Source organism: Gymnogyps californianus, chromosome 5, assembly GCF_018139145.2.
Source record: "Gymnogyps californianus isolate 813 chromosome 5, ASM1813914v2, whole genome shotgun sequence".
Taxonomy (NCBI): Eukaryota; Metazoa; Chordata; class Aves; order Accipitriformes; family Cathartidae; genus Gymnogyps; species Gymnogyps californianus.
This window is the reverse complement of record NC_059475.1, coordinates 58,927,391-59,198,732: the sequence shown is the minus strand read 5'-3', so window position 1 is coordinate 59,198,732 and position 271,342 is coordinate 58,927,391. Positions and strand designations below refer to the sequence as shown.

The window sequence follows — 271,342 nt, the reverse complement described above, 5'->3', positions numbered from 1 at the left end:
TTCTCCATCAGTGTCGTAATTTCAGTTCCATGACCTGAATGACTGTCTCCAAATTGTTTTAGATGAAGCATTGAAGTTTTAGATAGATGATCTTCTAATGGGACTTTTTATGAGTTTTTCTATGAGCTCACTGAAGCTTTGGATACTGCATAGCACAGGCTGTTCGTTCAGCGCTAGTTGAATCACTGCACATTTAAAGAAAGGAGAGCTTATTTCTCTGAATTATGTGCTGGCTTCATTATGGTCATTATTATGGTCATGCTCATGGCTTTCATTTGCAAGTCAAGAAGGGCGTAAGTTAAATTCACAAATCTTCACCGTCCATCTGGTGTCCAGAACTTACTCATATCTAGGAACTGGAAGACTGGTGAGTGGAACTGTGTAACTGTTTAGACAAAACTTCCCAATACAATTTTTCCATCAAAGTGGGATAATTTTTTTATGATAGGCATTTTGTCATCTACAAGACAAAGAGAGGTTGGACATACATATGGACAACATATACTTATCAGTAATCATTTGATCAGGTATGCACATTAGTGTAACATTCCTTGTCTTTTGCCTCCATCTTTCTATGACCAAGTGCTAGGTATAACATGATTTATGTCATTTCCCAATAGCTGTTCAGTCGGTTGAGTTAAATGCCATCTGATGTCTATTTGTTCACTGTTATTTTTATTTTCATAAGTAAGTATAACGTGCTAAAATCAAATATAGGGTAGAGACATACTAAATCTTAATGCATTTTCATCCCCTTTGATAGTAATAATGATAAAATTGCTTATTAAAGACATGGTAGAATATAGAGAGCGTCAGTCTGACATCTTTCACAGGCAATTACTTTCAATTTTCAAATACTAACTTCCTGATTCAGTGATTTGACACAGACAAGGACATTTGATAGATGCACTGGCATGCAGGGATTTCCTTTTTTTAAAATCAGCTAACTAAAACTTTACTGCGATGTCTAAATATGTTCAGAGTCTCTACATGAAACTAAATCTGGGAGATGGACTTAGGAGACAGAATAAATCTCTGTATCAGTGTACCATATGAAAAGGGAAAGCTGTACACATTTATAAGCTTAAACTCATTTTTACAACTTTTATTTGTATTTTTATTTAAACATAGAAAAAAGCATAATATCTAGGAATTGAAGATAACGTATACCCTTCCATTTTTATATGTGCGGTTTTATAGTTGTTTAGAGATTTTTAAAAAAGTTAAAATAAGCAAGCCTGATCTAACCTACAGATTTCCTGAGAGAGCTATTGGTTTGTGGGGTGGTGGTGAATGCTTGAATAGTTAAACATATAATTAATAGAAAATTATTGAAACAAAGTATCTATTATAAATAATGAACTCATTGAGGGGGTTAACAAAAAAAAAAAAGACTTGTAGAAGGTTAAAACTGCTATGCCATATATACAAATATATATTGCTCTCTCTACCTATCTATATATATTTGTTCAGTATGACTTCTATAGAGAATATTTATATTTGCGGTATTAGCCCCATCTGGTGAATTCTAACAGCATTGCAAACTAGACAGACTTCATGCTGAACTCTCATGTCCCAGCTCTTAGATGGGTCGGAGGGCATACATAGAGACCCATATTCCTCCCTTCGCCCACTGTAGCAATAGCGCAAGCACCAAGGAGGAATCCTCACTAGTATATTATTAACATAGTTTCTAAGCTTCTCTTTTGCTTTAATGGATTAATCTTACAAGTTAGGGTGCTACTATCTTCTTTTGCATTCAGAAACATGACCAGTCCATTAATGCACTTTAGCCACCCCCTCCATTCACAAATAGAGATATCTTCCATTTCTGTTCTTCAGTGCTATTTGAGCTGAGGCCATGTGTGATGGGGCAGATCAGCTGCTCCTGTAGAAAGTTTAGCTTTAATATTCTTTCTGAGAGGGGGCCGTGGTCCACTTTGCGTAATTGCGAAGGGATGTCACCCATCAATGAGTTTGTTTTAGAGCAGCTGTTAGTGGACACAGTTGTGGGCAACCTGCTCTAGGTGGCCCTGCTTGAGCAGAGTGGTTGGATGAGATGACCTCCAGAGGTTCCTTCCAGCCTCGCTCTGTGATTCTGTAAGTTTACCCTTAACAGTATCATTTATATTTGTGCAATATCAATATAAGTCAATGCTATTTTGAGTAGGTAGCATTTTACTTACCTTCTGTAAGAATAAATGATTATAAAAGCTCTTTTGAAGTGCAGGATCAGGATCATAGTTTCTAAACAACAAATGAGGCGGCTGCTTGCCTCTAATATATGGGTTAGCAAACCCAGTCAGCCTTTGATACGTGGTATGTCAGAATAATGTGCTCTCAGCGCCTGTCTTGACTTGCTCCATGCCTAAGGAGTCTTGTTCACTTTCTCTCTACTCTCCTTCTCCTGCTGCATGTCTAAACCAAGTGATGGGCTGATTTTTTAAAAAAGTGTGGTTTGAAGGTTACCTACATAGAGTAAATTCTGCAGAAAGATGAGTGATGACAGTAATTCTTTTACTGCCAGACTTAGCTGATGAAGATTAGTTGCTCTGCTAAGGTAAGCTGAAATGTGGCTACAGTATGTTTCTTTCCATCACTTCCCTTTCGAAAATTTAAACGTAGTCTTGTCATAATCTTTCTAGTCAGTCTAAATTATAATTTATTCTGTTTCTTGTCTTCTTTCCTTCCCACAGCTGTGACAGGAGAGAACTGTGGGCAAAATAAAACCAGCTAGTAGCAAGACACAAGGCTCTCATGGTCTTTATTAAAAACAGGGGGCTGTTTAAGCATAACTTAAATAGGAACATTAAATAGGAGCATAACTTAAATAGGAACTCTACATCTTTTTGTGGTTTCAGACTTGGTTACCGTTAAATGATCAACAGGAGGGACTTTACAGTATAGCATGTCCCTTCAATAAAATGTGTTTCCTTGCAGTATTATTCTGACTTGAATGGATTATGAGCAAGTCCGTATTAATCTCATCATTATACCAAGCCAATATCTCTCATTCTCCCAGAGAAATTTCAAGCTTATTCTCAAAATTAAATAATTACCTCAGAGTGTTCCTACACAGGTAGTGTTTCAGTTAAAGGAGAGTGAGAATCTCCAGTCTTTGTTATATTGTCATAACTGTAAAATTTAGACTCTGGGATGTCCCAGAATGTAAATGGGAAATTAATTAGTGATAATAAATCAAATCTTGTGATGACTTTTCTTGCTTTGTAATGCAATCTAACATGACTACATTAAAAAGCCTACTAAATTCCTCTTGATTAAACAATTATTCATCCTACGCTATCTTCATCTTAAGCAAGAAATTAGAAATCAGAGAGAAGTGAAAATCCAAAATATACACTGGAGTATTAACGACACACCTGAAACAATAATTATATTTCTCTGTCCTTCACTCTCAAGACATATATCCAAAATTATTTGTATTTTTTCACTCAGTTTAAAAAGCCATATGCCACAGTCAAGTGTGTGTGTGTGTGTATAAATATACATGCAGTAAGGTTTCAGCTCTATTCATCCTTATTAACACTGAATCTGTGCAAACTGAAGATCAGCCCATGGATGAAGAGGAGAAGACTCTTGCCTTCCAGGCCGAAAGAGTTGCTCATCAACACTTTCTATTCCAGCAAGAAAACCTTTCTGAGGAAGCCAGTTTGCAATTCATTGGTTGCAAGTAATCTAGCTATTAATGTGACTCAGCCAGCAAAACACTGCCTAAATTCTTAAGTATATCCTGAGAATGCTCAAGCCTTCTGTTGTGGTCTCTGGACAAAATCAGACTGGAGGCTGTGACTGATCCAAACAAGCTGGATCATGGGAATGACTGACCTGACAAGCACAACTGCACTCCGATCATCATGGATGTAGGCACAGGATGACCAAAGCTGACCCCATTACTACTGTGAGGTCCAGCAGCAGAGCTTTAATAGAAACACTGCCCGTGCTGGTGTCTCCAGGATTGGTCACTTCAAGGTCAGCTTCTTTTCTGCCTACCTGATTGCAAATGTGACCGTGCTCACAAAGCAAAAAGACAGGCAGTATGTATGTCACCTTCAATTCAAGGCCCTCTTGCTGTCGTTGATAACGATAAATGTTCGTGAACAGAATTCGCTGTTCTCTGTCTTGTGGCTGGCTAATGTCAAGTGATCATATTGCAGAACAGCAGTGGGAGCATCGGTGCACAATCTGATATAATAGTATCTAACGTTAGCAGCAAATTTGCCCTGGCTGGGTAATAACCATTGACTGAACTTTGTATAGTAAGAGAATAAAGATGGTATCACACAATACAGCACCACTGCTGCATTTCATTTTTAGTATGTATAACATTTAAAGAAAAAGGTCAAACTTAACTGTGTTACAAACTCCTTCTTGCAGTTCATATGTTGCTGTGTACTGCTGTGCTTCATCAGGGTTTTGAAAGTTGGGGGAAATATACATTGAAATAGTATAATCGCTGTAGTTGTTGCATTTGTTGGAGCACAGAATGGGTATAAAGCACCAGTTCATCATTATCAGGTAGTCAATGATGATTAAGAATTTCGTATTACAATTATATTAACTCTTAATTTCAGAAAAAGCTTGCTATTTGGCCATTTGTGCTGCCACTAAAACTCTCAGATTTCATTCAAGGGGAACCCCATGGCTGTAGAACAAAGATTATCCTAAATCCGAAGGAAGACCAAAGAGAATATTTGGAAGAAAGGCAAATCAAAGAAATTGTGAAGAAGCATTCTCAATTCATCAGCTATCCAATTACACTCTTTGTAAGTGCCTTGTTTGAGATGCTAATAGTACATGCTTTGAAACACTAGTTGCATACCTAATGTCCTTGCATCATTTTCAGATGCTACTAGTACAACATTAACTAAGCTGTCTTTGTACTGCTAGCATTAACATTTACAAGAAGGACTCTACATTACGTTGGGTGATAATTTCTCAGTTTGTTTTCCTAGTGATCTCTTTAAGAGTACTATATATGTAGGATAGCGTTATACCACGTATCCATCAAATCTAGATGCTGAGCTTCTCATTCACCAACCCAGAGGATGTCTTATAAAGTTAACATTTGTGTTAGTGAATATAGTAAGACACAGTTCACGCTTTTGTTAAAATATGGACTACTTGACAATGAAAATATGTGTTTGTTGCTGAAGATCCTAATTATGCAGGTGAAGCAATAAACTCTGAATGTGTATTTTATACTGATATATCCTAAAGTTGTACATTTGGGGCCAAAGAAATCTCCTGACATATTTAGATATGCTTCTGAAAGAGGTCTGGTTGGCACTGACTAATTAGTAATTCTGGCTTTTAATTACGGCTCTAGTTCCAAAACTGAGAACAGATGAGCGGAAGGCAATTTAGAAAGGTACTTCGAATGCCAGGTGTATCAGTATTACTTCATGAATGAATTCTACAAAACTGCAAAGCAGAGCTGGCAATACTTCTCGTACGATCTATAATGACATTTACTCTTAAAAAAGCAGTGACATGCAGGGAAGTCAATCAAGATGGAAATAACATGCAAATTAAAGAATATGATAGGAATGTGAATGCAGAGGTTTCTAGAGAAAAGAATGGCCCACTGTAATTTTCTGTCTTAGACAACTAAGGAGAAGGAAGCCAAGTCATCATGGTTATATTTGGTATAAATTCAGAACTGTATTTCTGTCAGATGAAACAAACTTGGAACAGTTCTACAGAACTACAGGTAAGAGAGATATTTCATTTTGAACAAATGGTCCGAGGAAATACAATTTTAGATAAGTCATTAGAAAGAGCAGCTATGCCCTGAGGAAGAAAAGCCGAAAAATCCCTTCTCTTACTATCCCAATCCTTTATTGCCCTTTCCTGCAACTTAGGTTTGTAGATCTACTGTGAAGGACAGCAAGAACAAGACACAGAAAATGCATTCTGTCATCAGTTTTTTATAGTTTTATTTTATAATAAAGAACTTTTCTGGTTAGAGTGAACTTGCTGCTTTTATTTTAAACACTAGACATTTAAAAAGTAGCTCCAATTTGACAAAATAAAGGTACTTTCACTATTCCAGACATATCTAATCCAACTAAAGCGGAGATGCCAAAATCCTGGGCTGTCAGCATCTGAAACAGTTTTGTCAATCACAGGAGTCAATGCGACTCCCACCCAGCTAAAAGAGCCATTCTGGAGGGTTTTTCCTCCCTCTTGTTTTGCTGTGTCAATGATGAGAGAAAAAAGGCAGAAATATCTCCTGGCAAGTATTAACCAGCACCACTCCGATTAAGAAATAACCTGGTGACTTCTAGTAACTCTAGTCTGTCCTACTTTCATAATGTAGAGCAGCTGCATTATACTGACATGCATATTAACTGGCTAAGAATACCCTCAGCTCAGCTGACTGCAAAGCAGGATTTCAGTATAAACAGCCAAGTTACTTCAGGAGATTTGCCTCAGTATGGCAGGAAGCATCTCTTTGAAAGAGATGAAAACTGACTTTCCCTCTAATTCACTATGCCTGGTTACTGTAGCCTACAGATAGATTTGTATATGATTAATCAAGTACTTATACAGCTCTTGACAAAATTTCTCAAAAGTACCTACTCATAGTCAGCTTTAATCAGAATTACCTTACTGCTGCTATTCTTTTTTCAGCATTCTTTTGTGGAGAGGAAGCTGGGATTCAGAGCTCTCCTGTTTTTTCACAAGAAATAAATCTTTTGACCTGTCTGACACAGCAGGAAAATAACATTAAGCTGTGCCTAAGCAGACTGTTCATCATGGATAGCTGTGAAGCCGAAATCTGTGGTTATCTGAAAGTAGTCCATAATTTTAGTACCTTATTTTTTCCTTAACAGCATCTCTCTAATGTCTGCTGTCTGTCGTCTGTCTAAAGTATTGTCTGGAATATAAAAAAAAAAAATTAAAAAAATCTATCATCAACCATGTACTAAAGAGTCTACCCAGAACATATGGACAGATTTAAACTAATTTCTTGCCTTTTTCTTACAAGTCAGAGTGCCAAAGTAAAGACTATATCCTATTTTTGAAATACTAGAAAGAATCAACTTCATGGACATCTATTTTAAATGCTAATAATCTCCCTTCCTGAAAAATGTGGAACCTGAACTTACAGATTTTTTAAATTCTTAGGACTTCTAAAACCTTTGTTGAAACATGCTTCATGATGAAATTTGAAACTTCTAGGCATGTAGCAGACTCATAGTATATTCCATCGTGTACTGAATTCTGAATAGCTGACTTTAAATATTTCTTCACAGATATTGCAGCAGAGCAGAATTATGAAGGTGACAAGAAAAAGTGTAATAATAAAATTCTTCAAAGTTTTCCTTGACCATCAGAAGGAAAGAAGACTTAAAACAAGTTTTGTAAGCAGTTTTCCAGAATACGAGGTGTTCTACCTGGACACCTCTTTCAAGGAGGGACTGGACTGTCAGGGTGTAAAAGAGCAGGCTGCTCCACAAGGGAGGGTAAGCCAGGAGCCAAGGGTAAAAACAAGGCAGGCAGGGGTGGTGAGCATACTGGCAAGGGTCATAATCCCACAGTACCTGAACAAGAAGAGGAGAATTGGTCCAGTGATGTTTCAGCCAATAGCTCAATGATCGCCACACAAATCTGTAATCATGAGGTAGGTCCAAGGACAAGCCAAGAAGTCAGGTCAGCAAGGCAAGGCTGGGATCGGCAAAGGACAAGGCTGAACCCAGGCATGGCTACAGCATAGCCCAAGCAAGGATCAAAGCCAAGGGCCTAGGCTTAAATGCAGCTCCTAAACTAAGATGGGAAACCCTCGGCCAAGGCTTCTTACAGCTCATTCTCACACTGCTCCTTTCATACTGGTCAGATCCAAGATAACTTGGCTGCGTGATGTCAGAGCTAGTTTTGAGCTGTAATTCAAACTTAATAATTAACTAAAAGTCCTCACTGCAAATTCTTTCTAGAACCAGGTCTATCAGATTCTTTTCTGCACCCATTTAAGCAGAAGTTCTGCAAGATTCTTCAATTCTTCCCATTTCTGTGCCCTCTTAAAAGTGGGATGGTGGAGGTTATTGCATGCTCAGTATCCTCAATAAAAATGTGTAATTGATTTTTTTTTAACCTAGTTTACCCTGATTCCAGCCCTCGCTGCCTAGTAAACCTACTTTCTCAACTCCTTAAACAACTAAAATTCTGTTTACAACTAGATCTGAAAGTGTAAGTGATCTCCACATCAGATTGCTCTCACTCTTTTCCTGAATCCTCTGATTTCTAAGGTAAACCTTTCTTTGAAGGTTTGTCTCTAGGAACTGTGCTTATTAAGAAGCAGCTGCTTCGGAAGTGTTCCTGAAGTATGAAGGCCTTTCCAACAATTTTTCTCTTGCTTTTGCTGAAGGCACTAGAACAATTTGATCCCAAAAATGTCTTCTTTATATAAAATAATATCTTCTTTATATAAAAATCTTCTTTATGTAAAAATATGTGATCTTTCCAGTAGAACTGACTGCATGAACTACTTCCCTCAGCATCTGCTTACCTGCTTAAAATCCAGGACTAGAACTTATCTTCCTTGTGTCTACTTAAAAGGAATCCAAAATTTATTTCCTACTATCAACTTTTCTATCATGTCCTAATTGTCTAACTCAACTTTAAAATGGCATCTGTGTTCAGTAATTTGAAAAATAAATACTATTGCATCAAGAATGAGTTAGTGAAATATAGAATAAATGCTTTGTGACATAATTTCCAATAGTATATAGCTTCCTAGTTTTAATTAATTTAGATTTAACTTAAGATTTTAGAGTCTTTAGTTCTACTGTTTTGAAGGTGGCCTGAAGGATAGTCTTGTCACCAAATCTACCACACACACAAAATAAGGTAAGTGCACCATACATACCCATATCTGCTAGTAAATATGCAATCAGCGTTTAGCTGTTATATGTACTAAACCCACAACCTTTACTGTTGTACTGAATCCAATACTTAGATGTTGAATATATATAGGGAAAAAAGTATCAGGTTTATTTCCATGCTTTTTGATGCTGAGGCTCTATTAAGTTATTTTTCTAGTGATGTAACTTTACCATCACTATAATTTTTTAACGTCTTCATGGGAAGTCTAGGATCTTGTTTGTCTGGGGGCTTTTTAGTCAAACCTCCTGCTCTCTGGAAGAGCTTTTTCTCCAAGTTTCTTCTCCTTCTGAATTAGGATCTATTGAAACTTATGACTATGAATGGAAAAAAGCTCTTAGCTATAGATAATAAAAGTTACAGCCGTCACCATACCTATTGTTCTTCCTCCAAAGCTGACATTTTTATGTAACTATTCCTGATTTGAGGGGGTTCTGATGGGCATGACATTCTACTGTCATTCTCCAAACCAAACAACTGTATGTACTGTTTTTTTGGTCCTATGCTAGACAAAGACAGCACACATTTCAGCAAACAGGTACTGCAGTCATCCTGCAATGCTCTGAAAGCAAAGAGCGGAACCAGATACTGGAAAGAAACACTTGTAACTCTGTGGAAGATGAAGTGTCCTGTGTCGCTAAGTTTGCATAGGTATAATTCTTGCTTTGTGCATATAATTTCAGCTAAGAAGTGCATAATTATGCATTTGTTCTGGGAAAGTGTAAATCATGATATAAGGTATAAAACTATAAAGACAGTATCCCTTGTTCCAGTCACAAGGGAATATTAAGATGAGGACCAACTTAAAATATCAAGTTGTAGTGGTTATAAACTTAACCTAATCTATTAATTTTGTAACAAACAGCATATAATTTATGATAAGATTAAACAATTATTCTGGGGCCTTGTTAACATTCCATGAATCCAGGCCTTTCCATGCTCATTCTCTCAGCCCTCCTATGCAGCTGAGCTTTTATTATAAATTATAATTGACATTTGTTAGTAGTGGAATTGTTGACTTCTGCTATAACAAATATATTCTTGTTCAACAGTTTAAGTCCCTTCAGAATTCCTTCTGACAGCAATGACTCTGACAGTTACCACACTCCCTAACACATACTTCAAGAACCATAAACTTTTAGAAAAAAAGATGCGGACATACTGCCCTTGGACTGTACAATTATTGCTGCCACCTACAGTTCACAAGTACAACTACATTTTATGAGATCGATTTTGTTCTCCGCCTCTTAAGTACCTTTTCACCGCAAAAATATTCCTTCTAAGTGACTCTCGATCCTATTTCTAGTATGAATCACTTTTTGTGTGACCTAAAGATCTTGTGATCACTTAATCTTCCAGTAAGACATGAGAAAGTAGGAAACAAGACAGCCTGAGGAACAGTTTTAAGAAAGCATGAGGCTTTGCTCAGTCAGACATCTCTAGCCGGCTTTACATTTCATTATGATAACACAGATTTTACATGCATAATTCCATGTGTTAAAGAAAACTAGACACATATTACCACATCTTTCTACTTATGTCAGTCTTCTGAAATCTACTGTTTAGGTAATTTCAGTTGCTGCTGTTTTGTTTTCCTTAAGTAAACCCTGAAGCACCGAGATAACAACATGACAAATCTGTGTCAGAACTCAGAATTAATTTTAAAGCAATGTTATAAAAGCATTAAGGCTCTAAGACCAAACACTCAAAAGTTAGTTAAATGCTGGAGTTAGAATTCTCTATGCAAATGTCATTTAATTCCTTTGTGGCTTATAAAAATAAAAGAAGTCTTATTCAGCAACACAGAAGATGCCTTTGATGGAATCAAGAACAAAACCCAGTTTTCCTGGGTGTTATTTCAATGCTTTGAACATTAAGTAACTTTCTTCCAGCCATCTTTTACTTTGTTCTTTTTTAATTTTGTAACTTTCATATAGCAAGGAGTTCTATAAAATTGTGTAATTAAAGACTCTATTACAATGCAAATGCATATGGGGGACAAGTATGGGACTAATCCTTAGGAAATCAGCAAATGCAAGATTGAGGCCCATGCAGTTAGAGCAGCAATGTATCTAACTTCCTAGCATGTGTTGTTGGTATGGAACAGTTTCTGGTTAAAGAAGACCAGGTTCTTCAACATTTGATTCAAATCCGAATTTTCTGAAAGCAGAAGTTGCTCAGATTCTGACAAGAAAATGGCAAATCAACTACCTGCCTGGGCTTTGAATTTTGAATTAGAATTGAATATTGTGGTTGTTGGGTTTTTTTACCTTTGCATTTACGGTAATGTTTGAAGTAATAAATCTTACCAAATAAATGTCAGTTGCCCCACGTTATTTATTTTAATACTGTATAATTGGAAAAAATGAAATCCCATGTAACCATCCCTCAGACATTGGCTACAACAGTTGTTAAAAAAAAATGGAAGAATGTTTTTAGTCTAGTTTCCTAAGGAAACGAAGCACATGCAAGAATGTGGTTGTTGTCCATCAGTCCCTCCCTAATAATTTTGACCTATTTAACCAATTCAATCGAAGTTAACAAAAGAACAGAGATCACAGACATACTAAGGTCTGCAAAAATCAACAGGTGGGCAGCCGAGAGGTGTGCTCTTGTTGCCTCTTTTGAAGGAGGGGGCAGAGAGAATTCAGCTTTATCCTCCCTGTTTGGCTGGCCTAACAGCTAGGAGGCAACGGCTAGCTCTTCACGGAGCAACCTGTGTGCACCAGCCGTAGTACGTACTGCTTCTCGCCCAGGCGAACATTAACGGAAGGCAGATGAAGGACAGATGCGTTTGGGACGATGAGGAGAGGGGTCAGGGACGTCTAGGCGATATGGGAGGGAACAAGTGTGTGTGAATGTAGGACTTGAAAATATCAGGCTTCAGCATTTCCCCCATTAATAGAACTATTTGTTAAAATATGAAAGTATATTCCTCTCTTGGTTGAAAAAATGGAACTATTTTGCTCAGATTTTCCCCCAGAATTAACTGACAGAAACCAAGTCTGGAACCAGTCTTTTTAGCCTAAAACTGAAGCAATACAAAACTGGGATCAGTTAAAATAGAGTAACCATAGGAACAAAGTGCCTATCTTCACTAGCTCTCACTGCGTAACAGAACAAAAAGAATACAGATTATTCACAAGACATGAAGAAAATATTTGTTTTACACAGGCACACAGAAACTTGGGTTAAGCGGAGCTGGGAAAACTTAGATGGTTTGGTATGAGATTACTTTCTCCTAGTGCACTTGTCAAACAATTTTGACAAAAGAAATCAGTCTGCTTTTGAAGACTGCTTTTGAAAGCTGAATAACACGGTCACAAAAGAGAAACAGAATATGACTGTTACATTAGACAGTATAAAGGCATGTGATCCTGCAGACATATGCAAAACCTTCCATAGGTATTCACATGCTTAAAATTACATATATCCCTAAGTCTGAATGACTGAATCCACATTAATCAAGAGATTAGAAAGGAATAGATTTTCTTAAAACAACATCTTGAATATTTTGATTAAAGTGGCACTCTTAAAATTCTGGACATCTCAAAAGGAGAGCACACAAATAATTTTAGTAGGATATTATTGGAAAAAAATGTTTGGATAGATTTCCATAAATTGTAATAGTTTAGCAGTTCTCTAAAATACAGAAGTTATTTTGATGCAAATAAATGTTAGAAAACATTTTAGTTAATGGAATCTGAATGTAAGAGGGTTTCAGCCTAAAAGACATGTCCTATAGAATTTATACTACACCAGGACTGTTTTAAATCTAAGATAAACATGAAAGTTACATCGTTATGCTTGGGTATAACTGCCACACTTTATTAGGATAGTGGTAAAAAGCCATTAAGCTGCTTTATGGAAGCAGACAACCAAAGCAGCTGTAGGACCATTGAAATCTTAGTCACTATGCGAAGAAAGGAATGTGTTGTACTCAAGAAAGGATTTTGGTGCATATTATTTTGTAGAAGCGTATGTGTTTGAGAGAAAGGAAAAGAAATGCATTGAGAAGCACCACAAAATCAGACTCGAAGAAGGTACAGAAAACAACCAGCCAGAGTAAGCACCAAAAAGGTAACCCAGACATAAGCGCAGAACTTTCCAGGCTGAGCGTTGGCTGAAATCCAGCTTTTTCAGTGGCTTAGAACTGTGAGCAAATAACCTCACTCTTACAGTCTGACTTCTGTGTGCTGAGCAGCAGCTCATCTATATACCCTCTTATGTTGTTGTTGACACCACAATTAATTTTTCCTTCTAATTAAAATAACCTGCAGGACCCTGTGTTTTGGCCAACGGCTTGGGTCAGAGCTGTAACACCACTGTTTAGAAGGGCAGAGTCCTGTAAGTCATTGCACCAATGCAGATACTGATCCAGAGACTGCAAAAACTGCCATGAAACAAGCTGTTAATTTCAATTCCTTGATGGATCCTACTTGATGTCTTACATGCATACTTAATGTATCTTCTTGTCAGATAATGAGAAGTACTGAAAACTCCCTGAAAGACTTAATGCGGCAACTAAATCAAGCCTGTAGGCCCCAATTCAATCACATTTGCTTGTCTAGGTCAAACTGCAGGATAACGGATGCTAAGAATGTTAAATTCAGCATAAGTATCTTTGGTTAAATGCTTTAATGGACCTAAGGATTGTAATATCTAATTCATGGGGCATGCTACCCAGTGTAATTTAGGATGCTTAACTGGGAGAAGGGCAGGTTAGGCATATAAAAATTGGATTCCCAAAAGTCAGATGTTGAACATGTACCTGTCTGAGGTACATCTAAGAGCCAACAGAATATGCCAAGAAGTTGAACCTGGGATGAATTTTTGCTACAGAAACATCCTTTTTATTCTTCAAATAAATAAAGAGCTATTCTGTAGAGCAGGGAAATTGTCTAGATTCGTACTTACATCAGCATACAGTTGTAACGTAGCCACACTTGGTATTTATATCTCACAAAGTGGATCAGCTCCAAGAAGAAAGTTTTAGAAGGCTGCTCTGGAATACATGTGATGCAAATCATTCTCCTGAGACATGGAAGACCTGCATTGAACTCCCTGCTCCCAATCAGGTCATTCAGGATATAAAAATAACGCCCCTGCTAAATGCTGTGATCAGAGAGCTACTGGGTATAATGAGACATGTACTTATCAAAGCCTTTATGCAAGATGTATAAATGTATGTACAAAGACGTCTGTAGCTGTGCCCTTTGAACATCAACTGAGATTTCCCACAGATTAGATGGCAAAAGCCACGTCCAGGCTGAGAATCCCAGCGAGTTTCAGGCTTTGGGCTGTTAACAAACTAAATAGTGCTAGCATCTGTCTCACGTCTACTATTAGCACTTACATCCTGAAGTAACTGCATAGCTATGTAGGTCTCCTGAGCTTCTTGGATTTGATCCCTTGACTCTTTTTATCCTGAACAAATACATAGACTAAGCAGCATGGTTTTGTGCAACTTGCAGACTGATACTCGTTGTGTGAGAAGCGCTTGTTTTCCCTGATTAGGCGAAACGCTTTACCACAGCATCCCTAAGCCATGATTCATCCAGCTACGCCTGGCAGAGCAGACGGACCCTGCCCGGCGAGCAAGGCAGGCATGCGGTGCCGGGCCCTCCCGCAGCCTCCCCATCCCGCCCGCAGCCCCGGCCTGAGGGGGAGGCAGAGCCGCAGCCACCTGCACAACCGGCCTGCGGGGAGCCGCCCGGCGCGACTAACCCGCCCGGGGCCGGGCGGGCACAGCCCGGCCGCTGCGGCTACGAAGCGGAGACAGGGCAGCTCCCGCCCTGCACCCCGATTCTGGGCCCTTCTCCCGGCGGGAGAGGGCGAGGGGAGCCCCGCGCTTCCCAGGCCCCGCTCAACACCGTAGCGGGACGCTTCTAGGACGTTCTGAGAGGCGGAGGGCAGCGAATGACGTCACCCGCCGCTTGCGCAATCCCCCGGACCCCTCCCCCTCAGCGCCGCGCGCGCCCAACCGCCACCCCAGGCGGCCACCGCGCATGCGCCCGCCTGCCACCTCCCCCCCACCCCACCCCACCCGACCCCCCGGCCGAACTGACGGTTGGACAAATGGGGAGCGCGCGCGCGCCCTCATTCAGCCGCCGGCTCATGCGCAGAACCTACCCCCGCCCTGACATTTGAGGCAACGGACAACGCCTGCGCGAGACTCGCGCTCTGACGGGCGCCAGTCGCGGACGGCTACTATTGGCTGCGAGCGGCTCGACCCCGCCCCTTAGCGGCGTGGCCAGGAGTCTCCGCCCCCATCCCCCCCCACCCCCGCCGTGCCGCCCCCTCCCCCGTGCTTGTCAGTGAAGGTTCCCGATGGTTCTGGAAGGAGGCGGCGCCGGGCGTATATAAGGCAAGCGGGCGGCGGGGAGCGCGCACTAGTGGAGGCACAGCTTGCGGGCAGAGCACGTTTGCAGCTTCTGTGAGGAGACCAGCAGCCCTTCCCCCCCCCGTAAAGGTGAGCGGTGGAGGCGGCTGTAGCGGTAGGCGGTTATACGCAAGGCATGGCTCTTCTGAGGGAGCGTTTTCCTTTCAAATCCCAGCGGTTGGTGCATGCCTCTGTGTGGTGCTGGTTCTGGGGCTGCGGGGTGAGGGGGGTGTGATACGGGGAACCGCGTGGTGCGGGACGTGCCTTTTCTCCTTCCCCCTTTAGTCCCCGTTAAAGGTGAAGTGGGCTCGGAGGGGTGCTGGGTCTCCAAGTCTGGGTATGGCTGGAAGGCGGTGGGGCGCTGGTGCTCTGAAGCTCGTATATTTAATTTATATTTTTTTTGTCTCTGAAGTAAGGGTGGAGAGGGGGAAAGACTGGCGGGCAGCTCCTAGTGGGGGGGGCGGGGGGAAGCGTTGTTCAGCTAGCAGAGGTGGGGGAGGCAGGCGTAGGTGGCGGGTAGGGGAGCCTGTTTCTTGTGGAGGGGTGTAGCTGCAGGACTAGGGGTGCAGGGGAGGTGACCCGACCCCGCTTGGCTACAGAGGGGCAATGGCGGGGGGACGGACAGCGAGGGAGCTTTGGTCCCAATGAATGGGCGCTCGGCCATGAGAGCCCGAGATGGAGGGACTGTGGCGGGCGATTCCGATGGGGAAGGCGGGTAAGGCAAGCGTGGGGAAGGAGCGGGGGCAGGGGGCTGCTCGGCAATGCACCCTGCTCGCGGGGGGGGGGGGGGGGGGGGGCGGAGAGCGCGCGCTGCGCGGGGGTGGTGCTGACGGGGGGGGGGGCGGTCGGGGAAGGCTCTGGCAGTTTCTAGAATGTTTCATGCTTCCGACGAGAGCCTGCAGGGGGCGCTGCGCGGCGGCGCGCGGGGAGGCTGCGCCCGCCCGGAGGCTCGCCTCTGAATCGCTTAACGGGCGCCGGCCTGACTGGGGCGTTGGGAGCCGCGTGTGGTACCGGGTTGAGTTCTTATTTCTTTCTTCGTTAGCGTTGTAGTTAAGGATTGCAGTAGTGGGCTTGGTCTCCATTCATTTTGTAGCGGTTAAAGTGGAGTCCTGGTTGGAGAGGCTTTCCTTTTTGAGTTGAATTTGTTGTTCCTGAGCCTTGACTCATGCAGAGGATATTCTAGGCAGCAGGTGGCCAGTCAGGTTCGGATCGTGTGTCTGTGTAGGACAGAGTAATGAGTTCGGCTGGACCGTATTGGTATATAAGTTACAGTAGTGGATAGTGTCTGCATCTGAACATAATAGTTCTATGAGCAAAATATGAAATGAACGTGAGGAAAGCAAAGTATTCCAAATAGACACTTTGCTGTGAGAATTAACTACAGAATAATGCAACTAACCTCTCAAATGCCGGGCTAAGTTCTGTTGCTTTTTTTTTTGGTAATGTGTAGTTCGTCTGTGACTAGGGGAAGTAAGGGTTGTACATGAATTTGTAAATTAATGGAGGAGAGAGGAAAAGTTGCATCCTAAATGGTGCAGAGCAAAGTGATTGTAAAGGAAGTCTGTAGTCAAAATCTTGTATCTAGTTTCTGCATTCCTCAAAATTCCTGAATTGTTACTGGCAGGAAATAAGATGTGGGGGTTTTTTTGTGTGTTCCTATGGTGCTGTACTTGAAACTATGTAGTTCAGTACCTTTATCTCAGAACGCCATTGTCACTGTCTGCAAAAGGATATGTGCATCAAGCTGTTGAGGATGGAATTTCAACTCCCTCTCTCCTTACAGATGCCGGAAGCTGTGCAAACTCAAGACCAACCAATGGAGGAGGAGGTGGAGACCTTTGCCTTCCAGGCTGAGATTGCTCAGTTGATGTCTCTGATCATCAACACTTTCTACTCCAATAAGGAAATCTTTCTGAGGGAGCTGATTTCCAATTCATCAGATGTAAGTACCTTAACTCCTAGTTTGGTTCCTGTCAGTAGGACTACTGAAATTTTTAGGAATAGCCAGGGAATGTTAAAGCCTGCCTCTTCTCTTACAGGCTCTGGACAAGATAAGATATGAGAGTTTGACTGACCCAAGCAAGCTGGATTCTGGAAAAGACCTGAAAATAAACTTGATTCCAAACAAGCATGATCGCACTCTCACCATAGTGGATACAGGCATAGGGATGACCAAAGCTGACCTGGTCAACAACCTTGGTACTATTGCCAAGTCTGGTACCAAGGCTTTCATGGAAGCACTGCAGGCAGGGGCTGATATATCCATGATTGGTCAGTTCGGTGTTGGCTTCTACTCTGCCTACCTGGTTGCAGAAAAAGTGACAGTGATCACCAAGCACAATGACGATGAGCAGTATGCTTGGGAGTCATCAGCTGGAGGATCTTTCACTGTCAGACTTGATAACGGTGAGTATGAAATGTTTCTGCTCAAGTATGCTTTCTAAAGATTTCTGGCATTCAGATACCTACTCCATGCATTGAAAAAGACAAAGGTAAAATGGGTAGTACTAGTCGTGTGTCAGATCAAGCACGGGCACAGCTGTTCTTACTATTCCAGTTTGAGTAACTGTTGATACATGATAAGGGAATGCATAAGTGGTGCATTATAACGAAGACTAAGCTTTCAGAGCTTATACATGGAAATATTTCTGTAGACTCCTACAACTATATGCAGAATATATACCGAAACTTGAAAGGTAACACATGAACAGACTAATTAATGAAAATCTCCTTAAGCTTACTTGAAATACAAGCTGGGTACAGTAAGCTTGAGGAAGTCTCTGTAAGGCTGTTTCTGTACACAGAAGCTTACATTTTCCCAGTGGTGAAGAAATGACTGATACAGCAGTGCCTTTTTAAAGAAGGCATGCTTTAGAATTGGTCAAAGTCTAGTCTGCTGCTGCACAAGTAAAACCTGTAAACTCCATTCTAGGTGAACCTTTGGGCCGTGGAACAAAAGTCATCCTGCATCTTAAAGAAGATCAAACTGAATACCTGGAAGAACGGCGAATCAAGGAAATTGTGAAAAAGCATTCTCAGTTCATTGGCTATCCTATTACACTCTTTGTATGTACCTTGCTTGAAATACTAAATAATTGAGTATCACCGCCTTAAGTGAATTTTTGAAATGTAAGAAAGAGTGGTCCATGTGTATTTTGTTAATTAAAATTGTTACAGATGTCACATGGATGTAGCTCTTCTGAAATGTAGTTCTGTTAATCACAGATTTATTTCACAAGACCAAGTAAAAAACGTGTTTTACCGAGCTAGTAGTATCAGTGTCTCCAAACCATTGAGAAAATCAACTACATCTTGTATTGTTAGTGATAGTTCAGTGTGCTGAAACTAAGTAGCATAAACTAGCACATAAGCACATAGAAACAAAATACCACTTGTGTCTCAGCACCCAGAATGTGAATCCTTAGTTGAGTCTAGGAGGAAAACTTGACGCCATGTTCATGTAGTTTCTAGCTTTGTGAGACTACAAGGGGATACCTTAAGGCTGTTAATGATAAAACTTTCTCAGTTCAACTAATGATCTGTTTTGTAGGTGGAGAAGGAACGTGATAAGGAGGTGAGTGATGATGAGGCTGAGGAAAAGGAAGAGGAAAAAGAAGAGAAGGAGGAAAAGACAGAAGATAAACCAGAGATTGAGGATGTTGGTTCTGATGAAGAAGAAGAAAAGAAGGATGGAGATAAGAAGAAGAAAAAGAAGATTAAGGAGAAGTACATTGATCAGGAAGAGCTCAACAAGACCAAGCCCATTTGGACCAGGAATCCAGATGACATAACCAATGAGGAATACGGGGAGTTCTACAAGAGTCTAACTAATGACTGGGAAGACCACTTGGCAGTCAAAGTAAGTTCTTGTCTTTCTTCGGGCACAATTAATACTTGCCAGTAAAGCTGGAAGCTTGCTAAACATGCTGCTGAACTCTGATCCGTTGTCCCAGATCGTACTGTGAGAAGCTGCTTCGTATTTGGAGTGATACTGTTTCCAAACACTTCACTATGCGAGGGTGACACTTTGTGCTACAATTATTCTGGTTACTGTTAAGGCTGTGTTTATAATCTTAATCAAATCTGCAGTAAATAAAAGTAATTGCAGATACCTTCCCAGTTTGTAGCTTAGCTGTTACCAAGTCTAGTTGAAAAATTTAAAACTAGACTTCAGATAAACGTAAATGGAGTTTCTTGGGTTTGTAGCTTAGTTTTGAAAAGGCTTACAGCTAAAGAGGATGGGTGAGACGTAATTGTCTTTTTTGTGTGTCTGTAGTGGGAAGTGCTATAAGAATACCCATTTCTTGAAGCTCAGTGTATAATATAGGGAACTGAATATGTCTTCTGAATTGGTCTCCTTGCCTGGTTAAAAACTGAGCAAAACTTGGATATGTGTGTCTGGAGAAAGTGCTTGTTCCTGAGCAGTGTCTTGCCTACTGTGTTTTTGCTGAAATCTCAGATGGTTACTGTTTGCCTTCTGTATTTGAAGAGTTGTTAAACGGTTACTAAAGTGAGAGCTGTGCAAATAGACTAAAATTATCATCTTGCTTTCTCACAGCACTTCTCTGTGGAAGGCCAGTTGGAATTCAGAGCTCTCCTGTTCGTGCCGCGGCGTGCACCCTTCGATCTGTTTGAAAACAGGAAGAAGAAGAACAACATCAAGCTGTATGTACGCAGAGTTTTCATCATGGACAACTGTGAGGAACTGATCCCTGAATATCTGAGTGAGTATATTTCTGAAGAAAATGTTTTCCAAAATATTGGAGAAACTGCTTAGCGATTTTGTAGTTTCCCTTCATATTTAAAGAAATACGGGAGGGGGGAGTCTGAGTCCTAACTGGAGCTTATCAGGAAGTATCTGAGCAGTTGAAAGTACTGCTTAAGTTTGTGTTGTCTAGGATTCTGTAGAAACCAATTCATAATTTTAAAAGGACAAAGCCACTTAGGGTGGTGACTGGTAATCTTGTTTTCTTTGAGACCTGCAAAGCTAATTCTCACTGTCATCTTCCAGATTTCATGAGAGGTGTGGTAGACTCTGAGGATTTGCCTCTGAACATTTCTCGTGAAATGCTGCAACAAAGCAAGATCCTGAAAGTGATCCGGAAGAACTTGGTGAAGAAGTGCTTGGAACTTTTCACTGAGTTGGCTGAAGACAAGGAGAACTACAAAAAGTTCTATGAGCAGTTCTCCAAGAACATCAAGGTTTGTAGTCTTTCTGCTTCATAACACTGATAGTAGAAGCTACAAATTTTTGTTATGCCTGAAATACTAGACTACCACAGCTTAATATTTATTTAAAGGAATCACTTAGTTTTTATTTTTTCTTTTGCTTTTGTAGCTTGGTATACATGAAGACTCCCAGAACCGGAAGAAGCTCTCAGAATTACTGAGGTATTACACATCTGCATCTGGTGATGAAATGGTTTCTCTGAAGGACTACTGCACTCGGATGAAGGAAAACCAGAAACATGTCTACTACATTACTGGTGAGTTGGTAACAGAAATTGTCTGTAAATGCAGGTACCTATGTAGGGTTACCTTTTTGGGGTTAGAAAATGGAAGATAACCATGACAGTTGGTGAATTTAGAAAGAAAGATAAAGGGAACAGCATTGTGCAGGGTGTGCCTGTCATACTTGTTATGGTAGTTGAGGTTCCTTAATACGGTGCAATGTCCACGAGGACACCAGAACTAGCTATGGATAACACTGCACAGCTAGCTTACCCACCATTTTTTTCCCTGTAAGCCCAGAAAGTATGCTTTGGTGCCTTTAAGATAGCTTTGTGTTCAGGTTTTAGCTAATAAATTCCGCCAGGAGTATCTGAATTTTTAAGACCTAGTGCTCAAACCAGTTTAACTATTAGGGCATCGGATATCAAGGCTTTTTCAAAAGGTAAATGCTGTACAGAGCTGCTCGGTTTTCTTCCTTGGCAGCAATGAGAAATATGTGGAATTCCAGGAAATGTAAATTTACTTCCAAACCAGTGAAGTATTATAAGCTGTGGTGTCAGTTGCAAAGGCTTGAGTCTCTTCAGGCCAGCCTCATTTCTGCAGTAGCTTGTCATAACTGTTTTGTGCCCCTTTTTTCCCTGGTATGGACATGAAGCATCACTGGAAGTGTTGCATAGGCTTGTCAGAAAATAAACAAGCTGCCATCTTGCAGTACTGAGGCTCAAACCACAACTGTGGCGTTCTTGCTTCTTGCAGGTGAAACAAAAGATCAGGTGGCCAACTCCGCTTTTGTGGAGCGTCTTCGCAAACATGGCCTGGAAGTGATCTACATGATTGAGCCCATTGATGAATACTGTGTGCAGCAGCTGAAGGAGTTTGAAGGCAAGACCCTGGTTTCTGTAACAAAAGAGGGTTTGGAGCTTCCAGAAGATGAGGAAGAGAAAAAGAAACAGGAGGAGAAGAAAGCCAAGTTCGAAAACCTTTGCAAAATAATGAAAGATATCCTTGAAAAGAAAGTAGAAAAGGTAATTAGTAGTACTTGGTTTGTCTGTATGTAACAAGTTCAGTGATCTGAAAGGAAGTTGCTGCAGGGAAGGCTCAGATAACAATGTCTGTTACAATTGCCTTGTCTGAAGGAGGTAGCATTCTCTGCAAGATGCAGTTTTATAGATAAGGTGTCTTTGTTCGGTTTTTTAGTGAAGCTAAGTGGTTCTGTTGTGTTAGAGCTGAAGAATCTGCAATACCATCTCATGAGTCTTGGGTCTTCCATGACATGCAGCAGCATTTCAAAGTTGAACCTTGGTTAAATCAGTAGGGCTAGTGAGTCAAGTGTATGTGCTGAAATGTTAAATTACAAACTTCTGCTCTGTATTCACTTCTCTAGGTTGTTGTGTCCAATCGTTTAGTTACTTCTCCATGCTGCATTGTAACAAGCACATATGGCTGGACTGCCAATATGGAGAGGATCATGAAAGCGCAGGCATTAAGAGACAACTCCACGATGGGATACATGGCAGCAAAGAAACACCTGGAGATTAATCCTGATCATTCCATCATTGAAACACTGAGGCAGAAAGCAGAGGCTGATAAGAATGACAAGTCTGTGAAGGATCTTGTCATCTTGCTGTATGAGACAGCACTCCTGTCCTCTGGCTTCAGTTTAGAAGATCCTCAGACACATGCCAACCGCATTTATAGAATGATCAAACTTGGCCTGGGTAAGTTAGAAATCTGTCCTGTCTCCAGTAAACTGTGGGCATGGTTACGTGCCCTTGTAGGATACTGAGTGTGTAGAGATCACCTTGGTAGTGCTTTGTACTTGTGGAAAAGGGGTAAGCCTCAGGTCAGTTGGAAGTGCTAAGGAGGACAAAGCTTTGAGTTCGGATAGCAGCATTAATGGTGCGTGTGTTTCCTGAACAGGCATTGATGAAGATGATACTGCTGCAGAAGAAGCCAGTCCAGCAGTTACTGAGGAGATGCCACCTCTTGAAGGAGATGATGACACATCACGCATGGAGGAGGTGGATTAAAACAGTTTACAGGAACTCATGAATGTTTCCTTGGCTAATACGAATAAGTTATATTTTGTATATTATGAATGTTACCTGCCAAAAAAAAAATCTTTGACACTTTGTCTGCATTCCCTCTTTATATTTATTTTCAAAGATGTTATACCTTTATTTTTGTTACATTGCTTTTTCAGCTGATGTGAGATACAAATGTCATTGAGGGAATATTTTCTTTAACACTGTACAACCCTAAACAGGCAAGTAAGGAGTAGTTATTTCTGTCTGTATTAGCTGGTTGCAGGTGGCAGGGTTTTTGACTTATTCTTAATTGCCAGAAATGTGGGAAAGAAGTAACAAAGATGGTATGACATCAGGATGTTCAAGTTTGTTTAGCGTTATACAGCTCTTCAACTCTAAATATGTCTAACATACAGTACCTAGTAACTAGGTATCTAGGAGAGCTGAAATACTTGGGGAAGCTTTAACCCTTCTGCTCCTAACAAGGTCTTGATGTTTAAAGTTGTTTTTTATACTGTTTAAGGATTCTGGATTGCACTCTACCATAGAATAGAATCCACTGTAAATCTCTATTGTGACTTATGCAACTCTGCATGTACAGTTCAAACCTAGAACTGTAAGAATAAAAGTGTTAAGACTGAGTTGTGTCACTGACTTGTCTGTTAACACTGGGAACAAAACCGCTGCTGTTCTTGGTGTCAGTTGCTGCTTTGGATCTCGAGTACTAGCTGCTGTCTTGTTCAATCTGTAATTAATGCTGCATGCTCTGCAGTGCCACTACAAACTAGTACCACACAGAAGCAGAAAAGTCAGGCAGTTCTCAAAGATCTCAAGGCAATTTTAATCTCTGAAACAGTGACTGTTTGCCTCATGTTAGGTTTAACTTGTATTGATACTCCAGCAATTTTGTTGATGACTTTGCCAATGGAGCTAGTGTGCTAAAGCTGCAAGCCTGATGCATCATGCTGTGCTGAGGTGACGAGTTCTGCATGTGAAGTTAGGTAGTCAGCACTACATCACACAGGCTTTCAGGAAACTATTAGGTTGTGCTACATTCCTGTATTCCTTGGCTGTCCTCTTTGAAGGAGAGTAGTGAAAGGAAAGGGGAGCTGTTAATAGCCAACTCCAGCAGCTTCCCCTGCCTGCCCAGCGCTTGCGGCAGGTCAGATGCCTGTCATTGACTTTGGACAGAGGATAATTGGTATTTACAACAAGCTTGAGTTTAATGAACTCAGGAGGAGGAGGAAGGGATAGGGGCAAGTTCTGAGCATCTAGTTGTGTTTTAACCCCAGCCAGCAACTCAGCACCACACAGCCACTTCCCTTCCCCCTTCCCAGTGGGGTGAGGAGGAGGAAAGGAAAAAAAAAAACTCGTGGGTTGAGATAAGAACAATTTAATAACTAAAGTAAAATATCATACTAACAAGAGTAATAATGAAATATAGTAATGAAAAGGAATACAACAAAAAAAGGGGGGGGGGGGGAACCCAGTGATGCACAATGCAGTTGCTCACCACCTGCTGACTGATGCCAGAGCCGTGATCTGGCCAACCTCCCCCCCCCCCCGTTTATATACTGGGCATGACATTCCATACCCCTTTGGCTAGTTCAGGTCAGCTGCCCTGGCTGTGCTCCCTCCCAGCTTCTTGCACACCTGCTTGCTGGCAGAGCATGGGAAACTGAAAAGCCCTTGGCTTAAGATAAGCGCTACTTAGCAACAACTAAAAAATCAGTGTGTTACCAACATGATTCTCACACTAAATCCAAAACACAGCACTGTACCAGCCACTAAGAAGAGAATTAACTGTCCCAGGTGAAACTGGGACGCTAGTCTTGATTAGTTTCCTGTTTCCATCTCTTCTTACCTGTTTCATGACCAGTATTTGAGCTCTGTTTCCCAATATAAAATAATTTACATACAACAGAGGTTTGTAATTGGGTGAAAGGACAGTTGGTTTTGGCTGTAGCAGTACTTCTCGGGTATCTAAATCAACTTTCTGTGAGCTCATTCAAAGTAGTTGCACAAGTTCTGGGTTCCTAAGGATACTAGGTGTATCCTTATGTCAAAACCGCACTCCTCTGGGAGGGGGGAGGGTCCAATTGATGCTTTACTCACAGGACAGAGCGGTGGCTACACTAAGGCGGGTCTGCTAGCTGATCAGTTCAGTGGCCTTCTGGCAATCGCTTCAAACTGCCGTTTTGCATGTCAGTTTACTAGACTGGTGTGCTCGCATTCTTGCAAATCATTCTGAATTTTCTCCAAAATTAAGGGATTGGATATGAAAACAAACGGCCACAGTACTGCTTACACAATTGCTGAAGGCCTAATGTGCTTGAAGGCTGCTGGTTTTTCTACACCCCAATTGCTCCACTGAAACTGTGTGTGGTTTAGACCACATGTGTGTTTGTTAGATGAAGTTACTCCAATAGGGAGATGCTCACAGTAGTAACACAGGAAATGGATGCTACTTGCCTTCTATGGTTCAGAATCTGAGTTTGTGGAAGGAAACAAGCCTTTCAAAAATACTTTCCTCCCACAGTTCCCAGTGCTTTACATGCCCTGTCACGTGTCCAAAGTTTGTCGCAAAGCTTGTTCCAGCTCTCGGTGACTAGAGGAATTAGCTCGTGGCACCTACAAAATAGCTTGAAGTCAAATCCCCCATGTGTAGTGACGTATGTCTTCCACACCTGTCATTGTGTCATGACATAAAACATCCAAAATCCCTTCAAATTATGGGTATCTCAAAAAGACTGCAGAAGAGATTGACGCTTACCATGTCAGTGACAGTGAGAGGCAAGGTGAAGGTAAGCAATGTCGAAACACGGAAATAATTTTCTTGGGCAGCGAGGCAAAGAGATTTGGCTCCCCCCGCACCCCCGCCTGGGGGCTAGGCGACAGCCACTTGAACTTCGGTGTCGCTGCGTCTAGTCGACGGGTACTCAGTCCGTTTTACGCAGCATGACTAGGATGAGATGTCTCACGCGTTCCGTTACATTCTCGTGCCATAGTAATGAATATACTGTTGCTATAGTAATGAGTGCGACATCAAAACAGATGCAGTCTTCTGGCTTCTAAGAGGAGTTGCACAGTTAAAAATGTGCGTACATCAGTACTGACTTGCAGTTTGGTGCATGGATGACAGCAACAATGATCGGGATGTAAACGCTTCTGTCTTGGTGATGCTCAAATGTTGAAAGCTATCGTCGAGTTGACAGATTTCACCCTGCTTTAGGTAATTTCTCCAAGGCCTCACTGGCAAAAATTCTTAGTAGTATTGTACCAAAACTAAAGACTTAAAAGCAGGTGGATTTTAAGATATGTATGTCTTGTGACTAAAATGTATTTTACAAGTTCTTTCGGAGTGTGTAAAAAATTGTGAAAATATCTTCCAATTAGTACGTTGAGATCTAAAATTTACAGTGACAAAAGACGCTAAAGACAGATTTTTTCCTGTTGGTCTGTGAAGTGATGGCTCGAGTCTGACTCAAGTCTTCACCTGCCTTGAAAATGAATTTATCTGTTAGAGAAGAATTCAGGTGAAACTTGTAGGTTATCATCTCCAGTATTTCTTGCCGTGAGAACGTATTGGTGTTCTGAGCCGTTTCCTGCGTTACACTGAGTAGTCGGACCGTAGATCTTGCACAAAGGACACGACAGCGGGTTTTGCTTTGGCACTGAGTGCGGAGCTCCCCTCGTTTGCCAGCTTTTTGCTGAAATACGTTTTAGGAAGCGAGGACAGCGTTATCAAAAGTTCTCTTGCTCAGCTGCCTGTTGTAGCAGTTCACGGTCGCTGTTTCTCACATTTTGTACTGTTCTAGCAGTAGATAAAAGCGTTGCAGAGCACCGCAGTGGGGTTCAGGAAAGGCTGGGCGCCCCCGTAACAACTTCACTTCTTTTCAGGGCTCTTTGGCCCTGTGGTGAGGCTCACGGCACAGTACTGTTCGGGGCTTACGAGGTCATTCCTTCTAAGCAGAAATGCACAACAAAGTTCAGCAAAGGGTCAGGTACTGATAGTAAAATATATTTCTCCTTATTTGAGCTGCAGGACAGCAGAGCCGACCACTCTGAAGAAGGGATTACAATAAAACTTGGTGCCGCTTGGTGTTAAGCGCTCTCCTTGCCTCCTGGTTTAGGGCTTGCACTGCTGATGATGAGAGGTTTCACTGAAGTTCATCAGAACATTTTCCTATTGATAATAGTTTTTGAAATCACGCCAGAGTTAAGGCATGGGGATACCGAATTCAGAAGTACTCGCTTCTGCTGCTCTCTCTGGAAGGAAAGTATTCCGTATGTGGTTTGGATTTTTGAACCTTAGGAGCTAAAGTGCCGGTGCCCCTGTTGCTCTAGCGAAAGGCTCCCACCATTGCGTGCCGTACAGCCTAAATTTTGGATGGCAGCAGAGAAAAAAAATGGCTTTCGTTGTCCTAGAAAGGCCTTCCAGTACCTAAAGGGGGCCTACGGGAAAGATGGGGAGGGGCTCTTCATCAGGGAGTGTAGTGATAGGACAAGGGGTGAAGGTTTTAAACTGAAAGAGGGTGGATTTAGATCTGATATTAGGAAGAAGTTCTTCACTGTGAGGGTGGTAAAATGCTGGAACAGATTGCCCAGAGAAGCTGTGGATGCCCCCTCCCTGGAAGTGTTCAAGGCCAGGCTGGATGGGGCTTTGAGCAACCTGGTCTAGTGGAAGGTGTCCCTGCCCGTGGCAGGGGGGTTGGAACTAGATGATCTTTAAGGTCACTTCCAGCCCAAACCGTTCTATGATTCTATGATACGATTTCAGACAAAGGTTTGGTTTTGTGCTAGCAAATTGTATAAAACATTGTATTTTTTTAAATTAAGGCTAAAAAAAAAGAACTGGTGAATAAAACTCCATCCAAAATATGGCTGGTCCAAGGAGGAGCAGATGTAATTGTATCAGAGGAGCGTTCAGTATCCTTAGCAGCAGCGGCGTGAAGAGGAGATGGAGACGCGCGTTCTTTTGTACCAAGGTGCTGTTTCAATGGGGTGATGAGGAAGAGGAGGGTGTGGGGCAGAGGGTATTTGGCTTTGCCACTGCACAAGGTTCTCCTGATTTGAACTGTTAGCCAAGCATTTCATTATTAGTGCTTTAAAATACACAAGTATGGTTTCCAAGTATATTTCACTGTCATTTTTTTCTTACCTATTTATGACTGCTTGTAAATTATATTGTTGACTTGTCTTTCTGTATTAGAAAAAAACATAGTCCATAATAATAGTTTTTAAAGCAAAAAAACCCCTCATTTTTTCCTGAAGAAAGGCCTTTTCAAGTACTGTTCCACTAGTTTTTCCTGAAGCAGTATTTAAAAAGCTGTTAGCAGGCTTCTGTTGCAAAGTAGAAGTTACCTAAAAAGATGCGTGGAGTGATTTATGAAACGATAACGGTGATAGTCTCTCCTGCAAAGTGCCACCGGGGGTTGTGCTCCACTTGCTAAAATGCTCTCCAGCGTTCTTGCTTCGCTTTTGCTGGCCCCTGTGGCAGCCAGTTCTGTGCGCTGGAAGTCTGCGGGAAACCTCCCACCCGGATAGCTCAGTGATTCCTTTGGTGGGAAATGGACGTGGCAGCACAGAACTCACCTCACTCATTTGGAGTAATTTTATTTTAGTTTTTAGATGCTTATTGTGGTTGCTCAGACGATGGATCACTTCACGCAAAGTGCAGTATGAATTGCACTAGTGGTAAACATCAGAAAGGAATTAAACCTCTGCTGATGCACAACATGCCAGCGGCAGTAGATTTGGGAGATGTTTTCCATTTAGAAGATCCACAACTTCTTACACCTGGAAACTCAGTCCTGCCAGTTACAGAGTCCCACAGTGACATTTATATGGAACTGGAAAATGATTTTGAAACACCAGTGGAAATAATTGGTAAGGAGACAGCTGCTTTTCCATCAAAATTAGTGGAATCATATGAACTGTCTCAGAAATCTAGAACTACTGCAGAGTCCGACTGGCCCCGGATGCCTGAATGCCCTTCACCCATGGAGATCGAGCCTTCAAGATCTGTGGGATTTCTGGAGAACTCTATTACAACTGCTCTGCTACCAGAGTGGGACGGCGACGTGTGTGAACAAAGAGCAAATGTTTCCAATTCTAGAATGCACTGGTGAAAAGGAAAAAAAAAAATTCATGTGCCCTAAAGTAGGTATGGCTATAATAATAACAATAATAATATCCACAATACTTGGTCCTGTCATCAGCGTACTCTGAAATTTCTGAAGTTATCCTAAGTTTCCTTTGTGCAGTGGTTGAAGTTGTATAGTAGAATTAAAGCTTCAAAATCGTCATTGTTATGGGTAGGGCTGGGTCCTGCTTACTTCATGAAATCCCGTGGCAGATCCATGCTGAATCTATACACCCAGGCAACTACAGCTAAGGGCCTTGAAATGTTTAGATGACTAAGAAGGACAAAGTCCATCTCACTGTCCCAATTATGGCCGTCTCTCCTAGGATCTTAAAAGAAGCGCTCGTTGATGGGGTTAGAAAGGCAAGGCTTCTGGGAAGAGCCACCCCCTCCTTCAGACTTCCTGGGTTTTTTCCAGGGAAACAGGAGCACAGGTTCAGCTAGATATGGAAATATTGCTTTTTTTTGCTTTTTTTGCTTTTTTTTTTAAATTAATAGTAATGCAGTGGATGATGTGTTGATGTATGACTGGGATATTCTTGTTGCCTTCTCTCCCAGGTTGTGACCGAGGCCTTTGGGAGTGAGGCTGTACCTTTATAGTGTGCTGACTATTGCTCATTTTCTTCAGGTTCTTCAGTGGATGAGCTAGAGAATTTGCCGTGCTAATCCCTTCTGGAGTTAATAACTTAAATGCATTTGGTATGTTTTATCAGTTTGGAACAATATACTTGATTTCAGTCATTTTCTAAAAGTGTAGATATTAGTTTTGGTCAGAGCTTATGTATGTTGAGGCAGATCTGAAAATGAAGCATTAAGGAATTAGGAAATACACCTCTTGGTCCCGTGGTATTCTGTCCGTGTGGTCATAAAAGGTATCTGGCATTTGACAGTGCCCTGAGAGAAGGAGAGGCATTTTTTATTTTTCTACCATAAGTTGTGCAAATATGTATGTATATAGCACCTTCATTCCCAAGAGCTCCCAGCTGACATATGAACTATTATTTCCAGCACTCTCTACGGTAAGAGGTGGCCAGATCACTCATGTTACTCCCTATCTTTTTAAAGAACAAAACTCCAGCTAAAGATGCCAGGCTCCATTCCTGAAGCGACACTGTGCGAAGTGAAAAGGGACCAGGTTCAAATGCAGTGGGGCCAGCAGTCCTTGTAACCACCTGCCGTGGAGCCCCGTCAGTCCTGTTCTGCTTGAGAGGAGAGCACGAGATATATCTCCTGACAGTACAACCAAGCAGGATTTCAGCAACTCCAGGGCCAGGACGTTATGAAAATGCTCTGGGAAGCTAAAAGCCAAATGTTAAGGCTATTGCACAAGGCAAAGCCCTAAGGGAGGGTCATGCTAGCTCAGTGAAGACATTCTTTGCAGATGCTGATTTAGACGCTTAACATGTCAGCATGTACTGTAACACTAGTGACCAGGTGCATCATTTCAGTCTGAAATTAGATCCAGAGCAGCAGATGATACAGGCTGTAACATTCATTGAACGGAGTCATGAGAGTTAAGAGTTTTCTTCCTACTCAGTTCTCTGTTAGTCTCCTGTGCTTCTCCTCCAGTCTGCTTTCCAGCGAGCAATAAGCAAGCAAGACAAACCCTATAAACACCCGTGATTCCCATGCATGGTTTGGCCAAAAATGATTTCCAGGCTTTCTGTTTCTGAAAAACGAGATAATCGATCTGTTCTGTATCCTCATGCCACTTTTGCCCGGCTGAAGAGGTAAATTTTGGGATCCACAGAATATTGATACCTCCAGAAAGAAACGGCACGTCCGTACCGTCTTGTTCCCTGAACACTGCTGTCACCCTGAAGTCCCGTTATACCTGTAGGATCCCACAGACCCCAAAGTGAGGGAGCTCTGTAATTTTACACTGAATAGCTTTCAAATTTGGGCTGCTGGTAACAAGGCAGCGCCAGCGTGAGTCTAGGCTGAGCACAAACACTTCACCTGGAGCTTTTTGGTCTCTACTGAGCATATGTATCATCAAGCTTACTGCGTGGTCACTGGTGAAAGGGCTCTGTACGCTCCTGAGGTAAAGGGACTTTGAAAGGTTTGCTAAAACTTGCTAACCAGTCAGAGAAGCAGCTTATTCCAAGAACTCAGCTTAGTCCTCACCCAGTTTACAAAGCCCCCATTCAGCTTTTGTGTTGTCCACTCTGCCTGTCTAAACAGCAGTATAACCATAATATTTAACAGAAAAGGCTGAAACTGCAAACAAGTGGTTGACTGATGTATTGTATTCCTCAAGTGATGCTAGTGCATCGCTGGATGTTCAGTTGGCATGAAATCCACTGGAAGTAGCACCTAAAATAAGCAATATTCATCCCCAGAAGCCATGCACATATCCAGGCAAGTAAGAACTCCATAGGTCAGAAAGCCGGCAGATTTCATTAAATAGGGCCCCAAAGGTCGGCTAAACATTAAGGAAAATTAAAGTGGGGCAGGACATATATAAGAGAAGTCTCCGGAGTAACCTTTGTCCTTCACCTGATAGGATTAGATCACATCGCACATCGGAAATGGCGGTGCCTTTGGTGTGAATGTACGTGTGGGATGCAGCCGGAGCTGCGTTATTCAAATACTTCCCTGCGTTACAGCCTGCAGAGCACACGGAGAAATGGGTCCAGCGGCCAGACTGCGGCTCATCGGGCGGGTGGGGTGATGTGTGTCAGCCTGCCGTTCAGCTTCACAGCCTGCTTTCTTCGGGTGATGCAATTACTGATGAAACTGAGCTAAGAGGAGGAATGTACAGAGGCCATTCAAAAAAAAAAAAGCATGTTAGTCATGTCTAACTGGGGTTTGAGGAAAGGGAGCCTGCATATTCACACTGATCACCTTCCTTGCCTCCTCAGTATCCTAATTACAAGACCCCAGTCTTGTACCTAAGGAAGTGGCTGAGGGAACAGAGGCAGCCAAAATGCCTTACTTTCACAGCCTCAAAAGAAAGAAGGGGATGTGGATGCTCCAGGGACATTACTATAACATACTTTATCTTCAGAACAGCATCAGCCTGTCAAAGAAATCTATGGGTGACTGAAGAGCTGTATTTCAAGTAAGGCAAAATATTTCCTCTCCAATATTCATGAACAAACTTGGAAGTAAAACAGCAATAGTCCAGCCAGTCTTTAAAAATGAAATTCCCTCTTCAAATGCCAGCATGGCTTCCTGGGTTAATACTCTGCTACAGCGAGATATTTGCTTTTATTTTTGTTTTGAGAAAATTCGGTACCTTTCATCTTCCCTGGCCAACTGTGATGTTCCAAAGGCAGATTAAAGAAAACCAGCATTACACCTACATTTTGCAAATGGGGAAGCAAGGTTTAAAAAGGGCTGAAGTGATTTTTCCAAGGTCAATGATTTCATGCATCAAGACACAAAGAAAAGCCAGGAACCAAAACTGTGTTTTCTAACCTCCGGTTCAGGTCTCCAGATGATGCTGCCCCTTATGTGCAAGAGAAAAGAATCCTAACGAGTCCTTATGGTTTCTGTACCATATAATATCCAGTATTTTGCATTCAGAACGGCTGCCTCTGAATACAGCACTTCTGTACTCACAAACTGGAGACACCAGGACATTTCTTTGTCTCCCACACCCTTCTGTCGTGCATCACAGGGAGAAGACTTCATGAAGATAAGAACGGGAAGTTGTTATGTGGAAACAGCTGTGAGTACAGGAATTTAAAGGCTGCCTTCATTCTCTCTTTTTATTTTTGTGAAGAGCTAACAGCCATATATTAACAATAATAGGTGCAGTAGCACTTTTCGAGGTAAGCTGTGGGAATGAGGAGACTGCAGCAGCAGTTGTAGTTTGGCCATACTTCCAGTCATATACTGCACCATATGTACAAGTATATATGAAGTAAAGGATAAAGCCAATTTCTGTTCTGCAAAACAGCTGTAAACTGTACTTCTAATGTCTTTGCTCACAGCTTGATTTTAATAGGAAGTGGAGTCTAAAAGATTTCCTGCACTGCTCATAGGCAGAAACATGCAGTGTGAGAGGAGACCTTGCAGTTCCTGCAGCATCTTCCTTCTAGCTTCCCACAGCACTCTCAGGCTTGACTGAAATGTTCTTGATGATTAGCGTTCGGCGGTGGGTTGACCCAAATGGCCAACTGGCTGCAGATCTTCATTCTCTGATCTGCACTTGCTTCATCTGATTAATTTACTTAATTTGGATTAAGTATCTTGGTTTGATTGTTCCCTATTGCAAATAAAGTAAAAACCTTTTCACCACAACAGAATCCCATCTTGCATTTTTAAAAAAATGTTTCATGCGTGAAAGACACGATTCCCAATGTCTGAATAGCACAAGCAATACTGGTGTTGGGCTTCATTGCCATACAGTAATTCCAACAGTACTTGAATATTAAAATTTAGACATCAGCATTGCCCTCCAAAGACGACTCATAGGAAGACAGGCGTGTGCTTCTGTCAAGCCCTCTGCCAAAACAGAAAAATCTCTGCTCGTTCTGATCCTGCCTGGAGGTACCCTGTGAATAATCTGTTTTATCTTTGACTGGCAGCTGGGGGGGGAGCATCAGCAGCAGGAGCAGATGAGCATCTACAGCCATAGAGGCACCGGGGACAGGTGGTGGCTGTCAGGAGGCAGGGTGACACTGGTCTGAGAGTAAAGGGAGAAAAAAGCACTAGAAAGTGTCTCCTGGACTCTTCGGGCAGGGTGGAAACCTGCTCTTATGGAGAGGCTGTGGCTTTAAGGAAAAAGGCTGATCTTGCTTCATCTTGGCCTTCAGAGATCAGGAGCTCATCCAGTTTTTTTTTTCCCTAAGAGTTCACCTTCTCCTGTCCCCGTGCAGAAAAAGTATTATTTGCTTGATATCGCTTCGGTTTCAGCCCCCAAACCCCAAACCACAGCTGGAGCACCCAGATGGCTGCGGAGCTGCATGTGGAGAGCCAAAAGCCCCAGTTCATCCCGTACCCTTTGCATTTCTTGTGGTGGGAGGTTTGGCTGGGACAAGATATCCGTGAGTCAAACGCAGTTCGCTGTGAATCAGTTCCCTGTTCATGGCTCACAGATGCAATCTGCAGCTAAATGATAATCATTTCCATTGACTAGTAGGAAGTATTCAAGATTATTAATTAATAATTCAAGATTAACATAAACTGCCACCTAAATCTGCTCCCAAAGATGGCAGTCCTGGCTGCTCTGCAGGCAAGAAGTGAGACATGGCCCTTCCCCGATGGACACGCAACCTCGGGCAGCCTCTGCTCCAGCTTTAGTGTCTGCTCTGCAAGAGCTGAGCTCTGCTGGCCCCAGCCCCAGAGCTTTAAAGGTTTTTTTCATCTTGGACAAATGAATTTTCTACAGTTTTTCCTCCAGCACATTTCACAGCAGACAATAATCTAGTATGTTTTGTCTCTCTATGTAAAAGTCAACTGTATTTCAAATGAGGAGGGGGATTAATTTTTTGAAGAACGACAGAGATGCATGTGTGATTTATTAGATGGGAAGTTACAACGTAGAGGCTGAACTGATCTGCTGAGAGAGGCTTTCACAGCGCTGGCCTCCTGTGAGGGGCATGCTATGAAGCAGTGAGGCAGCAGGCACCCGTGGGTGAGAGGAGAAGGAGCGATGACGTCTTTGAAAACAAGAGAAGTGTATTATTACCTACGTCCTCAGCTGGCCGGAAAGCCTGGACTCAGGGGAAATTAGAGCTACCTGGGGCTGGCACAAGGTCTGTGCGGGGTCAAGGGCTTTTTCCAAGACTGACAAGGAGAGCCAAAGCACCGAGCAGCAGTACAGTAAATGATTGCAATAAACGGCTCAAGTGAGCATTTCTGTGCCTCTGTAACCCTCTGGCCACCCTCCTTGTTCATACTGCACCAACCGGGCATGGCTAAAAGCTGCCCTGGCTGGGCGATGGCATTGCGTGTGTGCTTTGGAAAGCGGAAGCCCAAAATCTTCCTTGGAAACCTGTTGTCTGGCTGCACCTCTGCTGCCTGACCCCTGCCCAGGTGGGTGCTGGCAGTGGGTTCATTGTGCAAGCCTTGGCCTGGTCTCAACCTTCCAGTCACGATTTCATCTGTAATCCCTCGCAGACCAACAATTCTCTTGAGCCCCAGATGCCAGGGCCTTGTTGCTAACAGCTGTTGCCTGTAAAGCATCAGTAGCTAATTTTGGGCAGGTTTTTGTGGGAGAAATGACTCCAAGCCATGTGTTTGGATTAAGGATGATGATTGTATGATGTGCCCATTCAACTCAGCTGGCACTGCAGGCACTAACACAGCTCTTCTTAGCTCCCACCTCAGTGGTGGGAGGTGCTGGGGGATGTTGTATGAGACTTTTGTCTGCTCTGTTTTGTTTTGAAAGTGGTTGGAGAATCTGAAGAGGGGGAATAACCATCAGATGGTCCTGGCCTGGGCAGAGAAGGTGAGGAGATGGAAAAGGCGGTGTCTGCGAAGAAAAGAGGTGTATATGTGATAGGGCCTAGCGCAGCTGGCGGCAGAAGTGGGGTGGAAGGCTTGTGGAGTTTGTGAGCTGCTCCCAGTACAGCTGCTCTCGCTGTCACCTCCCCAAGGACTTGTTCCTGGTGCCTTTTCAGAGTGATGACCTGCTGCCTCCAGAGTGAGATGCTTGTTTTACTGAGGCTTTTATACTCATTTTAAAATGAATCTAAACCAATAGTACCTTCTGCATTGTGCAGGAAGATGCAAGAAAGCCAGATAGGAAGGAGATTATGGGAAGAAGAGGAATTTGATTTGAAAAAGTAAAAAGAATTAGTTCCTCGTTTCCCTATAAAAAGGAGGAGAGGAAAGGGAATGGAGATGTGGCCTTTAAAGGGTCAAATCAGATCTGCCTCTTTGTGAAAAATGGACCTGATTCATAGTTCTCTGGTAAATCTGAAAAAATACTATTCCTGGTATTTAAAAATAGCAAAAATGTTCCTTTTCTCAGCGAGCGATGGCAAGTAAGGGTGACGGTATCCAAGTCCTCCAAATCACACGTGATGGATTGTAAGTGATTCAGAGATGCTTAGAAAGCCTTGTGTGTCCAACTGCAACTGTCCATCCAACAGATGGGAGATCGTCTGCTGCAGCAAACGGCAGGAGGAAATATCTTTGAATATCCTGGCTGCCTCTGGAGGGGACAGGTGTTTTTCCCTTTGACTATTGACTATCTTCTGTCAGCCTGAAGGTCACATGAATGAAATAGGGCTACAGAAAATAAATCAGCAAGAGCGGAGGGGGAGCATCACATCTTTGGCCACCAGGCCTTGCAAACTCAACTGCAGATGCGTGTGCATGTCTGTGTATACATGTGCTTTATATATATACACACTCAGAGAAATGTAATGATTAGATAGAGGACTGAAACTGCCATGCTATTTTGTGCATATTTCTGCTGTAGACCTCCACACAGTCGGCTCTGGTGAACACACTGTGAAGAGCAGTCTGGAGCCTCTAGCAGTGGCACAAAGTGCTTTCACAGGAGGGCTTTACTCTCTTTTTTCCTTGCTTCACTTCTCTCTTTTTCAAATAAGCAAAGTCTCCAGGCTGTGGGAGCTGAGCAGGGCATGTGTGAGCGGCGGGGGCGGAGGTGGGGCAGCTGGGGCCTGAGCCTATAAAGCCAGAGGAGGGTGATGGTGCTGGGAGCAGGATGGCCTCAGCTGAGAAGAGGCAGCGGCGGAGGAAGAGGCGTGGGGCTGGGCAGCCCATGGAGGGTACGGGAGGAAGGGAGCACCCTGTCACAGAGCCCTGTTGTGGGGTGGGGGGGTGGCATGTACAGAGACTGAATGCCAGGGTGGGAGTGCTGGGATAGAGGGCTGACTCTCAGCACGGCTTTGCATTTGTCCCTCTCTAGTCTGGTTTGATGTCTTGAGTACAAATACCTCTTTGAGGGTTCAGAAAACGTGTAGTGCCTTTTTAAAAAAAAAAAAAAAAAAAAAAAAGAAATCCACTTTACAGAGTATAAGCTTCTCAAAAAAAAAAAAAAATTATGTTTTTCTCAAGCTGCATGAAGGACCAGTGAATCAAGTCATTGTTTTGGTAGTAGACAGTGGCTGCTTCTTGTTTGTTTTTAAACAGAAGCTGCCTTTGCTTGAGAACTTAACAGAGACTTTGTGAAGGACTGACCAACTTTTCTAGCATAAAGGGAGTTACCGTGTCTGGGCAATTTTTCTATGAGAAGATTTTCTCTAATGTGCTCTTCTACCCTCTGCCTGTTTCAGTAGATGCTCAGGAAATGAAGGATTCTGTTAAAAGCCCAGACTACATAGAAAGACTGGCACATAAATACATGGTAACTTTTTTCTAATTGCTGCTTCTCTATCTTCCTATTAAAATATAATTTAGAAAGTGTTAGTTGCTTTGTTATTAGCCTGATAGTGCAGCTAGCTGTGCTGGAAAAGAGTGCATGAAGAACAGGTGCAAATGAATGAATTCAAGTGGTGTCACCTGCAAAGAAACAAAAAGGGAGGGAAGTTATTCCACTTCTGTGCTACCACCTGGGGAATAAGGGGGCTTATTGTTTGTAAGGTCACTGTAGCAAGAGCTTCAGAAAAAATGAGGATGTAGTTGTAGTTTTTTGTCTGCAGTTACATTTCTGAGATGCAGGCAGACCAAAAGCAAAGAAACAAACAAAACCTCAGTGCAAATCAAAAAACATTTCGTAAAGTTATTTACGGACCTGGAGTAACTGTTCCTAGCAAATGCAAGGCATGTTCTGGATAGCATCCCATTGTATTTTTTGGGGGGGAGAGGGGGAGATTTCTATTTTTCCCCTTATGTCTCACTTGTACAACCCAACCAGCAGCACCACAAATGTAGGATATTTGGAAGGACAAGCTGGCTTCAGATAGGAAAGCTTTGGAGAAACACAGTTAAACCACGACACACAGCATCTACAGTTTGTACTAGAACTTCAGCTTCAACCTGAAGCTGCGGTAACTTCTGCTTTGAGTAGCATTTCTTTCCCTTCCTCCTCTGCAGCAGAAGTGCATAGTAGAGTCAAGTACGGAGTCCGAGTCTGAATCCAGTGTGGAGGTAAGAAATGACTCTCTGACGCATTTCGATGGTGATGAGATTCCCTGATGGGTATCCAGCTCTTCCTTCAGTCTCAGTAGGGAGAGTCTAAGGCACGGGTTGCTGGGGTTGTTGGTTTTGTGACCGTAAAAGGAAAGGGGGAAAAAACCACAACCACCCCAAACCCAGCACTATTCTATCCATCGAGCTCTTCCTTACAACTGTTATTAATTTTAGCAAAATTGATTCTGAGGGGAATGAGGCAGGAAAGTGCCAGTGTTTTAGGCAGACAAATGTAGCATAAGCACTTCGCTGCTAAGAAGTGCTTAAAGCTGAACTGGGCTGTTTCTGGTGGTTAACTTTCAGCAGCTCTGGTCCAGTGGGATTTCTACAGCTCTGGGTGGAGACCCTCTACCTTCTGACTGTCCATTTTGGATGAGACTGAGAGAGCAGCTCTGTGGCTGTGGCAGTTACTTATGAATATTGGTAACTTCCTGAACATTGTTCTGTCAAACCAGTGTGTTTAATGTTGATGAAAAAAAGGCGTGATGCTGGAGCGGAGAGCTAAATACTTACTTTCCGGGTAAAAGTCTTCAGAATTGATGCTCGCTTTTAGCCCATGTGAATCGCTGTGTTCCGTGGCTTAGAGAAGCTGTCCGGCAGGAACCTGCCACCACTTCACCTTCCAGAAAGCACAGGGGAAAGCTGGAGTTGCCCATGGTCTCCTTCTGGGAGAAACAAGGCTGGAAGTCCAGCTGTCTGGCTGGGCTGGGTGGAAGAGGGGCTTGCAAAGGTGCCAGCCTGGACAAAGAGCTGTTTGCTCTCACCGAGGGTGCTGAGGCAGGTGCCAGGCCAGGGCTGGGGGATTTCTGGGCTCTTTGGAGAAGCAGAAGCTGCTTTTCTTCACTGCCCAGCACTACCCACTGGCTTTGTGGGGATGGCTCTGTGTCCTTGAACTAGCACAAGAACATGCAGTTGCAAATGGTCTTGGACTTCAGCTCCTCCACTAAAGCCTTCAGGTTCCTGTTGTGAGGAGTCCAGATTCTCCAAGCCCTGCTTTGCATCAGCTGTGCTCATACTCTCCTCCTTCCCCACTGAGAGCAGGCACAGCAATGACTGGCAGCTTGTTCTCTGAGCAGCTGTGGTGGTGGATTCTTCTAAAGGAGCACTTTCCTTGCAGTAAACTTTTTCCTTTGTGTGACTTCTTTGTACCTGTGGTTTGCTTTTAAAAGGGAGTCTCCCTACATGGCTTTAATAGCACTATTTCAGAATGATGCTGTTCTCAAGCATAAATTCATGAAGAAAGTTCTTTGTCCAGGTCTGGACAAGCCCATGTTTAACCACATGGGGAAAAGAACCCTGAAACCTCAGTGTTATGGCAGTGATACTGAGACTGGCTGAAAGGACTCGGTTTGACTGTGTTAGTTACAGAACTCTCCAAAGGACAGCAAATTTGTAATCCAACTAATAAGGAAGAATTTCAGATCATCCCTATGTAAAAGAAGAAAAAGGGACCTGAGTGGGAGGGAAGCTCTCTAAATTCTATCTTGTCTACTATTAGTTAAATGCTGATTTGGTTTACTTTTCTGGTGGTAAGGTATACAATTACTCATTGTTCTCCTTAGAGCAATGTTCTAAGTGCAGTAAGACTTACCATAGCTCTCCTCTGTCCCTCTATTTTAGGCTAACTTTACCAGGCCTCTAAAAGTTAGACTGAGATACACTTTTTAGTATCTTTTAGCAAGGGGACAATCTGGCTGCTTTCTCTCTAGGATTTTTGCCTATTCTGCTTTTACTTTCATCAATAATTCATAGGAAGGTGCTTTATAAACCTATGTTAACTTCTCTTAAATAGGTTGTGCCTAGCCCACTTGCTGGAGGACTCAAGAAAGCAAGGGACTCCAAGGGACTGCAAGTAGGTTTGGCTATTATGCAGCAGCCTTGTTCTCAGCGTAGCATCCAAAAATTAAGATGTAGGTGGCAATGTGTGGATAAACAGAAAAACTTCCATAGTAAGTCTGTGACTTACAGTGAAAGTGGTTTTAAAGCCCACTGTATGTTGCCTCTTGCATTTTTTTAATGGACAAATAAGCATCCACCATATTTAGAGACCTTTATTTTAGTTTTTAGATCCTTATGATGGTGATTCAGAAGATGCATCCATTCACTCTGACTGTAGCTTGGATTCTTTAAATAGTATAAAAGTTGCACCATGGGCGAACAGTGCCCCAAAAGCAATGGCTGTGGAGGATGCTGACACTTCAGAAGATGGAGAGTCCGTCCTTAAACCTCCAGACTGGCTCTGCCCAGAAACAAGAGTCAGTGAAATTCAGAAAGTAAGTGACTGTAAAGCACCCCTGGAACTTCCTAGCCAAGAGAAAGATTTCCCAAGAAGCCTGTTGCCATCATCTGAACTGCCTAGAGCCACAGAAGCATTTACCTCTATGTGGCTGACACCTGAGCATTCCTTACTGATGAGTATTAACCCTTCAGCCTCTGCAGATCTCCTTGCAAGCCCAGATGACAGTGCTCCAAAACCTGTACTAGCAGCTGACTGTGATGGCACAATGGCCAAACAGCCCCTAATTAAAAGAAAACAAGGGACTCCCATTCCAGAGGGTGTTAGTGAAAAACTAAGAGGAAAGAAATTCCGTGCAGCTTAATCTGAGGTATGAATAAATCATTGGACAAACTGTTTGTTCTGAAGAATGAACCTGGTAGGGATTTCTTTTGCAGATGGTACCTGAACTGAACAAGCTTTAAACAAACTAGCTCAAGCCTGTTACAGATGCAGCTACGCTGTGTACTGTAAGCTTTGAGATCCAACTGAAAAGATGGAATCAACTAAATAAGCTTGTGTGGCAATTTAAGTGAAAACTAGCTAAGGTATGTCCACAGAATCACAGCTAAGCTTTGTGCCTGGGTGCTACTTTGGTGCCTGGCACCTCTTGAAGCACCAGCCTAACTCCTGTATATAGTACCTAGAGGCACCTGCTCAGTTCCAGTGTAATTTCAAGAAAGTATTACAAGGGTTTGTTGAGGAGGGAAGGAAGAATGACTGCATGGCTGCCATCAGTTTTCAATAGCTATACCTTACCTCACACCTGCTTCATGTCAGTGTTTGGCTCTTCATCTGTCTGACCTACTGTATGAGAGGAAGGAAGCAGCTGTATCATGAATGATCTCACATGTTTGGCTACAGACAACTGAAATGCATTAAGCTGAACTGACTGCAACTAAAGGCAATCTTTTTTTTTTTCTTCAAACAGGGAGAAGTTGACTTGTACTATTAACATATGTGTTCCTACCTGTTTTGAACAATGTTTTAGGTGTACAGTCTCAGTATGCCTGCCAGTTTAGAATTTACAATGTGAAGTTGAACACATTAGCCGAAAGCACTCTTCTTCCTTAGTGATAACAATCACAAGCTGCAGAAGTGGTGCACACAGATGGGAGGCCAGTTAGTCGGCAAAAACTGTCTCTCTGATCTCCCTCTTCTGTATGGTAATTTCTTTTATCACCTTTAGAGTCTGGGTAGTCCGTTTATGTGGAAGGGGAACTACTATCTGTAAAAGTATAATGATGGCTTGAAATATGTTGGTATCAACTACTTGTGAAAGCATTCATTCTGTATGACTGGCAGAGATTTTTAATTTGCAGTTTCTTTCATAAGGTGGAAAGCCACTCAAAATACTATTTAGCTTCTAGCCTTGCACCCTTCCACTAGCAGCTGCATATTTATTTTATTAAATCAACTTTTATTAAAGTTAAATCTGGAGATATGGGGATGGTTTTTAATCAGCTTGGAAACAAACTGGTTAGAACAATAAAATTCAGAGGCCTTTGCCCTAAGACACAAGCTACTGTGCTTGCCCTCTGACTTGCCCCAGCAGCAAAGAACACTGCAGTGAACACTGTGAAGTTAACTGCAAAAAACCCCCCTTGCAGCTACAGATTTGTGTGTACTGCAACTAGGCCACAGATCTCTTTAGAATTAAGACTCATGAAAAGCTTAAAAAAATACAGCATTGTGATGCAGCCAAGCCCTTCAGCCCCATGTCAGGGAAGTCGTACCCTTTTAAGTCCTAGCTGTCTGCTGAACGGTCTTCAACCACTTCATCTGAGGCTAAATAAAACTGCATTACTGACCTTCAAACTGCAGCCATAAACCCTAAACTCATCTAGTGACGATTTCACTTACTTAAACCAGTTGTTTAACACAGCATACTGAAATAAATAATGCACTAGGAAAAAAATAATACAGGAACAAGCAGGAGAGAAATAAGTTGAAGGGTAAGCCACATGGGACAGTATATACTTAGACATTCAAAGCCTGCTTATTCAGTATGAGAATCTAACTGTGGATTAACTTCTGAACTGAAAACGCACCTTTTGTTAATTCAGGCCTAATGCAGAAGTTAAGTTAACGTACAAAGAGCTGAACAGTCTGGGAAGCTCTAGCTACTTCAAGCATATTTGAGACTCTCTTGATCTCATCATTAGTACTTGCTAATAGGTGGAACTGCTTTAACCAAAGATTTTTATAGTAGCTGTAAGCTGGTACCACAGCCCAGGTGCTGAGCTATGCACAGAAAGTAGTTGCTGAAAGAAAGGTGCATGTTCAGTTCTGTTTTGAGATTGAAAAGCTATGCACCTGTATTCTTCATATGCCTCTCTGAACACTTGTATTAGCCACTGTTAGAGAGGACAGTTGTTCTGACAGGGTAGTCAGAAGGGTAGAAATGCTCACCCAATGAATTTAGGATCAGAGAAAGCAAGCAAATACTCAAACCATTACAGCAACCCAAGCAATTAGCAGGAACTCTCAGCTCCCCTAATTTGTTAACAGTTGGTGACATGTGAGTCTCTGAAATAATATTGTAACTCCTCGTTTAAGCATTTAATACTATCCTCCTGGGCTTAACGAGACATGAAACTGGAGGCTTATTTCACCATAAAAGCAGCTTAAGGAAGAGGATGCCCTGTGGTCAATAGGACAAGAAAGTCTTGTTTAGGATACTCTAGCTTCTGAATGCATCTCAGCAGCTGTGTAAACACAGGTTACTTGAAGCAAGAGCCAGTTCATTGCTAATAATTCATGCAATGGCATCAGATACCATAGCAGATAATGCCAGGCTTTGTGTCTTACTGCACTGAAGACTTACATTCCAAGGTTCTTGTTACTGGAGGTTAGCTGAACCAGCTGCTGAGCTGTGTGAAGGTCAACAATATGCATGAATACCAACTTACTACTTGTTTTTCTCTGCAAAGATCATAGCTACAGTTTTTCCAGACCAAAAAAATCATCCTAAGAATTATATTTCCAGAAATAGAGAGTCAAAAGTCTTGCTATAGATTTTATTTCATATAACATGATCCATCAAATATCACATCTACCAATAACCATCTGAAGACCTCATCCGATTTTCCTTCAAAGAAGTCTAGCCTATCAGCTTTCCAATGCAATGCCCCCCTTTCTTTCTAGTCAACTTAACACAAATCCATCTGACAATCTAACCTAACCAGGTTACAAAAGTACAGGTGAATACTACACAGAAGACTGACAATTACTACAGCATTACCGGTCAAAACAAATCTTTTCACTCAGTGCAGAGAACTGCAACTCCACGTTCATAGAAGCTACGGGGGTCTTCCTTGGTAGCTATTTCAAAGTCAACCGTGAAAATCAGATCAGCACGAGTGAAGTTCAGATAAACTGGTAAAGTAACCTGGGGAAAAACAGGAATACAGAAGAAGAGTTATGTAAGGTAGCTGAAGAGTATAAGAAGTTTCTATAATACTGCATGGTATTTATGAGATGGGAATTTAGTCTCAGATAACTCAAAACTCAAAATATGAGGAAAAAACTCCAGGCCTAATAAATTCACCTAACGCACAGCTGCCTTTATAGATATAAATTCAAGTTTTGACCTGAACAGCATTAGTATTTTTGGATGCCTCTCCTTCTTCTTATCTAGCTACAAAGGAAAGACCTAGTCAACACTAGGTCTGTTTGCTGCTAGCCTGGAATTTAGGTACCAACTGACACTGAGAATATTAGAAAAGAACAATTTGATTTGTGGTGCCCGATAAAAGTATCCATAAAGCTTCAGGAAAAAAACTGCTAGGTATATCTAATTATGAGAGTTCTTTTTAAAATTATTTTTATCAATACTTACAACATTTGCTTTTTTATCAGCATTTGTCTGCTTGATCCAGCGAAGCTGTGTAATGGGCAGTACAGTTGAAATAGCATTTGAAAGTGACAGCTTGTTGTTATTGCATGTAGCTCCCTGAAGCTTCAGGCCTGTAAATTGAAATACACTTTAGAGTTCTAAGAGCTTTCATACATCCAGACAAAGATTGTCTCCCTATGTATCATTCAAGGGCTAAGTCCACTAAATGAGAGGTAAGTATTTCATAGTGCAAAATAAAGAGGTTGTAGCAGCTATACTATCCAATACCGCTTAAATATATACTGACCTGAATCTTGAGATTTATTAGCATTACAAGTACTTCCCTATTAACTAATATCAAACTAATCTTTAAACAACTTCTGAAAGTGTGTATTAACTTTTTCAATGATATGATCTTTTTCATTTGATATAGCCCATTTAATACCAGAAGCTTCTGAAAATATTTTAAAGCAAGGACCCCTTCTTTCTGATAAGTTTACCTGTGACTCCAAAACTGCACGCATCCAGTACTGCATTCTGTGTAGTTGTAACATTGACCTCAAGACAGAGTTCTTCAAGGGACCAGCTGTTTGCTTGGGCAACATATTGTCTTGTAGCAGTAATATATGCCTCTGGTACAAACAGGCCACCAAGGCACACGTGGATATTCTATTTGAGGGGGAAAAAGTTTTAAAAAAAGGTTTAAACCTTTTTAAAAAGGTTTCAGCTGCAGTATTAATTAATGATTATCATGAATATTACTTCAGCAACCTATTTACATTAAAATTTTCCTGCTGCTACTGGAACGCTGTGTAACTGCTAAACTGCTTTTTGCTCTAAGGCTGCGTCTTCTGTCATTCTAAAATACTAAGTCTCCCTCTAATCTGTATGAACAGTTAGCCTGCTAAGCCACACCATTTTAAGATCAGGAGATACTCAACAGTATTTACAAGCACATTTCAGAGAACATCAACTGAAGTTGTTTTGCCTGAGGAACTATTTAGAAGCCTTGATGTGAAGACTCCATGAAGTAGTTACACAGCTCCACCAATAACCTCTAGAAGTAGTCAGCACTAGACAGATACCTTTAGTTCTTTTGCTCCACCAGAAGCAGCTGCCTGGGAAATATTCTGCAGCTGTTTAATGCGCTCACTGAAGTCGGACACCCACTGAATAACAGTCATACCAGCTGGCACTGTGTAATGAGACCAGCTACGAGGCAAAATACCTATGAAAAATGTGAATACATATAAGTTGTTTGCATACAAGTTAGAATTACACACTATTTTGACACTTTTTCTCCCAATAGCCGTTTAAGACTTGGACCAGGATATCAGCCTCTATCTTAAAAGGCTCCTCAGTAAGTGAAAGCACTTTCAAAGATTACAAAGCAAATGGCCTCCAGGTCTACTATTTACTTAAAATGCCATCCAGTTCAGAAACCCTTCAACAGCAACTTCGGTTACACACAGCTATATACTGCAGTAACCGATCTTCAAATTTTTGTGAAGATTTGAGTTCTTTAGAAAAAACTGAAGAGGTCAAGTATCTGTGTTTCAGTAAATGCTTTTGTTCAAAGCAGACAGCAGATCTTCATGTATTACTAGAAGCAGGATGTCTGTGAAAATTCCACATTTATGTACAATCTTGAAACAGAAGTTTAGAGAACTTGAGTACTTTCTAGGAGATTTTATAGGAGCACTATTACTCACTTTGTGGTATAAATAACTTTGTTCCGGCACAATTCAGGTACTGAAAGAATTTAGTAAGATTTCAGCTTAGAAATTAAAGCTGCTGATATAAACTGTACAAAAAAGCCTAATATTAGCTACCTCAACTTGAAATCCCAAACCAAACCAACTGGAATTTTATGCTCGACTCAAAAGTATTGCTTGTGTCAAATGGTAAAGTCAACCCCAATTTTCCTGCAATTTTTTTTTAAGCTGCTGAGCATAATAGCCTCTAACTTACAGAATGCAAGAGGCAAAGAGAGCACTGGGAGGTGCTAATTTGAATTACCATACCTTTCACCAGTTCATTTATAAGTGTACGCAAATAGTTGGTTTGTTTCTTTTTTCCTTCACACACTTGAACCACATCTGCAAGGTCCTGACGAACATCCTGAAGCAGCTTAGCTCCCATTTTCACCTCTCTCTCAAAGAATCGGAACAAAGGATCCTGATTGTCAAAACATTGAAAGTAAGTTGCAGATCAAAGTTCTTGCTGGAAAACTGCTACAAAAAGCAACCCCCAAATCCTGGATGGACTGACCAGTGACACTGCGACTACAAGCATGAAACATGAAGATGCAGTCGATGGTGCAGAAAGTGATTGCAGAGACTGTTTTACAACCAACAATCTCCTCACCCTTGGAAAGGCAAGAAAGTAGACATCTTCGTTGAACAATTAATGCAGACTGCCTGCTGCAGCTCCTTCCAATCAACTCTGGATTTCTTTTAATCAGCAACAAAAGGTTCTCACCTACTATCTCAGAGTAAATCTTTAGAAACAGTTCAGCAATCACCGGCACATTCAACTGGGGAGCTTATTCCCGAGTTAGAGCTTAGGGTACTACTGTCAAGATCTCAAAAGTTTCCTCCAGCCCTTGCAATTTCTGTTCCCAGTTAGCAGAAGCTGCTGCCCTATCTCCCCCTCACTGACCATCACTAAATTTTAGCAGTAATTAATGTGCACTGGCTGTAAAGGCAATATCGTAAGTAGCGGTCAGTGCGCTACAAGTACAACAGGAAGTACTTGTTTCTTGCTACCTGATCACAGAGAATCTTCAGAAGTGGTACCCTTGATAGACAGTTTGTCATTGTATTTCTTCCTATAATCCCCAGAAGACATAAACCAACTTTTAAGAGCATTTCAAGAAACCCAGCATAGCTATGGCAGTCAGAATCAGCATCGATACAGGTTCCATTGTCCCCCCCAACAGTTTAATCGGTACTTGCAAATCACAATGCACTTGTTCCAATGCACCAGAACTTGTGCACTTCCTATGCCAACATCAGATAAAACTTAGTTCTTACCTTAATGTTTTCCACAGTCCGCTTCAGATGGTTTAGAGTTTGTGGGATAAGGTGAAGCCAGTTAGAGGCTGTGGTATGCAGTGTTCTCATCCAGGCTGGGCGACCATCTGATGTAGAATCAGTTCTTGTCTTCTTCTCAGTTTCTGCATAAGCCAGATCATCCTCATCCTCTAGCATCTGCATTTTCAGCATTTTACTGATCATGTCTATGCCTAAACCAGAAGATATGCTGTTAGTCAGAGAAGCAGTGACATCAAGATTAAAACATCCTACTACATGCAAGAACTAGGACTTTTCTTTTTCCCTAGTCTAGACCTAAGATTCAGAACTGCCTAGCTGTAGGTGGCTCCAGAGCTGACAATAAAGCTTTCCAGAATAAAGACGGCAGCTTGACATCTGGAAGGCTGAATTTAACCGGGTTTTTTTAATTCACAAGCTTCTGGTCAGTTTTTGGACTACTCGAGTGTCTTACCTTGCAGAAGTTAAACCAATTATGTTCAGGGAGGAGGGGAAAGCTATCAACTCTTCAGCAGGTTTGTATTTCTCTTCTGCTTTTCAGTTAAAATGGTGGCCTGGTAATCTATGCAAGACATTGTTAAAGTTTTGGTTTTACCTTGTGTGGTGAGAAGAACCTTCTCTGCATTATTTGGCAGGCCCAGCCATGATGGCGTTTGTGTATCTGGCAGCATCTCAACCCACTGGACAAATTCTTCACGCCTGCAAGTCAGAGTTTTAATATTCGTTAGAAGGCTTCCTCTGTTAGAATGGCAAGGTAATTCTTTGCCGGAGACAAACGTTTACACAGCTAAATTCCAGCAGACAGATACAGGTTTGTTGTTGTTGTTGTTTTTAATTTAAAAAAAGAGAAGATGTACATAGAGATCAGGATAAGGAAAAAATGATACCTGATTCCATCTGGCATCTGAATATCTTTGTGTCCATCAACTTTGCAAGCCAGTTTGAATTCACTATCAAAACTTAAAGTAGTGAACAGACGTTCCAAGAAAGTGTTTAACAAACGTTGATCAAATTCATTATCGATACGACCTCCATAGATAGACTGTGCCATCAGTGTCTTTAATGCAGACCAGGGGATTTTATCAGGTGAAATGTTTTGGCGACCCTATAAGTAAAATGCAATGTGATTAGCAGGAAACAATCCTTTTCACATCTCCTCTGATCAAGGAATCAAATTCAAGAACTAAGTTAAACTGCCATCAGGTTATTTGTGCCTACTCATTTAACTTACAACACGTTTCCAGAACAGACTGTTTTACTGAAGATCTTAAGTAATTTAAGTATTACCTATACCTAAGTACACAGTACTACTTGCCTTTGCTGTATCATCCAACCATGTATCTACTGTGTCACAGGCAGATCTCAGATCAGATTCTCCAAATTCATACTTCTTGGACCAACCCAATGGAGCATAGCGCAAGCGCTCTTGGATAATGGCATGGAACCAGGCAAGGAGGAAATATAAACGAGCACGCTCGTTTGGAGACTAGGAAGTGGAGAGAAAAAAATATAAATACAACTGTTACTCAAGTGAACTGATAAAAATCAAAGCCTGCTAAAAGGCTAGAAAATATCAGATTTAATGCTAGGTTGCTACCAAAACTGAATACATTCTACCAACAGAAGCAACTACTACTTTACTTCCGTGAGAAAAAAACATTCTATGTACATCTTAGAAGCTGAAGTTTTATCACCTAAGGCAAGATTTTAATGAACACATTCTTCCATTTTCTTTCATCTACACAAACCGCAGCCTTACCTTGCACATTCTAGAAACCGGAATGCTACTGAAAGTCCTCAGCATGTTTGCCTTTACGCCAGGAGGAGGTTCAAATACGAAGATTCGGCCAGCACGTAACAAATTCACTGGCACCTAGAAAAGATCAATAAACTCAATTCCAGTTCCTTTAGCCTTCACTAAATTAAATCCCTCTAACAGCACAGTTTGCATTAGCTTCAAAACCTCATTGTGAGCACACATAGTGAAGTCCTGCCTTTCTTTTGGAGGGCAGAGGAAGCAGCAAAAGGATGGTATGAAGTTTTCAGCTACAATTAAGTTATCAGAAACCAAGGCTAGTAACTACCCTGACAGGCATGTATTCTCCTTTTTATTTACTGCAGAACAGCAGTCATAAGAAAACCTTCCCTGGGTAGCACTCTTGGCTCTGCAAGCCGGTTACTCTACCACAGAATCAAATTTCAAATCAACGTTACCTTTGGATTAATCTCCATGGTAAGGAAGAGTCTGAAGCAAGCATGGGGTTGTAGGGAATGTAGCTTCTTCTCTAGTTGCATGAGCCAGCCAGGAGCCAGGTGAACGTTCTTCAGCATTACCCATCTGTGAAGTTTTGAAACAGAACAAGTGCTTTTTAGTGTACAGCTTATGGATCCTGGCTATAATCACCAAAGAGTAACAGAATATGATATCAATGCTACAGATTTTCCTCCCTCTTTTAAACCTGTCTTCTACACAGAATCAGTTACTGTGTACTGTAAATGGGCTAACTTTCCTGTTTTGCAGATACAAGCTACTTCTTCCGAAAATATTTAAATCAAATAGTTGTGAACAGCTGTGCTTAAGTTATTACAAATTTCAGTTCAGAAGATAGTCTCAATTTTTGTTTTACTCACGGTTTTATCTATTTAGCCAACAGATTTCCCCCATTTACCTTTCTACTAGGCAGTATTCTAGCTAAAAAGGAGATAGAACTTACCTTCCAGATTTCACTGCTGTGTTTATTGCTTTATCTGCTTGGTTAAACCCTTCAGCAGAACCTAAAAGACAGAAGGGTTGCTAAAGCTCTTACTGCTAACAATTTCATTTATGCTTAGATGATGAAATAAGGTATGTTTTTACCAATAGCAATAGAAGTAATCTGTGTATTCTGCTCAGCTGCAAGGTCTTCAACATGACCACTGGCATCGTAACCAGGCACTGAACACATCAGCACAGGGGTATTAGGCTTCACCTGTTGTCCAGGAAGTTTAAACAGATATGAATCAGTCACTACATGAATATGAGAATGCAGTAAGCTCAGTCTTTCTTCCCTCTGGCCAGCTAAAGACATTATGCTACCCTTAGTTTTACATTAAGAAACAGGAAAACAATCCACTCCTCATACCACGGGGAGAAGGATAAGTAGAAGAAATGTTCCAGAGGATAGCTTTACTCACTATGTAACTCATGCAAGGTGGCACTAAGCATTACCTCAGGATTTCAGCCTTTCAAGAACAAGCGGGTTACCTCTGTATCTACAATGTGTGTCAGATCTAAAGGCTGCTCCATAATGGACATGAAGGACTCTCCAAGATTTGTTGAAACAAAGGTATGTGCCATTGCCAACAAACGATCTGGACGGAAGGCCTGGATCAGAAGCAAGCGATGAATGGCCTGTCCAATAGGAGCTGAAAAGAGGAGACAGGATTAGATGTCTTCAATCCTCCATTCAACTCTTCCCATCTTGTTCTGAAGACTAGGTATTTATAAAGTTAATTATCCCTTTGAGAGATCTGTTGCAACATTTTAATGGAATGCTTATATTCTGTCTTCACTTTGACAGTGAAAAGAAACTTACCATCTTCAGCTGGTTTGTCTTCTGCGACATTTTAATTACCTGCTCAATTGCTCATGTTGTGAGCCCTTTAAAAGCCTACCTTGATAAGATACTTTTGGATTCTACTGAGATGCTACTGGTTTACAAAATCTACAGTCTGGAAGTATTGCCATGAAGTGATTTTAACTTCCAGGGACAACAGATCTCTTCACTCACTCATTCAATAATCTGCCGTTCTGCTCGACTTTGAAGTATTATATACTTGTCTAGCATGGATAGTATACATAACCTAGAGTTGCTTCGGTTAATGGTCAAGCAGCTTTACAGTAGCTAGTAAATACAAGCTTAGAATCCTTAATTTAGCCACCTACAGGAATGAGCCCTGAATGATCATAGATAGCAAACACTTCCTAACGTTACCTTTCAGACAGGGGAGGAACTGAAGGCAACAGTTACCCTTAAATTCTAACTCTTAACAAATTAGCACTAACAACTAATGCAGCAAGAATTAAGACTTCATGCTTAGATACAACTGCAGGAGGAAACATTCTAGTAGATCAGCTCTGTCCTCAGAAAATCTGTGTTTTGGAGCTTTTCAGAGTATTGAGCTGCCTCCAGATTTGCAATGACTAAGTGTCATGGTTTAACAGCAGCCAGCAACTAAGCACCACGCAGCTGCTTGCTCACTCCTCCCCCCTCCCAGTGGGATGGGGAGGATGATCGGGGGAAAAAAAAGTAAAACTCGTGGGTTGAGATAAGAGCAGTTTAATAACTAAAGTAAAACAAACTATAATAATAACAATAATAAAATATAATAATAATAATGATAGTAATGAAAGGGAATGTAACAAAAAAAAAAAAAAAAGAGAGAAATAAAACCCAAGAAAAGACAAGTGATGCACTATGCAATTGCTCACCACCTGCTGATCGATGCCCAAGCAGCGATCCGCCCCTCCTGGCCAACTCCCCCCAGTTTATATACTGAGCGTAACGTTTGATGGTATGGAATATCCCTTTGGCTAGTTCAGGTTAACTGTCCTGGCCATGCTCCCTCCCAGCTTCTTGCACACCTGCTTGCTGGCAGAGCATGGGAAACTGAAAAATCCTTAACTTAAGATAAGCGCTACTTAGCAACAACTAAAACATCAGTATGTTATCTACATTATTCTCACACTAAATCCAAAACACAGCGCTGTACCAGGTATTAAAAGAAGAAACCCAACTCTATCCTAGCTGAAACCAGGACACTAAGGTTAATCCAAACTATTATGTAATCTAATGAGACTGTAGAAGTATGTTTCATCCTCAGTGGAAGACCAGATCACAGGTTAAGGTCCAGGAACCACGTGTAGTAACAAAGGTTTGGTTTTAAAAAAACCAAAAAAATCCAAACCAAAACCACCAGACTTGAGGTTCTTCCACAATCCTAACTTTATGATTTTCCCAGGCATTAAGGTCCAAGTTAAAGTTCTACTTTAGAATTGCTTTAAAATCATAGTAATTCTACTTAGATTAGTACAGTAGGATTGGTGTGGACAATAGGGCAACTTAACTTACTTGCAGGTTTTTCTTCAGTCCAAAGGTATGGTACAGTCTGCTCTGGTGAACTGCTATCCAGCCAGATACAGAATTGCTATATTGAAAGAAAATGCAAAAAACTTGAAATGGAGTTTCATGGCATCAAAAATCTGCTTCAAGGTGCAGGTCCTGTTCATGGTGCAACAGAGATGTTCAATCTCAGCCCTAAAATGTAGAATTTAACGTACTGCAGAAGTGTTCAGCTACATGCCAACTGTCAGTAGGAAACAAAGATTGCTAGGGTAGGGTTGAACTTGGTACAGTCCAAGCTCTACTAGCCTTGGATTTGCAAACAGATCTTTAAAAATTCTAATAAGTAGCTAAACGTTTAAACAATGAAATGCACAAGTTCATAAGATTTTTCCCATTTAATGCTCATATCTTATCCTCTATCTTAAGAATAAACATTTAGATTGAGTACCAGATGAAGCATTTGAGCTTCCATCTACAAATAAGTCTTGAGAAATAAGGGCTAACACTGTTAAAAAGAAGCACTATTATATTAATGAAATTAAGTCAAACATTAAACTTAGCCCCAAATATTGTCCAACACTCAACATAGTTTGGTCTTTTCCAAGGCTTCTAGATATGTATGGTTTGAGTTTTTCATATATAAATGGTTTGAATGTTTCCCTGAGGAAGACTGCAATTTGACCAGCGGATTTAGTAAGTTCTCGGCTCATTTTTCTTCAATGAATTGCTCCAAGTTCTGTTGGGTTTTTTTAAACAAAAATCCACATATAAAACTCAAATTATGCTTTATCTATTATGCTTTTTTTAGATGTGTCCAATCATTTCACTGATTGCGCCTAATTCTTCATTGCCTCCAGGACCCCTGATTCTACAGATCTCTGCCAAGTCCCAGCCCAAGCTATATGTTATTTTACCCCAGGTTGAAGAGTTTGAGGAAAATTAGATGCAGCAAAGAGAATTCAACTTTTAATATAAAAACTAGGCAGGGCAACCAAACAGGTACTATTTAAGATACAGACATATTTTGGAACACACAGTTTCACAGTCAGGACACAGATGTATTCTTAGAACACTTAGGTCATGAGAAGGAGCAAAGTGTTCAGCAGCTAAGCACTATCCAAATTTATTCCAAATAGTAACGTCCAAGAGCCCACCATAATGACGTTACGTATGGCTAGGGCTGCTCCCTTCTACTGCATAATTATCACACAATAGTGATACAGTAAAAGACATGTAGTATCACACTTTCTGCTACCACAGGAACCAAAGCTGACTGCAAAGTTAGATGAATGGTGAAGCTGCTTCGAAGGCTGAGTGATGAACAACGCTGCTATTTACAACTCAAGTTTCATGGCTGGATTACAAATGAAGTAAGAACATTCATTTCCACAACAACTACAACTAGTTAATCTGTAAGGCTTCCCTTCTCATACTAGGAGAGCTTACTTGTAAGCATGAAGCTCTTAAAGCAGACACCTAAAGAGCTTCACCAGATAGTTCAGTGCAGAAACAAACCCTAGCCAACACTTACCTCATCAGCTTGAACTTTTGAAACAAGGTCCTTAAATGCAGGAAGGCAGCTCAACCTCATCATTGCTTCTGTTTGCTCTACAGTCAGACCATTGATTTTTGGGAGAGATGCAGTGTTTAGTACAATCTCCTTCCCTCTCAAGAAGTGCTGGAATTCTGCATCATACGTAGGCTCCCTAATGTTAAGGGAAAAGACGACTTTAGCTAGCTGCCTTCAAGACATCCCTCCCTTTTTCAACTAAAGTGAAGCAAGAAAAGAAATGTTTACCCAATAGTGCCTTTCAATTTAATCCGGGCCAACAACATCGCAAATGTTATATGATCTTGATGCAGCATGCCACGTGCCACTCTATTGAAAGCCACCTACCAACAAAACAGTGAAGTTAGTAGTGTACGAGGCCTTGAACTCTGACCCTTCAAAAATGATTAAAGAATTACATTTACTAATTAAAAAACTGAACCTGAAACAGATCCTTTGTGATGATTGAGAGACGCTGAGTATGGTCTGTAATTCCCTTCAGATTTGGGTTCTCATACAAGACATTGTGATAGATGTCCAAGAAAAACTGGAGAGAGTATTGGTACAGGAAATGTATCTGAAAGACAGAAGAGTTTGGTTTTTCTCTCTAGAGTCCTGCTGTTTGATAGTCAATGGCTTATGCTTACCAAATTGCAATATGGCAGCCAGGGCTGGAATTTAGCTTTGAACAGTAAATACATGAAGCTTCTGGTAGAAGAAGAACTCATCCTACCTGTTTCAGTGACTCCATAGTAAAGTAGATACTGCTGCACGCTGTAGAAAGAGGCAGGTACTGCTGAGAAACAGTCTCCACTTCTTGCATGACAATATCAGTTTCTTCTACTTTTCTGGTGACCTCTGCTGCTTCCTTCTTCAGGTTCTCAAGAGTAGTAATGATGGTGTCATCATCCAGGATACGTCCCTTCACTTCATTAAGCGCTTGTAGTAGGGATTTTTCTAACTGACGCAAGCGCAGCTGAAATTCACCTTAATTAGAAGAAAAATTAGGTTACATATTGTATAGATGTGTTAGTTTTTAAGAATTACATGAATTGTGTATACTTTGCCATTGGACATACTGAAAAAGCAGGAGTATCAGCTATAAAGATATTTTACTGTGTATTTCTAAAGCTACAGTAACACCACTGTATTCTTTTAGAACAGAAGGAAGTTTAATTTTGGTAAGCATACCCTGAAGCTTCAGGAGGTCAGAGCGTTTTTCATCAACATCTGGTCTTTCAGCTTTCAGGACTTCATTCAGACACTGGCTCTGTAAGCTGCTGCGAGTTACTGTAAAGTTCACAAATGTAACACGAGAGCAGAGGTCCGGTGGGAATTCAACCTATCACAGGAAACATGAAAAAACTCTCTCAGCTCTCTGACGTACCATTTCTACAAACAGGATAGCCTTTTGTTTTTACTTACTGTTGGATCTCTGGTGGACAGGAAGATAACAAAGGATGGTGACAAATCAATATCTTGGTCTCCCAGAGTAATCAGAACTCTGCCTCCAGTTCTGCGGACTTCACGATTCAGAACAGGATTCAGAACTGGATCATAGCTCTCCACATCCTAGAAGCAGAGATGTGTTAAGAGATTCTGTTGCTTGCAAGCGTCTCAAGCTAAAAATCCTGATCCAACTGAGGCTTAAAGCTCTGGCAAGCAATCAGTTTGCAGTTGGTTTGGAATACGGATCACATTCAGAAGGTATTTCCACTTTAGATTTGTAGTTGAGCTACACAACCACAGTTTAGCCTATTACCATACAAAATCTCAGAAGGGGAGTATTATTAATGGTCGTAATTGTGTTAGTTCTAATGCATAATAAGCCCTATTCTAAGCAGCACAAGCAACAGTTAGCGATCTCATCTGTGAGCTAATCCTTTGTTTTCCCATTTCCATACTAAGAAACGAAAAATATATCCATCTCAAGTGAAAGTCAGCTATTCCTACAGATGCCTATTTCTTTGTATTACTGAAACTTCTTCCTGCTACTCAGAGTAGATTTAATTCTAGAGAACTAGCTATATTAGATGCTATTATCTATGACTAAAGATAGCATATGGAAACAAAGGAACAGACAGACAGGTTGCAAGTCATTTTATAGAGTGGAAGTAAAGAAAGATCATTTCAAAATAAAAGCATTTGATCTTGAAATGGTGGAAAAAGGAAATACCTTCTTTTGATTGTGTATCTCACTAATCGTATTTTTCTCAGGACTAACACCTCACATATCACTCAGTACTAGTTTACTTGTTAAATTATGGTTTGAAAATAAAGTTGTTTGCATCTTACTAACAGAACGATTGCAAACTTTTCTAGTACACAGGGCAGAATTCAAGAATTTTAACTAGTTTCTACACAATCATGCAACTAACCTGGACTAGAAGTGGGTTACCAAATCTCAAGGCACTTTCCAAGTTCTTCCTGAAAGCGTCATCCAAGAAACTAGTACGAGTTATCTTACGGTCTTTATATTCATTCATGATAAACTCTGTAGCTTGCCCAGAGGGATCAATGATTAATGGATACCTAAATTAATGATAAAACACTTCAATTATTTGGGTTTTGACTGCAGACAGTCTCTAAGCAGTTTTATGAATTTAGGTTGCATTATTAGTCTGAACTCTAAAAGCTTGTATATTGAAGGAATAAATTGGCCAAGTTCAATAATTTATTTCAGTTCAGATTTTTGAAAGGTAAGTCTGTATTTGGGCAACAAAATAGCTTCAGTTCAAGCCAACTTATTTTAACAGCTGAGCATAACAAAAAAGGCAAGCAAAGATGAATGAGTTTTTATGTTTTCACATGGTTGAGAAGCTTTTAGAAACATTAGAAGCTCTCAGAACAGTGAAACAGTGCTTTGAAAGAGTTATTGTGATTCTTTGATAGATGCAAAACCCTGCCTGCTGTGAGAACATTACTTTAGAATTCTACATCTTAGAATGAAATACCTATTAAACCGCTTGAGCATGATGGCATTCTCAGTGCACAGGTCATCTGCAGGTAGAGAACTTGCTTGCCAGCGAAGCCGCTCATCTGCGTTGGAAAGGTACTCTGTCCTTGCAATGTCTGTACGGAACTGCAAGAAGTACATACAGTTAGTATTTGACTAGAGATTCTACAACTAGCTGGTGAAGACATTTTGAGTAAATACAGGTTTACAAGGTGTTCTTTTCCAATAGCTCCATTCTTTACTTAGCAATCTTAAAGCTTCTTTAACTGCTGCAGTAAATTGATTTACAGTTAACTTATCATGACTGTATCTTTACCTGGATATTTGCTTGCTGCAAATGGTGAGACCACGTAGTAAACAGATTCTGACGCATCTGCTGATCAAAGTAGCCAGCATAGGCAATAAAAGCTCCTGAAAGTAAGCAGTCTCCTGCAATAGTGGACATCTGGTTCTTGAAAGTTTCACTTGTCTTCTCCCATCTTTCACGTTCAGCAGAAAGACTCTTCAGAAGAGCTGTGCTACGGTTTACCTAGAAATAAGTGGTGAAGTAGCCTCTTTAGATGATGAATTGTTATAGTATTACAAGTCTCTTGGGACACTTAAATATTGACTCAAGGCCCAAGTTAAATTTAAAAGCTCAGAATGAAATTAAATTTGTGTTTCATCACTTCAGTGTTAATTTATTACATTATTTTTAACTGTTACCTTGATGAACTTAAAAGTGCCAAGTACTAGCACAGTAGTGACATGCTAATAATTAGATCAAGCACACAGAGAAATTCTTCGCCCCCTGCCTCCCTCCCCCCAAAAAGAAGTCCAGTTAAGACATGACAATTACACTACATCCATGCCTGTTTCCAAAGGCTTTCTACTTATTTTAAGCCTTATGTGAACTGTCTTGTTAATCAACTAGCAACAGGAGTTGATATTTCTAACCCCAGCCAGGTTTCAGTAGCTTAAGAAGCTTTGTGACATCCAGAGATGAAACAGACAGCTCAAGTACACTGCACAGGGGAAGCAACCAAGTCCGCTCACAAGTTTGAAGAATGGTTGAATTTCCAACTGTCAAAAATTAAAGAATGGAAAACTACTGATATATAAAAGTCTTACTTTTGCTTCTACAGCAGCCAAGTCTGCCTTAATAGCTTGAGCCTCCGAAATCAGTACTGCATATTCTTCTTTGTAACGGGCAATACTGGCCTCAAGATCGCGAATCATCTGCTCCACTTCATTTGCTTTCTGTTGGTTGTCTTTGGCATCATCCTCCAGCTTCTGCAGTTCATTGCGTAGAGGTTCCACTCTTTTCAACATATCAGCATAGTTCAGCTGTAAACAGTAAACAGCCCCTTTATACTTTCTAAAATGACACATGTTAACAAGACCACAGCATTCAGGTATAGACTATCAACTGCATCTTTTCAAGCTTAGGTAATTGTGACCTGTATAAGAATTAATAGGCACTTAACAGAAACTTAGGGATTGATAAACAATCCCTAAGACTCTAGTTTAAATCAAGCACAAACACATAAGTAATTGCTTTTTGCAAGATCCTTTTACTGCTCTGTAGATTTACAGGAAGTCATCTGAAACGTCGAGACCACATTAAGTAGTGTACAGCACTGTTTTGCATAAATACTCAACTGGGTGTCCATGCCAGTACTGCACTAATCTGCCTTTCTTAGTAAGGAACTGAGTATAGCCGAGCCACAGAACAATTAGGATAGGGCCTACTGGCAAGACTGAGGCTAAATAGAGTCTCTCCACATCATGCCATTCATAGCAGCCACAGTTTTAACAAGCCAAGCATTCTGCTGTATTGAACACCAACAGGCAAGTAAAACCATTCTTGGATATCTCAGTCTGGGGGCATCTTCCGAAAAGCCTATTCCTTTATGAAACTAGTCAAGTATTTAAAAGTCTGCCTAGAAGACCTTGACAGAGCTCTGCCTGTGAGCGTGCCCCACTCTGAGGCAAGACAAAACTTATGCAGTATCTATTAAGAGGACTGCATTGCATTTTCCAGTTGAGAACTGTATTGTCCTGTAGAATGACACTACATACAGAAAGGATCCGCTATTGTTTACTGTAAACCTAAAGATTCTCCGTGTAAAAGCTGTATCACAACTGGCCATTAGTTCTCTGGCACAGTACTACAGAGCCCAGAAGTATTAATCTGAACCATCTGCCAATTTCTTTGAAGCAAAATAGCTTGCAATATTTAGTTGAGTAGATGCAAATTCAGAGCCTTTAGACATTGCTATATGCCTTCAGCCTCACTCTTTTCACCTTGTGTTTGCTTCCCCACAGTACTGACTTTACCTGTGCAATTGCCCATTTCACCATAGGTCCGCAGGCCAGTGATGCTCTGTTTACAATTTCATAGTTGTAACTTGGATTTGACAGGTAGTTTTTCTTCATCTTCTCCCGGATGGCATCACTGCAAGGGAAAAGTTTTTCGAGATAGCATGAGTACACTGTATGTCAGCACACCGGTGTTCAGTATCCCTTTATCTAGCCTGCCTTCCACAGTTGACATGAACATTTCCTAGCAGTTTTGCTGACTGGTAGCTGGGATGTTTTAATTGGTTCAAGATGTTGTTTCAGAAATTACAGCTTACGGGTGATAAAAAGGCATTTAACAGTATTTTAAGATTAGTCACTCACAAATTGCTTAACTCTGCTCAGAAAAATTTGGAGTTGGAAGGGAATTCAGGTGTCTCTAGTATGACCTCCTGCTCAGATTCAGAGCCAGCTAGGAGGTCAGCCTGGATAAAGCCCTCAGCAGCCTGGTCTGTTATTGCTGCAAACCTACTTTCAACTAATAATGTGGCTTTGGACAGCAACACACCGCTTTGCAACCATGCCTTGAAGTTACTCAACAGCGGCTGTTTCGTCCCAGTTTGCATAACACACCTTTGCTTCAGTAGTCTGTTTCCTGTACCACCTACACATTCACTACATGCAGGAATAAATTAGTGTCAAAAGAAGTCAAGTGCTACCAAAGCAATTACACAGAGAAAAGTCCAGTTGAGACCTTCCATATCTTTGTAAATAGTTTATTCACATAAATAGCTCACACTTGCACTTTACCTGATTTCCTCAGCAGAGAAGTTAACAATGGTTGGAATGAAGTTCTCTCTCATGATGATGGAACGTATTTGTTTCCAGTCAGTTGTACTTTCACCTAGTAGTAGGCAGATGGACTCCAGTGCGAGCTTAACTGCTGCAGGTGGATTAGCCATAGAACGGACCTCTACCAGGTGCTGTTTCTTTATCGACTTCACAGCTAACCAGTGCCAGAAAGATGATGAATGCAGATTGGAAAGAAAACAAAAAGAGTTAGCAAAGTCCACTAAAGTACCTTGGATTTGTAAAAATGCTTCAAGATTCTCAAAAGGAATTTGAGGTTATTAGAGAAGCAGATACTAGCAGGTAACATTCAAACTACTACATCACAAGATAAACTTCTGTGAACGTCAGCTTGCCAACTAGCCAGAGGCAACTTACTCTGCTGCCTAAAAATTATTGACTTAAAGCAGCGATTCCTCTATCCAGCTTAACGAATAGACAGCAGTTTGATTGTATGCTGTCTGTGCAGCAATAAGGCATCAGTGGTCTTTCTGATTATGAGCTTTATGAATGCATAGACTGCATAAATAACTAGAGCTGGTCTGCCAGAAATGAAGCCACAAGCAATAAAAGGAGCATCAAGTATCAGATCAGTACTACAAACAGCGCAAAATCACAGCTCAAAGACTAGGAATTTCTTCAACACTGTTCAGCTCCATGCTAAGAGCCTACACTTTTGTTAGACCGCACCAACTCAGACCACACCAAAACACGTTCCCACAGACTTCAGTTTTAGATCCAAGCCCATAGTGTGATCTCTTCAGCTGCTAACATACCGTTCTGAGCTTCAATGACAGCAGGCTCCACCTTGTCAAGATCTTCTTTCACACTCATCTGCTTGTCTGCAATGACCTCCTGCTGCTTGTGCAGCTGCTCCTGAATCTCCTGGCTCATGACCTAGAAGGAAATTTCACAGACAAAATACTGCTTTTTAGAAGTTGAACTTCTTCCAGTACTTGCTCTGCAGGCTCTGTTTTGTAAATAAAAATATTTACTATGCATAAAGATTTAACAAAGATTTTTACCTTTTTCTTCTCAGCTTCCTGCTGATCTTTCACCATCTTTTTCAACTTGTCATTGGCTGCTGCATTCTTCACTTCCAGTTCCTGACTCTTTATTCTTAGGTCACGCCGCAATTCTTCCACCTGAGAGAGATTGTAAGATGGGAGAGAGAATTCATATTAAGCATGGAGATCTATTTAATCACTCCAGCCTTACAGAGGGCAAAGTTTGAAAGATACGTACCTGATCAACTGTTTCTTTGATTTTTCTAAGACCAACATTCAAATGCATTTGCTGTTCCTCTAATTCACTTCGTTTCTCATTGAACAAGTTGGCATAATGGTTGATGAAGTCTAAATAGTGGCGTGGTGTGATTGCCATGGTTCTGCCTCCTCGTTTTGCCAGACGAGCATTAGCCTTTAGGTAAGCAAAAGTTGTAGATTATGCATTGTTTTTAAATCTATTTGGATGCCAAAGACCATACTTTTTAGGAAACTGGCGCATGATGCTGTGGCCTAGAGATCAATATAAGTTAAGCAGTGTAATAACAACAACATACCTGATGAAGAGTCTGATGAACAAACACACAACTATTAACAATAGCTTCCCTGTGCGATGGTGGTTGTGGTAGCTTATCATACACAACTGGCATGTAATCGGGCACGATATAATTTGGTTTCTCAAGATCCATTTTGCTTGTGAACTCTTTGCCAACTTGGTACAGTGCCTCAGTTGACCAGTCTCCAAACCAGTTCAAGACACACCTGAAATACAAAGCATTTGTGAAGACTTCCCAAAAAGTACTGTTTTAACAGTACTTGTAATACATGTTGGAATACACAGCAATTACCTGTTGAAGAGCGCAGGAGAGGTAGCTGCCCTGTCCTTCAGGCCCTCAGAGGATGGATTCATAGTGAACACAACATGGAGATTGCGAATAACTTGGCTGGTGAACCATTTGTAGAGTTCCTCATGCGAATCTAACATTAAACCTTCTTTCTGTGCTCCTTCTTTACACTGAGTCATGAGGGTGGCATATTCATCTCCTTCAAAGAGACCAGGAACCTAATTCAAAAGATAGTTTTGTTGTAGCTTATAGTTGTAAAAAGGTGCTTAAAGTATTTACTTAAAATCTTCTTACCTCTCCATTGGCTAGGAGAGTGTTCATTCTTTCCAGGAATCCAGAATCCAATACATTTGACTCATCCATTATAAAAGCTATTTTTTCATTTTTACAGCCAGAGCGTCTCAATACTGTCCTAAGGTCTTCATCAAAATCTTCACCTGTATATTTTCTGTGAACCTAGAAAGATTTAACATTGGTTATTAACATTTTGGTTTAGCTTTTAATGGGATTTTTTAGGGGTCGATAATAAGAAGTATGAGTTTTGACTAACAGGGTTTTTTTTAAGTTAAACTAGCACACCAACCTTAATTTGGTAGACACTCAAACCGTTCATCCAGGCGACAAATCTTGAGAGGGTTGTTTTCCCTGCTCCACTGACTCCAATAAGCAGCAAGTGGCCCTGGGGCTGACGGAAGATTCTGAAAAAGAACATAACCAAGTATGTCTGATAAGTGTTATCAACTTACTGAAGCTTTTCCTTGAACACCTAAACTTCAAGTTAGTACCAAAACTGACACACTGTCCCAGACAGAATCCTGCTATCTGGAGGCCAGCAGTATATCGTCTATGGACAACAATGGGACCATGCTCCATTCTTACTTTGTACTCAGGCTACTCTGTTGTAGAAAAAGTCTCTAAATACTATTTATACAAGCAGCAACTGAAGTCTCAACTTACCTGTCAATTCTTAACACATGATCCAAGACTTCATTGAACAGAACAAGTGGTACATCAAGTTCTTCTTCATAAAAGACTTTAAGCCTAGCTTTCACATAGTCTCTTAATTCTTCTTGATCCACTGGAATATAATCCTAAAAGAACCAGTCAATACAGTATGGAATTTAAGATTAAGGGAATTTTGCTTAGGGATCAATTTATGAGTAGATGAAAGCAGAACTATTAGAATACTTAAAGTAGCAATCGTCTACAAAAGCTTAAGAATGCTGTACTCATTTAACTTGCACAGGAATACGTCCACAGCCTAGAGCGCCACAAATAACGGCATGGGGTTTAAATACTGTATCTACTGAACCTACCACAGGTTGAGTCTGTGCTGCCGGTCACCAAAGAGACTGGGAAGCAGCATGACAGACTTAGTCCCCTCCCTCACTCCCCCAATTTATTTTAAATAGCCTTTCCTAGACACTTGCTATTGGACACAGAAATGGGTAGCAGGCTAGATGGACTTTTGCCTTGACCCAGAGGGATTTCTACAGATTGCCTAGCTGGATCACTTTAGATTGCAAGGAACAGTCCACCATAAAATTTATAATAGCAGTATTTTTCAAGGGTCACTGCCTTATCCAAGAGATTCCATAAGCAATAATTGTCAGCAACTTTCTGGCAGTGTTATACTGTTCTTGAGAAATATTATTTAATACTGCCTTTATGTACTGTGGTAGATCTTACAATAGCATATCCCTGGCATAACAGCTGTTAACTTTGTAGTAGAGTTCACTTCAGATAATCATAGTAAGAACTTCTTGGAGATCAGTTTAACAAAATGATGGGCACCAATTATCATGTTAATATAGTCATAAGAGCTGCATCACCCAGTTGCTCCCAAACTATTTAATTTTTTAATTTTTTAAAAATTTTTACTTACCTTCGACAGCCAGTTGCTGTACAAGATAGGTCTGCTCATAGCTTTTTCTTTGTCAATATTGGGGAAGTGTTTCAGAGCAACCATATCAATGTTCTCATCAGTCCAGCGTCTCTCCTCATCTTCCACAAGTCTGGATAAAGAAACAAGTCAATGACTACAAATCCTCTGTAATGGGAGAATATAATCACATCCCATGGCAGTACTACTACTAAAGTATGTTTCTGCTTTGCACAGATACTACTCCCAACAGTGTCAAGTCAGAGTGAAGGAAAATATTCTCATTTGTATTCCAGCTATTTAACATGAAGCACACTTCAGTTTGGTCTTCTAATGAAAGTTGGCAAGGAGTGGGGAAAATTAATTTTGAACCTTTTTTTTTTTGCCTCCCCATCTCATGTTTATTTTACCTGTCTTGGAAGAGACGTAAGGCTTCATGGGCCCAAATCCTGATAAGGCCTTCAACTGGTAAGGTTTCTAGTGGTCTCAATGCTTCAAATATACCTCTCACCCATCGAGTCATTTCACGAGGTGAATAGATGTAGTGTGGCTGTGTGTCTTGAGTGAATCTCTCCTAAAAATTTAAACTTAATTAGTTACTTCATCCCAAAGTTGCACCGTATTTTTTACAGGCCTTGGCATTGCAAGATACTACTTCGCTAGCGTCATTCAGTGGCTTTCGCCAGAACTCAAGTAATTAGTTGAGTTCTTGTACACATATTATCCATATGAAAGGCAAACAATGCATGTTAAATGATTCAGCATAAAAGGAAGACTTCTAATTAGGAGTTTGGGGTTGTATTTAACAAGTTACCTGAGACATTGTGTAGAATTCTACCATAGCAGCAGTGAGAGGTTCTGCATATGTGCGAAGTGATGGGATCAGCCTTAGCATTGCACGATTGAATGTTCCATATATCTGAGTAAGTGAAGCCGGTCCAGGATAGTCCACATAAACCACAGGAACATGTCGTAAAAATCTGAAAGATTAGCATATTACACAGTCCAGAAAGTCAAATTACAGTCTGTACTATTTTCATTTTCTTTTGCCAAAATTAAATAACTGCTTGATTCAAAATTTTCAGCAGTAACCGCAGTTGGTTTGATTGCTCCTCAGTGACTCGGACCAAAAAGCATTCTGGAGTATCCACAGCATTTCAGACAGGTTATTCAAGAAGTGTAACAGTGAGGCCACTGGCTGGCTGTCAGGATAAGAACCAACTAGGAGTTAGTTCAAAAGCAAGGAACACAATTTCAGCACAGCTGGTGTTAAACAAGAGTATTAACAACAGATTACATAGTCAACGCTTCAATTTTGACCCCTATTCTGTTGCTATATACAGTTTACTAGATACATTACCTGTGTGAGAGAGGTTTTCTTCCAGGATCAGTAGGTGGATTACATGCACCAACAAACTGAATTCTCTCCAGTTTCACCCATGTCTGGTCTGATGTACGATAGAACCCTCCATGTTCCACCATCTGGAAAAAAAATAAAAGCAAAATAAAATCAGTGGAACATTGCATTTCCCTGAAAATAACTGTTAGGATATAGTTGATTACAAAGAAAAACAAACCTGTCTAATGAAGGATATGACTCTCTGTGTGCCATACTTATCCATATCTGGCAAGTTGATTTCATCACAGAACAGCACCAGCCACTTTCCTAACTGCACAGGAGCCAGCACCACTCCATTAGGTGTACGCCTGTACTCACAGTAGTGATCAAAAGTTTTCAAGAGCAGTTCTGGAGTGGTAGCACTAGAAAAGTTGAGTCCAACCACCTTAAAAAGAGAACAGTGAAAAGAAATAGGTAAAATACACCAAGGCTTGAAAGACAGTACATCAAGAGTCCTGAAAACAGGTCTGTGTGGCTTTCCACAGTGGAAGTACATATACCATCTATATTTCAGGTTACTGTCTGTATTCTGACTACTGTTTGCTTCCCACTGCAGGTTCTCCATTTACCATGCAGCAATGCCTCCTGCCCAACCTTGTACTTAGAACATCACAGCTTCATATAACTGTTACTCCACCTAAATACACTGAAGAATGAGAGCTATTCTTAAACATTACCACAGGTTTTTAAATAGTAAATGAAGGAATGCTCCTATAGTACTGAAGCAGTAAAGGAAGGAAGTAGTTTTTAGGTTAAGGATCTTAAGACATAAATTTAGATTCTGCTCAACATAATTTTTATTTTTTGCTATGTATACACGACTGACTGAGGTGGAGGTATCACTGAATTCTGGCTAGCAAATCATTTCCATGCTAAATCAAGACTGCTTTAGTCTTTAAGATTAGAGACTTGTTACTACTCTGTAATTCACACATGTGCGTGCATGTGCGCACGCACACACACACTCTCTTGCGTACCTCCATGTCAGGCAGAGCTCTAAGAGCACTGAAGAGGGTCATGGTCTTTCCAGAACCTGGTGGGCCACACAGTACTAGAGGTTTGTGTTCTGCCAGCCAAGTATACAGCAATGCTTCATGGCGAACTGTATCTAGGGTTGGTACTACAACATCAGGAGCTGCAACTTTGTGTGTTTCAACTTCAATTTGAGGAACCTTGGATTGCCATGGCACCCATTCACCTGTAATGGACACCTAAGAGCACAAAAACATGATCAGACAATTTAGAACAGGAATATAACTCAACTTTAGTTAAAATATTTTTTTTAAAACCACAGAATAGTTTGTGCCATCAAATTTGATGTGTTTATTTAAACAGGCAGCTTGTTCGCTGAACTGTGAAACTGTAAAATTTAAGATAGTCTAGCGTTTTATTTTCCAGTTTCATCTCCAAAATCTAAAGCAAGCTTCTAAGAACACAGAAGAGCAACACTTCTAGCATAAGAAAGGCTTACCTCATAGTCAATTATAGGTATGTTGGGTGCAGTCGGCAGTGGCACAGTGGTGATTCTCCTAATGTATTCTCCCAGCTCTGCTCTCATTTTCAAACGACTGTCTCCAGAAAGAGACCAGAGTATTGCATAGACCAGGTACCTCTGTAAGAAGCAGCAAAAGCAGCTATTAGTTTTAGAGTAATGGAACAAAACTTAATGAACAATAAATCAAATCTAGCTGCTATACTGACATGTCAAAGACAGCAGTCACTTAGCAGCACATTGTATTACCTGGATGTAACGCTCTAGTTGATCTATCTGCATTGGAAAGTCTGGATGATTGGCATTGTACTGGGCTACGTTGCGGCAAGCTTGATGCAACATGGAGAACAGAGAACCAAGACAGCGCAAGCGGGTGAGATCCATAATATGCTCCAACTTGAAAGCATGTTCAAGTGCTTTAGTTACCAGGCCATTAGATGTGAAATATGGCTGCATTATTGTTGCAGCATCTCTCTGAATCTGTTGGGGGAGACAAACACTGCTCAAAGCACTTGCTTCTCATTTGAGTACCAAGCAGCAGGAAATAATTTTGTTTAAGGTTTGAAATGCTTCATATTTTAATATTCTTTAAAAACACAAAAAAAGACGTAAAGAGGAAGTCAGCTTTTCTATGATAGGCTGTCATAAATTCTAAGTACACCGTACTCCTTGTGATACAAGCACTCTTACTACATTATCGGATAATGTAATGTAAGTTATACCTGCAACATTGGGGATGCTGCTTCTTCTCCTTCATCTTCTTTGCCCTTTCGCCTTCGCTGAGCTTCCTCTTCACCTTCATCCAGAGGAATGCTTCTTAGTCTGGCCAGGAAGTTATTGAATATCATGTCTGTACTGAGAACATCCTCACTGAACCAGACCATGCCACACCTTGACACAGTAGCCAAAGTGGCATATTTCAGATCCTGTACCTCAAACATGATACGCACCTAAAGAGCAGAAATTTAAAACAAGTTTGAAGTAAAAACAAACAACCAACGAATAGCAAAACAAAACAAAAAACAGAGACCTTTTAAAATAGGTTAATTTGTATTTAGCCTCTGAATAATCAACAGCAGCATTAAACTATCCTAAGGCAAGTTCATCGTTATTGACTGTTACTCGAGACTTTTATATAATCCACAAAGTTTGTCTTACAGGGTCAGAGTAAGTATAACGCGAAATGTTTGTTTCCACAAAAGCTCCTAACTCCAGCAAATACCTGAGATCAGTATTACTCTGCTTGTGATGGATTAAGGTAAAAGCAACAAGTTTATAGGACAGCACATAAACACCATGTAAAAAAAGTAACGTTACATTTGGTGGAAGGCTGAGACGTTCTCCATTTGGCAGAGTCAGTAGTTTGTTGTCATCCAAAACAGAATTCAAGTTCTCAACCCATTCAGGGTCTACATCACCATCAAAGATAATCCACTGACGTTTCTGTAGTTCACCTCTCACATTGTCTATGATTCTACATTAAAGGAAATATTTATTGCAGTAGAGAACAAAGACTCAGTAAGGCCAGATTATCTACGGCACAAATGTACTGGCCATCTTTCATTCGTGCTATTAGAGACTCACTTTCTCAGGACGTGTGTAAACAAGCCATCTGTCCATTCTCTGGTGTTTGGATCCAAAGTACCATAGAGGTGATCTTTGCTGATTGCTTTTGGATCTATAATATGAGCAACACCTTCCACACCCTCCAGCCGTTCGAGGGCTTTTAGAAGAACTCTCCAAGCCATGCTCTTTCCACTTCCAGAGGGACCGACCATCATCAATCCATGATTTATCTGTGTAATCTGATACAGCTGAAGAACCTGCGACAGAAGAAATAATGTACCAATTAAGTCTTAACTTCAGTAGTCAATCTAAGCTTCTATATATTGCTCGCTTAAGACAAGAAAAGGGAAAAAGCTTTCCACCTTTCATGATAAAAAAGGAAGCTTCATAAGCTTATACATAACCTTCACACCTTATACATAAGCTTCAATTCCACATTTTCAGTTTTATATTTTACCTTTTCAACCCACATGCCACCAACTTCTTCTCCATCACCATAGGTAAGGTACATTTCCTGACACACTTTCTTCAGCTCTTCTCGCAAGGCTGTCATCTCCCCACGATGATACTGTACTCCAGGGAATACATCAGAAAGGAGACTGAACAGCAATGGAATGTCTTCTGCAACCAGTTTTGGTACCATAGTTTCACACACACTTTGGATCAGGATCTGCAGAGAGTGTCATGTTTTGGTTAAGACTTTTTGTTAAGTTTGCTTTACCAAACATGTTTGACAAGGAATACTTCACTAAATACTTTACTGATAAAGCACCAGACCACAGTGGTCTTGATAAAAACAACCATTGATGGGGTTTCAACTTCGAAACTACACAATGCATTCCTATTGATTTTCAGTTCATACAACTGTAGTTTCTCATGCGTCTTCACTATGCTTTTGGCATTAACTGCTGAGGAACTGAGCAGCAGTAAGCATTATGAATGCACCACCTCGTAAGAACAAGTCTTTCACTATGATTCAGGGACTCCTAAGATATGTTTAACTTGGAGTTTCTAAGCTATCGAATTACCATCTTTTGTAACTAACATTACTTCTGTGATAAAGTACAGGATGCACACTAAATGAAGCAAATAACCCTGCAGTGTTTACCATTTAGTGTTCAGCCATGCAAACAAAGTAAAGAGTTCACACACACATTACCTCTTGTTCTGGTAAGTTCTCAGCAATTTCTCCCTCATCAACAACTTCACCACGCTCTTCTTTCTCCCGCTTTATCTTCTGAATCCTCTCCCTCTTCACATTACCTGCACTAACCAGCACACTCTTCAGTGCTCTCAAGCCAAAATCATAGTGACTTTGGGAGGACAGCTGTTCATCACAAAGCCTAAGAAGCAAAACAGACAAAACAGAATTTGATTCTCAATAGAAACCAACACAACACTCAGTAAATGTCATTGTTTACTGGAAATGATTACTTGAAATGGTTGCTGCGCAACATGCTTAGTGAATTGCAAAGAACATTTTAGCTTTGAAGAACAAGCTCTATTTTTACCGATTGGAGCCAAACTTGTTACTCACTTGAAGAATGGTACTATCTTATTGGCAAGCACTTCAGCTGTACGGAAACCTTGGGAGTACAACATGACCTGGGCAATCAACTGGCGATCTGGTTTTGTCATTGCCAAGCTACGGAACAACTTCTTCAAATTGTCAGGCAGATTTGATCTGCCCGCATAGCCAGGATTCATGGTGATGAATATAGCCATGTCAGGGCTCACTTTGACTTGTTTGTTCAGCAGCTCACAAGTAATAGGCGTTGCAGCTGAAAAGACAGTGCACTTAGTTACACCTGAGTCAGTGATCAATCACCCTGAGAACAGAAGTCATACTTTGTTCTATTTTAGTTTCCTACAGTAACAGACAGCAGGTCCTCTAGTACTGCAACTCAAATACTCAAATACAAATTTCTACCAGCTGAAAGTTACTTCAGGCTTTTAAGTTTTGATAGAAAGTGGCTTCATCCTTCGATTGTTTGGGAGAAATGTAACTGAGTAACAAAACAGCATGAAGGACATTACATATGCTGTACAACACTATTAGGAATGAAACATTACGTACTCTTGTCATAGTTGGGGTTGGAATGCTCTCGCAAGGCTTCCTGGATGCACTGAACTTGCTGTGAAACGGCAGAGAGCATACGCTCCTCCAGTCTGTTGAACTCATCAAAGCAGCCCCATGCACCCACTTGGCAAAGTCCCACAAAGATACGTCCCATTGCCTGCACGTAGAGGGGAAAATTCACTGAACTTGCATGATCATTCTTGCCTATGCATAGGCAAAGGGAGCAGAGAAGAGCACTTTATACAATCCATCCAAGGCAGGAAGGAGCTGTATTTCTATGTAGGCTACCATCTTTGTAGTACCATTTATAAAAGGGTTTTTAACTGACTTTCAGATGTTCAATGCTTCACAGAATCACAAAAGATGATCATAGCTTCCTATTACTACATACTGCACTGCAGTGTATTCACAAAACAGTCACGGTAAGTCCACTGCATAATGTTTTGTTTGCTGATACCATTAATACCAGGTGCAGTTCTAGTCCTTTATTGCAAGGAGGATACCAGAATTACAAAGCATTTCAGAAGAGCAAACTCGACGGCCAGAGTACGATAAGGCTTCCACCTAAAGAACAACCTTTAAGGTAGAATTCTGCAAAAGGCAACATGAGGCAATGTGATGGAGGTCTAAAAGCCACTGGTTTAGGATGAATAGGAATCAACTGTTCACTGTCTTTTCCACTACAAGAACTAAGGAATCATTAAAAAACACTCCATAAAGTGCAGAGTAATGCAGTGGAACTCTTTGGTAGAGAATGCTACAGAAGCAAGTGTGCATGCGGATTTAAGGGGAGAAATGAGTACCCGGAGAAAGGTTCACTGGAGCATGAATAGAGTAACCCATTTCAGCTTGGGACGTCCTGATCCTCCCAACTGTCAGAGGTAGGAAGGGGCTGGGGGCAAGGAAGGAGTATCATGCACTATCTGTGATCTTACTACTCCCTAGGTACTTTCTTACAGTTACCACTACGGGCCAAATACTGACTAAATGGACCCCTGGTCTGATTGAAATACAGCTATACAGGAAAAAAAAAAAAAAACAAACAGATGGGCAACCTGGCAGAGTCCATGAAGTATTGTGATTCCTTGGCCATATTTTATATTGTTTTTTATATACACACCTGACTGAGGTTTTTATTTTGAGACGTTTGCTGTGTTACACTTTACACAGGCACTTCATCTGGTTCGCAGTTTGACAACGTCATTAATTTTGAAATATCTGGGTAAATTTTCTTAGTTTTGAAGAATCTTTCACATTCTGAAGGCAAACTCACAGTTATGTCGCAAAGGATAACTTGGTAATAGTACAGCTACTTTGGCAGTCTCACACTCTCATCTGTTCTCCATTAAACCAGTACTAGCAATGCAAACTAAACAGTTTAAGTTTCTTTCCTAAAGCCAGTCTTAAGTCTCTACCCTGTACTTCCTCTTCCTTTCCCTCCATTTGCTGCTATAGAACTACCTATTCTAAAAACCCAGAACCCCTCCCCCAGCAGTGTTCTGCCCCACTTTTGCTTTAGGCATTTTTTGTTACAGAGCATCTATATGACCCACAGATACTGGCTCGGTTAAGACTTACAGATAATCATCTTGAAAATAAACACTGCTGGCTATTTCAGAGTTCTGAAGAGATTCCTATTGCTTATTAGCAAAGACTACATTTTTTTCATCAAACAGCTTACCTGGAAGTCAAATGTTTCATCGCAGTTGAAAACCAACACAAAGCGGCCAAGCTGATGTCCAAGAGCCTTAACAGATTCTGTTTTACCAGTACCAGCAGGACCTATTTTCAAAGCGGGACAGACATGTTTTAGTGTTTATCATCTGAGGTACCACTGCCTGCTCATGTAATCTGCCAGCATGCTAACTCTAGTGGTCCCTGACAAGAGGATTCAGTGAAACCTAAAACTGTTACAACTTCACCAAAAGACTGTTCTTCAGTGTCTTAGTTATAAGTGTTCTGCATGTTTACATTAAAGCTACATATTAGAGAGGATAAGAGTTTATATACTTTTCCCAAGTTTTTATTGTACTTTAGTACAAACTTACCAAATGGTGATCCTCCAAGTCTTGCCTCCAGGGCTTGTGTCATTGTCAGGTAACAGCGGTCAGTAAGAGGAGTCTGTACTAGCTTATCCTGAACACCAAGGTACTCAAAACCATAGTTGAATTTGGCATTTGCCATCTGAATGGAGAGCTGCTGCAACACATCTGTCTGTTTTGGGTCAAAGTAGAACCGCATTTGGCTGAGCCACTCAAAGGATTTGGAGTTGTCAATCTTGCTTTTGATCAGTGATCTTGTAACATCTCTCTGGTGCACCAACTCGGTGATCTGGAGAATGAAGTAACTCCTTAGACCACAGCAATACAAGCCATTGCTAATAAAGCCAGGAATCCTACAGCTTCTCAGATTAGCACAGTAAATTGCCATAATTTAGAAATCACGACCTACCAACACTCTCTGCCTTAAAATCTGTTGCTACAAAGACAAAACTAACAATGTTGACTGCTCTTGTTAAGGACTTCCCTAGCTTTCAGCACAGCACTCTGGTCCAGTTAGTCTGTTAATCCATTACACTACTGAACTAGATATTTTACTTGCCAGAAACTATGAAGACAAGTACTCCTAAAACAGACCAGATATTTCCCTCTCAAAATCTACAGAAATAACCCAGGACGATTTTAACTCCCCCCCGCCCCCATCCTTATCTACAAACAAAAGCATATAATAATTACAATAATAAGCAGCTTAATGAGATATTTTACATTTGAAAGAAGAAATCAGTAACTTTCATATTTGGAAGAGCTAGTTTGAAGATTAATTCAGTGAGCTAGTCTATAATATGCTATCATGCATTAAGCTGTCTAGAGTGAAAAACTACCACCACCTACAGGATTGGGGCTTGATGTAGTTGCTTAAATTGCATGAAACTTTTTCCTAGAGGAAAAATAAGTCTTAGACTAATCAATCTTTTCATTAAACTTTTAAAAATCCTCACCTGCGAATCCAGAAGAGGAAAGGAGGTTTTTACTTACCAAGTGCTCCAGTTTCCTTCTGCGAAGAGGTGGCTGCTCCATCAGCACAGAGTCTGCCAGGACATTGAGTGTGACCTCAACATTAGCAAGCACAGAGTGGAGAGGACTGTTGTCTCCAACTCCACCCATACCACTGAGGGCTGACTCAACATTCTCCGACCACGCAATCTGGGCTGACAGGACAACAAGCTGAGCCTGTGTAACAAAAATCCTCATCAGATAGTTTTCCTCACTGAAGTAACCAAGCTGCAGTATGCTTAAGTGTTCCATATTGATACCTGGTATTTGTCAATCCAAGAGATGTAGACTGCTGGATCAATTGAAGTTGCTTTTCCAAAGATTTCTACTTCAGTAACAGATTCTGCAAGCAATTTAGCAAGGGTCACTCTCATTTCTTTTTCAACAAGAGTGAGCCACTCATTGATCTTGGGATGTTCTGTGATGGAGACAGGTGTTTTGAACAGCACCTGCAAGAATTAGGTTTAAGTCAGCCCACATTCACTTATTTTCAGAATTTTATTTAAAAAGAAACACTGCAGCTATACCTCCTCTCCTTCACGTGAGGATATCCCAAGAACCACAGAATTATCTTCATTGAGAATAATGCTAGAAACGCCAGCAAACATCTTCTTGAAGTGTTTCTGCAGCTTAGCAACATTTTTGCTGTTTCCAATGATTTCAAGTAAGTCTTCATCACCAACAAAATAAAACCTAATAATTACATAAAATTAGATCTATATCAGAACTCCAACTATCACTTTTAATTTATTTATGCTTCATAGATGGCTACTATACGGGAGTAATTGACACTCATTTCCCCAACACTGCAAGAGTGCATGAACCATAAATTTCCTAGAAGTTATACTTCAGTTCCAAGATTAAGCCTCAGTTCATGTGGTCTGTACCACACAAAAGTGTATACATGCTCCATACCGTGGATCGTTTTCTTTACCTAGCCATCCCTGAAATACCCACAGTAGAGCTTGGGATTGAATTAAGTCTATTAGGCAGGGAGAACTCCCACTCAGTACCTCCCTCACCCTTACTCTCTCATGCTAAGTGACAAACTAGTTGAGGACTACAGGTAAGTCAGAACCAATGACTTAAATACTGGATTGTGACAGTTTAGACACTGTCCTTCAATCAAATGCCAGAATTAAGCAGTTCAAAATAGAACCTGTAAGTTTACAGAAATCAGCTGCAATGGCTCCTTAAGCAACATCTGAATCCTACAAACAGCCACAGATGAGTAAGTAAGTAAAGTTTTAGTCCCACTTCCTGAGAAGTGGCTATAACCAAATTCTGTATTTAGACAACACAGATTTAAGTGGTCGTAACGTCTTATATATATGCAATACATAAAAATTGGCAGAGGCTTTACAGAACAGTACACCAATTCCTGCACAGAAACATCAAGTCACTTTACTTCAAGAGTCAACTAAAGTCAACTTCTTACCGAGGGAAAGAGGACCTCTCCCTTTCCAAGTATTCTCCCAGTGCCTTCTGTATCTTCCCAAGCAAGTCTGCCAGTCTCTCTAATGACCTCTGCACACCCTGAATGTTAAGAACATCCATCACAAGTGGAGATTTGGACACCTTTTTCATGAGTGCCAAAAATTCAGTGCTGATGCTGCAAGTAAAATAACACAGTACATTAGTGCAAACTCAGTAACCACAGGCCTGCAGAACACCAAAGTTATTTGTCTCTAAATGACCACTGCCTCTCTAATTGTTGCAGCTGTCCTACGGAACACAAGGCTAAATTCCCCAAATAGCTCTTCATCTACCTCATGTCCACAACAACAAAAATCTAACTTCTTTGCAATGTTCAATCTATCAATTCCACTCCTGAAGGTCTACTTTTCTTCATTTCCTGAAGAGATGCATCATCTGATTCTTTGATCTGACTAGAAGTGTGCGGAATGAATAAGGATGACCAGAGCAACTTAAAGCAGAGGAAGAAAACGACGTTTGAAGGATGAGACTAAAGGCTGTGGCAACAGAAATCAGCCTGCTTCTTGCAGCCACAATGCCAGAAAAATCCTTGAGGTAGGTGACTGGAACTAGCAAGAAGAAACACCTGAATCCTAATTATCTTCTAAAAATTGTACATCAGCCTGTTTATTATAAACCTTTTTCTGTCATAGTTGTCTACATGCACCTCTTACCGTATTTGTTTGCTTGATGAACTTACATCTACAGCAGGGCTGTAATCCAGCAGGACCAGGTAAGAATATAGTTAGTATTTCAACTTAGAGAGTACTACACCGAAGTCATGAAGTTGCAGCCCTGTCCACATGGTGCCCCAAGGGAGGCAAGAAAAGAACAAAGCAATTAAAAAGTTACCTCTGGAACCGCTGGGTCTCCACAGGCAGCAAGTGCTTGATGTCTGCACTACCAGTAAAGATACCCTCCAGGTAGACCCATCGCCTTTGGACATCTATCCAGACATCAAAGAGTGCCATGATACGGTTCAGCTTATCTTCCCAGCTAAGGGCATCTTCCTCAAACACCTAAAGTTTAAACGCTGCATTATATTCATTTTAATAGCATCAGGAGTTTGACTGCTAATAATTATTAGTGGAAAAAGTTGTCTAGGAGTTACAAAGTATGCATATGCAATTAATTGTCTGTCAAGTTAAATAGTGAATATAGTCCCTGCTGACAAATATATAAACTAAACAACAGAAGGCGGCAGAATTAAATGAAGATTCTTTAGCTTTGTTCTCCATTTTACCTTGTAGTATGGCGATAGCTTCATAGCGGACACGCTGTTAATGTGCTCTTTTACTTTGTTGAAAAGGTCATCCCATCCACGAATCAAACGACATTTATTCTGGTAATTGACCAAGTCCAGCTCATAAGTGTTCCACACTTCTCTTATCTGAAGAAAAAAAATGTTTAAGATATGATATCAATCATTTCTGCTCCAACATAGTTACCAAGTAGAAATGTATTACAGTAATCAGATTTTACTTTTTTTAGCCAAGGATTCTGGGTTTATGCTCAAGCTTTTGTTAAAAATATTGAGAATATGATGCAGTTAGGTAAAACTTAAACAAGGTCGGATCTTTGCTGTCATTATCAAGGACTGCTTTTCCCAAATAATGCAAGTCTCATCAGAGGAAGCTTACATAGCTTTACGCTGCTTCCCAAAACAGGAGTGTTCCATGGAGTCTCAGCACTTGTATCAACAGCTTAGATTGACAAGTTTACTACACAAATGTCAACCACCCGACAGCAAGCCTTTGATTTGCTAATATGTGCATACATACAAGAGCTGATACTAGCCTGTTTCAAGAACTCTTCCAAAGCCATCTCTCCCTGAGCCACAAGCAGTACATCTTTGACGATTGCTTCATTTCTCTGTAAATCGACATCCCAGATCTGACCCAGGGTCAATTCTGAGACAACCCAGTTAACGTGAAGCCTCTTCATCAGCTGTTTCCAGTGACGATCTTTAAGTGCCTCAGATTTCAGTTCAATAACTAACATGTTTATCTACAGAAGACAAGAAAGCAAGTTACATCCTTGAACTTGAACTATAAAATATATGCATTATAGAAATGAGTACAGCTTACCTTCATGTAGCCCTTCAGAAGTCTCTGAACATACTCATAGGAGGCATACTGTCGTAAGCGGGCAGGGAAGTTTTTCAGTTGGTTCAGCAGACCATCTAAGTTTTGTCGAAGCTGTCAGTAACATAAAAGCAATGAAATCTTTCTCTGCAAGTGCTGTGCACATAGTTGTACAAGTTTAAAGTTGTCTATATATTTTTATAGAAACCTCTCGCTAATAAGATATTATCGACAGTACAGCTCTTTTAGTGTTATACATATTTGCATAAGATGTGGTTACTCTGTAGCTGAGAATGTAATTTTATTCTTCTGATTAAGATTTATGACATAGTATTGTCACAGTTTATGGCTTAGTGTTCCTACTGCTCTCTACATCCTGAGCATTGAACTAAAACTGATGCTGTTCATCCAACCATATAATTAAGTTTCCCTAATGCGGTCCAACAGCCTATTTAAAAACAGCACAGTTTCTTCTCTGTAGATGCAGTCCAATCTCAATTTCAAAACTACTGGAATTGCATAAATCCCCTACAAGATTACTTAAGTTGTGACAAACCCTGTGCATTTTTTTTAGCTTAGCATGAGAAGAAACATGCTCACAAGATACTGAAAAAGGTACCTAAACACTGAAAACAATCTGGAATATGACAATTGAGCATGTCTATCTCAAGAGGTCTAATTTCTAATTTGCATATATTTGCGATAGTTACATTGTTTATGTATACAGAAGTGAAGTACCTTGCGAGGCTGTACTGAAACCCAGGGTTGTTCCTTCATTTGATCAATCTGTTCCCAGACCTTAGAGAGTTCAGACCAGACGCCTTTGAGATCCTGCAACTCTTCAAGGGCTACCTATAGTAAAGAATGTATCAAACATCAGCAGTTATTCCCAATTTCTCCAAAGTCATTAGCATGGGGGAGTTAAACAGAATACTTTTAACATGTCAAAATCCTTCAGATAGCTTGCCAATTCAACAGAACTGCAACAGCAAGTGACCCAGATACGATTTTCGCATCTCAGGTCACATAATAGCTTCACAAGACTAAGACAGTCAAGGAAGAGATCACAGACAATCTCTTAAGGCTAGAACTGAACGAGTGTTGAGATTGTGTCTTGACACTAGTACATTGCAGGCTACAAGTCACTCTCTTAAGAGAGAGAGAGATGGAACTGAAATTTTTTTTATCTGAAACCGACACGAAGTTGTGTGAGCAGGTTGTACCTGGACACGCTCTTCACTGCCACTCAGTAGTCCTGTATCTGTTAGTTCCAGAGCTTCCTTGGCCTTTGCACACTTCTCACGATCATCCTTCAGCCTACCAAATTTTCCTTCGTAAATGGTAAGAGCTTGAAGAGCCTCTTCTGGACGCAGGTTTCCCTAAAGTTTGCACAGGATACGTTAATCCAAAAAGCCTACAATCAAGCTGAAGCCAAGTTAAAAGCAAGGACTAAATACTAAATGTTGGTTTGTCTCATTATTTTTCCATTTTCAGTTTGCTGACAATAAGGCTACATACTAATCCAGAATAAGTCTCACCCCACTTTTACATGCAGTTTTTGGCTTTACTAAATATCACTTGGGGGGGGGAGAGAAAGTAAAAAAGCAGCTTGCTTCTGAATCCTCCTACATACACACCTCTGACATATCCCTTGTTTCAGCCAAAGCTTTATTAGTAACTGAAGTAATCTTGCTTTTTGCACCTAACGGAGGTCTACATTTGAAGGGTAAATTTCCCTCTGCTACCCCCCCCTCCAAAAATCAACACATTGGCAAGTATTATAGAACCCTCAAAAAGACTTTTACCATCATCTAAAATGAAAAACTGCAAAAAAGCATAAAAATAAACTGCCTACTTCTGATTGAATGCGGAGAATCTACCTCATTTGCTGAATGAGTATTAATCATCACTACTTACTGTTACGGGCTTTGTTTTCTCCCAGTCTGTTAGCAAGTCAGTTGTTCGGCTCTCCACTGCACGATCCTCTTGAACTATCTTCATCTGCAAATTTGCTACTTGTTGTTGAATGGCAGAATCCTTTCTACGCATGATGTCATTAAAGGCACCCCATTCTCCTTCAATGTTGTCAATGTACAGCCAAGAGGATGGAAACTGGAACCTTTGTTTCTCAAGCAAGCGCTGACCATTACGATAAAGCTACAAGAGACAGTGGTTGTAAGTTAAAAAGATAAAACTAACTTAAGTTGCAAGGCTAAATACTCAACATATTTTAACAAGCACTCACTATAGTTCACAGGATTCCTCAGGATATGAAGTTCAAGTCTGTTCTCAAGAGAACTTGAACATCATGAAGCTGCACCTTAAGAGCTAAGCCTGATATTTCCAGAAGTAAGAATCATTAGCAAGACAACATACCTCAACTTGCTTTTCAAACTGCTTGATTTTACGTTTCAAGGACTGCACGTACGTGATGAACGTCACTGCATCTGATGTGCTGGCAGTGTCCACTGAATGCTGCTCCAGTTCTTGACGGGACTGTTTGGGGCACAAATCAGTGTTTTAGAAGTCTAGAATAATTGATCTGAAAGTGAAAAACTGGAATTTGGACTTGTCTTACCTTAGAAATTTGTGAATGAAACTCTGTCATATTCTGACCAAGCATTTGGCCAAATTTGCTGAGCACTTCCTTGTGCCAGGAGTCATACTTCAAGTTTACCTTTGATTGTACCTACAATTGAATAAAATTACATAATATTAATTTGTCGGCCTTGCTATTTTCTGTTATACACCCATTCTGAAAATCAATGCATTTATCACAAACAATAACTACAATTTCTTACCTTGCCATAGTCTATGACAACAGGTCCAAATTCCTTTCTGGTTTCTGCATTGTCGAATGTTCCTCTTGCCTTTCTTATCTGAACTAAAAGGGCTTGCCACTTATTCAGGTCTTCTCCAAGACGGTTGTATATGTTTTCAGCCTGCATATCCCACAGACACTGGTACTGCAGCCAAACCTAATTGAGGTATTTCACAAACAACGTTCAGAACTTCTCCAGCATATTTCGAAAGACATGTGTCCCTCCAACCCCCAGGAAAACTGAGAGAAAAGTCCATGTGCATTTTCGCTGTAGCATTATGTGGTGCCAGCCTCCTACCTTGACATACTGCTCCACTTCAGTCACAATTCCCATGACAGCAGAGTACGACTCCTCTAGAGCCGCAGGGCCATCAGGCATCCTTGTCAATGCATTACGATAGAATTTCTCTTCCTCAGACAGCTCATAATGCACTCCGACCTAAGAACCACAATTATACATTAATTTCTAGGGCACTCAGATTCAGTCCTAGAGCAACACAATAAGATATCGAGCGCAATTAATTGCAAAGTGAAAATAATTTCTCAGACTTAGATACAGCTTCATTACACTTACCTGATATCTCTGACTTTGAATTCTTGGTAGCGACAGGATTACCATCTTCCAAGAAAACATTTCTTGATAAAGTTTGTATCTACACTCTTCAATTGGTGGATTCAAGTATATCACCTGGTTGGTTATTCTTAGTTCATGTACAATGTTCTGCAGAAACAGTAAACACACTCAGTTTTACTGGCAAACACTACTCCATGTAGACAAGAATTTTGGACTTCAAGAAGTAGCAAACACTTTTGAAAAATCAGCTTGCACTTAAATGGGACGAGGCAAGTATTCCTCCAAAACCAGATGCAGAAGAAATATTTATCTCCCATATAAGCCTTAGATATAATTCTTGCATCAAGTAATTGACAGTAAGGAAAAAAACCAAAAACAAACAAAAAACCCCCCCACAACAAAACTTACTTTGATCTTGGGTTCGCCACCGGGCTTATGGCTCACTTGAGGAGCGTCTGTATCCATGTCAACTTCTGCTTTGTCATCTGCTTGTCCAAGAAGAACTTGGGTCCAGGCCCTCAGTCCAGCTTGCAAACGAACACCCAGGATTCTTTCAATCTAAAGAAAATAAGCCACATTAGAGGAAAAAGCTGCATGTTCACTGCATAAAGATCCCCACTATTGATATATTCTGACACCAGGCACACTATAGTGCCTTAAAGAGCCAAATACTCCTTTACTAAGTCATTAAAGAGGTTTAAAGGTTTTGGCAAATTTTCACTGAGCATCAGTTCAAAGCTTCTCCTGTCCTCATGGATTTCAATGGAATTAAACAATTTTAACTGCTTTGAAGTTGGCCTAGTGTCCAGTAACCTGAAACTTAACTCAAGAGGCAGAACAAAACAATATGAAGGCAGTAAGTCTTTGCTACCGGCATAGTAAGTTTTCACCACCCTTTATCCACCTCGCTCCCCAGCACCTTCTAGGCAGTCAAGCTGTATCAAACTTTTTTCTTCAAAGGACAAAACTCCCCTTGAATTAATTGATCCCAAAAGTCAACAGCTAAAACCAAACAGGTCTTGCATCTTCTGCATACCGAAAACGCACTGAAATTTTCAGAGAATGGGGAGACAGAATTTTCCCTAGGTGACTATGAAGAATATAATCAAAAAACATTTTGCACGCGATTGAAGTGTTTCCTTTAAATATATACTACTCCTTGATCTCAAACCTACCTCCATATCCAACTTATTGACCCAGATTGGCAAATTTGAATATGAATGAAGATTTAAGTCATCCACAGCTTTCTGAACCCTGTTCAATATTTCAGAGAAAGTCTTGTGATCATACATGCATGTTTCCAACGATCTCACTTCCAGGTCTATTTTCTCTTCAATAATGAGCAGATCATCCACCTGAAATGGTTTAGGAAAAATTGGATGTTTAGTTTGACAGGTTAGATAGAGGCAACAATAGTTATGCAGTAATGGTTAGTCACTCCTCTCTATTTAGATGCAGCAAGTCTATCGCTTTTAGTACTAAAAGATCCATTCAGCTGGCCAATTTGTGCCAACTCAATCAGCTACTTATCCAAAGAGCTACAGAATAGGTCATCAGCTACCCAATTCCACTTTTGGTTAACCACACGTAACTGAAGTATAAATGTAAAAATTTTGCAGAATTTGAAAGATAAAACAAACCTTTTCTTGGAAACTGAAGACAGTCTCGGCTAAGCGCTGTACATACGGATCAAGTTTGTATGATTCCCACACGAGTGCAATTCCTTCTGCAATCAAAGCCTGCACCTCTTTCTTCAGGCCAGCAACCAGAAGTGAGATAGTATTACGTTCTTCTACTTTCTCACATGTTCGTTCATATGTACGGACACTTTCAATGAGAGAAATAGCAAATGGATAGAGCTGGTTTGCTTGGTGAGCTTTGTTGACAATTGCTAATGGAACACGGAAACCAAGCCACTTCAGGTTTCGGACTTCTTTTGAAAGTGTAATTATTTCTGGGAGGAAGTTGACTTTCAGTTTCAGGACATTTCCAGTTCGACCTCTAACACGGGTGCTTTCAATGGTGAAAATACGACCAGACACACCAAGATTGCGTTGCTGAACTTTTCTTGCCCAGTCATCAAAGATCTCCTGAGTGTTGAGCTTCATACGAAAGCTATCTCCATCCTGCTTTAGCTTCTGACCTTCTACATGGTTCTCCCAACCTTTGCCAAGGACATCCTCAACACGCTTCATGTAAGCGGTGAGCTGTCTGTCAATCTGTTTTGCCCAAATTATAGACCCAGACACAGGAGGCAAGTCACGAACATGACTCATTTTACAAGCTTGACTCTGTGGGTATTGTACTTTAAATTTGTCATGAAGAGACTCAATATCATCTTTTACGCGCTGGATCAATTGTGTTTGATATTCACGAATGGCACCCCGAATGTGAGGTCTGACAAACAAGGCATTAAACCGAGAGAAGATTCTGAACATTTCATTGGCATTCTTTGCTGTACCAAGCTGGTCTCTCAAACGGGCAGTTATTCTTGTTTCAACTCTATCAATTCTTTCATCATATCGTTTCATTGCTGCCTCCCAGGCTTCTGTACCTTCTTTGGAAACATCTAACCCATCTACTTCCTTAACATTCTCATAAGCAAGATTGACTTCTTCAATTGCATTGGCATCTGCAGCATCGAAAAGGACTTCTGCTACTTTCATATCCTGTGGTTCAGGTACCTCTCCTTGATTTTGCTGGGCAACAGCAGTTACCTGCATTAGAATCACAGTTTAGTGAGTTGGATGCTTCAAAATTTACCTACAAATAGCTAAACACAGCCTGTTCTAACAAGCATTGCAAAAATCTACAAATTAGTACCAAACCCTTAAAAAACTTTCAGTCATGTTTCAGATTTAAGTTCCACTAGCACTGGGGCAACACAGTTACTTTACAAACTTCCACTACTGTGCAGCATAATCTCATTTACCACTGTGGTTTAGCCAAGCTCAAGTATTTACACATTTATTAATCTCCTCTATGTTATGTCTGGACTTGCTGTGTCTATTCACAGGAGCATGGTCATGTAGTATGTGAGGTACGTCAGAATTAAAGCTAAGTCTATCAGCAAGGGTTCAAAACTAGACTGTTTTTGGAAGCAGAAAGTGAAACAATGTTAATTAGTTTTGTGTTGGTAACTTTTTAAAGCAACAGTGAACACTCTTGAAGACTCTTAAGAAACCACACAGATTTTCTGTCTGATAACAACCAAGAATATTACCTGAGGTCGTAAGACTCTCACAATAACTGCCCTCAGCTGCTCATGCTGACGCCTGAATTTCCTCATTTGATCAAGACGACCTTGGAGTTTCCTATGAGCAGGATTGATACGCCACACCATCTTCAGGTTCTCTTCCCTTTTTCTTTTCACAATATCTCTCAGCAGAACTTGTAGCTTCTCATATTCATCATCCCAGGTTTGGAATACTTCAAAGCATGCAACCATTACCTGAAGAGAGTTTTAGAATAAGAACTTCAGCTCCCAAATGAAATACTTCCTGAAAGTCACTATTCAATGCAAAAATACAGCCACCAGTATCACAAAACCTTGAACATACCTTTTCAAACTCTTCATAGGCAACATGCATCAGTTTTCTGGTTCCCAACACTTTAAGTAGCTGAGAGCTCAGATCTCTCGAAATAGCTTCCACTAAACGCAATGCCCTTTGGATTGGGTATTTTGTGTTTCTGATTTTTCTCAAATGGGTAAATATTGCAACAAGGGCCTGCCTTATTTTGTCCAGCTCAGTAGCAGACAGCAGGTCATTCAGTGGAAAGTCTTTCATCAGTGGATTATAGTCATTCACGGTTTCCAGAGCCTGTTTTAGACCTAAATGTAATAGAAAAGATTTTGAATATAACTTTTCATTTCATTAATCAAATCTGTAGCTTTAACTAGACCAACATTACTCTAAACAGCATTGTTCTCTGTACCACAACGTTCAAGTTTCATAACAGCTTAAGTTCCGTAGGACATTTGTGAAAAGTTTTATTGAACAGACATTTTACCTGTGTCTGTATCAAAGCTGACAGTTGCATGAAAACGTTTGCCATGTTTTAGAATATCCAGAGTCAGAAGAACTTCTGGACTTTCACGTTTTTCCTGAATGCGATACAGAGCCCGTTCCAAATTTAACCAGAAGCTTATCTCCTGTAATGCAGTGCCTGATGCAGGATCTCGATCTAATTTGGTCACCTTAAAAATAATAGAGAGAAAGAGAAGGGAGGAAGAAAAGCATTTAATTTATATGCTTCAACTGTAAAAACTTGCTCTATTACTAAATAGAATTGAAATACATAACATCTACTAGGTTTTAATAATCCAACCTCAGACAGTTGTGGCACTTGTTCTGTGAGAAGCATAGGAACTGCAGCGCAACAAGAGTCAAAGTTTAATTCCAATGGTCCTAAAGGTTGGTTTTAGGACCTTCATATAATATCTTCAGCATAGCCTAAAAAGATCACCTGTCCACTTTCCTGATCAGTGTCTGTATTCTGGTCAATGACAGATGAGCCAGGCAAGAAAACAAACGTTTTATGCTCTGGAGTAAGAAAAGGCAGCACTGTTCCATGAGCAATAGGTGTTTACTGTGCCCATGGAGGAAAAAAAGCCAGAGTAGTATCTGAGATGTTATTTCTGAGTGACAGCAGAAGAACAGCAGAGTTCTTTCAAAAAGTAAGAGGCAGGAGTGCAAGAGATTACAAGATAGGACTGGAGCAACTGTTCTGAAGTGGTTGTGGATGCACCTGGGGAAATAACAAAACAAACCGACAAGACCTGTTTCTCTCAATCTCGTGTAAAGATTTGAACAATAGTTACAAAATTCACAAGGTTACTGCCAGTTACTTGAGTCTATTACAATAGAGGTAAAATAGTCATGCTCTCAGCTACTTGCAGAACAATTTAGACTAGACTCCAAATTTAGACTAATTAGACTTCGTCTAATTTAGACTAGAGTCTGGTGACTCAGAAAACTGGTCTCAGATCCTCAGAGTAACCTGCATGGAGCAGTACTTTACCAGTTGAACTGTGAAGAAGATACAAAGTACTACATGGAAGTTCTTATGGCATAGTCTAGTACTTGGTTTGTTTTTTGTTTTTTTTTTTCTTCACCTTTTGTATCTCTCTAATCCAGCGGTTGACTCCAGATTGTAGCTGATTGAGGAATAATGGATCCTCAGCCTTCTCACCAAAATCTGTAACCTTTGGTTTTTCTCCACGTTCATAACACTGCTTGGCAACATTAGTAATGGTTGCATGAATTGGCAGACTAATCTCTGGAATTTCAATATTCTGCTGCAGATGCAAGAGGCCCATTTCAAGTTCTGCAATCTTTTTCTCGACCGAAGGAGCCATCTTATCTCCATCCCTGAAAAAGCAGATATGTTTCTTTATAAGAAACTAAAACAAAACCCATACACAACACATTTAACCCATCTGAACTACTTCCCCAGAGTCAGCAACAGCATCATATGCAACTGTGTGCTTAAACAATTTCACATGACTTGCCTTGAACAGTCACTGTTATTTTTTTCATTAAACACCTACTTTAATTCACTAGCAGAGAAGTACATTATTTATACTGAATTACCTGTCTGCTTTGCCAGATTCTCTGATATAGGACTTGAAAAAGGGAGCAACAGCATTGCTAATGAAAGAGTGTAATGTTTCATAGGGAGAATCTTCACTGAGAGTGAGTACTCTCAGTTGGGAAGACACTGGTTTGTCGGCATCAATCACTGGTGTACGCTTAATGAATGCCAGGCTGCAGAACAGAGAAGAGAGTTACCAACTAAACATTTAAAACTTAAGTGAAAGAATAGCTTTAATCCAACTGCAAGTTTAGGTCACAGGAGTCAAACGCTAATCTGCATCATCATACTTTATAATCTTTCTTCTAAGAGACTTGAACACAAGTCTTCCAGTAAATACATCTTTATACTTCAGTAATGAGCCAAACTTAGCTATCAACAAGGACTCTGCAGTATGGGCACACTAAAGAGGCACACATCTTACAAAGCTTCACAGTCAAATATGCATTAAGGTAAGTGACAAATATGTAAGTCAGACATAACCAAAGATTATTGAACCCAAGTTGTGTATGTTAATTTGCATGTATGCCAAATTAATAAGAATTTGTTTCTTTAACCTCACAGCTAGAAGTCCTAAGTCCATTCCTTTCAGCCTCATGATACACCCTTGTTTTATCAGAGCCTCCACCTTGAAAAGCTATTGCCCTGCCCAAATAAAAACACTGCATGAAACACTAGGTAAATTGGAGGTACGTTTGTAGGTAAAGTAGGTAAATCTGCTTGTGTAGGTTTTGCATTCATAGGGTAGAAATGTCAAGATCCATTTTACTAACTCACCTGTTTGATTTTATTCCATAATGAATGTCAGTGCTGATACTGTAGGAAATGAACTCTTTTTCCTCTTCTCCTTCATCTCCCACATCCTCTGCAAAAAATATGCTATGTAAGAAATATTTTATTTCTAAGGCATCTGCCACTCTCTCTCAACCATCTTCTGCTATTACCAGACTATTTTCTAACCTTTAATTTCTACACCAACTTAATTAACTAAATTAAGTTATATTTAGCTTTGCAATATCCCTCAGATTCAGAGTGGGTTCACTGATTTTTAACAAAACTCCATTAACTTTTTTAGGTTGTTGTAATGTTTTATAATTAACTTGCTATAAAAAACAATAACTCACATTTTAAGAGAGAAACCTTCTGCAATACAGAATGTGCATTTATTTGTAGAGATATGCCGCCAGGATAACTACACTTCAGCGAGAACATTAAACAGTTGCTTTTTTGTTTTAAAGGTTGCTTTGTATTTTCAGACTTTTTCTTTGAAAGTGATTTGGAAATTGAAGTCTCTGAACAAAAAAAACTCCCAACAAAACAAAAACCCAAGCCAAGGGAAGCACTCAGGCATTACCACAGCCAATGTATCACAGATGATGTAATTGCTGGGGATGCAGGCAGTTGTGCTGCAATGCAGTGATTTCGGTGCAGAAGGTTACTCCCTGTTGGGGGACACACTCTGACTGGACACATGACAGTGGACTCTCATCCTGCTCTGATTTCATTTGGCCCTTCATAGGAGATACAGCCTTAGGGTGTCACATTCGTGATCCCCAGCACCAGAAGCCTGGTCACAGAACAGCACTGCACTAGACACCACAGGAACCCGTATGACAGCTGTTGGCAGGCTGTGTATCTAGTGATACCACATAGCAGTTTTCATTACTCAGAAATATGGCTTCTATTTTATTGTATTTGTAATCAATAATTTACTTTATACTATCTAGTCCATGCACAAGTTTCAGTAAGAATATTGTTTTTAATAGTATCAGAGAAAACAAGATCTCCATATGCTGCTGGAGGTTCTGAATCTGTTAAGTTTGAAGACTGGCTGTCAATCAGAAAATCCACTCTCCCCAAGTAACTGCTATTAAACCAGAAGACATTGATGGAAATGCCTTCTGCTCATAGTAAATTAGTATTTAGCTTCTAAAACACGTAATAAGTGTCTCAATTTGTTTTTAACCATACATATATAACAATATCTATGCGACAAGCCTGGAGCTAACTGATCACCACTATCTTTCATTACTTCTAACCTGAACGAAGGATAAACAACCTCATGCGCCAGACATAAGAGAAATTTAGAAATCATCTGCATAGCCTATTAACATCCAATAGATTTTCTTTAAATCTTGGTAAACACTGTATCGTGAATTCATAAAGACTGTTATTCTTTTTTTCCCCTCTAGAAAATTCTACTGTTATCTCTGCTGAAAAAGAAGTCTCAAACTTTGGAAGGGGAAGGAGAATAATCAGAGGAAATAGGCATAAGATAAACAAAGATAGGATATTTTAAGCAATATCTTAAGTTCACAGTGAATAGACAACGAGTAGAAGAACCTTCTTCATGTTTCCCTCAGTGTGCAGCAACTGCAGGGCATATATCCCGTATCTTACACTGCGGCTGTTGACATGTTAAATAATGCAATATGAAGTATGACTATATTAAGATTTGATACACATCTACAGGGACTGAAACAACAGCACACTAGGAGTAGAGATCCAGAAGTTTAATATTAAAATTTTGCAAGCTCAGAATGGCAGGCATGTAGCCATATACAGACTGTAGGTCTCATTTAATACTAAAGGTCTGTGTTATTAATGAGCCTAGTTATATTTTATTATCATTCATTAGGCTGGATTCTGTGACAGTAAGTGCCTATTTAGCAACGGATTTGTTGACAATAAAAGTCATTTTCGAAATAAATAAGAGTCAGTAACAGCAGCATGTAAACACCAAAGATGTTTCTCAAGTCAGTGTCAACTTAGCTGTAGTATTTAACACAGCATTTGATGAGGTTGCCGAGAACCGTTTACAAGCAGCATGGCCACCAGGTTTTGCTAACTAAACAAAGACACCGCAACGTCTCCATCTTGATTTATGAACTTCGGAGTCTTGCTAATTAACCATGGAATAACGCTTTTTATAGGCTGATTCAGTGTGTGTGTCGTGTCGTCGTCCCCCCCCCCCCCCCTTTTTCTCCAGGGTTCTGGGGGTTTTTTTGTTCTGTTTCTGACCAGTTATCTGCCTTGCCATGAAGCAGGTCATTTCCCCAGCAGAAAGGAGGCGGCAGTAGGAAGTGCCTACAGCCTACTGACGAAGCATTTTCGGTGCCTTTCCAGCCAGGACAGGCTACAGTCGCAGCACACGAAGCACCCGCGCCCACATCCAGCCCACAGCCCCGCCGTGCCTCTGCCCCGAGGCCGCTGAGCGGCGTCAGCTCAGGCCCCAGACCCGGAGCACTGAGAATAACGGGGGAGGTCGGGCCAGGCGGCGGCAGCCGGCGCGGGATCCGCCCGCTGAGGCAGGCCCTTGCGGCCGCGGCCACCGCCCTCGCGTAACACCGAGCCCCGCGGAGCGGCGCGGCGGCAGCGCGCCTCTCTACCCCCGGAGACGGGCCGCACCCGCAGTGCGGCAGGCCGGCACCTCCCCGGCCGGGGCCGTGCGTGAGGCGGAGAGTCCCCGCAGCCCCCGTGGCGGGCGGGGGAGCGCCCCTCCCACCCCGCGGCAGGGCGGCGGCTCGAGGCAGGCAGCGGCGGGCGCCGCCGCCATTTTGACAGCGCGGCGGCCGCCCGGCTCTCGCCTCACCTTTGAGGGTGGAGCGCTCCACCAGGACCGTGTGGACCTGCGGGTCGGAGAGGAACTTGCGCATATGCTCCACGGCGCCCTTCTCCTCCAGCGCCGCCTCCAGCACCGCCGGGGCTTCGCCGCCGTCCTCCAGCAGCAGCGGCACCAGCTTGCGCAGGTGCTTCTGCAGCACCGACACGTCGGCCACGTTCTGCACCGCCGAGCCCGACACCTCCATGCCGCCTTCCTCGCCGCCGGGGCCGCCGCCCCCACCGCCGCCGGAGTCGGACATGCCGAGGCAGGGACGCCGAGAGGCGCGCCGCGCTCCGCCCGCTCAGCCGCCGCCCCGGCACTGGCCCGCCCGCCGCGCTGCAAGCGACGCCTCGCCGCCGCGGGGGAGCCTGGGAAAAGCAGTCCGCCACGCCCCCCGCCGCTGGGCCGAGGGGGCGGCTCCCGGTCCTGGCGCGGCTCCGCCCACCTCCCGGCAGCCTCCAGGCGGCGCGGCGGCGTTCGAGGGCAAAAGGGCGGCAACACCACACCACACCGCACCGCACCCCCCCGGCAATGCGGCCGCTCTGCAGCCCCGCTCGGGCAGCGGCCGCTTCCCCGCCTCTCCCCCCCCCCCAGTCGCATTTAACGCATGTTTTATTCGAGTAGTTTCTTCTGCAAGGAGGGCGCGGTAGCTGAACGGCAAGGGAAAGGGAAAAGCCGCCCTCCCCCCCCGCGCCGCCGCCCCCTGCCCTCAGCTCCCTGGCAGCGCAGCCCGGGTGAGGTGTGTTCTGCTACTGCCGCCCCGTTACCTGGAAGATAAAGCAGCCCCGGGGCTCATTTGTCCAAAGAAGAAAAATGTTTATTCCACGTGAAACACAAAGCCAGAAGCCATAAGAACAGGTGGTACAAACGACATTTTTCCAGGAACAAAGCAGCAGGCCAGCTTGTCACCATCCGGGGCAGATTAGACACGGCTTCTCTTCAGCGAAGAGCAACCCCCGACCCTTTTACCTTGGGCGCTTTACATACCCAGCTCATCCAGCTAGCCCTGCTACTTACAGTTTAATGAATCCATTAATCCCAGTCTTTTGTGAGGCTGTTTCCCAAAAGCATAGGACATAAAGAACAGAGGAGGGACTGGAAGCACAGCAGTGAGAAGGGGACTTTTCCTTCAGAATCTCATTTCATTTTTAAAACTCCTAAAAGCTCTTTTACAGCTGCCACATACGTGCCTGGCATATCCCAGTGTATATGTTTGACTGATCCAAGGTATTAGATGAGTTTAGCTCACTGCTACCAAGATGGACAATCCTGTTCTTCCTTGCCCAAACCAGTCCCCTCCCTCCCCTAGTCCTGGCTGGTATTTGAATGCGCCTGGGAGAGGGGAGGCAGCAGCGAAGTTCCAGAGCAACTCCACTGACTCCCAAAAAGTACACTGGGGCCGTTGGGCGACCCACAGACTGAAAACTCCAGTTTTTGTTCATATGGAGGTGGAGAAGGGGATGTCACCCAAAAAAGAAAAACAAGCAAACAAACCGTACAAACTGCCTCTGAACGCCACATGCATTTCCTCAGGTGGATACACAGTCAAATGCAGAAGGACCCTCAGGCCCAGGATCTGTTCAAATGTACTGCACAAGAAACAAGGAAGCTGAGGTAGGATATCCTGCCTGACAAAGGAAGTCCTGACCTGTAAGCCACTACGCAAGTGTAACTCAACATTAAAGCGTGTATGTCCAGCTAGGATACTAGGAATCCCGAAAGCCCAGCCACATACCCCAGCTCCTCCATTTCTACCAGGGAAAAAAGTATGCCTACGCTCAAGTAGGCTCCTAAGGGGTTTAGGAGTCCAGTTTAACTTTGAAAAACCACTGATTTCTTAAATAACAGAAATCTCAAACCTTCTTCTCTGGAAGGAAAATGATCTGTTCAGCAACCAAGTTTCAACCACAAGCACCAGAACTGATAGTGGTGATTCACTGAAAACCGATCAAAACCATTTAATCCCTCCCCTTCCCCCCCTTCTTATTAGAAAGGTAAATTTTATTTTTGATGAAGAAAAACAGCGGTAGATACTCATCTGAAATCTCTATTTACAGAATATAGTTACTGAGATAGTGTTTACTACAACACTCACCTATTTCCATTTTCCGAAGTCTAGTTTGCTCACACCCTATCATTCTTCTACAGGCAGGTTATGTTTTAGGATTACATTTCATATGAAAAAAAGAACTATCTTTGCTAAGCTGTCTGAATTCCACCAAGGCTACCCCATATCTAGTCCTGCCTGACTGCCTTCCAGTGGGGGGAGAATTATCTACTTCTTACATCCATGTAGTGTCAGTACAGGCCAAGCATCCAAAAAACACAGGTTAAATTAACACCCTGGCCTTCAGGATGTTCGTTAAAAGGGTGTTGATAATACTCTTAAGCAACCTAGATACGTCTCGAGTGTAAATTGGCTCAAGCTATGGTCCAAGTGCTAGCATGCTCATTCTTCTAGAACAGCTGTCATCTGCTGCACCAAAATGTCACAAAATTTTTGTAGCTTACACAGCAAGATACAATATTTCCTTACTGTAAAATTGCTGCCAGGAAAACATACAAATAAGGAAAGTAGAGTAAGGAAGTAAGGAGAAGAAAGCAGGACAGAGATAAGAAATAAGAACTGAAGTAATTATTTATATATATTGCTGCTGAATTGCAAAGGAAGTAGGGTCAAAAACCCCCAACAAGTCTTATCTTACTGTAGGTTTGCAAAACAGAAATACTCCATGTACGACAAGACTTTATGATACAAAGAACAAGTCTAGGATTCTGGTATTTAAATGCTAGGCTACTTCCAACTAAAAGCCAGTGTAGGTAAGACACTTTGTATTCCTTTAATCACTTTTCTTGGATACACAAGGGACCTGGCCCTTCTCACAGGTATGTGAGAAGCCATTGAAATCAGCCATCCAAAAGGCAAGATTGCCAATACGACACATTTCCCCTATAATTCAACTAAAAAGAAGTATTTCAGAGAATCAGAATGAGAACTAGGACTTGTCAAGACAGACAAGATTTGCTCCTGGCAAATGCCATACAACATATGTAGCAAGAAAAACTTTTGCTTAAGTTATAAAAGAAACAACTTCAGCAAAAAAAGACATCTTTTTTTCTTTCTTTTTCCTATATTTAATAGTAATTTGGTAGTATTTGAGATGAAAAAACAAAGCAAAAACCCTAAACAAGTAACAATCAGAGCAAATCACTTGCTTTCCCATCTCTAATCCTCTTGCATCTCTGATTATACAGCCAGAGTACTAGAAAAATTACTATGGTAAGGCCTTCATGCTAGCGTGGACCCTCTTAGTATGGTCGTCTGGATCACAAAATTGCCTAAAATAGCTTGAGGCAATTACGTAAATATCCTTCTCCCCCTCGTAGCAAAGCAAGCCCTCTCCCCTCAGCGCCATAGGGTAAATGCTTATGTAACCTCATGTTTTGTGTGGACAGTCCTCCACTTGTGCGGGAGCGAATGCAGTCCCACTATGACTGGGTTCAGAGAAAGCCAGCTGCAGTCATGCTGCTCTTCAGTTATGTGAGGAAGGAATAATGTATTATCTTCTTTAGCTCCACAGTAAATTCTCCCTTGGGAAATTTTTCATACAAAATTTTTAACTACATCAAAGTTTTATTTTATAAGGTAAAGACAGCTCAAGCCAAGTCTCATCATATAAAAGAAACTATAATCCAGGGAGACAGTGATATAGTAATTAGAATGGTATTTCTTAATTAGCTATATGCAGTCAGAGTCTCCACAATCATTACACACAGCAAGAACAAGATCCAAGGAGCAGAAATGCTCGACTTTTAGGTGGGTGATGCATAATGGGATCCAGAACAATACTCGGGATAACCTGGAATCGTAGCTATCTCCTGTAAGTACATTTGTACTAAAATAGTTTCCATAAAGCAAACCAACAAACCTCCAAACACAAGCATACTTGTGCTACACTAGCACCTTCCTTTCCACTTCTAAAAAGCCAAACCAAGCAAGCAATGCCAAAAAAGGCTGTTGGTCAAAGCCCCTAAGCTTAATTCCCTTAGAGAGAAAGGATTAAAGTTCGCTTCCTGAACATGCTTGCAACTCAATAAGGTATTTATATAGGAAAAAATCTCACTACTGTATTTTAAAACATTATATTTTGAGACTTATTTGACCCTAATTTTGTAAACTGAACACTGAATCCTCAGTTGTTTCAATATCTAGTTTTTGATTTGTGATTACGCTTAGGAGTCCATGTGATGAGTTTACTTCTGAGCTCACGCAGAAAACTCTTCCTTCTTTCAGTATGCAAAGGCTTCATTTGTAACTCAAATCTTACATTTATAACTCAAGTCAATAGTCAGATATTGATCCCAGGCTTACACCCCCCCCCAACTCCCCCCCCACTTATTGAAAGTCAGCTTTATGTGAGTAATTTCCTTAGTTCTTTTGAAGACTTTTATGGATTCCAGAGGGAAGACAATTCCTACTGCAGACTTAAGTCTTTTCCTACATCCTTGCCACCTGACCATGTATCCCCTACCACATTATAATCCCTGATTTTATGGCTACTTTGCTTGAAGCCTGTCAATATAGAAGCGTTACAGGGTGTCCTGGTTTCAGCTGGGATAGAGTTAATTTTCTTCATAGTAGCTGGTATAGTGTTATGTTTTGGATTTAGTATGAGAATAATGTTGATAACACACTGATGTTTTTATAGTTGTTGCTAAGTAGTGCTTATACTAAGTCAAGGATTTTTCAGCTTCTCATGGCCAGCCAGCAGGAAGGCTGGAGGGGCACAAGAAGTTGGGAGGGGACACAGCCAGGACAGCTGACCCGAACTGGCCAAAGGGATATTCTATACCATATGACATCATGCCCAGTATATAAACTGGGGGGAGTTGGCCGGGAGGCGCGGATCGCTGCTTGGGGACTGGCTGAGCATCGGTCAGCAGGTGGTGAGCAACTGCATTGTGCATCACTTGTCTTTCTTGGGTTATATTTCACTCTCTTTTTATCCTCCTTTTCATTACAATTATTATTACATTTTATTTTTTATTTCAATTATTAAACCGTTATCTCAATCCACAAGTTTTACTTGTTTTCGATTCTCCTCCTCATCCCACAGGCGGGGGGGCGGGGCGGAGTGAGCAAGCAGCTGCACAGTGCTTAGCTGCTGGCTGGGGTTAAACCTCAACACAGGGGAAAATACTATGGTATGAAAGGTGTGTCTTTCATAGCTGTAGATTGGAGATTTATCAAAATCCTTTCAGTACTGATAGTTGTTCTAAAAGTTAAGTCTGCTTTTTCTACTGAATATCTATTATTCCCATTTTTTTACTAATGGTCTTTCCATAAAGTTTTTTCTTTTGTGAAATTTGTAAAATTATTTTAATTTGTACAGCTGATTCTGCAAACAATGATAATCTGAACACACCCCCAAATGCCCTGTGCTAAATTTAGTTTCATGATGAGCAAGTAAAATTCACATGTTCTTTATTTGTCCATATAATACACCCTTTTTTTTTTTTTAAGTTTTAAAATTAGATAAAAGCATATTAAATGGCAGGTGTATGAAGTTCTTCAGAAACAATGCCAGAACAAAAAATTGAATTACAAAATGTTAAAAAATATGTAGGTACATTTGAACTTAACATTCCACTAACACATAATGTTACAGATATTGTCTAATGAAAAATAATTGTGCCACTTACCTATTTTTGCTGTTTCTAGGAACTTTTTATTCTGTACATAGGACGATTCTGTACAAAATATGAAGTCTACATTTTTATTACTTATTACCATAAAACAAGGTACAATGTATGTACAATATTAAAATGAAGCCATACTAAAGCCACACTAAAAAGACACTTGTAATATTACTTTTGACATTCCTGATGTACAGGTGTAATTTTGGAAAATGGGGGAAGGTGTCAGACATAGAACTTTATGAAGAACAACAGTCACCAAAATTCTACTTTGATTTTTCTTTTTACTTTGGATGTATTATTTTTAGAATGGTTTAGTACAGGATTATAAGAAGTATATAAATATTGATAATAAACATGCTAAACCATTAGTGATGACAGATTTTGGAATATTGCCTAAGCAAATGTTCAGTGGCCCAAAACTTCAAATACGAATTTATGGTGAACTTTAAGCCTTTAAAAATACCATAATATTTCCCTTTTTGGTGAGTGTTTATCTTCAATAAAGAACAGAAATAAAATCTAGACAGTGAAAGATGTTCTTATACGTTGAGCATCACACAATCAATCAAACATTGATATACAGTTTTTTTTTTTCCTTGGGTAACGTAAGAATAATTCCTTTCAGCAACCTCTTGCACAAACATACTGAACACCCAAAATCAAAGGTAACTGATAATCTACCAGCTAAAGATGGAAGTTCAAACAATGGTATATCAAAGTACATAGACACTGCTTTACACAATTAAAAAAGCACCCTTTTTCCCTCAAAAGGAGAAGGCATCTTTAAACTGTTTTAATATAGTTTATCCTAATGGTAAAGCATATTCTTTTTCAAGTTTTACAGGAAATGTTTTCAGACACAGTGGACATTCCACTTAAAGGTTGGGTTGGTCTTGAAATTTAGTTGTTGTAAGCCAATATTCAGCACCCACAATTTTCTTCCAATAGACAACGTAACAAATATTGGAAATTGAATGTTAAATGCAACCAACAAACAGCAGGCACTACATCAGCACAAGGTTACTATGAATGTCTGCTTTGTGCAATTTTTTTTTTTTTTTTTAATGGATGCAGGAGACATTATACTTCCTTAAAAAGTAAAACAAAACTATTTTTAAAGAAGCCACGTTTTTATCTCTTTATGCATCAAGACATTAAACATTAAGTTATATCATGTTACTGCCAGAGACAAAAGAAACTAATCACCCATTCAGAATAGCAGAACACATTTTAAACAGCTTGTAAGCAGGATAAGTAAGTCAAAATACTGGCCACCCTGAGAGAAATCAAATATTGAAGACAAAGCACTATATTTTTAAAGAGATTTTCCTCCCGTGCTTTTCCATCTACAACAAAAAGCTCATTACATGCAAGTAATCTTGTGGAATATATAGCAGCATTTGAAGATCATCAGCAACTCAGATGCATTTTCAGTTCACTTGTGAGGTGTATTTGCAGCACATGTGCTCTTTACAACAACAACAAAAAATATTTTCACGGTAAAATTATGGTCACTATCTCCTCAGCTTTTAGACTCATTTAAAAAGAAGCAGAATGGAATTCAAGGGTCTCTTCTGTTTCTTATTTTAATAAGCTTGTGATGTTGTGTTTCCTGAAAGGTTATGTTCATCTTTCAGATAAAAACTGATGCAACTGAAATCAGGCATAGTATCTGCCACAGAATATTGAACTCCTAGAGCCCAAGAAAAATGCTGAGTATTAAAAGCTCAGATAAGGGAGAAAACAGTGAAAGAGTATTTTATTGACTTGAAAAAACTTAAAATGAAATTTTATATTCAGTCTATTCCCAGTCATAGTAAACAAATTTTCATTTTAGGAAAAATTCTTCTACCAGTTCATATCTGGAATACTGGTGCTGTATTATACACTAAAGACTGGAACATATGGCTTTAAATATACATAAAGTATTAGGACATGGTATATATAGATATATATCTTTATCCTAAGTAAAGGAGAAATAAATTTACAGAATTCTTAGAAAGGAATGATGATTGAGGATTGTCACGGAAGTTACCAGTTTGTAAGCCATGTTTCATAATATGAAAGAATAACTGTGTATTTTCAAAACTGCTGGTATATTACAAGACAGCAATAATGTGGAAACAACTGTAAAGTTGAGAAATCCTAGAAAAAGTTTAATACTTAAATTTGAAATAATTTTAATTTTGAAAACACTCATCATTAGTACCAACTATTGGTCATTCACTTAGATGGAAAGAGTTTATAGAATGCTTTTCTCAAATATGACTATAAAAACTGCATGTTATCAGCTAGCTGATACTATGATAACACCTCCAGGAAATTGTGTCCACTTGATTACAGTCAACCCAATATTCTGCATATGGAATTGGGTAATTTACCATTGTTTGAACTACTAATCTTGAGCTGCATACTCTATTAAGTTATTGCCTACAGAACTGGGTTGAAGAAAGCTTTGACTTTGTGTGTAACTGATTGGTATGGCACAAAAATAAGTTCTACTGTAGAACTGAGTCCAGGAAAAAAACTTTTTCTCCAAAATAATATTTCACTGTAATAGTTTAATGCCCATCATGTGATATTAATTCATCAGCTCTGCAATGTGATTCCAAGGCTTTCATGGTATAGATATCCTGAGGCAGTTCTGACTTGCGTCGCACAAGAGGACGATCTTTTTTCTGATCTTTCTGTGCCTGAAATAAAAATAGAACAAAGTTGGTCAAAAATATTAATGACTAAACAATTACTTAAAAACATTTCTTGCACAGTGTGTTCACTTATGGGAAAACAATAAAAAACATATAGGAAAGAGCGTATACTTTCTCCTCTTTTCCCCACCAGCTACCCAGTTTCAAGTCTTGAAACCATTTTTTCGCTAAGAAGAAAAATTAGAAACAACTAACAAATTCTAAGCTATTAGCAATCATGACATTACTACCACAATTATCACTTGATAACATTTTTAAAAATAAAATTATCATCTTTTCACTTATTTTTCATTTTCTATCTCTCTACATGTAAGATAAATGATTTTAAGTTTTTTCCATGCTTCTAATTACTTGCACTATTCACGTATCTGAAAATTTAAGGTTCTGCTGTATTATTTTACTGATGCGCTCTCAAAACCAGACAGTATTCTGATAAAAGTATCTTTAAACTATATAATGGTGTCTTTATATAGCTCCCATGTCTGTCTCACATACCCTAATTTGCCTGTTAGATCAATGTTGTTTATTCATGTTCTTCTACAAAGAAGTCCTTATAAAAACTGACTGGCTTTTACTTAGCCATTGATTTACTAGCATGTTCAAAAAGTTAGTAAGTCATGGTGGTCAAATTTTGTCGTAGTAAAGAGCATTCACTAAAAACGCTCACATAGTCTGGTACAGAAAAAAATTCCTGGTCTACTTTCCTCAGTCATTCCATCACCTCTTCAGTATGTAACAGAATGTCCATTGTTAACCTCTGGCATAAACCTTACTTTCACTGAAACTGTATAGATCTTTACACAGTTCCTCACTTCTGAAGTATTATTTAAAAAATAAACTAAGCTGTCCTTTTTTACTTGCCCCCCCTTTTTTTTTTTAACTGATAACTGTAATACCTTTTGTTTTAGCATCAATTTCTGATGGTACTTAGCAAGGGATACATAACTGTCTTTCCAGTGTCCTCTCAAAGACTGATGCAAGAATGCTACCTAACTTTCTTGCTGCAATACTCTAGTCCTTAATCAATCCTCTTCCTGCCTGGTGACCCAGACTTATCAATCCTCTCACAAGCTTTATACTTCTCACAGATTTCTATAAGTTTTTCTAATGATAAGAATTCCTGTTTCAAACCATTCTATTAGCTCTGCTAGGACAGGATCTTTATCTTTGAAAAACAAGCTTATAACCTTCTCATCATCTCATTTACTTCTTGCACACTTTCTGAGCAAGGAAAAGTAGGAAAGCATGCACTTGGAGAGATGGTTAAAGAATGCTTGAACAGTTCCAACCCAAGTTTCAGAATTTTATTTAGTTTACAATTTGTTTCTTTTCCATTAGTGTCACTTTTTTCATCCCCGTCCCTTCTAACAATCAGAGTGGGAGAGGGAAATCAAGCTCATCCATAGAAATGCGATGCACTCGTTTTCCAGTTGAAACACTATCAATGAACCTGTATACAGTGCCAACATTATAGCTCTTGAAGTTGAATTCTTTGTAGAAAAGAAGGTAAGACCTAGGTGGAGTCCTTGGTTTTAGTTTGGGCTGCCACTACTGTTTGCACATTTCATATTGTATCAATACTGGCCCAAATCCCCAAACACTTCCAACAGCTGGGACTGGGAACTTTGTTCCTAACTGCTTGTCCCAACTACTAGTATATAGTCATACTTTGGCTGCTTTTCTTCTAGAACTAATGTTAGAGCACTCAGAGTTAGGAGGTATGAGTTTTAATTCCCTCTGGCCAGGATGGAAAGTGAACCAAGGTCTCATAAATCCTGAGAAAATGGTTATGCGCTAGGAAATAGCATAGTAAAAGATGGACACTATCATCAATACAACTTTGAGATTAAGCAGTAGTTTTTTTTTTTTTTTTTTTTCAATAACCTTGTATGTACCTTTCTCCACTAGAACTGGTTCTGGGCTCTGGAGCTACTGAAAGGAGGCCCCTCTCCCCATCACGTGGGCTTAGCTAAGCTATCCAAGGTCCAAAGAAAGGTAGAGGTTTAGAAACTTCAATAAGCCCAGTGCTCCTCACTGACTAGCTCTAACCAGCATTCCCATTCAGGGGAATGCTACCCTCATTCATTGCCCTGGATAGGCATGTAATTCAGCCACCAAGATTTACATCTCATGCATAGGGCTCCACTCCAGAGAGAAGTGTTTAAAAAACAGCAGTCGCTGAGCATGTCTTGGAGGCATTCCAGCATTTCTTTTGATTTCAACCTTCATCCAAAATGCCATAGTACAAATAATAAATAAAATATAATCTTGCAGGATGACGACACTGGAATTTTAAGAAAGTAATGTAGGAGGTTAGGTTGACCATATGCTTGTTTGTATTAAATTTCTTCTTTGATACATTGGTTCAAATTAACAGACTTTATCTCTGATCTCAACCAGTTTTTCCAGCTCCAGATCATTTCTCTGGTCTTAAACTTTGCTGGATTTAGAGATACTCATATTACTGATATTCCTACCAGACATCTTAGTGATACTGCAATGCTCCCTGGCACCTCTCCATTTTCCATCAGCTCCAAGTTTAAATCTCTAGTTTGAATGTCAGGATTCTAGTTCCACTTTACTGAAGTTAAATTAAAAATACCTGAAGATTACTAAGCATTAGCTAAAGACGAAAAGACTGGAATGACCTTGAAAGTCCTTGCCATGTAGGAACATGACAGATGGTGGACTGAGGAAGACCCATGAGCGGGCAAGACAAATGTACACTTCACACATTTTTTTCCAAAACATAGTAGCTTTAGCCACTAAGAAGGCTCTGAATAACAAACAAGCCAAAATGTCATCACTAGAATCTCACTATATTTTATACAAGTTTTCCGTATGAGAAAACAAAATTTATATAGAGAATAGAACATGATGTGGTAGATTTTAGCCATTTTTAAACTATCCTTAAAGCATAATCATTGTTCCCATCAAGACACAAAAAGCTATTTCTAAGTAAAAAGAAAAATGAAAGTTTCTGTAGAAGAAATGTCAAAAGAGACCACACAGCAGATTCACAGGCATTAGAAATGTAACACTGTATTCCTGGCTGCTACAGTATCACTTAAAAGTAGCAGCTCTAATGAAGTTTTTTACTCCAGGATAAATGGTTACAGGGCTCAAAATATAACCCAAGTTTACGTCGATGATTAACAGTGGCTTAAAAAAAAAAAAAAAAAAAAGGGTAATTCATAATTTAGAGTACTTTGTTATCTTCACATGGCTTTACCTGACAAGCCTCTTCTTTCACTGTCTTCTTCAGCATCTGCAAATCTTCAATTAAAGGCCCATCTGTTTCCATTGCAACAGGACTGTTCAGCAAACTCGTGTCACTATATGTTGGGTACTAATAAAACGCAAAGTGTTAAAATAATCATTCTTAGTAGTAGTACCTAAATACTAAGAGTGTATTTGAGCATTTGAATAATATGATTAGTTATTTGAGATTAGCTTCAATATCTTATGCTTCCAGGCATGAAGTAATAAATTTTAAAATGGAACTTCAATACTTTCACTTGGCAGAAACGTCCTGTTGAAAAATAGTCAGAATACAAAAAATATGCTTTGTTTATCTGAGATTGAATTTTAAAATATTCAGATTTTGCCAATATTGAATGTCTACTTTGGCAATCATTTATCTGAGAGTTTATTAATACATTGTCTAGTGATTCGTGAACAGTGTAGCAACCCAAACACAATGATTTTACTTTCTGGTGCAATGTTGTGTTGGAAGAGAAAATACACTGTTAAAAGGCCAAATATGGTTAATACACATTTAAAATAATTTCAAAACAAAATATTAAACTTTCCTATCTTGAGAAAGTAAAACAGCCATAAGAACCTTTTGGGAATTAAAGAAATAATTTTGTAAAAACACTTGTATACTATCTAAAGCTTACTGTACAGCAATCTCAACATTTTAAATTCCATTTTAATTCAGATGACGTGTATGTGGTCTTGAAATCAAAACTCATTTACGAACACACACACTTTTTCATCCATTTTTCCTCAAATATTTCAGTCTCCAAGTGTACCAATAACTAAATGCAGATGAGACAAAAGAGAAAAAACCTGACAGCAAAGATTTAACGAATATAATTATAACAATCTAAAAATCTTAAAATGTATTCTTGTGTCATGCAGAGTCAGGAATAGCTCTGAACAACAAGAATTGTCAGTAATTAGACAAATTAAAAAGTTAATAGAAATTCCAGGAAAAAAAAAAAACAACCTTAAAAATCCATTATATAGAGTGCTAAAAGCATTTATATCCTTACGTCAATTCAGTGGAGCACTCAGTGTTCAAATTAGTAATTTTTATTTTAAATTGCTTCCAATTATTAGCTCTCTTCAAGCATACTATGCAGAACATACTGTATACAGGTTGTGTCAACCAGTTTCAGAAAATGTGCACACAGTTACAAAAAATTACTTGGGAAGAAAAGGAAATTTACACCGTAGAACTAAATTTTACTACTACAAGTCAATCCCCTTGTTTAGCCAGACATGCAATAGTTCATCATTTGCGACAGCAAATGACCACATACATCAAGTACTCTTCAAGCAAGGCTTTTGTATGGCTTATCTGATTAGAGGAATGTTTTGTCACGGGAAGTCAATTGTTGCTTTCATATGCATGGTTCTTTTTTGATTAATTTAACAGATCTGCTGTCAACTGACATTTTGTTTAACAAATTTTATTTGAGCAGTTTAGTAATTGTTCCCTGAGAAATGCCACAAGAGGGAAAAACCATTTATGAAATTCCTCCTTCTTAGAAAAAAAGATGACCCTATACTTTGTTTTAAAACAGCACTGAGATCATGAAGTGTCCCACTTCTGTTTAGAGAGTACCGTTACTCCATCTTCCACCACTTTAAACTCAGCTAGACGATGTTGGAAAGATACAGTACAGTAAGTTTCTTGCTGCAGAATAGTAAAATTCTGGCTGCAAAGTAATTGAAATGTTTGGGGGGGTTTTGCCCATAGCAGCAATCAGTAGGATTGAGATAAAGGAAAACTTGCAGCATTCTCCAAGAAAATTGAGTAAGGGGGGAAAAAAAAACCCCAAGCCAAACCATCCCCTTTCTCCCATAATTTCAAAATATAATGAATAGTCTAAATGACCTTTGTTTCTTTATCAACATTTCAGTTACATCAAGTAATGTCTGACAGGATGTTTTCCTTTTAGTAAGAACCTGAGGTGCAGGTTCACCAGAAGACCGGCCCAATGCAAGTATGAGAACAAATGCAGCAGACAAGAACGTACAATATTACTTTAATCCATTTGACACAGAGGAAAACTGACCAGTCATAACTCACAGTTTGCAGAAAGATCTCTTTTGTAATATATTGTTTGCAAAACAGCTTTTCAAGAGAAACCAATTATGGCATCTCTATATTTTCCATAATTTTGCACAATAACTTTTCAAACCGCAATACAGTATATCTCCTATTGTAAGAAAAGGAAAAAGTACTTCATATCATACTTTTCAGAAACCCTTTTTAAAAAAAATAATTACTTGCACAAGAGAAAGGTTACAAATTTTAAAAGTACTTTTATTGTATATCTTTCATAATACAATTAGTGGAATCGCTTTATTTCCATGATCAGTCAGACCTGTTTCCCCCACTGATATTTAACAAAACTAAAGTAAACATGAACATGTTAATCTTTTCTAAATACCTGGGGATTTGATTTGGCTAGATTTTCTATTTTAACCCATGCTTCTTCCCGTTCCTTCAATTTTAGCTTCTCTCTGAAAAAAAAAAATTAGAAGCAAAAATGGTAAAAGAAGCTTGGTGAATCTTCTATTACAACTTGTATACTTTCCTAAATGTGAAGAAATTCACTAGAACAATTCAACAGAATAAATTATTTAGCTATGCCTGTTTCAGCCTACTGCCCAAAATACCACTTACTGCTGACAGGGTAAGTTGCATCATAGCAATACCCCATGACCGCAAAGCAACATTAAAAGGGAAAAAACTTGTATTTTCTCATGAAAGCAACAAACCGGCTGATACCAGTTTATCTTTAATAACTGTACATTGTTAAAAGAGTTAAAATTAAAACAGAAAGAAGTCTTGATCTATGTTGGAAGTGTGTTTGTGTTTTAACTTTATAATATTTGAATTCTATATTGAAACACAAGAAACTAATATCTGACCATAAAAAAGGGCAGCAATTCTTACTGTCAGCCCAATGGCTTCAGGTAACAGTTTAAAGGAAAAGGCCCAGAGACATTTTGAATTGAACACTAACAGAGAAGTACCCAACAAAAACGCACTCATTCAAGGGAGTCACAAGTCAAGAGGGATGACATGGGATGTCTTTGTTTTGTTGTTTTTTTTTTTTAAAGTAGGAAAGGTTTGTTTCCTTATGCCTAATGTAATTCAAAATGGTAAAGTCTAGGGTTTTTTTCCGTCCTTTCTTACAGATAAACAACTTACTGCAGAGACTAGAATGAACACCTGTCTTTGAAAGGTGGTAGAGTTTAAAAGAGCTTTGAGCTTAAGAGTGCTAAAAATGCTCCCAGGCTTCAATGCATAGAGCAGATGATCCAAATGTAAAAAAATTTAAAAATGAACAGTTATATTCAAGCACATACACAATTTGCCTCCAACTCTCAATTAAGTTTGGCTGGGGGGGAAAGAACTCTTTAACCACCCCCTTTTAAGTTCTTGAGTGGTGGTGGGGTTTTTTTGGTTTTGTTTTGTTATTACGTCACTCAGCACACTGCCTGCCTTAGTTCACACTCAAAACGCCACTCAAAAAAACCCCCAAAACAGAGAAGAAAGATTGCTTTCCCATTTAAAAGGGATTCTACTTATTTGCTATGAGGGAAGAGAGACTTACGTTGTTGTTTTTTTTTTTTTAAAAGCAAATGTTCACATTTTGTTATCTATAAACACACACACACACACACATCTTAAAAATTTGTTATACCACAAGCTCATTTCTACTTAAATTGTAATAAGGAACTTCAAAACTTGGACAAATCAATCTACATTAAGAATTTGTACTACTTCCAGTCTATTGGTTTAAAATAGGTGTATAATTTCAACCACTACTTGAAGGAATCCCTGTTGACTTTGGAATTAAAAATAAAATTCAAATCCAGGTATTTTCAGTACCCACTTGCTAAGTACGCTCCCCAGCCCCTAAAATGAGAGCCAAACCATTAATACTTTTGACGTCTCGACCTCACTTTAGTAGGCTTTATAATATACTGAATATTAAAAAAATTATGTCTATTTCACAAAATTGGAGAGGAACAGAAGATAAGTGACTTTATGATCATGAAAGTTAGCTGCATTTTTGGGCATAAACCAGAAAAATTCTAGCTTCCAAATCCCTGCTCTGTTCACTGGCCTATGCAAGAACATACTAAATGCAGCAGAATTCTTCTGGTAAATAATGTACAAATGCCCTGTATTACAATAGAGTAACAACTTTATTTTGGGTAGTTTTTAGAAAAACATGCACATATGCTCACACGCAATGCAATGCCGAAAAATACTGGAAAAGTGTTTTGGGAAGAACTGAGTGACAACATGAAAGAAAATAACACTAGGTACATAAAGCATGCTAAAATAAACACAGGATGTAAACTAAACTGTTTAACAGATCTTTTACACTGGGCTCCACGATTAGCAGTGTCCCTGTCAAAAAGTTGATTTTTAGGAAGATGGTGATCCCCAGCAATATTAGGTCAAAGACTACATGAAGCATCCTATTCTTAAGAAGATTTTAAACTGCACATATAACAAGAAGTTTCACCAAGCTGATTTTGAGACTGCTGTACTGTAATCAAATGGGCAACTTCCCACTAAAGACACAGTAGTTTTTCAGAGCTAAAGCACTCTGAACAAATTATTCAAGAACAGACACACTGACATGAAAACTTACTTCAGTTTTTCTGCTTTAAATTGCTGTGTGCAGTCATCGAACAGTTTTTGGTTCATCTCCATGAAGAGTTTCAGAGCATTGTATATCAAGCCATGTATTGTCCTATAAGTAAAACTTCTGGTTGAAACTCAGAGTACTTTAAACTTTGAAATCTATTTTTTCTGGTCAACAGTAGCCAATAGCCTACATAACTGGAAAATTACATCATTTCAGAATAACTGGAAACAAAACTAGTTAGTGGAAGTTTCAGTTTACCCTCAAAAGGGCTAATACAAGTACTAAAATTACCAACTTTGAATGCAGTTTTCTTACTCTATAGTACTACTTGTTACTTACACTTTTGATGTTTGAACTTCATTTTTAATACTACATGTATCAATACAGGACTAGTTTTGAAATTTAGTAGCTGATACTAATCAAACTAGGGTTATTAGAGAAAATGCAAGATGACATTAAAGATCTTGATAAAAGTAACTTACTGGCAACTGACAAATTAAAGAAAAAAAAAGTTAGTGATTAAAAGGAGTGTAGAAAAGACACCATTCATTTTGAAAACTGCCACACAGCAACAGCACTCACTTCAACACAAGTATGCCAGGACTCCAGAAAAAGTGTTAGAAAAATGAAGTGGAAAACATCAGAAAAATTAAACAAAAATAATCTGCTTTATGAAGCACTTTTACGGAGTAATTTACAGCTCCAGTCTGTAATCTATTGCTGGTCATTAAATCCAAAAAGCAATCAGTTAAATGATTACTTTGTATCATGTATGTGAGTTACAAGTAAGAGTGCAGCTGTACTGCGTAGCACGACTTCTGCTCAGAATAAAATGAATGCATGGCCCTGAAAGTCAGAAAAAACAACTGACAGCAATCCACATTTACTACGTACAATTGCATCACTGAATCAGGATTTTATTAATGAGTACATTATTTGTTACTGCTTACATCCAGTGACAGTAACCAATCACTTTATCTTCCTTTTCTTTTCCTGTGTTTAGTGGCAGATTGATTACTCATTCTTGGCCAACCCATCAGCAGTCCTCAATTCATGGCCAGGGCTAGACTGTGATACTTTCACCATCCCAGCAGTTGCACAATAGCTCAAACAAAGAGGTACTTTACAATGGAACAGCTGCAGAAAGGAGCTGACCAGGACTGTTTTCATGCGTAAGTACTATGTTATTGTGGGGAAAAAAGTGAAAATAGTCAATGGAGAAAGACGAGAAAACACTAAACAAAAAGGGGGGGGGGGGGGGGGGAAAGGAAATGAAAAAAAGACCTGATCTACAACATATTCCACTAGAATGCAGAAGAAACGCAAATCAGCAAAGAGGTTAGAGATCAGAAATCAAAGTTAGTCTTTAGAAGTATCTGCAGATTAATGCCAAATTTGCTTCATATTAATATGTCATGGATTAGATGCACTGAAACACTGTTTCTTGTTTAATGAAAAGAGGAAAAATACTACCTTCCTCAATTCTTAAGATTTCCTACAAATTTTGACAGCAGTAGTCTCCTCCTTATCCAGCAACTTGAATGTCATAGAATAAACAGCTCAACACATTGTTAAAACTAGCAACACAAATATCTGAACGACTTTTAAGCCTAAAACTAGACATAAGTGAAGTAGCAGAATTTTATTTGTACAAGTGTTTCTTACTTGTTCCAATGCGTCTTTGAATTCCGGTACAAGGATGGAAACATGATGGGTAAAATCTTTGCTGCGTTATCACTAATTAAACTCATAATATATTCATTATTCCAGTAGTATAATGCTCGCTCTGCAACCTAAGAAGACATGAAAAAAGGAACAATTCTTCAGACAATCTCTTAAAGAGCAAGTAATTGAAATATTTGGTAAATAAGGGAAAGGTAAGAAAAGTTGCAACTTAGATTTGGATTTTTCTAGTGCAAACGGGCATCATGAAACTGATGGAAAGAGAGATGGAAAAATTGTTTTTTCCTTGATAGGGACATGATTCAAACTAGAACCTATGAACTCTGAAATTCAAGCAAAGAAATGTTTTCCCAAAGAAAGAGTATTTGTAGAACTCTTACAAGCAGTGAAATGCAAACACTATGTACTGAAAGGGTTCAGGTACTTCTGAAAACAGCAAGCTTTTAAGCTTTTACATTAAGCATAACACAAGTGAATCACCCAATACGAATGCACATACCGCACTCTTGAAAAGAAACAATAAAGCTAACATTTGGATCCCTAAAATTTGATACAGAATTGAAGACCTTTTTTTGCAACAAATAAAATTCATTACAGTGAATAACAGTAGGTAATACCATTAACAAGTCTGCTTCATAAAAATCCTCATATTATTGTACATTAAGTAAGTACAGACCTGAAAGTGTGGACTGGACACACATTTGGCTAGCTGTCTGAAAAGAGGCTCCATAACTTTTACAAATTCAGATGGTTCAATAACATCTAAAATTTCTTCTAGTTCATTTAAAAACATGACTTCTTTTGGACTGTGAGTCTTTGGCCAGTATTTCAGCAGTGCCATTACAACCTGTAGAAACAAAGTGAACATAATCTTCACAATAACTTGACTTTACCTTGCACTAAATGATATCTCATTAAGAAGTTTAGTATTTTAAAGAGAATACAAAACTCAGACTTCTTGTCCCATGTGACAGCAGTGATCATATATGGTTCAGTGTCACAGAAATAACTGTTAATAGGTCTAAAGACACTTCTTCAGAAAACAAAGTTACACACTTAAAAGACACGTTCAAAATAATCAAAAGACTAGAGAAAGTAACCTGACATCTAACTTAACACGATCAAAGTGCAAATTTGCTACTATACTATGGGGAAAATTGTCTGCCACTTAAGTGATAGCAGCTTTCAATCTCTAATTTCTTGGAGGCATACTCCAAAGCTCAAGAAATTAAGTTCTATCATCATATTTTAAGAAAAGATTTACTATAAATACCCAAATTGACAGGCGACCAACTACTCTAGGCATGTTGCTCTTAAATGTTGAGTTTTATTTAATTGATCAGATTACTATAATCACAGTCTTAACTTTCTTCATGATTATTAAATTATTTACCCAGCTTGCTGAAGCAGTTTTTACCTAGCAAACCATGAACACTCAAAAAATGGGGGCGGGGGGGCACAGGGGTGGGGGGAAGGGGGGGGCAGAAATGGGGGAGACAACTAAAGGATCCATAAAAACATGACACCAAAGGAAGTTGTCTGCCAGCTGGCTCACAACTCTTCAGGAAGAGTCTATACATCTGTGGGAAATGTTTCTGAAGTCTAACTGAAAAACAAACTCTCTCATCTACTGAATATATAAGTAGAAGAATTTAAGTCTGAAAAGTGATACTAGTTCAGCAGTTAAATATATTTAGACATTGTATTTATTAGTGGAGTTATCAGTCACATCATAATTCATTCAAGAATCTTCAAAAATACACAAAGTTATATTGAAGGAATAATGACTCTTGTGCTGTTAGCAATTTCTGGTTTAAGGAAAATGCGAGTAGACACAAATGTTTTTGATATGAAAGCATGATGATTTTTTCCCAAAGATGTCAGTTTTCAAACCAAAGTGTAAGATTTTAAAATTTAATTTTTAAAAAAAATTTTTTTTAACTGTAAAAACTATTTTCCATCTGTAGCAATTTGGTGCCAAACAGTATTCCAATAAGAAGACATTTTCCTTCAAAGGATATTTAAACCATGTTAAATACTTAAAAATGACAGGCATAGCACTCAATCTTAAATTTAGACATTTTTGATGAATTATCTCATGTATGTAGTATCTCATCTAATTGGATATGATGTATCCCATTAATACAACCTTGAATGTATAAGTTTATAAATGCTTTTGTTTTGTGGTTAAAGATTAAAAAGCCATATAAAAGAACAAAAATATGTCAGTGTCAGTCTAGTCCTAGATGTAGAACTGGAGGAAAAAACCCAAAAGAGTACAGACTTCTTGAAAAAACTCTTTTAAAATAAAGTTTATATTTGTCTTTTTATACAGTTTAAAAGTTGCAACAATCCATTAGCCTTTCTCTCAGACAACAATTTTTTTTCTCATTTAGGAAAAAAAGCAGTCTGTTTTCTGAAGTGGAGAACATTTTTACAGAAGTCCAGCTTTTTATATTTAAAAAACTATAATCAATATTTAATCATCACTGACAAGACAACTCAGTGAGAAGTCTGCGCATCTTTCACATACGTACTATATAATCATGAAAGCAGACACTATGTCCTCAATGAAGCCTTGGGAAGTTTATGCAGATTTTTTTAATAAGATGTCAGAAACTCTCATATGACAATTATAAGGGGAAATAAAGCGTTTTAGTTTGTAATGACCAGAATTTTTGAAGGGGAACTTAGTACTTCGGTGATACATGTGCTAAGTTTTTAAAGAATGTTGTAATCATGCACTAATTTGGGATCAAAAAGGGAAACAGATTTGGATGCATATTAGTTCAGATTTGTACTAGGAAATACGTAACATCCTAGCTGATGTCTGGAAGAAAGCTAAGATTTCAAGATCTCATATAGCACAAATGACAGAATGTCTGAGATTTGATATCTTAACAAATATTAAAAGCTCCAAGTAGAAGAGAGTTCTTGCTCAGCTGCATACTTCATTTGTTTCAAGAATCCCAATTTCCATTTTACAATGGAAACGGTTATAATCTAATAATGTGCACTTTTGTTAGTAGCAATCATTTTACTGATTGCTGCTTACTGATTAAACATATTAGTTCTTACCTACTTAATATTGGGTGTAATGAGGCAAAACACTATATACTATTGAGGACAATTAAAAGTATTCATCTATGCAACTATGTGCAGCCAGACCGAAGTCTGGTTTTGTCTATGGTCCAAACTTGGTAGACATGAACAGGATCTAACTCAAAAGCCTTGCATCAGTAGGTAGCTCCATGTGCCAGAAATCTGTGTTCCATCATAACATCAGTCTCAACAGAGTACAATTCAGGCAAGCTAATTTCTGACTAAACTGCTTCTGGATCAACCATCTCATATCCAGTCAGCCAGAACAAAACAAACAGAGTAAACTCTGGTCTGTTTGTAAGAGGTATGCTCTTCATGTTGGTTTAATTCATTTTGGACATTCCAAACAACTGTTAGAAAAACTGAATTTGATAGATCAAAATTGTTAAATATTTGACTCTTCCTAATAAAAACAACTACATATCAATACTTTGTTCCCAAAACCTCCTTAAACAGTCTACAGATGAAAGGGTTATTAATATTCAAAAATAAGCAAGATAAACTTACTGGTTCTGTAAGCGTGCTGTCCTTTTCTAAAAATTGAACTACACAGTATGCCAGCTACAGTAAAAGAAAAAGATTTTTATTAATGCTCACTATGAAACTGAACACACTTTGAAATCACTAGCATAAGTGGAGAACACTACTGAATTCAAACAAAACCACAACAGTTTTTCTGTAATTTTACAAAAATTATTTGGCAGACAATTTAAACAACATAGTAAATACGCTTTACCAATTTTTCCCAACCTTCCCAAGTCTGTCCTCACCTTCTTCTGGGTTATAATATAGACAGACACATAATTTGATGTTTTCTTTTTAGACCTAGTACTTTGTATTTCAGCACACTTCACCTTTTCAAACACAAGTGATTTTAAAAATCACAATCTTGTCCTCTAAAGTGCTTTCCACTCGCTAACATTTTGGTGTCCCACGCTGATTTAGTAAGTATTTTCTAATTCATAACCTAAGTTAGTTAAAAATGCATTGAACAGCTGTAAATCTTAGGATTTTCTATATATAAGAACTAATGATAACTATGCATATCAATGTAAAGCTGATGCAAGTTAAGGCTGAATTAGAGTATTTACCAACTTCAATTCTGAGAATGAGACTGTCTATCTGTGCCTAAACAGTGAACTATTACATCCCTTTCACTCGATAGGCCAACAGTCCCAAAATAAACGGGAGGATCACTGCACACCTCAGGAACTGTCTAACCATTTTTCTAATGTCTCTCCATTTATGGCAGTTCAGCTGATGAGACCAATTCCTTTCCTGTTTTTGATGATGGCTACCAAGAATGTCTCTAGGTAATCTGAGGAATGTACAAAGATTACTACATCTAGTATTATCCACTATTCTAAAGTAAATTTGAATTGAATATAGAAATTAGCTTTCTTGGTGTATATCTGGATTTGGCAGCAAATCCCTCTCAATATCTGCCACTGTTTCAACGTGAATTTTTGTGGTTTTACTCTGGTGTTTCACACACTAAGCTCACTTGAAGTGCTTTCCCATTTCATTCAGTAGGACATGTAAGAGAGGCATCCCTATGTCTCTATCTTCTTTTTACTGATAGTAATAAGGAATGCAAATCACTTGAAGGTTTTGGAGAATTAGTTTGTGAATTAAGGGGAATAGATAAAGACCAATCCATATCAGGTAGGTAGAAGAAAAGGTGGCAATCATATATGTCTGCACTACTTGAGATAATAAGAAAGGTCTGATTGGCCACACTCCAACAGGTTATGTTCATAGCATTAGGGGGAAAAAAAAAAAATCTTTTGAAATGGGAGCCATTCTAGCCTACTACTTCAACAGGAACTGATGTGAACCCCAGTAGGCAAGATCCAAAGCAAATGCTTACAAGCATCTCTAATTGCTAGAGAATTGTAATCATACAAATAATGTTCTTAAAAATACAAGTTGTTAGTAATTTTATTTGAAGAAATGGTACTTAAAACTTGGGAGTACTTGAACTTACATAGAAAATGTTGAACTTTCAAATTAAAAAAACAAAGCTGTGTAACAACTTCTCACGGAGAAAATTTCAGCATATCACAATAATACTGTGTTTTCTCTAGCATTGATTGTATGATTTTCCACTCCTCTAGGAATTCTGAATGGAACTAAACTCAGCACAAAAAAGATACAGCTGGTTTAAGAGCATGATACAACTCAGATGTCCCCTTTTTTTCTGTGTACTTCTAAAAAGATCTACTGAATTAAATAATGACGTCCTAGTAAATGCTCAATTCCTTTCAAAACATCAACAGTTGTAAGAAACTGAATTCAGCTGAAATTCTCCATGTAGTTCCTTAAAACCATACTTTTCTGCAACTTTTGTATATCTAAACATTACAGACAAGAACAAGATAAACAAAAAATTCTGTGTGGATACATACCAAGAACTCTCACATTAACCAACTATATGCATTTAATCTATAAACACTACAGTGCTTTTAAAAAAAGTATTTATTTATATACACACATATATGGGGTTTTTTAAATTTTTTTTTCCCTCAACAAGTGAAGCATTATAGGTACATATATTAAATAACTTCCCCAAGGCCAGTTAGCAGGGAAGTGCTGGAGCTTAGAACAGAATCCCCATCAGAATGACTGGAGTCCCCCCGACCTCTCCAGGCAAACTTAGTTTAACACCAGTATGAAAAGCACCGAAAAAAAACTTACCTGTGGATGGTAGACACTGAGTGATTTCACTTTGTGCAATGGTAACAAAACCTTCAATAGGAATATTTTGTGCTCTTCTTTTAATGGTAAGGCAAATCCATTAATTATGCTGCCAGGGAAAGAAATTTTAGAATAAAAATCAGTAATTATACAACGTGTGCACTACTGTACAGGATATATCAAAATCCTTGTTTTCAGTGCATTTTTTTGTGATCTCCTGGAGAACATGATGCAACAGAAAAATTTACAAATTAAGCATGCACCAGAGACTATTTAATTTTTGATCCAGTTCTCTAAAGATCAAAAATTAATAGTCAAATCAACCTCTGCTCATCCCTCACCCAAGTCTTTCACAGGTCCCAAATTCTTTTTCAAGCAACATATGACTGTACTTACACTTCAGATTCCAATTTTCACTATTAACTATTCACTATCATCAAAGCTTTGAATACATATTTCTCCCAGCTTTTTCACAGAATTAAAGAATGAACCAGAGACTGGATGTAGAAGAGATCAATCCAGAACAGCAGACAAGTCAAAACATGACTTCTACTAAAATATTACTATTTCTGCAAGACCCTAGCATATAACCAAACAGCATCTCAACACGGCATCCCAGTTACAGGTGAGTGCAGATGTGGCTCAATACTGGGTTAATGGCACTTTTACCTGAAAACACAGTACTACAACAGTGTTTTGTGTTCACTCACTTTGCTAGCATTAACACCAGTTAAAACATCCAGAATCCTATTTCCCATTTACTATTTTAAATCCTATTTTATTCATTCTAATGCTTTTCTCTTCACTAACAAGGACAGAAGGCACCCAGGCAAAAGGAACTTGCCAAACTTATCTTAAAAAAAAAACCACATTAAAAAAATCAGATGATGTCCCAGAATTAAAGCTTACTAAATAACACTTGCTCACCCTTGCTGTGCATGCTTGAAATAATTTTCACTAGTAATGACTGCACAACTATTGTGAGGATACGAGGTTATTCCTCCTGAAGTCTCTTGGTGCATAATATCAAAACCCCGTTTCTACATTAACATTTCTATGGTGTTCTTGCCATAACTTCCACATACTTGACAAATATACATTAACTTCATTTAAAAAAAAAAAAAGTTTCTCCAAGATGTTTTAGGGGTTGTTAACCACAAAGAAGAGCAGAATTATAGGGCAAGTTTGGCCTCAATTGAGTGTGAAGAAATTCTGCAATCCTGTCAGGAGATAATTGTCGGAAAAAAAACATAACCACATTAGTAGTTCCTACTGGAAGTGTTCATTTGTCCAGTATTATATAGCACTTAGCAAAGGAAAAGAATGAAATCCAGTACTTAAGCATGAAATTCGATTCTTCTCTACTTCTGACAAGTCAAAACCCAGGAACCCAACTAAAAACTGTTACTCATAAGAAGCTCTATGTCAACAACATGCTGTGTGAAACTCCTTAATGGACTGGAAGAATAACCAATACAGAACAGTTACAGCTTGGAAACCTCATTTAGGTACTAGAAATTTTGATTTGAAAGCCTAAGGGGGAAAAAAAAAAACCAACTACTTTTAAATTTGTAACACTTAAAGCTACACTAACAAAACCAAGAATGAAAAAGCTGGTGACTTAAGTAACAGTTTTGAAGATTTAGCTCCACATTCTAGTATTTAAACTTTACACAGTCTTCAGTATATCTTGATGAGTATAAGCTGATTATAGTATGTTGAAGTAGCGATGGATATGTAACTCCTTTAATCACTGAACATTTCATTGAAAATTAAATAACTGTTCTGGGCAGACATGTAGACCTAGAAAATTTTAAAACATCTTTCCAATTTCAACAGCATTCTGGGCTGCATTAGGAACAGCATTGTCAGCAGGTTGAGAGGGGTGATCCTTCATCTCTGCTCAGCCCTGGTGAGACACATCTGGAGCGCTGGGTCCAGTTCTGGGCTCCCCAGGGCAAGAAGGATGTGGACATACTGGAGGGAGTCCAGTAAAGTGCCATGAAGATAATGAAGGGGCTGGAGCATCTGACATACAAAGAAAGGCTGACACAAAGCTGTTCAGCCTGGAGAAGAGAAGGCTTAGGGGGATCTCACCCATGTGTACAAATACCTGAAAGGATGGTGTGAAGAAGACAGAGTCAGACTCTTCTCAGTGGTGCCCAGTGAAAGGGCAAGAGGCAATGGGCACAAATTGAAACACAAGAAATTTCATTCAAACGTAAGAAAAAAAACCTTTTTATTGTGAGCATGGTCAAATATGGGAACCCGTTGCCTAGGGAGATCATGGGGTCTCCATCCTCGGAGATATCCAAAGCCTGACCAGACAGAACCCTGAGCAATCTGCTCTCGTTGACCTGTTATTTTTTAATGTGCAAAGATAGGGAAACACCATAAAGTAAATGTAACTAAGCTTTTAAAGTGTATTAATGTACAAAAAACCAAAAGCTTGCACATGGATTAGAGAAATCAGTTGATAAAACACACTAGCTTTGTCGAGGCTATCAGCTTTAAGTTGTAAAATTTTAGTTTCAATGGCTTTCAGATGCATCACTGAAGTTTACAAAATAATGGAATTAAGAAAAGAAGGTTTCTGAAGTTTCATAACCTTTGCTTCCTTTGTTTACCCGCTATGCATTTAGTGGTTAGAAGAATTTTTTAATAAATTTCAACTCATTACATGTTATTTGTAGTTGCTTTACAACTAATACTAATTACAAGGATCCTAAGCTAGAAAATAAGACTTAAAAAATAAGATTTAAAAAATTGTCACATCCCAAAATGTTGCCACAAGGTTCAAGTTTTTGCTGTGTTTCTGCAATCTTACACAAAACTTACCCTCTTCGTTACAGCTTTGACACAGGATATGAAGCTATTTTCATCTCGTCTCAAAGCAACCTGCAATCCCCGACTTGATTTTTAAAGTCTACTCTGAAGACTAAGCGAGTTTAACTAAACAAAACCTACAACTTACCTTCCCAGTATTTCCAGTAATTCCGCTATGCCATTGTGATGTTCTGTTTCATAAATAAACCTAAATAAATGAAAAGTTTTACTCAGTTACTGCTGAAGAGAGATACAAATCTAACACCAAGATCCCCACCTAACATTATAGGTAGCCTTGACCTCCCAGGTTTTAGTCACTCAGTAAAAAGAAAACAGAAATACATAGTGGAAAAGAAACATAAATCAATAGAACATCAAGCTGCTTTCAACCTTCACACTTGCTTTTTTCTTCTGCATTTAACAAAGCAGCATGCACTTGAGCTTTTTCCAATACTCATATTCTATGCCATTTTAATAATGCAACACTGAACACAGCAAATGACACTTTAAATATTAAAATAACACAAGAGCATCTGGCATAATCAAATGCCATGACTCAATTGACTGTAGTGCATGCAAGCACAAGGTGTTCAAACAGTTACTACTTATGGATCTAAAAAGCTCTTTGGGATTACAGACTTCTGTGCATACAAAAGACACTGTAATAAACAGAGGAAGTCAAATTTTCCTGAATTTTCTTTTGATAGAGCACTGTAGTTTACTAGGCAATCACCTTTCCACCCTTCTTCCCAATCGCTTGAGTGTAAATTTATTGACAAAGTTCTATGCATAACTTCAGGTATTTTGCAAATAGTTATAAAAATTTACACTTATGAGAAAATAATTCCACTCATTAGAAAATATTTTTTTATTTGAAAATTTGTCATAGACTGACATATTAACAGCTACTTTTAATCCAGAATATCTGATGTGATTGTTTTTCCTCCTTAAAGACCCTTTCCATATAATTCAGGACAACAGTTCCAAGCAAAACTAAAGAAAATGATACGAAAAGCTTTCCACTGAATTAACAGGAACATAAAGGTTTAATAATTAAAAAAAAAAAAATTACATTAGAAAAAAATAAGATTAATGCACTATTGGGACAGAATTCATGCAATTCTGGTCAGTGACTAAAAGACAAATAAAGACCACATATTTCTTAGGTAAGCAGAGTAACAAACTGATGACTTGCAGGAAAAAGCATAAGAAAAGGAAATATTTTGAAAAATCTACACATACTTTAAGAGCTTATCATGCACAATCCACTAATTCAAGACAGAAGTTGAAACAACTTTCCTCCCTGGTGCTCATATCCAGGAACACTACTTTATATTTTGATGCAAAACTTTTAAACTTCTAGCTCCTAAATATTATACAACTAAGTGAGGTTTTCTGTTTAATTTATTTTCCCCCTACAACTTGGTAGAGAAAGGTAGTCTCTACACTGCAAATTATGTATTATCCCATATACATTTCAGATTGAAAACATTTTTATACAAACTATTACAAAGTTGATCTAATGACCAGAATGTTTCTTAGTCTTTCAAAAGCCTTGCACCAGAACTATCTGTGTTTGAAGACTTTGCTTCCATTATCCCTGAAAGTGCAAGTGGCGGCAAATAAAAACACTGTTCAGAAGTGCATTATAATACCCTGTGATGCTGTTGTACCATCTGGTTCAGACAGTTTACAAAATTATGCATTTTGGAATTAATTTAATAAAATCAGGGGGGTGGGGGTGGGGGGGGGTGTGGAATTTACATCTTTGTTTGAAAGACACACCTGTACTTTTTCCTTAGGACATACTGGCTCTTGACACATCCAGTCAAGAGCAGCTGTCTGCAAGACAGTGAAGGCTTACTAATTATTTTAAAGTAGTCCCTCTGTATCTCCTCTAAAGGCTTACTTGTTACCATAGACAAGGAAGATAAGGTCCCTCTACAGCTGGTACTGCTGGGTGCCATTCATGAGACGGCACTGAGTATGCGGCAGCTTTTTACTATTTTCTTAAAGGGGTAGCATCATACATTCATTTTGAGATGAAAACAACAGTGGTAGAGAAAAAGGGAAGCATGATGGAAGGAGTGTAAAACTCATACACAACATAATTATCTGTAGAAAAGAGAAGCATACCAAAACTAAAAGACTAAAAAAAAGGCACCATAAACTTGCATTCACACTTGACATAATGGCAGTAAAAACACACTTCTAAAGACCTTTGGTAATACAGTGGATTAATTTTTCATCTTTTTTTTTTTTTTTTTTTTTTTGTTTCAGGGATACTACTACAGTTCATTCTATGGCAATTAAAAAAATATTTCACAAGCCCTAAATGGTACATCTCAGTTCTGAGGAAAGAAAAGGCAGTAAATATGTTCCTTCAAGCAAATTCCAGATCTCTCAAGCATTTGATTTGAGCCCAACTTCCGCACTATGAAGAACTACATTTTATTAAGGCACTACTGTAATACAAATACTGCTACCCAATATGAAAAAACCAGCCTCACAGATAAAGACACCAAACCACCCACGGAATCACATACTAACTCAAATTTCAGCTGCCAAATTTATGCTGTGTGCAAGACTACCCTAATTTAAATCTCCCAGATCGGTATTAATTATTGTTAGATGTAGCAATATTGGGTATAAACTTACTAAGAATTAAAAAAATTGCTAGCGGTGTCTTGGAGTATTTTTAGTTGTATACCTGATCACATGCACCATAATACAAAAGATACTGACATACCTATAAAATATATTATTAATTTGTTTCCGGATGTAAGCCCTTAGGCCTAAGAATTTCCCATATATTCTGTGAAGAGTTGTTTTAAGAAAATCTCTTTCACGAGGATCTTCACTGTCAAAGAGCTCTAAAAGCTGCAAAGAGGGAAAAGAAGAGATGCACTTTACCTGAATCTAATGCATTGTAAAAATAATTTAGAGCTTGAAGTTAAAAATTCTTTTTTTACCTCACCTGTAATACAAACTTCTGATCAATATATTTCTTAGCTATATTAGGTTGAAAATCTGGAGATTCTAAAAACCTTAAGAAAAATTCATAAACAAGCTGAAAAAAAAACCAACAAAAAATAGTATTAGTCTTTTAAACAAGGAACCATTTTGTAAGCAACACATTACCAAAATTACTAATTAGTTGCTCAGAACTGCACTATGTTTTTATTTCTATTTATGTATATACCACACAGTAAAAGCTTTGCTCTTGCTCTCCTGACAAAGTACAAGAACTTAATGTTCTTTAAACTGCATTGAAATTCTGCTGAGCTCCATCACTAGATTTTACTCAAATGACATACAGTAATCTAATATTCATCATGCCCAGAAGTATGTGTTTTGAAAATTCTCTGTTCTCCTCTGTTTGTCACGGTACCTCTGAAAGCTAGAGCTCTGCCAGTGTTAGATCAAAGCATTCACAGTGACTAACGGAGGCTCATTTAAAATCACAGCAGTTACATCTGTACCACAAGAAACAACAAGCCTTTAACCTATAATATACTAACTGAAACTTTTTTAAAACATTATCAGTTTAAATTCAAGAAATATATTTTAAATATTGCAGAGAAATGTAATTGACTTGAGATAAACATATAACTTAAACAATTCTGAGTCAACAAACAATGACTTTCATGTCAAAATTCTGTTAGACTATGACATCCTAGTCTTCATTAAATACCTGTAGATGAGGCCATGCAGCTTCTAAGGTTGGTTCATCTTCCTCTGGATCAAATTCTGCTCCCGTTGGATTAGAAGATGGTGGTAATGTTCGAAACATATTAACTGCAAACTGAAACCATATGTGCCTTTAAGAACTTTGAAACAAATGAATGATTAAAAAAAGACTTCAAAGATGGTTTTGACTGAGAATTCTTTACATGAACTACTTTAATTAATATTTGCAAAAATACAAGCTATATAACCCAGTAGTTTAAACTATGAGGTACAGTCATTCTTCTTTAAAGATTTCTAACTTGGAGAACACTTTTCCACACAGTACTCTTTAAAGCACAAACCTACTGTCAGGACATGTTTTATGAGGATATTGCTCTGATCTTTTTACACACACACTTTAAAAGCCCAAGCAAATGTATATAAAATGTTTACACAAACATTTTATATACACTTTACAAGGCCTTGCAACAACCTGCAAAGTGGAAGTCAGAAGCAGAGATGCAAACAAAGTTTACCCACAACTGTTGTTCTCTCTAAAATATTATCAGTTTCATTTCACACCATGGGTATACACACATGGTAACACTTCAAAACCAAATTCCTCCCTCCTCCTCTTAGTGGTATTTCTCTTAAACCATGTCCATCTACCTGACATCACAGGGGTACTGAGGGGTGGGGAGGGGGGGTTGAAATTCTAATCCTTTAATCTTTCACTTCATCTGAATTCTCAAACCCATGAAAACCATCTAGCATCCTCATGGAAGTGGAGCAGACTACAAAGATGAATTGCTTTTCAAGTTGTTGATATATACACAGATAAATTATTTTTGTGTTTCCAAGTGCTTGTCTAGACACACATTCATACTATGTATGAACCAAAGTAGTACTCTTCACAAACCCCTTTAACATGAGGAGAGTTTCAAAGTCCCTAAAGACAAAAAACCCACTCTGTCATATGGACAGAAAACTTTTCAAAAAGGTCCTGTTCTAGACAAAACCACCTCATCACTAAATGTATGTAGCTTGAATTAAAAAAAAACCTCAACAACTATATAATCAGAAATAGTCACATTTATATCAATTTATACAGTATCCTAAATTCTCTGCCTGTAATGACAGCTAGCAAAACCAGCTGGCTTCTTTGTGGAAAAGAAAGGAACAACTAGCTAGTGATTCAAATGGTTGTTCTCACACCTTGAGGAGTTAATGATTAAAATTTTACTGAGCAAGTTGGAGGGAACAGGTTTCTGCGCGTGCCAGTAAGAAAACCTGAGAAAGCCTTTATCTGTATATGCATGACAGCTATGGCTGTCAGTACCGAAAAGAGACTAATTCCTCAATTTCACTTGTAATTCAGAGTATTAGGTAGGGCAGACGTTGGTAGGAGACAACCAAATTGCTGAACGAGTAGAAAAACGTAATCTATTTAGCCGCATAAGCGCACGCAATAGAGACTTTCTTGTGCTACTTTGTTGCTTACTCATTATCAAACCAGTACCAAGCAGTCTAAACTTAATTTTGTACAGAACAAAAAAAACCCAACACCATCAATTCAAATTAATATATGGTCCCAAACCACCTCCACTACTTCAGAATGATCCTTTGAGACAAATGCCTCAGTCTCTCAACAGTTTGAACACACTGCAGAAATAATGAGAAGACTGCCAAAATAAAAACACAGCGGTGTACTGTCCTAACCCTTCATAACAATTGAGTATAGTAGGTTCCATAAAGAAATTCTTTTCAAGTCTATTCCTTCTTACAACACTAAAGTAAATCCTGCTTTCAAATACACAGATCATTTTGTGCTTTATACAAATACTAAGATATTTTAAAGTAAATTTTGGTAAACATTTGCTCACATTGAGAATGGTGGCTATGCTGAATGGAGAACTACATCCTGCACAAAACTGATTTATCAAATCAGCTGCAGCTGGCTGCATGGAGCTTCAGCATAAGGCATACATATACTTCATCCTAAGTATATACCACAAATACTGGTAAGAGTTAACCTATACATTGTTATTGATATTCGATTGCTGTAACAGATTGGAGGTGTCTTTTTGCAAGTATTTAGGGGAAAAATCTGAGAATACATTTCCTAAGTCCGGCAAAGTAAGAGACAACAGGGCAGAGAAGCTGATTTGCCAAGAAAAAGAAAATTCTTTGCAAAAGGCTACATCACCAGGAGCAGCAGAAACATTTACAGAGCCTTTTCAAGAAAACCAATACTTGGCTCAGCAAACATGCCAGTACAGGGCATCTCCAGGACCAGCTAGGAAAAAAACAAAGATTACTCCATTGGAACTTGCACTGAACTGAATGTCTTATTTGAGGATGCAAAAGAACATTTTATTTCATCAGCTGAAAGGTTCCTACGCTTTCAACAAGTGTATAATAGAGCTCAATTTAACGAAAAAGCCCTAAACTCTACAAGTTTGAGTTTACTTATAATGTAGCTATTCAGAATGCAAGGTCTACTCCAATATCACATTTAAAATCTATTCTCTATGCCACAATTTCAGTCTTTATTATGTTCAAGTTCCATCGCAGATAATAACCACGTTTCATCCACACATTTTTATTCTTTTCTCAGGTTTTACCGAGGTTTGGTTTGGTTGGTTGCTTGGTTTGTGTTTTTTTTCTTTTTATCTTTTTTTTTTTTTAATAGCATCAAAGCTTTCTTGCTGATCATTTGAAGATTACTCAAAAGCTCTGAAAGATTAAGCTGTCTCAGTTTAAAGATGCTACTTTGCAGAGGAATGCATTCCACCCATCTTTGGTGGAATTCTGAGAAAAGCAACAGAATGCCATGTTTCTCTCTTCACATTCTGACTTCTTCTCATTAACACCTCCATTCACAGTTTAAAATAATGCTGTGAATTACCTATTAACTGGCAGGGTTAAGGAGCATATGTATGTGCTGTCCTGTCATCTCACATTTGACAGATGGCAGAGCAGACAGTGGGAGGCAGTATCAAACTGCATCAGCTATATCTGCAAGATTTACATCATATTCCCATGAAGGAAAAGTCATCCTGATGCTCTGTTTTTCTTCAGAATATTCCTTCATTTCAGCAACTGAGATGTAGGTCTGAGACAGACCGAGACTGGCATATCAGAGTAATTACTACTTCAGAGAATTAAAAGTAAAGCTAAAATATCTTTATGTTCCTGTGCTGGTTTTGGCTGGGGTGGCATTAATTTTCTTCATAGTAGCTAGTATGGGGCTATGTTTTGGATTTGTTCTGGGAACAGTGTTGATAATAGAGGGATGTTTTTGTTATTGCTGAGCAGTGCTTACACAGAGTCAAGGCCTTTTCTGCTTCTCACCCACCCCACCAGCAAGTAGCCTGGGGGTGCACAAGAAGCTGGGAGGGGACACAGCCAGAACAGCTGACCCCAACTGACCAAAGGGCTATTCCATACCATATGATGTCATGCTCTGCATATAAAGCTGGGGGAAGAAGAAGGAAGGGGGGGATGTTCAGAGTTATAGTTTTGTTATGGTTCAGAGTTACATTTTGTCTTCCCAAGTTACTGTGTTGCATGATACAGCCCTGCTTTCCTGGAGATGGCTGAACACCTGCCTGCCGATGGGAAGCAGTAAATGAATTCCTTGTTTTGCTTTGCTTGCATGCATGGCTTTTGCTTTACTTAAACTGTCTTTACCTCAACCCACGAGTTTCACCTTTTTTTTGATTCTCTCCCCCATCCCACCTGGGGTGAGTGAGCAAGCAGCTGTGTGGTGCTTAGTTGCTGGCTGGGGTTAAACCATGACAGATCCCCTTTTTAAAAGCATGGACATCAAGCAACTAACAACCTCCAACCTTTGTTTAAAGAAATACTGTGAAAGTTTACAATAATCAATGGTCTTTCAAGAAAACAAACCCAGGAAGACTACACTTGAAATTTAAAACTTGCTAAGGTTGTTAAGCAAATGGAAGAATAATCAGCCTTTTCTAGATGAGAAAGTCTCAGGCTCTCACTATAAAGAAAAAAGCCAGGTCATGTAAGGTGTTAGGTACAATGTTTTGTATTTTTTTATTTTTGAGAATATCAAATGGAAAGAGTTAAAATCCAAAAACAGAATAATTTGTTCCATGAGCAATGGAACCAATGAAGCCTGATTTGATCTGTTTTGTGTTTTATATCTTTGACCAACAGAACACAACTGCTCAAATCAAGGTGCAGCATCTCTCAGTGAAGGCAAACCTGAAACTCTCTTATCTATTAAGCCATTGAAATTTAGGAAAATTTACAATGAATTAATATCAGTGAGACCTTTACCCTTCTGTCAAGCGGTTGATCTTTTTCCTAACTTCTCAGTCTTTTGACCAAACAGACAAGACACAAGCTGCAAAGCCTTATTTCCTCTCAGGCCAATTTCCCACAGAAGTACTAAGAAAACATAGCATAACTTAAACACATCCCCTCCCCAGCTCTCCCCTTCCCCCCCGCAACAAAACCCCACAAGCCCCTCCAAATTTATGAAATTTGAGTCTTTATGAAAACTGGGCTAGTGTGCCAAAACTCTCTCTGTGCTGTCAGCACTGACAATACTTGACTCCAAAGGACATAACTTAGGAGGATGGGAGAACAAAAAAGGAAAAGCAAACAACCTCCATTTAATGGTAATTATGCACCATGTTTTTCTGGTGGCCCATTTTGTGTAACACTGGAGAATATTTTCAAGCAAGTAAGCATCAGAGATAACATTACACATTTTTCTCCTCCCTTCTGCTGAACAGCCTGAGTGAAGCCTGACATGAACAGCTCTGAATGACAAGCTATATAATCTGAAAGTCTGCACCTTCTATATTTATGTGAATAAAGCCATCCTAATAGCTAGAGCCACAAGTAGTACAGTAACATCTCTTATTCTAGACCAAAGATCAGAGTAAAAAAAAACAAAACAGAACACCACACCTGCAAAACCCCCAAAACAAACAAAAAAAATCAAGCTCCCATAGGTATAACTGAATATGTAATTTAATTTTTGTAATGCATGAAAAGTTGCAGTGAAAACTGCTTCAGTTGCTGAATAAAATTGGATCTGTTCCTATAGATTATCAATTTAAAAAAGCAGTATTAACCTTTGTGCTCCACAAAAATGTTAATTTACCATCCACAAGTACTTCATCATCACTACTAAGGATATTATTCTGGGAGCTACAGAAATAAGTAAGCCATCTTTATACATGCTTTTGATCTACTTCTTTCTCAGAACACTACTACCCTGGACGTCCACATCCAGTACTGCCCTAGCCTCCTCTCAGCTCTCCTCAATACCCTCTGGCTGGCTAGCTGGGCAAGTGAATATTCGTATTGATATTCACTTTCATAGTCTGTCTTAAAACAGATACAATCCAGGTATTGCCCATCCTTCCCTGAGGTGGAAAGCTGCATTAATTTGGGTCTGTATTCTACATAGCTAGCAATTCTCAAAGTTCTACAAAACTAATATCCTAAGTGTCTGTGCTTCTGACAAACTAGTGCACAACAGAACATTCTTATAAAGCCCTGTTTTCTTCAAAAGCCAAGCTAAAAAAAAAAAGCATATATTCTTTTCTAAATAAGAATCTGTAACAGATGCTTTTGATCAAAAACTCTAAATTTATCACTTACATTTACAAGATTTATTCAGACATTTGACTACATGTCTTATAGTTTTGAGAAGAGGTAAGTTCCTGCTCTGAGGCTGATCAATCCAACCTTACTATATTATACCTGAGAAATGAAACTTGTTATACAAACGTTTAATAAAAGCATTTCCTTTCCCATCGCACCTTTGCTTAGAAATGTAAGAAGAATTTGAAGGACATGTCAGCTGGCTCTTTGAGGAAGAAAGGGAAGAAAATCTTGCATCCACTCTGGAGAATAACACTAAATCCATTTTAGAAATTAATTTCTCTCACATCTTCTGAAAAGGAGACTTATGCTTAACATTAAATAATTGAACGAAGTCACTAGATGAATATATAGCTTAGAGACAAGACCTTACTATAAATTAGCCTAGGACACTTGAAGCAAAAAAAGAAGGGTCAGAGTGGGGTGGATGGACATGACACAAGCACTAGAATTATAAAGAATAAAGAAGAACCAGGTAAGATAGATGCTTCTCTTGTCAGAAAGAAAGAAGATTTGAAGCTACTGAAAATGAAATATATTATTATTAAACAGGTAACTTGTGAAATTCATTGCCCTAAGTGTTTGGCCTAAATAATATGTTAACAAAACCAAACAAAAATTAGACACACATACATACATATGCATGTATATCTATATATACTCATACATAAATGAGTAATCTCCAAATTGTGAAGATTAACAGAATGGCACAGTAAAGTCCTAATTCCTATGCCAACTACCAACTCCACAAACTTTCCAAACCAAGAACCACTCTCAAATCCATGTATTTCTTCATCACTCATAATTTTACTGAAAACACCATTCCTTATTAATATAATTCAGTGGCAGTAGCAGCACACAACTTATCAATGTCTCTTGGAAGAGTCTTAAAGTACACAAAGAAATTAGATTTATTTTTCCTTAAAATCCACAAAAATCAACCCAAATCTACTGCTAGAACTTAGCAAAAGTACACCTCAATCTACACATACATGCCTGAAAGAAAGAAGCTGATAATACTAGTGCAGGAGGAATACAGTTGTTTCAGAACAGATGACCAAAATAAAATTGTTCCATAAAAGCAGCCTAAAAAAATTGCTATCTGAATTTAACCTCAGAATACTAGTCCAGGTGTCTTCACTGACAGTGTCTGTTGCAGTGCTGTGTAAGTCCCATGCAAGGAAACCCTGCACCCTTTAGAACCTTGCACTTAAAAAGCATTTTAAATTCACTGAAAGAATTGTCAAACAGATGTCCTGTGCTCCCAGCAAAACACTGGCAATTAAGATAGCAGCCAAATTCTGCACCAAGATTTATTAAACTGACCAAAGTGCAGACTTTATTACCATTAGTTGCATCCGAAAGCGAAGAAAGTATATATTCTCCTCAGCGAAATGTATTCTGGCCATAACCGTTTGATGAAGGAAGATAATGCAGGCACATAAGGCAAAAGTTAAGAAAATATGGGCAGTTAAGACTTCTTACACAGAGCAAACACTAATGTCTGACATGGATATTCAAGAACTCATCATGAACTCCATTTTACCTAAATGAAGCCTCAGCAAGCTTATTCTCCTTCATAACTCCCCTTTCATCACTGTCAACTATTCCAAAACAAGCAATCTATTAGCAAAAAACAGAGCTATAAGCAAGCTATCAAGACATGGGAAAAGCCATGATCCCACATCTCCTCATTAACCATCCTCAAAGCTTTGTGTATGTTTGACATCTAGAGTTATACGTAATCCTCATATACTCAGAAGTTCTCATGAAAATAACTTCTGTATCAGTAAACACAGCTGATTTAGATAACAAGCAATCTTCAGAATAAGCAACATCTTTCATACTATAAATCCTTAGAGTCTTTGAAGAAGCTTCAAAGTCTCTGATTTGTAGGAGGACCTCAAAATTTGACTAAGCTCACGTTTATGTTAAAGATGCACTGTTTTCTCATCTCCCTGAAAATTCACCCCAAGCTATAAAGTCTTGGGAAAAACCATCATGTCACACATGGTCAAGAGTTTCTTGTAGGCTTAGTAGTCAGGAATTTCAAAAGATGCTTTCTGTTCTCAGTGTATTGCCGACAACAGCTACAGACCTCAACGCAACTGCTACTCTAGGCAACTGGTGTCTAGTCACCACAACGAGAGCTGAAAGACTCTCCTGTAGTTTCACGGCCTCCTCCTCTGGAGCGGACTTAAGCACGACAGAAAAATAAACTAGGTCTAGCTGGCTAGGATTTGGATAGTGAGAAGGGAGAAACAACGCAGGTCTGAATGGTTCACACAGCTTTTTCCAGCAGAACGTTCATCTGCCATCCTGTGTACTAAATAAAGTCTGACTCTCATTCTCACCTCTGAATACAGAATAACATCAATTGCTGGTACTGAAGGGGATTACATAAGATTAAGTGTCAAGCTTCCACAGGTGATCTTAATTCTAATCTTCTAAATTTTTTTTCAAATTTTCAGTTTTGCAATCTACATGTTTTTTTAACAGCTAGATGTATTTAATTCTCCTCCCTATTTTTATGAACACCTATTCCAAAAAAGATTGGGGGGGGCATGAAACCAACCCTCCCCCCCCCCTTAAAATACAAGATTTCATTTTTACCAACGTAAATGATAATTTACTTCTGCTTCACATATATGTCTAGTTTCTATCTTACAAAGAAGAGGAATCAACACTGGCAATAGGACTTAAACGCATTGTTATATTACCATTTTGCAGATGTGCAAATATAGTTGATGTTTTTTGAAGATTTCAGTAAGATTTCTTAAGATAAATTGATGCAGCTGAAGAAGCAACTGTGAATTAAAAAAAAATTCAAAATAGTTCTCATTGTTAAATTACTTACCATATGTACTACTTCAGGGTAAATAGGTTCTGTAATCACATTGCGATTGTGTGTGATATATTCTACCATTTCACTTAAAGCTGCTCTTTTTACTTCCTTCCACTTTAGGTCACTTAGTGGATCAGAAACAAAGTCAAAAAGTACACAACATTGTCGTAACTTCTGGATAAAAAGCTTCTCTTGATCAGCAGGAGGAACATCTGAAAAGTGAAAATAATTGATTATAAATTATATTGTAGTGGACTTTACTCTTCTCCCCATTTTTACTTCTCGAGACACAGGCATAGCAGTGTTTAAGACTACAAGCAAAACTTTCTGAATCTTCAAACAACTTTCAGGAATATAATGGTCCAGAGTACGAACTCCAGTAAAATACGCTGTACATGACAGGATGATTTAACAAAATTGCAACAGTGATGCATACTTGCCTTTGCCAGAAATAGATACTGCATGGAAAAAATACATACTTTAAAAAATGCCTCAAGGAATTCCCTAAACAGCTCAGTTTGTGTAAAGAATATTATGCCACATTTGCAGAAATACTCTGTTTTTCATATTAGAGATAAATGGGTGGATCTTCAGTTTCAGCATTAGATTTAAGCCAGAGCCACTTTTTAAACCCGGGAGCTGCCACCTCACAAAGTCCATTTTTGTATCAAATGCCTCCTATGACACAACAGGCTGCAGTAACCACATCTAGGCATAGAACAACTATTCAAGATTTTTTTAAACTTCATTAACACAAGAAATATTTAAAGAAACTGGAGCAACGCACTTAGGATCTTCAACTATTTGGTCAATTTGTAACACTATTCTGAATGTTTGTTTCACATGTACAAGGCTTAGACTTGCATTATCAATCTATTTAAGCACTCGCAGGAGTCTGTCTGGTTAACTGTGGCCAGCAATGCAAAATTAAACAACACTGGCCTTCTAGAAAAGACCATACTTAATCACCAAGATGAATATAAGGTATGAAAAAAATTAACAGTAAATTTTAAAACAAATTGAGTAAATACTTTGTCTGATATTTACTCATTGTTTAACTATCACTCAGATGCAGCTGATAAGAAACTGTTTTGATTTCTCTCTTCTGTGATCCTATTAAAAATATTTCACAGACTTCAGATATCCTGAGACCAGACTCCCTCACCTTCAATAACAAACTAAAAAAAAAAATTTAAAAGAAAAAAAGACAATATTTCTACTCTTTTGGTAACACTCTATAATTCATTGTCTGTATCATTGTTATATAGACATCGAACCTTTTGAGACAAAGGTTGCCTTGCCTTACACAGTCTTTGTGCAGTGGTAATTTTATTGTTTGACAAGGATACCTAAGTCATAAAAAAAATTTTAAAGTTTTTACTTCCCAATTTTCACTTCCTGTGCTTTACACCTTAGTCCTCCCTGCTGATCCTCTGTAATTTAGTGCCTCCATGTAAAGCAAAATTAGATTGCACAGTTCAAACTTAATACACAGAATCGATAAGCAAATAAGCCAGCATTACTTTTGCCATCACTATTTTCCAAAATAATGAACCTTCAAAAAATTAAAAATATACTCACATTAACATAAAACAACCAATTATAATTTGAAACTAAAGTAAGCCTAGTCCAAATATAGATGCAGAAGTTTAAGATTAGGTTACTGTTAAGAACGAACTAACACTAGACTGCTGTTTATCAACGTTCATACATTGACAAATTAAAATGCCTCCTATGGCTAACATTTCAAACAGTTACAGAACAGAAGTTATGCCTTTTAAATTCTACAGAGCTTTAGCCTCAATGCCAGAAAATTCTGTGTGTGCTTTATTTTTCGCTTAAGTAATCCCATGAGCAATTAAGATGACTAACGCATGTGAAATTACAGATCATTATACACAGCAAAAACTTTCAGGATCAGGACTTTCAATACTTAGGAAATACTACAGTAACTGGCCAGAGGTAAAGAAAGCAGTACCATATTCTGACAGCAGCAAAAATTCACGTCCAATTAAAATGGCCACATGACTACAGCACTAAGCTTAAGACAAGAAATGTGAACACACCACAGAAAGTCTGTGTAAATTAACACCATAACACATTTTGTTTCTGCATAATGACTTTTTTATTGTTAGATATGAACTGCTGAGACATTAACAGCATGTTAAAAAACAGAGTAAGACTAGATTGCCTTTGTAAACAGTTCTGCAGTTCACTCCCACTTCTTCTAGTTGATGGCTTTTCTTTTTCCTTAGAGTATCATAAAACGCTAAAATTTTCTTGAACACAAGCAGCAAGAGCTACCATCAAACAAGTATTTCAAGTGGTACTACTGAATACAAGCACACACAACCTAACACACGCACGTACAATCTAATAAACTGAATGTCTGACATATCTACAGTCCAGCTGATTAGTTAAATACAATGAGTTGCTCTTGTTTAAGTGCCTGACAAACTTCTCCTTAAGATAACAAAAACTGGAGTAGCTCCTCCCTCCCTAAGAGAAGTTGCTTTCAAAAGTACTTTTGTTATAATAAACCTGGAGGACATATTCAGTTTTAAATGGCTGGCTTTTTTTTTTTTTAATGTACACTGAATTGCTCTGAAGATTAATGCCAGGAAAAAAGCCTAGACAGTAACAGCCCTGAAGAACATACAGAATAAAAATGTAGCGTACATGAAAGAAACCATAACCAGTTGCACACTTCAGTGTCACCAAGACACCTGGGATAGCGAAGACTTCAAGAACTAGAAAGAAGGTGCTAAATGACAGGTGTCCCTAAACAGAACAACAACTTTCTGGCAAATAAACCAAAATTCCTGTCCAGTGTTGTGAGCAAATTGAAGGTACTTTAAGCCACACAAATTTTATATCTGAATACACACGCTTTTATCTATTTGAATTAAAAACTACAGTTAGCTATAGCAATGAATAATTTCCCCTGGAAAAAGAGTATTTGAGTAGTTTGCATACTGAAAGCCAGCCAAATTTATGACCTGAATGTAAAAAGTCTCAGATGTACAAAGTGGTTGGAGTGGTTACCTTTTCCCAATTAACCGTAAAATGGAAAGTGGTTCAACCTGAAGCGTAACAACACAATTTCACTCATACTGTGCTATGAATGTATACTGCACAAAATCCAAAGCCTAAATAGAGACTATAATCCTACAAGTAATGGACATACAATTACAGTGATTTACAGTACACTAACCTGAAAGGAGAGGAAGCATTAAAGCTGTAATTACTACTAATCTCAGAAGTTAAAGACTGACAACTAAGAGGGTCAAGAAACATCTTCAACAAGGCAAGCCACCTCCCTCACCATTTATTCTGAAGTGGCTTAACTGTTCTAAGTACCTCAGTCATCCTTGTTATTCTAGTGGAGAGAGATGTTCTTTATACTGAGAACCTCATATATTTCTAAGGAACTGTGTTTTGTTTGTTTAGGTTTTCCCCCCCCTTTAAGAGTGTTCATCAACAGCTTTCAAGTGTCCGGACCTCAAATCTCTTGTGGTACTTGTCTGAAGTACTTGCCATCAAATTAAGATCATCCCTACTTTAAGGTTTGAAAGGATGATTTCAGTATGACAGAAAATAGAAGGTGGCTAAGCAGCTGACTTGAGTGGACCATAATTTTTGTGCAGAGAATGTATGCACACCTGCAGAGCAACTCCGAGACGCCCCAAGAAGTCATTTATCCTCAGCCACATGCCAGGGACTATCTGGTTATGTTCTTTCAGTTAACTGCATGGTGACTTCTCCATCACCTTCCACTTCAATTAAGTGATAACCCCCGACTTCCAATTGCTGAAGTTAACTGACATTTGAAGAGAATGCCATTAGGTAAAAGTTTCATTAATTGAACAACGCTGGTGCTCCATTCCCCAACGACCATGGGAAGGCCATGGTTATTCAGAAGCTACTCCTTACAATTATTCCAAAACTGACATTTGGAGCTATTCACTGAGCAATGTTTTTTAAAAAAACCCAAACAAACCAAACACCTCCCCCCAATCAAATCAAACAAACCCATACACAACCCCCTCCTCCATTTGCTAGCCACTATGTACATCATTTTCACAGAATTTTTTTCTAAGCAGTAGCACTAGTATAATCTTAAGACTCTTTATTCAATCCAAACACTTATCCCTATCAGTAATCATACTTTAAATAAGTACTATTTCTGGTCTTCTACTGGAACAGGATCATAGTTTTTCAGAATCACAAAGAATTTCAGTCTTATGTTTGGAATGGATGTCCAGCAATTCCTGACACAGATTTACACAAGTATTGTAATGGCATATTTTATGCCTAAATCTGCATTATTTATCCTAGTGTCCTTTTTGTAAGATAGAAAAATACACTAGAAAAAGTATCAAAAGAAGATAGGTACTATGATAGCAAGGTAAGCCTCTGGGCCTGAGGGATCAGGTTTTTGTCTTGTTCAGGTTTTTCAGAGTTTCCTTCCTTCCAATCCCAGGATAACTGTTAGATCAACTTACACAACCTACAGAGATGCAAGCTCTACCCCTTCTATTTTAACAGTATTGATACAGAAGTAGCTATTCAGTTTAAAATCTTCAACATCATCTTAGACTGTGGCCTTGCCACAAACTTGCTGATAAGTACAAAATATGTTTCTTTCCACTGTATAACTGATACTAGCTGTGCTTTTATTATCAGACTAACTATACCAGTATCTCACTGTGAAAGGCAGCACTTTCAGTCCATATCTCAGTTTGAGACAGCCAGGGAAAGGCCAGGTACTCAGCTACCAACTGCATTAGCAAAACACAGATGATTGGTTGTAAAAGCTAAAATTTAAACAGTCAACTTTGTATGAAAACCGATTCCTTGGAAGTTTCAGGTATGTCTTCAGCTGTTCCTACTGCAAGTTAAAGGTAAATGAGCTCACTGCAAACGAACTGTTCACACTGGTAACTGTCCTCTCTCCGTCCTTGCTTGCCTCTCAGCCAGGATGTGGCATCATTCTGCACCCAGGAGCTACCGACAGGCTATAGCACCCTGAGAAACCACCTTTTTTTTTTTTTTTTTTTTTTTTTTTAAGGTACAGCATAGCTGAATAACTAAAACATAGTTATATTCTATCAAATCAAGATTTTGCCTGTCTTCATGTTAAAACAAATTTTGCCTGGTTTAAGAAAATTTGAAATAGAAAAAGTAAAAATAAACCAGAAAACACTGAAGTTCAGTTTTTAAGTGCTTGAACGTATGTTCAATATTGTAGGATACATGAATATTTTTGCATTGTAGGACTGCAGAGAACTTTACTGTTCTCTGGGTAACATTTTTTATGTTCCTTCAAATCTAAAAATTAGATTTTTTAGTTTTGTACTGTAATTGTGTCATCACTGGGCTTTGATGATTGATCCATCCCCTACCTTTTTCATAGAAGCCTATTCTTCTGTGACAACGATGTAATTTTGCTGAATGGAGGACAAAAGGCAAGACAGGGTAAATAGGTGACCCAGAGATGTCACACAAAACAGCTGTTTTCTAGTACAGACTGGAACTGAAATAAAGCTAGAAGTTTGAAGTTTTTAGGTCGTGTCCTGACAGGAAGAACAGTTGATACAATTTCTACCACAAAACACAATTTGTGGTCAGTAAAACTCACTACGTTACATCATTTTGAAAGCAGAAAACAAGAGACATGGTTGATAATTTGCAGAAAATACATACAGAGATAAAATTCATCTCAGTTGTGTGAGCACTTTGTTGCTCATATATAAAGGCTCAGCGGAGGTACTAGTTTTGCTCGGCTGACAGCTCCCCATTTCATTAAAAGAAAAATAGCTCTTTTTTCTTTAAAAATATCAGATACCCATAGCTACCAATCAGACTATGTACACACATATCAGTAAAAAAAGTTCCCCTCATTTTAAATGGGCAGCTAGATTTTTTCATACAGAAACACACACAGAGGTTTAAGTCAAAGAATACACAGACCACCACACAGAGGAGAAGGAATATGTGCAAAAACAAAGTCACAGAAAAAAACCCCTAAAAATCACATGCTAAAAGTAACTGCTTCCTTAAGACACTGGCGTAGAGCAAAAGTCCGAGCATGTACGGTGACTCCTGCTTGCAAGTAGACAATACATCTTACGAAACGTGTCTGCAAACCTACTGAAGGGCTAGGGTTTTTTATGATATGGAAAAACAACATTTAACCGTCAACTAGGGTGCTACCCAGAACATATCATCAAGTATATTGATAACATGGTCCCTTCTGCTGGTCAAAAGCAAGTATTAGTGTATTTCAAATTTCATGCCCATTGGAAAAGGAAACAGCATTAAAGCTTTAGTGAAGCTTTGTAATTTGCACTATGTAGTTGTACTTCAACAAGGGGAGTCCAATATATTGCAATATTTTCTTAGACATCTCAGTTGACAGTACCGTGGCAGCATTTTTTCGAAGAATAAGCAGAATTCAGTATCTTGAGTAAGAGAAATGGAAATCGTCAGACATGAAGGCAGAGGGACTGCAAAGCATGGAAAAAGGACATAATCTGTCAAAACATGGATTTACCAGAATTAGCGTTTTTTCCAGAACTAGTGATCAAGTCCTTAAGAAGAGAAGAACGCAAGACAATCACAGAAAACTAGAAAGATTACAAAAGCTCGTCTAACATTTGATAAAATTCCACTTAAAATATTTACCTTATTTTGAAATTGTTAAATTACTATCCTAATCCAAAGCAAGGAAAACTTTTCTGGGTTACAGAACTTAATTTTTATTGCATTTCTATTATTTGACAAACTCATTACAGTTTTCACTGATTTTATTGAAATCATGATGACAATAATTAACACTGCTTAGAGATGACACTCTCCCAGTTAACAGTATTCTATCCTAATACATGATATTGGAAATAAGGGGGTGGCAGAGGGAAGAAATCTTCCAACTCATGCATGGAAAAGTTTAATTAAAGCTATTACTTGTAGCAGCACTTAAAAATAAACTCGAGGAATACAAGAAAGTACTATAATTATATGCCATATGCAATACATTTTATACTGTAACTAGCAAGCCTGGGAGTGGGAGTTTGGCTGCAGATAACTCAAAGCAGGCAAGATATTGTTGTATGCATACATTGAACTAGAAAATACATAAAACATACTGCTGTTTATATTGTTTTATTTGGAACATTACTGATCCTGTAGAAGCATTTCTTCGCCAAAAGAAACACTTAAAACAAGGAAAATTACCACAGCAACCAAAGCCACAGGAACACTCATGGAAAAACAGAGTGCTTGTATTAGACTCAAGAGAGCGTGATAGATAAACATTTTAAGTGGCATAGAAGAGAAACAAACTTCTGCTCTTTATCTCACTATTGAAGATAAAGAGATGCACACATAAGGGATGTGAAGTGTCATAAAAGAATACATGCTTACTCCAAAAGAACTGAGCTGTAAGTTTAAGGTCCTTCTCTAATTACCATGTATTATACCTGTAAACATTCCTACAGAGTAGTTCTCAACAGCTTTTTGGTTTTTTTTGAAACACTTAACACATTTCCTGTCAGAAACAGGACACTGAAGATGAGATGGACTTTTAGTCTGATCTACAACAACAGAGCTCACGATTCCCAAACAGCTCCTGATCAATAATTAAAAACACCTTACAGGTACTTAGAGCTTCTGTAAGGATTACACGAAAACACTTGCTATTCCAACCAGCTATTCTCATAGTAAAGTTGTTTTGTTGTTTTGTTCAAGGCCAGTTAGAAGGTGAGCTGAGAATGGTAGCTGGATGCACAAGGGAAATTCCCAATCTCAAGCAGTACTTGCATAGCGGACTGAAACTTCCCAAGTGTGACCCTCGGCTGCATCAGCCGCCTGTATGCAGCACCATGCCGCTCAGTAGCAGTTGAGGCATTCAGGAGGGGGGAAATGAGAATCAGCTGTAATTACGGGCTATGTCCACTCCTTTGCTTTCAAGGAACTGAGGTGCTGCCAGAAATAACTTTTGGCTGTTCTTCAGATAACAGAAATTTGTAATTGGAAATAAAAGCTACTTTTAATTTCCCTGCATTTGGAGAAACCGCACTGTTCCTAACTGCTGCTGTTTCACATTCAGTAACGCACCTGAAAGAGACTGGCACCCAAAATATGGGAACTACTTCCCTATATATCGACAGAAAATAAGGTTTAAAAACCAATGTTTAAAATCACACATAGGTGGCACATTTTCTACCTAAAATTCAAAAGCAAGCTGCATTTTACTTTATTTTCAAGTAGTTCAAATTTTTGGACATTCAGGTACTCCAGTGGTTTTATTTAAAGAAGTTCTATTTCCAGCAAACAAGTCCTGGTTAGTAATGAACACTCAAGCTTTATTTTTTCCATAAAGCAATAGCACTGATATTGCTTCTGTGCTGATCTCCATTCTGGATCTAGCCATAACTCCACTTAAGACAAAAAAAAAGTTATTTCACCCATGACAGCTTGTGTATGAAACTAGTCTTAATCATGATACAGAAGGGGGGAGGGGGGAGGCAGGAGCAAGATGTTGGAATTCATTAAGTAGAAAGGTACACAAGATTTAAAATTTTCTGTTTCTACATAAAGAAATCTCTTGGCTAAAATGAGCAGCTTTTCATTGGATTATGAGACTTACCATATATAAGCAATATATTCCTCCATTTAATGGGGAAAAAAAAAAAAAGGGCTGTTAGAATCAAATGAGCCATTATCAGACTAATTAAACAGCAACAGCAAAAAAAAGCAGCCACCACCCAAAAAACCCCACAGCTTAAGAGAGCCTGAAAGGAATGAGAAGCACATGTTTTGTCAGTCCTGGAGTGAAGCTCAAAACAGGTGCTTCACAACACTAATCCCTTCTGAAAGCTGCAGTCCTTGGGGAATCCAGTGCTGAAGGCTATTGCTGGTGGCAGCTATCTCCTAACTACAAGATTACATTGTGGTTTTGAGGATAGAGAAACTAAGTAATGACACTTAACTGTCAAAGACTTAAGATCAGAGATTTTAAGGACTGACTGGTAATGAAGTAGAAAAAAGCCTGCTGTCATTTTATACTATTTGGCATAATTTTTACATACTAAACAACCTGAGGCACTGAAATTACTTCCAATAACATCTTTCCCAGGTGTACATCATAAGTCTAATGATGATAAAAGTAGATCAACAGTGAATAATCTGTGCACCTAATTATCTAATGATTTTTCAAAAGTGGGCCAACACCACCCTGCACCTAAGCTCCTGCTTTACAAAGAGTTCTATCAGAAGTCAACTATTTTCATAGAAGCCATATGAAATTTTTCAAAACCTTGAGAATATACTCGTAATATTATTTAAGAGAAATAAGGATTTTTAGACTATCTTAAAATGTTTAAAAATAGAAAGTGAAGGGTAAAAGTGATAACTGTATAAATACTTTAAAGGCAATGTACCATAAAGAGGAGAACAGGAACGCTTATACAGGAAATGACAAGTGAAACAAGCCAAAATAGGCTTGAGCTAATGAAATAAAAATTCCACCTGAAAATTAGGGAGAAAAATGACAAGGAGGATAATCAAATAGACAACGGAAGAAAAAAAAAAACCTGTCTTAACAAAGGAAGAGAGAAACCAAACAGATAAAGAACTCTCAGTAGGGCTTTTTGGCATATATACAGTTAATAAGAAGCAAAACTCATTTTTAAACACAAAGCACTTACTAGAAACCCAAGAGAAAAATCCTCAATTTCCTAGCTGTTACAGAGTACTTGAATCCATTCTCACAGTGTAAAAACAAGCCTACTATGCAACATCTTCAGTTGCATTTGAAAACTTTAAAATTGTTTTTAAATATATATATATATATATCAGTCTCTCTGAAAAAATGAAGCACTACTGTGGTGAGACCAGACTTCAGTTACATTACAGAACATAATTCAAGTGCATGGTGTAATTCAGAAGATTTATATTAAGATTTATATTGAAGAAACCCATGAACCACTGAATAAACTCTGCCACTTCGGACACTTGGTTGAAATAAGTATCAGCTAATCAAGCCTAACCATCTGCTATAAGCAGAAGTGCCATTTCCTGAAACACACCCAAACTCCACATACCAACCCGTAATTCTAGCCAGATACCGCTCATGAGTCTGAGTAACTTACCAATCAACGTTACCTGTCACACATCTACGATAAACATAATTCAAGGAACAATCAACCGCCAAAATGTAAAATAACTTGGTTACTTCCCCAGAACATATCACCCTGCTTCTTCCTCTCCTCACTCCCTGTACATATGCTAAACCCTGGGGGGTTACTGCTTGCTTTCTATTGGATGCTTCTCAACGACAAAATAGGTTAATTTAATGATGACATTTAGAATAATTATTAACAGATATCACAAGAATTCATTGAAGAATGCTGGGTCATGCGTTGCCTTAGAAAGAGCTGACACAATAGATTAGAAAGCATGAAGAAAAGCCCCCCACGGTTTTCTACGGTCAAACGTAAGTGTTTCACGCCCTAAAGCAACCTAACCCAAATACCCAGCCCCCAGGCAAAAACTCTGGTTAAGTCATAAGCACAACCGCATGCACTTTCCAGCTTGTCTGAAGCTAAAATTTATTTTTAAATTAACAAAAACTTCCATAACCTTTCGTTGATGACAACAGTGAATCAGCTTTCTAAATTCTCCACTCGTTTCAAAATTAGAAATAGGATGAGGAACAGGGTAAGTTTTTTGAAAAGTCTATTCATAGGAAGAGCTTTAACAGTGCGGGTAACTCTGAGCTGAGATGCAAACTAAGGTCCTGAATGGCTGATCAACAATTAAGATCATCCTGAATCGCCATACAGCATTACAACTTCTAGCAGTCATTACAAGATATGCAGAAGTATCACCAAATACCACCAGGACTTTTTTGTGGTTTTCTTGAGAGTAATTTCTTAATTTTTTTTCTAAATTTTAACAGACAGTAAGTCTCATCCCCTGTGTGTGGGTTTTTGTTTCGGTTTTTTGGTTTGGGGTTTTTTTGGGGGGTGGGGTTGGCGGTTTTTTGTATTCCCTGAAAAATCCTACTTTCCAATTCAGTGCATAGTTTTCCTCATCTTTTGGCATAAGCAACACTTCCTCAGTCCCATATGCCTGTGAAACTTAGACACCTCGTGTGATGTGACACAGGTAAAAGAAACGGTCAAGCACAATAGCAACGTTTTGGGAAGAGGAAAAAGAATTTTAGAGCCAGGTCAGTAACCTGCTTATCAGCCAATGCTGGCCATGTCAAACGCTAAAAGCAATTACCAGCAGTTCCCTGCTAGGAAATAAAAACTGCCTTTCAGGAAGGAAAGTTTTGACTCCAATATAGTAGAAAGCCAGTTATGCCCATTTCAAAATGTACTACTATGCGCTTTCAAAATAATCATATTTTAAGAATATTCAAGATATAATATACCTGCACATTTTGTCAGGAATGAAGTGCTTAATAATATTCCATTTAACTCAAAAATCATTCCTGCACAATCCAACATTATTTTACTCATATCATATTTGTCTGAAAACACGTACACTTCCTTCAAACAGATGTCTTCAGTCTCTGGTCAAACTAATCTTCAGTCTCACAAAGGAATTCCAGTAAGAACAGAAACTACCTATTAGCAACAATGTCCCTAACAGAGTATATTGCTTAGCTGCTAGAAAAGCCGACATTCTGCTGATAATTTGCACCAAATTTCCACCCCTCTCACACAGCAGAAAACGTGGAGAATTTCATTATGTAATACATTTAAATTGGAGCCTCCAACAAATCTGTAAGTTTACAGGGCACAAACAAGCTGCTTGGCTTTATTAGCTATGAATCCAAGACTGACCCACTACTCCATGTCCAGAAGCCCTGAACATGTTTAGACATTTCACTCCCAACACATTTCCCAAAATATTATTTTATTCACAATTTTATTTTTCAAGAGAAGATTTAGATGTGCAATGAAAGCAATTTATTTTAATTTCTTCCATTTAAAAATAAGCTCTAGGATTCTTTATCCCTTAAGCTACATTAATGAATGCTGAGTTTCCAATAAGAGGGAGTGAGAAAAGTTATGCAGTGAAGTATATGCTCAAAATTTTACTTTAGAGAGAATGTGTTTATTCTGATTCAAAGGTCAGTAAGATCTTAATTTCCTACTGGGACAAGAACACAGAAGCTTTTATAGCATGCAAATAACTTTAACAGACAGTCCTCAAAAAAAACCTGTGCATTAACTTTTTGACTTTAAGATACTTTATATAGAAGATTAGGTGTAACAGGAGCAAAAGATATAAAAATATTCTGGGAATAGGTTAGAAGAAAGATTCTAGTGTTAAGACTAGTTACAGTTTGTTTGGAAAATATTTTTGAAGAAATACTTATTACACCCCAAGGACAGACAAGACACTTTTTCCTTAAATTATCAAGCTTTGATCAATATTTTGTTCAAGTTTTCTTTCCAACATGGCTGAATGAACATAGGACACCTTTGAAACACCACTGACATTGTTATGCTTTCACTTTAAATACAAAAGCAATATGAGAATTTGGTTCTAGAGGCTGTGTGAAGCCACACAGCTGGTAGCTTTAATCCAAAAATGCAAATTAAAAACCTCCCATAAAACTCCTCAAAAATGAAAAAGTGTTTCAAACTAGCAGACTGCTACAAACAACAAGAAGAGTCCCAAATGAATGATTTTTTTACTTCATTTTTACATCTTTTACATTACACAAAGAAAAAATGATATGTGAAACAAAAAATAGTTACTTCATAAAATTCAGAGCATTATCAGTAACAAGAGCAATTATGAAAATTGACATAAAACTGTCACTTACACTACTAATAACAATCCAGAGTCAGATTCCACCCCTAATTTTAACTGCATTTGAAAAAGAAAACTTAATTGGCAAGTTATAGCAGAAATGGTACTGCACGATTTGTATGTGGATTAAGTTGAATTGATGTGGAGGTGCAGATGTGGCTTTAAGATATCACGCACTCAGAGGATCATTTAACTCAGTTCTGTCATTTGGGACACAAGCATGTGGGCAGAAGCCATGCACCGGCTCTGTCAGGCTGACAAGACTGTACTTTCACTGGTATAGGGTGCTTACCTCTGACAAAGGTTAGAACATAAAAGCCACCTCCACCAGGGGAACATCTTGTCTGCATATGATGTAAATATTCCTGTATCTATTAAATATTGCTGGTGCTCTCTTAACCTGCGTGGTTTACAATGCAGTTTCAGTAGCTAACGGTGTTTGATGGAGAAAATTAGCTGACTATGTAAGTTTAAATTAATTATTAAAAGCTTTGAACAGATATAGAAATAAAAATTTTCCTCAGAAACAGATTACACTGAATTTTAATCTTAAAACATATTTCATAGCAACAATCACAAAACAGAATATTTTTGATGAATAAAAATTGGAGAAAATACGCATTTATGCGGATATAATTTTGCTTCCTTGAAAGGGCATGCAAATTACATCATGAGTCAGTAAATGCAACTTAAAAATTCCAGCTGACCACCTTCCTCTAATTTCACGGAATTTTCAGCTCAACAGTAAGTCCCCTCCAGAGACGTTTTACAGTCATACCCTTAGAGATTTTAAGTGCAGTGTGAACACTTAACATCCTCATTGTTTCCAGCAGCAGAACTTATACATACACTCTTCATATGGGCAAAGGATCTATACAAAGGTAAAAACAATCCAACAAAGTGAAGTAAGCAGAATGACAGGGCACACAGAGGAAAAGCAGTAAGGAGGTAAAATATATCCTCCGATACAAAGTGATGCACAGTAAGCGAAGAGTTAATAAGCATGCCACCATGTTAAATGCACCAGGAGTGATAACTAAGCAATCTCCTTTAAATCTGCTCTTGGTCAAGTATTAAAAACACTCCCCAGGAGTTGTGTCAGTATATACCAGTAAAAAACCATCAGTCTATGTACTGTGGCTATGTCTGGATGTCCTTTGAAAAAAAATCTAGCAAAACCATACAAGAAGCAATACAATAACACAGTCATTTGTACCAATATCAGTCCTTTGACAATTCAGATTATTATCTAATACTAATAGATGAAACTCTTAAGTAAAGATTTCACAGTCTTACAGATACAAGAGGCCTAGGTTCATTAAGAATAGACCTGCTGCTTGTTCTTGAGGAAGATGGTCTTGTTTCTCCTTTTTGAGGCAACACTTTTAGAAAGGAACAGTGGGTGGGTTTCAAAGCTAACGATTCAGTGTACAACTGGTTAAGCAATGTTAAAGAGCAGCAGTGGCTGAGAACTTGCTATGAGGATATAGGAAGCTTTTGGCAAGATGGATGACTGAGCTCCAGGAGTCAGGCTGAGTACCAATGGAGTCTGGGTGGCTTGGCAGGAAGGCACAGTTATCAGCCCAAACATGCAGCTTGTTCTCACCCCTTCAGATTATCAAATTATAATTGGCTCATATGGGAGAAAAGGGAAGAACAAGTATTTTTATCTCATTTAAATCTCAGCTGAGGTTTATCCATTTGATCCAAAACCAACAACAACTATCACCTACAAGCAGGACAGAAGATGTGTGCTGGTGATGGGAAATCCCATTTATTGGATTAGCAGGGGCGAAAAAAGTTTTGAAGGTCTTTTGCACAGGAATATTTCCACAAAAGTAAAAACAAACCTGCAATTTTACAAGTAGCTGTAATTTTTTAATTTAAATTCACTGAAAGAATTAGCACAATTCATTACTGTGATGGAAGCATCTCTGAAGAAAATTATTAAGACGTCTATTCCATGTACCTTTCTTCTCAGGAAGATTTTACTCACTTCTTACAACAAAGAGTCACTGTACCTTAAATGTTTACTAAATTTAAATGTGTTGAAGGATTAAAGGAAATTAATATTTAAATAAACATACATGCTCAGACCAGTTAAATTCATCATCCTTAAAAATACCTACTTATGTGGAAAATGCAAGATGCGTGTGAAGGTGAAGATTATCATTACACAGAAAATACAGAAGGAATAAAACAGATTCATTTTCCACTGCAGTATACACTAACAGCAAAAACACAGTAGCATGAAAGGTGACTTTCTGAGATTCTTAGGTATGCTTTCATAATCAGTATAGGCCAGTTTCAGACTATAATAAAACATTAATACTCAAAAAAAGGCAAACTGAGCACATGGAAATTATGCTTGAAATTTATCGAGTTCTTAGAAAGTATTAGAAAGTTGGTAAATGACAATTATCCCTAGACTTTTAGACTTTTAACATAATGTTTTTATAATGCAGAAAGATTACCAGAAACATGTTGTAAAGATCTGTGGTAGAAATTACACTGTTCAACATTTTCATAAACACCACAGAAGATGAATAGCGAGGTCACACAGTTTGTTAATGCTGTATTCATTGTCAGTTTAAAGCTTGTTGAAAGAGCTACAGGAAAATCTCACGATACTGAGCAAATGAATTAAATCTATTAGATCTTCCCAAAAGCTGATAAATGTAGAGAAATGTGAGTGAAAGAGCTGACTATGTACATTTACGAGTTCTAGCTTATTCAGAAGATACTTTTATAGTTATGGATGTTCTGTAAAAAACACATACCTGCCACAATTTTTTTTACTAGTGCTAAGCTCCTAATAGAATATTAAGAAATGAACAAAACATCCTTTTTAGTGTGCCAATATTTTTAATACTGCATGTGGTTCCAGTCACCCATCTTTAACAGGTTGCAAAAACATGGTAAGAATAATTTAAAACACTAACACCAAAAATTGAGAGTTAACACAGAGGTAAAAGTACTACTAATAGGCATGCTGGCACCAAACATATTAAAAAGGCTGCCTTAGTAACCGAAGGGAAAGAAGAAAAAAGATCCTTTACAATAAGAATAATGCTCTTTGAATTTAAAAAAGTACATTAAAATTGATATTGTAATATTTTTAAGTGACAGTAAGGCCAGTCATTTTTTGGTCCCACATGCAACAAAGAATGACAGAATCATAGAATAATTTTCACCAGAAGGGACCATCTTTTCTGCTAGTCTAATCCCCCACTCAAAGCAGAGTGAGCTAGATAAACCTGGCTGCTCATGGCATTGTCCAGTCAAGCATCTCCAAGCACAGAGATTTCACAGCCCCTTTTGGAATCTTGCTGCAATGTTTAACCACTTTTATGGTGAAAATTTTTCTCCTTGTATACAATTGCAATCTCCTGTGTTGCAACTTGTATTGGTTACTTCTCACTCAAACACTGTGGACCTCTGAGAAGAGCCTGGCTCTGTCCTCTATACCCTCCCATCAGTTAGTTGAAGACAAGATCTCCCCTTAGCCTTTCATTCCTCAGGCCAAACAAACCCAGTTCTTTCAGCTTCCTTTTGTACATCATGAGATTAATGGCTACTGTTCTGCATGCTGAATTTGGTCTGTATTACTTCTGAAGTGTGAGCTTTGGCCTCTGTTTCCCATTTAATTACAAAATAGATTATTTTTTTTTTTAGCTCAGAAACAAATTCCTGCAAAGCAAGAGCCTTTGTGATTTTTAGCGAATATGGTTAGACAAAAGTATCTTCAGTCATTTATTTTTCAAGAAAAAGAAACACGTTAGGTTCTTTCTAAAACGAAAGAGCCGAGCTTTTCTCCTTTAAGAAATAAATTGCATACTTCAGGTTTAAATGCAATATGCAGCTCACTTAGAAGCTGTTTCCTATGTTTACACATTGTCAAAAGGGACTTGACCTTTCATAGCCAAGTATGAAAATATAAATTAAGTGGAAATGCACCTTGCAATAGCTGGACGGCACTTGGTTGTTTTAAGAACCTGACAGCAGTTCATGGTGATCAGGTAGCCTTTCTGCTCCAGATCAAAGGTGGTCCAAGCTCAGAGAAAACACCACGGACAGGTGCTTGATTGCTATATTAGTACCTAAGCCAACAGAACAATGATCTTTCACAATGCTTTGACAAGCATGCAAATTTCTATCTAAATACTCAGATATTTACATCACAAAAACATTACCACTGACATTTTTATCACTGTAGAAAAGCACTATGTGAAGACAGAATATGAATGACCTTCCAGGATCCCTTACTCATTAATACGTACAAGGAGCACATAGAAAGAATGGACCAAATTAACATCACTTACATTTTCTTTGAAAAAAGTCAAAGCATCTTTCACAAAATCTAAAGCCACTTAAATAGTGACGAATTCGAATCTCTCCAAAAAACCTTGCTGCTCTGGAAGGCAGAGGAGAAGGATGGACAATGAGATATCTGAAACAGGTTATGGCCTACAGGAAGCATCAGTTTGAGTTAACACAGTATCAGGGTGTTCTCACCCTCCTTCCCACACAACTTTCAGTACGTCTTGCAAAACATCTTGAAAATAATTTTTGAAAAGCATGAGCAGACATTACCAGTCCCAGCCATTCAGCCACTAAGCCACTAAAGTAACTTCTATATTCTGCTAATTCTACCATTGCAGATCAGAGCAGAGCTTTACCTATATTTTGTTCAAATATCTGTCTTGAGTTCATAAAAACACTGGCATTTGGGCTACTTCTACGTACTGATAAAACAGTGTTAAGAGATTTTTCTTAACAGCATTGAACTGTACTCCTAATGAAAAATGTCTGCCCCCCCAATGAATAAACATTTATGATCTGCCTACAGAATGAATTACAATTATTTTCTACCTGTAACTGCACTCTGTACTACAGCTATAGTTTTTAGCAAGACAATTCACAACAGTAAATATGAGCTGGTAACTCTGAAGTCTAGTGACAAATGCTTACTGTTTGTCCTAATCCATGCTGCTTTTATAGCTTTCTTTGCTTGAAGTGCTGAGATGGAAATCAAAAGGCCCTGATTCCTTCCCCCAGGCCTCATCTCATTTATGTGGATCCTCCTGTCAGGGCCTTGAGTGCACTTCCATCACCCTAGGGGTTTAGCTGCCAGAAGGGCCCCATAAGTAGAAAGATGCATTTTGAAAAACACCATCCAGTTCTGCTTTCTGCTTCCCTCCTTGTTGTAAAAAATCTTAAATTCATAATAGCTAATAACCCTCCTCTTTGTGCTGTCCTAATGTCATCTTCATACCTAGTGACCTGTCTATGCACGAAGATCCTAAAGGAGCACTCCATGCAGATATCCCATGCCCCGTTGCTTTGCCTACACCGTTTGTTTCACAGCCAGCTACAAGCTCAAGTCTCTATCCAGGATCACAAACCATAGTAGTTATTCCACGGCCTTAACAGCTGCTCAGACTGAAACTGTAATTTTCTTGGAAGCTTTGGATTGTTCCAATACAAGGTAAGTTTTCAGTTCACCATGATAATCAGTGACAAGCAGCTCAGCTGACTATTATGCACTATCTTTGTACTCTAGAAAGATCAATGCAGCAGTAGTGTAACTCGGATCTCCTGGAAAGCCTGTTGTGGGTGGAATGACCAAAGGCTCACTACCCCAGCAGGCCAAATACTCTCACTGAGCCAGTGCTTTCAGCACAAGCAAATAACATACAATAATGGCTCCACGCCACTTGCATTCAGCGTGGATTAGGTTCTTCTGGTGCTTGGTATTTTCCAACAATGGGTCCAAAGTCATCTTCCGTGGACCTGATTTCTACACATTGAACAACTGCCAACAGTCTACAGTTGTGACAAAGGGCATAGTCTCACTGTATCTGAATGAAGAAAGGAGAGCAGGCGTACTGACAGTGATCAGGGTCAGCCAACAGTCCAGTGGTTGCTGAGCAAGTCCACAGTGAAGAGGTACAACAAGCCAGGTAGTCAACACATCAGGATCCAGATCAGCGAGGTACGTGGCTGGACAACCACATAGCTGCAACCTAGCTGAGGCAACAACTAAGGCCAAGGGCCTGAGCTTAAAGACAACTCCTGAGTGGAAGGGGAACCCCGACAAGACTTCTCACAGCTCTTTCCACAGCAGTCTGACTCAAGATTACATGGCTGCACCATATCCAAGATGACCTTCAGCACTGGCAGCCAAATGAATTGCTGGAGGACGGGTATTTGGGGCCCTGACACCTCCTATCCTACAAATACCTACTGCTCCTCCTTATTGGTGATGGTGCAGATAGCAGTGTCAGCAACACCAGTCAATAAAATCCTGACACCCTTATTTCCTATTCACAAGACTCGTAACACCATTTTTAAAAACCACCTGCATCTATTTTTCCAACTGTGTTGTTTCGGCAAAGCTGTAAGTAGCCCAGACAATAAAGCTGTCTGCAGTGCAGGAGGGGCAGGAGGAAGGAGACCAAGCTCCCATCCCATGCCAGATCAGAAGACTTCCTCTTTATTCTGCAAACATTACATACTCTGTACAATCCACGTACAGAAAGTGCTTTAGAATTAACTTTAAAAGCAAGATTGCAATTTTTATTTTCAAAGAAGTCCTGATAGTGTAGTCTACAAGGCTTCACAAATTTTTTTAAAAATAAGGTTAAGGGCAAATATGGTAGCTACAATATAAGGGTAAAATAAAATACAATACACCATCTCAAAATTTTAGTTTAAAGTTTATATGAAATTGGTGATAAAGCAGTATCTTCTCTATTACAACAAACTAGATCTACCAGAAACAACTGAGGGGCTTGTGCCCCCCTCCCTTTTGACATTGAAGTTTCAGCTCTTACGGCTGCAAAGAGGAGTACTTCCACTGGAAATCTAGTCCTATACTGCAACAGATGATGTAAAAGGACAACTGTAAAAGCAGCATGGATTGGGACAAACAGTAAACGTGTCATTAGGCTTCAGAGTTACCAGTTAATTTTTACTGCTATTAATTTTGTATGTATTGTTCTGACAGGCTTCATTTTGGAGGCGGATCAGTACTGGTAACATCAGAGCAGCTAGTGAGATGAGGTACACACAAAAAAACCCAAAGCAACTTCTGTATACATGTATGTATGGAAGAGATGCTTTTCCTCTCCCAGTGTCAAGAAACTCCTCCGGGCTACAATACCAGAGACCCATCTTATTTCCTACCACCTGAAAAACGCGAAACAATCTCCCAGTTATTCCTTAATTGCTTACAAGAAAGTCCACTCTCATCACCCATTTAAAAAAAGAAAACAAAAAACAACAAACCAAACCGCAAAACCCCTTAACCTCTACGTTACTACTGTATTATCCAGCACACCAAAAATTTAGGTCTTAGGAAAGTAAATTTCAGAACAGTTTCTTAAAATCTGTTGTTTCCACAATTATGTATTTGATTGGCGCAACAACAGGGATAATAAATTCACTGACAAGAACCTTGTTATCGTATTGAGAGACAGGATTATTAAGGTTCATCATTACAACGTTTCATCATTCTGATTCCAACCTTGGCTCGTTTTCCTAACTTGCACCTTTAAAAGAGGGTGCTTCTCCCCTTCCAAAAGGCAGCATCTATCAGAGAATTAAGGTGATTTGCGCAGAGAGAAAAGCGAAGGCCTGTCTACAGGTCAGGCAGTTGCGTTTATATTCCCTTGACAACAAGCACAGTCCCTATTCTAACTCAAGGGAATTTTATCGCATTTCCTCCCCACTCACAGACCAAAATTAGAGTCTTCTAGAATACATTCAGTCCTACTTCAGACAGAGAAGGATATGGCTCTTTCAAAATGTAAAGAGAAATCGTGATTTCTTAATACATGAAGACCAGTGCTACTGCTTAAAGGAGCAGGCTTCTGAACAGTTTTTAAACTTTCAAAGCAAAATTTTTTCAGCGTATGGAATATTAATGAAAAAATACTCTTTGCAGTACTAACATCTCGCCTACACCAGTGAAAGCTGAGAAGCAAAGGCAATTAAGAACGGTATCAGCTGTGTTTCTTGCACATAAATGCCATTGTTCAAGGTGTGCCGATCCCAGCTAACACATGTTCTGCTTTCATAAAAAGTTCTAAACCAAAACCACCTTAAGGAAAACATTTAAAAAAAAAAAGCTTTGGTTGGTTAACAGCCAGCTAATACACAAAAAAACCCCCAAAGCAATGCAAAATTTTACTAACTGCAAAAATACAGAACAAGAGATACACACTCAGTATTATGCAGAAGTGTCATACCAACATGTATTTTCCCAATGAATTATATAAAATGTAGATTTGCAATGCACTAATTCTGTAAATCCAAAATAACATACTCTGTGAAGAAATTTAACATTCAGAACTGCACAAAGCGACAGGCACATCAGAGCTTGCTTGTTAAAGGCGAACCGCATCTCTTCTAGGAAATGCTTTCTGAATACATGAAGGATATTTTCATAATAAATGTCACATCTCTTCCCCCCCCGCCCCAACACTTCCAAGTCTTTTACGAGCTGCAGCGGGTTTTAAAGGAGCTCTGTCTGAACGATTCACACAAAAAAGGCTTTGAAGCACACCAGACGTTTGCCCTTATTCTATAGAAACTGTATAGCTAATACTTGGCTCTTCCCTTCCCCCGCTCAGTACCTTTCTGGGGTAGTGACTTCACATCCTTTGACATCAGCACAGATTGAAAGGGGGATGGGAGAGTTACGGCAGAAAGCAGTAAAACCTGCTTTTAGCTATGTATGCAATGCCTCTATGAATTCTTATATCTTCCCAAAACGCATTTAATAGTAAACGGGTTTCGATCTCCGCCGGTTTTGCTGCGGCTGTAACAAACCGAAAGGAACTGGGCTACAAAGGACTTCCTGCTCCCCTTATCCGAGCACCACAATAGCCATTTATTAGCTCGTCAGAGGGTCGCGATTCACTCTCACACGCACAATAACTCACCTCTAATATGCAAAAGGGCCACGGGCTGGAACGGCCCATTGGAATTGGCTGCGTCAACCACCATCCTGCTGCCAGCTCTGTTACATGTCAACATCTAGGCTCCAGCAGGCACGGCAATGTACTCCTTAAGGCAAGAAACCAGCCTCCATTTTAGTTTAAAAAAAAAGACAGAAACTGAAGCGCTCTGCAGCTGGAGGGAACTGGCTAGTTAGTGATGTCAGCGGGCGGGAGGAGCCCCATTGGCTAACGGCAGCAACTTAAAATGACACTGAGGAGGCCGCAAACGAGCGGAGGCTGGTGCGGGGCTGTCACCGCGCCCTGCCCGCGCCTCCCGCGGCGCCGGGCCCGGCCCCCGCAGACGCGGAGCTTGGCAAACCCCAGCCTGAGCGGGCGACGGGTCTTTGGCCTTTGTTTTTTTAAACCAGGATGATCTTATTGCTGCTCTATTATTTCCCCCCCCAGATAATATTCAGTGTGCACCTGCTAGAAAGAGCACATGCATTTTTTTTTCCCCCTCTTTCCTGAAAAAGGCAAAAGCTTAATCTTTCCTTCAGTAAGGTTGCCAAGAATTACCAAACAGGAGTTCAACTTAACCGTGGAAAAACACAGCACTGAGGGCAACATCTACAACTTTAGCTTTCAAGAGCCATATTAAAAAGTAGTTCACAGTAAGACACAGGTCCTTGCATTATTATTATCAGTGATTTATAAATACAAAACCTCATAAGCATTCCCATTCAGTGTTTTATGACTGGTTGCTAATATCTATGTTATGAATAAAAAATATACATATGACATTCAGGAGATGAAAACCTCATGTTTCATGCTTATCTGAATATTTCTTTCAATCTAGAAATGGACCTATCAAGTTTAACTTAACATTGTTAAACTTGGATATTGCAAAAGTCAGGTTTTCCTTTCTAGAAAGTTCAGTAATTATAAGTAACTTTAGTTTTTAATAATTAAAAAAAAGTATTGCAGCACTAAGAACCAATATATAGGCATATGAAAACAGTTTTGCCACATAATCCCAGAAATACAAAGAAAGCACAGCATAACAATTTCTAAACTCTTTAGTTAAATTACTTAAGGTATTTGGAACAAAAGCGTAAGCAACCTTTTCTTCATCATATGAGACTCGCACATTTACTTTTACAATGAGCTATTTGAAGGACCATTTTGGCTCCTAGGTCTGCACCTCTGGGAGGGATGTTCAGAGAAACAGGCAATGTTATACTTGTACCATCTTCAAACCTGTTCTTCTCCCCAAATACTCTTTGCACCAGTATGTCACCTTTAAATAGATTACTTGATCTATGATACTGTCCTAACTTTATATCTGCTCAAAAAAGGAGTACATCACAAAAAGAGGAAGAGACTTTTCAATTAGGTAATTTGCTGATGAAAATTTGGAACAAAAACAAATTATAGGGCATATGCATACCTGGTTAGAATATATCGCACTACAATAATACACTGTCAAAGCTGAGTTAGAGCTGTACTGAATATTATTGAAATAGATGAAGGGAAAAGACTAACTGGGACATAAAAAAAGAGGAATATTACCCATAAGACATGAAGAAATCAATTGGATTTACTGATTGCTGACAAGGCCCGATTTGAAGTAGTACCTCCTGGATGTCACAGTTGAAGAAGGATGTAAACCGGACGAGAAAGCCCAAAGACAACCAATCTAGAAAATATTACTTAGTTAAAAAAAAAATAAAGCTGCTCTGTTTGGTGTGGTGTGGGTTGGTTTTTTTTGGTTGGTTGGTTTGGGGTTGTTTCTTTTTTTGATAGAAAGGACTAGACTAAGAATATCCAAGTACTTTAAAGAGTAATTATGGAGATGGAGGGAATTAGTTTTTCTACATTGACTGTGGACAGTAAATTCCTCCTACATCAAGGAAGATTAGGTTAGATATTAAATGAAATCCTCTCACAATAAGCATAGTGAAACAAAATAAGAGACTGCAAACTTTCTAATAATTTAAAAAATAGCCAAACTTAATGAGTGATATAAATTTAGTTGATCCTGCTTTTGAGAACATCAAAATGGACTACCTGAATTTCTGATGCCTTTTTAAACCTTTTCCCTAAGACTACAGAGATTCAAATCATTTGTCCTTCCCGTCTAGGCAAAAACGGGAGGTGTAGTCTCAAAAATGTCAGATTTTTATATCCGTATATCCCCTGGGTATACCTTAGATGTGGAGTTTTAGTCTTATAAAACAAAAAGCTACCACAGAGAGATGCTTTTAACAAAACTAGATTTAAAAACAAAAACAAGACTGACCTCAAAGTTTTCTACAAGATCTTGATGGATGAAGGAGAAAACTGAAGAACAACTCAGGATCATTTTTTGCAGTATTTTCATATGCAGAATTTTGTAAGCAAATTCTGTCTTTTCCCCATCTAAAGTACAATTAGACTGTTCTATAGCGATAAGCTGTGGTATGAAGCAGCAAAAATTAGGTTTAAAATTCCAGTTTATCTGGTAACCACATCTTTAAGAGGCAGCTGCTCTACTTCTCCTCCTCTCTACTCATGTCTTTGCTTCAATGGCCAACTGCTGCTTCTGTCTCTTTGAAACTCCCTGCAAAGATTAAAATGGATATGAAGACCGCTGGTCCAACAGCACACAACTTAACCACTGTACTGGAACACAACAGAGCAAAAGGGGAACGTTACTTTTGTTACAGTGCCATTTCCTATTTTATACATAAGCATGGCTTGAATAGTTGGAGGTTCATTAGCAAATTTTAGGTAATGGTTTAAGAGTCAACCCCCTGCATTGTTCTTCACTAAAGAGAGTAAATGTGACAGTTGCAGCGCTAGCAGTAGTATTGGCAGAACACTAAGTCACATTCAAGTAAGTTTTCTCTTCGAAGATACACATACCCTGTTCACATTTCTTCTTCTTTGCAGGACTGTGTTACATCTGAGGCCAGTACTTAGTAAACTACCATGAAACTGGTTCAAACAGCCATAATTCATTGTATTTCTGGTGTGCTTCTGACAGGACGCTAGTGGAGCTGAAGAACTTCAGTGTTTGTAAGACCTTTTGCTCGTTAACAAAATCTGGTATCTTCTTACAAGTTGTCCAGATTGAGAGGTACATTCTGCTCAGGAGGTTTGTATACCCTCCCTTTGTTTCAGCCTTCAAATATTTGATTTGCCACCAAGAGAAAATATTTACTTAAGTTGAATTATTTTGAGCAACTTCATTTGGGAAAAAAATTGCAAAGAAAATTGAGTTAGGAATTGACTTACTAATGGGGAGGAAAAGAATATGAGTGCAAGTGGAATGGAGCTAATGAATATCAATGGGAGGAGAAAGAGCTTACTTGAACAAATTTATGAAGACACTTCTATTGCAAGAGAATCAAAAACTGTATTAACTTCGGCTACCCATTTTTAGAATTAAATGAATGAAAAAGCATATTGACAGTATAGCAAAACTGTAGCTATTACAGGTTTCCTCTGAACCCTGCTCATCACTTCTAAATTCCTGATGATGGGAATGAAGGAAAATCCTCCTATAAAGTACTCAGGATATAATTAAATGTGTTACATTTAGGGTCCAGGGTTACTATAGCTGGTAAATGCTCTTTACACTGGGAGGCTATGTAGTATTTCTTTCAAAACAAATACGGCATTTGGGTTGCGATTTAAAAAAACAACACCCCCCCGGAAAAACAAATTCACCTGCCCAAAGGTTGCCTTTATTTCCATCCTGAACTAGCTACTATTCTAACTGATAGTGACAGAAGCAACAACATATAAGATAATTAAAATTGGATGAACTTCTATTTACATGAAGACACCTTGGACAAAGTTGGTTACCTCTCAGACTATATGAGGAGTTTTCATTTTTGGATTGGGGGAGGACGGGGCTATTTAGTCTGAACTCTAAGGTAACTAAAAGGCATAATTCCACAACTGCTGAAGTTGCTATTCCTCAGCAACCTAAGCCGGCCGAGTTGCAGACTGCTTCAGTCCCCTTCCTGCATTCCTCTCTGCTTTATTTTGCTCTCATCTACTTCAGTGGTCATCAGACTCACAGCTGAGTTGGTTTAGTCCACTAATTCATCAGAAAGCTACTTTATTGTCAGGTTGGTTTTCTGTTAACTTAGACTGTGTTCCATGGTAGCCTAAGCTGAGCTAAGTCTATACGAGCTACTGCTGCAATCCCACCTCTTCTGAGGCACACGTGCGCAACCATTTGAAATCGCTGTACGAGGGCTTGTGCAGCTGCATGGTTGAACCAGATTAGGAAACTGAGCAGAGTTAAAATGAGAAGGAAAAGGGTGAGTTTGAGCCATGTTGATTCCATTATCTGGTTCACCAGACAGCCACCCAAAAAAGAGACAGCAATAAACATGACTCGCTTTTACTGGTACAACCAATGTAATTTACTTCTTTCCCTCCAATTATAGCCTAAGCAAAACTTGCCATTCTCACAAATTATGTCAGGCTATAGAAAATAAAGGTCTCTTCACAACCCTGAACAATGAGTTACTCGAACACAATAATTTTGTTTTAGGGGAGAAAAGGCACTGAATACTATACATTCTGGAGGAGAAACCGCAGCGATAGGAAGGATACTGGGCTTCTCCTACAAGGTTCTGACTCAGTTCCAAAGGACAACCAAGAGGAAATTCTTCAAGGAAACAGAGTTGGTAAACACCGTGTTAATACCTAGCTATCAAAAGAAATACACAGGTAAGAAAAAAATCCTTACCTGAATAAATGAAATGGGTATGCACTATCATTTGGCTTCCTTAAAGAATTCCTAAGACTGAAGCATGGCAAAAGATAGTATTCTACCTTCCACGTTGAGAAATTGGTAATATTTACTCCTTCTAGTACAGGAAAAACTGATTAAAAGTGGAATTGGCAAACATCTGCCTGTGACTGGATTTGTCTCTGTCTGGATTTCCTAATATTTGCATGGTCACTGGAGCACACACAGACTCAACAGTGCCAAGTTTTCCTTCAGCCAATATTGTACACTCAAAAGGTTTTGTAAGTGGGGGGTGGGGGAGCAATCAGTACATATCTGTTGGGTTCAGAAAGCTGTACAACACAAGAAATCATTAGTTACCTTAAAAGAAATATATTTTAAAGACTAGCATCTGGTACAAAAACATACTTCCCAGGGCAAATTGCAGAAGCTTGTTTCAAGTATTGGCACACTATTTTAACCAAGCCCAGTATAAAAGCTAACGTATACCACCAAACTCACTCCTGTGTGTGGCCTTATTACATACATCACACATGTCATTTTCAAGAAATGAAGCGTAAAAAATTACATTTAAGAGTAAAAACTTAGGAGCATGCTGGTTATCCAAATGCTGACTTACATTTACATGTATAAATATTGCATTCAATGTTTGATCAGTACAGGTCTTATGAAGGGAGAAGTTCAGTGCAGCAGCAAAAATGTTTAGGTCTGATTATAATGATGACCTGTGCAATGGAACAAAATGTTCTTTTTGTAAATAAGGGCATAATAAAAGTCATTTTAAGAGAGATCTAAACTCCGAATTCAGAGACAGGTTAGAATCTAGAAAATAAGACAATACCACATTTTAAATCCTATTTTTATGGATTCTATCCAAGCTTCAGTGGAAACAAGTTTGGTAGGAAATGCTGCCAGTGACAGATGTAGAGCATTCTTCTAACACTTTGAGCTGCTGACTAATGAGTAGGCGTTTGATAGGGCAGTTGAAATGAAAACCGGCTCATTAATCCAAGCCTATGATTTAATGTAAAGCTAGCTAAAGAAAAAAATTCACACACTCAAGCAAAGTATTTTTCTCTATAACCTTTTTTTGGTATTTATTCACTCACTATCATGTTTCTTAATCTTTAAAATGTTACATAGTAATCCAGACTGGATAATTGCTAAATATTTTAATATTAATGATTTGATAATCATTAAATATTAAAATATTTACTCATTTGATAGATCATATTTTCCTGTATGAACACCAAACAGTTGCCAGTTTTTGCTTTAAGAAATGTATACACTTACCACACACATATTTTAATAATTCTTCTAAACATTTAAAAGAAAAATAAATACAGGAAAGTCTGTTTATGCAACACTATGATAATGTTTTTAAGATCAAAGTTCAAAGACAAAGTTACTAAATTAACATGGCAAAGAAAGTCTCCACACTTCATGATACAATACATACGCTCACTGACACCTAACCATACTGATGCAGGAAAGAGCGAGCTTCTGCAGTATTTTCCATTATGGACTTCTTGTTTCAATAAATTCAATACAATATTGGGCTACCAAAAATGCTATAAAAGCATGAACGCAGCTAGGACCAGAAGGATAGCACTTAGCATACTGAGTTAGTTCGATGTAGTTCGCGTACAAGGGAGAAGAGCATCATCTGTTTCACAAAACTGTATTCATCGATTTTTGCATGAGAATTAATTTGTTTTGCCTCAGTGTTTTGCCTTTTAAATGCATTACGTATTAGGGCAAATTACCTTTTATAGTAGCATTATCTTGTTTAATCTACCATCTTACTTTGCATAAAATACTTTTAGCTAAACAGTGATGCTACCACCTTGCAGCCAGACAAAATTCCTTAATTGCCATGCATGCACACAAAGAAGTGTGATTAAACTGGAAAGGCCGAAGTACTGCACCTTTGTTCTCTACCTAATTTACAACTGGCAGGAGTAGGTTTCTGCGATGAAAGTGACATTAAACATTGAGATCTCCAGTCTCAACAGCTTGTAAGAAAAGTGCTCCTCAAAACCCCAAAGTAGTCCATTACCGCTATGATTCCCATAAATTCAATTATATTGCATATATTCAGTCTCTTTTGTATCACGAAAATAGATACTAGTTTTAAATAAACAGGTAACACACTCTGCTTGAGTTTGAACTTACCCTGATATGAGTTTGTGGAAATTACCAACATATATGGTTGAATTTCTCTGCAGCACAGAGAACAATACTTGATTTGCTTTTTAATTTACCTTGGTATCAGTTTTGCTTACTTATCTGTACTTTACAGTTGACAGAAACACACAACCACCTTATATTTCTGACCTCTTGAGAAATTCTTGCTTTTTCCTCCTTCCTCATGGTTACAACAGTTTTATAGATGAAAATTTGGTCCAATTGTTTTTTTAAGTATCAGAATCTTAAACTGGAATCACCTCTTCTGCAATCTTGATTCATTAGACTTTAATATTGTACAGACAATGAAAACAGAGCTATCTCCTAGACAGCCATTTATGACTTAAAAACATTAGGAAAGCTTTAATAACACTTGCCTCCCTATCAAGGTCCTGTATCACAGGCAGACAAGTTGAGACACCACCCTGACATTCTCCTCTTGCACAGAACAGACTCAGAATTTGGCATAGCTCTAAAGTCTCCGCTTGAAAAAAAAAAAAAAGAAACCATGCACTCTGCATGAAATGTGCTCAGAAAAATGGCACCCTTATGACCTGTCATGTTATTTCTTTTTTTTTTTACCTCTTTTTTTTAGATAGCTATGACTGATAGTACTTTTAATGTTGAAATTAAAAGTCAGAAACAGACATCTCTACCAGAAGGTCAAAACCAGGGCTGATCAACATGCACAGCAAGATCTTCAACAACGAAATACCAGAATCTGTTTAATCATATCATACGCAGTTATTCTACATTAAGAAAACAGCACAATATTCCATATTCTAGACTTCTCAGCACTAAAAATTAGTATGTAAGTCCACATCTGTCAACGTAGCTCATTTCTTCCTACCTTGATATATACCTTCATAAGAATATTGTATCCACATTTTTGAGATCAAAAATCCAATTCCAAGAGGTAAACAGTAATTCTGTAAATACTAGGAACTGTATTTGAAAATAAAGGTGAATTGCAATCACCATCTTTAAGATTACATAAAACAATGTTCACTTTTATCTAAAAAAGAAAACAAAAAACCCAACCCCAAACCCACAAATAAAACCATGACGCTGGCATCACAGGAGTCCTCTATAAGGCTATAAAAGGATTCTATCCAGCTTTAAAAAACATATACAGAAATGCTACAAAAAAGCATATTTTTGAATCACGCCCAAATTTACATATGCATGACTAACACATGTTCATTGGAAAATTTTGCAACACTTCAGACTATTAACAAGCACTGACTTTTTTTTTATTTTTTTCAAATTTGTTATTCTAGGACTGACAGAGAACATTATCTTTTAATGAATATTACTTGCAGGTTAAAGTTAGATTTGTGACACAATCATATTTGACAGTGTATGAAACCTTTTATCCCAGTCAGGGCATTAAGAATTCTCATTGCAACATTCTCTTACGTATTGTAGGGATTCAGACCACATCCTTAAAAATCTCACCACTTTGTACAACAGTTATCTCCAAACGCTGCACATTTACACATTTTACTAAAATCAACACATCCTTGCAAAATAACATGTACAAATACAAGTACGCTCACCTGTTTGTACTGTTAAAAATCTCTAGTAGGATATAAACTAAATGTATATAATGGGCAAGGGAGCATCTTAGAAATACATAATTAGCAAGACTGTACCATGGGGAAAAAAACCTTGTCAACCTGTAATGGAAGTATTACTAAAATTATAAATTCTTATGAATATAAATTGTCATTTTTAATAAAATGTACATTTTTGAATCATTAAACTTAAATTTTACTTTTCTGTATTAATAGTCTTGAATAGAAGTGAAACACATTAACATTTAGGTTGCTAGTTAACCAGTTATGAAATGCCACACTGCTGGCTGTTCCATTTTTTTGTTCCTTTTTGATCTTGGTCAATTACTCAGTGAGTCCATCACAGCACCAACCTCAGTCCTGCAGATGCCGACACTCGCCCACTACTCTCACATGGTAAGGGACAACTATATTCTCAGTAAAATTGGAGAGGAAAAATAGAATTTTATTTTTTAATTAAAAAAAAAAAAAGAAGTTACAAAAAACATTCCAGGGAAAATTCAGAAAACGTGAAGTCTGATCTCCTAATGGTTTAGACAGCAAACTAAGCTTACAGAATTTACAAATGTTTGTGTGGTAAAGTTTTCTTAATATACATGTAAGAGAATGAAAAAAAAAAAAAAAAAAAAAAGGGCAGCTAGAGCTGGAAGTAAATGCAATTACCTCATTAAAAAAAGAAAAAAAAATATCCTTTTCCCTCAGCATTAAACCCAGATCTTTTCTTTGTTTACAATTTTAGACTTCATCTGTATGACGGTCTTTGGATACTAACTCCATGAGAGCTGAAGTGAAAATGTATTATTGCAGCCATCAAGCGCACAAGCAACAAGCATGCAATTCATAACATAACACTCTCAAAAGTTTCCTCTCAAAACTGAACAAACACAGCTAGATGAGTAGCACATATACATCACATATTCAAGCTCTAGAGCTTTTTTCCAGTATATAATGTATTTGGGTGTCAGAAGTTCATAGAGGTAACCTAGAATCAAGAACTAAAGTGAAGATGACCCATCAACATCACCAGAAATAAATGCCAGCACACAACAAACTAAATCACAGACACTGTGGAATTATTTGCTAATTAACCATGAAAAAATTATCCATTATATGACAATGAATTCAAGCTGCTTGCATAAAGCTGAAGTGGGTAGCTGCAAAGAACACAAGCTACTTCAGTGTGTCAGTGGTCAGCTACATACAAGCTTGGATATGGTACTTTTTAACATATTTATTAAATATTCATATTGAATACATGCTGTTTATCTCATACAGAACACATTCTTAAATTTGTAAACAATTTCAATATATCCTAATATATCCTAAGTTACAAACTGTTTTCTTAAGAAAGCAAAAATGAAGAAACTGGTAAGTTTCTGAAGGCTGGAACACCCTTTGCCATTTATATTTGATATAACCAAAGCATTAATCTGCAAGTTTTCAAGTCATAATAAAACAAAACACACCTTTAAGGCCCATAAGTAATTTTTTCCCAATAAACAACTGAAAACAAGAGTCAACTTCCTGTAACTGAGGTACTTGTACTACAAATGTTAGCTAACAAGGAGAACTGGATAAGCAGAAATGAACACAAGTTTGTTGGCATAGAATTTTTCTTTTTTGGTGAAAATAGGTAAGCTCTTTTCAAGACGTTTGACACAGTTCTGATGGCACTTCTCCAGAGATACTTCTGGGTTATCTGTGGGCAGACAAGCTACCTGTTCTTCCCAAATTAAATCAGGTTGCATTGCACTGTGCTGCGGGGAGCTTCGTCGGCTTGCAGCTTTGCTAATATATGGATCTCAATGCTCCACAAACCCATTGCATCAGAGACTTCTCTTTTCTATGTTCATCTCTATTCTTAGAGCCTCATAACTCATAATTTGTTTCCTTTTCTTTTTGCATTATCTGAGCTATCCTGCTCCTCCATTTCCTGAATAAACTGAGGGTGTACAATGTTAATCATAAGCTGCTCCAATGAATATAAATCATACCACACTAATACCAGTCACCAGGGCAAATAGGCTGGTATTTCCAGAAGCCTATCATCAGCACTTTTGTGCAACGCCCAAGAGAAAGTTCGCAGCATGCCTGAAGACCAAAAAGTATTTCCTAAATAAGAAACCTTGATGAAAACCCACTTTGGCAGCTCCTCCTTTCCCTTCCCACTGTTTCAAGTGATCCGCCGACCTCAACTCCAGCCCTATGGCACAGAAGCAAGGTGGTTATCTCAGCAATACCGCAGGCCATTTAGAGCTCACCAGTTACAAGTTTTCACAGATCTAATACAGACCTTAAAGTATGCAAAGACAACCCCATTCTATATGGTCATGTAAAGTACATCCCACCACACAGTAGTCAACCCAAAATTTATGAAGAAAATATACATCTCTTGGTCTACTACAGATAGAAGAAAGGTTTCCCAGGTACTGTAGCCATAGAAATACAGCCACCCATTACAAGTAACTGGAGTTTGAAAGCTGGTTAAACACAGCTAACCTGAAGGACGCTACGTTCTTCCCAGCGCTTCGTAAAAGCCAAACCCGCCTTAATCATCTCAGTCCTTTAAATTACAGTCTGCCAGTCCACTTTAACTCCTGTCCAGACACAGACATTAAACAACACACTTAAAGCTGTCCAAAAAGAAAGTTTCCCAGCTTCACTTGACCCACTGAACACACACCAAGTCACGTATCTATGTACACATTAGGAGAACAGGGTGACTGGCCAACAGCATTCTCAGCAACCCTAATAGGTGGGAATTAAGTCACAAGTGAGCACGTGCAGTGAGGACAGAAATTATACAGACACCTGCTATGATCCATGAGACTGGACACAGCTTTATTAATAAAGGTAGTAATTACTACCCATCATTAGACCAGCAATTGCACCAGTGTTTCATAACAAAGTTTGACCCTCGACAGCTTGGGGACACACATACAGCAGACATCCACCAGAGGTAAGCTCAAGATCTTTTCTTTTGTTTCACTTGAGAGTGGGGGGAGTGATTGGAGACTGAAAGGCAAATATAATGCATATGGACAACAATACTTCTACCATTTCTTCACATCTAGGTACGTTGTGTCAAAAACACCAGAACACTCTCAGAACACACCTTACACAGTTTTTAAGACTTTTTTTTTTTTACCCTCCCCTGACCCCCCCAAGTCCAAGCAGGCATTCTTCTGCCCTTAATTGGCCTACTAGTTTAAACTGCAACAGAGCCAAGGTGGAAACAGATCTAAAACTTCACCTCACCCACTGTAAGATGGATTACTTTCCCCCTCTCCCATTTGCACTCATTTTTCTAATTTCCAGCTCACTGTCGACTCTGCTTCTAATTGCATGCTCAGTTTTAGTCTCCCTGAGCTGACAGTCCCAGGCACTACCAGAAACATACTATTTAAGATAGGACAAAATGGAGGTTCTAGACCAAGTAACAAATGTTTTTCTTTGTGGCTGAGTCTTTGAACAAAAGGTTATGCTAGTCAATAAGACTGTATGCGTAACTTTTCATAAAAATCACTACTTTAATTCAGTGTCATTTGCTTATGTCACACCCTGGATGTGACAGCTTGTGCATGAACCTATTATGTCAGTTTAAAAGATAGGACATATTATTCCTAATCTGTGGTGCTAAATATTCTTATTTACAAATTTAATAAAATAGATTGAAATTCACTAATTAAATAAACAGCAGTTAAGTCTTGAAAAATTTTAAGCAGCAGCTTGTATACAGACTGCTATACTAACATGATGGACAGTATTTCATATTCTTTTTGTAAAAACAGTATCTGTGTGAAGAGAAGAATGTTGCAGTCTAATTTGAGCTGTATGAAAAGCAGTATAATTCAGATGGGCTGAAAAGCTGAGTTTCTTATTTTCAAGAAACACTAATGCATTATATCAAGAAAACAATGACTGGAGGAAAAAAGTCTTATCCCTTGACATTTTCACATTGCCTACACCAGTACTACTCAACATTTCAGCAATCTATTACGCTTTCACTGCCAACTTTGAACACTGGAAAGCAGTATGCATCGCACTTGAGAACAGCTTTTTTTTTTTTTTTTAAATAAGCCTTCAGATCAAATTATTGCTCATAAGCAATAGATCAATACATCTGACCACATCTGGAAAATTCTACCCTAACACTACAAGCTACCATAAGCACACTATGCAAACATGTATCTACACAACAGACAGTAGCTAAAATAAAGGTGATAAAAGCTGTGTAAGTAAGAGAAGACACATCAACTATCATCATCTTTTCATCACAGATGGCAGTAAATATAATTGTAAAAGATCACAAAGTGTTAAAATTGACAAAGGAAAAATTCATATTCACTAAAAAGACACCACTCCGCTTGACCCATGCTCAGGAAAACCAGACCAATAAATAGCGATAGACCAGGTCTTCTCACAATGCCAAGAGATATTTTAGCACAAAGTAGTGTTTGAGCATGCTGCACTGAGGACAGATGACTAATATTTTGCACAGAGCCCCCAAATACTCTGCTTTTATGTGAGATGAGTGCATATACTTTCACATAGACATTTCTGGGTTGAAGAAACTTAGATATTTCCTATACTGATTGCCAAGAAGGCAACATGCTGGAAGTCCTTATGTAAGGATTGAAAAGAAAAAAAAGTGTGTTTGAGCGTGCAAGCATGTGCAAGTTTGCACATGTGTATACTTGATATATAATGTATGCTCTCCAAATATAAGTAGTATGATAGTTGAGATGCTTCTCTGTCTCATGCCCAAGATCCCCCACAAGAGTCATTCTAATTTAGAAAGACATACCTTTTAAAGCTGGCAGTTTTTGAAGCTCCCTGTTATTGCTAACATTAAACCTTGAAGAACTCTGCCGCTTTTCCTTCTTCAGTACTGTCTGTGGTGCTGGTACTTTGATTTTAGACAGTTGTGCTGGGGGAGGAGTGCTGTTTGATTTTTTGTTTGACACCTGCACCTGTTTAAAAAAGAAATGAAAGCAGTTAATTGCAGCTGAACTTAGAAAATCTTCTAAAAAATGATTTTTGTTACAAAAATAAATGAAGCGAAATAAGCTTTTAAGCTATTCATCATCCTCTGAATGTATAGCTAGCTATTCTTCTGTTCCATCTTTTCAGTGTTCATTTCTGTACTATAGCCCTCAAATAGATGGGAATAGATCACCTTGTTACATGCACTAGCCCATTTATTTGAAGTTACCAGCCAACTGAAAAGAAATTTTCAAATAATGTAGTTCCTCAGCTACTCTCACCTTTTCCCTGAGAAGTCCAGGTCTCCAAGGTATCTGGCTGTCTAACTTCAGCTTCAAAGGGATCACAGGACCTTGTCTATTTACAGCAGGTGAACCTTTCAGTGCCTATTTGTACTGTGCCTTGCTGCTAGTGTCCTAAGCTTGGCTAGGGCATTCGGGCTTTGATATAAACTTAAAGGAGCAAGTCTTATTATTCTAGTAGCTTCAGCAGCTTCTAAAACATACATGAAGATTTATAGCAGTTTACTGCCTACTCAGAGCAAGCTGCTTTTACTGTAATAATTCTTATCAGATTGTCACTGTACCTCTGTATAAAGTTTATAACATAAAACCAGAAAAATGGTTCCCACCTATAGGTTTTCAGTTTGCTGTTATTTCCCAGACTATACTTGACAGCGCTCTCTCTCAAGCTGAATAAAATGCATCATTAACAAAAGCCTGTCAGAACTTGTGATGCTGCCTTTCTCATTCCTTTTTTGAAGTAGGAAAAGCAGGTTTAAAGTAGGCAATAGTTAACTTTTTAAATATGAATAATTTCATGACGTTCTTTACAAGAACGATAAAACATCTAGGAGTGACCCACACTAAAAATATAGAAACAGCTGAGCGGGACATCTTACTGTAAGTATTGTAATTCATTTTACAGGACCTTAATTTGCTATAGAAGCCTTTCAAATTTGCAAACTATTTTACACTGAAGCACACATCTGAAAAAACACCTTGGCACTTTTCCCTTACAGGAAAGACCATATTCTCCTTTTCAGAAAGTGCCCACGTGATAAGAAATAGGAAAAAAAATCAGATGGGAATGGATTCAGGATGGAAATCAAGTTGTAATGCTGCTACTTTGACAGTCTGAATGGATTTAATTAGAGTTTTGTTAAGTATAGTAGATATGGAAGCAGTGTTTCATTCCTGCACGAAAAAACATCAATGGCATTTTCATAGGGATATGGCTAAAACAGAAACCACTTTTCCTCATGTTCTAAAAAGGATTTCCAGAATAGCTTATTCATCAATGATTTCCACATGGTCTGGGAGTGTACACATTCAGTGCACATGGAAATGTTACCATACATACAGACTCTAAAGGTAGATAAATTTAAGACAGTAATTTTATTCAAATTTTGTTCTAGTAGCATAACTGGGATAGAAATGTATATGCTTCAAGAATAGATTAACAATTGTGTTCTATTATACACACAGGACTTAATATATTGAAGATATCACTGAAAGCAACATTTAGTTTTCATTAAACACATTTAAGATTACCATTTTGTGAATTTAATATAATAGCAAAACTCCTTACAGCCTTATAGAACAAATAAGGGAGACAATATACTGAACACTAGAAGTCTTAAGTTACCAAAAATACTCTAGAACTTGTTTCAGTAAAAATGGCATACATCGGCAAGTTAAAAGCATTCATGTATAAGTAACACCTGTTACATCGCATTTTTCAGGCTACTTAACTTTTTAATCCCAAACACTAAATGCTTAAAATCTTTTTGCTGAAATACAAGTGATCTACAAGGTAAATTCTATTTATTAATTAGAGTTAAAAAAAGGCATTCCAAATAAAAATATGAATAGACTAAGCAGAAAGAAAAACAGCACTGAAAATTAGGAAGCAATGACTTACCATGTATTAAACAATAAAAGCTAATTAAGATGCATGATAAACACTATTACTGTACAGGATTCCGTACTTTCAATATTGTACTTGAGCCCAATGGTGTTTTTCTGAACTGGCTATCTTCCACTGCCACCTGTTTTTTGTTAATTACTTGGAACAGGAAAAGCTGCTTTCCCGTTTCCTCTATTCCCAAACTTGAATTAACAAGTGCTCACATGTGCCTGTACACATGCGCACACTATGGTATTCTAAGGTAACACACACCTCAGGGAACCAAGTGTTCTAAATTGCAGATAAACTCTAAAATTAGCCAAAAGTGGTTATTTAAGAGGATGGGTAACATTTCTAATTAGAAATGTTGAAAGAAAGCATTTTTTGTTGCTATGGCAACTTCCCACCTAGCAGCGATGACTCCAGCGTAATTCTAGCCCTGAATCGCCAGCCAATTTATCCAACAGATTTCCTTCTCCTGTCTACCACCAACCATGATCATCCCTGCTTTTCAGCCATGCTCCAGTCATTCAGCCAGCACATACCAGAAAGCTGCCAAAACAGTTTCCAGTTCATTATTATTTGAATACTACACTACACAGCTGTACCCAATGACCTCTGCAAGTGGCACTATGGTGCTACCACAAGAGAACTGGCCTCCAGAGCTTGCAGACAACCAGCCCTTGGACAGAAGGGCACCTGGAGAAAGTGAGTTAAGTCAACTTAAGCCACACAGCTCAGCAATTTTAACCACCCCTCTAAAGAAAACAAATTCAGACTAACAATTCTGTGTATTCATTTGCTGAAGATTTCAAGGTAACATACTTAACTTTTTATGAAGGTACAGCGCTCATTAGTTCAGATCGAAGAGCCAAGCTCAGCTTCTTCCTCCCAGTAACAAATGAAACTACTTCAGAAACCACAACTCCTGAGAATAACTGATGGACATTCACCTACATCAGTGAACAATTCAACTTATGTGACACCACAACAGTCAAACTACAGATATATTTTTATCAATTCTCTTCCTGTGACTGGAACGGGAAATACCTATTCTTCCCCTTGTTCTGGCAAACAGCTCCCTCCTACCCAAATGTTTATATACTCACAGACACATTCAATTCCAGAAGTGCTGATAAACCCCTAAAAATGTGTACAAATTACTCTGGGAAAAATGTCAGATTGAGAATGTGTTTCTTCAGATCACAACTAAAACACAACCCTCAGATTTTCTGATCCATTCAGTTTTTAAAAGCTAGAGCTTTACATACTTTTATGAACGTTAAGACAATCAGGAACAGTGTGATTCTGACTTCCAACTTCTGCTTTTAACAATTGAAAAAATAGAGTTTATGTTCCTCAGTGCCCTTGAATAAGCTTAAAATGAATTCAAGAGAGTGAAAGGCAGGGAGGAGAGGAGGTTTCTTGCCAGTCACGAGAGTTCAAGATAGACAGCCCTTGCATCCCTTCTTCCCTTAAGTCCTTCCGCATCAAGCAGGATGTGGTACATTCCTTGTCTTAACATCAGTGTTTTGAGCAAAGGTGGATCCTTCATCCCCCTGACTTGTACACAGGCAACTATAGATCAGAGCACAACACTAAGTTTGTGACCAGGGAAGAAAGATATGAGTAGATCAAGCACATCTACAGTTACAGTCAATTTTTCTTTTTAAACTAAGCTGATCATCAAACAGCCCTGGCACACATGGCAACTTTTACTTTTGGCCAGCCATCTAAGACATAAGAGAGAGAATACTGGGATTTGGAAGGAGGGTCTACCCTGCATCCCATGTGTGTCAACAAGTCTTTCAGAAGATCCTATTCTTCCCTTTCTGACAGTCCCCCAAAAAACTGGTATTCAAGCTACCTTGACCAAACACGGGCAACCAGAACTCTGTCTGACCTTACCTTTCGAAGCACACTCACCAATAACTGAATTAGACCAAAGCACACAAAGCCGCCTGCTCCACAAAATCAAGAGCCTAGCCAAGCCTAGAGTGGGGTCAACTCTGTAACGATGCAGCAAGCTTTCATACTGCTTCTGGTTAGAGCAGGGTGAGGATTTGAGGACGACAATAAAATCACCTGGATATATCTGCCATTCAAGATTAAAAAAAACTGGATGGCTTACTAGTAACAAAAATCAGATCACCTCCTAAGAACAAGGCAAGAGAGATTCTCTCTCTCTCTGCCTGAAGAAAACATGGTGCTAGGCAGCACCCTATATGGTGTTTCTTGACACAGATCAGTCTAACACTAATCCGCAAATTTGTTCCCTCTAGTGGGTATCACCACTGAATTCAAGTTTGTATCAGTGTGTACACCACCCCAGGATGGCAGCAGCAAGCCACATACCAGCAAGAACCTTGATAAAAAACTCTGGACTACAAAACCTGGATAGGTGAACCTTGTACCAACTAACATATGATTAAGACTCCCTGTGAAATGCAGGTACACAGAGTGAAAAGCACAGAACACTTTTTATGAGAATCATTAGTCTGAATCTGAGAACAAAAGGAGAATGCTTATATTAATGCAGAATTAATCTCTTCCTTCTTTTCCTTTCGGTATGGTAAGTAGCCCCCATGGACTTATTTTTCATTAAGATAAACAGAGGTCTGATCTGTAGCACCCAGAAGAGCTCATTTCTTGCCAAGGCAGCCTCACAAGGAGCTATGAAAGCATTCTGGATTATATCTAAAATATACTTACAATGAAACTGAAATAAAGTTTACTGAAACTAAACAAAGAACATAAGAAAACATGAAAGGGACATTTACAACTTCATTTTCAAAACGGTATGAGGGCCCAGTATGTAATCAAAATAATTTGGCTAAGAGGTTGAGGCCCAATACATAATCAATGTAATTAGGTTGAGAAGTTGAACTTAATCTCTTGAGATGAGAACTGAAATCAAAGATCAAACAGTCAAAATGGGTGGAGAGCAGTTAAGAGCCTTCCATGCCATTTTTTCCCCCTCTGCAGTAACTTCAAAGTAGCGTGAAAATTTCTGAACACTCCAGGAATCTTGAACTCTGCCGCAGAGCTCCCTCCTTTGCAGATCTTCATCTACTGTTTTGGGGGTGGGAACAGGGACAGATCATATCTGGCATATGGCCCAGTAGCCATCAACCTGGTAAATATATTCACAGCATACCTGCAGGAGGTGGGATGGTAGTGTTAGATTAGCAGTTGGGACCAAGGCTAGTTGTTCAAGACAACACGCTACCAGGAGAGCAATATTTGTCAGCTGATAACAACACAGCATTGAAAACACCACTAGTTCAACATGCCTTCCAACAGGACAACATCAGAATAAACTCTTGTTATTATGGTATTAAAGATATGGCCTGACATAGCTATCCAGACAGCCTGCAGTAATTCAAGTTCATGCCAGTAGCCCCCAATCACTGGTAAGGAGTTTGTTATGGAAGAACTAGCTACGATCTTATAACATCAGTATTCTCAATCTACATAGACTCAGTGCAAACTACACAAAGCTTGATATGGATTCTTAATAATCTAGACACATAAAAAGGGGCATTGATCCATAAACAAGCCAGTTGAAAACAGCAGGGAAACAACACGCTTGCTGGGTACCATTCTGGATGGCAAATGGTTCCGAGGTTCTCACTTTGTTGAAGATTCTTGCTACTATGCCATTATTGTTCACTAATTTCACTGCCACAAGACTGTTTGGACAGACAACTTATGGAGGAACCTCTGGAGACGCAGCTTATGGTGCTGAAGGCTTTGGCTGGTTTCACACAGACCACAATTTACATTTCTATTGTTACTCCTCAACAAAATCATTTGCCAGAATGATACCTAGATTGGCCTGCTAGAATGATCTTTGCAGCTGCCTTTCTAGCAAGTATGTTTATTATGATTAAAGACTGTCTCAGCAGTTGAGATATGCTGAGACTACCACTGGACTATCCAGTGTAACTTACATGTTTTTAGTTGGTAAGATAGCAAGAGCTGCATGCTAAAGCTTTGAGGATCCATGTTATTATAATGATAAACAAAAAGATTAACTTTTCAACAGGGTGGTGATGACAAAGTTTATATATTTTAGGACACTGTAATCAGCACTCACTGATTTACATTGTAGTACTTGTTTAGCAACTGTGATTTGCATTTACATATAGCAATGCTACTGCTGGCTATTCTTGATGTCTAACTATGGAGTTCCATTAGTGTTTTGTCAGAGACAACATGGAGTTTGTTGAATTGCATCAGTGACTGGGAAGTTCCCTATGAGCAGTGAAGGTCATCTGGCCCTCTTCACTGTGGAGGGGTGGCCACGGCAAGTTTTACAGTCACAGACCATTTTAGAAGACTGATCTACAACTTGCTGAAGCTCTTCCGCCCTTCTTGCTGGCGTTTATTTTTCACGACACAAAGCATTGCTTGTATTTCCTGTTAGCTGCTTACACACAGGGCTCAAATTTTATCTTCTAAAGAAATGTATCATCACAGCTTTGTGCAACACACTTGACTTGCAACACATCAAACCAATCCTGACAATTGTCAAAGATGTCTCAGCTCAGTGTACTGCATCCTTGACATTCTTGCACTGTAATTTTACATTCATAGTTAAACATCAGTAGCATAAGGCTTGGTTTCCATGTGCTCCTTGTAAACTTAATTTTGTTTTAACTCGTTTACTCCAGGAACAAACTGACATTTGACTCCTTTCAGTCAGAGATCAGATCTGCAGCCTGAGGTTGTAGACTATTGGCAAAGATGACAGGGTGCCCAGGCTCAGACTATAAGCGGATTCATGCTGTTTGCATTTGCTGAAACACCACCATGAGTGAGCACCTGGTACTTCACAAACATAGGCAGCAAAGCAACATTTGTTTCTTAATGCATCTTCTATAATGAAACTTCAAAGAAACAAATGCCCCCCAGAAAAGTAAAATTTGTTACCTCCAACCATCAGTTAGCTAATTAAATATGATTAAAACCAGATAATGTCCTAAGTATTGTTTCAAAACATTATATAAATACAGAGATGAAGAATCTGAATAAATGATGGCCTGGCTTAAATTACTTTAGTTCTTGATTTTTACTTGTAATTTCTCTCTGATGAGCCTAAACCACCCTTTTACTCTCACAAAAACCCAACAAAAATTACCTTTGTGCCTCTTTATATATATGTATATATACACACATACATATATGCACACATATATATGTAAGGTTCCCACATTTAAAGGAAAACACACACAAACTCACTTCATTTGCTTTAAGCCCCAACTCTTATACTCTACCGTACGTTTTAATTATATAAAGCTACTGATGAGCTATGGCTACTGTATATGTGGCTTTACCAATGATATCTGTATTCTTGTGCTCCCTGATCCATTCACAATAGCTTCTCGCTTCACATAGTCATATTGAAATCTTTTTTGCTTCGCCCCCTGCCCACCAATTTGGTATGTGTATTAGATGCCATATAAGAGAGTTATAGTCCATGACAAGGTTCCTGTACATTTTAGTAGTATAATAACAGCCCTGACCACTTCTAAAGAACTGTTACACCAAATCATTTCATCTTTGGCTCTCATCATGCTTTTATTTTACAAGGCACTAGAAAAGTTTACTTTTCAGTACTTCAGACTGCTAAACTAAGCAGTGATGAGGAAGTGTATTAAATTATAGTCACTGTAAAGGTGTAGCGAATGATAATATTTTGCATTCATCTTTTAAGAAGTATATTCAGGAATGGGGCAGGATTTTTTCCCTAGAATTTTTTTTTTTTTTTTTAAATTGGCCCCCAAAGCCTGTTGGGGGGGAATACACAAACAAAACCAAAGCCTACCATCCCACTTGTAGAATTACAAATTTATTCTGGCTTCAAATGAAATTGAGGGGAAAAAAACCAACCCAGATTTAATGTTTGTAAAGTCTGTGAAGATATGGGTGGATTCAACAACTACCTGGTTTTTCTTACTATTTGTATTCTCTATGGGATAACTATATTAATAATTCTGTATTACACACATGCATTAATGAACACCTGAGTCCTCTCAAAGTTTAAGGAGTGGCAGGCCTTAACTCTTATGAAAAAGCTTAAGAGAAACAATTTGAAACAAAGGATGAAAAGGATGTTTTCAGTTTACAAACTGCTGATATCCATTTTTGAAGGCCACTTTGCTCCTTTTGATTAGAGCAGCCTTTGCCTTCATTGCTGTGTTTCCATTCAGGAAGGATTCAGAGTTTAAAAGCATGATTAGGAAGTAGAGGATAGCAAGTACTGAAACAAACTACAAACCAAAGACCTCATACATCATATGTTACACAAGTAGTTGTCAGCCTTGTGTAAGAACTAGAAGGGCATAGGATCCTGTTTTCAGAAGTATCTCCTTTTAGGTAACAAAATACTTGAATACAGCAGTGTTTGGTACACTTTAATTAATTCCATTAGTTTTAAAAGCATAATATTATAAGTTGCATAACAAGCACTGTTAAGGTAATCTCTTTCACTATTCAGTATTAAAGTATATTTGCTCTGGATGCAGAAGGAAATCCCAATTCCCAAAAACAAAAAGGCAAGATGTCAATAAAAATTGGAAATAGGAAATTACAGAAGTTAAAAACAAACAAAAAAATGCATAGCTGCTTTAAGAGTAACACATAGCGCATCTTTCTAGTCAGCAAATAGCACCTCATTTACTACTAAAGGTGTATTCACTTGCTACACTTAAGTATTTTTCAATGGTTACATCAACCCATTTAAAAAATCTCTCTAGTGAAGAAAATCAGAACTGCAAGCCACGAACAAAAATTAGTTTTCAAATTAATTTTTTTTAAAGAAGTTGGCACACCGATTTAAAGACAAACAAACAAAAAAACCCCAAAGCCCACAGACTTTATTTACATAACTGATACAAAAGAAAATCCATCCTGATTTTATATGTAGTTTTGGTTTAAAGTCCTGTTTTGCTCATGTTAGAAGTAAAATCCCAAACCAATAGCCCTAGAAAGCTTCAGAAAACAGAAGGTCTAGCACTGTCCATTTATAGCCCTTCTGCAATTCAAACTTGAGAGGACTAGTTGTTCAAAATTTCAAGTTTTTTTCATAATATGAGTATCTCTCTTCTTCCAAATGAAAGACGACCAGTTTCCAAATCAATTTTATCTACTGCATGGGACTGACTCATGAAAACACTGGCTATTCCGCCTGTCAGTCCAGCTGGGACATATTACTGAATACATACTGAAGAAACAGCTAGGGTGCAGCTAGGTTTGTTATGCGCTGTATACACCAGACAAACATAGCTTATCAACTTGGTCCACTGAAAACTTGGGGGGTTGGGGATGCTTTATTACAGGCTATCAGCCATTCCTGATCTAGATGGCTATATAATTGGCATCAAACTGACAGTATGGTAGGGAGTACTACCAAAACCCTTAAAACATTGTTTTATGTTACAAATAAATTAATACTTAACTTCAGGCATTAATTAAAAAAGATAAATCCAATCTACGCTAGATGTATCTCTTTGTAAGAGACATCTGCTTCTATGAAAAACAACAAATACAGAAGAATCTTATACCTCAAAGATGCTGAACTCAATGCATCCAGAAATGCTGTGCCACTGAGTGACAGAGGTTGCCCATCTAACAATAATAATGGAAAAGAGCTTAAATGACAGCTGCTTTATACAAGTGACAATAAATATATATATACACACACACACTGAATCACATGCAGGTACAAATTAGCATACTAAACAATTAAAACAGGATAATCTCAGCTGATTGAAAGAATGTTCTGGGGCAAGAAGATATTTCCAGAAATTATTTAGGGGCAGTCCTAGTCCTAATACATGTGAACAAGGCGGGGAAAACAACCCCAGAACTTTTGGAAAGGTATTCTCCCCAACCCGACCTTCAAACCTCAAGCTCCTCTGCTGTAGTCCCTAATGAGTTGCCTAATAAGTACTTATCTGCGCTAACACTTTCAGGTATAACTTCAAAAATTCTGAAGTAGAAAAATCTAGTCACAAGCTAGACACTGTATAACAGTCTCCATACACCATCTTCAAGATCAGATATGTTTGTTTCTCAGGGTTACTAATAACCATTACAGCACCTTAAACAGCATTGCAATGAAAATCACAAACAGGAAACATAAGAAAAATAAGCAACAGTATATAGAAAATATGGAGTCAACTTTCTAAATAACTTGCTGCTGCTGATCACAGGAACCTGTTAACACAAAAAATGCTGGATTTATTGCTTTTGTCTATTCCTAGTTTTCCTTTTAACGTTAGGATACTTCTACATATGATCTCTGCTAAGAAACCCACACAAAACCATCAACGTCACTTCTACTCCCCATCTCTTTTTAAATTTGTTATTTTTAAGGAAACACGTGCACGTATGATTGCCACTTATCAGGCACGAGTAAAAGAAGTAATGAGAATACTGATAGTCTTTCCCCACTGTGTGCTGGCTAATATAGGAAAGGTGACCACAGAAAACTGGATAGCCACCTCTCAAGGTTCTTTCACAGAGATAAAAATCCTTACTTTTGCTGAACTATTTTAAAGGACGGCCCATTAAAGAGAGATTTCTGTAATTTCATTACCATTCCCCAAAAATATTACCACTGTGTTGAATAGCTTAAGAAATTAACTTTTAAATAAAAAAGGCTTCACAAAGCAGGGAAGAAAAACCTGTGAAAACAAAGCCTGACAAAATTGCTGCACTGGAAGCTATTACCAGTGTGTAATAAACCTACTGAAAAGTGATGGCTGCAAGACAGTGGCAGGACAGAAGCATGGATCAGTACTTAACAAAGCTTTTTAAAATTTTTTTAAAAATTGGTTTCAACAGTGATTATAGTCCAATATTAGCAACACATGTTGTCAATAAATCAAGCAATTTCTTGCACAGTAAGAAAACTGGCCAATGCAGTTTGTGTTTTATTACATTTTGATTTGTCTGTATTCAAAAAACCACACCTTTAAAGCAGAAAGAACCAACCAGGGCAGCACATGGTAACAATGAGATAATATACACAAACACACACACACACACTCCTCAAAGCACATTAGTCTTCTGTTTGCTGTTCTGCATGGCAGAAGAACTTGAAGAAAGAGTTATGATTTCTGTTCTTGTTTGTTGGAAGTCACCAAGCCAATACTTTCTTAAACAACAACAGCAGTCTTTCCCTTCTACAGACTACCCAGCATCTAGATTCAAAATTAATACAATTTTAAATTTATAAGTTTCATGCCTTCTTAAACCAGTCCAGCTAGACCTAGAAGATGCTATCACTCCCAGTCACCTACTACTGCCTTGGATGAAAGGTTACCAGCTACTTCTTACCCTTCCATCCCCCAGGTGAACCACAACACTGAACTGTCCAAGTGCTCCTAGACCATTTCAGTGACTGGTGAAAAGTGCAAGTTCTAGCACACACCTTCCCACAGGCAAAACAGACAGAAGCGTATATAGGGTTAAAATTTTAACTTTCTTCCCCTGTGGCTGCTTTTGAAAACTACTGTTAAAGTACTGTACTTGAATTTTTAGAAGTGTTAGGTTTTTGCTAGAGATAGAAAAAGGTAATATTTCTCAACAATCATTAACTATTACCAAGCCATCTCTTTCTAAAGAAATTAGACTGACCATAAGTCACCACTGCCTTAACTCAAAAGGACATCTCCACAGCCCTGCGACAAAACAGAACTCTACAACAAAGTTTATCTGTGAGGCAAGTAACTCCTGCAAAGGCCAGTTAGGTCACAGGGAATATGTCCACAAGTTACCAAGTGTTGGCATAGCCAATCCCCACACCCAGGCATTTTTTTTTTGTTATTTGTTTTTGTTCTGAGTATAGGTTTTGGGCACTGGTAAACAACCACCCCCAAGTATTTTACCAGAGTAGAGAGACTACTCCCACACAGAGGAAAAACAATACACAACAGATTAAGTCTTTGTTCACAACCTGAAGACACTAATATCCTGGACTAATTACTGAAGAGGTTACACTTAAAGGAGTAGATTCAACTGTTCTGGCAACTATTTGAGGTGAGGTGCCCTCACCTCATACATACTGTGCATTTCTGGTACCTCTGTCACAAAAAGGAGAACAGAACACAGAAACAGGACAATCAAAGTAATGGAAGTCTTCCCACCTAGGGGAGATTAAGCAGGGCTTGGGGGAGGGGGGGGAGGGGGAATTTAAAGACGACAATATAAAAAAGTCAATTAAATTATTAATAATATGAAAACAATTTTACACAACACCTCAGCTAAGCAACCTTCTAAGCCACACACTGGCTTAAAGAAAAGCATACCAGGATGGAAGACCATACATCTACTCTGTTTCTGAACCTCTCTTCTTGAGTATCAGCTCCTGACCACACCGCAAATAAGAAGAGAAGTCCATGTTGCTTCACATATAGCATGGCTCTTTTGGTATTACATCAAGTAACCAAGGCACAGGTAAGGCAAGAAGAATCATCTTGTAATCTTTCCCCTAAACATCTGCTTGGTAGGAATGCTGGAGACAGGAAAATAGGGAAGATGGACCTTGCTTTCAAATACAACTACAATGGGATTCTTTGAGATTTAAATGAAGAGGCATTTACTTCAGTAGGTCACCTGTGTGCTGCAGCTACTCTTTAGTACTTCTGTACATGCTTATGGGCTACTGCTGTAATTTTCAGACTGAGACAAGCATCAGCTTAAGTCATTTTCACTCCCTTTCAGCATGGGCATCCTGACCTGGCACACCAGAAATCATTTCAATCCCTTTTCAAACTTGCTGTACAGTTTCACTCAACTGAAATCTCGCTTCCCTGACTGCAAGACAGGAAAAACACGTGTTCATTTTTGTAAATATTAAGATCTGTTGTACTTTTTTATCTATAGAAGTCCAAGGCATCATGAATTTAGTTAAGTGCTATAAAAGTGTCTATAAATAAAGTATTTGTGGGATGCTGCTGCTTGTGTTGTCCCTGTTCTTTGAATAGCAGGCAGTTTCTAGTCTTTACAATCTTCCATTTGCATTAAATGCATATGCATTAAATGCATTTTGAGAAAGAAAATACTAAATGAACCAGCGTATTTCCAAATCTACTCAGTCTAGAAGTGGATTTTTACAAAGCCATGTTAAAAAACATGTACACGAAAACATGAAGACAACCTTCTTTAAAGGAAAAAAAACCCTAAAAATGTATTAACAGTGTGTTCCAGAATATTTATATATTTACTAATCTTCACAATGTTAACAAATAGCCTCCTTTCTGCTCATACGAGCACCAACTAACATACATCATGATTACAGTCAGCCACATTAGAATGCAAAGTTGACATTACTATTTGCGTGCAATTACTCTATTAATTAAGTTAATGAGTCAAGCACTGAGGTGTTCAAAATTGTATGGAGACTAAATAATGCCCACTGGGAATGGCAATCATACAATATGTGCCAGTCACATTCCCAGTCCCTTTCCCATTCTGCCCCTACTCACATATGATTAAGCATCATAGATAACATAAATAAACTGTACTTTTCATTGGGAATTCTACCTGGAACAATTGAAAAAGAAAAATGCATGAACACTACAACATATTCTCCTATTGAGATTCACCTCTCACACTTTAAGTTAAAAAAAGCTAGACCTGCAAACACAGAAAGAAATTACAAACAAAACTGCATATACATTTTCAGTTAACATTTAAAGCTCTCCACTAATTAACTATGGGAGCTTTACACTCTATCCTGAAGTACCAAGAAGGAATAAGAAAATCAGTTTTGGTCTCAGCAGCTTGTCATTCAGAAGCTTGAGAAAACAAGCAGCCAACAAATATCAGCGTCTTTGCTGTACAATGACAAGCCTTACAATTGCACAGGAACTAAAATTACAACCAAGAAGTAACACTTTTTAACATCACAGCAATATACTGTAAAGACAGAAAGTATCACAATGAAGTACATCTATTTACACCATTATAAACATCTACACTGATACATTTCTTACTTCATTCTAAGAGCTTTCCTAGTAGCTAAGATCCCTCCTAGCAGCTAGGTTCCCTCCACCAAAACTCAATCGCTCTTTTATCTGAATTTGCCAAAATAGTTTTACAAGTAGTTTACAAGTTTTAATGATCTTGTTAATTTATGACAGTAGCACGCATCTTTCTGCACAACAAACAAATGAGAACTCATTGAAGTGCATCAGAAAGAGTATACTAAATATTTCCACCCACCTACCCCCAACAGTCATTTCAGGAATGAAATGGTAAAGCTGGATAAGTATTTTGTTCTCAAACATTATCTTTCAGCATCAAGGCAAGTAGTTTAGAGGCTGAAATACATAAACTTTTCAGTGTAGCATTTTACTTTCAGGATGGGATGAACATTTTAAAGGAAACTTCAGAATCCACCTAAATGAAGCAAATCTACTATTTCTGAGTTTCTGGATTAATGTGGGAAAGGGAGTGAATAATGATTTAATTAACCCTTCAAGTCATTGCACCTTGCTGGTAGGCAAAACAGAGAGCAATGCAGAAGGAAAAAAAAAAAATCAGCATCAACAACAGAATCATCAGTCAAAAATGGAACACTCCATTGTATACCTATAAAAAGAAATCACACAACACCACAGCTGGCAGCCTTTGATTAAGCCTAAGGTCTCCTGACAATATAACAGACTACTGACACTTAACTGACATGCCAACATCGACAGTTTGAGAGAAGAGAGCTCTGGCAATTACACAGAATGATAAAAACTGCAATGAGCAACTAGAAGACAAGCCCAAAACCTCATGATAAGACTAGAAAATAAGACAGATGTACATCTCATAACCAAAAAGGAAACAGATGAATATTTAAGACTGTAGCAAGCAAGCATTTATTTACTCTAAATAAAATGAACTTCCTCAAAAGCATCTTCTCTGAAGTCTTAAAAACACTTTTTGTCAAATACCAGGGCAGTAGTTCCACAACCACTTTTCCTCAAAGCCACCTGTCGTGTCAAAATTATAACAATCTAGGAAAACTTAAAACACTCTTCAGAAGTCATGACAAATTTGCCTGGAAAAAACCTACATAATTTAGCAATATTTACCTCATGTTCTTGGTTATCTTGTCCATCTTTGCCACTTTTTCCACTCTTGACTGATTTTGCAGGTTCCTTAAAAAAAAAAAGTTTGCACTCTCAGTTACTTTGAAAAGCAGATCTAGATATAAGCTTTCATACAGGTAAGCAGGCACGGACAAAGAATGCAAGTGATTTAAACCATGTCTAAGAACTTACCTTTGCTGTCTTTGGTTTTCAGCTTCAGGAGTATTTATATTCAGTTTAGCTTTGAAACTAGCATCAGTGCAGTACACATTTTACACTTCAGTATTTTGTCTGTTCTAGGGGCTAGAAATTCTAGTGTTAGAAGTAGGCCCACAACTCAAATTTCTCCCTCCCAGCATTGTACTTAACTTGTGTCCTTCACCCACAGCACATTTTTGAGATTTGTTATTCTCAGAAAAGTAAAGTTTGAATGTTTTTAATATCAAAGGTGGCAAGGATAGTGGCAAAAAGTTAAAACAAACAAACCTCCACAAACCACAACACCCAACCTCCCTACATCTAATTTTAAAACGACGTTGAAAAACTAAAAGACAAGCAGAAGTCAACCAAACAGAACAGGTCTAGAGGGATAGCAGCTGGATGAGGCAGACTGTATACTTCACTGTTTCTGACTTCCACTCATATGGCTAATTGCCTATCACATAAAATAAAGTGCAATCCCGTTAACTTTCTGTTGGATTTAGAAGTTTTCTGCGACCATTACTTGTGCAAGCCCCTTTCGTGGCTGCCAGACAAATCACTCCCGGGAGCGCTGGGGAAAACTGAGGGAAAGTGGGGCCAAAGCTAGATCCTCTGTCATTGTCAGGAAAAGGATGTGAAAAGATTTCGAGTGGCGATTAGTGCTCCTTGAGTGCTTATGGTGCTGCCCCAAGCACAACTTCAACTGCAGACAGAGCCACGCAGCAGTGAAACTTCCCGGGACGGGGACCGGGCAAGCAGCTGTTGGGACAGACACACACACACCCCCACCCCCCCCCCAGCCCTGCCGCCATGAAAAACACCTCTTCCTCCCCCCGCAACACACCCGGGCCAGCCCCGAAGTAAGAGACACCCCCTCCCAGCTCACCCTTCCGCCAGGCACGGCTGAGGACACGTTTCCCATCCCCTCCCTCCAGCACTCCCCCGCACGCCAAAACCACGGCCTCCCTCCACCGACTCCCTCCCTCCGGCTGCCCCCAACTCCGCACCCGCCCACCGCGGGCTCCGCGCCCCCGCTTCGGCGGGGCGGACTCCCGGGGCCCGGCGAGACGATACCACGACAGCCCCCCCCGCACCCCCACAGGCCGCCACGGCACCCCCCGGACTAGGCCCCACCGGGAGGTGCCCCCTCCCCAGTACCCGACTCCGGGGGGGGAAGGAAGGGGGCCTGCATACAGCGGTGAGGGGAGGGGGCTGCCCCTCGCCCAGCCCTCCCCACCGGCGGGGAGCTCCCCGCCGGCCCCCCCCCAGCGCCAGGCTCCGCTCGCCGCTGCCTTCCCCCGCCGCGCTCTGCCCCAGGCCCCTCCTCCCCGCGGGGCCTGCGCCCCGCAGCCTCCCCGCGGGGCCCGCGCCCCGCGCCCCCCCCCCCCGACCCCACCGACTCACTTTCTCCTTCTTGTTTTTATTCGGCATGGCCGCCCCACGCGCCGCGGCCGGAGAGGCGCAACCCCCGGCAGCCCCGCTCCGCGCTGCGCCCGCCCCGCGCTGCCGCTCCCCCCGTCCTCGGCGACGGCCTCAACCCTCCCCCCACCCCCTTCCTCCTCCTCCGCCCCCCGCCCGCGGCGAGCGCGCCGCTGCCTCCCCGTTGGCTGCCCGCGTCACGTGAGCCGCGGCTCCCGCAGCGTCACCTCGTAGGCGGGGCTCGCGGCGCCTTCCCGCCCCTCACCCCTCCTGTCACGCTCCCGAGCGGCGGCGGCGGCCGGCGGGCCCGGGCCCGGGGCTCCCCCCCGCTCCGCCCGGGCTGTGGGGCGGGCCCCGCGGCTCCAGCCACGCCTTTGGGTGGGCCCCTCAGGCTGAGCTGTTCCGCCCCCGCCCCCGCGCCCGAATCCCGCCGCCTCTCTGAGGGGAAGCAGCGGGGCGGGCGGAGGTGTCCTCAGCGTCCCGGGCCTCCGGCAGGTTCTCCCTCAGCCGGTGGGACCCCGAGGGAAGTGAGAGGTCCCTGCAGCCTCCCGAGCCCGAGTTGCCTGCCGGAGCCCGCTCTTGAGTGAGAGGTATGGGCTCCGCTGCTGTGGATGCAGGGAAAGGTGGGACCACCGTGCGGGGTCCGGGAGCCTGTCACTGGAGAGCGGCAAATGTTTAAGGGAGAAAAAAATTATATAGGGCATGTCTGAAGCATGCTGGCGCTCTCATACAAATCCATTGTGGTCATCATCAGTTTGAGGACTTCAATATATGCTTGCAATATATGGATAAGGAAAAGGTGAGCTTTGCATAGTTGCAGCCTGATTTTATAATAGTATCTTTATCCCTTGTTTGTTTTTAAAACCTGTACCTGTTTTTAAAACCCACCTGTACTAGACATATTTTTTTTTCAAACAAATCACTCTTCATTCTCTCAAAGCCAGAATGCAAAAGTCAGAACAATCTTCTTAGACAAGAGAAGAAAGGTGCGTATACTTCATCTGGAAAATTTACAAACTGTGTTTCTGACATGGCCAGATTAAGCCCCAAATTACTGTTCGCTGAGGAAAAAGCACAGTGAATATTAATACTCATAATAATGCCAAGACATAAAGCATTTAAAATTTAGGTTGGACATGCTTATTAAATTCTAATTGTGCTGTGCCACTAAAGGATAGAAGAATTACAGCCTAATAAATACCAGCATAAAAGTGAAATGGATCTCTTTCCTTACCCAGCCTGTGAGCGTCAAAGCCAGCATGAGCAAGCGTCTGTGCTCTTATTTTTAGGAACTGGGATTTCTAATAACCACTTGTGTCTGATGTGATGATATCTAACATTAGCTTGCATACATTAGATTTGAACACTTTGCTTTTGCTGTGGTGAAAGGAGAAAGAAACTTTCCCTTTTCCAGGCACTGCAAATAAGTCCACTGACTATGAAGAGCTGCTTCCTCTTGTTTCAGTCCCCTTCCTTTCCTGCTTCTTAAGTGCTAGAAAACAAATTATGTCTGCCTCTTATCCTTTCCCTAATCTTCTCTGGTTTGAGGATTTAGAAATGAGGTGCAGTTATCGCTATTGTGCTTCTGTTAAGAGCCAGTCATGAATGAGATACTACTAATAAATGAGTCTTGTGACCGACAGAACAACATGGATTTTGAACATCCTAAGAGACAGTAAGGGAAAGAAATCTACCTCCATCTGTAGTTTGGAGTTTGATCAGTGTGTGAAAGGGTTTGTACAGCTGAGGATAAACTCGAGAGCTTCCAGTTCTTTGTTAGGTTTCAGTTTCATAGAAGCTTAAACTACTCTTAATTCCCAGCTGTTGTGTTCCTGTCTCCCTTCTCTGCGCTGATGCTGGTACTGTGCAGCTCCTTAAACCAGTTCATAGAATTGATCAGGTTGAAAACTGCCCCCCCAAAGTGATGTGTTGTTTGGGGTTTTTTTGCCTTGAACTGGCACACCACCACCTGCTTCTGTAAACACTAGCATTGGCTGAAGGAAGGGGGTGGAAATATGTGGCGGGGGCGGGATGTGACCTCAACAGCCTAGATTTAGATCTGTTTAAGCAGCTTAATGAGTTTCTCATTGGCTCTTGGCCTCCTTTGTGCTTGCTAGTGCTCATAGTTTTTCCAAATAATGGAAAAACTCCGTCAGTATTGTTGTTACCCAAGTACTTCTGAATAGCAGCAGCGAAAATTGTCTGTCCTAATTTTGCTGTTAGTTGGGAAACCTTGAATCAATATGTCAGACTGAATACAGATTCAAAAGATGGCACTGACTCAGTTAACATTTAGGAGGTTTTCTTTGTGACCACAGATGTAGAAACTCTTGTGAAAACTTGACTCCCCCTCACCTCACTTGCTGGGGAAAGAGTCTTATTCACCACTAACAGAAAGCAATTGTGTTTTTCAAGGCCTGCTGTATTATATGAAATAAGGAGTGGGTGGAGGTGGTTTACAAGAAAAATAGTTCTATCTATATGCTCTAGTGTCTTCATAAAATATGAGAATAAGACAAGTGACTTACATTTTCATGCAGCACTAAGATGCAACCTTATTTTTACTACAGTGGTACGTCACTGTGGGCCTAATTATTCTGCTACAGAGTAGGATTAACTATGTAAATAAGGTGATGTAATATGAGTGTGAATATGACTATATTAATATTTGCATTAACTTCTGAACATGTTTCATGCAAACTAGATGTTTTCAAACACCAGAACAGATTCAGACTGATTAGGCTATCTCTGTAATTAAAATAGCAAAAGCTAATGCATGTAGCATAGCTACCAATTTGCATTTTTTTACTGTATTGATTAAATTGTCTAAACTAGCAAAAGTTAAATCACCAAATAATTTCAAGTCTTGTGTAAAACACCTGGATAATATTTAATAGCTTGAAACTGGGCCAAGTGTCCAGTGTGCCAATGAAAGGGGAATATTTACACAGTCCTTTCCAACTGTATTGGATATTCTTTTTTTTTTTTTTTTTATCCCTTTACAGCAATTGAGCAGTCATGCTCTGGCCTGAGTTTATTGAACAGATCACTGTCACTGTGATAGGGATAACATCTTCCATCCCCAGGTGTATGATTTTACTGCTTTCCATGCACTCTCTCTAGTTTAATTGGGTGGTATGCCAGTTCAACTTGCTAAAACGGCAGAAAACTGACTGAGCAGGGAAGACAGGACACAATGAGACCTTTTGCTAGCAAGCTGTTAATCTGGCTCAACTGAAACTATGCAACTGCACTTGTGGACAAGGTTTGAGAAGCCAGTGAACTGTCATCATTATACATAATTGTCAAACATTGGCAGGCTGTTTCTCAAAACACTTCTTTATTGACTAAAGCAGATATCTTCTGTTTTCTGGCACTCTGTGTCAGATGTAAAGAGAGAACTGAAAACTGAAGCACCACTGGCAGTAAAGAGGCTGGAATAGATGGGTTGAAATTTAAACAATTTTTCCAAGCTTGTGCAGGCCAAACTACTAGTTAAGGTAACTTTCCTGTCAGGAGTAGTGAAACTGCCAGATTATGTCTGAAGGAACTAACTGAGGGAATATACTACTTCATCAGCACCTGCTATTGCTTCTATGCAACCTAGCATCAAAAGCTGCAAAGCCAGTATATTCAACTTCACAAAAAAGCTTTAACATCTTTCAGAAACCTTCTCTACTAGCATGGATTTATTCTGCCTACCCTGAATTACATTAAATAATTCTTGGGCTGCTCTCAGTCTAAAGCGTTAGACTTTAATTCTCCTCAATTCTTTTAATATCCATTAGTGTTGGATGTCCTGCTGTCACTATCTGCTATGTTGTAAAGGTTACAAAATAATTTATTCAAAGCTGTATGAAAGTCAGACTCTTTTGAGGTGATGAGTAACAGGTCAAATTTTAGAACTTCATGCATGTAAACAACGTGATATTTCAGCCCTGTGTGTGACCACATAGTTACAAATGGCAATTATTGGCATCACTTAAAACAGAAGCAGCAGTGCACATTCAGAACTATAATTAATCATGTGTATATGTAGTAGTGTCAGTATTGGATACCTTCTAGCTGTAATATTACTCCATATTTTTGTAAAATTTGGACTGGTAAAAAATGAAAAAAATGCTCATATATGATTCATTATACTATCTAAATCTCAGCTTTAAGAATTTTCAGTGACTATGCGGAAGTATTGCATTGAAATACAGATTTCTTTGAGTTTTGTCTGTTCTTAAAACTTCTCATTCTCTTTCTTGGCTCTTCAGTTTAAAAAAATTGATAAGATTTCATTTTGAATGTAGTGAATAACATTATCAGTCATTTAGGCAATTACAGCATTATAGAAAATGTTTGCTAGGAGTTTTTTCACTTTTGTTAAAAATTCAGGACTCTTTTTCCTTCAGGTAAGGGGTGAAAGCTCGTGTTAAGCCCCTGTCATGGTTTAACCCCAGTCAGCAGCCAAACACCACACAGCCGCTCCGCCACTCCCCGTCCTCCCCCCGCCCCCGCTCCCGGTGGGATGGGGGGGAGAATTGGGAAAGAAGGCAGAACTCGTGGGCTGAGATAAGAACAGTTTAATAACTAAAGTAAAATATAATACTAACAATAATAATAATGAAATATAATAATAATAATAATAATAGTAATGAAAAGGAGGGGGGGAGGAGGAGAAAAAAACCCAGTGATGCACAATGCAATTCCTCACCACCCGCTGACCGATGCCAGAGCTGCGATCTGCCCCTCCTGGCCAACTCCCCCCTGTTTATATACTGGGCGTGACATTCCATGGTATGGAATATCCCTTTGGCTAGTTCAGGTCAGCTGCCCCGGCTATGCTCCCTCCCAGCTTCTGGCACACCTGCTTGCTGGCAGAGCATGGGAAACTGAAAAGTCCTTGGCTTAAGATAAGCACTACTTAGCAACAACTAAAACATCAGAGTGTTATCAACATCGTTCTCACACTAAATCCAAAACACAGCACTGTACCAGCTACTAAGAAGAGAGTTAACTCTGTCCCAGCTGAAACCAGGACAGCCCCCTTTTCACTAAGCTCCCAGAGGCTTATTGGCAAAACCAGAAGTCAGCCTGCTTATAACTCTTGTATCGGGGAGCAGCAAGAGTGGGGCTGCTCCATGAGACAGAAGGAGCTGGGAGCAGAGTGTGGCTACAGCAAAGGCAAGGCCTCTCTGACCAGGGTACCATCCCAGTGGGGTCGGGATGGCGATAGTCACCAATCTGAGACACAGCAAGGTAACAAGTCAGGGGTCCATGCAAGAAGTCCACTCAGGAACAACAGGAGACAGGGCCAAAGACCAGAATGGAGACAAGACTACCTATAATGCAAGTCTGAGCTTACAGGAGACAAGCCCAGAGAGAGGACTACTTATGACATAGGTCTACAGTTCATCCAGGGGACGAGGGCCAGAGACAAGACTACCTACAATGTAAGCCTGAGGTCCCTCTAGGAAGCTCAGTCAATAAGTCATGCTGGAAGGAGGCAGGGCTGGATACAGATACAACTCTGACAAAGCAGGCCAGGTGTGGGTGCCCCGGCCAGAGCTTAAATGGAGCTCCTGGACCAGTTGGAAATGTTGTCACATATGGCTGGTAACTGCCCTGGTATTAGATGTTGTCAGTAGCTATTGTCCATATTCATTAACACATTGATTCTGGATTTCTGTTTGGGCCAACTTAAATTTAAAATGAACATGAAAAACATAAATGATGAGCATGGAGAACTCATGCGGAATGTTACTGAGGCATTGTACTGCTTTTGGCTGCGATAGGGTTAAATTTTTTCATAGTAGCTTGTATGGGGGTAGCTATGTTTTGGATTTGTGATGAAAAGAGAGTTGTTAACATAAGGATGTTTTAGTTATTGCTGAGCAGTGCTTACACAACCTCAAGGCTTTTCTGCTCCTCACACTGTCCCACCAGCAAGCAGGCTGGGGGTGCACAAGAAGTTGGGAGGGGACACAGCCGGGACAGTTGACCCCAACTGACCAAAGGGATATTCCAGACCATGTGACATGATCAGCAATAAAACTGGATGGAGGGGTGGGGAGGTTGGCTGGGGCTGCCACTGCTTGGGGACTGGGTGGACGTCAGTTGGCTGGGGGTGAGCAATTGTTTGGGAGTTTTTTGCATCGCTTCTTTTTTTTTTTTTTCCTCCTTTGTTGTTTTCTTTTTTTTTTTTTAATTATTATTAAACTGTCTTTATCTCAGCCTATGAAATTTCACACTTTTACTCTTTTGATTCTCTCCCCCATCCCACTGGGAGTAAGCAAGCAGGTGGCTCTGTGGTGCTTAGCTGCCTACTGGGGTTAAATCACAACAGGCATTATTACTGAGATTCAATAACATTCTGGACAAATAATATATAACAAAAATATCTGATAGTATCTAATGATAGTTAAAACATTTTATCTGTTTGTGGCCACAGTTTGCATAGTGGTTATTAAGTATTAAAATGACCTACATGTGGGAATTCAGATGATGGTCAAAATAAAAGACAGGCTGTTAAGCCGGATGAACCATTTGTCTTATCCAGAATGCCAATTCCTATGAAAAGTGCCTGCACTTGTGTGCTGGTACCCAAATTCCATAGAGATGGGAATTACAAAAACGGTAAAATTAAAACACTTTATACAAATCGCTTGATGTTCTTCTGCCTCAGTGAAGCAAATAAAAAGATCATAAAAGCAAGACTTTGCTGCATGTCATATAGTTGAATCTTTCTGGGAAAATAAACTCAAAGAGGAGCAACGCTGCTGGTGACATAGATGAAATTAGGATGTCTGCTTTCATGTTTCCACTATTTTTTGTGGTTTTATTTTTTGTATTTATAATGAGTTGAGAGATACTTTAAAATATAATAATCTGTTTGAAATTTGTTGGATGTGCCTAGCATTCAGAGAGTATAAGGGACAAGTTTATTTTTGCTAGTTCATCTCTTTTTCATATCCAAATTGAGTATTATTATGGTGTGTTTTGGCGCAATTTTTAGCAGTCTTTGTTGATTCCAGGTTTTTGCTGCATTAAGTGCAATGTTCCTATTCACGTACTACCATTTCCTCTTCCCACGTGATATCAAAGGGAAGATTAACTTCATACCAAATGAGTGAGACTACTAACATAAAGGTGACTGCAGCTAAGACTCCTACATTTTCATTTTTGTTGTATTTAAGTTGGTATTTATAGAACGAAGAGATCCAATTAATTGTACCTCCTGTTGATGCCATACAAGATTTTCTCTTTCAACACTTCATAATTTTTTCTGCCTTTTTTAGGATTTGTCATAGCTAATATAGCTATATATTTTTATCTCAGTGTGGGAAGAGTTGAAAGACATACTCAGAAGGCATACTCAGGACTTAACCCTGCAAGTACCGTAAGTTTGTAGATGCATGAGAATCTGCTTCCAAGTATACTCAGAAGTGTCCACCTTCTCAGATGATGCATATGCTGGATTTCTGATCTGCTTCAGGAGCAATCTATGCTTCCTGGTCAGAATGTAAGGAGTAGCTTCCATCAACACAGCTTTTGGCTTGCTCCCCCTAGGGCAGGCTGCCTAGATCTACACTGTGCAGTGTTTGAAGGGATCTTGTAGTCTTCTGCAGGCCTTCCCACAGCCTTTTTACATACACAGCACAAATGTCACTCCTCTCTTGCGCTCACATCCTGTGATCATGCCGGTTCTTACTGTGTACCTTAAGATTGATGAAGTTTGTTTTTAAGTATCGTTGCCTGGGGCTACACTGAAATCCCTCAGCATCAAGCTGCCCTACCACATTTCTTTTTGTAGTCAGGGTGATTCCTGCAGTCAAGGTTCCCCTTTCTTCAAGAGCTGTGATAGTCTAGAGTCCTCTGCCACACTGACTTCCTCTCGGCACCTTGAAGTCTATCTTTGCATATGAGACATCTGAACAATTTGGAAAGGTTCTTTAATAATGAATACCCTTTTTTGTTTGTCCAAGATCGAGAGAAATGCTTGCAGCGTACTACTTATCTGCTACTATAAGCGTGTTACCAGAGGCGTGTTACGGGGGCATGCCAGGCAAAAGGCTTGCAAGGATGATGTTGGAGTATTGGACCAAGTGGAGGGAGACTTCGTACTCAAACCGTTTCCTAGAGCTATCTAGCTACTGAATGGCTTCTAGGTTTTGTCTGAGAGGAAGCCTTGTTATTTTCTTTCAAAGGCTATTCCAGGAATAATCAAGCATGCACACAGAGTGAATGCTAATGAAGAGGACTTTGGAGCAAAACAGGTGATGATTCAAACTGACAGTATAGGTGCACTCAAAATCTCCTTATGTGTTATGTTGGGAACCTTGGTTTGTAATTCAGCTGTAGATTCTACTGGATGGCAAAATTCCTGAGTCCGTCGTTCTAGATTCAGTTTTTCAACATAAGAGTTATAAGAATTTGTCAACTTCGGCAAACCAGAATATTTTCGCTTAGTCACATTTTAGAAGGTGTCAGCTCTGTTTTTACTGAAGGTTTAAAAAAATCGGATACTCTGAAAGAATTTAGACTGAGCAATTAAACATTGGCAAAGTTTATAAGCATTTCAAACTAGAACCTTATAATAGGAAGTGTTAGGCAAACTTAACTACAGATTTCTCTTCCGTCTGTATTTATATCATGCTGTGTACTGACTGTCTGGTATGCCTGTACAGTCTTTGCCCCAAAGTTAACTTTGTCTGCACCTTGTGTTCAGTATTTATTTAAAAAATTCTGCATAGGTATGAGTTGTATTTACATTTATATAATAATTTCTTAGGCATGTTAGGATTTCTTTTGAACACCAGACAGGTGAATAAAAGTACTGAGAGACAATAACATGGGAAGAGAATTACTAAGAAGTCAAAAAACAAGGCCTTTGAAACAGATTTTTTGCCTGCATACCTTCCATAGAGGCATGACACATAATCTTTATACTTGATGCATTCCCTTTGCAAAGAGGTTCAGGGTTTTTTTTAACTTTATGCTCTTTTTTGCTGTCCACAGTTTTTTCTTGTCCATGAAAATGGCGTTTTTTGATGAGAGCAGAGCTGATTAATCACAGCTGTTCTTACAGATTCTAATTTCCACAAAACAGCTCGTGTCTCCAGCATGCTGTATGTCTCTGCTTTTGCTTTTATTGCTATCCTACATGTTTCTTTCCAACTTTATCAGAAGACTGTCTTCATATGTTTCTTGGCTGTTCAGAGAAGTGTTCCATGTACATGTAACATTGATTCAAGAATCAATTGTGAGAGCTGTTTTTCCCTTTGTTTCACAGGGGCTGCCATGATAGTTTTATGGGCAGCCCTTGGTCTTGTGTTTTTTAATTTATAGAATAAATGCCCAGATTACTTCATGGACTCCTTTATTTTTGTTTCAGAGAAAGAGTTAGCAGGCATTTGAACTAAAGTTAACTGCTTTTCAATATAAATTGAAATGGAGAATCCCTGTTATTAGCATATAAAAGAAGCAGATTGGTAACTGCCTGTCCATAGTTCCCACAGCACTTTTAAATTTAAAGCTTCTTTCATATATGTAAAGAGGATAATGGTAATAAGGTAAATAAAGTGTGTAGATAAATGAGATAAGGTGTGTAAGATACATAAATAAAGGATTCTTTACATACATTTATGTAGAGATACTACTCACCCCAACTTAATTGGATTTTTGCAACTTACTTTACTAAGATGGATTTGAATCTTAGTTCTGCTAAATATGTTAAGGCATTTTAGTATTTATCTAAAATGTTAGAAACTAAATGAACTAATGGCTAATCTTTTAAGATTATTTTTTTATTAATTTACTTGTATTACAGAACCAACCAGAGATTTTAACTCAAGACTGAAGTATTATGGCACTGTATATGAAATGCTAGTAAGGAAATGTCCTTTTCACAGAAAGGTCTGGTTTTGTTATGTGCTTCCCTAACGGTATGCTTCATAAATAGTATTATTCAATTAAATGCTAAATTAGCTATATGCATAAGTTGTGGGCTTGAAGCCAGAATGAGAGGAAAATGACCAAAAGCTGTACAATTAAAAATAAAATTTACTATGTATACATTACTTATGAGATGCAAAGGCTCAGTAGTCACTCAAATGAGTGCGTTCAAGCTTTGACTGTGCATTTCCAGGCTGCTCAGCTGTATATAGGTGTCCTGGTTTCGGCCTTTTGTGTTTAAAAGGTCTTTATATGGTCTAACATTAATTGCTACTGGTAAACACTGATGGCTAACAAAAATGTTAGCTCACCCTGTGAGCTCTGCAAAGGACTGGGATTTGGAAGATCTGGATTCTAGTCTTAATTTGACCATTGATTTGCAGTGTGATTTTGACAAGTTATTCTCTATATTTCTGTTTCTTTTTCACGTCTTTTATCTCTCTTGTCTATCTTTACTGCAATTTGTCTCTACAGTGCCTAGAATAAGGAGGGAGGCAATCTTGACCGTGATTCTAGTAACAGTGATAACAAATAATATTAAATACAAAGTAAGTTTCAATCACTCTATTGAAGTATGATTGTAATGGGTTTGTACAGGTATACAGTGGTACAGATTTAAGTTACGTGTTCAGCCATCTTTAACGTAAAGGATTGAATCCTGTCAGAGAGCTGTCTTTAGCATCCGTCTTCATGTTCTGTACTGAGCTGAGAGAAGTTAGACTTGAAGATAATGTCCATGGATGTCAAGGAGGTAATATAGTTGTATTTGTAACAATTCTGACTCAACAACTCTATGACCTACAGCTAAATGTCTGCAGCTCTTTTACACGTATAATTTCCTTTCATGTCTGATACATTTTCAAAAACATCCTCATTAAAAACACTTTCATATGAAACTGACCTTATGTTTGAAAATGACTGATTAATTATTTCTCAGATGGCTATTGCTAGGCTTACTCCAAATATACCCTGATGGTATTTTTCTTTTCAAAGGAAAAGTGCTTCTACATTATGACCAATTTTGCTGTCAGATTCCAGGTGATATAGGCAGCCTTTGCGTCTGGTTTGAAATCCTACTAATTTCAGTTGGGTTCCATGAAAACATAGGTGTGGTTCTGTTCAGTAAACATGAAAAAACCCTATAATAAATTAAAAGCTCATGGAGACCACTGAACATGGTAAGTTTTATTCAGAACAGTAGCTGCCAGCCTTCTCTAGGCTTCCTGCAAAAGGGAGTTACAATCACTTGATTTTTAGCAATTTATTAATGTTTTTTTGACAATATGGATATTTTGCATCCGTACTGTATGTTTGTATTGCTACTGAAAATTCTTGTGCCTTGAGCGTACAAAAGAAGAACACATCATGTCCTTCATGCCAAGCTTTGTGAAAGCAATAGTCTGTCTAATTACATTAGTTTTTTCCGTTCATCTCAGGTTGATTTTCTTATCTTTGTTTTTTTTGTTTAAAACTTAATTTAGTCATTGAAAAAAATACCTGATAGACACCAATGGAAAATGACCACTGAACAAGTGTAGTATGTGCTAAGTCTATTGTCCCACTTGCACCTGGGTTTCAAACTTGTTTTGAAGGGCTGAACCTTTAGACATAAAAGGATAAGTCAAGTCTTCTGGCCTACTCAACCCTGAGTTTGAAAAGAGCATGCCAGCTTTGTTAACCAGATTGTACAGGAAAAGTTAAGACTAAGACTGGTTATTACATATTGGCTATTGAATACCTGTCAAATAGTAACTTTCAGTTACAATCAACATGAGGCAGATCTGAAGCAGTTACTTTGAGATGAAAAGCTGTGTATCCCATTACCAGTCACTTGAGCCATTCAGTGTCCATCTGCTGATGTGAGAAGAAAACATCATTAATAATGTATTCATGGCTTGTGCTCTAGCTTTTACGTTGCTATTAGTTCTTCCAGCATGAGCTATCTCAGCATTATTTAGCTTTTGAGCTCTAACATCTCCATAGTAGCTGTGGCAAGTTGCTTGGTATTTTCTGGTTTAGGGGATAAAAGGAATTAAAACGTATGATGTGACATTAAAATTGATCCATGAGTATGAGGTTGCTTAGTTTTTGCATAAGAATCTATACTACATTAATATGTTTTATCACTGCTTCAAAATACTTTTGCAAAAGAGGGAGTCTGAGCAAAAAAGAGTAACTTTGTATAATAGTTTATTACAACTAACACAACTACACTAATCTAGTACTTGATAATATAAATCACTTAATGCTATGACATGAGTAAGGTAGTGTTTTGGACTTAGGGAGCTGAATGCTGATATAAATTGGTGCAGCTGTATCAAAGTCAGTGGAAATGTCAATGCCAGAAAATGGTCAAAAATACCTAGAGAATTTTGTTTGGTTTGGGCAGTGTTTTAACATTTTGAATTAACAGTTCCACCAGGCACAATAAAAGTATTGCATTAGAACTTAAGCCATTGAAACCCATAATTTATAGTCTTATCATTTGGGGGAGTTGTTTTGTTTTCAAATTGCTGAACAATATGATCTGAAAAGTTGTCAGAATTAAAGCCTGCAGCCAAAACAAGACAGTATTAGCTGTTAAGTTCTTAACGTCTCTAAAAGTCTTGCTCTTTTGAAGTATTGATCTTTTTTTTCCTTGGAATGGGCAGTTTGTATACACTGGGAAAGTACGTGCCTGGGAGAAAATGGCATGCAGGTGTAGTCCTTGATCCAAGACATTTGCAAAATAAAAGTTCTTTTTAATCTGTGATTTTTTTTTTTTTTTTTTTTAAAGTATCAGGTAGCATCACTGGCCAAAACACCCAAAGGCTTGGCTGTTTATCTGTGATACAGATCTCTGTAGTTTTCATGCCTTTGTGGCTTCAGGATTGTATTACTGCAGTACACAGGGACTGAGGAGCTATAGCTATGGCAACCAATGCCTGATAGGTAACTGACAGCATGAATTACAGAATCTCTAAGGATTTGCTGCAGACTGGTCTCCTTGCTGGTCTGACTGCTCATTTTTTTTTTTGACCTCAGGACCAGGACCAGCATCAAGGCCTTTTCTGTTCTAGTATTCATCCTTCTGTAAGAAACTCTGAAGAGTTTGTATAGATAAACAGGTACAGATGGATCTTAAACTGGTTTAGGAAGGGATTTTTTTGCAGTCATACTTATTGTAATTCTTCAAGTGAGACAAACTGTCTCATTTTTGCCAGTATCTGTATTGCTACATCTACTGTAGCACTTTTACCAACACAACTAGCTCATTCAAAAGGTTTTTTTTTTTTTTCACAACCCGGACTGACTTGGTGGTGTAAGTAAATCCTGAAGTCAAACTCAACCTCAGATATAGCCTTTGTATGAAAGGTGAGGTGGGGAATAAGGTGGGATATGAAATGTTCTTGTTTTTATTCTTTAGGTTATGCAAAGAGTGTCTGAATTAGCAAAGCCAGTTGCAGCCCTGACATTAAAAATCCAGGTCCTCCATAGACACTGGCAATTGGAGTACAGGTTTCATAGCAGTATCACAAAAGCCAAGAGGTTGAAGGGTGAAATATAGGAGAAAATAATTTGGGTTCTTGCTTTTCTCAATACCTCTGCAACTTGCTGATTAAATTTTAAGAGAAATTCAACTCATACCCCTGGTTAATGTGTGAGTGGTCATGCTTCAGAACCTGAAATTCAGTTTCAGGTCTCCTTACTCAAACAAAAGCCAAAAAAAAAAGACTTAATGCTGGTTAAAAATATTTCATAGGTCAGAGTTTAGTATCTCTGTTAACAATGTATTTGGACTTCTTTTTACAAAAGCTGTTGGCCATTTCTGTAAAGACCATCTGCCAGCAGTTATCTGTTCACAGTTACTTAATAATGTACATTTAAAACCAAAACTCAATGTGCCTGGATGCTTATGCCTTCACCCAAGTATCTTGTTAGCACAGATATAATAATATTATGTAATAATAATAACAATGACTTAATTAAGGAATCCAGGACACATGTTCTGACATTACAACAGCTATTTAATTGCATATAAAGGTTTCAGAGAAAATGAAATTCATTTGTAAGAAAATGAGAACTACAACTTAAAACAAGTTTCAGGAGTCATAGGGAAAAAAAACTTACCTGAATGAAGCACTTCATAGTATAGAAGATCTGATAGATTTTATGGATTTCTTTAGAGTGTGGAGATCACACACAGAATTTTATTGCTTAAATATTATCTGCAAACAGTAAACTGTAATGCTTGATTATCAGCATATGTTGCTACAAAAATCTACTAAAATGGGAGTAAAATATGTTTACAAAACCAACCACAGTAAGGTGATTTTCTCTCTACAAACATAAAGCATAAAGAAGGAGTTCACAAGGAAAAATCCCTGTAAGATGTTATTGGAGTTTGCTGGATTCAAAATTACTCAGATTCACTTAATTTTAAATTAAGATGACCTAATGAAATTTAATAAAGTTATAATCCTAACTGAATTTAAATCTCTCTATTTGGAAGACTCATATAATGCTTCAGTTGTGGAGTGGCAAAGGTGAAGAATTTGATTTTCTTTTTTTTAGTAACTAGTAGTTACTTTTTCTAGTGGCTGCTTTCAGTACTGTGAACAAACTTTCAGAAATTATTAGGAGAGTTCCCAAGATTCAGTGTTGCCTGATATTATTGATGAACTGATAGCTAAGAAGAGATAAGAGAATTACTTACATGGTGATTTTTGCACAAGAGCATAGAGAAAGTATGCTAAGTGTATGTGTTTAGAACTAAAAAAAAAATCCAAGAAAGATGACAGGTTTTTTCTTAATTATTAATAGCTTTTGTATATACCTAGTTCAGATCCCTTTTCCTAAAAATGTTATATTACTATAACACGAGTGGACCAGTCTGATGCAATACCATTTTCCTGGTTTGTATTGATTTCAGTAAGATTGTAAATGAGTAGAGATTTTTGTCTTGCAACAGTTTGGGATCATAAAAGAATTGTAAATATGTAGGAAAGGTGGAATATGCATGAAGAGATAATCCAGGATAACCTATTGCTCTTGTCAGGATATTTTTCCTAAATAATCTATGGCAAGCACATTGAAATTTACTGAAAAACCTTTGGTGAAGAAGGTTTCACAGCCGCCTTAGTGGGTCTGTTGCTTGGCTTCCCATCCACTGCAGAATTATCATAATATATGTTCTAACTTTTATCAATGTAAAATTTAATTAATAATTCCTGTGCTTCTTCCAGTCCCCCTTCTAGTGGATACATTGAGCAGTAGATGATCAACTTTTTATAACTATCTTTCATGTATCAAGAGAATTACCAAGTCCTGCACTCTTTCAGATTCTTCACCTCTCTCGTAGGTCTCATTTTCTAAGCCACTTTTACCGTTAGTTTTCTTCTCTGGATGGAGCTCTTCTATAAATACTAACAATTGCTAAACCTATTGACTTTTTAAATTAAAGCAATACAAAATAACTGACTAAATACACACATTAATTTAAGTATTGTCATGTTAGTAATATAAACTTGTATTGTGAACACATAATAGACATTAAGGAAAAATGCTTTCTAGTTCTGAACAGTATAATGTTCAGTGTGTCAAGCATAGGTCTAAATGAGTTGACTGTGTTCCACTGTAGATTTCAGTTGCTGAAAACAAGTGTGTAAAATATGTTCTGGCCTTCTATTGAAGAAGAATGTCCACATCATCACCAGACTAAATTTAGATTTTTATTTTTTTCCAGAAATTAGAATTCTTATTCTGAACATGGAGAAACTTACAGCCGTACTGCATCAGGTAGAGCTGCGGGGGATGACTGGGACAGTTTCTCCTCCTTTCCTTTCTTGTTCCTGATGACAGCAATTTACTGTGGCTTTTTATTTCATACAGTGTACTCCTCAAACTTGTGCAAGTTTTTTTTTCTAAGTTCTGTCTGCATGTTTTAATTGAAGTCTGCAGCTGATTTATCTCTGCTTTGCCCGAGTGAAGGTATAATCAGTGTATTACAGGAGTAAGTTTCTTATTCCCTGTTATTGCCATAAGCGAGTATACCTGAGCTTGGCCTGATCTGATTCCTAGTCCTCAGTAGACTGTCAGTCAACTTTCAAGTCTGATACCTGTAACTCTCACCAATAGCCTCACTTTTCATCAAGCAAATGAAATTATTTTAATACTACAATGAAGTGGGAACATTCTAAAATAATCAAAACAAAGACACTTTGAATAGCACAGAATCCCACAGGCTTTTCATCCAGATGTATGTTGAACCTTCTGGGGAGGTAGGCTTCTTCAAGAGCCCTTTTTTATTCTATATGACAGCAGTCAAAAGGATCTATACTGCTTTTGGAGTCAATATTTCCGTAATTAATTTTTAAGCTCAATAAAAAATTAATTATTTCCATCTGATTACTATATTAGCTACAGCAGAAATGTGTGGATTTTTAAGCAGAGAAGCACTTTTTGTAGACTCTGATTAGAAGCAGTTTAATTCGAAGTGGCTTTGGTGCCACACATCGTGGGGGCAGTGTATTCCTGCACTTGTCTGTGCTGAGCACTACCTGCTTGATCACAGTGAGTCAGTTTAGAGAGCTAAAATGGCAGAAAACTTACTAAAGCATGTACTGAAAGGATCAGTACAGAGCAAGGGAGAACGCAGGACGAGAGTAGAGATGTGGCAGCAAGTAGTTAGACCAGCTTAGGTTGCCATGATCTGCATCACATTTCACAGACATCTCAGAAATAGATCATGTATTTCCAGCACCACTACAATAAAATTCAGTTATCTGCTGTATGTCAGACCACTGCACAAGAGCTGTCTCCTCCCAGGAGATTCCCAGGTAGCAGTCAGCCTGAGGTAAATTCATTTCACTTACTTGAAAACAAATAGCATATTAAATATTGTTACTGAATACAAACTAATAAGCAATTATGCCATGTGATTTTTCTCTCTAATTTTTATTAAAAAAAGGCTTCAGGGTTTGTCAGGCAAAAAGAATCGTTAATTGAAATATAAATGTTGGAGTTTTTTTTCCTGGCTTTAGAAAATAAGCAACTTGAACTTTACAATAATTTCATGTACTTAATGTACTTAATGTGGGTGCATAGTAATATGACAACACTATCCTCTAGTGGCAGTATGTGTTAACACAAGTCTCGATCTACATCAATGTGAATTGGTTTATGTGTGTAGAAAGATGGTATGTTGGCCGCATTATTATTTATAAATTCAGAGTTTTGTTTTACATAACATAACAAGGAATAATTAACCAAATGCTGCATACAATGTGATGATAATATATGCTTCAACCGCCAGCATCAGCTGCACTATGTATATTTTTATGTGACTATAAAACAGAGTATATATATGATTTCTTGTGATTTTCCAGGCTATCAAACTTCTGTAGTTGTATTCTGCTATGGTAGCTTTTTCATAGGTATGTCGTTTAACATGGTAGGATCACTAGTTTGTTTTTAGTCTACTCTTGAACTCTGGCATTAAAATCTAACTCTCATGGTGAGAGTGTCTCTGGACGTGGGTATCCACAAGCACATAAAATATCCTTAATTTCTTTTTTCAGTTTGAAATTTCAAAAATCCAATGTATAGCTTAAGGGAAAATAAGGAAAGGGAAAATTTTGTGTAAGAGAGTAAACTCTGAGATTTCAATGCATCAGTTTTTCAAACTTGCCCACTAAAAGGGCCAGTCTAGACTGAAGGGGTATTTGCTTACTGTGAAGACAGATGTTACAAAAAATTACATGATTTCTTACTCATCCTCTAAAAATGTTCCTGCTCTGGAAGTTTGGAAATGTATCTATCTATGTAAAAAATCCTATGAGAGTCATCTTTTTTGGTGGGTTTTTTTTTGTGTTTGTGGTTTTTTTTATATTCTGACACATTTTGGAGAAATTTTATCTAAATACTTCATAATGTATTTTGGGAATAAAGAGGTTATGATGCTTCCCATTCACACATGCCCCATATAAATCCAAGGCAAAGTGGAAGTAGGAAACAGAAGACCCAGTTAAAGACACATCTCTAGCTTTTCGTATGGAGTAATTTCTGCAAATGATGAGCAGAACAGATGGGAATTAATGTGTTGATGTTTTTATTGTTCTGATTTTACTTTCAAAGACCATTTGGCATACAGCCAGCTCACGTCCAGCCAGTATCAGGTCCAGTTAGAGAACCACATAGCTAGCTTAACAATGCTTTCATTTCCCTTCTCCATACCCAGGCAGTTAGCAAACATGTTTTAGGAGATGGGATTGTACTTTTTAAATGTTACCACTTAATGCACCATAAAATATAACCAGTGCGTACTAAAAAGGTTATACTGACATTGATACATATTATAGAATTCATAGAAGTTACTTGTACTTTATAAACTTACTTTAATTCACAAGTGTATTTGTTCCTATTGTGCCCAGTTGTTTTTCTGGTATCTGTACAAAAATTAAAGGTAAGTATTTTCTTAATTTTCATGTGTATTGTCCTTAAAAACCAAAAGCAAAAGTAAAAACATAAAAATGCAGTATCCTGTTTCCTAGCATTCCATTTAGATTGCAAAATGTTTGCATTACATTTTTTTTCTCTGAGGTCTGCACTTGGACCAAAGGAGATACTTGATCTGGACAGTTCATATGCACAGAGAGAAGTCATTGTCGTGTCATCTTTGTTCCACAATCCCCTCGAGCAGTGTTTGCTATAATGGTATAAACTGCAGTGGTAAACTGCAATGTGAAAACATAAAATTTGCAATGACATAATTGTAGCCACAGAACAATAATTAGTCAAGAAACAATTCTCTTGAATGAGACAACAACTCTTTTTAAAGTGTCAATAAAAACTATTAGTAGTGTAAGTAATGCCCCACTAAGGGTCAGATGTAACTATGCAATGAACAATGTTATTTTAAAAACGTCACATGAAGAGTTCAGATGTTATTACACCTGGAAGATGTTATTCAGGGTCTTGGGGTGAGTTATGGAGCCTTTTGCTTCTGATTCATCAGCTTAATTCCAGTTCACATTGCTAGTGACAAAATATATAATGGCAGATCGTAGCACTGTGTTTCAAGAATTAACCGTATGTGTCCAGTCCCCCAAAAATATAGCTAGAAGTTTACATCGCATATTGTCTAACTATGGAAAACACCAACCGGTAATTTTGTTGGCAGTGTTTGTTACCAATGTTTGAATGGCCAATGAAGATTGAATTGTCCTTTTTCCTCTAGTTCTTTTCTGAAAGTTGAGCATTGTCATTGGGAAATACAGAGACGTCTCAGAATTTCTGCCTCTGCTATGTGTGTTCTGCAGATAAATAAATACATGAAAAATAATGGCAGGGAAAAATAATATCCAGATGTCCTGGGGGAAATGCTTGTGAGGATCTGTGAAAAGGAACTGTATGTTAGTGACAGGCTGCAATCTGTTTGCATGAAGACAGTCCCTACATCATAAGTGATCAAAATAATGCTCTTTATCTCTTAAGCTATGTTAAAATAAGCCTGTGATGTAGAAAGAGTGAAAAAACTTTGATCTTAGCTTCATGTTCTCTTCAATAGGTCAGTACCACCAGGTCAATCTGTCTCCTGTTTCTACTTCCACTTGCCTGATTCTCTTGAATTCTGTGTTTCTAGATTCTGTGTATCTAGAACTAATAACTTAAGGGCATAAGAAGATGGATTTTACTGTTATATGGGTTATTATGTGTTTTAGTGTTCCTGTTGGCTAAAACCAAATTAATTTGATATTATGTTACTGAAAAACGCATACTCACTTGATGACTCTATCAGTGTTTTTTGGAATATGTTATGTTTTCTTTGTACATATTTTGCCTTGAAAAGAGAACCTTTTAAAATTTTCTTCAGAAAAATACTAAGCGGTACAATAAAACAAATATTAATTATAATTTGCAGTTTCACATGTTCATAATTGCAAGAATATTGCCTTAAATACAAATATAGGAATTTAAGAACTAATCTGAAACATTTGAAAACATTATATTTGGTAGTCTTAATGATTTATTGTTTAGGATTCCAGTACAGTATTTTTCTCAGTGCTTCACTGAAGTATAGAATAGACATTAGAAGAGCTCTGTAATAAACACAGACTTTCTTATCTATTACCATATTTTCAAATGGGGCTTGACTGCTAGCTCTGCAGAACTGAATTAGCAGGACAAATAACACAGGAAGAATAGCCAAAGCTCCTTGGATAATGTCCTTCTCTGCTGACCTACAACATGGTTCATTTTATGTACTCATTTAAAATTTGGGCTGCCTGCTGATACGCACAAAAAGAGTACAATAATGGCAGAGTGTTCTCTTCTAATAGACATCTGTAAAGACATACAGGAAATAAAATCATGAAACGTATTTCTCACAGGTCACTGAAGAGCTATAATGTCACGTGCAGATAATAGTTGCATACTAACGATCTGGAGAGTGTGAACTTGCAACCTAGCACAGTCATACTCTATTTCCATTAATAACCGCATGAACCAGCCCCTGTTATGGTATAGCAGCATGCTGTATGCAATGATTAGAATCTTAGATGTCTCATATGGTGAATATGTCACTTTACAAATGGCTTCACTGAATTAAATTCATTAGGGCAGGTGTTCTTCAATGTGAAAAAGGGATATCATCTTGCTCTGAATAAGGCAGCAAACAGTCTTATTGCATTGGCTAAGAAATTGCACAGGCAAAAGGTCTCTGTTTTTCTGGTGGTTGACTAAAAACATAAGAAAGAAAAATTCAGTATGTAACAGAGGACAGAAGAAACAAATACATTGAAGAGATTTACTTTGATTTGCGGAGGCTGCTTTTTCACTACAATTTCAGTTATGCCAGTGGGAAGTATGCCTTCTCTTTCTCTCCACTGATGCTATCCCATACATCTGGAAGCAATTGGTCTTAAAAACGGGCCCTGACATCTCAAGTTAGAGAAAGCAGACCAACGGTATGTGGCAGAGCTATGACAACAAATCTGAAAATCTGTCTTCACTGGTTTCAGTTAGCTGTCATGTTAGCTTTAACGCAAACCTTTCAGTATCGATTCGCTCTTACGTGTGTTACTGCCCAAGCTAAATACCTGGAAAGTAGTAAGAATTACTTTTTAATATAAATTGAATAGACAGATCATACAAGCATGTGCTGAGAATTTATTTGAATTGAATAGGAAGCATAAGAGCCTTAAAAAATTTAAAAAGTAAAGTAAAATGAGGTGTAGCTGTAGTCTTTACAATGTAGAACTACAGAGAGCAGAATCCTCTGCCGAGTTAGACTCTTCATCAACTGATTAATCTTTGTAGAATAAAAAAGCCTTGTGATTTCCCATAATATGAAGCCAGAAAAAAATGTGTTTACTAAGAAAAGCTAGAGAGAAGAAATTTTATAATTAAATACTGTGTTTTATATGATGGCATATTTTTCGTATCTATTCATTTGCTATAATTTTTGAAAATTAAACTGTTTTTAATGTACACCTTCATGTAATTTGCAAGAAAAAAATACCACATAATTTTTTCACTTTGCAATCTTTTAAAGAAATGTCCCTAGACATGGTATAAATCAGAATTTGGCTTGTGAAAGGGATAGCTCCTCCTTGGATTCAACACAGACATAGGGTACAGGCTGGTATATTCTGATGAAGAGATTTCAAATCTTATATGAGGAAAAGAGAAGTTGACTCGTGATGTTGAAAAAGAAGCTATGTCCCTACTTCATATTTTTTTAATAACATTGCATATTGTCAGTAGTATGAAATGACAAAACTACTAGTTAGTTACCAAGTAGAACAGAAGGCCAGAACATGGCCACTTAAATAAAAAATTAGTAGTCCTATTCGCTGAATTGGAACTGTGTCAGAGAATAAGTACTCACCATTGTGAAAAAGGAAAATCATTCATAATCTGGCTCTGGGAGCCATTCGCTATTAAATGTCAGGCCTTGTGTTTTAAACTGCGAACCTTTAGAGGTGACAGGGGAGTTTTTTCTTCAAGTTGTAAGTGACACAGTTTCTAGGTGTGTATTTCTTTACTGGCTTTCTCTGAAATAGAAGTGGCCGACTACAGCTGGAAGGACATGGTACTAAAGCGATCAGTAGATTCGTTTGGGATGGGAGATCCTGTTTTTATATTTTAATAAGTTAACAAATCAAACAGACAGTGAAATAAAAAAAAAAAACAACCCAAATTAAGAAAGAGTTATAAATGCTTTGGTCAAAATATTGTGTAACAAAAGTACTACCAGACAGAGGAGTCACACAGCTTTTCCAGGGAGTGCCTTTTTCTGTATTTGAGCAGCTCTCTCCTGGGAAACAGTGCTACAAAAATTACTGGTAACAGAGTGTGACAGGACTAAGTGCTTTAAGAATAATAAGCATTTTGCCTAAACCAAATAGTGCTGTAGTGTTATAATAGTCTAAAATAATATTAATTCTTAAATTTTCTGAGTAATTATGTCAGTCCCTGTTCTCTGCAGGACAGAATACCTATTCTTCATTGACATATCTTTAAAAAAGAATCATTAAATTCTACATTCTTCTTTACAGTTTGAGAATACAAACTTGCGTATAGAGGAGTTAGCAACATTAGTCAAATGTTGTACTTTCAAAAATATTTAACTAAGTAGTAATCTTATATGGTGTGTGTTTGTTTGCTTAATTAGGTTCTAAAACAAACTTATTGCTACTAATATTTTTTTACCAGATTTAAAAAACCCCACAGGATTCTGCAGTCTAACCATTCTTTCATTAAATGTCTGTTGCTTATAATATCACTTTTCTAAGTAATGTGCTACTCAAAAGAAATAAGTAGATACTTTGCAGTGAGTTTGTTACTGATCACATTTCTTTTGAGGAATGAAGAACATGACTCCCATAATGTCATTCTGTCTGTTAATCACAACACTCTTCAGTTTCTTCGTTACCTTCCAAACCGTTTCCTATGCCTGGACCCACCTACTGTGAAATTATTTTACCCTCAGAAGTGTCTCAGACCATTTTCTTGCCAAATAAATGTTTTTAGCACCTTACATTCTGTTCTTTAAAAGTATCAAAGAGGGTGAGCTACTAAGCCAAATTCCCCTCAGGATTTGAGAATGTGACTCTCTAATCTTGTGTAAAGAGGCATTAACAATATTATTCACAGTACTCTGCTTTTCCCATATTCCTGACTAGTCCCTGATGTGGCTGTCCTTGCACAAGCAGAATTCTCATTAGCATTAACAGATTTATCAAATAATTCTAAAAAAATATTGAGATTTGTAGAACAGTGCTCCTGTTACTTATAGAAACAGCATAATTTATTTTTCTTTACTAATGCATGTAAGAGTTGCACAAAAAACCCATTGGAATCATGAATCAGCAATATTTTATAGTAGGAGATGCCTGGGTAGGGACCAAGGGGAGGATTTTAGGCATCTGGGCTTTGCTACTGTAAATAACCAAATTTATTTGTAAGCGCTAGTATGATAAAAACATTGAAACGATGATTGACAACACGTAATTATAATGGACTGGTTTTCGTGGCAAAGGACCAGCAGGGAGATACTGAGAACTTTCAGATTCTAAATTCACTTTTACATCAGCCCTTGCAGCATTACAAAAAGGGGACCTCTCAAACTCCTTACCCTAGTTATGATCTGCATGAGGCAGTCCACCAGCTGGAATTGTTTTGCCCATGTTCTGTGGTTGCTTCCCAGTTCATAGAATCATAGAATGGTTTGGGTTGGAAGGGACCTTAAAGATCATCCAGTTACTAACTTAGGCTGTAGGAATTGGTTATACTGGATTCCAGCCAGCTGGGAGTGGGTTTTGTGATCAGGGAATTCTATCTAGAGAGAGGTATCCGGTCTTTTTTTGATGTTCAAGCAATGTAGTGAGAGCAGACTGGACCACAAAATGTGGCCCCAAAAGTGTCTTAGAGTAGCTGACTTATTAAAGGAGATGTTTAATAAAATGTCTGTTCCATTCAGTTTTATCGGCAGAAGAAAAACAGAATAAGGAGTCCAAGATCTGGTCCTTACGGTGCTTTCTTTACCCTTTCATTCCTCGTGTTGTTATCTTTGTGAATTTTGAGTACGTACAACCAGTCAGCAAATGAAGAATCAGGTGCTTTTTAGACTATTAGTTACAACATCCGTTTTTCTTTCTGTGAATGTTGATATTTTAACTTCCCTTAATATTTCTTTGACTGCTTAAAATTTTTGTTAATTTGTTTTAATCAGTTTAATATAGTTTGAAGATTATGTAAATGATAGGGTTTTTTTTTCCTCAGTTGCCTTTTCATTGCTTGAATTCCTTACTGATTTCAGTGAAACACAAAAATGTATTTCACGTCACAAGAAGAATTCTGTAAACTGAGTGGTATCAAGAATGAGGGAAACTCTATAGATAAAGAATATCTGCTTTTCAAATCTAACAATCTAATAACCTTATGTATTCTGGATATGTGTGCCTATGACTTATGTAACACTATGGTTTTTATTCTAGATTTAAGTTTTCATTTTCTTGTGATTGCTTTGGGCTAATTTTTTTTTGTGTTTGAGTGTGAAAATAGCCTTTTGTTTGGAAACTGGTTATATTTAAATGCTATAAAACTAGTGACAAATATTTGACTCAATAATTTTTTTACGTGGCATAGATTAAAAAGTACATTTGTATTAAGGTGGATCAGTTGCATGTTTTGAGATCAGCAATAGTGCAACAATATCAAATTTGAGAAGAGAGTGCTCAGCATTTTTAGGATTCCTATCACTGATTTATTGGAAGGAATGAGCTGTGGAGTAGGTTAAAATGCAGTTCCTGCATAGGATAAGGACATAAACTTAGTGATTAAAAAGAACCGTTAGACCATTCAGGTTTACTGTTTGCCTCAAAGGCTTTGGTAGTTCCAAAACTGTAATGAGCATCATTAATATCTGTCTTTTAAGTCTTTTAAAACAGATTGTAGAATTCTAGCTCTTAAAATGTACTTAAAAATAGAAAATGTTGTTGTACTATAAAAGATAGACTTTGGGAAAGTAGTGTTTATACAGGATATTGCAACTCATCTTTTTATGTTAGTTCCTATTCTAGAGTGTATTTAATACAATGTACTGGAATACTGTAATATCATCCCTCCCCCATGTATAATTTGGCGTGCACACTATAACTTTTTCTGACAAGCATACAGGAGTCATGTACTATATCTTACTAATATAAAAATACATCCTGATTTATTAATGCATTAATAGTTATGAAGCAGTAGATACAGGTTATAGTGTAAATACCAATAGTGGGGGCTGCTGCTAAGCAATTTCTGCTGCCAGATTTTCAAAAAAAGAGATAATTCTAAGAATGGAGTTATTAAAATGTTCAATTTATACATTAATATGTGGGTAATGTTCTCATTTTCTCACTGAGAATCTATTTGCTAATAAACTATCTCATGAGACTTGTTAAATAAGGAGTCTGCAAGTTGTATGCGGTATTTTTGATTTATTTAGTGCCAATAATCTAAGAATGTCTAAGCACTTAACAAATATTAATAAAGTAAACATCTGAATATTCTGATAAGAATATTATATCTGTTTTATAGATGACTAAGCAGAGGCCTGGAAAGGAGATGTGACCATCAAACACTACACAGAAGATCTGTTAAAGAAGTTGGGACTTGTTAACCTGAGTGGCAAATAATACAGTAGGTGTGCTCTTATCTGTCTTGATAACTGCTTTCTTCTCATAGCTACTAATGGACTTGTGGAAAGATGTGAAAACTCAATTCGTATTTCATTTACTTGGAAACAAAACACAAAGTTATTATACTCATGCAGACAGCAAAAAACTCAAAAGTTTAAAACAACCAATGTCTCTCAAATGGAGGAAGACATTTTCTTCCTTTTACCTGGCTCCTTGAAATTAGGAATTTTCTGGTTAACAAGCCAATAATGAAAAATCCTTCTGCACTGCTGTTTCCACAGTTCAGATTCCAAATGGATAATCTTCCACCCTGCCTCCTCTAAAATTTTGTAGGAAATTTATTGATTACTACTTTCATAACAGAAATTTTAAGGAATTAATAAGCTAAATGTTTACATAGTTAAATGCAGTATGATCTCTAAAAATAAAGTCCAAAACATTTTAACTAATATTTTCAAGCTTAGGTGCTAAAATGTGGTTCCTTAACACCTTTAGAGGCTCACAAACAATCAGATTGCTGACTATCTTCCAAAAAGTTCAAGTCACTTTTATTCTGGCATCTAAACGTGCTTTTAGGAATGCAGCTTTCAGGCACTAATGGCTGATTTGAAGTAAATTTTAATAGTCCATTTGATAATCCATAAATGAAGTCCAGAAGACTCATGAATTTTCTAAGTGCTCATCACCACTAAATTTATAGAACTGCTGTCTGTAAACTATTGTGTTCTACTGTGGTACCTGTGGGCTCCTGGATATAGATGTGCATCCTAAGTGACTGTCAGAACAAGATCTAGGTGTATATCATTCCTGTTTCCCCATCGATCTAATGCTGTCATTTATGTTGAATGGGAACCTAAAGATACAGGCAGACAGTTTTCAATTTGGACAGTTTTCCAGTCTGAACAAAATCAGGGGAGCTGGATGACAAGGGTAAACTGTACTCCACATTTTAGGATCACAAGCCATGAGAATTCAGTCCCGTTATGTTTTAAAATAAATAGAGATCTCCTTACAGACTGCAATAGAATGGTATCTCAGGGAAAAATTATGACTGTATTTACTGAAGAATTTTCCAATCTTGCAAATTTTAGTGAAAATTTTATTGTCCTATTTTTCAGAATTATTTTAGTTTCTAAAATTGATGATACAGAATGTAGAAACTGCATTTAGTAACTTGGGGATATAGACTGTATAGCACTTCAAGGAAAGAAGGCAGTAGGCGTCAGTGGTTTTTGGACAATATTTTTTGTTGCAGAGGAACATTATTAGTAGAACTGGCAAAAAGAGAACTAAGCAAGTACAAGGAGGCAAATAAGGATAAAGGGCCGCATCCTGCAAAGTGCTGAACGTGTTCTGAGGCACTGGCTGCCTTTAACTCCTGCATGCAAGGAGGGTGGATTGAAAGAATGTGTGTATGTGCATGTGTGTGGAGTCAAAGAACCTTATTTGAACCTGTCTTTGGGTTATAGCCAAGTACTTTAAGTCAAGACGATAGTCAGATGCTTGGGCTATGAAGTTACTTAATGCAAAAGAAAAAAAAGAAGTATAGCTGCTTTGGTTTTGATCTTGCTCATGTGATAAAAGTTTCAATAGCTTCCGATCCTACTGGCAGGTCCAAAGACCTTCTCTAATTATATTTATATAAATGATAATAACTATTTCGGTATTATTAACGATGGCATGATTTGAACTCATTAAAGGTGGGAAATTGGTGGGATTAATTTGCTCCAGCTTTTATTTGCCAAGAGAGCATTTTCCCAGCATTATTCTTTCTCCATATATTTTAACTTTGTAATTGTGGATCAAAGCCTACTCAGCTTTGGTTGTATTAAGTGAATCTTACTGAAACAGAAACTCAGAAAGGCATTTTCTGCCAAAAAATGTAACTGGAGAAGTCACGATTGAGTTCAGCTTATTAAATCTGTTTACTCAGTGTGCCTAAGTCTTTTTGGAATTTAAAAAAAAAAAACCAAAACAACAAACATGGGTATGCTTGGGCAGTGGGACATGACAAGTAGTATACTACTTGTACTACTTTTTAAAGAAATAGTCCTGGGAAATAGGTTTGAGAAACATTGACAATACAGAACAATAAACAAGACCTCATAAATGTATTGCCTGGAATAATATGTGACTCTATGAAATGAAAATTATTCAGAAATTGTGAAAAATCAGAACTTCAGAAGACTTGCACTTTATATTCATCTGAATATAAGAATTCCATCTGGTCCTGTATCCCGTCTCTGAAAGTTGCCAATATATTTGTGCTTTCAAAAGAAGGTGTAAGAATTTTACAGGAAACTACTGTGGTTGGCCTTTTCCTGAACTCTAATTGCTAATCTGCTTCAACTTTTAGTAGCTCTTTCCATAAAATGGATATAAATAATTATAATAATTGTGAACATCCACTGTATTTATATTATTTCCATATGAATATTTACATATAAGTTCTCGACCTCATTTACTTCATGACATTTAGAATATAAGATCAGCCACATGAAATGAGACCAAAGGTCCATCTAGCTTAACATTGCTTCTCACCTGCTATGTGAGAATTTTGTTTGGTGAGCCTTATTATTTGCAGAGTAACAAATAACAGATTATTCTTCTCTGTTAACTGTCTTATTTGCATTAATGACATTAGTCATCTCAACATTGACATTAGTCATCTTTTGCTTTCCATCTTCTGGGGGTTTTTTGAAGTGAAGCATCTTGGTATGTTTTGTTTCTCTTTTGTGAAGCTGTTCCATACTTCTATTTATCTTTGATACTCTTTCTATAGTTTCATAGAAGCTATAGTTTTTTAGAAACTAAAATTATAGTTTTATAGGGTCTTTTTTTTTTTCTTAGATGGGATGTCAGAACTGCATACTTTGTAGATGTTGGGAACATGGTAGGTTTATATTGTCTCAGAATTATTTCTGTCTCTTTCCAAGTAGTTTATGTTGTTTGCCTTTTTGAATCCTGTTGCATGTTGAACTGCTGGTTTCAAAGAATCATCCATAATGACTCCAAGACCACCTCTCATTATGATAATAGTTAAGAGATCATATTTTTATGTTTTCGCCTTATGTATTATGCTGCTGTTACTGATTTTATGCATCCATTATCCATTTTAAGAACATTAGAATGATTATATTAGGTTAGACCAAAGGTTACTCTAGGCCAGTTTCCTGTCTCCAGTACTGGCTAAATAAAATGCTGCTGGAAAAAAAAACATTAGAACAGGGCAATCATGTATTGTTACTTTGTCAGAATATTCTCCCCAGCTCCAGCAGTTTGCAGTTCAGGAAATTCCAGAGTCAGAGATACTGTCTTTGTAGTTAATGAATTTTATTTCCTGTTGCTCAGTATGGTATAATTCTTCTGCAAATGCTGGCAGTAAGTTTTAGATTTGACTGTCCTGACTAATTTTTATCACCAATAATACTTCCTCCTATTCTGTCCATATGCTGTTAGTCTTAATTGAAGTAATTAAGCCAATTAGTGTTCATCAAACTTTTATGTTCATGTAGACACTCAGTTAATTGATCATTGTACTTTTTTGGTCAGATCAAATGTAGTTTATGTTTTTTCCAATCCTTTGTTAAATCCTAAACTGTTTCATTTCCTACTTTGGCAAGTTACTAATTTTTTTCACACAAGATAGAAAGCACTTATTTGAGGAAGAGATGAATGGAATTCAAGCCATCCTTTGACTGTTTAAGCCAAAGCATGCTGCTGATGAAGCTGTAGAAATTCATGGTTATTCCAAATGCATTCTGTACCAGCTGCAACTGTTGAAGTAATTCACTATTTTTTCGAGAAGATATGATATGAATAGGGATAAAAGCGGGAAGAACTGATAAGTGTTTTGATTTAAAATCTTTCTGGTTAACCCTTTATTATGTTCACACAGGATTTTTGCAAAAATACTGTCATTAAGCAAATGGTCTTTGACTAAAGATCTCCCTGAAAATATGACAGTCTCTTGTCTAGTGTTACATGTAGGATTAGATCCTGCATTATTGAAATTAATGAGAGTTTCTGCTTTGACCTTGTTTATAAGGAGCAGGACCTTGGACACCAATGTGCAGCTGGACACATTGAGAGATAAAAAGTTATCTGGGGTGGTTTTTGTGTGATTGAGTACAGAGATAAGAACTCTAGCACTATCTACATTTTCAGCACTATTTAAGTGCTGAATTCCTAATGTGCGCTGACATTGCACAGTTTTAAGGATGATATTATGTGCAACCAGAAATAAATGTACGTCATTCTTCCTTTGAACAATTTAATATTTTAGGCATGGTTGTGGCTTACAGAAAGAACAGATGTGCAGTTTACCTTGTGGGAAGAGGAATCAGCTGCAGTAATTTAGGCTTTTCTCCTGGTATTTCCCTATTATCCAATAATGTCTTTGATGAGGAACAGTCCCCAATTTTCTGTTCTCCCCTCTAAGTCTGGCACCTGCCCTAATTCTTTATTTATTTGCAGAAACAGGCCCCCCCCAAATGCCTTTCATATTCAGTACTGCTGTTTCCATTTACTGCCTGATCAGCCTTTTTAGAGGCTGTACTCTACCTCAAAGGTTATCGTTGCTGGGGGAAAAAAGCGAAGTCCTAGATATGCCCTCTGGTCTTAACCAGTATCTGTCCCTGAACCACAAGTTCTTGAAATGGGTCCATGTTAGCTATTACAATGGGTTTGCTATGGCCCAGGCATTCAAGATCCGAAATTTTGTCTTTGCAATATTAGTAGAGGTGTTCTGTTGCTCCTTTCCTTGCTACTCAGCATATGGCATATAAGGAAGTTCTCTTGTTGAAAGGGAATGCTTTGCAGATCTTTTGCGATTAATATCTTGCCTTTTGCTTCTCCTGTATTGAGGATTTAGTCCAAAGCCTCATTTCAGTTGTGCAGAACATGCGAAGGTTATGTCCCATGGTCAAGCCTACATGCGGGGTACCTTGGTTTTCTCAGTTAGGGCCATATTTCTCAGGGGTTTTCTCTTTGCTGGTTGTTCAAGTTGCAAACACTGTGCAAAAGACAGCTAGACTCCAAAGTTTTCTTCTCGAATGAGTTAAGGCGGCTTTTATCTTTTCATCTTCTCCTGAGCATGCCAGCAGAGCCAAAATTTCTTGTGCCATTGGGGTAGGTACATAGGCTAATCATATGGGTGAGGTGTTTGTTCATAGTAGCACCAGGGATGTCATATGCTCTAGTGATTTACTCTGTAAAGTCTATGGGGAAAATGCTGGATGTTCACACAGTGCTTGTCTCCTACAGCATCAGTCTGTTATGTAGCTGTATCAGCTTTGGCAACATCCACAGAGCACAGTAGGACTGTATCCACATTGGCTCATTCGCTATTGCTTCCTGAATGTTTCTGACCTGGTGGCTCTGCTTCTTGCATCTTTCAGATTGTTAAGGCTACGCTGGCTACCATCAGCACTATACACGTTGTCCTGCCTGCATGGTTCTACTTCCTGAAATCTCCTCCTTGATGCTTCAAATGTCTTCAGCTATCCCTGGCAGCAGGAGTGTCATTTGTTTGCTACTGAGGGATCTAAACCATTCTGCTAGAAGGAATGGTGAGAAAATATGTTTTTGTCTGATCATTAAAAGAAGAGCTCATGCCAGGGAGTTTAAACTATCGATGTCAGTACCCAGTGGTATGTATGTATTTTACAGGTGGTCTGCTTCTTGAACTGGCTTACGTGGGTCAACCTCCGTTCTCATCAGTCTAAGTGGGCTTGCTTATTTCTCAACATCATTGCAATGCTGGCTGCTGAACTATTTGGCTTTGTTCTCTAGACAGAGATTCAAACTGCTTGACAGGTTTCTTCTCTGTATTCATGTGGCTTAATACTTTCTTTTCTCTTTCTAATGGAGGCCAGATGGTGTCTCACACATCACATCACTCCAGACTGTTCTTGATGTGGCAGACACAAGTTCCCATTCTATTGCATTACCTCTTCAACAGTGGCGATTTTCATAGCTACAAAGCACTGGCCTCTTTAGGACATGCAATACTTGTTGAGAATTTGCTGTCTAATCATTCCTTCATTTTCATTTCCAGAATTAAACTCCACTCCACTGTCTTAAGAATTCTCCGACCAGTTCTGTTTGCCAGGAGTCTTCTGTTGTAAAGGGAACAATGTTTTACTGATTACTAATATTAGATGGTCTGTGCCTCCACAGTCTTTGAAGATTGTAAGCCTTGGCAATGCGTTATTCATTTTAGGTCCCTGATTTATGTTTCCTCCCAGCCAGGGAACATGCAATAGATATAGGATCCCCCTATTTTCTACATTCTGTACTCAGTTTTTGGGTGCAGTATCTGGCTTCTTAAGGAGATTATTGAAATAACTGGCGAGCTAGGCATTCTGGCTTGGACATGTCTAGCAATCCAAGTACTCAAGAGAGAAAGTCAACCAGTATTTCAGAATGAATGAACTGTCTTTTATCAGAGTTAATTAATTACTGAAAGGGATAGATGGTAGTGCCAAATGGTAATATTCTATATGACAGCATTACCGTTAACCCTTAGAAAACACTTAGTTCTTCAGGGCGCATGATGTTCTTGTCTTTTAAACACAATGGAATCTCTGTATAATGTCTCTGGTCTAGGCAGTGCTAAGACACGCACATAAGTTCCTCATCTAAGCCTTCACGACTTTGCTGCATAGCCACTGATTGCATTTTAATTTCACCACAATCTCAGGCTTTATACAAACTTTGAAGTAACTAGTTTTGATATTTTCTGGAGATCTAAACATTGTAAGGGTATTTTTTCCAGACAATCCTTGTTTATGGAACACTGCAACTATGGTATTGATCTGAGTATTTAGCTAGGATTTAGTAAGGTGTCAGTATGAATTACAGAAGAAGCTTCTGTACAAAGCTTTCCTAGAAGTATAATGCTCAGAAGAATTAATGATTCCAGACTGCTTTGCCAAATAAATTTTAGTATGTGTGTCTTGTAAACAAAAAAGACAATAATTGCATGTTTGGGTGCCTTATATTTGTCTTTTACTGAATTACAGAATAGCAGTATCTCTTCATTACTAGACAAGTCTATGAGTTGTAGTGATAAACAATTCATCTATTCCAGACTATTTATCAGACCATTGTCTATTAAAGATAAACACTGCTCCAAGAGGGAAACAGTGTATATAATGAAAGGTAATTGTTTAATGACTAATTGAGAATGTGAAATTCTAAGAGGCAATAAAGCCTTCAGAACACATTGATGTCCAGTTTAAAACTATGGAATGAAAATCATAACGATTAATTTTAAGAATTAGTCTATGATCATGAGCAGATGGAGCTGGGAATATCAGATTGCTAGCAGATAAGTATCTTCACACTGGAAAAATACATCAGTATTCACCTCAGTATTTTCTGGAAAAAAGTTTTGGCTTTTCTTTATTCACTCAAGGCTTTCTAAATACTTTTCTGTATATCATTTCTACTGTTTAGACTTTTGGTGTAAAAATAATCCAAAATTCATTGATACAGTTTTGTTTTCAGAGTCTGCTTTTCCCTAGGAAAAGAAAAGTTTTATTTGCTATCTAGCTTCAATTAAAATTTGACTAGAAGTTTTTTTTCCATTGGAAATGTTAGTCCATTTCCATTCCAACTGCAGGCTAACATCCATGCCTTGGGATAAATAGCAATGAGCCTTCTCACAGTTTCTCAGAAGCTCTTTAAATAAACAGTAATTGAGTATGATAGGCAGCAACTCCATTACAACCTGTTGATGTCAGAAGTTCGTTCTTTTTTTTTTGAGGCATTCAGTCTCTACTTCGTGGATCAATAACTCTTCTCCAGATAATGTTTAACAATCACTAAAATATATATCTATTGATGTCATAGTATGAAATTCTATGAGAAGGAGCTATAGGAAGTGACATTAAGATTTGCACAGTGTGTTGCTAAGTGAGTAGCTAATAGTGCTAGGATTCTGTCTCCGGTATTGCAGACTGGAAAAAAGCCCGTAGCTTAGGAGACATCGGCTGTGTCAATGAAGAGGTAGACCTTGAGCTGCAACTGGGGTATATCACAGGGCTGCCAAAGGGAAAGGGAAGAAAGTTCTGTTTAAGTTCTCTGATAGTAAAAGAGTGCTCTGAGTTGGTCTAAGTCCCAGGTATGCTAACTGCCAATGGCCCCAGTGGGATGATTCAACAGCCACTGGAAAATCTCGGTTTGTGCCTTTTGGTTGTGCCCAGTGCCCCAGTAGTAGTGGATAAATGAGATAGAGGGCACTATGCTGGGGTTGCACCACAGGAAAAAAACCTCTCATTGCATTTTTCTTAGAGAACTGCAGGTGTCACTAAAAATCACGAAGACAAATCCATTCTCTGGAAGCCACTGGGGAAATCTGGGGAAGTGGTGAGAAAGATGAGTCCTTTTCCAGTTGCGGTGTGTGATAAGCCAACCTAGCAGAAAACAGGGTTTGGGGTTTTTTTTTCTGTTAGATCTGTCTCAGTGCTTTATGCATGTATGTCCTTAAAAAGTGCTAATTGTGGCTATAATTGGAGTTAGTAAGTTTTCCAAGTAGTCATTATGGTAAGAACAGTCTAAGAGGTTCAATTTCCATCTGTTACCAGATCCATGGCTTGAATAGCGAACTGATTTTTTTTTCTTAAAATTGGCTTTGTTTCTTGTATTACACTTGTTTGTCACTGTGATCAGTATGTGGAAGATAAATACATGTCACTGTAAAATATTTTTTAAAATTATTTTTAAATGCTTCTTTCTGAATAGTTGTAGGACTTCTGATGGTCACCATTTCTGGTTCTTTCTCTACATTCTGTAGTGGTGAACGTTGCTTATTTAAGTGTTTTCTTTCCATAACTACTTCAGCTTGGCTTTGCTTATTATTTAGTGGGTCCTGCTTTCTTAGGTCATCTCATAGGACATAAGGATATATCTATTTAGTGAAAAGATACAGAAAATATCTCGATAAGCATGTTTTAATTAATATGATACCAAACACTGTGGAGAATGTAAGACAGTCTTGCAATAGTTCTCCATTCGCTCTGCATCTTTTAGTTTTCTACCTTTCAATTTTGACATGAAGTAATGTGTTAAGTTTCATCCTTGCCCGGGAGACAAAAAGTCGGGGAGTATTTGCAGTCAATGATCTGTCACAGTGTCAAACAGTGTATCAGGAATTTAATAAGACAATTATCTATGGACCATATTTTTTCTAAAACAATGGAAAATGATTGCTGCTAGGTTTAACACTTTTAACAACGAACAATCATCTTCCCACCTTTCCACCAGTAAGGGATATCAAAGAAATCATTAAATACCTACTTAGGGGACAAAAAGCAGGCAGGAAATAGAGAAAGAGATGGACAAACAGACAGATAGCAGCAGGCTGAATCTGAAAGGTCAGTGTGTCTCTCCTGCTATACAATGTAGTACATACAGTCGTGTTGGGCTAGGGACTGTTGACTTCTGCCTCTGAATGGCCCTTAAATGGTGGATTATTTTAGAAAAGCTGTCTTTGCAGCATCAAACTACTGCTGGTTGCCTTAACTTCTGATTTCAGAACAAGTATAATTTGCTTGCAGTGATGTGACTGCCATATCCACTTCCAGAGTTGGAGGAAACACTGATCATTTATGCATACACAGAAGCAGCGTGAGGGCTAACTTCGAAACTGATTTGAGGAAGCTGTGTGATGGCCATAGCGGAAAGTGTAATAACTTTTGTCGAACATTGGTGGCAAATATGAATTAACATCTCTTGAAATGTGTTAAAAAGTGTTTTGCAGAATTTTAGTTTGCTGTGTTATATCCTGCTGTTGGCACAGCGGGAACAAGGGGTTAATTCCAGGAATATTTCATATCTCTGTCTTGCTGACTCTTTATCATCCATCAGTGGTCTCTGGTATCCTCTTCTCGAACAGTCTATCCTAGGTAGTCCGGTAATGCATTTGGAAGGTTAATCCCATAGCTGAGTTCAGCTTCCACAGGAAACAGCATTGATAACGAAAAGTGCACTTTTCCAATTGAATTACCATTTTTCCGAAGTTCTCTGTACCTTGTTTAAACATCTTCAGCACATGTCTGAAGGACTAATACTTTCTAATTTTTAAATTTTTTTCAAAAATACTCCAGTTTTCTCCAATCATTTGTATTGTTCCAAAGCAATAAATAAAGTATCATGCACATCTGTCTGTCTTTCTCTACCAGAAAAAGCTCTACCCAGAGCTTTCCCACTTTCATTTTTCACTTTGTCTTTTTTGGCTGAAAATCAAACGCCTTCTTGTTTACTTTGGCAGGCTGTTGAAGGTTATGACTGAGCCCCTCTATTTTCTTTCTTTGTTACATTTACAGTAGTGATTAGAAACATGAGGCTTCCTTTATGTGTTTCTTTGCTGCGAACTCCTGTCAAACAACACTGCGGACATAACCGTTCTTGGCACTTACTGCCAAAGTTTCATTATGTGATGCCTGTGTCATATTATCACTTATTCATTTCAGTCTCTTATAATAGGGTCATATTGTGCCTTTAACCACATTTTCATTACCTGTCTTTGACACCTTTCTCTTTCAGCTAAACATCTTTTGAAGATGAGTTGAACACAATATTCAAAGATTCATTGCACCATCAGTAACCTTTACACAGTTTATATTGTTTTTCAGCTTTTTTCTCTGCTGTACTAGATTCTCAGTTTGATGATCTTCTGTGTAAATTGTGAGACTCATTTGTTTTCCAAAAGACATCAGTGGGTTTTGCATCACACTTACTCTAACTACAACATAATTTATATTTCTCAGATTCAATATTTGGGTTTTGGGTTTTGCAGTCTGTCATAATAATGAAACTGGACTGCGAGGGCTTTCTGTATCTAGTTCATTTCACTATTTGGTTCTTTAAGAGTATCATACTGTTGGGTTTCTAGCACAGCAAACGAATGGTCAGATTTCATATAGATAGATTTGATGAAAATATTATTACATGAGAAATATTATATATCATAGTCTAAAAATATTTTAAAAATTAAGTTAAAAAATCCAATAAAACACAAATATGTTCCTTGTACGTGAATGTTTTTAATTGGTTGACAACTACATTGTGTTCTGTTCACGTAATAGTGTTTGCAAGTACCGGGTTGTTTAAGAATTTGTTGTGCGACTTGGAATATTGGAAAATGTTATGTATGTGCTCATATTCATATGTGTAATGTGCATAAGTACTTGTTACATTATCATGTTATGTGAGCAATATCTGTGCATATAATATATACAAGTATTGAGACAAATTAAGACTTTACAATTACCTCTCTGGATAAAATGTACCACTGTATGTAGAAGTACCACCTAGAGTTACCTTTTACAAACCTGAATGGATGGAGAGAGGACTTTTATTGCATGTGCATCAAAAATTTTGCTGGCAACTTCCCCCATCCCCGTACAGCACCACAAGAATGGCTTGTTGCCTTAAGGAAATACAATGGAACAAGTGAAGGGGAAAGTCACTAAATACCAGAATGACCACAAAATTTAAAAAGGATGAAAAATAAAATATTCACAATTTCATAATAAACTGAAAATCAGATGGAAGTCAAACAGAAGAAAATAATAAAATGGAAATGAAAACATACAGAATAATGTACGCCTGTACGCTGAGATATATTGAAAAGCAGAAATAATGTAATTAGTGATCAAAACTTGTAGATTTCTGCCACAAACTCATATCTCTGTGAGATTTTGGCCATCTTCCTATGAGAAGGCAAGGATTTTAGAAAGTGTGGAATTCTCACAGATGAAAAGAGACTTTAATGTTGGCACACAGATGCTCCATTGGCTTCTTAAGTTGTTGATCTAGAAACATTTCTTATTCCAGTAAAAGAATATATGGTAGAGCTGCAGGCTGTGGAGCATCTCCACTTTCTCCTGCAAGAGAGAAGGCTTCAGGAGACTGAGTTTTCTTGGAAATGCAGAGCCATAGGAGAGGGTTCTTCTTGAGCCTGCCACGGAGAGGAAGAAAGTGGTCAATTAGTCTGAAGTTCAGTGCCATTAGTTTAGTACAGGGGATGGCAAGGATGTTTTCTTCATATTGCCTTTCAGTTATGAAAAGCAGAGCCTTGGTTCTACTCCTGAATATATTTTTTTTGTGTCTTTAAGTCATCTTAAAGAGATACAGAATTTGTGATCAGTAATGATTCCCAAGTACTTTTTCTAAGTGCTAAGCATGCTGCCTTGCCCACATTCTGCTTTGCTGGCTAGCTTAATTTTGTGCCCTGTCACTGTTAAACAGTTCCAAGTGTCATCCCAGAAATGGTTGCACTTCAGCGAGGTAAGGTGAGCTTTGAATACAAAGTCCTGTCCTGAGATATATTATGTGCCTGCAAATCCTATTGACCTCACTGGAAATTTGGAATCCGGTGTAGGAGAAGGTTGGAGGAGAGGAAGTTCATTTTTATAAACTCATTGCCTTGTTTTCCTTTGAGGTTGACTCCTGAACTACGCTGTAACACAGTTCATTGTCTAGAATTTTCTTTAGCAGTCTTGTCTTAGCTTATCCCAGAGCCAACATCTGTGTTCCTCCTTTAAATCCTCATTTGAGGGAAACTGGCTCGCTTGGCAGGCAGAGTTACTGGGACAAATATAACTGGACCTCAATGTAATTCCCTCATGGGCAGATGTAGGCTGATGTTTTTGCTACTGCTTGTTGTTTGGCGGAAGGTAATCTCTTGCAAGGCCAGGTTGGGTGTTGGTTAGATTGTAAAGCTTATATACAGTGGAAAACAGTAGAAATACATGAAGCCTGAAAAATGAAGAATCCATCATGGTTTTGCATCTGTGATTTTCCATTGGCTTGGGACATAACCATTTGATTTTGGCGTTGTACCCATGTTCGTGTCAATAAATAAGATAGCTAAACCTCCAGGGAATTACTGTCTCTTAATCAAGCCCATCATTAAAGTGTGTACACAGAAATGGGCCTAGAGACCGGAGTTCCTGCCAAAACCCCAGAAGCCAAAAAAGAACATCAAGATTTTAAGAAACATTCCTGTAAGACATTTACCAATGTTTATGCAATTCTTAGTCCATCTCTTCCACTGCTGCTTTCTGTTGATTGAGAGCATAAGGTGCTGCATTTCCTGTAAGTCAAGAGAAGCTTCTGGAGAAGCAGATAGGAGCAATGCTTTTTTTCACCTTGATGTCATTATAATCTTAATTTTCATCAAGGATTCTCTTGGGTGCCCCTCTGGGCTTCTGCAGTATCCAGAGCCCTGATTAAGCAAGGCTCCCATTTGTTTTTAATACTCTCAGATGTCACTCTGTGAGTGCCACAGCATGTTTGGAGGGCCTGTGGACATCAAGATTTTAAATCTTCGTCTGAAATGTGTTTATTAGATGCGCATAGACTGAAATGTGTTCATTAGATGCACATAGAATGTGCATATTTATATAAACGTTCGATGTGTGTATAAACTTATTTTATCTTGTTGCATTTACTTGTTGCTAAGAACTGTTCAGTCTAATTTGTATGTATATTGTAAGAATACATGCAAACAAACACATGGTATTAGCGGTATTAGCACAAACCTAATGGGAGCATTCACTTCAAGGTCTGGATCTGCCAGGTATTTACTATCACATGGTCATTAGGTTTCAAACAGACTGTGCGTGTATTACATGCACATACAAATATACTGTCAGCTGCAAGGATCTAACATTGAAAATCAGACCTTGAATCTTACCTTTTTTCCAGGTTTTCTCCGCTTCCCTCAGTAATGTGAACAAACTTTGAAATTAAATTGTCATCTCTGAAATTAAATAAATTGCAGAACATAGTAATTAGGTATGAATCTTCTTTTTAACTCTCGTAAGAAATTTGAACCTATAATTAACAGTGACAAGGGCAAAAAAGAATAGCTTAAGAGTTAAACTGACCTGAAGTGCATTCTTTTTACTGACTTCTATATCTTTCCCAAATGAAACAAACAAACAAAGCTCAACAAACAATCCACACAATTGGTGCACAGATGGTACAAAGCAGAACCAGATTCCTCTGCAGAACTGCAAAGCTTTCATCCCATGCAGTTTCTACACTGATATAGATTTTACCCATCCATCTGAGCTGTTAAGTTTTTGTGCACTGAGTGTGAGACTCATAGATTTGGCTCCTGCATCGATGCACCCCCACAGATAGGGGTATGTCTTACATACTTTCCTAGCACAGCACCAGAATCTTTCTCCTACTCCATGACCTGATACACCAGCTGCAGGTGGTTGGCAGCTCCTCTTGTCCCCTGCCTCCCAGCGTGCTGATCTGTCGAGTGGGACAGTCTGCTGGGCTACATGTCCACCAGTTCGTACTGGGGGGTCGGGCTCCAAGGAGCCTGCTTGCTGGCATGTTTCCTGGCTGCAGCACAGAAATGCTGGCCTCTTCCCCACTGTAAGCCCCAGCACCCAGATATGTCTCCTGCACAGGACCAGTCCACAGTTTTGTCTTATTCGTTGGAAAAGAAGAAACGTGAGAGGACTCAGCCATTTGTAAATGAAGTTATGCAAAGCTACAGTCAAATTTTGTTTGCCAAAGCTTGATGATTTGAAAAATTGTTCACATATTTCTTCCAGCCTATATCAAATATTCTGGAAAGTCATCTGCTTCTTCAAACATCTTTTTGGTCCTCTATTGTATCTGGATAAATGAGTCTGAGGACTCCTGTTTTAGTGGACTTCTACTTCTGTACTGATAATTCACCAAATTATCATTATTTTTCAGACACCAAAAATAAATATTTCATTTGTTGTTTCATAGCTGATTCCACTGGTGTGGCTTGTTAAATTTTTGCTTATTTCAGGTCTGGCTCAGCCATATTTCATCAGGCAAAGCTGCCACCAAAGCTTGATGGGAGATTTGTCCAAGTAAAGGCTCTAGGATTTGACATGTATTATTTTGCTGTGTCTTTGTGCCGTTACTGTCTTTCATTTGAATTGGAACATAGAAAATTATATTCTAGATTTAAAACAACAACTTTGTTTTTTTTATAAATAAAATATTTGTTTTACTATCCAAAGCCTGGAAACACCTTCAAAGAGGTGATTTTAGTATCTTATAATTTTCTGTACACCATAAATGGTTACTTGGAATGTGCTTCTAGTTGTCTGCCCTAAAAGGAAAAAAATACTGACCAAAAGAATTTAAAGTGCTTAAGAGTTTTAACCACAAAGGATACACAGAGAGGCTAGAATGGCACATGGTGCTGAGCCTGTCAGATTCTTAAAATACCAACAATTTGGTGGTCTATAATCCTGTCACTCTTTTCATGTGTCTGAAAAAAAATGCTTAACATCCTCATTAATTGAAACGAGAGCTTTCAGGCAAGAGATTTGATTTTTCCAATATCAGTGTTATAAAATCAAGGAGGATTTAGAGTAAGAGCATAGGGGTCTACTTTCTAAAAAAACCTACCGAAGCTTTACAAGAAGATTTTGCAAAGCAGTCTACTCAGAAATGTTCTCTTGTGTATCATGTTATCCACAATTTCTCTTTTCCCATTTGTATTGTTGAGGAATTTTCTTTACAAGCTTCGTGTTTTAAAATCCATGTGCTCCTTTTTCTTCCTACCCATGTGAATGAATCCTTTATTTGTGACTTCATTCCATTTAAATTTTTATGATGTCACAAAAGATGAGATCCAGAGAAAACCCAAGAATTTGTCAGTAGAAGTTAGTGCTCAGGATTTCACAGGATTGAGCCCACTGAAAGAATTCGAGTCATGTGGAGGCATGATTTTCTAGCAAAAGCCAATGAGCTTTAAATGTGAAGTGGTCCAAAAAATATATGAAGCATAATCATGAATGTTTCAAAATAAAATGTTTTCCAACATTTTCTGTGAAGGGTCAGCTATACAATTCCAAAAAAAAACCCAACCCAAACCAAAAATTCTTGTTTTAAAATCTAAGACTAGAAAGATTTTAAACCAGAAATGATGGTACTAAATAGCACATAATCTACACTGTACAAACCTGAAGACATTCTAGAATGAACTGGAGCTTTATCATCTTTATCATAAGCATCTTACAATTATTTATTGCAATACATTTATTCAGGGATGTCTGGTTGTCTTCACCCTTTTCTTATCTATGTCTTACAAGCAAAAAATATGTAGAGATGGTCTGGACCAATGAAGCAGGAAATTGCAAAGCCTGATGAATCTTATTTTTGAGCCACACATGGTTGGTGTTGGAGTTTGGGTTTGGGGGGTTTTTTTGGGGAGCTGGGTTTTTTTTTGTGAGAAATAAAGTTTTCCTCTCCTCAGCAGCAACAGTAGTGACAGCAGAGAAGGACCGAGCCATTCTGAACTGCAGTAGGTGGGTTAGTCAGGCTGCCATAGCTTTTCAGTACAACCAGTTTATTCTTTATGCAAACCATTCTTAGCTTCTTTCACTGAATAAATGGAGACAGGATAGGTGCTTCGTGGGCAGAAGACTAGGTGGGGGGAAGCTACTTTTATCATTGGTTTATATTATTTTTCTGCTACATAGCATGTGCTTACAGATGTCCTTATCCAGTTCTCAGCAATGAGATTGTAGGAAAATAATTGCTGAGGATAGGTAGCTTGAGAGTTTATAGTGCACATGCTGAGTCCATTTGATGTTGAGAATAAGGTCAGACCTTCATTTTACTGAGGTGTATGTATATTCTTGGAAATTTTCTCCATCTGACAGCAGCAAGGTATATAGGAGAATGAAAGTGAGTATCCTTCCACCAAAGAGGAAGAAGGACATCCTTGGTTTAGCACAAAATATTCGTGTATAGTGGGAAAGATGGAATCTTAAAAGGCTCTGTTGACCCTCATCACTAAAATGGAAGGGGACCAAATCACAAATGTGACACTAACCTCATATTGAAATCTGACTGTAAATTCCGATATGCAAACTATTTGTGCATTTCATCTTTGTAGATACTAGCAGACTTGTATCTGGGAGAAGAGCTGAGAAATTAGTGGTTTCTTAAATGGGATGATTACCTTTAGTGCTGTGTTTTTATTTGATGCTTGGCACATTGTAAATTCCATACAAAACAACCTGCCTGCACTGTGATGTGATATCCCTGTGACTTCTGCTCCCTAACTGGATGGAATGGGTTGTTTTCTTCTCTCTTATATTCTGTCTTCATTTCTAGACTAATAAGCTTTTAGAAAAGGTACAATCTTGTAACAGTGTGCATAAGCTCTTGTCACGTATCATATATTACACAAAGTCTCCTAGGTATTCTTTGATTTCCAGGTTTTCCAAACATCTCTCTCCCAGATACTTTTTGAATGATTATTTCCTTCAGCTTGCGTTTTTCCAGAATGAATCTCATTTTGGGTGATATCCAAAGCCCATTGAGGTCAGAAGAATGTCTCCTATTGACTTCAGTGGGCTTTGGATTTGTTCCTTTATTTCCTGTATCCAGGAGCCAAATTCTGCACACCTTATTGTTTTAATGGGAGTTTTGTGTAAGCAAGGCAAGCAGTATTGGCTTCCATAGTCTGATATTTTCGGACTCCTTTGCATTGTATTTCACTCTTTTCACTAGCATTCATAATGCTACAATATAATTTACAAATGTAAGTGCTGTTTATCTGTCACCATGGATAACTAATGGAAATCTTAAGTAATACTGAGTGAACTCTGTTGTGTCCACTACCACCTCTTTCCAGACTTGATATATGTTCTTCCATTACCTTTTGTTTCAGTCTTTTAATTACTTTGCAGTTCATAAGGTTTTGTCAGTGTTTGGGAAAATGTGAATCATTTGTGGGTAAAGTTTTGAAAGGCACTGTAATCAGATATAAAGTCCAGTTACAGGTTATATTCTACATATAATAACTTTTCCCAGATTCCAGAAAGTGCTTTAACATGTGCTCGAGTCTATCCCTGTTAAGAAATGCAAGTAGATTTTTAAATGTAATTGTCTAAGTGGGACTTTGGTCTCAATAAAAGTTAAGCAGAACTTTATAGTCATTCCTGAATAGGGAGATCTTTTCAAATTGTGTCTTTTATATATCAGTTCTCTAAGATGAAGGATTCCAAACTATTCTACAAAGTCGGTACCTGTAAAGACTATTCGCCACTACAGTATGGTTATCTCTGAAGTGAGAGTGCTATATATCTTACCCAGGATTTGTCATTTACATTTAAAACTGGAGTGAGTTTATTGGAGGGCCACCAAGATGGTCAGGGGGTTGAAGGATTTGCCTTAGCAGGAGAAGCTGAGGCTTGTTCAACCTGGAGAAGGTATGGCTTTTGAGGGACCTTATAGTAGGAGGTCACCAAGAGGATGGAGCCAGGCTGTTCACAGTGCTGCGTGATGGGGGAACAAGAGATAACAGGCAGAAGTTGAAACAAGACAAGTTCAGACTGGATATAAGGAAAAACTTTTTCACAGTGAGTACAGTCAAGCATTGGAACAGATTGCTCAGAGAAGTTGTGCCGTCCTTGAAGGTTTTCAAGACCAAACTGCATATGAGTAAGTTAGCCCGATCTCATAGCTGACCCTGCTTTGAGCTGGAGGCTGGACTAGATGAACTCCAGAGATCTCTTCCGACCTGAATTATTCTATGATCTTTTGATCCTATTCATGTTTTCTGTTGGTTATGGTTCTAGTATGCTCTTGGTCTCTCTCTGGGTTCATACATTTTTTTCTAATAGCATTTATTCAATTATTTTTCTGGAAGGAGAAGCAAGAGATACTGGAAAGTAAGTGCTAGGACTTCCCTGGACTTCCATAGGAAAAGTGTTAATCCATATTTCTCCCTTTTGAATTTTTCCATTTCTCAGTATCTGCTCCTCTTGGCATACCAATTTAATTGTCAGTGGTTCATAAATTAACTAGCTAATTCCTTTATGATCTGGGGATGCATATGTCCTCCTTCTGGTTTATATTTTTTTCCTAGCTGTTTTATTAAGTAGTTGTTATAAATAAATGTACCAGAAAAATTCTGCTGCTCTAGTTGCTCAGGCATCTTTTCCTTAGTTTTCTTGTTAAAGACTAAATTTTTTTAGTTTATTCCTCTATTCTTTCATTTTCCCTCTTTAATCTTTTATCAATTTGAGTAATATTTCACAGAATCACAGATCACAGAATGGGTGGGGTTGGAAGGGACCTCTGGAGATCATCATCTGGTCCAACCCCCCTGATCAAGCAGGCCACCTGGAGCCAGTTGCCCAGAACCATGTCCAGACGGCTTTTGAATATCTCCATGGATGGAGACTCCACAACCTCCCTGGGCTACCTGTGCCGGTGCTCAGTCACCCTCACAGTAAGGAAGTGTTTCCTGATGTTCAGATGGAAACTCCCATGTTTTAGTTTGTGCCCATTGTCTCTTGTCCTGTCGCTGGGCACCACCGAAAAGAGCCTGGCCCCATCTTCTGTACACCTTCCCTTCAGGTATTTATATACACTGAGGACATCCCCCTGAACCTTCTCTTCTCCAGGCTATACAGTCCCAGCTCTCTCAGCCTTTCCTCATGTGAGGTGCTCTAGTCCCTTAATCATTTTAGTGGCCCTTTGCTGGACTCTCACCAGTAGCTCTATATCTCGCTTGTACTGGGGAGCCCAGAACTGGACACAGTGCTCCAGGTGTGGCCTTACCAGCGCTGAGTAGAGGGGAAGGATCACATTCCTCAGCCTGCTCACAACATTCCTCCCAATGTAGCCCAGGATAACTTTGGCCTTCTTTGCAGCAAGGGCACGTTGGTGGCTCATGTTCAACTTGGTATCCACCAGGACTCCAGGTTCTTTTCTGCAAAGCTGCTTTCCAGTTGGTCCTCTCCCAGCATTTATTGGTGCATGGGGTTATTTTAACACATTTTGATTTCACACTTAACAGAGAGCCTGCAAGGGTAAAGACCAGCAGCTGAAGAAATCTAAAACGGCACAGGTAGTTACCTAATGCAATCTATTCATATGCATAAAGCCTTAGTTGGGCTGTATGTAGAATTACAGATTGACTGAGCAGGTGAAGCCCATCATTTCAGATCATGGTTCAGTGCTGTTACTACCACAGACTTTAAAATTGATATCAATTCCTCTATTACAATTAGGTAATTTTTTGCAGCATTTTTCCTCATCTTCTGGTATAATCTTTAGTTTCAGCCTAGGTACATCTGGGGCAGGACACTTCCGTTTTGATTCGGTATCCCCTATACGCATACAAACCTCTCGTAGGATGCTTCGGGGAATGTTAATCAACAGGGACCTACTCGGTACCCAGAAAATTTAATCTATGAAGAGATACTACTAGACAGATGTTGTTTCTACACAGAAGATGTTAAGAATTCCTCAGAGGTAGTTCTTGTGGTGTTGTCAACTCATGGCATGTAATGGACAAGCAGGTCTGGTCAGGGAATGAACTTTTTTGTTTCTCTTTCTCAAAAAAAATTGAGACTTTGTAAAAGAAAGTAATCCCAAGTGGGAACAAAAAGACAGATTGTTGAACATCTTCAGGAAAAAAAGATTCAAATTAATACTACTTTGGGTCATTTGAATTGTAGTGTTTGGCTAAAATACAAGATATTGTTTAAGCATTTGTAATTTTTAAAATATAAAATATTGTAATGTGAAAATTTGAACCTTTCTTTTCCAGAAAAGTCTGATTGAAATAGATCTTTTAGAAGTGTTTTCCACTTTGTCAAGAAAAGCTTAAATTAAATTTAATTTCTTTTAGGAATGGATTCAATGGAAATGACAGTTTTCTAGTGGAGAGTTGCTCGACACATTTTTAGCACTTTGTGCAAATCATTTAACTGAAATACCTCAGTTTTCTTCCCATGTGAGAGGAGAGTTACATAGTTTACTGACCTCATAGAGTGTTAGGATAATTAATTCGTATTTATTAAGCACTGTAAAGACAGAGAAGCTCAATCCCCAAATGGAATTATAAAAAATACTGTGGTAGCCTAAATGCCACCAACTTTCAATGAAATTAAAAGGCACTGTCAGGAATACTCTGAATCACTGAAATGAATTAATTAAAAGAAATAGTTTCATTAAATCATTAAAATCTCTGTAGACGTTGTTGTCCAGAGTTACATCAGGCAGCCAATGTGCAAAAATGTGTACGCACCTTTTTTCCCAACTTAGAAATGGCATTTGATTTCATCTGTCACTTTACCAGCTAGTCATTTTGTACTGTGAGATGCTTCTATACTTTGCCTCAAACAACTTTAGTTTTGACTGTCCTGAGTAACTTCATATCATCAGCAGAATGTATAAAGTTTCTATTGACTCTGTATTTGAGATTACTCATGAATATGCTGAACAGCACAGATTCCAGCAGAGACCTTGTAATGCCTCGCGAGTAACCTTTTTCCCTTCTGACAATTGACCATTAGTTCCTTCTTTTCTTTCCTAACTTGGAAAAAGCTAATAATGCAGAAGAGGACCGTTCCTCTTGTGCCATGGTAGCTTCACTCTTTTAAAGGCCTGTGAATTTTCCCAAAGCTTTGTGGAAATCCAAGTTGTATGCACCCAAGTATCCAAGTATAGAATTGCAGCACCACAGTTACCAGGTCATCTTACCCACATGTTCCTTTAGACAAGCCTAATACATTTTTGAGACATGACTTCCATCTGCAAATCTGCATTGATTCTTCCCCAGTTAAAATCTCTGTCACAGCTGTAACTCCCATCATATTGCCATGCTAGGGTAAGCTTGTTAAAATCTGCGGTCTTTGTCTTCTAAATTATTTGGATGCTTACCATTTGATTACCCCAAGTATTATTTTGCTTTTTTTCATAAGTGATGCTGAGGGGACATTTTGTAGAAAAAGAAGGTAAGAGTGAACAAAATAACACTTATTTTTGTGACTAAATCATTAACATTGAGGAGTTCATTAAAGAATGCTTATAAAGAAAACCGAATTCTGGAAGTATATTTTGTGCAAGAAAAAAACAAAACAAAAAATCCTTCAAGGTGAGTCTGTTTCTGAACCTGTACTAATTAGTTACTAACCTGTAGCTAATTAAATATTATTTTCTTTATGAGCTCTCTGATACTGTTTTCTGTGTTTTGATTTTCAGATACATATGTAGGCAACTTTTATAGAAATTGGATTAATCTAGGCTTTGGCTTTCATTCAGCTATGTCTGGCATATACAAATCTGAGATCTGTAATAGAAGAGTCTGTTTTAGAGACATTCACATTCACATCAGTATTGCATTTCTAAATTTCACAACAGTCTTAATTTTCAGAGCTTCATACTTTGTATGTGCTAGATTTCCCTATTGTGTCAATTGGCTTTTCTTTCCGTGAAGCACTGAAAAAAGCGTGTGTAAATTCAGACGAAAATTGCCTGTGCTGTTGGCATTTTCTGCTGTTCAAAATGTAGCAACTCAAATCTGATTTTCAGCTTGCTTTAAACTTACAGAAATGGTGCAACTGCCGCCTGTTTCTAATTATTCCTGAAAAGCCAGTCAGAGGTAGTACGAAGGCCGCTCAGGAGAATGATTCAGAGTAATCCGGAAATTTTAGCTATTGATCTTTGACTGATTACATTCTCTTTGCTAAGCCTGACGTGTGCTGCCCAGACCAGAGGTTGTTTGTAGTGTCCGTTGCATCCTGTTCTGTCCAAGGCACAAAATCACAGTGATGGGGTTCAGAGAAGATGGCGGTATGCTTTTTCTTAGAAGTAGTACAAAATAATGAAACAGAAGGGGCTTAAAGAGGTGCTCTTTTGGTAACGATAGCTTTGGTGAAAAATTGAAATCTCTACAGCTGATCAATGACATCAGCAGTTACCAAAGATCTTTAGCCCATCACTGCTATAGCCTTATGACAAATGTTCAAAACTGGATGTCTGTATTTAAATAGGCTCCTGAATCTATAATGATAATGAGTTTATAAATAGTTTGGTGTTTAGCCAGGTTGTATCTCACAACCATTCACTGAGATTTGTGGATATCTGTCACTGAGGTATAACAACTTTACTGACACCAGGGAGACTAAATATGGATTGAAAAGCTTAACATTAGGCAACTGTGCTAATATTTTGGCCCTATTTCCTAGAAAACGATCTTTTTCTTTTTAATCTTAAAAAACCCACAGTGAATACAGCAATTTTTAAACATCTTGGCCTGGTAGTTACAGCATCCTCCAAAAGCTTAGGATTGCTTAAAGATACATAGAGTAGGAGCAAAATCCTACTAAAATGAAAGGCAAGTTTATTGCTTTTCCACATTTCTGGGTATGAGGCAGAGAGACAGAAAAGTCCTATGTAAGCTGGATGTAAAATGAACAGTTTCAGTATGATTGTGCTTTATTTTGTGTAGACAAATAAATATATGCATGTGTGTGTATAAAGTCCCCGCCTAACTTTGATTCTTGAGGAGTCTTGATCACTCGTGGCTTCCTGGCTTCCTGGCTTACTGCATTAATGCTACTATTTAATATGGATTCTTTTCTATTTCGCTTAACACTGTTCTCGCCTTTTCTTAAGCAAATCTCACTCATCCTACCTCCATTTCTCAATGATGTGTTTATTTTCACAGTTCTCTCAACCATCTCTTGCACAGGCAAGCTTACTGACCATTTTTCAGTAACTTTTGAGACCTAAGAATGTACTTTCTTCATATGATCAGCTGGTAATTTGAAATCTAGGTCTCTCTATCCTCTTATTTCCTGGCAGCTTTTTCTGAAGACTATCATGGGGTAGCCAGTCATCCTCCAATGCTTCATGCAAGAATCTGATCTCTACAGAAGCTCAGATAACTGTTGTCTTTAGGGATCTTGTTTATTGAACGCCCATTGTCCAGTGTTATGTGCTTACCTTGAGGTATATTTATTCAGTGTGTCACATGAGCATCTGCAGGGCAGATAACAGCAATTTGTGGAACTTCTGTCCTAAGCTGCAAATAAGCTTGTAATACAAGCCGCCTCATCCCTCATGCACAAGAAAAAGGAGAAAGCATTGAAACATACAATGAAAATACACTGATAACTTTACCGTAGCTTAGTAATGTTTCTCTTTTTCTCGTTAAAATGGAAAGCTCTTCAAATAGTAGAATAAAGATTTATATTTTTATTATCAGGGAGAGTATTTAGAGCTACAGCTCCTAAAGATAACCAGCTTCTCTGTTAAAAGGCTTTTTTGGAAATCACTGCAAGGAGCAGGGAGGAATTCTCACCTTCCTATGTTCACTGTTGCACCAGTGAATTCTGTGCTGCCTCTGACATACCAGACACATGGCATTGCTGGTATTCAGATATGATGAATTATGACTCAGACCTGATGTTTCTCGTTAGTTTTATGGTATAGCATATACTTTATTTATTAAAATATAAACCCTGATAAAACTCTTACATAAAGAAAGGTCTCAAATGGCCATAGGCTTAATGTCCCTCCATCCTTTTTACAGGAAGAAAAATGACTAAAACTTGAAGTCAGACTCTGGCATGCTTGAATACCATATGCCTGCACTATTGAGAGACTGGAACAGAGTATCTGGAGAAAGATGAGAGAGTGTGGGTGGCAATAGAAAAAACAACCACGACTGTAAGTTAGCAAGATAATATCCTTACTTTCTTCTGTGGATCTCAAGAGTGATTAAAAAAACATGGGTGTTTTAAAAATATTGCTGAAGACTACAGTGTGACTCATAATGCTTCAGAGAATGGAATTCTTGGAAGTTTCACTGTAATGCCAGATTTTAGAATGGAGGGCAGCAGAGCTGCAGAGAAGTAACACGAGGCTATGTTGACGGAGAAAGAACATCTCTGAGGAAATGCAGATGAGAGAGAAAGAAAGGAAAGAGAATGAGCCTGGGGAGAGATGACAAGACAATTATTTGTACTGAGAACTGTTGCTTGCACTGATGGGAATGTTTCACTGCTTTTTGAGATTTTATTGGCCAGCATGCCTGCCTACACAATGCTTGGTCATATGCACGGCAGAGGAAGATATGTAAACATGTTGACCAATTAGACAGTGAAAACAGTTACATGCAACACCAAAAGTCCATCCTAGAGGTGGCCTGAAACTTTTGAATGAAACTTTTTTTGGGGGGAGAGGGGGAGGTAAATTTCTGGTAAATTCAGCTATTTTATGAGGGAATGTATTGGCTAAAAGTAAATTTTCATTGGGAAGGTTTCTCAAGTCAAAATAGACTTTCTGGTCAGAATAAAATAAAGAAGAATGACAATTATCTGGAATTAAATAGTAGCCTCACAGTTACGGCATGCACCTGATATTTTGCTTGATACTGTAACATACCTGTTTTATATCCTAAATAAGTACCTTTGCTAGGAAAGTGAGCAGTCTTTCTCCCACCATCCCCGACAAGTGCTGATCAGTAACTGTTCCCCTAAAGTTCCAAGGAAATGGTTTGTGTATTTCACAGGCGATGACGTTGGCAGGGATATGGAGATTCCAGGTTCAGATTCATGAACACGGGCTGGGCTTGTACAAGAACCTCCTCCTTTAAGTGAGTGTCCTAACTATCTGGCAGCTGAGGTATGATTGAATTCTCACTGTTACTTACAGGGGGAAAAGATATTGTTTATACTGGAAGCCTAAATACTGAAATCTAGGCTTTTTTTTTTTTTAAAGAGCATTCTTATTATCTAGTCTCTCCTATAAACTATATCTATAGTTTGTGCATATGGTTAAATAAAATACATTGGTTCAGAGCGCTGAAAATGTGTTGATGGCTTAAAGGTGGATAATGCTACTGTCTAGATAGAAACTTTGTGTATCTTTTAAACATTTAATGATTATTCATCTGAAAATTCACATCTGAGAAATGTCATGACTTGATATGTGGTACTTCCTCTCTGAAAAAAAAAAAAATCATCTATCCAGCAGGGGAGCAAATATGACACCATTCGTATAAGTGATGGTCATATATCACAGTTAAATAAATACCCTAAGTGAACAATTAACTGATATGTTCTTGGCTGAAGTTTGTTCATGTAATTTGATTGATGAAGTGTGTGGATAAAGAATAGATTAACAGATCATAACCAGTTCATGAACAATTCATGAACAGGAAGAAAGACTACAGAGCAGGGAATTTGAATAATGTATATTTTATTACACTTGTATAACAGGAAAATGTAGATTTTTGAGTTGGCCAAAATGGAAAATTAAACTTCTCATTTTTTGTTTTATGTATTTTTTCTGGAAAATTAAGTCTAGTTATATTTAGAAATGAAACGTCTTAAATGAAAAAAGTGGTCTATTATGAAAATGTATTGGTTTTAGTTTTTACTTTTAATGTTTTTATGTTTTAATGAATTCTTGTTGGAATAATTTTGCAATTTTCAGGTGGATGACACATGGATTTTAGCCAGGTTGAACTGGCAACTTGGGTGGATAAAACATTCGATCAAAAATTTGTCCAGCTTTCCTGGGCTTATGATCTACCAATTCCCTCATTTCCCAAAGCAGTGAACTGAGAAATGTTTATCCGTTATAGGATTACTGCAACTAATTTGCTCTCATATTGCCTGTCATGCTGTAGATTTCATAATATGTGAACACAGCCAGACTGTTATGATCACAGAGTCAGCAGTAAAATCTACAATGCATGATGACAGTAGGTTCTCAAATAAACAGGATCTTGGACAGAGTGAAAAAATGCACCAAAAATTTGAGTAAACAACAGCAAGACAATCTCCATCTTCTCAGTTTGCGTAGGAGATTAAGTCGAAGCTGGGAAGCATTTTCTGATATGCCCATTAATGGATGTACAACTCATCCAATCACTCAGGAGCTAATACTGCACTTCTCTGTTCTGTGCATAAAAAATGTCATGCCAAATGACTCTGAGTGGTATCCTTAATGATGAATTTACAACCATCAGTAAGGAGCCTTCTTCGATTGTCTGCATTAAAGCAGCAGTTGATTATAATCCCATCCAGTGATGCTTTTCCTTGGCCTTATTAAAAAGAGCAGCATACAAGGCTATCATACCCTTGGGTGTCTTTTGACTTGCTCAAAAGTATGGCTTAAGTGTTGCTTTCTTTTCCAAAAAAAACCAAATTCCATTTTACAACGATGACACATCCATCGTCTAAAAACGAACGGCATGGGAATTACAATGAATGCCCTGATTGCTTACCTGGCATTAAAAATAGCACCAGTTTTCACAATATTTAGCTGGGCATATCTGTCAACTGTCAGTGCTGCGCATGGGAAATAGACAACTGGCTCCCTCTTTTCATTGTCCCACAGCTTGGGCCTTATCTCATGCACTTGTAATGCAGTGCTGCAGTCTCTCTCAGAGACCCTATATGCTCGATGGCTTCTTCCCCATCCTCTGGCCCATGAACCACTGTCTTACTGCATTGAGGTAGAGAAGCTTGACAAATCTGGAAATGAATTGCGAGTCAGTGGGCACGTTCAATAACTGGAAAGTTAAAATAAAGTCTGATTTTCCTTTTTGTCAAGTCCCTTTTCTAAGGATTAGACTTATTAACAAAACAAAAGATTCCAAAGTGGGTTCATAGTAACAGAATATATGGTAAAAGACAAAGGAGATCTTTCCAGCTTCCAGCAGTGTCTGCAGGAAGTGCTAATATGCATCTCTCTGGATAGCTTCCTATCCAACTTTAGGAAACACAGATGTATTTCTCTAGTACATACCAGTATGTTTCAGTTCTACTGGTAAATCACTACTGAATTTCTCCAAACCTCTCTTTGTGTTCGTGAGGATGCAGCTGAAGACTTTAAAGTTCAGTCAGTAAAAAAATGAAAAGCAAGATCAATGACATTTCTTCCTCGATCTGCTCTTTTTTCCTTCCATTCTGTTCCTCCCAATAGATAATTTCTGGAAATTATTTCATCTGAGTGAATCAAATGAAGACATCTCATGGGAACAGGAGAGGTCTTCCAGGTCAGTTCTGGGGAATGGTTCCATGTATTACAAATTCTTTTCTTGCTTTTGCTTACCACACCTTTGCTCTAATCAGGTAGCTAGACCTATTGACTTAGTTCGATGTCGTGGTAGATTATTTAGTATCAGAGCTACATCAGGCAGCTAAACACTAACTAGAAACACTATAGATCTGCATGAACATCAAAAAAACTAGAGCTCAGCATAATCATTCCAGTGGTATGCATTCTAGAGAGGGCAATATACAGTTAAAAGAAAAAAAAGATAAAATGAAATAGAGGAAACAAGACAACTGAGTACCATCTAATATTTTCCATTTCCCCAGAACTGCTCATTATTCACTGACATATGTGCAATGGATGTGTTCCACTTAAGAGTGAGAAGAAATAGAAATGAACTTGGTAATTTGCTTAAATTTTTGTGTAATTATCACTTTTTGAAATAAATATTTCATTCCATAAAATGCACAACTCCCTGCCTCTCCCTTTCCAATGTTCCAAAACCACTTTGGACTAATTTTGATCTCTGTTTGCAACTGTATGCATGTGTCTGTGTGTTAGTAGCACAGTATGTTCTCTATGTCCATGTGCTGCAAATCCAGTTGACAGCAGCCTTGCACCCTCTTCTTTCCTCATTGGCCTTCATCACAAATGGTAAGTGATCAAATAACTAGAAATTTTTCTTCTCTGGCATTGAATTGTGCAACTTCCAGAATTTCTTCAGCCCAGTCGTATAGTTTTTATAAGGGTCACTTCCCTTATGACAATTTTAAAAAGTCATAACGTATACCTTTAAATTTTATTTGTAACGTAATAAAATATAATTTTTCATAAATGTATGTTTTAAAATTTATCCTTAGGTAATGATGTAATGATTTTTATTCTTAGAAATTATTTCTACTATCAGGTCTTTGGCACTAACTATATCTTTGGCATAATTATGCTTATGAAGTTATATGAGCTCTGAGAAAGCTCTGAAAGATGTTTCAACACAAAATTTTTCAAGTTTATGATACTTGAAGTGAGGTTCTGTGCTGGGACCTTCTTTAAATTCCACAATGATGTGGCACATAATTTGAGGAATTGTGCCTGATAATCTGAAGTGATTAAATAAGTATACTGAATGTTGGCTACTGCAAGGAATGTACATCCTGACTGACTCTTCAGGCAGGAAAAGCCAGACCCACCCAGGAAATAGGAATATGACCCTAAAAATCCCAGCTGGGGTGCCTTGGAATGGATGTGAAAGTCTGGTCAAATGCAGACTGCTCAAGCACTAGTTGATTTATAAGCCTAAGAAGGTGAGAGGGGAGAAGATGGACAGAAGAGAGAGAAAGCTTTGCCATGGTCCTTACCCTCATTGCTAGGGGTTTCAGTAAAATTTAAATCTGCTTATCATTTATTATAGTGCCCATTACTCTATAACGGATAATGGGATCCCCTTCTGCCAGGGGCCATGTGCCAATTCATCCTTGAATGTCTCCAGTAAGAACTGCAGCTCTTAGGTGTTGTCTTTATCAGACATTCAGGGATCACCTGTGTGTCAGGGTAATTCTGGACACTGGGGGAGCGATGTGTAGGAGGTTGAACTACCGTACCCTATCTGGCCATGTCCTAAAGGTCCTTTCAAGATGGAGGATATTTATTACTTGAAAGGAGATGGAAGCAAATGCTTCCGTGAGCAAAATCAGGAAGGAGCTATTAACTTGGAAAAGAGAGAGGAAACATCAGATCTTCTAAGTTTGATAGGCACAGGAACTCCATGGACCAGACTGAGGGATCCTTACTTTTGTGAGCATAAGCATGATACCTTGAGAAGAATTCTTATACAAAACATATTAGCTGAAGGATTTTAACCTTGTCCCGTAATGTATTTTCACACAGGAAGGACTGAATAGTGCTCACTGTTATAGTTAAGATGTTTTTGGCTGTTGATTGTTAGTGCATTTACCACTGTAAACCACTTCCAAAATCTCTGAAGAAGCAGGTGGAAGGCCAAGAAGACAAGAAATAGATGGAGGAGTCAATTAAGCGGAGGTCATAAATGAACCGCCTTTCAAGAGGCATCATCAAGAATTTGTCTGAAAAGAGAAATTTGCAAAGAAGGAAGCAGGTGTCAAATTCCTTTTGGCAGCTGGATGCTTAAAATTGTTTAAACTGAAAAGCTACCTGATCTAAAGCTCAAGACACTGAGAGGATGTGCCTTAACAAGTGGAAGGGAACACATATCGATGGGGTTTACAACGCTCGGGCTGTAGGGAGGGTGCAGAACGGTGAGGAAATGTGCTGACATGACTAAGTTCTGGCAGGATTTAGGACACTGGCACTGTCAGTGAGGAGGAATTTGAGAATGATTTTTGAGCTCTGTATTCAAACAGCTGTCTGTCTTCTGCAGCATGCTGTAGAAAAATAGAGGTTTTGAACCATTAGAAAAGCAAAGGAAGTGCAACAGCCCAGATTTTGATCATAATTACACCCAGGTGGTTCTGAAGTGACTACACCCGTGTCATTGAAGTTACAGCAGTGCAAAACTTGTGTGAGAACTGAATCAAGCCCCTTGTTTTCTTGCATTTGTGTACCAAAAGAGCACTCTAACAGCTCTTAGTAAATAATAAATTAATAATGATATGATGATCTCCCTTATGACTGGAAGAAGTGCAGAAAAATTAGTGTCAGAGTAAGAATTTGCTTGCAAGATTCTTTGAATGTGTCATTTCTAGATTTGTATTGGATATATGATGCTTTGCTGGACTGATTTTAACTTCTGGACTGATTTTAATTTTTATTTCAAACATCAGAAACATCAAATTTAGTCAGTATGTGGTGAACAATACAAAACCTACAACATATAGCTTATAGATCAAATGAGTAAGACCTCTGGTCTGTTCATCATAAAACACCTTTAAATCCCCAGCAGAAAGTAGTAATGAAAACAACTCATGAAGGCAAGTGCTTTTGCTGTCTCCCTGCTGTAAAGCAAACAATATTTTAGTAGTTGGTTTCGTTTGTGTTTCCCCATTTGTGCCTCAGAATACACCAGATTGCAATGTTACATCACGTTTTTAATGACTGGAACCATGGCCTGAGATCCCCCTCTGACCACACCACAACTTCCTTCTTTCTTTTCCTCTCCCGGCGAGAGGGCTGTATGTAATTATGCTGAGGACATAATTCAATTAATTATTGACAGAACACGTAATCACCACTCAGATCTCTCTCTGATAAATCTCTTCGCTGCTCTCTGACTTGTGTTTGTCATGCGCTAGGGAGGTGGAAAGGCAGTAAAAATGCCTTTTAGAGATAGGACGTTTCTCAATACTCTGTATCAGCCAGAGAGGCTTCTGACACCCTGGGCTCTTTAGATGTAGAGCATATTGTTCTCGTCTGGGCTAAACAAGTATCCCCGAGAAAGCTCAGTGGGATGGAGGCTTATGATTAATTTTAAGTGGAGGATATAATAGGAGCAGATAACTTTGATCTGTGCAAAGGAAAAGTGTGATCTCTTTCAGGGATTCCGGGCATTCACAGCAAATTTTTCTTCTGCTGCTGATTAAAGAGAGAGTGATAAATAAGAGCTCTGTGTTCGGTTTAAAGGAGGAATGTAGCTTTAGAAGGCTGACTGACTTAGGAAAAAAAAAATATCCTGACCTCCGATAGCCTTTGACCAAAATCTGCTAGTAGCAGAAAGTAAAGACGAGGCTGTTTCTGTAGCTATTAAAACCCAAGTAAGGACAGTGATCATTTCTGCCCATATGACCGGAAAACGTCCTGGAGGCCGGGCCGGGGGGGGGGGACGGGACGTGCCCGGGGGTTGCCCGTAACTTCGGATTACAACTAAAGCATGCCAACAGCGGATAAGAAAGAGAGATAACGAGGTGAGAAAGCAAAGGAGGGCTTTATTGTAAAGTAAGGAAAACTAAGCTGTGGGGGAAAAAAAGTAATCGCGTAGATGGAGGCTGCCCCTGTAGCCCGTGCAACCTCGGCTAACCCGATGGGCGGCTGAGGATGGGCGCGGAGCCGCACGGTCTCCCACACCCGCCGAGGGCCGGGTGGGTGCTGGTGCGTCGGGCATCAGCTCCGGCCTTCACACGCCTCTGGGAGCCGAGCTTAGCGCTACCAAGCGAGCCGGCTCTGCATGGGGCTTCTCCGCCGCCTCCGCTCGGGGGGCGCGGGGTGGTACCGGCCCCGCCCGGCGGCTGCGGGCAGCGGGGCGGCACGGCGGGCACCCACCGCCCTTCCCTTAAGGCTACGCGAGAAAGGCCTTTACGGCGGCCTCCTGAGAGAAGACCCGCTGCGCGGGTTTGGAAGAGCTCCTCTGCCTTTGGTTTTCACGGCAGGACGCGCGCGGGGCTGGGAAAGGCACTGCGGCGGGCAGGGACGCGGCTCGGAGCCGGGGCAGCGGCGGTGTGCCGCCCCGGCAGCCGCCCTCCGCCCGCGTCTGCCAGAGGAGCAGCACCTCCACCTGCTCTCGTGTCTCTGGAGCCCGGTGTGGGCGCCTGCCTCGCTCCTCTCCCCTCCTTCTGGAGGTGCCAGCACGACTTTTGTTCCTTCCGTGTCGGGAACAACGTTCAGAGGGAGCGGGGCGTCCCCGTCCTTAGGCGAGAGGCAGCCTTGGGGGTCTGGGACCGGGGAAAAGCGCTCGTTCGTCCCGCGTGGGGTCGCGGGGAGGGAGCCGAGGCTGATGCGCCCATGCACCAGGCGAGGGGCACGGACGACGGCTGGAAGCGGCTCGGGCACTGACACCTTTACCTGCCCACGCCGGGCGGAGCGGAGTGATGTCCCGCCGCAGCCTCCCCTGCTGGGGCTGCCGCGGAGGTTCCCGCTCCGCTCCGGGGCTTCGTCGAGGGCTCTGTGCTTAGCGCCCAACGCGCAGCCGGGGGAAGCAAGCCCACCTCGGGCTCTCGCCCCGCCGCCCCGCATCACCGGAGGTGCCCGAGCCGGGCGGAGCCGGTGCAGCCCTGAGCCCGGTGCCGCGGGAGGCCGGCCGGGCGTCCCCTCATGGGGGCAGCGGAAAGGTGAAGTGCTGAAGGGTTTTAGGGCCCGGCAGAGCCGGCTGCGCGGCCAGACGGGTCGGGAAGTCCGAAGCGGGCACCTGAGCCGGATCTTTTGACACCTCAGCCAAAGTGGCCCGATTTCCAGGGGTGCTGCGGCCCTGCCGCTCCCGCCGAGGGCAGGGGCTGCGGGGGGCGCAGGGGGCCGAGGAGCAGGGTCGGAGCCGCTGGTTTAGCTGTGAGAGACCACCCGGTGCTGCTTTCCTTGCGGGGCAGCGGCGGGAGCGGTTACCCGGGCTGATCCAAACCGTGAATGTTGAGGGACAGGGACGTTGCGGGGACAGAGGAACATTGTCATGGACAAGCCAGGGGCTGTAACGCCCTTACAAACAGCTTTCCGCAGCTTTAGCTTAGTAGTGCGGGCGCGACTCGGTCCCCCAGCTGCGGAGAGCGGCGTCCCCGGCTTGCCTTACCTTCGGGCGGTGCACCCCTCTCCAAAACTTAGTCAGGAGCTGAACAGCACGGGCGCCTCGTCCCGCTGCTGTCAAGGACAAGGAGGCGCTCAGAGGCACAGCGGGAGGTGTTTAGAGACCCGCTGTTTCTGGGCGGCTTTGCGCAGCTCCTGCAGGGGTTGCGGGGTGCTTTCCACGCTCGGCTTCACCTGTCGGGCTCCGGGGGAGCGAGCTCCGGCACCCCGCACCCTTTGAAACGCAGCTGCCGGCCCCCGGGGAGGGGCGGTGAGCCTCGCACCGCCGGGCTGGGCGCTGCCCTCCCGCCCCAGCCCCGCAGCCGCCGCCGCTCGGCGGGGCCGGCTCCGCCTCGCCGCAGGTGCGGGTCGCGCTGCCCCGGCCGGGCTCCCGCTCCGGCTCCGGCACTGTCTGCGCGCCCGCGACGGGGCGTCCTCGGCGGGGCGGCTCTCCCGGCCAGGACGGCTTTCCCCCGCCTGTTTTTTTGGCCGGGATTCACTTGCCTGCACGGCGCAGGCAAGCCCTGCCCCTTCGCCCTCCCAGGGCTCAGCCCCGGGGGCGGCTCGCCGGGGTCAGAGAGGGAGCGCACAGTGCTCCGGGCCGGTCTCTAGGACCGCCGAGGTGCTCCCTCCCCCGGGAGCCCCGGAGGTTTGGATTTCCCCCCCCCGGGGACGGCCAGTACCCCCCCCCCCCTTCTCCTTCGGGTCGCGGGCGGTGCGCGCTCCTGCCGCAGCCGAGCGGGAGTCCGTCGCCGGGCGCGGCAGCGGCTCGCCGCCCCCGAGCCCCCAGCAGCGCATCCTCTCCCGCCTGCCGCTTCGCCTTCCCCTCCTCGGCTGCGGGGAGGGTATTGCGAGGTAGGCAAAAGGGAAAGTGAATGTAGCGGTCTGAAGATAGAGACAGTCAGTCGAGGCTAGACGTGTATTTACTCAACCTTTATTATTTAAAAAAATTCATTTTAAAAAAAAAAAAGGTGAACGAACGTCTTACAAAACCCCCCCACATAAATAGGACATTCCGTTCAGCTCTGGCTATTGGCAGTTCTAGTACTTGACAACATCAGACGCGATTTCCTGGCATTAGAGAAACCCATTTCAAAATCGGTCATCACAAAGAAATACTAGAAATCCCAGTTAGCACTTGCTAGGCAGCACGGAGCACTTGTACACAACTTTTCAGACACACACCCGCGCACACACGCAGCTGGGAACAGATCCCGTAGGAAGAGAGCCTCCTTAAAAAATAGTAAACGCTTCTCAAAAAAAAAAAAAGTTATTTACAAAACGCACATGGAAATACAGTATTGACAGAGCGTGGCTGGCAAATCAACATGATTTGAATAGAGAAAGGACTATGGCACATCTTGCTCGAAAGCTCGCACAGCAGCCTCCTTCGAGTGTCCCCGGGGGAAGACAGCTCCTGCCATCTGCGTCGCAGTGCCTTCTCCCTCCCCACCTCTCCTCCCGCCCTCCCCTCGCCTCTCCACCCCTGCACTTCTTGCCAGGTCCTTTTTACACTTGGATGACCACCGCGCTGGGGCTCTGGAGCCGGGTTTTGTACTGGTCTAGCCAGCTCCTCAGCTCCGAGATCTTGTAGCCCTCTGGTCCTCTGCCTCCCTGGTACATCACCTTCTCCTCCTGGATGATGTAGAGCCTCTCGAAGTAGGCACCGTAGGCGGCGCTGGAAGCATTGTCCATGGTGTCCACGGCCAGGGGGCAATCGGGCGCCCCTTCCCTCATCAGCTGAGCTGCCCGCAGCCTGTCCTGGAGGCACTGGTGCTTGGGGATGTTGTAGGCTGCGTCCGAGCTGACCCAGCCGTCGGAGGGGTGTGCTTCTTCGATGTACACCAGCAGGAAGTCAGCAATGTCCACGAAGTGCGCGGCCAGGCGCTGGAAGGACCTCAGGCGGGCCATGAACGGGGGTCAGGTGCAGCTGCCGAAGTTGAGGATGAGGGGTCTCTTGCCGCGGGCGAAGTCCAGGATGCGGAGCCTCTTCTGCCCGTCCAGCTGGATCACCTCGGGGTTGGGGGCTAAGGAGCCCACGTGCGCCGACTTGAAGAAGTCCAGCTTCTGCCCGTGCCACACGGCTTTCAGCGACTCCAGCGTGAACATGCGGTTGGAGTCGGACACGCAGACCGGGGGGTCGTCGGGGGGCGTCCCCTCGCTGGCGCTGGCCGCCTCCTCCGCCGTGGGCATCATCAGCATCTTCTTCCTAATGCACAGAAAATCCAGGAGCCAGAGCATCACGGCGGTGAGCAGGAAGCGGGGGAAGAGGAGGATGCAGGCGGCCGCCTGGGTGAGCAGCTGCAAGGTGTGAACGCCAAGGGAGTGGAGCATCGCAGCGGCTTGTGCTGCAGGGCGCTGGCTGCCTGGGGGCCCCCACGCACCCTGCTTGCCGGGGTCTGTGCAGCACAGCTGAGATCCCGCTTCTCTTTAAGCCCATTTTATAGTCAGGGATTTAAATGAAAAGTGACTCCACCTCCGGCCAGAACCCGCCCCTCTGGAACTTGAGCCTGGGGATTACCTACCCCTCCACTCTAATGACCTAAAAATACACAGACAAAAGGGGAGAGAGCCCCGGCGGGAGCTGCGAGGGACGTGCAACGAGGCAGGGAGCAGCCGCTATCAGGCACCGGCAGAGAGTCCGAGATAGGGCACCGCCGGGGTCCCCGGCCGCAGATAGCGGCAGGCGCTCGCAAACAGCCCCGCCAAGGACAATGCAACAGGCGCAGCCCGCTCCCCGCCCCGGCCCGGCCCCGCACGGGCTGTGTGAGCGCGGGGCCGGCGCCGCGCCGGAGCGGCAGCGGGAGCGGGGGCCGGGGCCCGTCCCGGCAGCGCCTGCAGGTGACAGGGACGGGCCGCCCGCGCCGCCTCCCTCCCCGCGCCTCCCTCCCCTCCCCTCTCCTCCCCGCCCCGCCAGCCCGGTCGCCCCTGGGCACGGCCTCCGCCCCGCCACACACACGCACGCCCCGGCGCCGCGGGGGCTACCCGGGGCTCGAACCCGCGGACTTCGCCGCGCCCGCACATCCTCCCGCCGCGGCGGCGGGACGGCAGGCGGCCGCAGCCCCGGCCCGCGGGCAGCCCCTCGCCTCGCGGCGGGCGGCCCGGGCCCCGGCGGCGGCGGCGGGCCCCGGTGCGGGGCGGGGGGGGGGTGCCAGGTGGGCGCGGGCCGGCGGGCGCTGCCCCGCGGCGGAGGAGGGGCGCGGGGCGGCGCTGCGGCCGCTAGGGGTAGCTGTTGCCCGAGAAGCCGCCGCGGCGGCGGCTGCGGCGGCGGGGAGCCGCGGGGCCCTGCCTCCCCCCGGCCCGGAGGTGTCCGCGCCCCCCGCCGCCGTGCCCCGGCCCCCGAGTCGGAGGGGGCGTCCCGCCGGCGGCGGGTCTCCCCTCGGGGTTGGGGGTCACCGGCCTCCCCCGAGGGCCTTCGGGAATGAGGGTCACGGCGGGGAGCCCCGGGGCCGCAGGAGGCTGCGGGGGGCGGGCTGGCCCCGGGGCCGCGGGTGTGCGCCGGGGTGTGAAGGCGGCGCCCGGCCGCGCCGCGGAGGCGGCCTTCGACCGCGCTCGACGCCGGCCTGGTCGGGACGGCCCCTGCAGCCTCGGGGAAGATCGCCTCGTCTCGTCCCGGGGACGCAGCCGGGGCCTGCGGGGCGTGCGTCACCCGGGCTTCTCCTGCCCGCTCAGCCCTGACCGCACTCTTCCGCGCCGCGGAGCTGGGGCTCGGCCGGTGCTGCGGGGGGTGCCGCGACGGGCGGGCAGCGGGGACGGTGAGCAGGAGAGCGCTGCCCCTGCGATGTCCCCCTGTTCACCAGGGGTCCTGCTGCATCCAGGTGAGCTGTAAGTCCGGGCAGACGCTCCCTTACAGCGACCCAGGAGGAGCCAGCGATATTTTTTTTCTGTTGTCAAGTGAAGTATACACACAAGCTTCTCGTGTGAGTAGGTCTAGCACAGTCCTTAAACAGATGACTGAAGTGTCACCTCATGGACATGATCAGGGAGACCCATGTACTGTCCACAGAGCGGACACGCAAGGGCTGGTTTTAGGTTGGCTGGGTTGTGTGTCAGTAAGCAAAGTGCTTGCAGTACGCGGAGCTGAGCACAGACTGGCCACCTTCAGTCTTCACCCAGTCAGGAGGAATTTATGGCCTGTAAATTCCTTCTTGCTGGACTAGATGGAGACCCATCCCAGAGGTAGAGAGCTTAAATCTAGTTTGGTGCATAGACGCAGCCCTAGACAAAATACGCCAGCTCTGCTCACAGCCTTGCCACTCCATTGGTGCAGGGTTCCCAGCTTGCAGTGTGCACATCATTTCCTCACCAGCTTCTTCAGAAAGGGACATCAGTTGTCCAAAATGCTGAACACTGCCCTCTGCTCTGCAAATGCGACTCATGCATCCCTGAGCTGCTGCTACCGCTGCTGCGCACCCGGGTGCCTGCTGCGCTGACTCTGGGGACGCACGACCCAAGCATTCAATGTGAATATGGGTCCTGAGCACCCCATTTCTGCCTGTGGCCGACGCCAGGTCTCTGGCTGCAGATTCCCAGAGACCCTGAGGACCTGCAACTCCCCCTGTGTGCAGCCCGCACTTCTCTAACTGTGACTGTGCATGTCTCCGTGCCTCCCGTCTAACATCTGCAAAATGGAAAAATTAATGCTGAGCTTCCTCATGGGAGTCTCGGCAGCTTACTTCATTTTTATGTAACTTATTACGAGAACTCTGAATAAAAGGCAAAATTAAAATCTCATTTTATTTTTTCTTTATCTGGTTCCGAATAAGCTGTTTGGGAGCAATCTAATCAGGCGCCTGGTTTGCAGCCCCCCGGTGCATCGTCTTTAGTTGGTGTCAACAGCAAGTGAAGGGAATTCAGCATTTTAGCATCTGAATGGAAATGTATGCTCCAGTCCTCATAAAGCCACGTTCATACACTAGCCTGACTAATAACTTTTTTGGCATTCTGTGGTGCTCAGTCCAGGGAAGATTACTGAGTAGATATTTACTATATTGTCAAACTTATTTTGAACTCTTCATGTGGGCCTCTCACCACCTCTCTGTGCAGTTATGCAATCTTGAAAACCACAAATTAAAGCCTCTAAACAGACGCAATAACAAATTGTGGTAGCTCTGAAGAAACCCCCAGGAAAAAAAATTGATCTCTCAAAGCGACCTCTTCAAACTATGCTGACAGACAAAAGCCTGAGTAAACAGATGGGTTTGCAACCCTGAATATCAACAAACTTTGCTCTACTGGAGTAGATAGTGAGAGATATTCTGAGGTAAAAAAAGTATTTGGTCTTATATAGCGTATTTGTAGCTAGACAGGGACTTACTTAGGAAATGACTTTTTCTCCATTCCCTGGAAACAACTTTGCTTTATTTTTATAGCTCGAAGGAAACCTTTGAATTGGAGTTTCCTATTCAGCTGTGCATAGAGCAGAGAACCGAAGCATTTTGCTCCAGCGGCCCACTGCTACACTTTCCTGCCGTAGGAAAATTCAAGTATAACCTGAGGCCGCTGTTCCATAGCAAAACGGTGGCTCTGCATGGCTCTACAAGCCACGCACCGACGCATTCAGTTGAAGTACAGCGCTCGTGTATTTATACAAAACTCCGTGGGAAAGGGTGGAATTCCTTCTGCAACCCTTTGGTTCTCGGGAGGTTTGAAGTGACGTGTCGTTGCTGTTCTCACTTCTGTGTTATGCTGGACGGTTTTCAAAATCATGTGTTTTCACTCCGGTAAACCCTCTCTCTACTTCACAAGGGCCGTACCTCCCAGTCAGATCTTGGATTATTTTTAGGTATGTGAAGGTAGTCGGTCTTTCTAGGAACCCGTATCGCTGCTACTAATAGTGTGGGAACTTGTGTCTTCCTGCGCACTGAGGATTTCATAGAACATATCCTAAAATATGGGATTTACAGTGGCACATCTGGTTATGGGTGGTTTTTACTCTTCTGCATGTGGTCTGTGGTTCAGCAGTCACTAACTTAAATATATATAAGTTTGTGTGTGTGTGTCCGCACGAGTGCCCATACAGGGTTCACATTATTTCCTTTTTTGAGAACTTTATAGTTGTAGTTTTTCTTCATTTGATACATGTAATTTATAACTCTTTTAAAGTTCTTTTCATAAACAGGAGCTACAAAATAAATTCAGCAACTTATAAAAACAAAACCTCAAAAAGTTGAAATTAAAAACATCGGGTCTGCTTTGATGTAGAGGATGTGTTGAAATGGTATATTTACATGTTTATTTTCTATTTTATAATTTCCTGCACAAAGGCACGCAATACTTTCTGACAGGAAACTAAATGTATTTTGGAAGAGTTCCACCTCTCATGTCATCTAAGCTACATGTCGTTAATGTGTTTGTTAGAACAGAACTTTATGTGAAGGACACAAAAAAGACTTTGCTGAAGTTTGGATCCGTCCCTGAAATTAGAGCTGGACAATTTCATCTCGTGTAAGTGGCTACCCAGTGACTACAGAGAGGTGCAGTAGTGCAGTGGTAAATTACTCACCTGCCTGGTATCTGTGAGAAGTGGGTAAATGTTATATTGCTGAAATTGGAGGTGGATAAACTCCATTTGCAGTTGTTTGCTCTTAGTGACACCTCTGGAAAAAAAGTTACCATAAGCTGGAGTCTGTGCATGGGTCTGGCTGTCTCTGGACCTACATCCCTCTTAATCTTTCACCACTTTTAGATGACACCTGATTTTCTTTTCCTCCCTCCTGTTTGTTTGTTGTTTTTTTTCTTTTAAATATATATGTATGACTCAGAAAAAAACACGCAAAGTCAAGCACCTAGCCAATGCTTTGAGTAGCTTTGAGAAATGAAAGAAAAAAAGTGCCATGCCGCAGACTGGTCTATAAAATCACTAGCAGAGCCATGGACTTCAACTCTCCTATCCCACCCTGGCATTGTCACCTTCCAGTACATGACAAGTATGTCATATAGGACAAAGAGGTTCCCTGCACTGAAGCTTTTTAAAATTTTTTTTCCCCACTTCTTGCTGACTCTGGGTTGAACTGGGAAGGAATTGTTTAATTTGGAGGGAGGACTGATTCCACAGCTACACGTCTGTTAGTGCAATACTCAGGTCTCACCCTGAGTAAGCGGAAAACAACATTTTCTTAAGTCTGTGAGCCACCTACCAAAGCTCTGCAGCGTGACCAAGCGTACAGTTCCCCTGGAGGGTTTCTGCACCTCACACACGGCCACTCACTAGTGCCCCTGTTGTGCTAGCAGCCTGTCAGGCTGTGGTAGAAACTAGATAGCCAAAAGGTTCTGGATTAAAGAATTCTGTTTTTAAACCCAGATGATTTTGGTGACTGGGTTTACTTTAGGACCCCTAAAATAGTGTGTGATAGCACAACTTACGGTGTAACTTGATGAATGCCAAAAGGTGCAACTTTCCACCCCATTAATCCTTCCTCACTTCTGCTTGCACTGTGTCTTGTGTGACCCTGCAGTGACCTGTGGTGACCTGGTTCGGGGACTAAGGGGGCAGAAAAGCTTGCCTTTAGAAAAATGAGTTATTTCTTGACAGGTTAGTTCCCTAAACTGGCTCATGGCAAAAGGAAATGATCATGTGTGATGCAGAGAAGGCACAAGAGAAATGGCCACAGCGTGCAGTCAAGGCAGAGGTAACTGGAGCATCCCATCAGACTGCCAATATTATCCAACTGCTCCTGGGTGGAACTGTATAGTGAGAATGTGTTAAGAGCAGAAATTTCCTGAACAAACTTCACTGCAAGGAAAATGTATGTAGTCTTACCCTTTTGTGTAGTGGAAGAGTATAGGAGATGCGCAGGAGATGACAGTGGCTGTCACAAGGTTCTGCTGGGCAATGTAGCTGAATGGGGTGCACAGCTGGCTTCTGGGGTGAGCCAGCAAAGTCAACTTCAGCAGCAGCTGCTAACACACTTCCTCCAGCAGTAGGAAATCAGATTATCCAGCAACTCCCATGCCAAGCACATCTCTGCTATCCATCAAGCAAACTGCTCAAAAGCTGCTGTGGCTCAAGAGCTCAGGCTGGACCCCCTGGTAATACGGTATAATTACAGTCATCTGAATGGTTTGCTCTGCAGCAAAGACAACAGTCTAGTCCAGAAGTGGAACCCCATAGAGTTGTACTCAAGCCGCAACTTTATACGCATTGAATACAGATGAAGTCCTGGCAGAAAGAGAAAAGACTTCTTCCATTGTCTTTGTTCATACCGGTTTCAGGTGTGATGCAGAGGAGGATGAAGAGATGCAATTTGCTTGAATCTAAATCTCCTCTAAGAAGATTGTAAAAAAATTCACCATGTGAAGTGTTTTATAACAGAATATGTTTCAGCGTATGACATCAAATTTTAATACACTAACACTGTTTAGAAAGATGAGAGCAGCAGGCTGATAATGACGGTTAGTTTTTCATCTTTTAAATGGCAGCACGGCAAGGGTGTTTTCTCAAAATGTTAAGGGGATACTTTTGAGTTGACAGACTGGGTCCAGGCATTGTTAAGGTAAAGGAAACACCACTCCTTTGTGCTCCCTTGCCATGGGGAAGTCTCACTGCTGCCTGGCAGTCTTTGTCGCAGGATGATTCTCAGAGCCCCGAGGTTTGTGTGGTGAAAGCTATGAGCGATCAGTGGCAAAACTCCTGGCGCCTTCCTCGTGATCAGGATTTTGCCCAAGGCATGTAGCACGATAACAGACAAAAGGAGGGTTGAAGACTCAGGGTGTGATTTCTGTCATCTCACTTTCCTTAGCAAGTGCAGTAAAATATAAAGAATTTTAAAATAATAACATTTAATAATTCTCAGGTTTTCAGGTGATTGCATGTGCCCTGCCTGAACCGATATACACGTTTGAATTTTCAATCTGTAACAGACTCAGAGGGGAAGGCAGGAAAAATAGCATTAAAAAAAACATTTATTCAAGAAAAATCTTTAGGGATCATGTCTAGGATAATCTTTTTAAGGGTGACTCTCATTTTCTACAATATAATGGTTTTACCCAGCAGTGGTTTAACGGTTTTGAATAAGCTGTAGAGTGGAGAAACAAATACTTTAGCAAGAATGGAGGAGTTTACTCAGAAAGGCAGGAGTATCAGCCCACTTTTGAATATGGAATGGAGGTGATTAATCTACTGACCTTTTATCCCCAACATCACTAAAATGTATATTATATACATAACGTGGTCTGGTTTTGTGTAAATGATTGCTTTAAGCATGACAGACCCATTCGAAGCAAGTGGCATGCCAAACAGGAGGCTAGAAAGCACCATCATTGTGCACTTAGGCTCTCATCAAATAACAAACTTGCTTCAAGCCTTTTCTTTGAACATAAATGTTTGTGAAGTTTTCCAGTGATTTTTTTTTCCTGGCATTTGCCCCACGACTCTTATTATTTTTAGCCATGTAAAATGGCATTATGCAATTGTTGAAATTTGTTTCTTTCAGCCCATGATGATTTATAAGTCTTAATTTCCAGGATACTCCCTTGAAGTTACCTTCTCTTTGTGACCTCAGGATTTCTCTTCCCAGACCTTTGGTATTTATTTTTACTATTTCTGTGGTCGGGGTTTGGCAATGTTGTTTTGGATTAATGACAAACATACATAAGAACTGGAAAGAATACACATCTTAATCTCCTAATTTAGTGCGTGGCTTGTTTATCAATAGTAGAAAGAAGTTTCTGGACAGGTTTGACACATCCTAATAATAGTCCTCTGCGGCCAGATAGATTTTGATGTATCTGAACTGCATGTAATTCTTCACTTGTTCCAAAATAGATGCAATTTGCTTATTTTATATTGCAATGCAGTATTTCTTTCTCAAACTTTGCCCAGAAAGAATTGGAAGCGGAAGTCAGTTTGAACAAGTATGCATTGTTTATATGGAATATTTTAATTGACATAAAATTGTGTAAACCTGCTAGCTTCTCTGCTCTTGGATGAAGAAAAGATCTTCGGCGTAACAAGGGCCTGAATTTCTGTTCTATTCTTTCCTTTTATGCAGGAAACTGCAAATAATTTAATGCTTAGATGAAATTACTCAGCATTTTACTTAATCGTTGAATTTTCCTCATAAGCAGTATATTTTGCTTTCATCATATATCCAGTAATTTTTTAACTGGCATCTTCTGATGATCTTTTCACTTTCTCTGTGTATTCTTATTTACCTTCATTGTTTATTTACTTAGGCTTAATTCCTTCCCTACACAGCCTACTGTGAATAAAATGTTCCTCTGAAAATGATTAATTTTGTACTTTGTTTACAGAATAGTCTTGCAATGTTGTATCTGATGCTCATTAGCAGGAAAACAGAAATAAAAGGAGAAACATTAGTTCTCACCACAAATCATTTTGAATTCACTGGGATCAGGATCTGACCCAAAATGTTTAGGTTAGCTGAACAGCTCAAGTTGATTCGAAGGGTCTCAATGTTTATGCCTGACAGCGCGTCCTCCTATGACTTTTTATTTTTAGCTGCTCAACAGTTCTTACGTTCTGTGAATTTTAAAGTTATTCTTAGACTAAGCAATACAGTCTCTTCACAGGGAAAAACTGTGGCAAGCATCGCTATGTGATACAGCTCATCATTTCATAGGGCCCATCATTTCCACCTGAAGCTCCAGCAGAAAAAAAACAACCAAAGATTAAATGGTTACTTTAAACTTAGATATTAAATTTTGGGTTCCAATTCACTCTTCTCAGTGTGTGAATTATTGTGGATACCTGGAGCGGTCCACCATCCTCTGTGAAACTTAATTTAAGGGCCACAAATTGCCTCTGAATATTAACATATGTGCAAACCCGCTTCCTGGAATCCAACTGTACTTTTATTTCTGACATTTTAATAAAGTTGATTTTGTAAGAGTACTAATCCCTTGCTACTAGTCCTTACCTGAAACCAAGTTTGAATTTCTTAAAACGAGAAAATGGTGCTTTTTTAGAAAAGGTACTAATAAATAACCCCTTTTTTTAATGGCAATCATATACTTATACAAAGCAGGGAATACATATGAAAATAAAATGGATCGAAGTGATCTAAGCCCACTAGTAGAAAGGGGAAGGAGTTCTGAAATGCATATTTATTGCAAATGAACCCTGGATTTACTAGGTACTGAGGGAGCTTTTTTTTAAGAACAATTATGTTGTATTTGGAAAAACTGACATTTTCTTTCTTAACTAATTTTAATTGGCATTATGCTCCCACTGAGCCAAAAAAAATGGAAGACAGCAGCAAAATATAAATTAAAGTAGGAGTAAAGTATCTCAGCTGATGAAAGCATAGATAAAAGGCTCTGAAGCCTTTCTTACAAATGCCTTCTTCAAAGTGGGGTGGTCCTTGGGCAGCGGTGGCCCATGCCTATTCCTTGGCCTCTTCTACAGTCGTTGACGTTGCGCTGCCAATGAAGCAGCTGTCACTTTTTACCAGCGTAATGCCTGCCAGCAGCCAGCTCAGAAGTGCTGCTTTTAATTAAATTTCTGATTTCAATTGGATTTCAGTTTGCAGTTCACAGCTAACAGAGATTTTCAGGGTGGGGTCTTATAGGGCATCTAGGAGTATTTCAGACACCTCTGTGTTACAGAGATCTGCTCAGAAACATCAAGCATCACGTTAAAATTAGTTACATTTTTGCCCCCATTACTTGCGAGAGCTCTTCCAGGATCTCGCTGCCATAATGGCTAGAATTATTCATATTTCCAGCTTAAATGTATCTATGGCAGGTTTACACCGTTTGTTCGTGTGCCAACATTGTCTCTTTGCTGAGGCAGTTTTCCTGCTTCCCTTTTCTCCATGTGTTAAAGAATCATAGAATCATAGAATCATTTAGGTTGGAAAAGACCTTTAAGATCCTCAAGGGCAGTCCCGTCCCCTTGGCACCACTCCACTGGGGCTAACAAGACAAATTCTTGTGGGGCGTATCAGCACCGATGGGGACAGGCAGATTCAGGCTCTCCCTGCTAACGATCTGAGTGAGCTGGGATGCAAATTGGCCCTCTCCTGGTGCCTATAGGGCTATGGCAGCGTAATGGTAAGCCTGAGCTGGTGAGTTCTGCTGGAGACTTCATTAGCACAGTGCTAATTCAGCCTATATGGATTCTGGGCCAGTATGAGGCCAACTGAGGCTCACATCGGTCTGCACCTGTTTATTCAGATGTGCTCACAGTCTCTTCTCATGAGATGGATTTTCCATTTCTCTGATCCTCCTAAAAACAATCTTCTGCACCTGTTTCATGTCAAGTCCGTTTTCCTGCATCATATAGGAAGAGATTAATTGGAGAAGAAGAGATGGCTCTACCCTCTCCTCCTTTTCCTTGCATTAGCGCTGCTTGGCACAGCATGCAGTCATTGGCTCAACACAATCATTCTCATCAGTCTGGTTGACGTCTGGAAGTCACGGACAAACACAGATGCAGCTTGACAGCTGAACACCTGGGCAATAAGCGTGGCGTGTCAGGGACACGCTGGGTGTACCCTACATGCACTATATTATTTGATCGGTGCTGTGCAATACAGCTTGGACCTACCTGAAACCCAAAGGACAAATGAAAAGTTTATGTACGATAGCTCTGGAGCCTCTCTGTTGTATCAGCCAACGCACCATAGAGTCAACCCGTCTTGGTGAGCCCGGTGCAACTGGAGAGCATCGGACGGATTGTGCACTCGCTGGCCATCTGTGTCATTCATGTTTCCCACAGGCTGGATTTCCTGCTCATGCGGTGCATGGCATGGGATTTCCCAGACACAAACATGGGAGCCCAGGCACATGGTCGGGGGCCGTGTGACAGGGCTGTGGCTGTGCATCTCCCCCATATGGAGCACAGCTGTGTCTGTCCTTGAAAGGGGTGACCTAAATTTTACACAGTATTCCAGTGACATATAACCAGCACATCCCTTGCTGGAAATACCCTGTGTGTTTTTGAATTGTACTTGTTTACCATAGCTGCCTCTCTTTAAGGGCTCATGCTAACCATGCATTTGACTGAACCATCTAGAGTTTTCTCCTCCACGTGCAGCTGGCAAGTGCCCAGTTTTTAGTGACATTTTTTGCTGCCAGCTTCATGAAATTGAGCTAGGCAATTCTGGATTTCATCCTGTTTGCACTGCTTCACTCCTTGAAGTCATTCAGTTCTTCCAGTGAAATAGCCCAGTCCTGTTCTGTACACCCACAGATTCCATAAACTCATTCCCAATTTTTGCACCCATGTTTTCTATGTCATCTCTGCTGACCATATTCTTGTAATGATGTTTGATCATGATAATCAGCAGACAGCAGATAACCTTAGCTGATGTAAACTGTCACGGCTTTTGCTATCAAAATAGCAAAATGGTAGTGTTTCCAGCTAAGGTTCTGCCAGAATGTGATTAGAAATGTACCTTTAAAATGTGGTATTTCTTTAACTACTGTTAACATCTTTTAAAAGAATTAAAAAGCCTTTGCTTAAAAATACCACAGTGCTTATTAAATAGTTACTCTTAGGCCAAATTAACACTACAAGTGTATCATAATATTAAAAGTGTTACAATATTAAAGGTTTACATTTCCATTATTAGGAATATTCCCTCTTGCTTAACTCTGCTGTGTTTCCTATATGCAGAAGACCCCAGTTATTGCGATAAATCATACTCCTCTTTCTCAAGTGAGATGCCAGAGAGATACTGCAACAAGCACTTGCTTCTTGGCTTGACATCAGTCCTTTTCAACAGTGGCTTTGGAGCTGGCCTTTAAAGCAGTTTTGTTCTGTTACCGAAAGAACTGGGCATTATGTTGCTATGTTCTCTATGCCACAAGGGCTGTCTTCCCCCAGCGTTCTTCCCATCCCCTCTCTCCAGCTCTATGGCTGAGAAGAAAACCTAAGAAATGTAACCCAAATGCAATAGTGCATCTGAAAGCAGTCTAGGTAACAACTCAAAGAGATACAAACTGGGCCACATCTCGCATATGCTCAGTACTGGTGATTTAAGTGTTGACATTGTCATGGTGACAATTAAGAAGCAAGAAGGGGAGGATCCTGGATCTGTGTGGTTTAATGGGAATATTTTGGTGCTAATAGTCACCTCTTGTCAAGAACCACCCAAGCTTAGGCCTAGCAGGCTCTGTGGGTATGACCCCATTTTAGGGGGGAACCAAGCTGGAAGAGCATGCGTACTGAGAAAACAGGAACAGGTCCTGTACGGAGCAGTCCTGTTTTCAGTGAGCAGTATCTCATCTGGGGAGTCGGGACAGATGTTGCTTAACTAGTAGGTGCCACCATCACTTTGGCCATTTGGTCTTTGATAGGAGATGATCAAATTTGAGCATGTGGCAATAAGAGGCAGTGATGCAGCCACCAGCATTTAATGAATCACTTTTGAAGGTGTTTGGAACTTTTTCTCATTTCTAAGCTATAATCAGTCAGAGAAGGAGTTTATAAAATATTTATCCTCCATTCTGTGTGTAAAAATGATTTACTTTATTTGGTGTTTATGCATTATTTTTTCCATCAGGAAAGCAAGCCGTAATTTGTTAAACACCTGCATGGAAGTATCCCAGAATGACCTGATATGATGAATACTGTTATAGACTGCAGTTGAATAGGTGCTTCTTTTCCCAGCTGTGGGAACTGTAGAAACTGAAAATATTCTTTCTGAAAAGTTCTGGAATCAACTTTTTCTCTTATAGAGAGCTTTCTAGTACAGAATTAAAGTTGCTTAAATATATTTCCTTGCAATGAACATTCTAAAAATAATAAGGGATGATAAATAAGGTGACATTTATATTCAGTGCAGTGCTCATTGCCATTAAATTCCATAACCACAGCCCTCTTGTATAGACATTCAATTTAACAATACATCACCTTTGATTCACAGCGCTGAATAGCTGAAAAATCCTCTTGTAATGCTTACCCTTGGCCCCCAATAACTTGCTGTTTGCTTGAATTACATACGATGAGTAAGCACTTGAAGCAGTGTACATCTGTACCTGTCAGTAATGTTTGTGTAAGGTTTAATTTAGCACTGTATATTATATTGCAGCCTTCACTTTCTGGTAGAAGTGATGTGAGGAAATTGTTTTGCTAAGTAAGGACTGCAAAATTCATTACTTACTGTATGTTATTTCGATGTACCATTTTTTAATTCTAGATGGATTTTTGCCATTCGAGGGCTGAACAACGTAATGTTGGAGTTCAGCCTGGGCATTTGTGTCCCAAAGTACATGAGGATGGCAGTACTAAGGGGGCTACTAGCAGCTTTCTGCCAGTTCAGATGTGTTGTGTGTTGGGGGTGAAGTTACTCCCTTCCATATAAGACAGAGAAGTTGTTTGAATGCAGCATTTCTCTCCCTGTGTGCATTTGAAGAGCTGCGTGCAAATTTTTACTTCCTCTTCTGCTCTAATTGAGCTGTGTAAAACTGCCCTAGAATTTGCCTTATTTGTAACTGGATAATGCTATAAATGTGTGTAAAGGTGCCCAAAATGCAACTCTTCTCTTTAAAATATGTTTTTTGGTTTTTTTTTTTTAGTGGGAAAAATGAAGTGCATTAAATTTGTTCAGCTGGCCTATTTGATCTCATCCAACCTGGTATCATACATAACTTGAACATCAAAATGTCATGGGAAACTATGAGTAATCTGAGGCACTCAAGATTTGACTAAGGCGAATTTTCAAGGCCATACTGAGAGATAACATACTTTTTAAAAGACTGTTGGAAGTCCTGGTCCAAGCTGGCATGCCTTAATTGTGGTGGTGTTATGAATGGTGCATCAGAAACTACAGAAACTAATGTAAAGGATGTGCTTCTCTTTTCGTCTGTGTTGCTGCGCTTCATTAAAAGGTTATCAATCAACATCATTTCTAACTTTAGCAGCATCTCAGTCCCCATCTTTGAGTCCTGCACTTCTTCCCGTTACACATTCTTCCCATGATTTAGTATCATTTCTCCAAAGTGACATTCCTCCAAACTGTACCATAATAAGCATGGGTAGATGTACATCTACTTGTGGACCACCGGAGACCAGTCTTCACCCAGATGTAACTGCAGACCTACTTGAAGAAAATTCCATTAATAGCCACAGATCCATAGTTGGTGAGTGTCTTATGTGCTTGTCCAAAAGGAATTCACTGAGGCTATCAATGAACTTCACTCAATAACCACAAGTTCATAACAAATTTTGACTATTACTAATACAGTACAATACAAATGAATGTGTTAATAGTGCAGTTGTTGTTTGAAAACAGCAGTATTGCTTATGAGAGAACAGTTTCTATTTTCCTAGTACAATTTTCACACATTACTATTCATTTAAAGTGAAATAGAAATGAATAGCCACCCAGGCTTTGGAATCTGGATGTTTATTATGTCTGTTATACATCTATTTTTTTATTTTAACTTCTTCACTGTGTGTGTTTCTTCTCGCACTCTGTCCCCATTAATATCCTTCAGAAATGATTGGGTTTTTTGAAATATAACTTCAAAAGAGAAATGAAATTTTCCCAGCATGCTAAAATCTTGGGTGGTATACAGTGTTGTCACTAGTCATACAATTTAAAATTAACACCATTGACAAATGCTGCTTTAAAGCTTCTATTGAAAAATCATAATATGTAAGTGCAGTAGGGCTTTTTTGCTGATCTGGATTTACATTTGTATAATGTACAGTTAATAACTGGTATGATCTTGTTACAGATCGATTGCTCTTCTTCAGTATGTCCCTTGTTTTGTATGCCATTATTCACTCGAAGGGCTTAATTAAATGAATCAGAGTATAAGCACATATTTGCTGCAACAATTGCAATTCCCCATAGATAATTTTCTTTGGCTTGTTTTGCTGGGATTTCCAGGAAAGTTCCCAGAAACTGTTTCACAGAATAGAGGGGTTTCTCTTTTTAAAACCCTTTTTTGGTGTTACACAAATTTGAGCCCAGAAGAGTTTAATTTTTGAGACATAACCATGAATACTACATGCATGTGTGCCTCTATAATAACAAAATCTTCAGAATAAATTGAGTTTAAGTTGAATCTTATTTGATTTCTGTGGTTGGCTTTGGAAACATTTGGTATTTATTTTCCATTGAAATTTGCACCCGCTTGGGGCAGCAATATGTTTAAGTGCTTCTCCTGTCATTTCTGCTCTGTAATCTTAATTTTAAAACTAGTTTTCCATTTTTTTCTATTTGCTCTGTGTTGTGTGTACTTATCTTTCACATGGCAATAAAAAATTCTGCATTGGTGGTCTTGGTCTTAGTGTGCATGTATGTGTGTTGAAGGGGTACAATATATAGCCCTGTAAAGAGCGTTGTTCTTTGATTTTGAGAAAGAGAAAAGGAGGGATTCTAATTTACATCCATATTGCTGAAATAAAAATGTGGCCTCTCCATTCAAGAATGTGGCTGTGATTTTTCAAAATGACTTGTAAGGCTTAGATGACTCCATTTATGGGCAGCTAAACTGGGACGTTTTTAAGAAACAAGTTTTTAGAGAAGAAGGTTCAACGTTACAGAAATTTTAACAGGACAAGCTGGCCCCAAAGAACCAGCAAAACCCTCAACTGCTGACTGTGACTGCAGCGCAGTTCTCTTGGTCTCTGTTGCATTTGTTCGGTCAAGGTGCTTGATTCTGTATTAGACATTAAATAAAGGTGATTCATGCCTCAGTGTACTGACAGTCTGATGACAGGCATTAAAGAGATGAGGCACATGGAATGAGTCAAAAGGGAGAAGTTGTTTTGTTATTTTGGGATTTTTTTTGCTTATTAACATAGAGATTAATTAAAGACATTTCTATGGGAGCAGGTGCAAACTTCCTCTGAGCACACAGCAGACTGACAAGGTACAAGTCAGCTTGAATCCAGAAGCTGTATCACTGTGTCAGCATGACACTATTTAGCAGGAAATAGTAGCTCTGGCAAAGTAACCTGTTAACAGTGCTGCACAATGTTTGTGCCAATGCTGGGTTGCTTCTTGCCAACTTGGGTAACTTAAAGGGAAGAGTGGCTCTGACTTCTCACACATTTGCAGACACGCATCCATTTTTGTGAGGATCAAAGGCTTGTTCTGAGGGTCCCCAAATCAGTGGAGACATACTGGTCATCTCTAAGGAGGTTTGTGTCAGACCTCAAGAGCTCTAACTGGCATTTGTTGCAGCTAAGTGTTATACCTAGGAGCTCCAGCTGATATATGGTTTCGCATGGCAAATACAAAGTAAGAAAGAGATCCTGCTTCCAAAACTTTAGCCTGAATTGAGAGGAAGCTTAGATGGAAATGATCATCCAGCCCAACCTCTTGCCAAAGCAAGATTATATCCTGCAGGCTGTTTTCTAGCATTTGCCAATCTGGCTATAAAAGCACCAAGAAAATAGGATCCATTACTGGGAAGAGTCTGGGAGACTGTTCCATTGTTTAAAAGATGTCATGCCAGTACATTGTCTTCTGAAATTAAGCATTTATTTTTTTCTTATCTTCATTACATCTTATCCTTGGTTATGTTCTGAGATACCAAATTAAAATCTGACATTCTTAAAGGCTATATAGTTGTTGGCTATTACAATTCACCTTTGTGTCCTTGAGCTGACCAACCTGGGGTGTTGGTCACCCCAAGGGAAAGGGCTGCACAGCTGCATGACCATAATTATTCTATGTCACAGGGACCAGGGCAAACGATGGCTATAAAACTCCTTTTGCCTTCTTCATGTATCTGGCCGTCTCTTTCCTAATAAATCAGTTCCTCCATCCCATCACAGCTTTTGCTATACTTCAATGAATGTTTGCCAGCAGCTGTGTCTACTTTAACAAGTAGGGTGGCCTAGTAAAGAGTGTGGGGTGAATGCAAAACAGGACCTGTAGTGTAAAATGGTCGGTGCTGAGGGCTTAACATCCACAATGATGCACGCTTTAAGGTACTGGAATAGTTCTGGGCTGGTCCCTCAAACTGGATGTATGTACTGGTTGGAGATCATTAGATGCACTCCTGGAACACACTTTCTTCTGATTTATTTTTTTCTGAAAGTCTGTGAGTCTGAGACTGCTTTGTTGTGTGAACCAGAGCATAATGAGTAGGGATGAACTAAAATGCTAATGCAGATACAATCCAGATCTTTTTGAGAGCATGTTGACCAGAGCTGAATGCAATGTTATATAGCAGCAAGAGAGATTTGAGTCAGACCTCAGGAAAATGTTTGCAATGATAAGGGCAGCGAAGCACTATGGAAGTTGAATAAAATCTGTGATGAGAGGTTTTTAAGAAAAGGCTTACAGAATTTGGGAATAAGATATAGTTGTTCCTGCATAGAGAAACAGGAATGGATTTGGTCAGTTTATGACATCCTTCAAGCCAAATTTCCCCTATGATTCCGAAGTGCACCATCATATCTGTTCTGGAGTAACGACCTAAGCATAGACAGCTCCAAAGGGCTTTGTTTTCTTGCTGTGTGACAGTGCAGTCCCTCATGCTATACTTGTGGTTTCTTTCAGTACTGCACCTCCTTGCATTTCTTCCACCTGATGAATGTGTGTCCCTTTTTCATATGCATATGAGTTTCAGTTTTTCCAGTTTTAATTTTCTGTCCTTCCTCCTGCTATTCAATATATTTTTTTTTCTCTTCCTTGGCTGCTATTTATAACTTCTCCTAGTTTAGCTACATCATGGAGTTTCACTGATGGCAATTTACTCTCCCAGATACTGAAAGTTTTCAATAAAGTTGAATCAAAAATGGTGTCTATGAAGTAATCTATATTGCCGGTGATAATCTACTGTTAGCCAGATTTCAAAACACATAACTGGTTCTCTTCAGGTCAGTTTAAATTCAGGTTCAGATGAGACATAATAGCAAATGCTCTACTAAACTGATGGCATATGATTGTTTCCTGCCATTCATTTATAATTTGGTCAAGCAGAAATCTTCAAATTAATAAAGTTGCAGCCGTTCTCTTCCTCTATGTTGTACATTATTGTGAATTATTAAGTGTCTTGACACAGAACTGCTCCACACAAAATACACGTTTCAGAGGCAAAACCCAAACAAGTCCCACTCCTAAGCCTCAGATCACTCAAAAAGAGCCTCAATAAATTCAGGCTTCTTTGCCATTGAATTTAAATGCATGTTAAGACCTTAAGTCACTAAGGTTCCATTTGAACCCCTTCCTTTTATACAATGATTTGTTACTTTATGCATTTTCTGCTGTAGCTTATGAAGATCTCAATGTCCCAAGAGGATTGACCTTTTCAGTGGACGGTACAGGTGTCCAGTTTCAACATAGGGGACTATTCTAGCCTTGCCTCTTGGCTGCTGCTTAATGCAGTCTCTGGGAAAAGGAAGAAGTAGACTCAAACCTACCCTACTAAAGTGTTTTAAAATCCAGGTCACTCATTTCCCAATAATTTATCTTAACATTGACTCCTGCTCAAAAGATAACAAAGATTTAGAGCTCCAAGGCCATTTCGTGTGTGTGCTTTTGTGCTTTCTGATGACATTTTCATTAGAAAAATATATATTTTTCTTTCTCAGATATTTCCATTTTGCTAGGATAAATAGTATTCAGAAAGATTTTTCTGCTGTCCAAAACTATCTGTATACCCCTATCCGTTTCTGATACTGAATTTAGTAATGTTAAAAAAGAACAATAAAGGGGAAATGTTTTGGTACAAACATCAGTTTTGGAATGAAAACATTTTCAGCTATGAGGCTCCATTAGTTCTGCAGTTAGCAAATACTTCAATTGACACTGTTGTCAAACCAAGGACATAAAACTGAGAGTGTGATATGTTATCTGCTGCCAATTACGTAAGTTCATGATGCATAAGTTATTGCAAAAAATAAGGTCATGACTCCTAAACCAACTCCTTTTGAAGTTTCAGTTCTTCATAAAGCCTCCCGCATATTTGTATATTTTAGTTGGTTAACTCTTAACTGAATTTATGTGAATGCTTATGAAAATGAAGTATTATATGACATTAAAGAAAAAGCAGAATCTTGCATGGTCTACAGGAATACCAACTTGTTGATATCAAATGCTTATAGTGAGGTGAATCTGTCTAAAACATGGATTTTAGTTCCTTATCAAAGAGCTGTTTGAAAATAAATGTTTTTGACCACCAAACATAAACATTACAGTTATTATGGAATATTATCTAGCAGGTAGGTAAGAGGATTAGGGCTCAAACTCCCACTTGTCTTACCTTTTATATGGTCTTTTATGGTAGTCTTACACTAATCATTGAACTTTTCTGATTACCTTCATTTATCTTTCTCTATGACTAAACATGACTAAATGTCGTATTTGTCATATGAAGATAGTATGTAAGTAATAGACTTAAGCCTTCATTTGAAAAATGCCAGCAAAGCTGGGAAGAGTGTCAGAGCAACAAATCACTCCACTCAGAACTGGAACAGTGAGGGCGTTCTTCATATCTGGGGCAGAGGTTTCAGAAACTTTAAGAACCAAGCTAACATGATGCTAAAGATGCTTAACGCCTTCATCCTAATGCAAAGGATTTGTTAGAGGATCGTGTAGCTACAGCATTTTTTTTTTCACTTCAGAAAAAAAAAAGTATGACTTTTAAACATTATCTCTTTTCAAAATTTGATGGAAGCATGACCTTTGGAGATGATCTGACAAAACCTCCCCTAGAACAGCTAGTAGTCCTTGTTCTGCCTCATTCAGGTCAAGGACTGAAAAACAGGTGTTTTGTAGTCTACTAATGACTTTACCACAAGTCTTTGTTTTTTTTCTTGAGTTTTTGGGACCCCCTCAGCTACCTCTGTTGCTCTGCAACTTACCAAGTTTGTACAAATAGTTACCTATTCACCGGCCTGGAGAAAGACCAATGCAATAGTCCAATGGGCCGTCTAAGTTCAAGTCCTTGCTCCAATTAATGTTTAATTATTTATACAAAGTGAAACAGGTCCAACAGGAGAGACAGAGGAAGCTGTTCCTCAGAATAACTGATAGTTTGGTGGCCAGAAAGCTTGCCTGGGATGCAGGATTCTGACATTCAGACATCTTGCAGAACAGAAACTTGAAATCTGGACTCCTGTGCCACTAGTCAGTGCCTTGATCATAGGATGATTATCTGGGAGGGCTGACAGTTTTCTTGCTCTTTGATGTATTTCAAGTCTCATCCTAGGCACGAGAACCTTTCCCAGGTAAGAGCTTCATAAGAACTGGTAAGTACCTGCAAAAAGTTCTGGTCTCAACAGAATATAATTTGTCAGTGAAAAAATGCATCACTGTAAACTCTGATGGGGGCATGACTAGAGTTTTCACAACCACGTAGGTCCAGAGTGGTTTGGCCATTGTGATGATCCCTCAAAGTCCTGTGTTTGAAGGAGAAGTCAACAAGCAGTGCTGGAGGGCATGAGTCTCGGGAAGCCTGTAGAATGCCAAAGCATATGTCTGCATAAGTGTCAGACGTGTAAATCAGCTGTTGTTACAAAAATTTAACAATGGGGAAATGGTCACACACGAACATTGGTTTGGGCATGAGGCTTATGAGTCTTGCTGTTTTTAAACACTTCGGCTGACATCATTGATATGAAACCGGGGCATAAAACCAGGAGCCTGACATGTGATCTGTTGCCAGTTGCCTTCAAACTACCACGTCCGATGAGGAAAAAAGAGAGGAAGTGGATGGAGAAATGGGACAGGTCATCTGGACTCTGATAATTAATGTTCCTTAGAAAATAAAAGTTTTGAAACTTTCCTGGAAATGAGGTTTTATGATCTGCTACAATGGCCCACAGGGGGGATGCTGCAACGTACACATACTGACAATTGTGGTATTACCAGGCAATTCATTTTTATGAGTAATTTCCAGAGCAACCCTCAACCATGCAGTCACGCATAGAGTGCAACAGTGTGCCATAGAAGAAAGACTCAGCTAGAGGCCAAAGATTATACAGATTTATTAATATTTGGGAAAAAGATCCTAACAGCAGAAAGCAAGTTGAGCAACAGAGCGGGGAAGAAGGAATGGACTTGACAACAAAGCGAGCTCTGTAAGGATGTGATCCAGAGCACAGTGAACTCAATGGAAAGATTTCCATTGATTTCTTAAGATCTTGGATAGATCTCAAGGGAAGAGAGACACTCTGTCTTATACCTTTCCCCCTCCTTTCTCCATCTGAATGGAAAATACATTCTTTCTTGTTCACAACTAGCATCATTCAGTGACCAAGCATCACAATCAAAATGTTGATCCTACTTGGGATGTTAGAGCCAAGAATACCTACCTAAGCAGCCCCAGAAGTGGCTTGACTTTTCCAAGGGCTGAGCAATTTTCAAATTCTCTCTAACAGTACCTTCATCTTTTTATTAGACTCAGAATAGTCTTATCCTGTACTTAACTTTGCAAATCCGCTCTGCTTTCTCCTTTAAAACACAGAGAATAATGGAGCAGTTGGATCTATAATCCTGTTTCTCCTAAATCCTTCTCCATAAACACTTTTCTTGTAAAGGTAATGACCCGTTCAGTCTTCTTCTATTTATGTCTAGACTAAGTAGTTATAGCTGTTACTTTTAAACAGCTATTAAATACTTCAGTAGTTCTTAAACCATGCCAAGGAATACTTGGAATAAAAGAAACATGAACAGAGATGACTGAAAATGAAGTTGTAGAACTGAATTTGATTATATACCATTCAGAAGAAAAAAATACTTCTGTCAAAGTCCCTGTTAAGGGCTGTTAGAGAAAGTGATATACTGTGCACTAAGTGAGGCTACATAGATCATGAATCATGGTCGCAAGTGATATATCTCCAAGATCAGCTTGGTTATCTACTTTCAAAATCCTTCCTTCTATGGGAACAAAAGTTTGCTGCCTAATGTAAGTAGTGTTTGACAAACTCATCCTGCTGTGATAGCAACTCTTATTTCATCCTACACACCGAAGAACATAATTTATCTTAACACTAGGCACTGAGCAATGCTAGCTGTGGGGAAGTAGAACTACTAGGGTTTCCTTTTACTACTGAACTCCATTGAAATCTGCAGTCAAGCCAAGCCTGGTTTAAGTACTCTGTTGATTATTGTCTTTAACATGGCGTGAAAGACCAAGGCTGCTTTATTGTAATGGGTGGGTAAGTGACCAGCAAGACATGCTGAGATGAGGAGCTGGTGACAACACACAGAAAGAGAAATCCGCATTATTCCCCATCACTTTGGAGATACAAAAATAAATTCCTTATAGAGAAAACCAGAACATTCAGAGAATGCTCAACAGAGAGTCATACTGTTTGGTGGATCACAGCCTTCTCAGTGACCGGGAGGTCAGGAGTGAACAATTCCAGGTCCCTAAGCACAAGCCCCTCACCTTGTCCAGGCTGTACATGATTGGAGTGCCTGCTCCTCATCTTCCTCTCCACCAGGATGCCAGCTGCATCAGAAAGCCCAAATTCCATGATCTGAGGATTTACCCATTCCCTTCCCTAGCATTGAAGGTGCTGGCTTTGGCGGTTCACTCTGTGTTGCTTCCTCTAAGACCCTGTAAGGTAGCATCAGTGGAGACAGTTGTCCTTCACCTGGCCCAAACACGTAGACACACACACAAACAACAGGCATTGGCATGTCCTTCTGTAAGGTGATTCTGACCTAAGGGACACAGCACCAGCACTGTCTCAACCTTTGGAACAGAGCAGAAAAAATGCAGTAGAATTGGTTTAAAAGAACAGAAATGAATAAAAAAGGCAGTTCTCTGCTATTACAGCACTGGACACCGAACATCAATTCCAGTCTAAAGTCTGTCAAATGATGAAGTACAGATAGTGCATTTGGAGTTTTCAGTTTAACTTCTGACCCAGACCTCCCTGAGGACAGTGGGAATCCCTCTGGGTTTGATAAGCCACAGTAGAGGCTCTTTCCTCAAGGACAGGTAAACACATAGTCATTAACAGGCTGTAAAGGAGAACTGAGCTTACCCAAGGACTTGTTTTCTCAGATTCATCCTGCACTATCAGCTTGAACACATCTGTGAAGATCCCTGGGGGTCCTGCAGTTTTCTCTCTTTGGCTTGCTCTCAGGATTTGTTTTAGCGAGTTCCCTGTCCACAGAGAGGTGTGACAGTGTGATGCTTGAAAACCTGGTTCTGTTCACTCTGTCTGTGTCACAGTAGATCTAGTTTGTTTACCAGGAAGCCCCAGTATTATGATCTGAGGAATGAAGGGGACACATACCTTCTAACTTCATTTGTAGAAGATATTTTAAAAACTTGCTCTGTCAGAGAAGCCAGCAAAGAGTGATTCTGTCTGTACTCACTCCCTGCAGCAGACCTCTTTCTTGCCTTCTCTCTTCCACCAGATTCCTTTCATTTTGTTGGTTCTATTCAGGAACAAAGAGGACTTTGTTGAATTGCCTTTGTGGTTTATTTTCCTGAGCCTTGGAAGATAGCAGACTTTTGCCACTGTTTTATCCAACCCTTTATCACACACACAATACCCTGAATGCTTGACGGAGGCAAGTGTGTGTTAGCCTAACTCTCTGCTTTTTTTTTTTTTAGGTTGGAAGCCAGGGCTGACTTCTGGATGCCAAGTTAGGAATAATTGCTGGAGTAAAAATTCAGGGAGGAGTCTGTCCACGCAGCTGCCATAAAGGCTCCAGTCAGAGGAGCTACAGTCATCAGTACATTTCATCTTGTTTTTCATGTTCTCTGGTCTTACCAGGTCCCAGTGTCTACACAGACATGTGTTTATTTAGATGTAGAACACATCCTCATCAAACAATCTTTGGGCGCATGTTCAAAAAGGGGTAAAAATGCATTGAGTCGCCACTACAGCTGCTAATACTTAGCAGCTTTTATCTGAGCCTGTAAAAGTGTTTTGACATGATAAACTCCTACAATCTTCACAGATGCGGAAAGGCAGTTGCAGAAGAGTTAGATGAGGGACTCTGGTTTATAGACTTTACCATAAAAGACTTCTCCAAATCTCAGGACAAGTCAGTAGTGTGGAGAAGACTAAAAAGAGCAGCTGACTAATCCTTTGCCCTAACCACTGTCCCAGCTGCTTTTCACATGACCTGCCACTCTACCTATTCCCAACACAAAGCTCCCAACATGTTTCCTTTATTTAATGCATCAAAACATCTTTTTCAAATGGTGGAAAATGTAGCCATTACTCAAGGCTGCCCTTGAGTGATAGCTTTATCTACTTTGTCTATTGCCAGAAGGACAGAGTGTGGTCCTGGAGAGTCTCTGGACAAGGTAATAACAGAGAGTTGCTTCATCAAAACTCTTCCCATGAGAGACGAGATCTATAATCTTTGTTTTTAGTGGAACAGACTAACATCTCCGAAGGCATAGTAGGCGTCAAAATACAGTGCTTCTGAGCTCTGTATGCAAAACTTCAGGCAGTGTTTAATCCTGGGGGTGACCTCATGGACCTCGAGGGAATTTCATCAAGGATGTAGTTAGTCTGTATTTTGCAATAATCTGTAGGAAATAAGCTTGGCATTTCAGAGATAAAATTCGCAAGCAGTACCATTCCAGTCACCCAACGTGCTTTGTAGATGGGATTTCTGTGACTGTTTATTTCAAAAAAGGTCTCATGTTCAAAACCGAAACTTTCAGCCCTTACTCGGGCAAAAATTGCACAGAAACCAGTAGGAATACTGCCTAGAGCGGAGTGAAATAAAAGTTGGAGGATCTGGTGCTGTGTTATTTGGCTCGTGCTGCAAAACTTGAGCAAATTTGTCTCTAGCAAGCAAAGTGAGCAGTTTTGACACCTTTTGTTATATTGAATTACAATGACAAATAAAGGCATTGATTTGTAGAACGTTTGAAAACGTGATAAACACAGTCCTAATGCGAAAGATGTTTATTTTTATTTGACAGACTACCGCTGTTTTTTCTCGTGCATACTCTAGGTGCACCAACAAAAATAAGACCTGGTTATTTGAGGCAAAATTCCTGAAATATTATTCTCTAAATCTCTAAGCTTTCACTTATTACTTTTTATTCCCAGAAGTATTTGATGATTTTACTGTCCGCAAATACTGTAACAGTAATAAAAGAAAATAAAATTTTTAGTGCAAACATAGAGTACCTCAGTGTTTTCTTATGAGTTCAAGTATGAATTTAAAGTCAAACATGCTTTTCAACATTAAAAATCTTATTGTCTAGAGGATAAATGGTGCTCACAGTAAGGGGATTGCTCTTCTATCCCTTATGCAGTTATAGTCCTTGGGTTGCTTAACTGCAGTTTCACCCACCATGGCACTTTTTGAACTTTGAAGCCTACAGTGAGTAACTTGTACTATACAAGAAAATAATTTTACATCCACATGCACATAACAGTTGCATCAGGCTCTTTGGAGAACAATCTGTTTGGAAAGCAGCTAGTATGTTATGGGTGCTGCCATAAATAGCAACAATAGCAAGATAATTTTGTTTATCCACCAGTAACACTTGCAAGTGAAGGCATTTTGCCACAGCTGTTAGGGATTCAATCACTTCTAACAAGGTGCTTAGTCCAGGATGTTGGCATCTTACGTGAGTGTTGATTTTGCTGAAAACTGTTTAGTGCTTCTGTCTGTTGCATTTCTAAACTTGCATCTATCTCTATCTAATCTAATACCTTCTTTAAATGTGAAGCTTTGCTCTGAGCCTGTGTAGATTCATTCTGTTATGCCAGTTCCCACACGCAGACCCATATATTTCATCACCTGCTTTACTTTTGATATGGCATTAAAATGGAACTGGGAGGTTATTGCTATTCACACAAGTGTACTTGCGCGTCCAAGCCCTCCCCACAGGTACACATGCATCTGCATGCCCTTCACACACGCACGCATGTTCCTGCAAGCACATGTGCTCCTTTGGCGTTGTAAATCTTGCTTTTTTCTAATTTTCTGAGGATTTTTCAGCAGACTTAGCTGTGTTTCTGCTGGCTGAGCCTTTTTGCTTACTTCTTACTTGCTTTTCACTTGCCCATTTCTCTCTGTCCTCCCTGCATCCCTGCCTCAAACACTGTTGCAGCCTGCTGAGATCAAACCCATGAGCCGCCCGAGGCAGGGACGCTTCTCCTAGTGCATCCTGACAGCATTGCCTGTTCTCTGCAAGTGCATCAGCCCGGGAATTCGCTCCGTGTGCGCGGATGCAGTGGGGTGCAGGACCAGATGAGAGGAAGCTGCCAAGAAAGCCACAGGAGCAGAATGCATATGGAAATGAAGCAAGATACGATAAACATAAATTCCTGGTTTAGGTGGGTGCACAAGAAACAGCTGCCTCTGGGGCAGCCTCAGCTCATCCAAACCGTGCGGAGAAGAGGCACAGGTAAAGGAATTTTTCATGTGTTGTCACATCCTCAAGGCTTGTTTCTCAGAGCACAGAAATGCTTTTTGTTATCTTGGAAGCCACCTCCTGCACATTTACAACTTTTAAATCAGCCTTACTTGGATTCAGTGGAATTAGGGATAGGGAAATCCTATTAGGTCCCATTATAATTTGAGCTACCAGAGCAGTATTGTTCTAGATGTTAATTTGTCAAGCACTCTGTTCATGTTTAAATAACTCAGTGTAATGACCATGTAATTATTGTCCATGCCTCTTAATACATATTCATATGTTTGAAAAAAGATTTTAAATATGGAGTTCAAACACCTTCCTGCCTCTTTTTAACCCTTTCAACCACTCCTCCTCTTCAAGAAGATCATGTTAACTTAATTTTGTAGATGAGGCAGTGGAGAGAGGGTGAATCTACACTGACTGCTTACACCCTATTTCCTTTTACCAGATTGCTTTTAGACTCCCTTTTGAATCAACCGATTCCCTTAAAAACAAAATCCAAGACGAGGGTTTGCTCCTGGAACCTCTCCAGAAGCACAATGAGGAAGGAAATGCCAAGTCTGACTCCTTGCACCCAACATAGACTATACCCAGTGGCTGCTCAAAGTGATGTTTGAGAGGGTACATGTCCTCGCATGAGCTCCAGCCCTTGGAGCGGCAGGAGAGGTGGCAATCAGCTAGCATGACAGGCAGAGGTGGAATTTATTTGGCTGAGATGGTGTTATCCCAACGCATCTACTCCTGTGCCCTCTCCCTGTCCAGCAGCCTGGTCTCTCAGCTCACACCCTCACAGCCGCAGCTCACTGGGGGACGCCTTCCCCTCTCTCCTCCTGCCAGCCCTCCCCATCCAGGCACACCCTGGCAGCTTCCTTCTTACTCCATGGTCAGGGTTTCTGCAGAGTTGTGTGCTCTGGCATCGCATGGGGCAGCTCTGGGATGTCGGGGCTGCAGGCAGCACTGCTGGGTTCCCAGAGCAAGGAGGCTGCGCCTTCCCTCTGCAGGAGGGTTTCTGCCCTGGCCGCGCTCAGGCCTGCCCCCATGACAGACCTGAAATACAGAGGTGTATGCCCAAAAGTAAGGAGCATTCTCACCAGGGTGTTCGCCTGTTGTAGGAAAGACACCTGAGGCCAGTGAAGATGGTAGCCTGATGCCGGGAGGCAGCTGGGTGGAGAACTTTTACTTCCGGGTGAGAAAGAAGATGCTGCTCTGAAAGCAGAAAGCAAGTGCCTAGGAGAAGGACTGACAGCTCCAATTGACATCATGGTGACAGCTCCCCCCCGCTCCCGCCATGTTGTCACCGGTGCCCTGAGTGCTCCAGGCAGTGAAGCCCTTCTCCAGCTCCTGCCTTAGCTGCAGGGGAGCAGCAGTCGAGGCACCAGCCGTGCAGGCTGACCCTGCGGACCTCATCAGGACACAGCTGTGGAGCAGCTAGGGTGCAGGTCTGCTTTTACCTTTTTCATGCTTCCTACCGCTTAGGCTTTTGTATGCCAAATACTGTATTTTGGTAGTATCGGTGGTTTGCAACAGCACCGTGCTGTTGGGACATCCAGGGCCTGTTGTATATGAGTCGGACCTCTCTGCAGGGTGGTGGGTGGGCAGATCTCTTTATAGGAATGGTTAAAAAAAGAGGGGGAAGATGTGGGGACACACTTCAAAGAAGCAGATGAGTAGGTAGGAAAGAAGAAAGTGGGGGAGCAATAGCTATGGTGTTGACTTGGAGATGTGGGGATGTATGAGTATATTTGGCAGCCCTGGGGCTACCTCCCTGATCTGGAGAAGGGCAGAAGCTCCTGGTGGCTGGAACAGAAGTGGAAAGAAACCTCTGTACATCCTGTGTGACTGGCAGCGGTGCTGTAAAGGGACATTGCCTGTGAGCGGTATGTGTGGAGAGGTGGGGAAGACAGACACTGCCAGCATGGGTTTACTGGTGACCTGGCTTATGGGTGGCTTATTGGTGACCTGGTGCATGTTACGCAAGAGGCAGCAATGACCTGTCCAGCCTGTCTCCCCAGGTTTGTCATCCTGAGGTCAACTAGCTGAACACACGCTCTGCTGAGAGCATGCAGGCAGTCAGACCCATGCTTGTCTTGATATAGTGCCTGAATTGCTGTAGGAGGTGGTAAGCAGAGTTTGCCCAGGTGCTGAAAAGTGTTTGGTTGCCAATATCTGAGGTAGGAAGAGAACCCCAGCTCCCGTGGCACAGAGCAGAGTTTCAGATAGCTGTTCTTTTGCAGGTGTCTGGTATAGCTGGTGGTTCTCTCTGAGCCTTCTGCTTAGGGCTCAGAAAAGGGAAGAGTGGCAATCTCTTTGGTTGAGATATTTGTGGAAGATATTAAGGAGTTTCATTAATTTACCTGGATATCTGGAGAATGCACATTGGGCAAGCACCTGTACTAGCCTCCTGGTATCTTTGGTGCAGATATTTCACGAGCAGACAAGCTGGCTAGTGTTGCAGACCTCTATCGCAATCATGCCCGTGGTGGTAATAGCCAGCCTTGAACTGCTTGCCAGCAACTGGTGAGAACTGGGAGTGGTAGGACTCTCTAAGGTGATGGCAGAAGTCTCCTCTCTCACCATGGGTTTCTAGAAGGGGAACTGCTGATGCAGGGAGACTTGAAGCTGGTTTGATGTATCCAGAAGTGTTGCCTTCATTGAGGGTAATCCTAGATGCACAGCACAAACCAGTCTTCCAGGGGAAAATGGTTTCTAGATCCAACATCTCCTCTGAGCATGAGAAGACTCTCAGAGAGCAGATGCTGCTGCGTCCCATATCAGTGCCACCAACCTGGGATAGCTGCCCTTATTTTGGCATCAGTCTTGTCCTTGAGGAACAAGTCTGCCCATCTGACACAATGCCTCAAGCAAATGGACTTTTTTTGAAGAAGGCGGCAGTTCTGTTGATAGGTATGAAATAGCAGCAAGGGCTGTAGGGATGAGCACAAGGAACTTGTTCAGTAGTGGTGAAACAAGTGGGAGCAGTGGTGATCATGCTGCTGCCTGCATGTTGGACAATGGCTACCAGAAAGCTTAGAGCATGGCCCACTTTTAATGTGCTTGCTAGTGTTATGGGGCAAACAAGGGTTGAGCATGATGTGTGGGTCAAACTGGAGTTGCGCATGGGTAGGTTCAGAGGCCCATGGACAGGTATGGGGCTGTTTGGTGCAAGTAACCCTGACCAGTGAAACGTGGGCTCTCTGCATTACTTTTCCCAGATATGTGTGACAATGCAGAGGGAGATACTGAGAGAAGCATAACTCTCCTGTTATGGTAACAGGGAATGGATTTGGACTTCCTAAGTCCCAGTGTGTCTGTTAGACCCTACTGCAACTCCAGCACTTGGATCTGTTTCTCATATTATACATTACTTTCCTTTGGGGAATCCCTCTTTCTCTGTATAAGAAACACGAAGCACAAGCTGTAACAGGCTCTATTAAATTATCCAAGAGATGTTGAGCTGGAGAGCATCCCTGGAAGTCATCCCCTTGCTCTGAGGCAAGATCACACTTAGCTAGATGGTCCCTAGGAGAAATTCCTGTAACTCTTCCTCGACACCTCCAGTGATACGGCATCAGCTATAAACAAAGGCTGCAATGCTTCACTCCCCTTGCACTTAATTTATTTTTTTCATCCTGACCTCAACGTATCTTTGCTGCAAGTCAAGCTTGCACTTTCTTGTCCAACTCTTGCTGTATACAGCAAAGCTTTTTTTTGGTAACAGCCTCTTCTTCATATTGGACAACTCTTTGGAGGCCTCTTTCTCTCTATCAAGGCTTCTCTTTCCCAAAGCACTTAATCTTCCTGCTGTGCTCCGCCGGCCTCTCTCTGGCTTCCCTGCACTGCTCTTCTGGTGTGAGCTTTGTGTCCCTGTTGACCTCGTTGGCAATTTAGGTCTAACATACAATGTGTAACACAAACCTAGGAGTGAGGCGACTTGCTCCAAAGACCAGGACCCTGGCTGAATTCTAGCATGTGGTTCTCCTAAAGGATAATAACTCTACGAGGATTTGGTGACCCCTCTGTAAGTCCTGGGGAGGAGAGTGCTGGCCAAGGCCTGGGGAGTTCTTCTGTGGCATGTTGGCCCTCTCTGCTCCATCTGCTTTCTATTGCGCTTGAAAAGGAAATGAACTGAGCTAAATGATTTCAAAGTGACATTCCCC

At 39.6% G+C, this 271,342-nt stretch overlaps 5 protein-coding genes across 12 annotated transcripts; 2 read left to right on the top strand and 3 right to left on the bottom strand.

Moving 5' to 3' along the window:
* Positions 1-15,305: 15,305 nt before the first annotated feature.
* HSP90AA1 (heat shock protein 90 alpha family class A member 1) lies at positions 15,306-23,405 on the top strand. 2 transcript variants are annotated; one of them, XM_050897739.1, is made up of 11 exons: positions 15,306-15,376; positions 17,070-17,228; positions 17,326-17,692; positions 18,219-18,352; positions 18,837-19,145; positions 19,845-20,010; positions 20,298-20,488; positions 20,625-20,772; positions 21,494-21,762; positions 22,122-22,455; positions 22,658-23,405. In XM_050897739.1, the coding sequence occupies exons 2-11, from the start codon at positions 17,070-17,072 to the stop codon at positions 22,765-22,767; spliced, it is 2,187 nt and encodes a 728-aa protein (XP_050753696.1). In that variant the 5' UTR covers positions 15,306-15,376; the 3' UTR covers positions 22,768-23,405. The 2 variants fall into 2 exon arrangements, with proteins under 2 accessions (XP_050753696.1, XP_050753695.1); XM_050897738.1 differs by lacking the exon at positions 15,306-15,376 and having other exon boundaries at positions 17,040-17,228.
* Positions 23,406-35,265: 11,860 nt separating this feature from the next.
* LOC127016919 (uncharacterized) lies at positions 35,266-43,176 on the top strand. Of its 2 annotated transcripts, XM_050897749.1 has the most exons (5): positions 35,275-35,312; positions 37,111-37,181; positions 37,871-37,924; positions 39,759-39,818; positions 40,027-43,176. In XM_050897749.1, exons 2-5 carry the CDS (start codon positions 37,125-37,127, stop codon positions 40,564-40,566), a joined length of 711 nt encoding a protein of 236 aa, XP_050753706.1. In that variant the 5' UTR covers positions 35,275-35,312; positions 37,111-37,124; the 3' UTR covers positions 40,567-43,176. The 2 variants fall into 2 exon arrangements, with proteins under 2 accessions (XP_050753707.1, XP_050753706.1); XM_050897750.1 differs by lacking the exons at positions 37,111-37,181; positions 37,871-37,924 and having other exon boundaries at positions 35,266-35,312.
* DYNC1H1 (dynein cytoplasmic 1 heavy chain 1) lies at positions 40,143-89,605 on the bottom strand. Of its 3 annotated transcripts, XR_007766527.1 has the most exons (80): positions 89,335-89,605; positions 86,520-86,607; positions 85,742-85,915; positions 85,264-85,519; positions 84,159-84,345; positions 83,708-83,979; positions 83,371-83,598; positions 81,788-82,864; positions 81,323-81,502; positions 80,556-80,705; positions 80,148-80,294; positions 79,872-80,012; positions 79,554-79,730; positions 79,331-79,441; positions 79,129-79,248; positions 78,670-78,909; positions 77,976-78,131; positions 77,491-77,604; positions 76,756-76,866; positions 76,466-76,675; positions 75,912-76,058; positions 75,521-75,687; positions 74,631-74,804; positions 73,720-73,885; positions 73,453-73,641; positions 73,175-73,369; positions 72,188-72,470; positions 71,821-71,921; positions 70,137-70,296; positions 69,597-69,840; positions 69,219-69,402; positions 68,517-68,729; positions 68,078-68,316; positions 67,811-67,967; positions 67,216-67,443; positions 66,743-66,973; positions 66,473-66,613; positions 65,979-66,212; positions 65,180-65,386; positions 64,963-65,084; positions 64,417-64,582; positions 64,013-64,176; positions 63,606-63,735; positions 62,678-62,811; positions 62,304-62,418; positions 62,015-62,176; positions 61,724-61,938; positions 61,433-61,637; positions 61,117-61,290; positions 60,897-61,016; positions 60,648-60,768; positions 59,833-60,028; positions 59,062-59,179; positions 57,853-58,068; positions 57,059-57,271; positions 56,741-56,868; positions 56,165-56,318; positions 55,212-55,358; positions 54,978-55,128; positions 54,520-54,773; positions 54,229-54,363; positions 54,036-54,130; positions 53,769-53,943; positions 52,244-52,319; positions 50,377-50,537; positions 49,990-50,101; positions 49,847-49,907; positions 49,347-49,470; positions 48,892-49,005; positions 48,448-48,618; positions 48,020-48,237; positions 47,728-47,831; positions 47,115-47,326; positions 46,104-46,257; positions 45,165-45,307; positions 44,580-44,748; positions 44,083-44,210; positions 43,486-43,632; positions 41,001-41,048; positions 40,148-40,205 (listed from the first exon to the last, which is right to left on the bottom strand). XR_007766527.1 is itself a non-coding variant. In XM_050897735.1 (79 exons), exons 1-78 carry the CDS (start codon positions 89,603-89,605, stop codon positions 43,504-43,506), a joined length of 13,956 nt encoding a protein of 4,651 aa, XP_050753692.1. In that variant the 3' UTR covers positions 40,143-40,205; positions 43,486-43,503. The 3 variants fall into 3 exon arrangements, 2 of the variants coding, with proteins under 2 accessions (XP_050753692.1, XP_050753691.1); XM_050897735.1 differs by lacking the exon at positions 41,001-41,048 and having other exon boundaries at positions 40,143-40,205; XM_050897734.1 differs by lacking the exons at positions 40,148-40,205; positions 41,001-41,048 and having other exon boundaries at positions 43,236-43,632.
* A 5,504-nt stretch (positions 89,606-95,109) lies between these two features.
* On the bottom strand, positions 95,110-180,075 carry PPP2R5C (protein phosphatase 2 regulatory subunit B'gamma). Of its 4 annotated transcripts, XM_050897743.1 has the most exons (16): positions 180,028-180,075; positions 178,426-178,491; positions 163,242-163,407; positions 128,151-128,350; positions 119,667-119,777; positions 118,950-119,042; positions 118,722-118,852; positions 116,121-116,180; positions 113,147-113,255; positions 110,957-111,010; positions 108,024-108,194; positions 107,330-107,457; positions 105,668-105,769; positions 103,442-103,514; positions 100,987-101,103; positions 95,110-97,739 (listed from the first exon to the last, which is right to left on the bottom strand). In XM_050897743.1, exons 1-16 carry the CDS (start codon positions 180,052-180,054, stop codon positions 97,608-97,610), a joined length of 1,740 nt encoding a protein of 579 aa, XP_050753700.1. In that variant the 5' UTR covers positions 180,055-180,075; the 3' UTR covers positions 95,110-97,607. The 4 variants fall into 4 exon arrangements, with proteins under 4 accessions (XP_050753700.1, XP_050753701.1, XP_050753704.1 ...); XM_050897746.1 differs by lacking the exons at positions 95,110-97,739; positions 100,987-101,103 and adding an exon at positions 103,168-103,207; XM_050897744.1 differs by lacking the exons at positions 163,242-163,407; positions 178,426-178,491; positions 180,028-180,075 and adding an exon at positions 149,924-150,042.
* A 60,355-nt stretch (positions 180,076-240,430) lies between these two features.
* On the bottom strand, positions 240,431-241,454 carry DIO3 (iodothyronine deiodinase 3). Its single transcript, XM_050897748.1, has one exon. It carries the CDS (start codon positions 241,281-241,283, stop codon positions 240,459-240,461), a length of 825 nt encoding a protein of 274 aa, XP_050753705.1. The 5' UTR covers positions 241,284-241,454; the 3' UTR covers positions 240,431-240,458.
* Between the last annotated feature and the right edge of the window lie 29,888 nt (positions 241,455-271,342).

Excerpts from the sequence above, each read along its gene's own strand:
- PPP2R5C (XM_050897743.1), bottom strand. The coding sequence starts at position 180,054 with ATGCCGAATAAAAACAAGAAGGAGAAA. Across the intron at positions 111,011-113,146 it reads TCAGTGTCTACCATCCACAG|CTGGCATACTGTGTAGTTCA; the intron begins GTAAGTTTTTTT and ends CTTTTACTGTAG. Across the intron at positions 101,104-103,441 it reads TAGCCAAATCAAATCCCCAG|TACCCAACATATAGTGACAC; the intron begins GTATTTAGAAAA and ends GCGTTTTATTAG.
- LOC127016919 (XM_050897749.1), top strand. The coding sequence starts at position 37,125 with ATGAAGGATTCTGTTAAAAGCCCAGACTACATAGAAAGACTGGCACAT. Across the intron at positions 37,182-37,870 it reads GACTGGCACATAAATACATG|CAGAAGTGCATAGTAGAGTC; the intron begins GTAACTTTTTTC and ends CCTCCTCTGCAG. Across the intron at positions 37,925-39,758 it reads AGTCTGAATCCAGTGTGGAG|GTTGTGCCTAGCCCACTTGC; the intron begins GTAAGAAATGAC and ends TCTCTTAAATAG.
- HSP90AA1 (XM_050897738.1), top strand. The coding sequence starts at position 17,040 with ATGGAATTTCAACTCCCTCTCTCCTTACAGATGCCGGAAGCTGTGCAA. Across the intron at positions 17,693-18,218 it reads CACTGTCAGACTTGATAACG|GTGAACCTTTGGGCCGTGGA; the intron begins GTGAGTATGAAA and ends ACTCCATTCTAG. Across the intron at positions 20,773-21,493 it reads ACATGTCTACTACATTACTG|GTGAAACAAAAGATCAGGTG; the intron begins GTGAGTTGGTAA and ends TGCTTCTTGCAG.
- DYNC1H1 (XM_050897735.1), bottom strand. The coding sequence starts at position 89,605 with ATGTCCGACTCCGGCGGCGGTGGGGGCGGCGGCCCCGGCGGCGAGGAA. Across the intron at positions 54,131-54,228 it reads TCACAAAGGATCTGTTTCAG|GTGGCTTTCAATAGAGTGGC; the intron begins GTTCAGTTTTTT and ends TTTTGTTGGTAG. Across the intron at positions 44,211-44,579 it reads GTGCAGTTTTGGAGTCACAG|GCCTGAAGCTTCAGGGAGCT; the intron begins GTAAACTTATCA and ends TTCAATTTACAG.